General features: G+C 37.6%; 1 long non-coding RNA gene across 1 annotated transcript; it reads left to right on the top strand.

Moving 5' to 3' along the window:
• The first annotated feature begins 45,270 nt into the window (after positions 1 to 45,270).
• LOC131478601 (uncharacterized) lies at positions 45,271 to 286,160 on the top strand. Its single transcript, XR_009244572.1, has 3 exons — positions 45,271 to 45,404; positions 50,483 to 50,572; positions 285,920 to 286,160. It is a non-coding gene; the product is annotated as an uncharacterized LOC131478601 (long non-coding RNA).
• The last annotated feature ends 2,198 nt before the right edge of the window (positions 286,161 to 288,358 follow it).

The raw sequence follows: 288,358 nt of genomic DNA, 5'->3' as shown, positions 1-288,358 counted from the left end.
CCTTTTTACTTTATTGATTGTTTCTCTAGCTGTACAGAAGCTTTTTAGTTTGATGAGGTCCCAATTGTTTATTTTGGTCTCGATTTCTACTGCTTTTGGAGTCTTTTTTAGGAAGTGAGGGCCTACCCCTAAGTGTTGCAGTGTGTTTCCAACATTTTCTTCCAAAAGTTTGAAGGTTTCTGGATGTAGGTTTAGGTCTTTTATCCATTTAGATTCGATCTTGGTGTGTGGTGAGAGATGTGGGTCTATCTTTTTGTTTCTGCAGGCTATCAACCAGTTGTCCCAACAGCATTTATTGAACAGACCTTTCCATTTGCTTGGGTTGTTGTCTGTCTTTTTGTCGAAGATTAATTGACTGTATCTGTGTGGGTTTCCATCTGTTGTTTCTGTTCTGTTCCACTGATCTTCCTCTCTATCTTTGTGCCAGTACCAGGCTGTTTTGATGACCACTGCCCTATAGTATGTCCATAGATCCGGTACTGTGATTCCCCCTGTTAAGTGCCTGTTCTTCAGAGTGGTTCTGGCTATTCGTGGTTTTTTGTGTTTCCAGATGAATCTGTGTATCATTTTTTCCAGTTCGATGAAGAATGCTGTGGGTAATTTGATTGGGATTGCCTTGAATGTATATATTGCTTTTGGTAGTATAGACATTTTGATGATATTAATTTTGCCTATCCAGGAGCGTGGGATGTTGTTCCATCTTTCGAGGTCTTGCTCTATTTGTTTTTTGAGTGTTTTGTAATTTTCTTCATAAAGGTCATCTACGCTTTTGGTTAAATTTATTCCCAGATATTTCATGCTTTTCTCTGTTATTTTGAATGGTAGCTTGTTGGTTAGATCTTCTTCCATCTTGCGGCCATTTGCATACACCATGGCTATTGATTTTTGTTCATTTATCTTGTATCCTGCCACTCTGCCAAATTCTCGTATGAGTTCTAGGAGTCTTTGTATTGAGTTTTTTGGTTCTTCTATGTAGAGTTTTTTGGTTCTTCTATCTGCTTTCTCTAGGTCTCGGCTTCGTATAGATTCACTAGCCCTTTAGATTCAGGTTTTGTTGTCTGTGAATCCTCTGTAATTTCGTAACCCTGTTCCCACCAATGGGTTGTAACCTCATGGCACTGTGACAGCTCCACCCACCAGTCTCTTGCAGGCCACCCCCCTGAGACCTCCCCCACTGATACACCTGCTAATCCCCTGTGGCTCTGACAGTCCTATCCACCAATCCCTCGTGATCCTGTGACGCTGCCTCCGGCCACACTCCCTCGTGTGTGGGTGTCCCCTTTGTGTGCTGCCCCTTGCCCTTTCTTTCCCTCTGCCTCCCTCCCATCCTGTGGGCCCTACCATGCTGGAAAAAAGGACCTCCTAGGTGTCTCATTGCATCTGCTGTTTCGACCTGTTGCGGCAAACTTAGCCCATCGAGAGGTTAGTTACCGCAAAAAGACATAACAGTAATAAGCATCCAAGCTGGAAATTTGATTCTGCCTTTTTAAAGTTATCATTCTTGTATATATATTCCAAAGTGAAGTTTATATCGAATATACTTAGATTTTTAGTTCAGGCAGATTAAAGTTTACTTGACTTCCCTATATGAAAAAAATTCTACATATATTTACTTAAAAACAACCTAGTATTGGCATAAAACCAGACACCTAGATCAGTGGAACAGAATAGAGGCCCTATAAGTGAACATGTTCATCTTATAGAAGTGTTAACAATATGAGTTAGAAGAATGAATTACTTGAGACCAGAATCATGATGGAGTGGGTAAAAGTGTCACCAGCTAGTGCTGGCGTCCCATATGGGTCCCAGTTCCTATTCTGGCTGCTCCAATTCCAGGCCAGCTCCCTACTAATGGCCTGGGAAAAGCAGTGGAAAATAACTCTTTTCCTCCCATATGGCAGACAAAGAATCTCCTGGCTCCTGACTTCAGCTTGGTCTATCCCTAACCAGTGCAACACTGAGGAGTGAACCAGAATATGGAGTATCTTCCTTTCTCAAGCTGAGTCCTTCCCTCCCTCTTTGTAACCACACCTGTGAAATAAGTCAAAGAAAAAAAATGAATTATTTCCATAAAGAGTGCTGAGGAAATCAGAAGAAGCAAACTAGACCCTTATCTGTTACCATGTCAAAAAATCAGGTAAAAATGGGTGAAAGACCTTAAAAAAGAGATTAGAAAAAAAAATCTTATTTTGGAGATCCGACATTTTGGAGCTACTAGACAGTAACACAAAATGCTTCAAGGTGTTGGAATTGGCAAGAAATTTTTGGATTGGACCCCAACAGCATAGGAAGCAACACCAAAAATAGATCAGTGAGATTTTCCTAAACCGAAGAACCTCTGCACAGTAAGAGGAACAATCAGCAGAGTGAAGAGACAACACACAGAGTGTGAGGAGATGTGTGTAAATGTCATACCTGGCAAGCGGTTAATTGCCAGAGTATGGAAGGAACTCAACAGATGAAAAAACAATCCAATTAAAAACCAGTAGTTGTGAGTGGACATTTCTCAAAGGAAGACATGCAGCTGGCCAAAAGGTACATGAAAAAACGCTCACCATCACTAATCAGGGAATATAAACACCACAACCATGCATCAGTTCTCTCCAGTTTGATTAGCTTTTATTTTAAAAAAAGTGACATGTTGACAAGGATGTGGAGAAAGGGGAACTCTTTCCTTTTTTTTTTTTAAGATTTATTTATTTTTGGAAAGGCAGTTTCATAGAAAGAAGGAGAGACAGAAAGATTCTCTATTTGCCTGTTCCCTCCTCAAGTAGCTACAATGGCCGGAGCTGAGTTGATCCAAAGCCAGGAGCCAGGAGCTTTCTCCAGGTCTTCCTACCATGGGTGCAGTGTCCCAAGGCTTTGGGCCATCCTCCACTGTCTTTCCAGGTCACAAGCATGGAGATGGATGGGAAGTGGAACAGCCAGGACACAAACCAGTGCCAATATGGAGTCCTGGCATTGGCAAGGAGAGGATTAGCTACTGAGACATCATGCTAGGCCCAGTATCTTTCATGTGCAGGAAGAAAATAACTGTTAATACATGATCCTCTTATCAAATGAAAAAAATACCTTTTAGAAGTGTAAGTAATCCCTAATCAACAATGGAATGTCATGTGAAAGTTCTTAATGAGTATTAAAACTAAAATTACCTTTTGATTCAGCTATCCCACTTTGGAGTGTGTATATAAAGAATTGAAGTCAGGATCTCGAAAGTTATATTTGTAATTGTGTGTTTATTGAAGCACTATTCACAGTAGCCCAGATAGGGGAGTAATCTAAATGTCCATTGATTAGTGAACGTGTGTGTGTGTGTGTGTGTGTGTATTCTTCTATTTTTCTACCTTTGATGGGATATCAATCTTTTAAAAGAAGGAAATCTTTGCATTGAGGCAATACAGATGGATCTGGAAGACAATATACAAAGGAAAAAATGTCAGACATAGATCCTAACCCTCTGGTATGTGACATATCCTTTCCCAAGTTTCTAAATCCTTCATCTCCATGGTTAAACTCATACCTGGGAATTTGATATGCTTTGATTCTGTTGTTGATTGGATAGTTGTCTTTATTTTCCTCTTGAATTGCTTGCTGCCTAGCCTGTAGAAATTTAGCTCATTTTTCATGTTGATTTTGTATTGTGTGTAATTTTACTGAATTGATTTATCATAACAGTTCTCTTTTAGATTAAATATTCATGAATTTTATACATAAGATAATGTTAGGTGTAAAGAGCTCATTCCAATTTGGATGATTTTTATATTTCTTGCTGCTTTTCTCAGACTAGGATCCCTGAACGTTGAATGAATGACTCAAAGAAGTAGTCACTAGAGAAACAAAAAAAATACTAGAGATGAATAAGAATCAAAACACAGCATACCAGAACTTACAAGACACAATTAAACCAGTATTAGCCAGAAATTTGCACCTAAAGCTTTCATGTCAATGACAGCCTAAGCTTCTACCTCAAGAAACTTGGAAAAAGTAAAACATAAATCAGCATTAGGCATGAAATTAAATGGCTAGATAGGTAAGTGATATAGAATAGAAAAACATTGGAGAAAATAATTGAAACCCAAAGTTCACTCTATAAAATTAACAATATTGACAAACCTTTAGACGAACTGAGAGAAGGCTTACATTGTCTGTAGCAGAAATGAAAATGAGTATATTAGTAGTCTTCTACAGAAATAAATGATCATGAGAGAACATTATAAATAATTATGTATCAGACAACTTAGATGAAATATGTAATTCCTAGAACACAAAATATTTGAGCACAAAATAATGAAGATACAGAAAATGTGAATAGATGTTTAATTGGGAGATTTATCTAGTAGTCAAAATGTAGAGAGCTCCTGGAGCTGATGGTTTCCCTTGTCAATTGTTCCAAACTCTTAAAGATAAGTATCATTTTTTTTCTTCAGAAGTTTCTAAACAATTGAAGGGAGAGGAACATTCCCTATTTCTTTATAGGCGGTCAATATTTCTCTTACATTAAAGCCAGACAGCATAAGAAAATTATAGATGGATATGCTGTATGAATATTGATGTAAAAATGCTCAATAAAACTGTAACCAGATTTAGCAGCATTATAAAAAGATTACGCAACATGCCAATGGGATTTGTTCTTGAAATGATAATTCAGCATGTCAATATGGATCAATGTAACACGTTGCATTAGCATAAAAGGGGAAAACAATGATCTCAAATGTTGCAGAGGAAGCATTTGATGAGATCCAACAGCATTTAATAATGGAACACTGAAATTTCAATATGATAGAAGCTCTATATAAAAACTCTGTCAGGGCCCAGTGTGATAGCCTAGTGGCTAAAGTCCTTGCCTTTCAGGCGCTGATATACCAAATGTGGGTAGGTTCGTGTCCCAGCTTCTCCACTTCCCATCCAGATTCCTGCTTGTGGCCCAGAAAAGCAGTAGAGGATAGCCCAAAGCCTTGGGACCCTGCATCCATGTGGGAGACCTGGAAGAGAAACTCCTGGCTCCTGGCCTTGGATCAGTTCATCTCTGGCCATTGGTGGCCACTTGGAGAGTGAACCAGTGGATGCAAGATGTTTCTCTGTGCATCTCCTCCTGTCTGTAAATCTGACTCTCCAATAATAAAAAACCCCACAGCTAAATCATAATTAGTGGTGAAAGACAGAAAGGTATTTCTCTATGATTAGGAAACTAAAATACATTGTTGTTCTAGTCACCACTTTTCAACATAATACCCAAAGTTCCAGTCAGAGCAGTTTAGCAAGAAATAAAATAAAAGGCATTCAAGTTTGGAATAAAAAATACAATTGTCTTAGAAAATATTATGTATTGAAAATTTCAGAAATTGCACAAACAAATCTCAAATTCAGCAAAAATTTCAGGACACATGATACAAGATGTTAGTTGCATTTCTAGATAATGGATAAAAGGAAAGGAAATTGTAAAAATCAGTCAGTTTAACAAGAATAAGTTATAAATTAGCTTAACTGGCAATAAAGGACTGGTATGACAACTGCAAAAGATTGCTAAAAGAAATTATAGTAGACACAAATAAATGGAAACACATTCTTGTTTAGGAACTAGAAGATTTGATATTAACTTGTCAGTATTATTCACATGGATAAGCAAATTCAATGCAGTCCCATCAAAACTCCAATGATGTTTTTTGCAGAAATGGACAAACGTCCTAAAATTCATACACAATGGAGAAATCCCAAATAGTCAAAAAATCTTGGAAAAGAACACAGGTAGAAGAGTCAAACTTTATCATTTCAAATCTCCTAGGCTCCAGTAATAACAACAATACGGTGTGTCGGGGAAGGAGTCCAGCATTGTGACACAATGAGCTAAACTGCCCTTTGTGATATCAGCATTCCATACTGGAGTGCTGACTCATGTCCTGGCTACCCTGCTTCCTGCTAATGTGTCTGGGAAGACAGTAGAAGGTGGCCCAAGTGCTTGGGCCCCCACACCCACGGCTCTTGTGGCCATGTTGGGGAATGGATTGACAGATGAAATATCTTTCTATGTCCTTCCTCTCTCTCTGTTGTCCTGCTTTTCAACTAAATAGGTGGGCAAATACTTAAAAAGTGATTCCAATGTTGAACGTTATTTATCACTGAAGATGGAATAAATAGATCTGTAATTGTAAGTACTTTTAGGAGTATGATAACCAAGTATAAAATTCCCCCTCGTAATTTAACTGTGAACATTTAAACTTTGAATCATTTCTAATCTTCAGGAAAAATGTGATGAGATAGTAATGGTATGGATCAATAATTTTTTAAAATCAAATGAATGCATATGCTATTAGCTCAAGTTTGGTCTAAAGAGGAAAAATACTTTGCATTTTTTATTATTTCTTAGAGAAATCAAAAAAATAAATATATTCTAAAATCATTGTGATATTTAAGCTACTTTTCACTGGGTATATTCCACTTACACCCCTGTTAAAAGGCTGGATGGGTATTTTTTTAAGGCTGGTTGGGCATTACACGGTTAGGATAATTGTAGCATTTTGTCAAGTTGGCAGATGCTCAGTAATCATTTTTGTCCCCATTAGGCAACAATAGATGCAAAATAAAAGTACACCTGTTGGTGTCCTCACAGCTGTGTCTGAATTGTAAGGCATAGCACTTCTTCTAGGCAGTGGGTTACCCAGGGGATTGTTGACATTTTCATGATAATAGCTGTATGTAAGTACTTGGATCATCCTGGAGACCTCAACTCTCCAGCCTCGGGTTTCTGTTTAGGCTATTCCTTCTGTTGCTATATTTGTAAGCACCAGAGAATATAATGCTAGAGTATGGGAATTAAATTCAGGAATCAAAAATTGCTCCAGCATTATTTCTGTAGTGGTGAGATAAGGCATGAGAAAGAAGCTTTTTTAAAGTGAGGAATTTATTGTTTTAGATTTAGTACTTGTAGCTGTATAATGCACTAAATGGCTTATTCAGGTCTGTAGTTAATTATGCAATGACAAGTTATGAAAAATTCATTCATAAGGGAATAAGAACCCTTAATTTCTGGGAGAATTGGTTTCTTGTTGAACTCTGTGTAGATTTGTATATCCACATAGGGGAGATGATACAGTGAAATCATTCTGTTTTATTAGATTTTACTGTATGAAATGCAACTGTAAGTCAGATGCTGAAAATTACACTAAATCTTCTCTAGAAGTTTTTGGAAAGAGTTATGCAGAGATAGGGTGAAACAGAAAGATCTTCCATCTGTTGGTTCTCTTCCCAGATTGGCCTTAAAGGCCAGAACCACGAGCTTCCTCCAGGTTTTCTGCGTGGGTGCTCAAGTACTTAAGCACTGCTGCTTTTCTCAGACCATTGGAAGGCAACTGCACTGCAAATGGAGCATCAACTGGTGCCCATGTGGGATGCCAGTGTCACAGGTGCCAACTTTACCTGTTGTAGCACAGCACTGGCCCCAAGTGTGCTGTAACTTTGGATAGTCCGCATAACTGTAGTGTTCAACGCTTTAAACCTGAGAAGAGATACTTCTTACATAGATGTTGCCAGCACTCAAACATTCTTGGAAAATCAATCTTTGGAATTTCTTAAAGGGGGTTGTTTGGCATATGAAGAATAGTCTTACCTTGCGTATCAGGAAATTCATGAACAAATAGACTATCTGTTATGAAAATAAATTTCCCAATGTTCAGAAGCAAAAGCAAAGTAAGCAAATTTAAAGTTTAGGTATAAATTGCAAGTAGTATAGCAATATTTAGGTAGAACTCTCTAGGTTGAACTAATATCTGGCCTGTGAATAGAAAAAGTTTGAATTACTGCTGTTTTGTTTTTAACTATAAGGAATACTGAGATTGGAGTGGCTATCGTTGTGCTTGCATCCCGTATTGGAGTGCCTGGGGTTGAATCCTGGCTCTTTTCTGCAGTCGAGTTTCCTGTTACTGCATACCCTGGGAGGTAGCAGGTGACAGCTCCAGTGGTGAGCCCTTGCCATCTATGTGGCAGAAACCGATCGAATCCCAGGGCAACTGCTTCAAGCCTCACTTAGCCTCAGTTGTTTCAGGTATTTGGAGAGTGAACCAGCAGAAGAGGGAGTCTCTCTTTTTCTGCCTTTAAGAAATGCAATAAAAAATTGGTATATTCTGAGCATAGAAAAGAAATAACCATCTCAATGTCTTAAGTTTTTTTTCTTTGCTCGTGCTCAGAAGTTTTTTAATAAATTAATTTCAGGAAGTTAAGAATTCCCGTGTTGTCCTGTTGATAGCATATATTTGTGTAGTAAGTCTTTGTTTATATTTATCACTGTCTAAATAATTCTTCAGCTCAACCTTGGTTCAAATTATTGAAAATATACAGTATAGGCTAGATGAAGCAAATTTTCCTGGTTAATCTTGTATTGCTTTGAAGATTTCTCCTATCAGTCATAGGCATATGCATACACACAAGGGTATGGTGAAAAATTTGTAGAAATTGAGTTAATGTTTCTTTTGATGAAAAATCTTTGGAAATCCATACAAAAGTTTTTCATAATACATAATTCCATGAAATAATTGAATATATTTCATATGCATGGGTTTCAATGTTTTGTTACCAAAATAAACTTCTGAAAACTTTATTTCCTATGAACTTTTGAAAGTGCTTTACAATTATCTCTCTTTTTCTGGACATGTTTAGAAGTTGCAAAATAGTAAGTGGACTAGGTAGGATTTTGTAGAATTCTGCTTTTTACAGTATTTCAGGGTGGATGTATTCCAAAATCAAATTTTAGAATCCAGTTTTATTCCTTGTCTTGAGCAATGTGATGATCTGGTGGTAGTTTCCTAACCCATGGGCAGTAGAGCTGAAGGGAGGCCACATCTGTGCTAGGAGCCTTGTGATCTGCTCTTCAGCATGATCTTCACCCCTCCCTGTTGCTAGCCATACAGGCCTAACCAGTTGCCATTTATCTAATATCCACCTGAACTTGAAGTTCTTGGTACAAGTCCCACTGATTATTTGAACTGTAAGGTCAATGAGAACATTTTGTTTTAAACCAGTGAAGAGACGTGATGTGGATCATTTGATTAGCCTATTTGGGGGAGGTTATTCATCCCCTGAAATACAATGAATGTACTTGTACACATTCACTTCTTCCAAGCTAGTTATACTGGTTATCTGCCATCTGGCAGGCCTGTGATTGCCCCTTACATTTTCACCAGCAAAGAGTCACGTTGTCTCTGGTTTCTCTTAACTTGTTTCTTGTATTACTCCTCTAAATGTGGTTTATCTGCCTCCTGGAGCTGCACAACACTGTGGAAACCTGGGCTGTTTACCTCTGATGACTGTAAACACCAGATCTTGGTGCAGGGAGACCCTCAGAATGCCGTCTATGATTATCCTCAAACCATCATCACTTACACTGTTCTGCATGGCCAAACATCCTAATTTTTATTGATTTAATTTTCAGCTTGTTTATGTATGTACGGGGGAGGGCAGGAGGAAGAGGAAGGAATGGTGAGCGAGTAAATATGCACTCCAGTTTGCTTGTTCATTCATCAGTGGAACAGAACCTGGAGTGAGTTCTCAATCCTGTTTTTCGATCTGTGTGACAGGAACTCAGCTGCTTGAGCCACCAACACTGTCTCCCAGGGTCTTCCATAGCAGGAACCTGGAGTCAGGAGCAAACTTGGGCACTCTGGTATGGTATATGATACCCTAACCAGTGCTCTGACTGCTAGATCTAAAAGCTTTCTCATACTAGCTTTTAGAACTTGTGCCTAAACATTAAGGTAACAGAAACAAAATTAATGTGACAAAAGAAGAGTCTTGCTTTTGCTAAAATTAAATGATGCAAATGCCCTTAATTAGATTCAGTCCCATATGCCTAGAGAGTAAACTCTTCTGCTAAGATGGAATACTGATGTCTTGCATTGATGAGGGATCTTTTATTTAGGAGTTTTACCACCTGGCTTACAAATCAATATGGCACAGTAAAAGCAAAGCAAAGACAATTTAAACCACAAATGGAAAAACTTCTTAATGGTCTGTAAGAAAATAATAGGCCAGGAAGTAGACAGAGCTTTTCAACATATCACTAAAAGAAAAGTATAATAAGTTAAATTTTAAGAAAAGTTTCTGGAGAGTGAAAATGAGTCGTTTTAAGTTCTTTGGACAGAATCAGAAGCAGGATACTGTTTATCTTCATTTTTAAAGATGATTACAGGGTTTATGTCAGTGTCTTTAAAGAATGGGTTTTGGATAGGTAAGGACTCGGTTACATCCAGTATCCAAGAAAACTTATTTCTGGCAAAACTGGAATTCCAGTCCAGTCTGATTTCAAGCCCATATATTTTCCTACTCACCATATTTTCACTGAAGCTGTTGACACCGCTTGTGCCTCTAGATTGACAGTGTCTTCTTTGTCATAGATTCTTGCTTGCCTTATCAGAAATTTAAAGTGAATATCCTAGTAGCATGGGGAGGAGCTGGTCCTGCCACATCTGTTTAAGGAACCATGATTTTGCTCACCAAAATAGTACATGACTTATTTCTGGCTTATGCTTGCTGAAGGACAAGTTCCTTATGGACCCAAGAATATTTTTTTCTAAGTCTGTGTTTGTGACTGTCTCCCATTGACTTGGAGTCTGTCTTGGAACATACATTCCCATAGATGAACTGTATAATGGAGACCAGCATACGAGGAAGTAAAGACACATTGCATTATGCATCTCTACTCCCGAATAAAACGAGGATTCCTAATGAAACTGTTAAATATATCTTGACAAAAGGATGCTCAATTTTCTACCATCATCTATCCCTACAATGCCATGGTATACTTAAATAGCACAATGTGAGACTTGTGACTGTTACTGAAGGACTATAGTATTGTTATAATACAGGGGCAAACATTGTGTGTTGGGGGGATTGGTATGGAGGAAGAGGAGGTTGAAGAGTGAATCCTTATATCCATAAAAGACATTATCTTGGATAATAATAAGAGGAAATAAACTATTTAAGAAAAAAAGAATTTTAAAGTTGTCTTTTTCTTTCTTGTAGAGGTTCTCATGTCCAATTGTGAAAGGTGTCCTGCCTCTCTAGCCTGGAGGCACTGAGCTATTTGGCTAATGCTTGCTGGTTATCTTCTGTGGGGGTCTCTATCAATTAAGCTAGGAAACCATTTTTTTCTCCCCTTCCCCATGTGGATGGGGAAAAGTGATGGAGGGAGAGATAGCTTCCATCTGCTGGTTCACACCCTGGGTGACTGCAATGACCAGTGCTGGGCAAGACCAAAGCCAGGAATCAAGAGCGGCCGCTGCATTAACCACATGGGTGGCAGGAGCCCAAGTCCTTGGGCCATCTTCGGCTGCTTTTGCCAGGCCATTAAGGGGGAGTTGAGTCAGAAGTGGAGCACGTTGGATGTGAACCAGCAGCCATATATAGGATGCAATGTTGGAGGTGCTGGATTTGTTATGCCACAAAGCTACTCCCTTGTCTCTCCTGCTTCAGTGTTGGGGTTATGTTATGTTTACATTGGCAGAGCATATAGTGATTGTATGCTGTCCTATCAGTATTATTTCCAGAAAAAGAAATTTAAAGTCATGATTTTTGCATATCAAATTGTTTTCCTTTTGTGCTGCTCCTATTTTTTTTTAACATGGCAAGATTTTTTTTAATGATTTCATGCTTTTCTTTTTTAATCCCTATTCTATATAAACATATTTGGCTACAAATCTTAAGGTAAAATCATCTTCCAAACCAAAGAGGGATCCCACATTAGAAAATTATACAGGCTTATTTTGAAAGTGTATCAGCCTACCATGGAATGATGTTTAATGAGTTTGTAACACTGTGCTTTTAGGATTCATGTACTTTACTTAGTACATGTACTTTACATGTACGTTACTACTACTCAATAACCAGCAGTCAACATTCATTCACATAATGAAAGGACAATGATTCTAGCAAGGTGGCAAGGCTATTTTCCATATCAACCAATGAATCCTGTGCCATTTCTCAAGAGCCATTTGTGCTGCTCCTATTTAAGTGAGTTAAGTGTATGTGTACTTTTACAAGGAATTGCTAAAGGTTTGGACCAGGATGGTTTCCAGGCTTAGTAACTTTCAAGCTCCATTTCCTAGAGCTACTTTGAGACAATAAAACACTTGGTGTAGCTGCTTCTGTGAGTAGTTCTGAAAATTGCCTTCACTGCCTTCCCCTGACACTGGCAACTGAACCTTTTTCTTTGCTTTTTCCCACAAAGTACTCTGGAGTTCCAATCTTGGGTGATACCTTCACTGTGAAGCTCTATTTTCACAGCGGGCCTGTTGGATTGGGATGTTTAGCAGCCAAGCCCTTCCTGCTCGGCTCCTGCATTCATCTCCAGAGGAGGAGGCTCTGAAACCGTGTTTCAACTCTTCTTCTCATATTGGGCCCTAATTTCCACAAGGCACTTATTTAAATACTTACTTACTTATTTTTGGAAAGGCACATTTACAAGAGAGAATGAAAGGGCAGTCTTACAACCCCTGGCTCACTCTCCAAATGGCTGCAATAGCCAGAGCTGAGCTGATCAGAAGCTAGAAGCCAGGAGCTTCTTCCCAGTCTTCAATATGGGTTCAGGGTCCCAAACACTTGGGAAATGCTTCACTGCTTCCCCAGTGCCTAAACAGGGAGCTGCATGGCAGTTGGAACAGCTGGACACTTCCCACTGATGCCCATATTGGATGCTGCTGCTGGAGGGTGGGAAATAGCCATTACACTGGCCCCAAGGCACTTCTTTACATGGTGATAGTGTGATGAAAGTTTCTGGGTTCTCTGCCTCTTAAGACCATTGGTGATCTCTTTGTCTTACCTCTGAGTTTCTGTTCCTCATTCCCTTTGTATCTGTTCTGCATTAGGGTTCAGGGAATGTTTCAGTCACCTGCTTAGTCAGTGACACTGCTTTTGAACTTTCTTCTTGATTTCATGTGTTACTGTAGCTGCTATTTTTATGTTGGGGACAAGTTTAGGGAAATTGAAAATCTGTGCTGTCTCCACCAACTTCCTGCAGTAGGACGACAGCTTCTCAGTTTGTCTCTCCTCTTCTACCCTGACCCCCACAGTATGTCCTTGACTTAGAATGAGCTTGCTGAAGTCGAGACTGTTTGCTGAAAGCTCTTCAATGGCTTCTGGTGTAAATTAGCGAAAATGAGAGGGCCTTGATCTGGCGCCTCATTAAGTCTCTTGTTTCCTACTCCTCTGGCCCTTGCTCACTTGGCCTCTTCATTGTTTCACAAAAGATTTATGCTGTTCCCAAGCTGGAACTACTACGACGACGACGATGACAACGACGATGACAATTTCAACTTCTTCTACTTTGACTTCTTCTACTTCTACTTCTTCTTCTACTACTACTACTAATACTACTACTACTTCTTTTTAAATTTTAATTTTTCATGATATAATTCCATAGGCACAGGGATTCCCCACTCTTACCCACCCCATGCCCCCATCCCCTTTACCCCTGTGTTGTAACAGTAGTATAGTACTTCAGCCACTGGGGACTTTGCATTTGCTGTTCCCTCTGTCTTGAGCAATGTGCCCTAAGAAAATCAGTTGGTCTTCTCTTTCACTTGCTCCTTGTCTTTTATCAAATGTCACCTTTTCTGTTTAAAGAGGATTCATTTATTTCAAAGAGTTACACACAGAAATGGACACACACACACTCACTCAGTCACACACATACCCCTACACCTACCTTTCTCCGGTTCACTCCCCAGGTGGCTGGAATAACTGAAATTGGAATTTCCTTCAGTTCAATATGGGTTGCAGGAGCCCATGTACATGGAGCATCTTATACTTGGCCCAGGCCATCGGCAGGGAACTGGAGAGGTGTTTGAATACCCAGTACACAAGCTATCACTCATAGGGGATGCTGGCCTTGTAAGGAGTGGCTTTATAAGCTACATCACAATGCCAGCCCCCACTCTTCTAACGTTGCTCTATTTGTTTGTTTTGTTCATTCTCTGACTCCCCACCAGTTGAAGATTTATGTCCATTTATTGCTGTATTTTTAGTCCCAAGAACATGCTTGACACATATTAGGCACCCAAGATGCATTAATCAAATTTGTTATGAGGGCAGGAAAATGGAAAAACTGAGCTAGAAAAGTTCAGAGTCAGGTGGTGTTTTCTGGCTAGCTGTAAGATGTGGTTAAAGACTAGTTGGCTCTGAAATCGTTCTTGAAGGATGAGCACGATTTGTCTGTTTCTGGTGTAGGATTTAGGCATTTTATACTGCTGTGTTGTTTTAAATCATTTTGTGTATGTTGGAGGCAGTATATGACATGGATATTTGATGTACAAGCATGAGCAGGGAAGTAGTTCTTAGAAGAACTACAAAGAAAACACATAGAAATGAATGGGTATTTGTAGACGAAACAAGTGAGAAAGTAATACCAGTGACTCATAAATGGGCATATGAATCATATTGGGGCAGTATTGAGCATGTGGTTGTGTCTAGCATGATTGGAAAAAGTTCTCTGGTCAAACGGAATGAATGTTGACTACAGGATGTGAAAGATTCAAGTTCTCGTGAAACTTGGAGTTCCTCACCTGTGATGCACAGCATTGGAGCGTCTGTTGGGGTTCTGTGTGTCACTCAATGGGACATGTACACATGATCCTCGAGGTGCTGTGAGTGGTAACATGTTTTGTCACTGACCCAGTAGTCTCTGTGCTCTGCTGGTGTCTTTATGGAAGGCTTATTTGCCATCCACAGTTTGAAAGGAGAGTTAAAACTCAGACCCTTCATAGTTCTTGGTAAACAGTTCCTCACAGACCTGTGTGATACAAGGGATTTTTGTTTTATGAATCCATTGTCTTACGTTAGAATATTGGCTCTCCAGATGTTTACTGAAGTATAATATTTTCTGGAAAGCATGACCTTAGTCATCATCTCAATCAATTTTATTGGATGAACCAGCAGGTCTTGAGAAAAAGGACTATGTTTTGTTTATTTATTTATTTATTAATTTCATTGCATTATGTGACACATTTTTTTTTATGCACTGGAACACTGGAATTCCCCCCACCCCTCCCCAAACCCTCCCCCCCCCCCCCACGGCGGATTGCTCCACCTTTTTGCATTTCCATAGTTCAAATTCAGTTGAGATTCTTTCATTGGAGGTTTTGACCAATCATAAAGTCCAGCATCTTATTGTCCTGGTAAGTTCAATGGCTTCTTGGTGAGACCATCTCTGGTCTGAAGGTGGAACCAGCAGAGTATCATCCCAATCAAGTAAAAAACCCAACATAATAGTTACAACCATTTACAACATTATGGCATTAATTGACGTGGTATTGATTAACCAATATGTTACTAGGGAAATGCAGGTTCTCGACCGAAACCTGTGACTTCCTCATAGACATTTCAATTTTGGTTTATATTCAACCATGTTCCATATACCTTAAAATGGCTATAGATTGCTATTCAGCTGTCTCTTGTCTATTTCAATGTTAGTATTTAGCATTTTATAGCATTGAAGCGTGATTTTGTTAAACCTGGTTGTTTTTCGGGTAGTCTAACTCTATCACTTTAACAGGACCAATGTCAACAGTTTATGTGAACATTTTTTTGGGAGGGGTGTGCAGAGAAATCCTCAGCACCCCAGAGAGGAGTAACTGATCTTTGTGTCCCACCCAGTGAGTTATAAGTGCATCCCGGCTGGCCGCTTCCTGTCTGTTTCTAAGCATTCCTAGTTGTTCTCTATCTATTCTAGTTTGTTTGTTCATATGTTTGTTTGTTATGAGGGGTTTCTGGAGCAATCCTGATGGTCCTTACAAAAGAGGGTGGGACCCAAAGTTGGAAGCAGGCAAGGGCCAGAGAAAGCTCTTCTCCCTAGTTCCGAAGGAAGTTTACTGTTCTTCTGTTTCTGCGGACCGCTCAGGGATCCTGGTTGTCGTTCTGATGACCCTGGATCCTGCAAGGCAGGAATTGGGCTTCTTCCATATGTTTTTAAAGTCAGGAGGTGGACATATTTGTGAGAGAGATGTGAAGAAGAAGGTCAAACTCAAAGGGATGTCCAGGAGTAGCAAAAGCCTGGAAGATACACTGCTGTGCTCTGAAATTTTGCCTGAAGTCTCTTGCCAGCATCCATCTCAGCTGGACACACAATGCACACTGATTTCCTATAATTCGCTTCCCCATTCACATTGAATCAAGGGCATCTGTTGGCAATGCTGTGGATTCTGTTGTTTGCAAACAGCAAGTAAACATCACCCATTGTCTGAGTTTTTTGGAATGAAAGTTATTATAACATGGGCACTAAGAAGGCTTACCGTGCAGTGAGGAGCGGAGAAGAAAAGAGTGTTAATAAAACTGAGAAAAGGATAATAAGGGAATTTCTGCCATGACCAGTATGTACTCAAGTAAACTTGACCCCAGTCCATTCTTAGGAATTTCTTTACTTTGTTTGATAAATCTACACACAGAGTGGCACACAGGTGATGCAATAGATACATTTTGGTTAAAGTATAAATCAGATACATGAATTTGGAAGCATACTTTCAATGACCTGAAATGAGATTTAGTTTCATTGCACATCCTGTTTAACTGAAGATGCACAATTAAATACTTGTATGAAAGCCAACATTTTTTTTCTGTTCTAAAATGAGATAAATGGCTTGACCAATACATATCCAGGTTTATAACAGTAGAAAATGTGAAATTGAGATAACCCTGAAAAAGCTATAGTGGTCACCACACAGTTAATCTTAGGGATTTTGCAATTCTAACATTATTTGAAATATAATATATGTAATCACAAAACACAAATTTATCTATTGAATCAAATACCTCAGGATGATATGTACACAAATCTTTTTTGGATAGTAGAGCGTTTTAGTTAATACGTATTATGGGTAATTCTTATAAATGATTAAAGTTATCATTTGAGAACTTTTTACCCTGTTTAAGGGATTATTTGTGCATCATTATGATTTGGAGTCTATGTATAGATTTCTAAGGTAACCTTTATAATAATAATCAAAACAACAACAACAATAAAAAACAGAGGATTGAGTCTCAGTGAAAACGGAGATGAAGCTCTAGTCTATATACTAATTCTGCATTTTGTCTGCATGCTGCCATGCCCTACAGTAGTTACCATCATCGAATTTGGAACTTCTTGATAAAGGAGTTCTGAGGTAACAAATCCCTTATAAAATTGCTCTGGTGATTATCATGGAAAATGTTAACAGGATTCTTCTGAGTTCATTGTGTCCACAAAGGATTGTTAGGGAAGCATGATAGTCCAGGAAAATGTCTAAAGTTAAAAAAAAAAATACCATTGCTGTATTTAAAGGTCTTGAATTTCCAATGTTAGCATTCTGAATGTCGTAAGACTGTGACATTTTAGAATAATGCCTGTAATGGTTATGTCTTGATATACCACTAATAAATTATTCACATTTGTTTACTCTCTCTATACACACACATATACATATGTATGTGCATACACTTAGCTTTAGCATACATACAAATGTTTAGCTTTAAATAACAAGCATTTATTCTGTCACAATTTTGGAGGTCATAAGCTGGAGAACAAGGTATGGATATAGTCGCGTTTCCTCTCAAGTCCCCATGGGAGGCTTATCAGCTCCTGGTTCTTGGCATTTGTTGGCTTACAGCTGTGTCTCTCTAATCCTTCCCTTGACCTTTGTATCCCCATCTCTTATTTTTGTGACTTCTTGCTCTGTTTCTTGTAAAGACACTTATCTGCAGACTTAGGGACCTCTCAGGTAATCCATAATGACCCCAAGATCCTTAATGACACTTGCAGAGATACGTTCACTGAACAACATAACTTTACCAGGGTTCGGGGTTTGGATATGGAGGCATTTTGGGAGTTGAGGGGCACCTTTCAACTTGCGTTCATACACCCATTGCATTCAAATTTCAGAGTTGGCTTTCTGAGTGATCCCAACCTAAGATGAATCACCCTACAAAGCTGTTTCCTTCATTCCAAGCCTTTATTTTCTTATGTCTAAGACAAGCAGGTGAGCTTGATGGATTTATGGTCTGTTGTGGTTGAAATTTCACTTCAGTTGGATAGGTAGTGGGAAATGCAACAATGGTGCAATAACACAGCCAGTGCGGCAAGGTGCTGCTTTCCAGCAGTTTGGCTCTAAGTAAATTTCTGCTTGCTGGACAGCTGTCACACACTGCTCAGAGGTGTGACATGGTGTGTGTGTGGGGGGAGGGGTGGAAATTGGGGGAATGATTCTCACCAGCTAGAGTTTTGGGAGAATACAATCAACATTTGTTTCTAAATATAAAGTTAATTAATGTGAAAATACATATTGAATTCCTACTAGATGTGAAATTTGATCAACATTATGGACTAAGAGAGACTAAATTCCTTCTCTTGAATTGCTCAAAAATACAGCTCAAAAATGTTGGGATAAAAGTGTGAATAAAGTTCAGGAAAATCAAAGGAAAGGTGAATCATAAAGTCTCTCGGTAGGACTCTCATTTGGTATCTGAAAGTGGAAAATGCTTAGGATCGTTCGAGGAAGTGTAAATTACTGTGTTTCGTAGTAGCAGATATAGAAGTAGCAGAAACATCTAGAGTAGCTGTTAACAGCATTTACTAATTGCCAGGTAAAACATTAAACAATTGACATGGACAATCTCCTCATAATATATTCACTAATCAAAATGTAGATACTTCTTTTTTTGTCACTCTACAGAGGAACACACAGAAACTTCAGAAAACAAAGTAATCTGACAAAGATCACAAAGACAGGAAACAGGACATTTCTGATGAATGAGTAAATAGAATCATACAGTGTTCATAAATCTGGAATCGAAGTATCTCATGATCAGAGTATTATATCTCACAAGAGAGATGATGTGAGTGTTATAACATTGTCCAAACAGCTGTCAAGGTTAGAGCAGCTTAAGTTTTTTTTCCCCTGGAAATAGACTTACCACTGGCTTAAATCAAAATGGCTTTGTTTTCTTGAAACTGAATATGCTTTCTTTATAATTAAAGTAGGATTTTGACTGTATGCAACTGTACTCACATAGTTAATTTTATGAGCATTGTAAAATGGCTACTTCCTATTTCATGTATTTCTCTTTTGGTGGTCTTTTATTTTTTCCAACTTAATTTCTCATATTTGGCCATCTCTCATGCGCCTCATCAATGAACATCTGTTGAAACTCACACATTGAGTTACATACATTAGAATACTCTTTCCTTTATCTTCCTGTGGTATTATTAATCTTGTTTACAGATTAGAAGGCTGGACTTGAATAGTTTGTGTGGTTCAAAGTCATACATGCCTAAGCTCATAGGATCTGCAGAATAGTGCCACATTCTGTGTATCTTGGCTTAAGGTGAAATGGTGTCCTTACAAATGGAATGAGGCTATCACTCCTGTAAAGTGGCCGCGATAAAACTAGAATGCGCTAAACAATTAAAGATAGTTTCTGATTGTATCAAAAGGATTGACCTAGCAAAAAGGTGCTTTAGAAATGAAATCATATGGAATAGGCCTTTGCTAATGCAAGATTGGGTTTAGCTAGGTGGGTGGAAAAAGGCTAGAGATGCTTGCTTGAGGAGAAGAAAAACAGCTGCAGTACGTTGAGTTGTTGCTAAGTATGTGATCTGTGGACAAAGAAACATGTCATTGGGATTATTTCACAGATAAATTTTTTAATGCTTTCAAGCTTGCTTTGCATATTTGTGGTCTAAGATAGTATGAAAATAATTAAAGTTTAGAAGGAGAACCCGGCATCATTTAAAAAAATTTAATGTGTAAAAATCCAGAATTATTGCTACATTTGATGCAGTTGATCTTTTTTGTACAAATACACAGGGTTATGCACTTAGTTCAGGTTAAACACGGTGTATTTGATAGAATATATACACCATGAAATATGATCTTACTTTGTTTTTAATTTTATCTTGTCGAGGACCAGCATATTACATATTCCACTGGCAATCCTTTTTTCTCAGCAGTTCATCCATTGACATGCACATACACGCATGTGAGCAGATGTTTTCTAGTACCTTTGGCAGAAGAATTTAGTGCCTTGTACACATCACACCTGCCATGTCATGCTTATTGATTGAACGATTCAGCTTGCTGAAAGGTACTGGGTGAGATATTAATTTTAAAATGAAAGCCTTCCCATCTGCTAATGCCTGTCAGTCTCTGGATTGAATTGCCATTCGAACCAGCGGAAGTGGGCAGAAGCAGAATTCAAGGGTAGGGCTGACAAGTTATTTTGAGTCTGCTGAATTACCTTTTTTGTTGCCCTGTACTTACAGGCAGACCTCTCCTTCCATTAAACTATAGCACTCACAGTACATTGAAAATAGCTCTAGTGGTTTGGATCCCATCTTCCTGGGTTTTCACATAAATGGAATATTTGTGGTAGTTGAGTGATAAATGGTGAGATAATGGTGTTTTATAGGCAGTGAAATGACAAGGTCAGTTTTAATTAAGCTGAGATCAACCTCAGTCTGTATTGCACACTTCTGATTAGGTTATTTCAAATTAACATAAGTTTTTGGAGACTTCACTGAAGTCAGTGGTGTTAAACACCAGCTGTGCTGGCAGAGAAGCGTGGGATATGAGAAGGAGATAGCATTCACATTGAAATTAGCACTTGGCACAATATAATTCTCTGATTGCAAACTATGTGGAGTTGCCTGTGCTAATTGGTTGATTTTATTTGAAGCAGATGTTGTTAGCTTTCCCACTAATGATCTGGAGAGAAATTCTTTTGAAAGACATGCCATGTTAGGATCTCTGCAGTATAATAAGCTAATTACAACTTTAAGTACTTGCAGTAATTAGCACAATGTGTATAAAGTGTTCCTGATCTTTTCACCCTGCTGCATTATTGTCAGGGCAGCTTGAAAAACAAAAAGGAATGCTAGCTGGATTGAGTCTCCCTGGTCTAGTCTCTTCGTTTCCCAGACTTCTGCACTAAAGAGATAATGAACTCAAATCCTTCTCTTTCAGGCATGCCAAAAAGGTTTAGGACCAACCTCCATCCTGTAACACCCTAAAAATGGAGAGTGACATTTGCCTAACTGTTACCTCCAATATAGATGCCTTTCAGGCCTATGAGTTCTCTCAATTCTGGCAAACGAAGGTATCTGAAGACATTATCAGCATATTTATATCATGTTCATTTTATTTTGTTTTTTGCCACTCTGGTCCAGAGACCACACCTGTATTTATTCAGAAACATTGCCCCACTACTCTTCCAAGACAAAACTGTGATGTTGCTATGTAGAATGCTTTGTCCTTGGTATTTCTGTAAGCCTAAAAAATCTGTTTTTAAAATCCCAATTGTTTGAGACCTGTGTTCTGCTTATGCTGATTACGACAGTTAAGGCACAATAAGAGTAGATGTGAGGACAGCGAGAAAAAATGAGATTATGTATTGAGAAGTAAATAATTAAGACATGAGTTCTTCATAGCATATAAGCAGAGTCCTAAAAGCAGTAATTGCTAATACAGCAATAAACCTGACATTTGAGGATAGTGACCAAAATTTTAGTATCTCAAAGAGGATAGCTCAGCCTGTAGAAAACAACTTAGAATGTTACCATTTCAGTAACTGTGGCCTTTGGAAAGAGGTTTGGAGTTTGGATTTTAAAAATCTGATGAAAAAAGTGGTCATTGATAAAGGAGTCTTCTACTGGAGCAGGTGAACGTATTCAGCTTTTATGTTTTTTCGTGATTCCTTCTTTGGTTTCAAGATACTCTGGGGAAAGACACAGACTAAACATGTTCTCCATTTTAAGTACCTTTGAGAAAGTTGGCTGGCTCATACCCCTTGGCTCTAATTTCTGGAAAGCAGGCAATATGATAGCATATTTTGAACTTGCTGCAGAATCAGGGTAGAAAATTTCCTGATTTGCATGTCTACTGCTGTGGTTTGCTTGGCTCTGGAATTCAAAGTTGTTTTTATATAATATGTATAATGCGTGTTTCAGAGCAGTTTCAGGTTCACCAAAAATTAAGCAGGAGGCACAGATTTTCCCATAGATTCCCCACATTGATTTTTTTTCCCACTATCTATACTTTAGACTTTTCTAGAATGTCATATACTTAAGAATAATATAGTAGATAGCCTTTTCAGCTTGGTGGTTTTCATTTATTACTATATGTTTACATTTCTTCCATGTGAGATCTGGTATTTCAGTGGTTGCTGCATTGTAATCTGTTTCCAGTGGTGTAGAACTTGACAAAGTAAGTAGGTAGGTTCCCTACAGCTTCACCATGTTATATCTTAAATTGAGGAGGTGTCAAATAAATGTATCATAGTGATTTTAGAGGGCTGATAAGATCAACCCTCTCAAATTATCCCAATAATTTAAACAGTTTTTATAAATGTAAGTAAACACTTTATGATTATGAAAATTCAGTGATATAAGTAATGAAAAATTAAGCCCAAAATTCTTTGGTTCTCACCCCCACCCCCGTATCAGTGGAACCCAATAAGAGAAATTACGTGAAATTAACCATCTAAAGACAGAACTCAAGGACAGAGTTTAGACTCAATTCTAGCATTTTATATCTGGCATGGCATTTGGCATGCCTTTGTCATATGCTAAATGGTGAATAGATAAAAGCTTTGGTGCAAAGTTCACCATCCATCTTTAGTCACCACTGTAAGGTTTGGTCTGCTCCCACACTCCTGGGGATATTGTCATGAATGGTCACTAATCAAAGTGCCACATATCATTATTCAGCAGATATTTTTGCAAAAAAAGGTAAAGGAATGCACTGGACATTTTAAGTTTTGATTTCTAGCAACCTTCTCGAATTAAAACATTTGTTGTGCTATGGAAGGGATCTGTGTAGCAAGTAATGCAGCATTTTAGATTAATGCAAGCTTGTTTGGCAATAAACCAATTGACTGACCTGGTTTTGTCTATGAAGATCTGTTATTTTCTTGTTTTTGTTTGCTCAAACATGATGTTGCTATGACACTGTGTTCATAAGAATATAAACTAGATTGACAGAAGAATTTGTTTCTGATTTAAAGATTTATTTATTTAGGTAAGAGTAGCAGATAAAGAGGGAGAGATGGAAAAACAGATCTTCAATCTGCTGGTTACTCCCAAAATAGCAGTAATGGCTAGGCCTGGGCAAAGCTGAAAGTCAGGAGGTTCATCTGGGTCTCCCATTTGGGTGTCAGGGAACAGTTTGATTCACAGCACCACAATGTTGGCCCCCTCTGTTTTGACATTTAAACTATTATTTATGTATTTTTTTTGCTTTTAATTAGTTTGTATATTCATTACAGATTTTTTTATTATTTCATTTTGTGACACAGTTTCATAGGCTCTGGGATTCCCACAACCCCTCCCCAAGCCCTCCCCCCATATTGATTTCCTCCATATTATTACAGCAGTACAGCTCATAACCACTTATAATTCCATCATTGTGGGCATGGACCATGCAGGGAGTCCATCAACCTATTGTCCAGATAAATTCAACAGTTTCAGTGGGAGACCATCCCTGGTCTGAAAGTAGAGCTGGCAGAAGATCATCCCCTCCAATGAAAAGCCACTACACAACTTCAACAACAATTTACATAATCATGAAGTTAATTGACATGGTACTGAGTGACCAATGTGTTAGAAAATGCAAGTTCTTAACCACATCCTGTAACTGCTTCATTAACATCTCAATTTTAGTTTATACATAACTTACTGTTATAAACGTTAAAATGGTTATAGGATACTATTCAGCTGTCTTGTGTCTTTTTTTCCTTTTTTTCCTTCATATTTATATTTAGCAGCTTATAGTATTCAAGCATGATTTTACTGAATGTCATGAATTTTAGGATAATCCAAACAGGCTTTTGTGAGGGGATATCTTGCAGGGGGATGGGGAGGGCAGAGAGACAGATCTTCCATCTGTTATTTCACTTTTCAGAAGCCTATAAGCGGTGGGGTTAGGCCCAATCAAAATTAGGAGCCCATAACTTGATCTAGGTCTCCCATGTTGTGCCAGGGACTGATCTACTTGAGGTTTCATTTGCTGTCTCCCTTATCTATAGGAAGCTAGCATTAAGAGTAGCCAGAAGTCTCACCCATGCCCTGTTAAGTGGGATGTGAGTGTCCCAACAGTGTCTTCACTGTTATACCCAGTGCCCTTTCCATTACCGTAAATGTATAATGAGCAAAGTAGTTCCTTAGGGGAGAAAATGGAAGAGACGAAGGATTAATGTGTCCAGCACTGCTTTTTTGCTCTCTAAGTATTCTTTGGTACAAGCTTGAGAGAACTCTATATTATGTTAGATATAGATGTATTTTTGATTCATATTATACTGTAAATGTTCTGTCTTACAGGTTTTGTATTTATGTTTTTATCGTCATTAATCTCTCTAGCTATCATTTTTCAAAAGAGTTCATTAAATTAATCCAACAATTTCATAATTTTTTATTTGTTTTCTGATAATACTTATTTGGAAACAGCAGATAGTCCATGGATTTTTCTCTGCCTTTTTGTGGTGTGTGTGAAAGGAAACATCTGATGTACAGAAGGGTCAAGTGCTTTTTCAACCTTTCAGCTTTCTAGGGCTGATGAATTTTTCCAAAGAGAAGGACTCTAGCTTTCAAGATATGATTCAGTGATGACCTTTCATCATGTGTCTGCTTACTTCCAGCCCTCTGATCCAACGTGGCATGCCACTGTCCTGTCAAGATCTAATGAAGTATGCAACTCCATGGGACTTATTCCTGAGATGCCCACAGAAATAACTGTTTCTTTTCCTTGTGAGGGAAGTGGAGAGCAAGAGATCATAATCTGATTGTGCGAAAAAAAAAATAAAAGCTAATACCAGATTTTAATATCAGAGACCAGAGGTTTGCTCTCTAGAGCATATAACAATTACATGTGAAAATCTTTTTCAGATAAGATTTTAAAGGAGTCAATCTCAGGCCTTCATTTTTGTCTGACACAAGTTGCCAGGATAGGGCTAAATAATATCACTTTGAAGAACAGATATTTCCGCCCCCCCCCCCATTTCCCAATACATATCTTTCTTTTCTTTTTTCTTTTTTCATAGACAGCTTGAAAAACAAACTCCCTGAGGCACCAGGAGCAGGCGCAAGCAGGGTGGTTTGGCTGCAGACCAGAGCAGCACAATGGATTTCTGCTTCCTTTCTGTTCATCGCTTTCTCCTTCCCTCCAAAGCACACACAAAGCTCTGCATGATTTTCTGGTTTCAGGCTCCAGTTTTGTAATTTTTCCACTGTGTGTTGGGAAGAAATTGAAATGCAAAATTATATGCCCTGAAACAATCATACTGTTCTGGGGGCATAGAAAGAAGAGGAGGTACATGGATGAGTACAAGGCTGCTATGATTGACAGTACCCATCCCTTGTTGCTCCTTGAATCTCAGGATTTTTTTTAATAACCTTTACTTGATTTTGCAAAAATGTAGCTTAACTGCTGAGAAAATTGTGTAGAGGAAAGAAAATTTCTTCTTGATGAGGTGTTAGGCTAAAGAGAGATGCAATAGTACACTGTGTAATTTATTTCTATCTGCTACTTTCTCTCCTCTGGGCACACCCCATTTCACCCGTACATCCAGTAGTTGTTGAACTAAGAATTTGGCTGAGCAAGAAGTAGAGAAAGAAGGATTTTAGTGCAAGTCTTTGCAGGTAATAGAGTTAGGAATGAAGGTTTCAATATTGCTTCAGTGAGGTTAAAAATGCCTAAGGTGATGACTAACGGTAACATCTAAAATGAAAGTATAGCTCTGCATTGTAGTAAGAATGAGTGATCTTGGCTTGGAAGAGGAGGCAAGAGGGTGGAGGAATCTTGGGCAGGAAGACTTTAGAACAAATAGACCTATAATGTTGGTATTTAAATGCAATTTACTCATTCGCTTCAGTAGATAAGTTCTTAATATGTGTGTCATCTGTGGGCAGAGCCTGAAGAATTGTAAGTGTTAATTTGTTTTAAGCAGTTTGAAAAAGAGCCATCTTATTAAACACTACAGTCATCTAAGTAAGAAATTAAAATAAGTATCTTTATCTCATAATTTTGCCTGTAGGTCCCCCTTTTTAAAAAATAGATTTTTTTAGGGCAATTTCAGGTTCATAGCCAAATTTAGTGCAAGGTATAGAGATTATCCATTGACCCTCTGTTCCCCCCACCCCACCACACATTGCCTCCCCCACCAGCATCTTCTACCAGCTCTTTAAAACAGATGAATCAACCTTGAAATGTCATTGTTAGCCAAACTCCATAGTTTACTCTTGGCGTTGCTTTTGGTGTTAGGCAAGTATCCTCTGCTATGCCTATGCACCCATCCTGCCCTCTAACTTCTATCAAGTCTTTTTCAGTGCTTAGATATAAAACTGGTAAACAGTGTGGGCCTTTAAAAAGAAGTCATACAGCCATAGCTACCTCAGCACCAACCATATTTCCTCAAGTGCTATGAACCCAGAAGTATGTGCTCTTTAAGTGTGAATATCCAGCCTCATATCCAGGTGTCTGCCCCCATGGTGTGGGTTTGCAAGTCAGCTAAGTGAGTTTGGCATGTAAACTCCTATGAACCTACATCTTCCTGTGATTCTGTCTCATGCCAAGTCTTTGATGAAATGAAATCAGCTTCTTATTTGGATGTATGTTTATTTTACTCTGTTTCCCTGGAAACTTACTCCAATGAAATCATGTCAAATGATAAAAATTAGAAGGTTGAAAGTTTTAGGCCCGCTGTTCTACAGCAGAGATTCCTTTTTACTTCTGATTTTTTGACTCCTTTTAAAAATAATTTTAAGGTTTTTAATACTGTTTGATTAAGCACAACTAGAGTGGGGAAAAAATCAAAAGTTGATTAATAAGATGGATGAATCAATTCAATCTGTTTATACAATGGAGTGCTGCAGTGCACTAAAAGAAAATGAAGTATTTATACAACATGGATACATCTCAAAATCATATTTTTATTGAAACAAGCCAGAAGCAAAAGATTATATGTTGTACAACACCATCGTTCAAGAATCCTCACACAAAAGAGTTTGCCTATGGAATGTGGAGGTGAAGTGACTAATTCCCAAAGAATAAAATACAGGAAAGAATAGTAACTCTATAGTGGGGAAACCTGACTAACACTACATAAACTAGGTGATGAACTTTAATATTACTGTTGATGTCATGGCTATATTATGTGTTCTCTAATATGGGATGAAAGATGAGAAGGACATTTCCCTTTGTGATAGTCTCCTAAACCATAATCCCAGTATGATCATGATAGAAACATTAGACAAATCTAGTAAGGAGGACTGACTGGCCATAGGATACCTGGTCAGCATTCTTCAGGACTGTGAAGGTCATGAAAAAATCAGACTGAGACTGTTACAGATGACAAAAGACTGGGGAGATGTGATAATTACATCTGAAACTACTTTAGATATTCTAGATTTGATTCTGTAGCAGAAAGAAGCCACTAGTGGAGAGAGCTCTAAAATCGAAGTACAACCTAAAATGTGGTTGTTAGCAGCATACCAGTATTGTTTTTTTAAGTTTTGACAAAAGCAAGTATATAATGGAGATGTAACATGATGTAGTGTGATGGAGTGTACAGTGATAGAGTGAGCATATAAGAGAACTCTGTTTATTAGCTGCATTATTTCAGATCATTCCCCAAAAAAGTCAATTTCAAAAATTAATCTGAGAAGATGACTATAAAATAAAGGTCATTTCCACTGGAAATCTTTTCTCATGGCCTTACATACTAAGCCACCGATGGAGTTAATGGAACTCTCGTGTGGGTTGTGAGAGATTATTGCACAGTGGTTTTGACTATAAACTCCAGAACTCTGAGAGCTGGACTTTGAAGTGAAGCTCTCATCACTAACCACTTGGATAGCTGTCAGCATATTACTCAGTCTTTGTATACCCTGTTTTTTCCTCTGTAAAATACTACTCTGTCTCACACAGCTTTTGTGAACATACATTTTAGGATCACAAGTCCTGAGTCCTTAACATAGTTACTGGCACACAATAAGTGATAGTAGTGATGATAATGATGAAAGCCTCTGATAATTTTTCAAAACATTTATTTAATTTTACTCGTAAGGCAGATTTATACAGAAAGATCTTCCATTTGCTGGTTCACTCCCCTGGCCACAGCAGCTGCAACTGGGGTGTTCCAGAGTTGGGAGCCAGGAGGTTCATCGGAGTCTCCCACATGGGTGCAGGATCCAAATGACTTGGGCCATCTTCTTTCCCAGGCCACAGGCAAGGAGCTCGATCAGAAGTGGAGCAGCTGAAACTCAAACCAGTGCCCATAGGGAATGCTGGCGCCAAGGGAAGAGGCTTAACCTATTATACTATGGCATCAGCTCCCTTAACTTTTTAAAATTATTATTATTATTATTATTATTTTATGACACAGTTCCATAGGCTCTTGGTATTTTCCTTATCCCAGCCCCAATTCCCACCCCCCACCTAGTTCCTCTATATCATTACTAAAATATAGTTCTTCATACACAGTCATATGTCCATCATTGTGGGCCTAGACAATGGCAGAGAGTCCAGCATCCTATTGTCAAGATATAGTGAACAGTTTCAATGTAAGTCCATCTTTGTCTGGAAGTAGAAATGCATACTACATTGTCTCCTCACATCTCGATATGTTAGTCTCCATTTAACAGCTACTGTACATCCCCTTAAATGAAAAGTCATAATACAAAATCAACAATAGAAAAATAGAAATTTATAATGCCATGAAGTTAAATAACATGTTACTAGATATGACACTCTCCGTTACACAACTACTATACATCCCCTTAAATGAAAAGCCACGAAGCAAAATCAACATCAGGAAGAAAAAAGAAAATAACCACACCATGAAGTTAAATAACATGCTACTAAATGACTAACGTGTAGCTGAAGAAATGAAAATCAAGAACCTTCTTGAAGAAAATGATGCTACTGTATGATCTATGAGTCATTGAATGATTTAATCAGAAGAAAGTGTTTTGAAGAGATGAAACTAACAGAAAACAACAAAACCCATGTGATATAGTTTCTGCTGATCTCTGTTGGTGAAATGTCTCTTCTAGACAACAAGTAGATGGGTTTTGTTTTTTAATCCAGTCTACTAATCTATGACGTTTGAGCTTAAGCCATTTACATTCAGAGTTTAATATACATGGGTGGTACTTTGGTCTTGTCATTTTAGGAATGGGTTGTTCATTGGTTTAGTCTTCTGTTGACATTTTACTGGGATGTTCTTCCCATTTGCCTTTGGTTTTGGTAGGTGCTATTCCTTTTCTCTGTCAAGAGAACATCTTGAAGTATCCTTTGTAGGGTAGGTTTGGAAGAGGCACATTCTTTTAACTTTTCTTTACGGTGGAAGAATTTTATTTCATTTTCAAAGACAAAAGAAAGCCTTGCTGGATATGTTGTTCTCCTAGGCTGACAATTTTTTTCTTTTAGAATCTGGAATATGTCACTCCATTTTCTTCTTGCCTGTAGAGTTTCCTGTGAGAGATCTCCTGTGAGTTTAATTGGCATGCCTTTATATGTCAATTGATTTTTTTCATGTGCACATTTAAGGATCTTTTCCTTATGTTCAATTGAAGAGAGCTTGATGATCATGTGTCTTGGTGAAGATTGCTTTTGATCAAGCCTGTTGGGAGTTCTGTGCCCTTCCTGGATTTTGTTTCCCAATTCTTTCTCTAGATTAGGGAAATTTTCCTTTATTATTTCATTAAATCTATTTGTAAAACCAGTTTCTCTTTCTGCACCTTCTGGGATTCCCATAACTCATCCATTTGGCCTTTTAATCAGTTCTTGAAGACCTTTTTTGGCCTGATCCAGCTCTGCTTCCAGCTTTTTGTTTGCTTCCCCCTGATCACAGGAAATATCTTCCAATTCTGAGATTCTTTCTTCTGCTTGCTTCATTCTGATTTGGAAACTCCCCATTGTACTTTTAATTTGCTCTACTGTGTTCTTAATTTCTGATATATCAGGCTTGATTTGCTTTATTGCTATTGCTTGTGTAAAATATTCCTTAAATTTTTTGAACTCTTGTATGTGCTTCTCATTGTTGATTAGAAGCTTTAAAATGAGTTTTATGAATTCTGTATGCCCCATATTCTCAGTGTCTTCCTCAGTGAACTCTGAACTTGGCATAGGGTTTTGCTCCTTTGCAGGGGAGTTTTCAGTAATATTCATTGTGCCTTTGTCTCTTGTTTTGCTCTTGATCATTGTACTTCTGGTTAGCAGAGTCTTCTCCTTGGGGGCAGGTTTCTAAGCTGTGTCACCCAAAGGTCTAAATTTGATTTTACTTACTGCAGTTGGTACACAACTCTTTGCTTGCAGCCACTTGTGCCACAACCTCCAGCGAGTTCCAGGTCTGGGTTCTTATGTTAGATTTCCACAAAGAACTCCGTAGCCCCAACTCCTGGCTCACCACTCTCCACCTCCTGTGATACCGTGCTGAGGCTGCACCATTGTCTGTACAACTTTTCTCCCACTTGTGGTTGGAGCAGGTCCCAGGATTAGGGAGACACCAGGTGTCCTATATAGCTAGGTTTTTGGTGGCGCTGATCTTGTCAGAACCTGTTGGACGTTAGGTCTGGGTGCCACACGGACCTATTTTGACCTGTACAGTGCCACAGTTGGTACTATTTTCCTGCAGGACCAGTGCAATGCACTGAACTCAGTGAGTTCTCGCAAGCTCAGCACATACGCAGTTCACTGTTGTCCCCTGCAGTCCTAAAGCTTTTGCCACAGTGTACAAAATGGCACCTGACATACCCCTACTAGAGTTCTTGATCTGCTGGCTGTCAGGTCTGAGGGCTACCCAGACCTGTCTTGGGTGGAATGTGTAGAATGCCACATTGCTGCAGTTCACTGAGTCAGAAATGAGTTCACTCCCATCTCAGCGTATGCTCAGTCGTTTGCCTTGCCTTTGCCTCCTTAAGCAAAATGGTGCCCAGTTCATCTCCAGGGGGCTGACTGGGCTGTGAAATCCACCCTGTTTTCGTACTGCCCATCTGGGATCTGCTGCTTTGTCTCTGCTCCTGGTCAAACCAAACGGACCACCAGGACGGACAGTTCTTTGTCTGGATTCGCCTCCCAAGCTCCCAGTGAAAGTTCCTTCCCACCTGGTTGCTGGTGGAGTGCAGATGTCCGTTAGCTGAATGCCGCTGGAGTATCAGTCACTGCAACACCACACCGCTGTGCCCGCTGCTTTCCTGAGTCTGTCAATCTCCAGGTACCCCTCTGCTATTGTTCTGCCCTTTTCTATTTCCTGGAATATGTCCTCTCTGCTTCATCCTGATTAAATGTTTTTCCATCCGTTTAAACATGTCCTTACCCTATTCCGCCATCTTGATTCTCCCTTAACTTCTTATAACTCACATCATGAATACTTAATTGTTTGTCACTACCTCTTTTTTAAAGATTTATTTACTTTTTATTGAAAGGTGGGTTTACAGAGAGAAGGAGAGACAGAGAAAGATGCTTTTGCCACTGATTCACTCCCCAAGTGGCTGCAACAGTTAGACCTGAGCCAATCTGAAGCCAGGAGCTTCTTCCAGGTCTCCTGTGCAGGTGCTGGGTCCCGACTGCTATCCTAGGTCACAAGTAGAGAGCTGGATGGAAAATGGGGCAGCCAGTACATAAACTGTCACCCATATGGGACCCCGGTGTGTGTAAAGTGAGGACTTTAGCCCCTAGCCTAATGCGCTGCCCCCTCCTGCATTTTTTTTAACATGGTGAGATCTTTGAGGACAGAAATCATACTTTCATAGCATCCTCATATTTGATAAATAATAAATGTTCAATAATTAGTAGATTGTGTGCTTTGCTATGGGAGGGTGCTAAACTGCTGCTTGCAATCCTGGCAGCCCAAATTCATGTACAAGTTCAAGTCCTGTTACTCTGCTTCTAGTCTAGCTCCTTACTAATGTGCACAGGAAGGCAGGAGATGTTCCAAATACTTGGATCCTTGCTACCCACGTGGGAGGCTAGGATGGGATTCCTGGCTCCGGCTCCTTGCTTCAGACTAGCCCAACCCTGCCTGTCGGGGCATTTTGGGGAGTGCACTAGCGGATGAAGGACCTCTTGCTGTATGTGTGGTTTCTGGATCCACACTTATCTGGAATATTTGTAACTATATATACTGCTAAATTCCATGCTTGGATGAGAGATCACTATCAGTTGATCAGCACTGTTTGATGTTCTATTCAAATTTAGTTAGCAATGGAAACATATACATGAGGTTTCTAATGCCTTGTCACTGAAACTCGACATCGTATATACTCCAATATATTCATATACCTGAGAAGGTTTTCTTAAAATTCATGAAACATGATTGTGAATTAAAATTATGCATAGATTTCAAAAATTTTTTGCACCAAATCTGTTATTTAATTCCACTTTTTCATGACCTTTTGTAAGTATCCTTGTGTTTATTTGAAGTCATCTGAAAATAAAGCTGCAGATGACATATTGCTAAAGGCAAGTGCTTGAATTCTGAGAAGGTAGAGATGATAATAAAATAGGGGTGTGGGATAATCTGCTTCTCTGGAACATTCAGAAAATCTGTCTTACAAGCACAATATGTGAGATTGGCTTAATTTTTCAAATGGTTTGCTTATTTGAAATACTGAGTAAGAGCGTGAGAACGAGAGAGAGAACCTTGCATCACCGATTCACTTCTCAAATGGCCACAATGGCTAGGATAGGACTATGCCAGAGTCAGCAGCCAGGAACCCCATCCATGTGTCTCACATGGATCAGGGACTCGAGTACTTGAGCCATGTTCTGCTTTCTCAGTGCATTCGTGAGAAGCTGAATTGGAAGTAGTGCAGTTGGGACTTGAACTCATGGGATGCTGGTATCACAAGCAATGGGATAACGCCACTACACTATCCCCAATTGTCAAAGCTTGTACAAATGCAAGCCAAAGTTTGTAAAATATTTTCAAGCATTCTAGGAATGATTGCTTTTTATTATTATTATTTTTTAAAGATTTATTTTTATTACAAAGTCAGATATACAGAGAGGAGGAGAGACAGAGGAAGATCTTCTGTCCAATGATTCACTCCCCAAGTGAGCCGCAACAGGCTGATGCGCGCCGATCTGAAGCCAGGAACCAGGAACCTCTTCCAGGTTTCCCACGTGGGTGCAGTGTCCCAAATCCTTGGGCCGTCCTCGACTGCTTTCCCAGGCCACAAGCAGGGAGCTGGATGGGAAGTGGAGCTTCCGGGATTAGAACTGGAGCCCATATGGGATCCCGGGGCTTTCAAGGCGAGGACTTTAGCTGCTAGGCCACGCTGCTGGGCCCAGAATAATTGCTTCTTAAAGATACATTGTAGTCTTACTTAATTTCAAGAGGATACTTAAATAATTTAAAACATTTAAAATGTCCAAGGATCTGTTTTTACAAGATAATGTATTGAGAAATGGAATTCAGTACTATTGATGGTAATGAGTGAAAACTGAGTCTGATCATGATGTTGTGACAAGAAAATGTACCAAGGAGAGAGCAAAGAAAGTAAGAGAAGAGGAGGAGGATTAATTTATTCGTAATTCAATTGTTGTTCACATTTGACCATCCCAAGGTTCATCCACTAAGTTTCCCTTTATTCAGTACCCATGGGGGAAAACCTTAAAATCTTGATGTATTTATCAAATTTAACAAATAGTTATCCAAATTCTTCGTTAAGTAACAAGAAGGTACACTGTGGCTAGAGAATTTGTTACTAATGACCCAACTACTGGCTGGAGAACTGTGATGTTTATTTGATAACGTAGCCCTTTCCAGTGCTCTCTTTTTCCAGGTCAATAAAACAGTCAGTCTCACATGCTGGCCACAAACGTGGAAGTGCGGCGCCTCCTCACATGATTTAGGCACCTGAATCATATTGTTTTCCATGTGGTCTTTAATTACAAGGGATATCAAAGTGATTGTTGCGTCCACTTTTACCATTCCATCCCAGGCTGTGAATTACCACATGGTCAAGTATAGAGGCTGAGAACATCATCCTAATTTTGTGAACCAAGCTGCTTGACAATAGAGGATATGGCTGATTCTTTTTTTTTCTCTAGATTATTGTTAAAATTGAAAGCTAAGAAACGACTAATTACAAAACCCTACTTTTCAGAATTGCCCAGAATTGAAACTGACTAGATATGGTTCACGGAATTCTGGATGCTCTGGTAATTACAGTTCAAAACTCAATTTTCTGTTCTCATTTGTCCTTTTAAAACACTTTCATCCCTCATTTATTCTCTTCCACCCAGTGTTTAGGGGTTATAACTTATATGAGTAAAATTTAGTTTTAAATGGAAGAAAATTTAGCTCCTGCTACTATGGTACTAGTTAATCATAAGTTTGGAAAAAAAAGCTAACATACTGGGTCAGAGAGCCAGCATTAAAATGTGATGCGTTTGGGGAAAATAAATTAAAGAGGTCTGGTGGAAAGCTTGCACTCTGGAGCTTTTCCTCTGCAGTCTGTCATCGGAGGCATAAACCTGTGCCCTTGTGTGTACCCAACTGCAATGTATCTCTTCTATCTAAAGCTACATAATTATAAGGTTCCATAGTCCCTTGGCAGATTGAATAAAGGGTTACTTTAATTTCTTTTCATGGGCTGTAGATGTATATTGTGTTCTGTGAAGATACTGTATACAATTCTGCGGTAAGGCTGAATTTAAGCGTTGCATGAATTAGTATTCCTGTTTAGCTAACAGTAACATGTGATTGGCTCAACCACACACTTTTTATATAATAAACCTTATCTGTAGGACGTAGGATGAGTGTGTAATATTTTTGGTTCATCATCATCTTCATTGCACAACCCAAATTGTAGACACTCATCACTTGCTTCTAGACCAACATAAGGGCATTCAGTGATATAAACAACATTCCAGTCAGAGACATACAACTGGATACCATTAGTTATGAGTAAGAAAACCCCAGTTGTGACCATTGTGACCATTTGGGGAGTGAACCAACAGATGGAAAATCAATCAATCAATCTCTCTCCATTTGCCTTTCCAATGAATAAAATAAATCTTTTTTTTTAAAGATGTGTTTATTTTTATTGGAAAGGCAGATTTGCAGAGAGAAGAAGATGCAGAGAGAAAGATATTCCATCTGCTAGTTCACTCTCCAAGTGGCCGTAATGGCCAGAACTGAGCTGATCTAAAGCCAGGAACCAGGAGCTTCTTTGGGGGTCTCCCATGCAGGTTCTTGGTCCCAAGGCTTTGGGTTATCCTCCACTGCTTTCCCAGACCACAGGCAGGGAGCTGAATGAGAAGTGGAGCAACTGGAACACAAACCAGTAAGGCAAGTGCATTTCTCCCAGATGTGATAAAGCTTTAGAATGATGTTTTGCTCTGCAGAGTAGGTCTTTTCTTATTAAGAAGTCTGTGGGCATGTGTCACAGTTACTTGTCGTCTTGTTCCCCTTCCTGAGTCATGTGTAGATTTATTTTGGATCTTCACTGTGAAAACCTGGAGGGTAATACGTAGAGGCAAAGCCTGTGAGTGTGTGTTTTCCCAAAGATTCAGCCTCCAGGAATGTTTTGCTCTCCTTGTAGCCCATGGTTGGTCTACGTTTATCTACACTATCATTAAGTATTCCTATAGACTGTGGCTGTGGCATTTTGTCCTCCAGATGTTGACTGCATCTCCGGCTCCTGTCTTTAGAGTTCAAGTTGGTAGTTTGCCCCATGACCTCATTTGTCTGATTAATCAGTGAGGAGTCCTAATTTTCAGTTTGTCTGTATTTTTCTTGTTGTAAGGACAGAGTTGATAATTTCTGAGGTTTTTGTCTGTTGGAGCTGAAACTGTAGGTTTCTTTAACCTTCATTAATTTTCACTGGGTGTAAAATTACAGGTTGACAGTTTTTATTTTCTCTTTTGGTGCTTTTATGTTGTAATTCTGCTTCTGGGCCTGGATTGTTTTTGTTATGTACAGTACACTTATTTTTGTTCTTATGTGCATAATGTGGTTTTTGCCTAAACTCCTGTGGCTGTATTGAATGTTTTTATCATTTGTTTTCAGCAACTTATATGTCTTTTTGTGATTTTGTTTATACTGACCATTTGTTGATATTCTTGGTTCTGTTTAGGTTTATAGTTGGCACAGTCTTGGAAAAATTCAGCCATTTTTTCTTTCTTTTAAAAAATTATTTGAATTTATTTTCTTTATTTGAAAGAATGATAAAGATGGAAAGAGGGGGAGAGGGAGAAATGCCCACAACAGCTGGAGCTAAATCAGGTTGAAGCCAGAACCTGGGAACTCCAACATGGTCTCTTATATGAGTGGTAAGAGTCCAACTACTTGTACCATCACCTGGAAGGGGGAGAGAGAGAACTAAAGAGAGCAGGAACTAATGAATGAAGGTAGTTTGTGATCACCTGATGTGAGAACTCTTTTGTCCTGCTTTTGTTTCTAAAAGCCCTCCACCATGCAATGTGTGGATGATCATATCTTCTCTTCACATTCTTTGTAATTGTGAGTCACCCTCAGTTTTGAGGGCTGAATGTGTATCTACTTTTTTTGTCCTCTGATACAGCCAACAAACCAGGAAGTTAGGTACAGGGTTTTAATATATTGACATCTGGATTGAAATTTTTGTAGAGATTGATTTACTTATTTGGCAAAATTTTAACGAAAGATGCAGTGACAGAGATCTTAGGTCCACCGCAGAGATGGCAATGTTGCTGTCTGGAAAAAATCATTGAACTAAGTTGAGGCCTCCAGATAACAGAGTTCCAGAACTAATTCTATCCCTTATGTGACTGGAAACTCACTTGATTCTTGTGGTTCTCATTGAGTCTCTCACCGAATTATGGGACAGGTTATGCTTTTGGTTTCCTCAGTGACACCAAATTAGAATGCAGTAGGACATATTCTGGGTGGTGTAAATCAGGCAGAAGACCTCAAATACTTTCTCTCTTTCTCTTTTTACCTGCAACTGAGTTTAGATAAAAATTGGCTTCCTTGTGTATCCCACAGGTGGGCTGTTTGTGTCCTGAATTGCTCCTTTTAGTTTAACTCTCAATCCTGGTTTATATGTTATCTGGTTTAATTACTGTGCTTTTGTATTTCTCAGTTTCACTTTTTGTTTTCCTTTACTGTTTTGGTTCCTATATGTTATTTCAAAATCTTTGACAAATCTGGTGCTAATGGTGAGAAAGTTGTATATATGTACTTTAAAGCATCATGTTACACATGGTAAGAACATACATATGCATTCTGTCAACTAAGAAAAATCTTTCAAGAAAGCAAGAAAAACCATAAAAACAGAACAAAATAACCATTGAACTTTCAGATATTTATATATTTAACTACGTAGTTTTAAAAACAAGTTTATGCATTTTTCTCTGAAAAAAAAATAACCAAAAGAAAAGGCTGCTACAAAGTGAGTAGAAACTTGGTTGAGCCAGAGGAAAATGGTAGGAGTAAGAGGTGACCATTTACTCTTCACATTAGAGGGAAAACATATTCCAAAGGAGATTAGAAAGTACCTTATATTTTTATAGCACATTATAGAAGTGGAAGTTACTACACTGAATAAGAGCACCTCATCTCTAAGCTAAGCAACTTTCCTGATGCACTTGAGATCGCATGGGAAAGCACATTTTTATTTAGGATTGAAACAGCCAGAAGGGTTTAATTACTTTTTGTGTGGTGGTAAGTTCACATATCACTAAAACAGTGGATAAATGTTGTCTTGATCTGCTTGGCAGATGCATTTCTAATGCATTTGATCGATTATAGTAATAAACATGCCTGTAGTGATCCATGGCCTTTTAGGACTTCATAAAAATGTCAACCAAGCTCCTGGTGCCCAGAGGAAGGATCTTTCCTAGCATTGTTCCTGATCTTGCAGGTGTCCCCTTGTCATCTGTTCTCATGGTGGGTGTGCTGGTCGCCATGCATGGGGTTTGCTTCTCAACAGTATGGCTCAGGTGTTTGCTTGTATCCCTCCTCCCCTCTCTCTTCACATAGACAATGTTCATAGGGCTGAGACCAAGTTACCTTCTGGTTTCCTCAGTGTCTGATGCTCTGCTGCCAAGTGCTAGATAAGAAACCTGCATCGAATTACCATCATCTGCATAACTAAAACTCTATTGGAGGCTGGGTCTTTGGGTTACCTCTACTGTGAGGGCTTACTTGAGGTGACAGAATCCTTTTATTCCAACTGTTCTGATTCTGTTCCTGCTTCAAATATATTAACTCTTGACTCTACATGACTAGGCATTTGATACTTAGTCTTACTCAAGGGGAGGGAGGGATATGCCCAGGATGGGGACTCCATTCTGTGTCAATCTTTTTTATACATCAAACTCTTAATTTAGCTCTTAAACCCTATTTGTGTTGTTCTAATTTGGGAATATCATCTCTGGGTCCTTGACTGAGACAAAATCCAATCACAGAATATTAGAGTTTTCTTTGGAATTAACTTAATGGGCATTTAGATTCTGAATCTGTTTGATTATTGTTTTTGTTTTGTATCATGTATTTGAATCCATCAGTAATTTTTCCACTTAGCTAATGAAGGCAGCCAGGAATAGTGAAATAATATTTATTTTGTTATGAGAAAAGTGAAAAAAACCAACTATTATCTGTCCTGCCCATGTAATTGAGATACTTAGAGTGATCACATTCTTGTTTATGTAGAGCTATGAAGCATGTAGGTGATAATTTTATTTGAAATATCAGAATGTACATTTTAGAGCATAATGGAAAAAAATTCAAAACATATTCAAGTGAGTTTTGAAGGTACATTAGGGTATTTTTCATTAGCCAATGATATTTTAAATGTCATCACATTATTACTGTAATCATATGTTATAACATCTGCTGTAGTTAAGAGATTTGGAGCAATATTGAAATCTTTGTGAAAGGGGAAATACATTATGTGATTGCTTTGGTTGGAATACCTTCCTGGGTTTTTATTTGAGAAATACATAGAAAAGAGTGTACTCAGTTGGCATTGGGAAGAAAAATCATTTCCTTTTCCTTTGTGAGAAGGAACATGAGATAAAAATAATCAGAATAAGGTCCTTAGGTATCAAAAATGTGTTAGAGTACTCACTAATTCAGAGCAAATGAGATCTGTAGATCGTTAATTGCAGCTTGGTGGCTTTTACAAGAATGCCTCATGTTGTGAGCATGTTGTCCCTTCACTCAATGGGTAGTGATTATCAGCGAGATTACTGTGACGTATCAGCTCATTTCCCTCGTTTTACTTTACATGTGCCAGACACTGACTCATACAATAGGGAAACAAAATAAGCTTGGTTTTCAGAAATCAAATGCTTTATTGATTATTGTTAACAATAAAAACTGATTATATGGGATTTTGTGTATGTAGCATATAAGTGAAAGAAAAAGCACGTGGAAGTACAACAACTTTTTGTAGATTTTGGATGCCAAACTCTCACTTTGATGAACCACACTCCTGCCAAAATTCAGGGTATCACCCAAATAGAGGAGAACTATTAATGCTGTGGAAGGAGAGACTATTTTCTTGGGAAAACACTCCACTTTATCCTGAAATGCGTCCTTTCCACACAAGTGTGACTTTCACAGTAAGATGCAAAATTTTGTATTTTAATATTTATGGAGAAAAAGAACCATTTTGATGAATAATCAGGGATTATGATCTGCAAGCAACATGCTACTCCTTATTTTTCAATAAATGATTTTTAGTAGCTTTAGAGATCAAAGGAATTGATTAGCTCTTTAAGTTGTTTATACTTGCAAAGTTAAATGGAGAATCTGACACAATTATTTTGATTTTCTGAGAGGCAATAAAACATGGTGTTAGGGGCTTGGACTCTGCAGCTAGCTTGATTGATTTTGATCACAGCTCTGCCAGTATGATCTAGGACATTTTACTTAACCTCTCTGTGTTTGATCCTTACATCTATGGAATAAGAATATTGCTATTAACTGGATTTCCTAGATCAATTAAGTTACCACACAAGAAGTGCAGTGCCAAATACGTAATAAGCACTGAACACATGCTAGCTCTTATTCTCATTCAGACAAAAGAAATATAGTTTCAGATTTAGGGGGCTGATTTTTCTTGATTAAATGTGCTGCTCTTCTAATTTCAGTGTTCAAAAATATTTTGAAGTCCATTGATACTTGCTTAATGGCATAGTAGGGGAAATTTTCCAGAGAAAGGAATCCATCATTTTAGAAGTAATATTATGAACTTCAAAGTTAGACGGTTGAGTTCACATTGAAGCTCTCTTACTTATTGATGCATGAGCTTGGGAACGATGCTTTGACCTGTTAGAGGCTCACTTGCCTCTTTTTTTTTTTAAATGGGACCAGTGTTACTCTGCAGTGTTCTGGCGGTTTGTAGTATCAAATATTCTAAAATAATTCTGGAACCTCACAGGAGCAAAATTGCAATTTGGTAGTTTTTCTTTTAAGTAAACATCATAGCTGTAATCCCATCTCCTTTGAATTTGTCCTTTGGTCAAAATGAGGGAAAGGATCTAAGAATATGTTAATCCATTGTTGTTTTCAAAGTAGATTTTAGTTTTGAAGCAATCTTAGGGTCACAGCAAAACTGAGTGAAAGATACAGAAAATTTCCATTGCCTTCACCTTTTATTCAACCTGATTCATAGCCCTCTCAGTTATCAACATGCCTCACTGAAATGCTGCATTTCTTACAACTGTTGATAGATCGCCTAAAGCCCCATAGTGTTGGTGTTGTATTTTGTATGAATTTGGGGAAATATTTGTGAGTTAGGCCTGAATGTATCATTGTAGTATCGTGTAGAATAGTTTCACTGCCACAAGAATCTACTGTGTTCCATCTATTCTAGTTAATTTTGTTTTATGTGTTGCACATGCAGGCACGTGCGCACACACATATATGTGGAACATCAATATCAGAAAGCATCCTCTGCAGGATCTTAGGGACAGTTCTAAGTAGAATTATCCAATGTGCTCAGACAAGTACTGGGATATGAAGTTGTTGAGACAAGATGTAGCATAGTGTCCTGAGAACACTTCAGAAGGGAATAAAATATCAATCATGTGTCTCATTAGGCATGAGAGCACCCTGGAGGTAAAGATTGAGAAAAATCATATTTGAGCAGGCAGGAGATGTAGCTGATTTGTATCATGAGGAGCAGGTGTTTAGGATTTTGTGCAGTTTAGGAAGAGCAAGGCAGATTCCCAGGTTTTGAGGTTCTGGCACATAGCTCAGACTAGCCAACAAAACAAAACAAAACAAAACAAAACAAAAACCCAAAAAACACCCCAAGAATGTCAATAGTGGTAACAAATGTTTAGCATCTATTATGTGCTATGTTTTCTATATTGTAGGCATTATTCAGCATTTTGAAGATGAGAAAACTGGGATTTGGAGAAACTAAAAAATTTGCTCCAAGTAATAAATAGAACTAGCAAGCAATGCAGTTGAGACCCAAGCAAGTCTGTCTTTTTGTTTGGGTACCTGGCTGCCATACCAAGGATACTAGAAGAAACTTGATTTTCTAATGATGGACAAAGTCTGTGCATCATGCTTAGGCACACTATCAGTCAAACTAGAAATTTAGCGTGACTGGATCCTGAAGCATAGTGATGCCCTGTAGCATTTTAAATGTCCCCAGCCGAAGGTCAGGATTTATTTAAAAGCCTGGGCCTGGGTGAATCTTGAGAGGGCAGGTGAACTCAGAGACAGGAGGGAGTCTGCAGGGGAGCGACCTCACAATTTATTACCACAAACTCCCCCCTAATGCAGTACTTTAAATGGTCCCCTGAAGTCTGCAAAGTGCAAAGCATTAATGTACGGCTCTAAGTGCTTTTGCTGTCTAATTTGTTATCATGGAGTGACCAAGTAATACTTATGGTGAACAACAGGGATCCTTAAGTTAGGGGTATATAGAAGTATATTGGCAGTGTTTTATGTGGAAACTTTGTTCTCTGCATTTTACAAAAATAAATGATGGTCAGAAACCTTAGTTTCTAAGGGAACTAGGAAAATGAAGGTGAATATCAACACCATATTGGAAATGGTGAAAACAGGCATGTATGTATCACTAAAGAAAGAATAGAAGCTTGATCTCTCAAAAATGAAGAAACTGATATTTTATGCTTAGGTACAGTGTCAGTCGAAGCTAGAGTTGTTGGGTGTCTTGTCTTCATCTTGGATAATGGTGATGTCCTGTATTTCTACAGACTAAGGTCAGGATATACTTTGGAGTCTGGTTCTAAGTGAGCCTTTAAGAGAAACAAATGTCCCCTGAGATCAGTTTTTTTTGGCTAAGAAAGTTCATAATTCCCTTTTTGTTTTGGACCACAGACCAGACGCTGTGTTGTGGATACTGCAGTTTACATGAAAGTTAAATTTTTGTGGGTGGTAAATTGAGGATTTGGGTCTGTCATACTGAATGCCATTATTTTAAAAGATGTATTAATTTATTAATTTTGAAAGACAGAGTTTGAATTTGAAAGACAGAATTAGAGGGAAATATTCTCTTTCTCTCTCTCTCTCTCTCTCTCTCTCTCTCTATCTCCCTCCCTCCCTCCCTCCCTCCCTCCCTCCCTCTCCTGATTTACTCCCCCGATGGCAGGGCTAAGCCAGATTGAATTCAGTTACTAGGACCCAACTGGATAGCAGTGGCTAAACACTTAGGGCCATATTAGCAGGTTGTTAATCAGGAGCTGGACCTGAAGTGGAACATCCTGGACATGAAATGTAACTCATGTGGGATGCAATTATCTTGGGAGGTGGTTTTATCCACTACTCCTAAATGTTGACCCTCCAGATTATTATCTTTTATTTAAAGTATTTGGGAGGCAGAGAAAAGTGGAAAGGAAAGGAAAGTGGAAAGGGAGGGAGGGAGGGAAAAGAAGGGGAGGGTGACAGAGAGAAAGAGAATGCTCCCACATGGCAGCAACAGTGGGATTGAGAGCCTTAGGATTCAAGCTAGTTCTCCCACTGGGTGTCAGAGATCCAGCCACTTGCTTGTCGTCTCTGCCTCCTCGGATATGTGTTAGCCATAGCAGGAAACTGGATTCAGGAGCCAGAGAGGGGATTATGTTGCTCAGGCACTCTGCCTATATTTGATTTGAGTATATTAGCCTGAGTCTTAACTGCTGGGAAAAATGATCATCCCTGATGAGTCTTTGAGGATGCTCAAAGGCAAAAAGTTTTATTTAATCTGTAGTAACCTGATTTTTAGCATTCTGAGAAGTTTACATCATGGAGTTTGTTTAGTATCAGGGAAATTAAACAGTTTCAAAAGAATTACATGAGTTTGTTGGTAAATATTATTATTATTTTTTATCATGCTATCCAGTTAGAAAATTTTCTCTTATATACTGTGTGAAGGCTTGGTTGAATCCATGATATTCTAGGATTAGACAAGTATTTTGTTGGATTGTCAAAACTGTGTGTGGGCTTTCCATTTGAATCATCCTAGAGACTTACAAATTACTAATGCTTCTGGTTTAATGATCCAGGCAATACTTGGGCATCTGGATTTTTACAAAGGTTCCCTAATTGATTCTATTGTTTGGAAAAGATTGAGAGTCACAAAATGTTATTCTAAGTTATTTAATTTTCTCTGGAGTTGTAATTTTACCCTTTTTATATTTGCTTAAATACCTATGTCCTTATGCCTAATCCAACCCCACGCTCATCTCAGTATATTCATTTGTATCAAGTACTCAGTTTAATCTTCTTGAAGATATCACTACTGGATCCCGTTGAACAAATTGTGTCATCTTTGGTTATTCTCAGTGTTAACTCAGGTCATCATCTCACACTCTTGACTTTAATGTGGAGGAATTTATAGAATATATTTTTTAGAAATTATCTTTACATTTATAGCTTAGCTGGATATAAAATGTTGGTTGCAAAATATTTTCTTCACAATTTAAAATCAGTGTTTCACTTCATTATCTTCTAATTTTCAGAGATCACTAAGAAGTCTTACGTCATTGAGATCTGTTTTTTTCACACGCGAAAGTCTTGAGTATCTCTTTTTCAGAGCTCTGAGACTTCATGGTGATTCAATTTGGGGAGAGCTAGTTTGTCTACAATGTATGATGATCACATCGAGTTAACTGGTATATCAGTCATCCCAAACATTTATTTGTGTTGTGAGCATTCACGTTCTTCATTAACCATTTGGAAACATCCAATTAATTGCTATCATTTTTCCTTCCTATTGTGTATAAGTGTTAGAAATTATTTCCCTTATATAAGTGCACCCCTGTGCTTGTTAACTATCTTCTCCTCATCCCTATGCCCCACATCACACCCATTGCCACACTCTGATAACCACTCTTCTATTGCCTACTTTTGTGAGATCAACTCTTTGCTGTCATATGTAGGTGAGAATTTATAGGAGTTTTATTTTTGTACCTGACTTATTGTACTTAAACATAATTTCCAATTTCATTCATATTGGTTCAGGTAGCAGAATTTTTGTTTGTGGCTGAATAATAATCTACTCTGTACATGTAAAACAAACTTTTTTAATCCATTCATCTATTAATGGATATCTAAGTGATTTCCATTTCTTGGATATTGTGACTAGTGCTCAGACAGACATGGGAGTGCAGGTGTTGCTTTAACAGATGAAACTTACTTCTCTTGTCTGTATACCCAATGGTAAATTTGCTGGATCATATGGCAGTTCCTTTCATTTCAGTTTATTTTAAAGAAGAATGGTGCTTTACAGAGTGGATGTGCTGGTTTGTCTTTCCCAGCAACAGTATATAACTCTCATTTTCTCCAAATCCTCATCAGTGTTTGTTGCCTTTGGTTTTTTTAATGATAATCGTTCTAACTTGGATGAGATGATATCTCCTGGTGGGTTTGGTTTTCATTTCCCTGTTAATTAGTGATATTCCACTGTTGTTGGCACTTTTTACTATTCAAGTGATTGGTTATGAAATTCAATGCTATAGTTAATATTTTTATGCATATAGATTTCCTACAATAATAAATGTACGAGCTGTCTGGATGGAGTTAATTGGAATATAATCTTATTATGAATATCACACAAATTTTATCCTCATTGAATAACAACATTAATATGTAGTGTGGAAGAAGTGTGGAAGCCACATTGTAAATTGAGTGAGGTGATAAAGGAGAGTAGGATGGATAACTGACAGGTGTAAAAACAGAGAAAGTCTCAGATCTGAGGACATAAACAGTAGAAAGTTCAGTTGGAGTGTGCTCAGGAACACCAGGGTGATTCAGTAAGATAGAAGTGAATAAAAAAGGTTAAAAGTAAGTGATTTTTTTCTCGACATATTTTCAGAGAGCCGGTAATAATACTCATGGAGGAGGAATAACTGTTGACTTCAGAGAGGGACTGCAGCGACTGTCATCCCAGGCAGTAACTGAGCTTCTGGGCCTGTGTGAATGTAAAGGCAGCTTGGACATCACATGCTGTGAGTTATAAGAGCGTATTTTAAACTCAGCATATGTCTAATTCCTATATGCTGGCCTGTTTTCTAAGTGCATACTATATTTCTTCCCAACTATATGCTTTTAAGTTTATTTATTCATGGTTTCATATATATAAATACATTTTTTTTTCATTTTGGATCAACTACCACTTTCAGGAAAAATTTTTCCATAGGTAGAATTGTGTCCATCCATTAAAAAGCTATGTTGAAGCTGTAACCCTCAGTACCACAGAATGTGGCCTTACTTGGAAATGAGGTCACTGTAGAATTTACTCAAGATGAGACCATAGTAGAGCAGGGTGGATCCTAGGTAGACACATGTGTGGAGGGTGTTACGTGACAATGGAGGAAGACATTGAAGAGCTGCAGCTGAAAGTCTAGGATAGGCAAGTATTGATAGACCCTACCAGAGCTAGAAATGTAAGCCTCACAAGGACCCTGGTCATGCTGGTACTTTGATTTCAGGCTTAGAACTACAGAACTGTAAAGGAATATATTTGTGTTGTTTTATGGTACTTTGTGATACATTACTTTAGCAGCCCTGGGGTACTAGTACAAAATCTGTTTTATTACAGGTTTATGACACAAGCATTATAAGCCAACGGACTAATTATAAGTGAACGAGGAGGTAGTCTTTTAGTGTGAAAGTACTTGTAAGTTGTAAATCCTGAAAGGATATCAAGCTGGAGAAAAACTGCCATCTCTATACTAGCTAACTATTTTCTGCTCACTTCACAAATAATGATAGCACAGGGGCCAGTGTGAAGGCACATCAGGCTAATCTTCCACCTGTGGCACTGGTATCCTGTATGGGCACTAGTTTGAGTCCTGTCTAATCTACTTCCAATCCAGCTCTCTACTAATGCACCTGGGAAAGCAGCAGAGAATAGCTCAAGTCTTCGGTCCCTTGCACCCACATGGGAAACCTGGAAGAAGCTTCTGGCTGCTGGTTCAGATCAGCTCAGCTCTGGATGTTGCAATCATTTAGGGAGTGAACCAGTGGATGGAAGATCTTTCTCTCTGTCTAAATTGGCCTTTCAAATAAATGTTAAAGGAATCTTTAAAAAAATTAAGGCTAGCAACAGACAATTGAATGCAGTACAGTATATTCTAGAAACTCTGGAGCATAAATATAAAACACTATATTTTGAACTATCTGAAATTGTTATTTTCCTTTTTTGTGTGTGTGAGTTTGGTCAAATATTGGGCATCAGTGTTGTAGAGTAGTAAATTCAACCACTACCTGCAATGCTGGCATCCCATGTGGGCCCTAATTCAAGTCCTGGGTGGTGCTCTTCTGATCTAGCTCCAGGCTGGTATGTACCTAGGAAAGCAGTGGAGGAAGACCCAAGAGCTTGTGGCCATGCACTCAAGTGGGAGACCTGGATGAAATTCCTGTCTCTGGCTGGGTTCAATCCTAGTCATTGTGGCCATCTAAAGAATAAACCAGCAGATGAATAATCTGTCTCTTTCTCTGTCTTCATTTCAAATAAGCAAATAAAGAAATTGGTCAAATATTGGAAATTTCATATGATTTAGCCTAATAGGCTACGTTGGAATTTGAAAGATGACCTTATCCTTATTCTCAACAGTAAAGGAGAGTGTAAACTTCCAACGAGACCCTGGATGTGATAAAGGTATAGCAAGGGTGGCTGATTAAGGAAATAATTTCTCTGGAGTCTTAGTCCATATGCAGGGAACTTCAAGAGAAAAAATGTACAGAGAATAATGTTCAAGAGAAAAAATATGATCCTTAAAGAGGGATCTTAAAGTCTTATTAAAGAGTTTTGGTTTATTCTTCTGGAAGTTGGATAGTGACTTGTGAGAAGTAGTCTGGAGAACAGTTGGAATGATAAAAGTGATGACTTAGGAAAAGTGGCATGTATTTAGCATAATAAAATTTGTTCCTTTGATTCATTTCTAAACTTCAGCATAACACAGAGTAAGTGCAGAGAATAAGACAGTGAAATATGATTTCTTTCCCTCTGAAATCCATGTTGAAATTTGATTGCCACTGTGGTGGTGGCAGAAGGTGGGGCTTTTAAGGGAGTATAGGAGAGATTATTGCCTTTCTCATGGGGTGGGCTTAATTCCCTTGGCAACGAGTGAGTTTTGGGACTAGGTGAGTTAATGTGAAAGCAGGTGATTATCAAGCAAGATTGCCTCTTTGGTTTGACTTTGCCACAAATGTTCACTTGCTCTTTGATGTTCCAGAATGTTATGCCATAGGAGTGCCTCATCAAAAGTGTGCCCATGATGCACCAGTGTTGGACTTCTTGGTTTGATAAATTGGAGCCAAGATAAACCTGTTTCCTTCATACATCACCCAGTCTCAGGCCTTGAGTTACAGCAATAGAAAACAGACTGAGACAGTTTAACCCAGAGTCCCTTGAGGGTGGTTGAAGTTGTTAAAATGAACCAGATCTGAGGGAGAAATCATAGCAGAGAAAAGCAAATGGCTAGGTTTTCACAACGATCATAGTTAAATTCAAATCAGTTGTATTTTCCCTGATTTTATAGCTTTTAATCATAATCTGTTTTTTTTTAAACATTAAAACTCCCCCCCCCCTCGGGCTAAAAGATCATGCTGGTAACCATCTTAGATCAAACAGTGCTTTTACTTCATATTACTCTTGAAATCACGTGACATATTTTTCCATTATCACCACATACTTTGTAAAAAGGTACACTAATGCTCATGGTGATGTTTTCAGCACCTTTTTGTCTGAAACATCAGGTCTTGAAGAAAAAGTGTCTTCAACTTTGTACCTCCTGTACTTGATATAGTACTCACTACAGAGTAGATATTACATGATTCTTACATAAATGAGTATTGGAGATGCTGTAAAAATAAAGATGTGAAATGAAGTAAAATGTTTAATACAACAATGCAATGGTTCATTGAAACATCTAAAACTGATTTTTTGGTTTTATCCAAACAGAGCCTTTATCAAATAAAACCCAGAGTGTTCAAAACATAGAGCAGATTTTAAAGATGCACCTTTGTATTTAGAAACTAGCCATTGTATAGTATCAGCTTTATTATCTCTTAAACCATAATTGTTTAGATCAGTTGTCTAATTTCCTTTTCATTTCACAAATCTAGTATATTAATGCTGTTGATTGGGAGAGGCAAGGACAAATCGGGTTCTTCTATGAGCTTGCTGACTGCCAGGCTCCAGGCAGCAGCAGGACACATAAGGTAGCCTGATTGAATTCATTTCTCCCATGTGCCAGCTGGCTTCACATTCCAGATCTTGAAGTCCTGAGGGTTCATTTATCTTTGCAATCTCTTACTTGACAATGAAAAGAGGAGTACCAAGCTGATTCTGTATTTAATGTACCATAATGCCAATTTTGATGTATTGTTTTGTGAATTATAGCTATGTTGTCTGACCAAAAAAAAAAAAAATTCCCCACTTATTTGTGAAGACAGCTAATCATAAGAGCCTGGAGTAGGGTAAACCATTTCCTTTTTCTAGTTTAAATATGATTTTGTGATAAAGTTACATTGAATTGGAACCAGCTAGAATTCAGAAAATTAAAAATCAATGGGAAGAAGTTGCATTCATTTCATTTTTCATTATCACATTTAAGGAAGAGGGACGAGAAGGCAGTATTTAGTTTCTTTTTGTAAGTAAGTGTTTTGAGTTTAATTTTGGTAATAGCAATGAATTTTGTCTTTACTATTGTGCTTTTCTGAACAAAATATGTAATATTTAAAAAGTAAATCATGAATGGTGTATCTGAAATATGTTGGTGTGTTATCTTCTTAATTATGTTTAATTTTGACTTAATGCCACTTGATGTTTTCTGTGTTGCTATATTTTGATGACCCTTAGCCATGAGTGAGATTACCATTTGGGCATTGTCACTCAAGAAAGTTAGGCAAGGATTTAGGAGGGCTTTAGCCGAAGTAATTTACAAGGTCTCTTTTTGCTCTAAAGTAATAGAGCTTGTAGTGGTAATGTAAAAATGCCTTTTATGGAGGATGAACAGAAAGAAAAGAGAATAAAAGAAGTGAAATTAAGTAAAGCAAAAGGACAGAGTGGAAAGATAGTGCTCCCTTACTGTCCCTCTTGCTATACCACCTGTTTTCATTCAGTTTATGACGAATTTGGGAGATTAAAAACATCATGTGCTGTTTGTATTTTTGACATGTCTTCTGTTGCTTCAAGAAAGTAGTTGTAGCAACATCCATGAGGACAGCTCTTGAAGAATCAGAAATTTGTCTTGAATTACTGTTGAAAGTAATGCTCATATAGAAACTTTCATTGCTATTCATTCTGAAGTACAACAGTTGATCTTAGAATCAATAATAAAGCAAAGATATGTTTGCTTCTTCACATCACTATACTTAATGTATGACATCTGGGATGCCAAGTCCACTCCAAATATTTAGGTTGCACAAAACAATGCTTAATTTACCACAATAGATATCAAAGTGCTTACCAGTTTTGGCAGCTAAAGAAGAAAAATTCATTGTAGGCCCAGTGTGGTAACCTAGTGGCTAAAGTCCTCACCTTGCATGCAGTGGGATCCTATATGGGCACCGGTTTATGTCCCGGAGGCCCCTCTTGCTGTCCAGCTCCCTGCTGTGGCCTGGGACAGCAATAGAGGACGGCCCAAAGCCTTGGGACCCTGCACCTGTGTGGGAGACACAGAAGAAACTCCTGGCTTCGGAGTGGCTCAGGTCTGGCTGTTGTGGCCACTTGGGGAGTGAATCAGTGGATGGAAGATCTTCCTCTGTCTCTCCTCCTCTCTGTATATCTGACTTTCCAATAAAAATAAATCTTTAAAAAAATAAAAGAAAACTTCATTTAGTGGTAGCAGAAACTGGTTCTGTGGTTGAAAATTGTGTTTGCACCCAAGATCATGTTGATCTCTAATTCTTTAGTGTGATGATGTTGGAAAGTGGAATCAGGTAAGAGGTACTGGATCATGGGCACAGTCCTCATGAATGCCTTTTTTGCTTTCATGTAAGTAGGGCTTAGCTATCACAGGAAGCATTGCTCTTCTCTTTCATATGCACTTACTTGTTCCTGTGCTTTCTGCCATAGGTTGAAGCAGCACAACGCTCTGACCAGAAGTTGAGTAGATGCTGGTATCATGCTCTTGGACTTACAGATCTTACACTACTCTCCAGAACTGTGAGTCAAAAATAACTCTTTGTTATGTAAATTACATACTGCCAGGTATGCTGCTGTGGCACCAAAAACTGGATGAAGATAGCTACTAAGGTTTCCTAGAATAGCAGTAGTCGTGATAGGGGTCAAGAATCTAAGGATGATATAAATATGATGAGATGATATCAAACATGAAATGATCAGGGCACAACTGATGTAGCGTAACAACTTGAGTCGATTCTATTTTATTGCAGTAACTCTCAGAATTGAAATGTCATATTAATTTACCATATAACCAACGCAAAAAAACGTGATTGGGACACTTGTGGTGAACCCTCCATTTTGTTGGCTGAGTCCTTTAAATGCTAATATCTAGAAATTATGCTTGGGTTTCTCATTCTTAGTACCTAACCACATTTCTCTTTATAGATGCACTCTGGGTAGCAAGCCCTTCATTTCAATGTTACTCCTTCTTTATCTAAAATACCCTTGACATTCATGAATAATCAATATACCACTGGTGTCTCCAGAATAGACAATAAACAGTGTAATAAAGAAAATTTACGACACCCTCAAGTTGGGTAGGGGATGCTATGCTTTAAGTATTTGTCCCTGAAACTCAGGTGTTTTGTCCCCAGTGTGTTTATGTTATTGATGCTGCAGGTGGAAACTTAATCCAGTTACTTTAGAATATGCATTAGGATGTAGAGCTTTTTGGAGATATTTGCTTTGAATTCGATCATTAGGATTGAGCTTTCTTGATTAAATCTTGGAGGCTGTATAAGTGGCTGTGTTAGATACACACTTGTAATGCCCAGCACTGACTTGGGCCATCACTAGAGGTTTAATTAATGGGGCTGCCAAATGTTAACTGGGATTATAAAACTTCTCTCTTTATAAACTTGGTTGCAACAGATGATTTGTTATATATATGAAAAGGTGACTAACCCAGGGGAAATATTGCATAGTAATCTGGTTTCACTCATTACTGACTCTTACGTACCAGCCTCCTGATTTTCAGTTCAAATCTGTGCTACAGGGTAACTATGAAGTACTGTTTGTCATTGATATCCAGTGTCTCTTAGGAAGAGCTGGAATTGTTATTTAAAATTGAAAATATCATTGTTTACTTGAATTTGTACATCTTGGATGCCTGAAAAAAAAAAAGAAAACGTTTCTTCCCATAGTTAGGTCATCTCTACAGATGCCACGGTGTCACTGGGCTCATATACATAGTTTTTTTTTTTTAATCTTCTGTTTGGGCACTTTTTTTTCTCTCCTTTACAGGGTATATATTGTATATAGCCTGGAGATTGTACATGACTATGTCCTTCATTTTCTTTTTCTCTTTTGGCTGCTGCCAAGTATTAGCAAAGTTACTGGATCTTTCTAAGATGCCTTAGTTTTCCCATCTCACAGTACCTTTCTCACAAGGATAATGCTGACATATAATGAATAAGGTAATCTACAACACTAAATATAGAATAAATTAGGCACTCAAGAAATAGTGATTTCCTTCTCTTTGTTCATTGGCTAAGTATGATAGTAATTCACCAATATCATGAATGTCTCGAGAATTCTAAAAATTACTAAATGCTATTTCCTAAGTTTTAGCATTTCTCTAATCTCAGTAAGGAATTATGTGTCTGTGTCCACAGTGAGTTTGTGTGAATAGTATGAGATAAAATATCAAATATATATATAGATCAAAACCTATTAATTATGATCTATGAGTTGGCTCTAAACTAGTAACTCCTGTTAACCCAATTCTAGAAGTCTATGGAGTGAAGAATTATAACCAACATTGGGTAATATGGGCAAGGAACAATCCAGGCAAGAAATAATTGTCTTCATCCTAAATGAAACTTTGAGGTACCATTATATTTATAAAAAAATTCTTCATGCTAGTTAGAAAGTTTAAAGTAGAAATAAATGAGGTTTATTTCCTTCATGTTTCTTGCAAATAGCAGTGGATGGGGGATAGAAAGCCATTGTTGTTTTGCGAAAATGGAGCCCAGAGAGGAAAACATATCAATCATCAGGGAGCAAGTTTTGAGACTGGCTGATCCTGATAATTACCGTGATGTTTTTCTCTTGGCCTGTGAGTGTTTCCTTTTCCTCTGCATCTCCCAGTTGTGCCCTTTTCCCTTTGTCTTCATCATTTCGCACTTGCTGACATCCTCTGTTAACTGGCTGTTATTGACTCCTATTTTTGTTGAGGTCACTTCTGTAGGAGCATAGCTTCAGCTTCAGTTTGCCCTTAGTAGGGAGAAATTTGAATAAAAATGTATGACAGTTGCTATTGGGATGGGGGAAGAGTTTCCTGGTAGAGAGGTGAATCATAATGTGAAAGCTGTATAACTCAATCCCCCAAACACCCACTCCAATTTTGGCTCTTTGACAATGCTGTCTCTTTGAAAAAGAAGAACAGTTTGATCTGAATTCTTATTAGGTTCTGAGCTACCAAATTAGAGTCTAATAAGCTCATTTGGAAGGGTTTTGAATTAGCTTAAAACAGAACCACGCTGAGCTCCTAGAGGAGACCCTCCCACACTTTCCAGGCAACCTGTGGTTTGTAGACTTAATTTTGAAAGAATCTTCTTTGTCTTTTTTTCCCCCTCATCTTGTGCTTTTTCTTCTTTTGAACTGACTACTTCTAGCAATATCTTACACTTTTCTGGCAACCGGTAGCTGACCTAATTTGTGAGATTATTTAAGAAAATCAAATTTAGAGAGGAAAAGATGACATCTTCAATATGAAAAAAAAATTAGAATTTTCCAGTTTGGCATGCTTTACTAGTGCTGGTTACCTTTGAATAATGAATACTTTTGTATGTATGAGAACCTCTGAGTCTTACGTGGATAGGAGAGGAAGTGGTGTGAGAGTTTCAATTACTTTAGTGGACCTCTGAGGAAAGAAGATGGGGAGAGGAATCAGAGTTAAGCATGAACTACAAGTTGGTGAATTGTGTTGGGGCCTACTATGTAGTTAGCCCAATCAGTGTATTTACATGTATCTTTTTTCATACTTCTTCAGATTTACTTGTATGATAAACTTCCAGGTGTGAAGCTCATGGTAAAAAGTTACGTGTATAAACTCTATCAATTTGGACCTGGCACAATAGCCTAGTGAATAAATCTTCACCTTGCATGAGCCAGGATCGCATATGGGTGCCAGTTAGTGTCCTGGCTATTCCGCTTCCCATCCAGCTCCCTCCTTGTGGCCTGGGAATGCAGCAAAGCATGGCCCAGAACCTTGGGACCCTGTGCCTGAGTGGGAGTCACTGAAGAAGCTCCTGGCTCTGGATCCGCTCGGCTCTTGCCATTGTAGCCACTTGGGGAGTGAACCAGCAGATGGGAGATCTTTCTCTCTGTTTCTCCTGCTGTCTACAAATCTGCCTTTCCAATAAAAATTAATATTAAAAGATATCAATTTACAGTTGGATACACACAAAATATTCGGGACATTTAGAGACATTTAATAAAATTGTCTTTTGGTACCCCATGCTATGGACAAGAAATATCAGTGCAATTCCATTTCTTGGTAACTAATTTGTTTTGCTTTTCAAGAAGCTTTTATTGTTGTTTAGGGATTATGCCAGTAATTGTCTGTTTAGGTCCTTAAATTGTTACTGCTTGACATTTGGCAAACTCTACAACCCAAGAAATCATCTTCCTTGAGCTCAATAAACATTTTCTCCTGTATTTCTTTACTGATTTTCTGGACTCCTTTAGCTGTTTTTCCAAAATCCCAGTACTTGTATATCAGAGCCACTGAATCTACTCTGCATGCTTCCACTTTTTGTCTGTTCCTTGTTATACATCTGTGTTATACTTTGATAGACTACACTGATTTGATTTTCTTGTTTTCAGTTATGAGCTCAGCTTACCCACTGAGCTTTTTAAAAGTGACTATGATCATTTACATTCTCAAGAACCCTATTGCTTTGTTTTCTTGTCTGGATTTATAGTTGTTGGACTAGATCAATCAGAGTTAATTAGCTAAAGCATAACACCTACATCCAAGGATAGAAGACCCGATTCCTTGGACTTGAGTAAATACTGGGATAAAATCCAACATTTATGTAATGGAATGTAGAGTGTACATGCCTGGGTGGGTTTCCATTTGTACTGGCAGGTTGCTTGTAAAAGTGTGGGATATTCTTTTTTTGCTTCACAATGGGCTTTTACGACTTCAGGCACCATCATGTGTCTTCTGTTCCAGGCAATATGCTGAGGTTACTTACTAGCATTTCCAGCATTATGTATGGAGTTGTTTTGAGTGCTTCAATTTATCTAACAAAGATTATAGCCATGTTCCTTTGGTAAGAGAATCAGTCTTTCACATGTCTTAATCACAAGACTGCCTCCTTGCTGCTTTTCTCACCACCATGACACCTGGTGTTGGGTTTTGTTTAAGGCTTGTTCTGGCAATATCCACTTTCATCCTTTTATTTTTAAAAGATTTCTTATTTATTTTTATTGCAAAGTCATCTATATATGAGAGAGAGAGAAAGAGAGAGAGAGAGAGAGAGAGCGCGCGCGCGCGCAGAGACAGAGAGGAAGATCTTCCATCCGACGATTCACTCTCTAAGTGACCGCAACGACTGGTGCTGTGCTGATCCAAAGCCAGGAGCCAGGAGCTCTTCCAGGTCTCCCACACGGATGCAGGGTCCCAAGGCTCTGGGCCGCCCTCTTCTGCTTTCCCAGGCCATAAGCAGGGAGCTGGATGGGAAGCAGGGCTGTTGGGAGTAGAACCGGCACCCATATAGGATCCTGGTGCGTTCAAGGCGAGGACGATAGCAGTAGGCCACCATGCCGGGCCCTTTCCTCCCTTTATGGTAACAGCTTTATGAATTTCTCAACAAAGTTGTGCTTGTCTATCAACATGAGTTGCCTTAGATCATTCAGGATATCCGCCATGTTTTGGTTTCCTTTTATACATTTCTCAGCTTTCTAGCACTAATACACATTTAGTTGTGTTGCTGTATTGCTTTTTAAATTTTTAAATAGGATTTGAGGACAAAAGTGCATCAGTACACATGGGTGTACATCTATTACTAGAATATTTTTAGGAATAAAAATATTTCTTCAAAAATTAAAGTTATGAGAAAGCTAGTATTTTTAAGGTGAGGTAGTTTCTCTGTAAATTTCTGTAATTCTTAATTCTTTTGATTACCTCTATAAATATATTGAATTTGCTAACTGTAAAATCAGTAATTGTAGATTGACACTGTCAAAGTTTTGCCAAGGTGCCTTTCTCTCACCTTACACTTGGATCGTCGTTTGAAATGCAAACATTGAGGAGATAATCTCCTATAGTTTCACAGCATGGTTTGTTGGGGGAAACTGTGAATTTGCTCCTTATTTTAAATTTTTGTAAGAATCTATGATTTATCACCTATCACAATATAGAGTGAGGAACAAAACAGCATTGTGGACTCACACTCATATTACCTTATGATAATGTATTGGGATGAGATTGGATTTGGATTTCAGCTTTATTAAAAAAGCCCTTATGCTCTTTTGAGGAATTGCTGCACATTTTTGGAAAAACAAGTAAAAGCTTTTAAATCTGTGAGAGATGCTAAAATTATGATTGATTCACATGCTTTTAAGAACTTCAATTTTCCCCCTCATTTTGAATGAGAAAAACATACTTACTTCAGTGGAGATGTAGGAACATTCATATTTATTTAGCAGGAGAGAGAAGCTGATGAATTTGCAATTTCAAAGCCATTTCTTAGTCAAAGGGTAATGGAATTTTAGAGTCTAAAGGCACATCCAGATAGCTTCATGGTGATGTGTGACTCCTACAGAACTGCAGGCCGAGAACCTGGTAATGCCAACTTCGTGCTTTTCATTTTCTAGTTGTGTGACCCAACTGTAATTGAACAAATTCTTTTAACTTTATTTCCTCATTTGTGAAAGGAAGGTAATTAGTGCTCTGTTAATTTCATCACTTTATTGTAAGGATCAAATGAGGCAAGAATTCAAGAAGTATACTGTGGGTTACTGCTCAAGTATATGAGGGCTAGTTTTGTTAGTAAAGGAAATTTGATATACTTGGGCACTTGCCTAAATTCGCTGATTAACCAGTTACTTACTGATAACAGCTTGCCTAAATCAGGATAATAATCCCTCCATAGTAGTATAATTTTTTTAGATTGATTTATTTTAAATGGATGGAGGCAGGGAGGTAAAGGGAGAGAAAAAAAATAAATGAGATTTATTGATTTTTTTACCTGCTGGTTCTGAGTGACCCTAAATGACCAGCAGCCAGGCTGAAGCCAGGAGCAAGGAAGGTTATGATGGACACATGTATGGGTGCTGGGGCTCAAGTACTTGGACCATCATCTGCTTTTTCCTAATCGGGACCTGGGTTGGAACAAAGCAGTTGGGACTTGAATCAGCACTCAAGTGCAGTGTGGTGTGGAAATCTTTATTTAAGGGAGTGTTAAGGCTGGGATTGGTAAGTGAAATGAAACTGTATCATTGTAAAAACTAAATAGCAATAAGGAAGTGGGAATGCAGGCATAGGGGAGAGTAGAATGAGAAGTCTTAGAATTCTCCTAAACCTTTATTATAAATATGTGAAATTAGTTCACCTCATATAAATAAGATATTTAAGAATTTTTTTTTTGCTCCTCTGCCTAGTTGATAGCCAGAATAGTTACAGGAATTTTTTAAAAGATTTATTTATTTTTATTGGAAAGACAGATTTATGGAGAGAAGGAGAGACACAAGGAAAAGATCTTCAGTCTACTGGTTCACTCCCCTAGTGGACACAGTGGCTGGAGCTGAGCCTATTTGATCCCAGAAGCCAGGAGATTCTTCCAGGTCTCCAACGTTAGTGCAGGATCCCAAGGCTTTCAGCCATTTCTATTGCTTTCCTAGGGCACAGGGAGGGAGCTGTATGGGAAATGGAACTGCTGGTACACAAACTGGTGCCCATATGGGATGCCTGTACTTGCAGCAGGTGGAGGATTAGTCTTTTTAGCCATTGTGCTGATGCCAGGAATTCTTTTTTTTTTTTTTTTTTTTCTTTTGTGATACTGTTCCATAGGCCCTGGGATTCCCCTCCCTATCCTTCATCCCAATGACTTACCCTCTATTATTTCAATACTTCATGAACAGAGATAAGTCCATTTTTCTGCTATTTAAGTGTATCTTGACATTGTATGTATGGACAATGGCAGAGTCCAGAAGCCTATTGTCAAGATATATTTAACAGCTTCATTGGGAGTTCATCTTTGATTCAGAAGTACAGATGTGTGCTGCATTGTGTCCTCACATCTTGATATGATAGTCTCTATTACACAGTTTACCATACATCCCTTTAAATAAAAAGCTATTAAAAAAGTTGACAACAGGATAAAACAAAATATACAATGCCATGAGGTGAAATAACAAGCTACTGAATGACCTATGTGTAGCTGCGGAAATTAAAATCAAAAACCTTCTTGAAGAAAATGATGCTACTGTATGACCTAGATGTCACTGAAGAAATTAATAAAAAAAGAAAAAGTAATAACTTTTTAGAGAAATGAAAGTACAAAGAAAAATATCACCCCTCCTGAGATGTAGTAAAACAATATTAAAAAGCACTTTTATAACATCAGGTGCTTTCAAAGCATCAAAATGCCTCCTATAAATGATCTAATAATGAATTTCAAGGACTTGGTAAAAAAGAAAAAAAATGAACAGGAAGTGAGAAATGATCAGATTTACAGCCCAGAATAAATGGAATTGAAACTAAAAGACAACAAATTGCAGCAAAAGGAGTCATTTTTTTAAGCGGATGGGTAAAACAAACTTTAAGCCATATTAACAAAGAGAAGCATGCAGGAAAAACAATTAGAGATGAAAAAGAAATGACTCCAACTTTCTGCTCTTTATGTAGGTCATGATACTCTTGGTTTAGGCAATGGTACAGAGTCTAATATTTTGCTGTTGAGGTGTTTGAAAGATTCATCGAGAGTCTACTTTTATTCCATATCAGAGATGAATTCTGTCAAGTTCTTTGATTCCTGGTAGTCTGGTTTCCATTTTATCCTTCATTTGTTACATATGTGTGTTTATTTACCTTTATTTTTGTATTTTTGATGGAGGTTGTCTTATTAGAGTGAGCATATGATATTTGTTCTTTTGGGCTTGGCTCGTTTCACTTAGCATAATGGTCTCCAGTTGGGCCTGTTTGGTTGCAAATGGTAAAATTTCATTTTTTTAAATAGCTGAGTAGTATTCCATAGAGTAGATGCATCACATTTTTTTTTTTATCCAGTGCTCCTTCAATGGGCATCTAGGTTGTTTTCATGTTTTTGTGATTGTTGATTGTGCTGCAATGAGTACAGGGTTGCAGGTTACTTTCTCATGCGTATGTGTTAGATCATTTGCATATATTCCCAGGAGTGGGATTGCTGGGTCATATGGTAGGTGAATATTAATTTGCCTGAGTATTCTCCATACTGATATTCAAAGTGGCTGCACCAGTCTGCAGTCCCACCAGCAGTGGGATAGGGTGATAAGTTTTTCCCCACATTGTCGCCAGCAGGTGGTATTGGTAGGGTTTGTTTTATTTTGTTTTGTTTTGTTTTTAAGTAGACTGTTCTCACTGGAGTTAAGTGGAACCTCAGTGTGGTTTTTATTTGAATTTCCCTTATTGCTAGGGAGCTTGAACATTTTTTCATATGTCTGTTAGCCACTTGGATTTGTTCCTTTGAAAAGTGCCCATTTCCTTTGCACATTTCTTAACTGGTTTGTTTGTTTTGTACTTGTGTTTCTGTAGTTCTTTGTATATGGTGGATATTAGCCCCCTATTATGTTTCATGGTGTGCAAAGATTTTCTGCCTCTTTGTTTTTTTTTTAACTTTGTTGATTGTTTCCTTTGCTGTGCAGAAGCTTCTTAGTTTGATTAAGTCTCATTTGTTTAGTTTAATCTTGACTGCCTGTTCTTACGGTTTTTCTAGGAAGTGTTTACCTGCACATTTATCTTGTAGAATATTTCCTACATTTTCTCCTAATAGTTTGATGGTTTTTGGGTATAGGTTTAAATGCTTTATCCATTTAGATTTGCTCTTTGCATATGGTGAAAGATGAGGGCTTTATTTTTTATTTTGGCAGGCTGCTATCCAGTTGTCCCAACAGCATTTGTTGAAGATTCCATGCTTTTTTTGCCTGTGTTGTTTTCCGTTCTCTTGTCAAAGGTTAGGTGGCTGTACATGTGTGAGGTCCCTTCTGTTTCTGTTCTGCATCGTTGATCTTCCTCTCTGTTTGTGTAGCAGTACCAGGCTATTTTGATTACAACCACCCTATAATATGTCCTGAAGCCTGAAATTGTAATTCCTCCAGCTAAGTGCATATTCTTCAATATAGTTTTGGCTATTTGTGGTCTCTTGCATTTCCAGATGAACTTTTGTATCTTTTGTTCTAGCTCTGTGAAGAATGTTCTTGGGATTTTGATTGGAATCAAATTGAATCTGTATGTTACTTTTGATAACATGGACATTTTGATGATGTTGACTGTATCCATGCAGGAACATGGAGTATTTCTGCATTTTTTATGGTCTTCTTCTATTCCTTCATTCAGTGTTTTGCAGTTTTCTCCATAGAAGTCTTCCAGATCTTTAGTTAGGTTTATTTCAGGGTATTTAAGTATCTTATCCGGTATTTTGAAAGGGGCCACATTGACTAGTTCTTTCTCAGCTTTGGAGTTGTTTGCATACACATACACTGGGGCCATTAATTTCTGTTAGTTTATTTTGTACCTTGTTAACTTACCAAACTCTTGTAAGTTCTAGCAGTCGCTTTATTGAGATTTTTGGTTCTCCTGTGCACAGAATCATGTAATCTGCAAATAGAGATAGTTTGACTTCCTCTTTTTCAACTTGAATTCATTTAATTTCTTTTCCTTGCCTAATAGCTCTAGCGATGACTTCAGTACTATGTTATATAGCAGTGGTGATGGCAGGTACTACTGAATAGTTTCAGATCTTAGTGGCAAAGCTTCCAAACTCTCTCCATTAAGTATGATGCTCACATTGCCTTTTTAAAAAAAATATAAATTCCTATATGTTGTAGAATGTTCTTTCTATGGTTGTCTTGCTTACTGTTTTTGCATAAAAAACTCTGGTGTTGGATTTTATCAAATGCTTTCTCTGCATCCATCAAGAATATCGTATGATTTTTGTTCAATTTCATGATGTGGTGAATCACATTTATAAATTTGCCATCTCTGCATGGCAGAGATAAATCCCACCTGCTCTGTGTGAATGATCTGTCTGATATACTGTTTTTTTTTCTGTTGGCTAGTGTTTTGTTGAAAATTTTAGCAACTATGTTTATCAGGGATGTTGGTTTATAGTTCTCTTTCTCTGTTATGTCTCTGTTTGGTTTTAGTATTAAGGCGATGTTTGCCTCATAGAGTTTGGAATGATTGCCTCCCTTTCTGTTTTTTGAATAGTTTATGTAGAATTGGAGTCAGTTCTACTTGGAACGCTTTGTAGAATTCAGCAGTGAAGCTGTCTGGGACCAGGCTTTCATTTGTTTGGAGGGATTTAACTATGTCTCCCAGGATTTCTAAAGTTATCTACCTCTTCAGAGCACATGAACTTCTGGGCTTTGGTTTTGTGAATAATCACTTGGATACCCATATTTCGTATGTACTTATTTCACTGTTGAAGTGGCTTCCTGTTAATGTGCCTGGAAAGGCAGTGGATGATGACTCAAAGGTTTAGGTCTGTGTAACCCATGTTGGATACCAAACCAGCAGTTCAAGACTGCTGGTTTGGCTTTATCAGCCCTGACTGTAGTAGGTGTTAGGGAAATAAACCTGTAGATGGAAGATTCACCCCCCACTTCCCAGCACCTGTTGCTCTTTCAAGTAGATGAAAATTAATAAACATTCAAAAAAGACATGAATTAGTGAATTTCAATTGGATCTTTCCAGGATAAGAAGAAACAGTTGGCTTGAGGAAGCAGTGGATTTATTTTAATTTGCCTTGTTTTGTCTGGTGTGATAAACACCTAAAAACTGGTCCTGTTTTCAACAGATTTCACTAGGTGGTAAAAATCTCCCTGATTTAATTAGCCTGGTGTTTCCCTGACTTAAATCTGTTTCTTATCATAACCATAACCATAACATGCTTTTTCTTCAAACCTTTATTTGTAGCCAAATACTGCAGAAATGGGTTTTATTTTTGTTTCTTTAATAAACTTTATAGAAATCAACACCCACATTTTTTTGCCAAACCACTGTGAAATTCTTGATCTGTTTCCTTTTATAGTTGTTTCTACAAAGCATCAAACAGCTGGAAGATGACTTTCTGCCTTTCGTGTAAGGTCAGCTGGAATAAAGTGCTCCCAGCTCTCCCCCAGAGTTCTTAAGATAATTAAAAGGAAACTGAGTGCTTCATGTTTAATAGAATCATTTAGGTTTATTAACTAAAAGGATTAGGAAAAGGACATTGAATATTCAGAATTAGGATACAATTAACCATGGAACTTACACTGTGCACTTAAGCAATGTGGGAAAACAGGCAGTAAAATTTTGAAACAGGGAAACAAGATTTCTGTCAAGCTACAGATAAGAATATGAAAAAATGTTAAGTTAGTTCATGTAGTAGTTTCAGGGACAAGAATGATGTGAATTAGGAAATACAGAAACTTAGTAAGAAGGTTTCAGAATTGGTTGGAAGGGGCATGCTTTTTTTTTTTTTTGGCTGAAGTATGATTTTTTTTCCCAGATCCATTTTCTTGTTTTTTCTTTTTTTCTTTTTCTTTCTTTTTTTTTTTTTTTTACTTTTTTACTCTTTTTTTAAAATTTCTTTTCATTTTATTTCACAATTTCATTGGCTCTGGGATTCCCACAACCCCTCCCCATGCCTTCCACCCATGGTGGATTCCTCCACCTTGTTGCAGTATTACAGTTCAAATCCAGTCATGATTCCTTCATTGCAAGCATGTACCATGCATAGAGTCCAGCATCTTATTGTCAAGATAAATTCAACAGTTTCATTGGGAGACCATCCCTGATCTGAAAGCAGAGCTGGCAGAATATCATCCCCTGCAATGAAAAGCCACAACACACATTCAACAGCAATTTACAACATCATGGAGTTAATTGACATGGTATTGAGTGACAAATATGTTAGCAAATGCAAGTTCTTAACCACATCCTGTGACTACTTCATTGACATTTCAATTTTAGTTTATATACAACTGGCTGCTATACACCTTAAAATGGCTATAGGGTACTATTAAGCTGTCTTGTGTCTATTTTCATTTTTATATTTAGCTGTTTATAGTGCTGAAGCATAATTTTTACTGATCTTGGCAGATTTTAGGACAGTCCAAACTGGCTTATAACTCTAACAAGGCATATGTCAACAGTTGAGGTGCAAAACAGTTTTAGGAGGGATGTGCAGAGAAATCTTCAATACATTAGTGAGGAGTAACTAATCTTTATGTCCTACCTAGTAAGGTATATCTGATTCCAAGCTGACCATTTCCTGTCTGGTTCTAAGCTTTCTTTATTGGTCTCTGTCCATCTAATCTAATTTTTTTGGAGGTGGGGGGAGCTCCGGAGTGACCCTGATGGTCATTGCAAAAGAGGGTGGGGCTCCAAAGTTGGAACCAAGTGAGGACCAGAGAAAGCTCCCCTCCCAAGTCTTGAAGGAAGTTTACTGTTCTTCTGTTTCTGCAGACCACTCAGGGCTCCTGGTTGTTGTTCCGATTACCTTGGATCCTGTGAGGGAGGATCTGGGCTTCTTCCATCCCATGTGGGAGATCTGATAGGGAATGGATAACCTCAGAGTTCTTGGCCTATAAGGGCACTCCAATTCTCCGTGGTCTCCTTGGCAGTTGAGATGTAGTCCTTGGTGCCCGTACTGATAGTCCTTGGTGAGGATCTGGGAGTCTCCAGGGTTGGGATACAAGCCTCCTCCTGTCCACCTGCTCCACTCTGGGGTCCCCCCTGCTTGGAAGTTGGTTGGTTACCTCCTTTGTATAAAAGAGAAAGAATAAATTTTTTATATATGATCTTAATTTTAGACTACTTTTTTAAAGGTTTATTTTTATTGGAAGGTAAGTTATACAGAAAGGAGGATTGTCTGTTGTTGATTTACTCCCCAAGTGACCACAATGGCCAGAATTGCACCATTCCTAAGCCAGGAGCCCAGAACCTTTTCCAGGTCTCGCACTCAGGTCAGGGTCCCAAGGCTCTGGGCAGTCCTCGACTTCTTTCCCAGGCCACAAGCAGGGAGCTGGAGGGCTGCCGGGACTAGAACCGGTGCCCGTATGTTATCCCAGCACACAAGGTGAGGACTTTAGCCACTAGACCTCCTCGTTGGACCCCTTAGTTTTAGACTATTAAAACACTATAAATCATAGTAAAATCATTGTTGGCATCTAAGCATTCTATTCTTTCAAAGAGCCCTATCCTAATTTTTTTAGCAGGTTCATATGACCAATAAACTTAGAAATGAGCATTTGGTATCATAGATCTTGGTAGGCAAATTGAATGATCATAAGTTCTGTAGAAGAAGCCTCCTTTACAGCATTTTTTTTTTTGTCTGTAGGAGGTGGACATGGTTGTTGGCACTGAAGTCAATCTCCCATTGCTACCTGCTACCTCTTCTTTGGAATTGTCTTGTTCTTCCTGCCCATTAGTCCAATTAGAAGAGCAGTTCTCACTCAAGTCAGTGTCTCACTGAGATGGAGAGCTTATTCAAACATGCATTCCAGGGTTCACCTTCAACGTCTCAGAATGTAGTTCTTGGAGAGGAGCCCTGGATTTACATTTTTAACAAATTTCCAGATAATCATGGTGTTGTAGAGTGCACGTGGAAAATCACTGGGTTAGGCCACACACAGACTTAACACATCTGAGACGCATTATTTCAGTGCTCTGCTATGCTTTTATGTCAAGCTGACTTTACTGCTGCTGCTATGTGATGCAGGTGCTAAAATGCCCAGTTAGAATGCCTCCACCCTGAAAGCTTGTTATCTTTACTAAGGAATTAATGTATGCTCCATTATTTGAGAGTGATATAACATGTTGTTAGCATCTAGAAAGCTTGTAGTCTCAACATAATTGTATTGATGACTTTTGCTACTGGTTTTTAAAAAATTCTTCTGCACTATGAACTCTGTCCTAACTTAGATAATTTGTGTTTGTGCTGTGTAAAAAGTGTATAAGTAGCACATAATTGTTTTGAAGATGTGGTATACATGAAGCATTTACTAATTGAAGTTTTACATCTATCCGAAGTATTAATTCTATTATTATTTCCATTATACAGGAGGGGGAGTGGAAAATATTGGTTTTCTAGAAGTTCCCCAGCTATGGGGTTGGAACCCAGGTCTCTTACTTGAACTATTGCTTCTCAGTTCTCCAGAATTTCTGAAGAAGCTGCTATTTGCTATGGGAGACAGTGGTCTGTTTGCTGGTTATGTCATTGAACATATGTCATTCTTCCAGACGCAGCTTCCTCATTCCTGAAAGGGCTAATATTTTCCTTACAGAATTGTCCTAAATATTGAAGAGTATGAATATCATGAATATAGGGTACTTAGTAGAAGTCCATGTTCATGATAACTACTTAATTCCTTCATACATGAAATTGTATTTCTTTCATTTTCATTGCAAAATTAATAGCATCCAAGTCATTCTATTTCAAAAGGTATAAATTAGGAATGAATGAAGAAAATACTATTGACTTACACTGGCATTGAAGTTTGCCTTTATACTTAAAATTGGCAATTTAGAAACAATATACAACTTAAATAGAAGATTTCCATTTTATCTTTCTGTGAAGTAATTCCAGTATCTGAGGAACATAAGTGGCATTTGTCTAAGAAACAGGATCAGAGAACTGAATACAGTACCCCATATTATGAAATATTTGTTGTATTTTTGAAGTAGTGTAGACATACTCTCAATTTTTTTCCTGGTAGTTTTGCATGACATTTTGTTTGTGGAATTCATCATCTTTACCATTAACTTACAAACACAACTACATGGTAAAGCATATTGAATTTCGTGACTTAGTAAGTAGTCCTTGTCTCATCCAAGCTGTAAATTGATTCCTCTGTTTTCTCCTACTGATTTGTATTTTCTCTTCATTATCTGGTTAAACTTTTGCTAATGCTCTGGCTTGATTTTTCTTGCTTATGTTACAACTAGGCTAGTTTTGAAATGCGGGAGTTTTGCTCTTGTTTGTCAGCCTGAGCATATGGTCTGGTTTGACAATCAATCAAGCAGAGGCTGGAATAGAAAATGCAGTGGACAGTGTCTACTGTCTCTGAAGCAGGCGTGTCCGTGATGGAACCAATTTCCCTTCAGAAATACTATTGGAAGCTAAATTGTAAGAAACCCTTATAATAATTCAAATAAGAAAATAATGCAATCAAGGCCAAATACAAGTTTCCAAAGGTCTGCCTTCCCAGATTGTCTATGTGCCTGCTCTTTTCTGTTGGTATAAGCAATCTAGAATCAGCTAACGATGCTCAGTGTTCTTTTGCCTGTTTGTAAATCGGACAATTGCATTCATCATTTCTTACTCCTTCTTGATTGGGAGAGCTAGCTAATTTCAATGCTAAAAATTCCCAAACATTAAAATGCTGTCCCTCTTTTTCTTAGATTCTTGGAGGAATTTTCTTGAAGCTTGGTAACTGCAGGAAAAGTTGCAGTAGAGTAGGAGAAGCATAAGTTTTGGAGGCAGATAAGTAGCTTTGAATTCCTAGGCACCTGACTCAAATTCTCTGTGTCATATTGTATAACAAATTGTATGCATGATAGCATGTATTGGACAATGTTGTGCTAAGGTTTAAGTGAAATGACATTCACACAGAGCCTCAGGTGCTGTCAGAGATGCATTGGATGCTCAAAATGTTAGCTTTCATTTCTTGGTGGCAATGTGCATTAAATATCATTGGTACTATATGAAAATGCACCAAAGAAGAATGCCTCGCAGAGTTTTCAACCTGAAAGAATTGAGAGAACACAAATAAGTGCCCTTATATGAGTCAAAACGTCTTATTCTATGCCATCACTCTGAACTGACAAATGTCATTAAGTGATAAACTGATAGGTGCATTTTCCTTCATAGAAATTATACTATCTAGAGAATTTCTAATAGCCTGAAGTCCAGTTGACAGTCTATGATTAAAATTTAAAAATAAATAATAGACAACAAAATTAATAGCTGGCATTTTAAGTGCTGCAACTTGTCACCAAATACAGCAACTCCCAAAAGCATTAGCTGCCACCTCATGTAATTGGTAGAACAGTATTGTACCCTACCCAATATTGCTGAAATGTTCTATAATACCTGCAGACAATTCTCTGGCCTATTTTTGGTGCTCCATTTAACTTTTTGCCAAATCTGAATTACTGGGGTTTGAACTATTCAAATGCTACCTCATGCTAGCTTTCAGATTGATCCTAATTGCATTAATTGATAGTAATTTCTCCATCCAAAATTTTGGGAAGTAATTTAGTCTTGGTAAGACTTCTGAAGCCACTAAGGTGCCACCACCTGAAGACTTAGTGCACTACAGTGACATGAAAATGCATGCTGAATGTAGGATTTGAAAAAATTTATATACCATACCTTTTGTGACAATAGCTCCCTGAAACTGTTAGCAAATAATACTCCTATGGTTCCATGTAAGAGATGAGAAAATAATAAAGAAAAGATGTTATTGAGAGTAGTTTTCTTAGATAACCTATAGAACCCACTTACCTCTTATTTCTCCAGTGTTTCCATTTACCTATCACGAAATCGACAAATCTGGAAGGTTCTTGTGGTATCAGTAGTCTGTCAGTGTATGTGTCTAAGGGGAAAGGAAACATGATAAAGGGAAGCTCTTGTTTGTTGCTCTTGTGTGACTTTGCACTCTGAGATACAGCTTATATTCCCCAAGAAACATTACAAAAACATTTGTATTGACAATACAGCTGCACATGGTTATATAAGCATGTCTGTAACCATAATATACACCTTTTTCCAGCAACCTGCTGTTTTTATATAAAAACTGATCTTAGATGTATTTCACAACCTCTTGTAATAAATGTGTAGTATTTCATTCATTGACTTGGCTACAGGTCATTTATCTGTGTCCCATATACCAATATTCAGGTTGTTTTTATGCTTGTATTACCGATTCTGCTGTAAAGAACCTTCTTTAACATAAAACTTCACATATGTACACAAACATCCATGGAAAGATTATTAACAATGTAATTATTAGGTAAGAGTATATGAGCTTTTCAAATATTTTTTATGTCTCTAAATTGGTCTACAAGCATGTTTTGTCAGTGTACATAACCACTTACAAGAATTACTTTCTATCCACTTTGCCTACATGTTTCTTGTGTTACTTCAAATATGTCAGAACAGGTGAATATAATCTCCCCTTTCAGTTTTGAGGTATATTTGACAAAGGGAATATATTGTAAAAATAAATCAAAATGGTGAGAAGTAGTTGTCATTGACAAAGACGTATTATTAATGATTCTATGAACTGCAATGTCCAGAGTGCTTGATGTGTTAAAAATTGAATGCCTGGCATATGATGAATCATAGATAAGGAACCAAGGCATTGATTGCACGGTCAAGTAACTTGTCCAAAATCACAATACTAACTAAATAAGTGGCCAAGGACTCCAAAGTATGTGCTGTTAAACACTAAATTATGCTGCCATTTTGTGTTCCACAGTGTTTTCTATGCTGTCACTAGTTTAGGCATCCAAGGCTTCTGGACTGTGTTAGCTCTTACCACGTGGTAAGGCTGCCAAAGTGGAAGGAGTGGGTATTCTACTCATTATTCTTTTTCAACAGAAAGAAAGGATTTATTCTACAATGTTTTCCGTCTGAAACCATCAATTTTTTAATAAGGGGCTTTCATGCCAGAACATTGATATTTTCAACAATTTGTAGTGATTTCTCAGCTTTCATAGAATTGATTACTTTGCTATGCATAAATGCTGATGACAGCCCAAGAATGCAAGTTGAGTTGCGTGGGTACAATGGGGTGGAGATGAACCATGAATACAACTGTATTCACCCCTGAATCTACCCACCTTAGCATGACCCTTAGAGTTCCCCATAGATCAGATGAGTTAATGTGGAAAAGCAGTTTTGCTTTTGACACTGTTAACAGGATTCTTGAATGCTGGAAAGATAGCATTGTCAGCTTCCAGGCTCTTTCCAGGGCAGAGTGCCCTCTGCTGAAGACATGGGGAGTCTCATCAGGAATTTTGCTCAGTATTAACACTGCACCGCATGTTTTCTCTCCTTATTTCTATATTCTCTGTTCTCTCTTTTACAAGGCAACCTTCATGCAAAATACAAAACAAATAGATATGTAGGTAAACATGTATATGCATACGGTCTCATTGCTGAACTGTATAATGGAGAGTAACACATTGGGAAGTGAAAATATGTTGCAGTATGCATCTCTACTCCTGAATAAAAGGTGGACTCCTAGCAAAACTGTTAAATATGCCTTGACAATATGATGCTAGATTTTCCACCATGGCCAATACCTACAATGCCATGACACACTAAAATAACAGAATGTTGGACTTGTGACTATTGTTGAAGGACTATACAATAATAATAATAATATGCGGGGGGGGGGGGAATATTGGTGGTGGAGGAGAATAGGAAGGGGAGAAGGGAAATTGGAAGTTGGAATCTATTCCTACAAAACTGTAGCATGAAAATAATAAAGTTTTGAAAAAAATGTTAAAAAAGGAAAAAAAGAGAGTAGTGAAATGTGTTTGGCTTTACAATATGCCAGACGTAAAACAGGCAGAACCAAAACAAACCAAACGAGCAGCAATACAGTTACCTTGCTTCTCATGTATTTTTATCCCTAAAACATTTGCACCTTAACTGGTCTAGAATCAAAAGCCAGTTTGGTTCATCAAAATTCTCTCTCTGCTATGTTGCCACCAGGTGCACAGATAATTCTGGCTTCTTATGTGCTTTCCTAAATTCTTTGCAAAGCTCATGATGCTTCCTTATTTTTCATAGTGGCTCTGAAATCTTTTTACCTTACAAATATTTACAAGTTTTTAGAGTATTTACAACAATACCTACGTTAGCTTAAAAATGTATAAAATCCTTTTGTAGAGGGACTGGTGTATTTTTGTTTAGTTTATTATGTTTCAGGTGCCATATGAAAACACAGCAAATTTCCTTTAGGCTTTTATATAACGTTTGAAGACTATGTAAGTCAATCTAGTAAACATAAACTTTTGAAAACTGAGCCACTTCTTAAAATCAAAATTCCTATAAACTTTATGATTATTAAGTAGAAATGAGCATCCACCCCTTTGCTCTTGACCTTGACTTAATGTTATAAAAAGGAGGCATCCAAATTTGATTTTCATAAATATCCTTGCCTTTCTTTGAGCACATGTTACAAAAAATGGTTAATGCTAAATCTCCCATGCAAAACCAAACCAAATATACAAAGAACTACCAAACAACCAAAATGTCAAAACAAACAAGCCACTCAAGAAATGGGCACGGGAAATGGGCAAACACTTCACAAAAGAACAAAGCCAAATGGCAAATAAACATATGAAAAAATGCTCAAGTTCCCTGGCAATAAGGGAAATCCAAATTAAAACATCAATGAGGTACCACCTAACGCCAGTAAGACTGGCCCACATGAATAAAAGCACCAACAACACTTGTTGGCGAGGTTGCGGGGAAAAGGGAACCCTACTCCACTGCTGGTGGGGCTGCAGGCTGGTACAGCCTCTATGGAAATCAGTATGGAGAACATTCAAACAACTCAAATTCAACATACCGTATGATCCAGCAATAGCACTCCTAGGAATATATCCAGAACACTTGTTTTATGAGAAACCAACATGCACTCCTATGTTCATAGCAGCACAATCAGTAATTGCAAAAACATGGAAGCAGTCAAAATGCCCATCAGCAGACGATTGGATAAGAAAGCTATGGTTCATCTACTCCATGGAATACTACTCAGCTATTAAAAAAACCAAAATGCAGTTCTTTGTGGCCAAATGGTCCAAACTGGAAACCATAATGCTAAGGGAAATGAGCCAATCCCAAAAGGTTAAATACCACATGTTTGCCTTAATTTAAGATGACACGATGTTATGTATGACATGTTATGTTAGGTTTGTTATATGTTGTATATAAACTAAAATTGAAATGTCAATGAGATGGTCACAGAAGGTGGATAAGAACTCGCATTTACTTTTAACATATTGGTTACTCATTACTATGTCAATTAATTCCATAATGATGTAAATTTGTGCTGAAGGTATGTTGGAGTTTTTAATTGACTGGGATGATACTCTGCTGGCTCTGTCTTCAGACCAGAGAGGGTATACCTAAGAAGCCGTTGAACTTGACTGGACAATAAGATGCTGGACTCTATGTTTGGTTTACGCTTGCAATGGGGGAATCTCAACTGAACTTGAGCTGTGGTTATGCAACAAGGTGGAGGAATCCACCATGGTGGGAGGGTTTGGGGAGGGGTGGGGAGAATCCAAGTACCTATGAAACTGTGTTACATAATACAATGTAATTAATGAATTAAAAATAATAATAAAAAATAAATACATACAAAAAAACCAAACCAAAACAAGCACAGAATAATTAAGGATACTAAACTGTATGCCAGTGAATTACATTTTTTTGAATTTTATTTTTTATAATTTTCTTCGTTTTAACACCTAATGTAGTTAAAACACCATCAAATACTATGTCTCTAAATCTTAAAACATACTGTACATTCCAAGCAAATCTTGGAACCCTTTTTTTGGAAACTCACTTGATGGTAGGGAATTTTAATTATGAAATGTCCTGGAGTAATTTTTAACTGAGTTGCGCAACTATAACAACATAGGTAAGTTATTTTTAGTTTTTTTTGCCTGGAATATTGGTTAGTTGAATTAATTGATTACTTTGCTAGTAACTTATGCACTCAAAACTAAGTGAAATGTAATTTATACAGGTATTTTAATTTTTTATATTCACCTTATAAAAGCAGGTATGGCTGTTATGGTAAGAGTAACCCCCTTGATGTTAATTTTTTTTGTTTCCTTTCATTATATTAGTTATATTTGGGCCTTACTTGTAAATAACACTGCTTGCTATGTTTTTAAAGCAATTGTTACTTGAAAGTACTTTTGCTTCTCTCCTTACTTTATGAATATACTTGTTATAGTTTACAAATTTACTAAAACTTGTTCAGGGGAAAATGTCAAAACATCTTCACACAGCTTCTATTATACTCTGTTGCTTAGCTGTACTTTTGTCTTCATTTCTATTAAGAGGTTTTTTAACTTTAAGAAGTTGAAGACTGTCAAAACAGTGCATTAAACAATTCTCAATCTGCATGATCCAGTGTTGTTTCTTTTCCTCAGAGATGGGCAGACTGAAATACATGATTGTTGTATGCTTTCACCATATCTGTGACCTTCATAGTGCTCTAGACTTTATCTGGCTTTTAGAAATTAAAAAATTGGCTGGTGTGGATGGGTGAGAGTTTTCTGGAAAGCTTGACACTTTCGATGTTCATTCAGAAGCATGGTATCCTATTTTTCTGTGTATTTTAGTTGTGTGTATATAGAATGTTAAACTTTTGTTTTCACCCCTGGCACATCATTGGAAGTCTCTTTGTTCTTGGTTGGTTTGCAATTTTATTGACAGTAAACAAGTGATAGGTCTGTTCATACAACCTTGTATTGATTTTCAGTTCAAGTTGAAAACTTTTTTAAAGATGTTCATAGCAGCACAATCTACGATCGCAAAAACCTGGAAGCAGCCAAAATGCCCATCAGTGGAAGACTGGCTAAGAAAGCTATGGTTCATCTACTCCATGGAATACTACTGAGCTATTAAAAAAACCAAAATGCAGTTCTTTGTGGACAAATGGGCCAAACTGGAAACCATCATGCTAAGAGAAATGAACCAATCCCAAAAGGTTAAATACCACATGTTTGCCTTAATCTGAGATGAAAAGAGAACAACTTGGAAAATAGTACCTGTATATTGTAATATTAGAGCAATCTCTTATAACCTGTATCCAATGCAATAAGATAAGGCGATATAATCTATAAACCAACAATTAATGTCAGAATACTTAAGATCTACATCGAAAATCTGTAAAACCTACTATGCCCTCAATACGCTATGTTAACCTGTAATGGGGGGGAGTGCAGGGAAATCTTTCAGGACCATAAAAAGAGTGAGAAAAAAGTACAATATAGCCTATCAAGATCAAATCTGGTAATTCATAGATAACAGACTCAAAGCGGCACTAAACAACACTAAAACTACTACACCAATGCATGAGGGGGGGAATCGGCTGCGATCCTGACAACCTCTTAACAGGAGGTCATGTGCGTGGAGCAGGGGAACACTCCAGAGTGGAGCAGGTGGTAAGGAGGAAGCTTGGATCCCAACCATGAAGACTCCCAGACCTTCACCACAAAATATTAGTACGAGCAACAAGGACTATATCCCAACTGCCAAGGAGGCCACAGGGAATTGGATGCCCTCAGAGGCCGAGTACTCTGAGGTCACCCACCCCCAACCGGAGCTTCCACAGGGGATGGAAGAAGTCCAAACACTACCGTGCAGAAACCAACGTCATCGGAAAGACAACCAGAAGCCCTGAGTGGTCTGCAGAAACAGAAGAACAATAAACGTCCTTCGGGACCAGGGAGGAGAGCTTTCTCTGGTCCGAGCCTGGCTCCACCTCTGGACCCCCCCTCCCTCGCAATGACCATCGGGATCGCTTCGAAAACCCCTCACAGCAAACAAACAATCATACAAACTAAAAAAAAAAAAAAAAAAAAAAAAACCTAAAATAAATAAACAACAGAAAGTAGAGCTTGAAATCTGACAGGAAAGAGCTGGCATGGATTGGCTCATGCCTCGCTGGGTGGGTCACAAAGATTAGTTTTACTCCTCACCATGGTGTTGAGGATTTTCATGCACACCCCCCCCCCAAAAAAAATGTTCTGCACCTAAAATGTTGACATATATCTTGTTAGAGTTACAAGCCAGTCTGGATTATCCTAAAATCTGCCAAGATCAGCAAAATTTTACTTCAACACAACAACTGGCTAAATACTAAGATGAAATGGACACAAAACAGCTGAATGGTGCCTTATGGCCATTTTAAGGTATAGAGCAGCCGGTCCTGTATATGAACTAAAATTGAAATGTCAATGAGCTAATCATAGGTTGTGGCTAGGACTTGTTTTCCTTTTTTTTTTTTTTTTTTTTTTTTTTTTTTTTTTTTATATTTATTATTTAACTTCAGTAATTACATTGTATTATGTGACACAATTACATAGATACTTGGGTTCTCCCCACCCCTCCCCAAACCCTCCCACCATGGTGGATTCCTCCACCTTGTTGCATAACCACAGCTCAAGTTCAGTTGAGATTCCCCCATTGCAAGCGTATACCAAACATAGAGTCCAGCATCTTATTGTCCAGTCAAGTCCAACGGCTTCTTAGGTATACCCTCTCTGGTCTGAAGACAGAGCCAGCAGAGCATCATCCCAGTCAATTGAAAGCTCCAACATACCATCAGCACAAATTTACATCGTTATGGAATTAATTGACATAGTAATGAGTAACCAATATGGTAAAAGTAAATGCGAGTTCTTAACCACCTTCTGTGACCACCTCATTGACATTTCAATTTTAGTTTATACACAACATATAACATACATAACATAACATGTTATAAACTGGAAACCATAATGCTAAGGGAAATGAGCCAATCCCAAAAGGTTAAATACCACATATTTGCCTTAATTTAAGATGATATGATGTTATGTATAACATGTTATGTTATGTATGTTATATGTTGTGTATAAACTTTTTTTTTTTTCTTTTTAATACACTGGTTACTCAAAACCATGTCAACTCCATAACATTGCAAATTGCTGTTGATGTTATATTGGGACTCTTAATTGACTGGGATGATATTCTGCCAGCTCAAACTTCAGACCAGAAAAGGTCTCCCCAAGAAACTGTTCAACCCATCTGGACAATAAGTAGCTGGACTCTATGCTTGGTATATGTTTGCAATGAAAGAATCTTGATTGAATTTGAACTGTAATACTGCATCAAGGTGGAGGAATCCACCGGGGGGGGGGGGAGGGGGAGGGGGAGGGGGAGGGAGGGGGGGATTCCCAGAGCCTATGAAACTGTCACATAATGCAAAATAATTAACAATAAAAAAACAAAACAAAACAAAACAAAACAAACAAACAAAAAAAAGATGTATAAATCGTAACTGGGTTACTCCACATGAGATGGCAAATATAACTGGATCACAAACAAGACAACCGAATTGTTCACTTTTTCCCATTAAAGGAGTGTCACCTTATGGTCAGCTTCTGCTGATTTTATCCCATGGTGGCTAGCCTCTTGCCCTTGAATTGTTTTGATACAGCAGATGGTGTTGAAAAAAGTGTGTGTGTGTGTGTGTGTGTGTGTGTGTGTGTGTGTGACAGAGAGAGAGAGAGAGATAAATGTTAAGTTGAAGTCAGGATTAGTATATTAGAAATATGTGTAACGGCAACATAGATGTTAATGATTAGTGTTAGATTAACTCATTGCCTGCTGTTTTTTCGTTAAACTTTTTATCTGTACTTTGCACAAGTATTATATGTTCTTTTCTAAAGCTGTGTGAATATATGTGTAAGTGCACACATACAAAAAGTGTGGCACATAACAATATTATCAGTTACAGCATTGGCATATCCTTCTGGGCTTCATTTTATTAACTTTTCTGTAGATAAAAGGTAAGTCACTGGGTTTCGGAGATTATAGATATTTTTTGTAGAACACTAAACAAATACATTGATAAGTTTTTAGTGCTGGTTTTCTCATTTTAGCTCTGAGCATTGTGCTATATAATGTAAACAGTTTAAGTGGTGCCTTCCTTTAATCAGTATGAGCTCTTTGCTATTAGTGAAATAATATTCTCTAAAACACATTCCAATAAAAAGATGTAACTCACGCATGCAAAGCAGTTATTAAACCAAACTCAATTTAAAAATAGACAAAGGTTCTGAACATTTTTCTAAAGATGAAAAATGGCCAACAAATATATGAGAAGATACTCAACATTAAAATTATGATGGAAAGACAAACAAACCATATTGAAACTTCGTCAAATCCTTTGTAAAAACCATAGCATTGTAAAATAGCATACTTTTTGAAAATTGCTGAATATAAAATGTTCAGAATTTTAATTTTTTGTCAGCAGACACAAAATATAGAGGGAATATAATAATCAAAACTAATTTTTCTAGGTAGCCATAACATTTCTTTAAGTTGTTTCAATTCCAATGTGTATTCTACAAAACAGAATGGCTTCATAAATTAATCGATGAAAAAGTAGGTGATAGCATTACTCCTTTTAAATAAAATAGTAAATAAATTTTGTGTACTGAAAAAAAAAAACATACTGAGATATAACCTCACATCTGTGACGATGGTTATTATAAAAGAGTTAAGAGTTGTTTGTGAGGATGTAGAAAAAAGGGAACATTTGTCAGTAGCATTATAAACTAATGTAGTCATCATGTGACTCAGTTTGTAGTTTCTTCAAACATTAGTGATATGAATGATTCTTTTTTTATTAAATTTATTCATTAATTACATTGTGTTGTAATTACATAGAATCTGGGATTCTCCCCCAACTCTCCCCCCCGTGGTGGGTTCCTCCATCTTGTTGCATAACCATAGTTCAAGTTCAGTTGAAATTCCCTCTTTGCAAGTATATGCCAAGCATAGAGTCCAACATCTTATAGTCCAGTCAAGTCCAACTACTTTTTGGGTAGACCTTCTCTGGTCTGAGGGCAGAGACAGCAGAGTATCATCCCGGTCAAATAAAAGCACTAACATACCATCTGCAACAATTAATATCGTTGGGCCCGGCGGCGTGGCCTAGCGGCTGAAGTCCCCGCCTTGAAAGCCCCGGGATCCCATATGGGTGCCGGTTCTAATCCCGGCAGCTCCACTTCCCATCCAGCTCCCTGCTTGTGGCCTGGGAAAGCAGTTGAGGACGGCCCAATGCATTGGGACACTGCACCCGCGTGGGAGACCCGGAAGAGGTTCCAGGTTCCCGGCTTCGGATTGGTGCGCACTGGCCCGTTGCGGCTCACTTGGGGAGTGAATCATCGTACGGAAAATATTCCTCTCTGTCTCTCCTCCTCTGTGTATATCTGGCTGTAATAAAATGAATAAATCTAAAAAAACCAATTAATATTATGGAATTAATTAACATGGTATTGAGCAGTCAACATGTTAAAAATAAATGCGATTTATTAACCACTTTCTGTGACCCCCCCCATTCACAGTTCAATTTTAGTTTACATGCGACATATGACATAACATCCATAACATAACATGTTATGCTTAAATGAATGATTCTTAAAATGTTCATGGTGTCTGGCATTGTGTTGTAGTGGAGTCAGCCTCTGGCCACAACATTAACATCCTGGATGGGCACTTGTTTGGATCCTAGCTGCCCTACTTCTGATCCAATTCCATAATGCCTTGGAAAGGAGTAGTTCTTGGGCCTACACAACCTTGTGGGAGACTGAGAAGAAACTTCTGGCCTTTGGTTTCAGCCTGACCCAGTCCTGGCTGTTGTGACCATCAGAAGAGTGACCAGTAGATGGAAGAGCTCTCTCTTTCTCTTTGTATTTGTGTCTCTGTGTTTCCCCCTCTTGTTTACAACTGTGAATTTGAAACAAAATATTTTTGAAAGATCCATGGACATAGGAATTCCAAAAAGTTTGGTAAAAAAATTAGTAAGGTTTATAGTTTTTTTTGTAATACAATTTTTCTATGAATATTTTCAAGATTCGTTGTAGAACTAATGTTACGCTAGTTTTGCTGCTGGATATAGATCCAGAAGAGTCAAAATGACTTTGCCAAAGAAATGGAAACACATGATTCAAAGATAAATGGATGATGACAGTGGCTTAACACGTGCAATGAAATATTATTCAGGCTTTTGATTTATTTTAAGCATTGTTTACATAGTTGAAAGGGATGCACGCATTTGTGTGTATCTGATTACAGTGAGAAGGGTCAAATATGATAGAACAAATGTCTCAAGGTTTCTCTCCTGTGTCCACAGGAAGGAATGGAGAGGTGGTCGCTCCTTGATGTCAAATTACATCAGCACATGGAGCACAGTCATTTGATGATGCCTTAGAGACCCCAATGTGGGGAAGAGTGTTCCAGGGGTGTGATTTTAGTGGTTTTGATAGTTCTGAGAAGTTCGTGGTTTCTTTGCTCCAGGGCTGAGAAAATCTTTCCAAGGTCTGTTGGTTGACAAGCTCCACCTCAGTGTGCATCTACAGGACCAGGAACAGGTCATAAAGCTTGGCCAAGAGAGTGGTCCAACCTGTTTTGCTTGCCGTCCTCTGACTCGATGGCCTCTGCTGGCCCAGATGAGCTGCCAGTCATGCCCCCTGTGTATATGGCAGCATGCTTTCCACTGCACAGGCTTCAGCAACCGAGAAGGCCCAGTCCCGATATATACTCTCCAAGGTTGGGCCAAATATTCTGTGTTTTCCTTTTGGCCAGGCATTGAGTCCAGCCAAGTAGTTGGGAAGAACTCCAAGAAATTTTACCTAGGGTGACCTCAGACCTGACTCTTACATGCACCCCCAGTGCAAGGTCAGATTTGGGTTGTCACCTGTACCAGCCACTGCACATACTGGTGGATGCAGCTGCCTGGTCAGTTCTACCTCCAGTCCCATCTCTTATCTGCAATGATGAATGCTGCAGCTCAGTCCAGCCCAGCCAACCACATGCCAATTCCTCACGTACAGCAATGGGTGCTCTGTCCTGGTTGGAACAACCCCCAATAACCCCAACCATACCTACCCCCAGCCCGTTTTGCATGTGCTGTGGGCTATCCTGGTCCATCCCACTTTCATTCTGGTTCTCATGCACACCCAATGAGTAATGCAGCTTAGCTCAGTCTGCATGCATGTCAGTGATGGCTGACAGCCTGCTTAGCCCTGTCTGCCACCAGCTGTTGCTCTTATGCTTACCAATGGGAGCTGCCACCCAGCAGAGGAGTGCCACAGTATACTAGACCTATTCCCAGCCCTGGGATTTTGCACTTGCTAGGAGGTTACTGCAATCCAGCGTGACACAACTTGCATCCAGTCCCAGCACTTGTCAGAGAGTTCTGTGGCCTAGCCCAGCTGGTCCATTCTGGCCAGTGGGTGTGGCCGCCCAGCTCAGCCAGTGGGTGTGGCCGCCCAGCTCAACCTGGCCTGCTGCACATGATCCACTCCAAGTTCCATCTCTCATGCTCACTAGTGAAAACAATGGCCCAGCAATGGAGTCCCTGAAGTTCCAGACCTGCTGACAGTCTTGTGTCTTGCATGCCAGCAGGTGCAGCAGGCTAGCATAGTCTAGTCCACTCTCAGCTATTATATGAACTGGCTGGTGTTGCAGTCCAATCTTGCCTGCCCTGCACCCTAGCCTGGTTCTTGTTCATGCCAATGTGTGCTATGGACTGGCCCAGCCTGTCCTGCTCCCAGACCTAGCTCACACATATGCTGATGGGTGTTGCAGCCCAGTCTGTTTTGGCTTGCCTTAGCCTTGGCTCTTAGCCTTGGCTCTTGTGCTCAACAGTGGCAGCTACAGCCTAGGGGAGTTCCCCAGGTTCCACTACCAGGCCCATGGCCAGCAGCCTGACATGGCTGATGGCTGTCCATAGAATCCCCTAGAAATCATCACCCTGCCCCCCAGCTGGTCAGAATGCCTTCAACCACTCCCACTCCAACACATTTCCAGACCCTCTTCCCCAAACAATCTGTAACCCCTTTGTCTGGAGGCTGGGTTGTGTCCCAGCCTGATAATTCCCACCTTTTCCACATAGCTTAAAAAAATAGAACAGGCAAGTATGCTGACACATTACTAAACACAAATTTGGCATTAACCATGCCTAGAAGCCCACCAACTTTGCAGCTGTTCTCCTAGCAGTGTCATATTTGCCTGGGTATAAGGCAACCTAGGCAGTTCCTACAGCGGGAGTTTATTCAGCCTTATAAAAGAAGGAAATCCTATAATTTCAAACAGCATGCATGGAACTTGAGAAAACAGACAAGCACTTTACTTTGCTTTTTGCTTATATGTAGAATATTATGAATAAAACTGATAGAAATTGCGAGTAGAACGATGCTTACCATGGGTTGAGGATAGGGAAAAGGGAGAGATGTTGCTCAAATGGTAGAATTCTGTTACAAATGTCAAAGTCATACTTTTGACCATGAAGACTTTAGTTTACTGCATTATATGCTTGAAATTCATTAAGTGGTAGATCTGAAGTATTCTTGCCATATTGAGAATCTTTTTTTGATGAATATGTCATTTATCTTGAGTATGGTAATCATTTAACAATGTATGCATATATGAAAACATATTGAATATGAGTATGAAATCAGCTTATCATTTACTTTTTTGGTCATTATAATTAAGTTTGTCTGAGAAGCATAAATATTACAATTGATAAAACCTCTTAATTGTAAGGAATAGTTTTTAAATTTTTATCCTGGAATCCTTATTTTGACATTTTTGTGTTAAAGTTTAACACATTTACGTTACTGAGTGTGTTGTGCATGTGTGCGTATATTTGCATCCTTTGGTTTTGGGAGATCTCTATCAAACAATACCTTTCAATAGCTGCAAATATTGTATTGACACCATAGGAAAAGTATCATTTTTATGTGAATGGTACATAAGTCAAAATCATAACTTCTGGGACTCAAGTCCAATGTCACTTAATGTGCTTGTGATCGTCTCTGTTGGTACATTCTCGCTTTCTAAAACCTGATTTTGTCAGGTTGATGTCATTTTCTTTGTATAGATGACTAAATTTAGTTTCAAATATCCTGGTTGATAATGTTTCTATTGGATCAGACTATTTGGCTTGTTTTCTTCCTCATTTACAAGTTTGGCCCATATGAACGTTGTTAAAGCTTTGCACTTTGTGTCTGGAGAGTTTCTTGAATTCTTAGATTAAAAGATGCCCTCTAAATACCAAATTTTACATTTATTGATTGCTTGCTAGAGTGTACTTTTTGTGTATCCTGTCCAACCTAATTTTCTCACTGAAAAACTTTGCCATCTTGCATGCTGAGACTTCCTTTTCACTACATTGTGTTGGCTTCTCTCCTCTCTCTGCCCATGCTGTGATAAAATCACTATGGTTAGAGCTGAAGTCAAACCTTCTAAATACCTAATTAAGTATTTTTCCCTATCTATGATAAAATATAACTGACCAGAAATCTAAAGAGCATCAAGGGAGGAAAACCATAAATAACCTCCCAAAACGTAAGGACACACATCAGTCAAAAGAAAAACAACTCCTTGAATTAGGCTGCCATGCTGGGGCACTTTGATCAGGCTTATGTATAAAGTGGTGTTTTTATAGGCATTGGTCAGAACTGCAATTGGAATAGCAGTTGCTTGCTAGTACTGCTGTTATTACTGACATCTCAAATGTGACAATCACTTTTAATCTATTTGCCATAAGCAGATATCATAGCAATATTTGATTTATGAATTTCATAGATTCGAGAAAACTCAAACTAAAAGCAGGTCATCTATAGCTTTATAGGTAGTAGGTCCTGGTTATTTAAGAAAAAAGAACATTTTCCTGAAGTTTAAACTGCTTTGGTGAACTACGAAGTCCTTGAACAATTGTTGGGTCTATAATTTTTCAGGAGGTTGGAAAATCACCAAGAAAATTACTAACATCACTTTTAATACGCTGCTAAAGTTTAATAGTTGCTAAAGTTCAAGTGGTAAACAAATAAAGGATGGAAATGTCATTCTAGTCTCTAAATATGCTGTAATTTCTTTATGAGATTCCTCTTATCAGGAAACTTCCGCCACCCTTAGGATTCTTTGACATCTAATTTGTTGAACTGTTTATAAAACACAGAAATGTGAAGATGCATTAGATAATGTTTACAAAATATTCATGGACCAAACGGAAAAAAATTAAGTTTGAACTCCTAATTGTTGAATATACAAATGGTCCCTGTAATAGGATGGTTTTGACTTTTGATTTTTTAACTGTAACATGGTGTCAAAGGATACCTGTACAATCCTGATTGTTTTACTTTTAGTTCAGCAATCAGTGAATTATAGGAGATACTAAAATCTCTAATAAAAGTAAAGCTTTTTATTTGATGATTTTACCCAGTTGCAAGCTAATGTAAGTGTTGTGAGCATATTTATGGTAGGCTAGTTAAGTTATGATAGTAGGTTAGGTGTTAAGTGATTTTCAACTTACAATCGGTTTATTGGGACATAATCCCATCTTACATAAAGAGTTTCTGTAGTGTTGTGCTGTGTTCTTGGGAAGCTTCTTTTATATTTCTCTTATTAGGAAAAACATGACATGCAGCTACTTTTGACGTTGGTAAAATAAATTAGTTTTCAACAGTTGCTTGTCATTTCTCTCCCCTCCTCCTGAGGTTGTGTACTGGGCTATCCTATTAATGTTGGATTTGACATGTGATTTGCTTTGGCCATATTCTGCTTTGTTGAATTTGTGCAGCTTATTTTGGACAGTGGGATGCTGGAGAATGTAATATGAGCAGAGGCTGGAGATGTGTTTGTGGAATTTGGCCTGCTTTCTTGAGTCCTTGCCTCTGCCGTGAAATATGTTTCTAAATGTGAGCTGTATGTGAACCCAAGCTGCAACTTAGAATTAAGCCTGAATCAAGTCTAGCTCAGTGGAATTCCAGCTCACTCACTGATATATTTATGAGGAATAAATGTCTATTTTTGAATTTCCATGAGTTTTAGAGTGAGTTATATAGAGAAAGTTGGCAGATACACATGCAATTAGCAGTTTTAACATTTACAATACCAGCTTTCCTCACATGTAGTCCTAAAGTTGAATTTTGCTGCATCATGAAATCGAATTTGGTCACTCCTCCAGCACATAAGAATAATATTTTCTTTCTAGTACAATTTTGTTTCCTACCGATTAATAATATACCTTATTGTGGGGGACAAAATTAGTGTTCTAAGGTGCTATTTGAGAATTAGGAGTTTATGACTTTGGTATCCACCATACATTACCTCTAGAATGACAAATCTAACATTTACTTTCTTCAGCTATATCTATTCCATATGACACAACAGATTAGAAAGTCTCATTTTGAGACCAAAGGTTGTATCATCTGATAGAATAACCCGTAGTTCTAGAAGAAGACAAACTTGAAAGGCAGAGTAAAAGACTAGAGCATCTTTGGGCTGTTTCCCTAGCTCTTGGTTCTCTTTAAGAATACATTGAAATACATTGAAATGATGTAGCAGATGCTGCTGGTAACAATACTCATAACAGAAGAAACTTTTTTTTTTTTACCTTTTGGTCTTTTGCTGATTTCTACTTCTTTCCAATGCATTTTTAGAATGACCTCAAAAATTGTCCCAAATCCTATTTCTACCTTTGAGGGGACATAAAATTTCAGATGATCCTGTGGTGTAACTTTTGTTATAATTGATATAGGTGTCCTATTACATAAAGAAGAAAGAAACCTTTGTTAATTAGTGGAATTTATTTCTTAGAAAAGACAATGTAGAAAAAAAAAAGACAATGTAGAAATTTTTTGTTAATTTTAAGAAAAAGAAAGGTAAACCACTTTAATAGAGGTTGTACAGTTAAAATAGCCATTCAACCATTGCTTATTACTTATTAAGTTTTTTATCCATAGTGTTCGTTATATAATTAGGAAGATTATAGAATGACTGAATAAATCAGTGAATAAAAGAATGGATAGAGTGTAGTCTACCACCAAATGGTGCCTGATGTGGCACTGGTATGGGTCTGGGCCATGAAATTCACCTAGTTTCTGCTAGTGGTCAAATCAGGAAAAGCAATAGAAAAGCTTCCGGTGAACTACCCTCCCCACCTGGCTGCTGGTGGAGCTCTGATTGCTGATCATTGACCATTGGGATATCTGGTCACTGCAAAACCCCTGTACTGTTTCTGCTGCTTCCCCATGTGCTTGGGTCTGTAGGTGTCCTTCTGCCATTGGCCTGTCCTCTCCTATTTCCTGGGATTTTGGCCTCTGCTTCACCCTGGCTAGTGATTGTCCATCTGTTTAAATGAGTCCTTACCATATTCCGCCATTTTGTTTCTCCCCCAAAATACAAACCTTAATAAAAAAAAACTAGGGAAGTTTTAAATGTAATTTTTATTTCAGGGGAAAGAGGATTGATTATCCTGTACAATGGACCACATCTCAAATAGTTATTTGGAGTTGGGAAGTTTGGAGGGTGAAACTGAAGGGTACAGATGATTGAAATATTTTCTTTTGGAGGTGACCATCAGGATGTGAGGTGCAAGATATGATTGAATCAAGTGTCAAAGTAACAAGTAGAATCTACCTGAAGCCTGTTTTACCTCATGCCTGCCAAATCCATGCTTGAATGTTAGAGAAATTTCATTTTGGGTATCCTAAGAAGGCTTTGCATAGGGGTAGAAATTATTTTTCAGTAGCATGAACAATATGGAACTTTCACGCAGGTATGTAATCTGGCATTATTTTACATAGATGCCACTGGCTGTGGGTTAATGATAGCTAAAGTTGAACCCAAAGCTACAGCCGTGCTCTAGTGGAGTAACATCTGTCTGACAAGACCATTTCTTAACTCTCAAAAAGGCATCAGAAGCCACAACCCCGAGAACAAGCTCTTACTCAACAATACTTGTCTTTGGAGAATGTATCTGCAGAGAATGGCAACAAATGATTTCAAATTGAAAAAAAAAAAATCAGCCGTTGAGGCAGCATAGTGACTATGCTTCTGGGTACTTACCATACTTTGAAATAGAATAGAAAAGTTTATTCAAATGGTTTCCTCTGCAGATTGCATCCTTTTGGTTCACTAAAGCGAGCCAATTCCAAATGTAAATTGAGTCTTATATTTTTTTACTCATATAAGGGAATAATTATTTCTCTTCACAAATGGGGAACATAATATAATCACAAACATTTTCTAGAAAGTCTTGTATGGCAGAAATCTAATAGTCTCCGGTGATGCCAGATTGATTCATTACAGTGTGGAAATCCAGATTTGGTAGCAAGCTACCTGTTGACATTTCAAAATTGAAAGATTCTGTCTTCTGACTCTGCTGACATCTCTTTGATCTTTGTTGAGTTTAATCAGTTTCCTTACTGCCTGTTTTACCCTTTGGATGTGTCAAATTGAATTTGTTGTTGTTTTGGATGGCTTATGGAATGTTGTTCTCCTGTTTTTCCTGACATGTTTTATTTCTGTAGCAATAAAGTGAAACACAGTTATCACCTTTGTGGGCAGCTGTGTCCCAGGACTTTGAAAATGTGTAATGATAATTCTATCTTTGTAAATAAGGCTTAGTTTTTTAAAATATAAAATTTGGTCTTACTTTAAATAGTTGAAGTTTCAAGTAAGCCAGAGGTGGGACTTGAAACCAGGTAGTAAGCAATGGGACATGGGCATCTTTAACCACTAGGGCAAATGCAACTCCCAAGGAGAGTTCAACTTTTTTGAACTCCTAGGGAAATACATATGGAAGAAAAAGAAAACACCTGCAATCCAGCCAATTTGCCAAATCAACCCTTGTGATCTGCGGAATGGTTTCTGTGGCAGCCAAATTGCTCTAAAAATCCAGCTGCATGCTTTAGAAACTAAGTCACATTAGTAATGTGGACTAGAATTTATATGATTTTTGTGCTATATATGTTTTGTGTATAGATGAAAGACTAGTTCAACTAATCATGCACTCACAAATGCTCTTTATTTCAGAAAAAAAAGTATTGCAGTTTCAAAGCTTCAAATGCAGTATCCGTTCTCTTTAAGTTTGGTTTCTAATGAATCTTATGCTCAGTAGCACTGGGGTTGCTTATGAAACTGATATGTATAATCTTAAGAGAACCTTCTTCCATTTTTGCCTGAAACCTATTCCTCACAATAACAGCACTTTTTCAACTCTAAGAGGATCTGAGAGAAAAAATGGAAACAATTATTTAGTCTTCCTACAAAAAAATTGAAAACACAGCCATACTTGCACTTGGATTCTATATGTAACTCTGTTACATAGCTTGTGAATTGAAGATACGTGAAGATTTTAACCACATAAATACTCTTCAGGTGCCTTCTTAATTCTCAAACTCTACGGTTGTTCAGACAGGGTAATGTGATCCCATGAAACATTGGCTGGGGATAAAATACAGATTTTAATGTGAATAATCAAACTTCCATTGAATGATTGATGGATGTTTTTGATCTCTAAGAAAGGCAATTTGCTGTTGAATGGGGAAAATGGATTTTCAGTGAACAGCAAAAAATCAGATGGCATAAAATGCCATCAGTTTTTGATGATATCCTACCCATTGACAGGTAGGATATTTTGAACATACGCATTCTCTTGCCTAGCCGAAAATGGTTAAAAGAACCAGCTTGTAGAAAAATATGATCAACTAGGCATTTTATTTGTGTTTTAGTATTTTTGGAAATATGCGAGATATATTTTTTCCATTCTAATGACCCCAATCTTAGTTGCATTGTATTTTAAAGTATAATGTCCCTTTCAATCACTTGTGGCTGCTAACTTTTTCTTCTGTGAAAGCTTTCCCAGAGGTTGGTCTCTTGAGAGGCAAATATTTTTCTTAACTGGTTTGTCATTATTAATTTTTTTATCAGAAGATTTTTCTGAAAATAAATGCATTTACATGTTTCCCCCCTTTACATACTTTGCAAACAGTGTGGATTTTTTTTCTCAGCATGTGACTTTCATACATCCTGGTTATTCTAAAAAGGTCAGCCAGGAAAAGTTCAGAGTTCTCAGGTATTTCTGTGGTTCTGGGGTCTCAAAATCACTGTAGGCCACTTTTATTTTTTACATCATCAAATAATGTAATTAAAAGCCAGTTGAAGAGAAAAATGAGTCTCTGATTGTGTTGTAGATTAACCTTTTCCTTGAAAAAAAAAAAAACACAGCTGGGGTGAAGTTTGATGCTTTTAAGGCCCTGAAATGTCCATAGATTAGAAAATGTGGACCAATGTCTATAATAAATTCATTTTCCCCCTTGTATAAGTGGTACAGTAGACAGTTTTGTCAAGTAGAGCGGCACTGAAAAAAAAAAAAAAAAACAGGGCATGCTGAATAGTGAGTTGGGCAATCATAAATGAAGGCAAATATGTTGATGTTACAATGGCTTTTGTAAATACATAATGCCAGCAACATTTATTGGACAATAGATGAGTACTAGTTATGACCTGAGGAACAGTCTTTACAGCTATAATTGAGCATTGAAATGAGATTTTAAAATATCCTGCATTGCATCATATATGCAACTTCTTCGTTTAAGCATGTAACCTTGAGGATAGTTGCTTCTTAGACCTGTTCCATCCTTATCTTCCCCAAGGTATAAATCAGCTTGATAGTTACCTCCACTTTTAAGCCTTTCTTCAAAAAGCTAGGACCTTCTGGGCACAACAAGAAGGCTGTTTTCTATTTTTGTTTATTACCTGTCACAGTAGTTTACCTGCCCTAGATATTTAGTAAAGATTTTAAAAGAGCAAATAAAATTAAAATAATTTTACAATGTCAGGAAATTAGGGAGTAAACTTCCGTAATTTAGTCATTTGATGAGTAACGAAGAGTAACATTTATTTCTTAAATGTAGATATTTGTTGTCCTCATAGGTATGTTCCATTGCACATCTCTGTTCTGGAGAGTTGAGCGTCTTGCATAATTTTTGTTGATCATCTGCATACAATGACTAACTTTGAGATGAAGCTGGCCTTGTGTTCTAGTTTTTAGTTGTGTTTCTTGCTACAATGCCAGTATCATTCATCTCTTGAGTTCTAAAAAAGGATAGTTAACTGAGTGAACTTTCCTTCTGCTGTATTTTGCATTGACCAGTAACATTATCATTTGTTTGTTTGCAAATTCTTGATTTTTTTTCCCTTCTTTACTGCCTCTCTGACTTAATTTTACTACGGTCTCTTCATTCATCTCTCAGGTTAGTTTCTGTTCTTGCAGTAAACCACTCTGTTGAGACATAGAATCCAAGACTTTCTTACTTAGTACCATCCTCATTGGCTTTTCTGGTCCTGTTTGCTTTCCTTTTTTAGATTACAGATGGGCAATCTTTGCTTTCACAAGGACAATATATTAAATATGATAATAGACTGTATGGGCTATGTAGTTGGAGCACAGTATGTGTGTGTATATATATATATACATATATGTGCATATATATATTTGTATGTATATATGGATAATATCTAAATGGGTGAATTTTAGAGCAATGAAGAACTTGGATAAATTTTTTTGCTCTGATGGTATTGTTTCAAATTCTTGTGCAAGTTATTTAGTCATTTTGAACTTCAGTTTCCCTGAGTGTAAAATTGGCATAATTAGTCAGCTTCAGGTTTTTAAAATGTTTATTTTAAAAATTCATTTGTTTTTAAAGTTTTTATTTTTAATTTGAAACAGAGTTACCCAGAGACAGGGAAAGTAAGGAAGTCAGCTCCAGGAGTAAGTAGGGAATAAAATAATCATGAAACAGCAGACTCGTGATATATAGAGTACATTAAAACTGGAACTAATACTGGGCAGAGGAAGGTAGAGAAGCCCTTACAGAAGTTACACAGCTCAGATATGAAGAGATAAGACATTTCCAGGTAGAAATAGAGAAGCATATTTCAACAAATGAAAAATAACACTTGTAAATGTGTTGACTCATGAAAGAACTTCTCAGTTGTCTTAAAAGTGGCCAACATCTCATGTGCTTGTAGGATAATTGTGAGATGCAATTTGAAAGTTCAAGCCAAAATGGAATCAAAAGCCAGGTTCTTCAGTTAGCTTTTCTTGCATAACAAGCCACTACAAAACATTATTCTAACTACAAAATTATCAGAATCTGTTTTGTTTCTTTGGGCTTACTAGGCCCAGATCTATAGTTCCGTGTTAATATATGATGACGTCCCATGCTGCAGGCCATGTGAAAGCTCAACCAATCAAATCAGGGGTTTAGGATGACCAGTGACATGATTGGTGATTGATGAAGGCATGTAATAGCCACTGCACATGACTTTTTCAGAGCATAGTGGCTGAACTACAAGATGGAGCATCACAAGAGTAAGTGGTCCAAGAAACAGAAAATAGAATTAACCAGTCTTCATTTTGGGGTCCAGAAACAGGAATAGCATTACTTTAGTCATATGCATTCATAGGGATATATGTGTGTGTGTGTGTGTGTGTGTGAGAGAGAGAGAGAGAGAGAGAGAGAGAAAGAGCGAGCAAGAGGGAGAGAGATCTCACTTACAACCTACTGGATTTAACTTTCATCAGATAAGTCCCTCCTTGATTTCCCTGGCACCCCTAAGCTGAGATCATAATTTTCATAAACATCTACAAACAGGACCCAGCAGAGTCTACTCCATGTAATTGAAACATCATCCAAAAGAACAGAGAGCCCAGAATTAAATTGGACCTTGATTTCACATAATATATTTTTAAAATCAACCCAAATATACATTGAAGACTTACATGCAAAATCTGAAACTGTAATACTTCCACAAGGAAACATAAGGGAGTTTCCATGACACTGATATTAGAAAAAGTTAGAAAAAACCCACAAATATCCCTGATGGATAATAATGTAAAAATCTTCAACCAAACCTTCTTATCTTACTAAGTTATTTACGTCTTGCTAAAAAACAAGAAAAGAAAAGAAAAGGTGGGAAAGTGGGGAGAAGAGTAGAGGGGAGTGGAGGGCAGTGGAGGGCAGAGGAGAGACAAGATGAGATGAGTTGAGAAGAAAAGAAATGGAGCTGGGTAGGTGAAGTCCCAACAGCTGAACTTCCCATCCAGCTGTCTGAAAAAAAAAAAAAAACCTGTATAAATTTCTCACAATATTCTTTCTGCCTGAATTTTTAAAAGAACATCTCAGTGGTCCCTTTAGTGAGGACCTGGACTCAAGGTGTGACAACTGTGCCAAGAAGAATTGGGACACAGGGGATGCAAAGGCAAGATGAAACAATGCACACTTTATTGAGTTTTACTGGGCAACTTCCACCATGATTTCTGCAGGGCAAGCAGGCAGATTGTTACTAGTTAATGAAACAATATTATACAGGCTACTCTGATGATCACAAGGGATTTGGGAAATAATCACTAGGCTCCAAGTAGCAGTAAAAGCAAACATGAGTTACAGGAACAAACACCAGTAAATAAACAGATCTAACTAGAAAAGAAATCTAACAGAACTTTGTACTCAGATACGATTAGGCCACAATCACTAAGAGGAAGATGGTGAAGATGCCTCACACCTCCCCAGGCATGCTTCGCCAGTAAAGCAGCCTGCAGTCTCAGCAAGAAGTTTGCTTCTTGCAGAATTCTGAGCTGAGACTGCTTGAGATTCAGGGTCCTGGGGCATGTGGTGGTCTGTTTTTTTGGGGGGAGACAAAGCTTCGACAGACCTTCTTGTCTATTTTAAGTGAAGTTTCAAATCTACTCAGCCGTACATTGGTCTAATTATTAATTTTATGAAATTACCTCTTTATATTGAGGACATACCTATCCTGATTAGAACATAAATGCCATAGTAGCGACAAGCACCAAAAAAGTTCCTGTACACCTCAATGGCTTTATTTCTTACATCAAGCTTGCTTGGTTATAGAGGTTCACCAAGGAAGCTCCCTTCTAAGTACTGAGTGAATCAGGAATCCAATTAGGTACTCTTTTGCGATTCCAACTTCACAACACATGGCCTCCATTTGACACAAGAGGAGAAAGACAATGTTACTTTGCCACTGCATCAGTGTCCCTTTTTATCCCCTCAACTTACAGTCCATTTGCTAGATCTGATTGTGCAATCCTTCTGAAATGGAAGGAGGTCAGTTTCACAGTGGGGAAGAAAGTAACTGTATGTGTTGAGTATTAGCAGTGTTTCCTTCTCTTAGTTATTCTTATAGTTTGTGAAATTTACAGTAATTGTAATTGGCCTGTGATTTATTAGTTTTGTAAGAATTTTGACCAGATATACTAATAATCTGACAGCAATTCTGTATAGCCTTATGCTCTATAAAAATGAAAACATTCTAGTACCCCAGTGCCTTTTGTATCCCTTACATGGCTAATGAAACAAACACCATCTTCTTTCATTTTTATGTTACTTAATAGCCACTCATTTTAATATGAAATAACATTTTTTCTTTGTCCTTTAGAAGTCTTAGTCCAGCAAGTTCCCCTTTAGTGCTGTTTAAAGTCATAGAATAAATTTGTTGTTGACCTGTTAATGGATTCTAAGTCTCATTAGACACTGCTACCCACCTTCCTTTGTTGCATATTACCAATAATGAGCACTGTTGGTTCTAAAAGGTTGGTGACTCAGGATGAAAAGTCAAGTTGTTCTGAATTTTGCCTGGAATTTAGAGTGTTAGGACTTGGTTACATACCCACACATTCTTAAGTGAGGGGAATATCTACTCAGGATTTGCTAGAAGTTGGCGTTTCTAATACAAGTTCCCGTTAGCTCCCAACAGGGAGCAAATAATGCAAGGGAAGCTAAGGTAGAGGAGAGAGCTGCATATGTTGGGAACTTCTGGGATCTGAAGATGGTCCCTTTCAAGTGTTCAGTTGACTATTGATCAGTGCATACCTGTGACAGAATTACAGGCAACTGTGGAAATAGTCACTTCTGAGATTAAACAATCCCTAGTGCTCACTCAGCACCAAAAATATTTATTATTCCCACTAGCCAGGATAAAAAAACTCACTATTCATGAGACATTAAGTAGAGTACTCAGGAGTGGAGAAGGGGCACTGGCATTATAATACAGTGAGCTAAGCCTTTGCCTACAGTGTAGCATCCCACATTAGTGCTAGTTTGAATCTCTGTTGCTCTGGTTCTGATGCAGTTTCCTGCTCATGTGCCTGGGAAAGAAGCAGAAGATGACAAAAATTCTTGAGCCGCTGCCATTCACATAGGTGATCCAGATGACTTCTGGCTTTTGGCTTTGGCTTTGACTTGACACAACCATAGCTATTGTGACCACTTGAAACTTGAATCAGTGGTTGAAAATATAATTCTCCCTCTCTCTCTGTTCCTTTTGGTAACTTGCATTTCCAATAAGAAAGTTAATGTAAAAATTGGGGAAATGAGGGAAATGAGCCAATCCCAAAAGGTTAAATACCACATGTTTGCCTTAATTTAAGATGATATGATGTTATGTATAACATGTTATGTTTTGAATGTTAAAAAAAAATTGGGGAAGAAATAATGCTAAACTAAATGATGCTGTAGTTTCAACACATGATTCTGAAAAGCAAGTCTGATATAGGCCACATAATCAAGAGACTAGAAAAACAAATGAAACAAAAAGTAGAAAAAACAAGAATTGGAGTGGATATCAACAACATAGGAAGCAAAGATCTAGTTCTTTGAGATCAAAAAAGTTGAACTTCTAGTCAGACTTATTAGGGAAAAAGAACAGTTTTTCCTCTGTATCTGTAGGGGATTCATTCCAGGACTCTTATAGGTATGACCATCTGTGGACTGTCAACTCTCTTATATAAAATGGTGTAGCATTTGTAGATAACCTACTCAACCCTCCTAATACCTTAAGTCATCTCTAGATATCTTCTAATATCTAATATCTAAATACTATATGAATAATTAGTACACACTATTTATTGGGAGCAATATCTATTAGGAAAAATATGTACATGATGAGTACAGATGCAGTTATTGGCAACTAGCTTTGATTTGCAATTTATTGAAGATGTAGAATCTGCAGATACTGAAGGCTGAATGTCAGTGCGAACTATCAGTATTAGCAGCCTACTAAGAAAAGTCTGACAATTAATTAGGTGACTAAGATTTCTCAGATATTAAAAGGCTCTACTTTGCACTCAAGACACTGTTTCTTGAGATTTTGTCTCCTAAATATTTTTCAAGCTTGCAGATTCCTCTTTATCCTCTGGCATCATATTTGGGCTTAGGCTGTCATCATCTCTTTTTTTTTTTGAACCTTGCAGCTGAATTCACCAATTCTCTGTCCCACCTACTTTTACACCAAGAAAATCTGATTTAATACTTTTCTTTTATTATTATTATTATTTATTATTTTTACTTCATTAATTACATTGTATTATGTGACACAGTTACATAGGTACTTGGGTTCTCCCCACCCCTCCCCAAACCCTCCCACCATGGTGGATTCCTCCACCTTGTTGCATAACCACAGCTCAAGTTCAGTTGAGATTCCCCTGATTTAATACTTTTCATATTCCTATTCAAATGCTTTTTAATTATCTTAAGAAGATCAAGCTGTGTAACCTTTTTAAATTCTTCTAGTTCCTTTTCTCATCACTTACTACATTCATCCAGCAGCAGCAAGCTATGATTTCTGTGCCTCTCTGAGTCTTTATCCTCTGCGTTGAATTCTTCCCCATGCTAATCTGAATGATTTACCCTCCTCTTTTTAAAAAAAATTATTTGTTTTAATTGTAAAAGCAGATTTACAGAGAGAAGGAGATACAGAAAGATATTTTATCCGTGGCTTCACTCTCCCAATTGGTAACAATGGCCAGAGCTGAGCTGATTCAAACCCAGAAGCCAAGAGCTTCTTTCAGGTCTCCCTTGCGGACTCAGGATCCCAAGGCATTGACTCATCCTCTACTGCTTTTCCAGGCCACAGGCATGAAGCCGGATGGGAAGCAAAGCAGCAGGGACATGAACCAGTACCCATATAGGTTCCTGGTGCATACGAAAGGAGGATTTAGCCACTGGGTTACCTCATTGGGCCCTGACGTATCATTTTTCAGGTCTTGATTTGAAAGTATGCTCTCGTAGAGATTTTTTTTGACTACTCATATGTGAGCTAAATGCTCCTGATACATTGTCAAAGCTCCCTATAGACTCTATCTTGACACTTGCACACTGTGTCATAATTGCCTGTTTACTTCACTTGCAAGCCTCAATGACTAAAAGCTCATCAAGATGAGGAAATACTTATTTTGCTCATTGCAACAACTCCTCCATATGAAAGAGGCACATAGCAGTCTATATATAAATAATTGTTAGAGTGATGACTTAAAATTTGCTCTATTCAAATCTCAAATCCAATGGCATGCTAATTTTCACCACAGGTTGTTTTATGCATGATACAAACAATAGGTTCTTGATTCTAACTTCTGATTGTCTGCTGATACATGCTTCATATTGAAAACATGATTTTCTCTCTAAAATTCTCTTGATTTTATATGTATTAACATTATCAATCTATTATCCAAGACTGAATGCTGATGCAGTAATTTAATTGTAGGCTTTTGTGACTATTCATAAGCCATGAGATGGATGTAGAGAGCTTTCAATTGGATTATAGGATTTGATTCAATCTCAGAGTGTGCAATTGATTGAGCAGTATATTTTGTGAAATGGCTTTTGCTTTTAGGATTGTTATAAAGTTCTTTTTTTTTTCCCTCTGGCTTTGACTTTTTGACCAAAATCTCTTCTAGAATCAGACTCAAAGCTACTCCCATTCTGGGGGAGAGCCCTTTGCTGTTAGTTACACATTAATTCCTCTATCAATTCTCTTCTGTTGTTAAAATCTTTAGTGATTATTTAAACAAAAGCAGCCTGTGTCTGCTACCAAGAACCTTACTGAAGATTTGTTTTCTCAATTGCACTTTCCTCTCCTTTCTGCTCAGTAATGGTAATGATGAGGACCATTCTGTTCATACGATGTCAGAAAAGGAAAAACATGCTGAGGCAAAGCCCTGCTAACATTTGAGAGTGTTCTATCATACTGAATATTTTCCCTTTGTTCTGAATTTTTATGTTCAAAATTTGTTTCTAATATTTTAAATATAGGTATTTGTGCATTCAAGTTCATTCTATATTTTAAGGCTTTTATACTTAGAAATGTGCTTTTTCACAGACAGCACATGTTTACTGATTTTCATCCTACATTTTGAGGTTTGAGTTTTATTGTCAGCTCTAACTCATCTATAATTAAAACTCCAATAGTTAATATGATTTAAAACATGTCAATTTTGTCTATATGAATTCCACGAAGACCCACACACTGAGTTCATAACATTTGGTTTACAAAGCAAACTTGGAAGAATTCTTACTATGTTGGCATAAGTGGAGGGAAAAAGGGATGTGTGGGAAATATTGAATGGGGATTTCAGGAAAAACTTACTTTGGGAAATCAGAAGAAATAATCTAATCTTTAGGTTTTGTTTCAGATTCATTTCTGTGAATATGTTTACTACTTCATTGTGCCTAGAACTCATTCCCCTGAGGGAATGTGAAAATGACATTGTGAAAACTACCTGCTGGGTAAATTTAAGATACATTTGCTTTGATTTTTTTGTGCACATATCATATTGTTTGCCCCCGTACTATCCTTGCCAGAGTATGAAGTTTTAGAGAATGGTCACATGTTCTATCGACAAGTAAATTTACCAATCCCATGAGACTATTTTGTATTTGTACATGCTTATTACCTAAAAATGGTGAGTTACTCTTGGCATCTGTATATTTTTAAAATGATTCTGAATTGGTAAGGATGTTTATAAAAGAATTATATTTTCTGAGCTGCTGCTTCAGTGGTTGAGTGTGACAGCTGGGACTGATGTGAGTTGGGCTGAGCTAACCTGCAGCACCCATGGGTGTGCATGAGAACTGGATGGGATGCAGGCTGGGCCAGGCTAGGCATAAGCAGAGGCTGGCACATGCAAAACCAGGGTTGGGGGCAGGCATGGTTGGGGTTATTTGGAGTTGTTCTGACTAGGCCAAAGCACTTGCTGGTATGAGTGTAGACCAGGAATTTGGCAGGTTGGCTGGGTTGGGCTGCAATACTCGTTAGTTCATGTGAGATATAGGGCTGTGGCAGGACTGACCAGGCAGCTGCATCCACCAGTATGTGCAGTGGCTGGTACAGGTGACAACCCAAATCTGACCTTGCACTGGGGGTGCATGTAAGAGTCAGGTCTGAGGTCACCCTAGGTAAAATTTCTTGGAGTTCTTCCCAACTACTTGGCTGGACTCAATGCCTGGCCAAAAGGAAAACACAGAATATTTGGCCCAACCTTGGAGAGTATATATCGGGACTGGGCCTTCTCGGTTGCTGAAGCCTGTGCAGTGGAAAGCATGCTGCCATATACACAGGGGGCATGACTGGCAGCTCATCTGGGCCAGCAGAGGCCATCGAGTCAGAGGACGGCAAGCAAAACAGGTTGGACCACTCTCTTGGCCAAGCTTTATGACCTGTTCCTGGTCCTGTAGATGCACACTGAGGTGGAGCTTGTCAACCAACAGACCTTGGAAAGATTTTCTCAGCCCTGGAGCAAAGAAACCACGAACTTCTCAGAACTATCAAAACCACTAAAATCACACCCCTGGAACACTCTTCCCCACATTGGGGTCTCTAAGGCATCATCAAATGACTGTGCTCCATGTGCTGATGTAATTTGACATCAAGGAGCGACCACCTCTCCATTCCTTCCTGTGGACACAGGAGAGAAACCTTGAGACATGTGTTCTATCATATTTGACCCTTCTCACTGTAATCAGATACACACAAATGCATGCATTCCTCTCAAGTTTTTAAACAACATAAAAAATTAAAAATTAAAAAAGTTACAGACTAACATTCTGAGTTGATTCGGTTCTATTTCACTGGGAAAGGGATAATACTGATATTCTAGGCCTTGTCTTTAATATTATAGAAGCCATTTGTACATTTTTTTTTGACAAGGACAAACTAAGATTTCTGATATTTGAGACCATTTTAAAGGCCCCTTCTTTTCAAGGATCAGAAAATATATAGGGATATATAAATATATTTTTAGTTTTACAAGCCACAAGATCTCTGCCATAACTATTCAACTTTGGCATTGTAGCACAAAAGTAACCTGAGACCGTATGTAAAGAAGTGGATATGCCATATTTCAATAAAATGTAATTTATAAAAACAGATTGTAGGATAGATTGAGCTCATGAACTGTAATTTGCTGACCTTGAGTAAAACGATCATGTATATTTTAAATTCAATCACAATTGGGATTAGTATGTTGAGGTATAATTAATATGTTCTGAAACATTAGATAAGTTTTTCAAGGCTTAAAAAAATTAGCCAATATATTTCTCAATAACTCAGAAGCATTTGCATATATTATTACATACTTTTTACCTTCAAAGTACAAATGATATTGATACATGAGTGGAAAAACTGTCCAAATATCATTTTAGTCTCACCAAAGTTTTCATGTTTGTTTTTAAAGCATATTTTTAATTGACAAAGTTTGTCTGTTTTTTATGTGCATAGCATGGTATTTTGATAGACACATAGAAATTGTAATCATCCTACTCTTTGACATTAGTAGGTAATAAATTGACAGTGACTTAAATTTCTTTTTACTCATTTCATGTGCTGGTGTTTCTATGGTAACCTTTTACTGTCTGCTAAGTTAGTGTGCCTACATTCTTAGCATCCAATTTGGCATCATAGCTATTTATGAAGTTCTAAGTAACATTTTGGCATAGCAATAGGAGCTTGGATTATGAATCCAGATTGTGTGACTTACTGGTTTTATAACATTCTGTGTTACAGCTCTATGGGTTTCACTTTATTGAGCTATCACATAATGATAATTTCTTCTCACAGTGATTTTTTAAAGAAGACATGCAATACCACACATAAGTAAATTGCATGGTAACTACTTTATGAATTACCATTAAAGTGTCCCTCTCAGACTATCAGCTCTTTGAGTGTATGTGGTATATTTTACTCTTTGATTATAAAGTGCTCTTCATGGAATATCGTAATGTTCTAAACATAGTAGGTAATGTTACTACTGCTGCTGTTATCACGACACCTAAGTGATTACTAGGATTTTGTTAATTGTATGTTTCTTTTCCAATGTTTAATTTTTAGAGAAGGTGTTAGTTGTAATAAAGTCTATAGTGTAAAGGGAAACAAGGTAAATGAAAGAATGTTGAAAGTAATCTTAAAAATTAGCTAAGTGATCTGTGAGTATTGGCCAAGAACAATTCAGCACTCAGTGAAGAAGGAGCAGTGTCCACCTGAGCAGTCTCCAGACCTCCATGGCTCAATATCTTTTTTTGGTATTGGTGCTATTGCTTTGTCTCCATGTATTACAGTGGGAAGCGTGAGACTAACTTGAGTGATTGTGCGTGTGAGCATCAATTTATTATATTGTCTCACCATCCACCAACCTGCTCTTAGGTTAACCTCATTACTATAACTGATACTTGCTGAATTTGTTTCTGGGGTGGAATCTACTTAATAAATACCTTAGTGCATTTCTAATTGAAATTATTGAAGTTCTTCAGTTTTCCATTTTCTGTCTCATGTTCAGATTCATTAAAATTTTCCAAGATGTGTGATCAGTTTTACTTTCATGTTTACATTAGTGCCTCAAAATCATCTAACAGGACATTTTTGTTGGTGCCGAAAGATCAGCCACAACTTCCTGTTCATTCTGAAGTATGTCTGTCTGTCTGTCTGTCTCTCTCTCTTTTCTATCTCTCTCACAATTTCTTGACTAGAAAAAGTTCCTTGGACAACTCCTGAAAAGTTTTAACAGCATGACCAATTAAGAAACTCTCGGAGACTGAAGAAGTTTAAAAATTGAATAATAAATTTAACCTTAGTACTGTGTTTTTCTAAAAATATGCACATACTTCCTTTAGTTTATCATTCCCTGATTTTGTAGAAATAAGTCTTTGTGCATTTAGTGCTAAATTAGAAATGAGCTTTGAATAAACAGTAAGGATCTTGGGCTAGTTTATTTTCCTATCAAGATCTTTAATAGCTCTTTTTTTTAGTACAGTTGACTATTATGATAAAAATCTGTCTAATTAGCTATCAATATTTGACAGAGTACTTGTAAGTAGTGCCATTCGTTCAACTCAACAGAGCAGTCATTTCAATCAAGGAAACCACATCAGCCATTCAAATCAGAGCATACTGCCAGCTCTGGGTTCTGTCTTAATGGGCTCAACAAAGAAAATAAAACTTCAGGGTTTCTATTAGCCAATATATCTCATTAATATTGTGACGGAAGCTGTCAGTAACCATTTTGAAAGCCATCAGTGTTTAGAAACTTTTCTTGAACAGATAAGACCAAAGGGAAAACAGGCTATATAAAAAAATATATATATATTTTCATTTAGCAACATCTAAGTTTATTTCTGTAAGGTTAGATGCGTATTGCACACAACCTCATGGATGCCACTGGCCTTCATTCTTTTTCTCTTTATTCCATATAAGGCAGCTATCTCTGTTACTTAGTTTATAGAAAATGCAGAGCTTGTTGCTTTATTACTTTAAATCTTATTCCTCCCTTTTGTTTTTTTCATTTTTAAATTAATCTAAAGAAGATATTCATTTTATTTCTTAGATAAAATTCTAAGAATATAATCATACATCCCTCCATTCTGTTGGTTCTCACTCAATGATCATAGGAGTACTAGTCAGCTTTTGTTGCATAAATAATCACAGTATCTCCAAGGTTTGTAAGTATGTACATTTGTTTGCCTGGTATAATATCCTAATGGTGAAATTATTGTAACCGTTGGGATCTCATATGGATACTGGTTTGTGTCCTGGCTGCTCTTCTTCCTGTCCAACTTCCTGCTTATGGACTGAAAAAAAAAAACAGTAGAGGATACTCTAAAGCCTTGGGTCCCTGCACCCACATGGAAGACTTGGAAGAAGCTCCTGGTACCTGGCTTCGGATCAGCTCAGCTCCGGCTGTTGCAACTACTTGGGAAGTGAACAGGCAGACAGAGGATCTTTCTGTCTCACCTTCTGTCTGCAAATTTGCATTTCCAATAAAAATAAATCTTTAAAAAAAGAATGTACATTTGTTTTGGCTTTTGTGTCAACAAGTGAAGTAGTGATAACAGCCAAGGCTGCGATTAGTCAGACCTGCTTTCAGGCTCTAGGTTGGGCCTAGATCTATATAACATGTCTCATTCTATGACTGCATTTCTAAAACTTTCTCTTGTCATAGTGTTGCTAAAGAGATAACTGAAAATGTATTTCAGATCTTTTAGCCTGTCTGATAATATACCGTTAGTCAAAGCAATTTCCAAGTTCAATATCAATGGGATGAGGCAACGCTCCTTTTGTGACTTGAGATGGGTTAAGGAGTGAATACTTTCTGAATGATATTCTAATCTGTGTATCACTTGCTTCATATCATGATTGATGATAGGGAAAATTCTATTAAGTTAGGTTTCAGAGTTCTTTGTCAATTATAATGCACTATGGACATATGACATTTATAAATGCTATGTCATTATGAAATGCTATCAAGATAATTGTGATATCGACCTTCTACCCATTCTATGACCTTCTACCCATTCTATAACCTTCTCTTGACGAAAGCCATGCACAGTACTTCTTAGCAGCTGTTGACAAAGAACAAGGTATCATTGTACAGTATTATAGTGAAAGGCTTAAAATCAGGAGTATCTATTACAGTGTAGGATGTTTAAACCACTTCTTGGCTTAGCTTAAGATTTTACATTCAAGGAGAAAGCAAGCCAAGGAAAGAAGATTATGCTTGAATAGTCTTCATGATAAAATTGTAGTAATTAGTTTGCACAAAATCCTGTAATAGTTTTTCCTTTCTTTTTGTACTTTGCAGGAAACCAAATGGCAGACAGATAAAACAAATTACTTTACTTGTTGTAATTAGCGAGCGATTATAAGGTTCTGCCTATGTTCTCCCAAAAGTACAAAGATCATGCCCTGTTTTTGAAGAACTTTATGTTGCTTGATTTATCTAAACTCACTCTACAATCTGTTAGCAACCTCACCACATATACTGAGCCATACAGATTACCTGAGAGAGAACAGAAATGTTAATTAATGACATGGAATTGGGAAGCAAAAAGACACATTTTCCTTTTATTCTTATTTATTTGTTTGCCACCTATGTTACCTCACAATTTGTGTTTTTCTTTATGTAGTTATACAGTCCGTAGGAGTAACCTCTGAGTTTGCGTACTAAAAGCTAGGATTGTGAACAAAAATGCTATGTGTATAATTTCAGAGCAGTTTGTTTCAGAAGAATAACATCACTGAGAGAAAGAATTGTCCTATTCATAGAGGTCATAGAAAATTCAAATTAATTCCTAATCAAAGATGACTCAGGAAAACATAGTTCAGGTAGTGTTTTGATTGAAGGACACAAAGTCCTTTTGCATAAGGTTGCTGCCAACTGACAAAAATAAGGGCATTTCCCTAACCTGAAAAATGAGACAAAGTAACACAGTAGGGAGCTCTATTTGGGCAAAGAAGCTATATGACCTAGCTGTCAAATCTTAAGACAATCAGATTCACTTATTGACATACATTGTTTAAGATAATTTTAATTTGTGTATTAACTACAAAGAAAAACACAAGCAGAACTTTGTTTTTGATGTGATTACATTTTCCTCTTTTTACAAAATTCTGAGAATAATATCTTGACTTAAATTTAAAATTATCAGTTATGAAACCCTTTTTCATTAGAGTGATTTGATTTGGTCAGTCTTCATTTTTTACAGGAAGTGGTATTTGAAGACATTTTGCAGCTTAATGTGGATATTTGCAGATAAAAATTGTTACCATTACATCCTGATTATTAAATGCTGTACATTATAACTATGCTGATTTGCTTTTTTACTTATTAAGGATCATAAGGGTTACTTTCTTAACATGCAGGAACTATTCAGAAAAGAAGCAATGTCTTCCAGGCATGTAGAGCACTGTCTATGCATGGTCTGACATTTTATGGAGTGGATGTGTAAGCAGCACGGTACTTTACCAAGCAAGGCTTAGTTTGTTTAGGAACTAAGTCTTAAATTCAAGCTCTGCCACTTTGTGTTTTGCAAGACACGGTCCTTTTTATCTATGAAATTGAGCTGGTGATGTTGTGCACATCATGAGGCTTTGGTGAGCATCAAATGTGGCAAAGTGCTTTAAGAAATGCAGTTGAGGTACAGTGAATGTTATTGCTTATACGTAGATGAAAGTAAGATATATGGACATATATCGTGCTTAAAATGATTTGGTGATGCATGTCAAGACAGGAGCCAGTTATCCAATTAAAAATGAAAGTAAAAATTCCTGCTACATGTGACTGATAGAGTATTAACAAACAGCAATAGTCTTGTTCTAGTCAAATAAAGAGGTATATGTTGAACATTTTCCCTTTCTAAAATTAGAGTTGAAATTGGCTTCCTTCAGCAACAGAGTGAATTGCTTGTGTTTCTGTTATATCCACAATTGCCCTTGTAAACCATTAAAATTCTGTCTTTTTCTTTCTCTTTTAATTGGACAACTTGAAAGATTGGTTACATTATATACCCTAAGCTTCTTTTCTGTGTGCAGGCCATTTGACAGTACCTAGCAACAGTGACTTCAGGCTTTTAAAGGAGAATATCTAGTTTAGGATTGCATTGGCGATGACATTGATATTGGCACTAAACAAACATGAGGATAAATGGAACAGGATAGAAATCTCAGCAGTGCCGTACTTTACTTTGAAATCAAAAATTAACCCTCTAAATAAAGAGTTCATCATGTAGGAAATACGGAATTCACTGTTTCATGAACAAGGACTGCAATAAAATTAGAAATGTCAGCTTCACTTGTATATAATGTATTTTTATTTTCTATATATTGGTAATGATAAATTATAGGAAACATTTGTGTTCTGAGTACTTAGTTCAGTGAGCATAACAGTCTGTGTACCTTTTTATTGCAAGAAGAACAGTATTTTGTTTTTTTCTGGCTGACTAGTTAGTAATTGAGCATGTATATATGCACAATTTACTTATCCAATCTTCTGTGGGTAGGCATTTGCGTTGATTCCATATCTTAGCTATTCTGATAGAGCTGTTGTAAACAGGTAGGTACAGATAACTTTTACATGTGCTTCATTTTCTTTTAGGCATATTTTCAGGAGTGAAGTGGCTAGGTTATGTGGTAGACCTATTTTCAGATTTCTGAAAATCAACATACTGCTTTAAAATAGTGCTCACCATAATTTACGTTTCTGCCAACAGTGCATTAGGATACCTTTTTGCCCACTTTATTTTTTCTTGGTTTTTGAATAATAGCCATCCTAACTGGGATGAGGTCTAGCCTTGTGATGGTTTTTATTCGCAGTTCTCAGATGGCTAGCAACTCTGATCATCACTTCCTGTATCTGTGGATCATTTATATTTTAGTCTTTGAAAAGTGCCTATTCATATCCCTAACAAATTTCTCAACAGGATTATTTTTCTTTCTGTTGGTGAGGTTCTTGAGTTCCTTATGTACTGTTGATATTAGTCCTTTATTACATGTACAGTTTGCAAGGATTTTCTTCTATAGGTTGCCCTCTTGTTCAGTGTTTTGCTTTGCTGTGCAGAATCTTCTTAGCTTGATGTAATCCCTTCTCTCTCTCTCTTTTTTTAAAGATTTATTCATTTTATTACAGCCAGATATACACAGAGGAGGAGAGACAGAGGGGAAGATCTTCCGTCCGATGATTCACTCCCCAAGTGAGCCGCAACGGGCCAGTGCGCACCAATCCGAAGCCGGGGACCAGGAACCTCTTCCGGGTCTCCCATGCAGGTGCAGTGTCCCAATGCATTGGGCCGTCCTCAACTGCTTTCCCAGGCCACAAGCAGGGAGCTGGATGGGAAGTGGAGCTGCCGGGATTAGAACCGGCGCCCATATGGGATCCCGGGGCTTTCAAGGCGAGGACTTTTGCCACTAGGCCACGCCACCAGGCCCAATCCCTTCTCTATTTATTGCCTGCACTTCTGAGGCCTTATCCAAAAAGTGCTTGCCTATGCCAGTGTCTTGCAGTGTCTGCATGTAGTGATTTGATGGTTTCCAATCTTAGACTTAGATCTCTATTCTATTGTGACTTAATTTTCATATAGGATGTAACTAACGAGTAAACCCTCATATTCCGCATGTGGAGATCCAATTTTTCCTAGCACAGTTTGTTGTAGAGGCTGTCCTTTCTTCCAGGAGTTACTTTAGCTCATTTTTACATTTTCAAGGATTAGTTGGCTACAGATGTGTGTATTAATTTCTGGGGGTCTCTAATCCGTTCCATTACTCCGTTCTTACTCCAATACCAGGCTGTAGTGATTCTGACTGCCCTTATGTAATATTTCTTGAAATCTGCTATTGTAGCACTAACAGCTTTATTTTTATTATTTATGATTTCTGTAGCTATTCAGAGTCTGTTGTGATTTTGTATGAATTTTAACTTTTCCTAGATATAAGAAGGGTGTCTGGTATTTTGGTTTGCATCACATTGGAGGTTCCATCTATCTTTGGAAATCACTTTATTACATTTTTATCTCCTAGTGTGTCTTTCATTTGCCTTACTGAAGAAACATATCATGAACATTCTATAGTTTAATCCTGGATTTTTGTCAGTCTCCTGTGTGATATCAACTTGTATGATTCGCTTAAGTATTATGCCTTGCCTTTCATGTTAAATGAGCACTCTCTTGAAGATTGGCATTTGAACATTAAGGATCTCGTGAAGAATCCTATGGAAACTCAGTTTGGGTAATCTTAGAAGATTTAAATAAAGAGCCTTCTACAAAGGTGTTGAAAAGATAGGAAGTCATTGATGCAGTAGCCTGATTAGTAGTAACCTTGCCACCTGTAGGTCCTAGAGGCTGAGTGATTGGAGTAGGTTTGAAACTCTTATGTGGGCAGAGAAAGCTTATGACAGGAACTGTCACCCAGCAAGTCTTTAATGATCCTTCAGGGAATACTTACTTCACTTTCCTCTCATTATTTCACCTCTTGCTGGGTGCTCCTGAGTGGCCAAACCTAGTAGGAAATGAAGGGACAAAATGAACCTACAAATGTGATTTGGTCTCAGGGGTTAAGTCCACCAGCCCAGAGGTCACCTAGGGTGAGGCAATGGTGTTCTTCAGCCATAAAAAATACTGGAGGCAAGCTGGTGAGGAATGTCCATTTATTCAGCAGAAGTTCAAGGTTTATAAAGGTTTACGGAAAGGGAGGGTAAGAGGGCGTTTTCAGGTAGTCCCTTTCCTCAGTGATGACACTGTGATTGGCTAAAAGGCATGCCTAATCGTGTTCACCTTCCAAGCATGTCAGAAGTCATGTTCCATCTACAGGGTTGGAAGTTACACCTTAGAGCAGAGAAACTCTGTCACACCCACCAGGTAGCAGCCAGAGACCCAGGGGTGGTTTCCCACAATTTGGGTTGATCACTTTTCCAGAGCATGGAGCAGAAAGCAAAATGGTGAAGAATACATCTGGATGGGTTATTGGTGAGAACAAATGGCAGTCAAAATAGGCATCATGCCATTTATTATAGTTGTATCTCTCAGGTCTCTTGCTCATGTAGTAATGGCAATTTGTAGAAAAACATGAAATGACTGTGAACACCAAATACTGTGTGCAACTGCTAGAGTCACTCCTCAGCATCCTCACAAGCTTGTACAATTACATCAATCAAGTTTTTTTTTAATCCAAGTGTTGCTGAAGATGATATTAAGTGCAAGACTATGCTGCACTTTAAGTTTTATTTATTCATAAACACAGACAGTAACTTTTTCATTTTAGTTTTAGTGTATAACTTGATACTTAGTATCTTTTGGAAGGAAACTAATTGTCAAACTCTAGAGAATTATATCAAGATGGCAGAAGGAGAATAAAGTAGACAAGGTATACAAATTTAAATGTTTATTGATGTCACACTGACAAGTAAAAACTAATTTGATACTATCACCATGTATTTGGTAAATGCATAGAAAGGTGAAACAAGCAAATTTGTCTTAATAGCTTATTTTGTTTGCTCGTGGAGCACCAATTTTGTTTTACCAAGAAAATACTGTCTTCCATAAATTCTTTGTAATATGTTTTCAGGTTTCTTCTAAACACTTAGGGGTCCTTGGTAAGTATTCAGGTAAATGAGGTTTGTTTTTGACTTCTAAATATCTGCCTTATCGCTTACTAGCAAAGTATTTGTCTCTGAATTCTTAACTGTGTCAAAACAAATTCCTGTAACAAATATTCATCATGTATTTCTGTGTATGAGGACTAAGAGAGGGGTGTGGAGAATTCAGAAAAAGTCCCTGCTCACACTTATTATATACTGCAAAGTCAGCACAATGTCAGGAAACGGAGAAACAAAAAGATGAAAAATATTTCTAATAATGAAGAAGGAAACTAGGATTACAGTGTGTGTGAGTGTGTGTGTTTGTACAGTATTTCAAATTGAATAGTCTTGGAGGACTTTTCTGAAGTAGTATTTTATTTGATATTTAAAGCTTTATTTTGGTCTAAACATGTTACTCAACAATACAAGAGTCATTGGAAACCAGGAAACCTTTAGGGAAAGATTGTGATCTGATTAAGACATTGGAAATGGGTTGTTGCTTTAAAACATTTCAAATTATTCTGGAAAAATTTTTACAATTGAATGATTAGTAACAAATCAATAAATTTGTTTATTAAGCAGCAACTGGGAATAATATGTATTATGAGAACTCGTATGAGAAAAATTTTAAATACTATAAAAGATGAATTTTGCCCTTATGACAGGCAGAATTTTGCTTGAGACAAAAGTTTTCATAAAAAGATAATTATTTAGCTATCTATGAAATACAAATGAATCAAAGTGCATATAGGTCATGTTGTTCTGGATAGCTGCTACTTGGAGGAAATGGAAATCGAAGAGGTAGAAATGAACATACATGATAGGGAACAATGACAATACCAAATGCTTCATCTTCAAAGACAAAGGAGAGCTTTGCTGGGTACGTTATTCTGGGCTGACAATTTTTTGCTTGTAGAATCTGGTGTATGTCGCTCCATTCTCTTCTGACCTGTAACTTCCTGTGAGAGGTCAGCCATGAAATTAATTGCCATTCCTCTATATGTCAATTGATTTTTTTCCCATGAATACATTTAAGAATCTTTTCTTTCTGTTCAATTGACGAGAGCTTGATCCCATGTGTTATGGTGAAGATCACTTTTCATCAACCCTGTTGGGAGTTTTGTGCTCCTCCTGTATGTTATTTCCCAAATCTTTCTGCAGATTTGGGATATTTTTATTGTTTCATCAAATACATTTTTTAAAAAATATTTATTTATTTTTATTACAAAGTCAGATATACAGAGAGGAGGAGAGACAGAGAGCAAGATTTTCCGTCCGATGATTCACTCCCCAAGTGAGCCACAACGGCCAGTGCTGCGCCGATCTGAAGCCGGGAACTTGGAACCTCTTCTGGGTCTCCCATGGGGATGCAGGGTCCCAAAGCTTTGGGCCGTCCTTGACTGCCTTCCCAGGCCACAAGCAGGGAGCTGGATGGGAAGTGGAGCTGCCAGGATTAGAACTGGTGCCCATATGGGATCCCAGGGCTTTCAAGGTGAGGAATTTAACAGCTAGGCCACGCCACCAGGCCCCATCAAATACATTTTTAAACCTAGTTTCTATTTCTGCACCTTCTGGAACTCCCATAACTCATCTATTTGGCCTTTTAATAGTGTCTTTCAATTCTTGCATACTTTTTTTTAGCTTGACCCAGCTCTGCTTCCAGCTTTTTCATTGTTTCCCCACTGTGACAAGAAATATCTTCCAATTCTGAGATTCTTTATTCTGCCTCATGTGTTCTCTTATGGAGACTTGCCACTGAATTTTTAATTTGCTCTGTTGCATTCTTCATTGCAAATAATTCGGCTTGATTTTGTTTCAGTGTTGCTATTTCCTGTGTGACATACTCCTTAAATTTCTGCATGTGCTTCTCGTTGTTGATAAGCAGCGTTATAAAAAGTGTTTTGAATTCTGTATCCCCCATTTTCTTGAGGTCTTCCTCAGTTAACTCTAAGATTGGCAAAGGCTCTTGCTGCTTTGCAGGGGAGTCTTCAGTAATATTCATTGTGCTTCTGTCTCTTCTTTTGCTGCTGGTCATGGTGCTTCTGATTAGCAGATTCTTCTCCTTGGGACAGATTTCTTAGCTGTGTCAATCACAGGTCTGCAATTTGATTTTACTTGTTGTAAACTGGTACAAGCTCTTTGTTTGCAGTCACTTGTGCCACTCTCTAGTGAGTTTCAGATCTGGGCTCTTATGTTAGACTTCCACTATGGTCTCTATAGTCCAGCTCTTGGCTCAGCACTCTACCCTGTTAGTCTTTGAGAATGAAAATAAAATCCTGCCACAGTAAAGAAAATTTAAAAGAATATGCCTCTTCAAAACCTGCCCTACAAAGGACACTTAAAGCTGTTCTCTTGACAGGGAAAAGGGATAGTGCCCACCAAAACCAAAGGCAAATAGAAAGAACATCCCAGCAAAATAGCAACAGAAAACTAAATCAGTGAACAATCCATTGCTAAATGACAGGATCAAATTACCACCTACTTAAACTAATCCTGAAAGTAAATGACTTAAGCTCATCAATCAAATTTTATTGATTAGTAGACTAGATCAAAAAACAAAACCCATCTTTTTGTTGCCTACAGGAGACACATTTCACCGACAAAGATCAGCAGAAACTGTATCTCATGGATTTTGATGTTTTTGTTTTTAGTTTCATTTCTTGAAAACACTTTTTCTCATTAAATTCTTCAGTGACTCATAGGTCATACAGTAGCATCGTTTTCTTCAAGAAAGTTCTTGATTTTCTTTTTCATTTCTTCAGCGACACACTAGTCATTCAGTAGCATGTTATTTAACGTCATGGCATTGTTAATTTCTTTTGCTTCCTGTTGATTTTGTTTTGTGGCTTTTCATTTTAAGGAATGTACAGTAACTGGCATATTGTTTAACTTTATGGCATTGTAAATTTCTGTTTTTCTTCCTATTGTTGGTTTGGTTTTGTGGCTTTTCACTTGGGAGGATTTATAGTGACTGTAGTGGAGACTGACATGTCCAGATGTGAGGATACAATGCAGTGTGCATCTCTACTTCCTGATCGAGGATGGACTCTAAGTGAAACTGTTGGATGTATCATGACAATGGGTGCATGACTCTCTGCCATTGTCCATGCCTGAAATGATGGACTTAGGACTGTTTTCGAGGAACTATGCTGTTGTAATGATATGAGAGAACTCTGTGTGGGGGGGGGGGGCAGGATTTGGGGAGAGTGTAGGAGAAACCCCAGGGTCTACAAATCTGTATCATCAAATGATAATAATAAAAAAGAAAGTAAAATAATAAAATACCAAGTGCTTCTTATTGCCTTTATCCTTTTTTCATAGCAGGAAGTTGAGTAAAGTTTAAAATAGTTGACTTTGTATTTAGCATGATCAAATTATGTATCTAAAACATTAAGAAATAGTATGAAATAATCTTTACAGAAATAACCTTGCCATTTATAACAAGGCTCTCCTGTGTTACTAGATAGAGCTTCACCATGTTAAGATAACTCCAATTCTCAAGATACTAAGTTTTTATTTTCATGATTCCTAACTATTGCACACAAAGCACACAGATGTGACTTAATTTTGTGTCAACAAGTATGAGGGGCATGATATTTTCAATTTGTTGATATTTACCTCATATAAAGTGAAGTTGTTGACATGAAGTGCTGGGTCCTATACAACACAGCCATAGTTGATAAAGTATTCTGTTTTTGATAGGTGAATCAAGGTTGTTGATTTTGCCAAAGTTGCTAGTTGGCTGTCAAAGTTACTAGTTGGCTTGTTACCAAAAGAGAACAGCAAGCAAATAAATAAGCACAGCTCAGTGAGCAGCTAAATCAATGGTGTAAATGGACTCTCAGCACCTCATTGACTTTCACTGGTCATTGAGTCAGGACTGTGCTAATTGTGGGTCAGTTCAGCAAATTTTTCATCTTTTTATCACCTGCTTAGAATTTGGGCTATAGCTGCTATGGACTTTCTGAGGTATTATTGTGTGTGATGTGTAATATATACGTTTGTGTGTATACATCCATTCATATGCGTATTTAAGCCTTAGAGTGCTTCTCAAATATCGATAATCCCTGCAATTAACTGGAATCTTGCAAGATACAAATGTTTGGAACTCACCCTAAGCAACTTAGAAAAGGCTACGTGTGTTGGGATCTGGGAACCAGAATATTTTTCAAAAGCTCTCTGTGCTTGTACATTTCAGTGAGCTTTGAAATCCATTGACCTCTCAGGAGCAGAAGTGTGAGGATGAAAGTGATTCAATTTATGTGCATGTGCATTTCTGTCAGATGCTTTAAATGAAATCATTAACCAAATGAATTTCCAGAGTCTGGGTCATTAAGTTTAGAGTCAAATGAAATGTGTTTCTGAGTGATCGAACAGTAGGGTGTGAAGAGAACAAGGGCAATGTACATAGGTATCAGTGCTATCTCTTACACAAAATAGATATCCTGGGGTCACAAATGCAGGCATGCGTGTCAGAAGAATCAGTGACTTCACAATGCCATTATGTGAAGTGTACTGCAAGGTGTATAATGGCAGTGATATTCTGCTCTCCAACCCTTGATCTGTAGGAAGATCCTCATTTGGGTAATAAGGTGCTATATTTTGATGATTATTTGCCCCCTGATGTCATGTAGAAGTTTAGACCTGAAAGTCATGTTAATGACACTAAGAGTGAGGAGTCTTTTCTTTAAAAACATTTAATTAATTAATTTTATTATTCCATGATTCAGTTCCATTGGCTCTAGGATTCCCCCCCATTGTATCATCGCAATAATATACTTCTTTATAATCAGTCATAAGTCCATAATTCTGCTAGTTAAGTGTTTCCTGACATTGTAGGCATGGACAATGGTAGAGAGTCCAGAATCCTGTTATCAAGATACATTCAACAGTTTCATTGGGAGTCCATCTTTGATTTGGAAGTAGAGATGCAGACTACATTGTATCTTCACATCTGGGTGTGATAGTCTAATACACAGTACTATACTTTTAATTTAATTATGGTATTTACAAGACATTTGAACAGTGAGAAGACTGAATTAGGTTTTTGCTGTGGAGCCTCCAATGTTCTAATCCTGGTGACGTTATACTGAGAAAGGTAGAGATGTATAAACAAATACATGAGTTTCCTTTCGCTTGATACTCTATGCCAACTCTAGATTTTGTCAGCAGGAATACTATCACCACAGGTCAAACTAAGAAAATGCCTTTTTTTGAAAAGTAGGCCTCTAGAACCATCATCCAAAATAAACTTTACTTTTAATAACACTAGCATCAAGTATTTTATTGTAGTAATGAGAAGCTGACTAATACATAAGGCTAATCAGTTGTACTAAGCTGCCACTGCCACAAGGGGTGCTGAGAAGTTTAGATTAAAAAATGATACTGATTTCTTTGTGCGATTAAGAATAAAAGAGAAATATATACAAAAGTTCTTTTGATGTATGAAGTGCAATGTAATAACACACACTCATCCTCCTCCCCCATGTACCATAGTCATTTGGTACACTTTCTTTGTCAAACACAAATGGTAAAGCAATTATAGACAGTATAGAATTTAGTTTCAGAAATCAGTTTAAATTGTGGCTTTACCCCTTACTATCTGGGTGACCTTGAATAGTTTTTTTTCATATTACTGGACCTGTTGCTCTAAAATCTGGATAATTATAAGATTTGAGAATTACAGAAAATTAGGTTATGAATTCATTCAACAAATATTTATTGAATAACTACCATGGGTCAGGTGATATTCTAGATAATACGATCAAGAAAATAAGAAAACGAAGTTTCCAACTCTCATGGAACTTACAAATATGTAGAAAAATAAGACAATAAACCCATATATGAAGACCTACACTGCTGGAATTTGGAGATGAAAGAAGCAGTAATCAAGGTGGTTCCCATATGGTTTGCTGGTGTTGCCAGTGGAAGCTTAAGCTTCTGTGCCACAATGCTGGCCCCTCTACATATTTCATCATGTACCTTTTAAGGATGAGTGATCTCTTATATGCCATCAGCTATCAAATTCAAAACATTTTAGGTATATAATAATTTACTGTAAGATATCATATTTAAATGTAGCTAATCCATCCCCACAATGTCTTTTATAACAATTCCATTTTTTTTTCTGATGCATGATCAAATCCATGATGCAAGATTATTTAATTTCCACGCTACTTAGTCTCTTGGTCTTAGACAGTTCCTCAGCCTTTGTTTTTTTCCCTTTTTGACTTTCATGCCATCTTTATTTTTGAGATGTCGAAATTAATTATTTTGCAGAATGCCATTAAGTTTGCATTGAAGTCTTTCATAAGACTTGATTTAGATTATACAATTTCGGCAAAATACTACATTAGGAAGGTATCTTGTGTAGTTCATTGTATATACAAAGCATTTGGTATCAGTTTTCTTCATTCTTTTTTTTAAATATTTATTTATTTTTATTGGAAAAGCGGAAATACAGAGAGCTGGAGAGATAGAGAGGATTTTCCATTTGATGGTTCACTCCCCAAGTGGCCACAACGGCTGGAGTTGAGCCAATCCGAAGGCAGGAGCCAGGAGCCTCTTCTGGGTCTCCCATGTGGGTGCAGGGTCCCAAGGCTTTGGGCGGTCCTTGACTACTTTCCCAGGCCACAGGCAGGGAGCTGGATGGGAAATGGAGCACCTAGGATGCAAGCCTCCATCCATATAGGATGTCAGTGCCCAGAGGTGGAAGTTTAGCCAGTTGAAGCAACATGCCAGCACCATCCCAATAAACCTTTACAGATTATTTTACACCTATTAATTAGTCTCATCTGAGTAAGTTCTAAATTGCAGAAAAGGACTTTCTAACTATGCTTAGTCATAGTTATTTGGCATTCCATTATCATGAAGAACTTTATCCTTTTATTTATGTATCTACTTATGTGTCTTTATTGCTACCCATTCATCCATCCCCATCTATTTAACTATAATATAAACCCATATCCATATTAAAATATCAGTTGTTTTAGATGCTGTATTCATGTTTTATATGGCCAACTTGTACCTTTTTATGGTGGGAATATATTTAATCTGAATCTTATATTGATTTTGGTTTCTAAGTATTTCCTTTTGCCTCATAAGATGTTACAACTTTGTCTGAATTTTATGTGCTCTAGTCCTGGATCAGCCCTTTATCTTGGCACCCTTGTTTCTTTCTTTTTTTTTGCGGGGGGTGACTTATTCCTATTTAATTACCAAGGTTTTCCATTGTCAAATGAGATGGCACGTAATGTGAAAGGTTGCAAAAATAACTGATAAATAGTATATGCTCATTGCATTTCTTGAACCATTTCCAAGGTGATATTAATAGTGAAAGAAAGGGTAGATATTTTAGGACAGAAATTGGGTGAATTGGAAGAAGAAAATTAGTGGAATTTGTAATGAGAAATTACAGTGTCTTCTGAGGGAAAGCAAAACGTTAGCAAATTTTCATTATAGGTCCAGAAATGCCTACTTAGCTTTTTGATGCAAGCATGAGAAGCAATTTGGTATTGTGTATGGCATTTTAGTATAAACAGCTACCAATCTTGTCCTTAAGTCCTTATGCAAATGACATAGAAAATAAGTCATACTTAAGGAAATGAATTCTTACTCTTGATGATTTGGGAAGAGATTTTACATAAAATTTTGAGTTTTAAACCATTTCATTTAAAATTATTCACAGAAATTTCTTTAAGAGGGATATACTTTGGAGGGAGATTGATCTCATTTAGATCTAGATATAGAACCAAATGTCATGAGAACATAATACTGAAGTCTTATAGTGAAGATAATTTTATGCTACTTCACCATTTCTAACTTGCATGACTGAACAGTCATCTCATTTGGACCAAGTCAGTGACCAGAGTTAGTATACAAACAAGGGAGATACATTGGTTTTTAACAGGAGAGTTCACTATTACTGCTGATATAAATGAGCATAGTGGAGGAGTGAAAGAGGTTTGAAACAATCATGTTTGTAGATGGTAAAGCATGTGGTATTAGAAAGAATTGCCTTATTGTTTTACCTTTAAGCTATTTAAAGCTATAACCTATCTCTAGGTGTGTAGTATAGTACAGTGACTAAGATAAAGACACGTGACTTTGTTGTTTCACATGTCTTTTAGGTGCTTAATCTAGTCTAAATTTAGCCGGATAGCTCTTACTTCAAACTGTGAGTCCAGCCAAATTTGGCTTCTTGCAGAAAGTTGGGCTTGGGTCTAGCCTTACATGTATTCATTGTGAAACCCGGGCTGAGGAGGCTGCAGGAAAGGATGCAGGGGTTGTAGGGTTCCTCTCAAAGGGCAACAGGGCATGCCCTGCCAAGAGAACAGTTTTCCAAGCTTTACTTACTAACATATACTTATTCAAATCAAGGCACAAAGTCATTTCCAAAGTTAAAATACAGGGGAATGTAGTCAGTCTGTAAGGAGGACAAGCAAAGGCATCTTAATGCTGGTGGGTATAGACTAAGATTAAGAAACGAACCAGTAAGCCTGTCTGTCCAAAGATCAGATTAGGCTCCGCTCTTGTTTTCTTTTTCTTGTTCATTTTCATTCTCATTGAAATTTGTCTTATTAGAAGTGGTAGGGGAGGAATCGTATCTTAAGATTTAGTTTTAAATGGTTGTAAATATTATGTTGGGGCTTTTAATTGATTGGGATGATACTCTGCCGGCTCTACCTTCAGACCAGAGATGGTCTCACCAAGAAACTATTGAACTTACCAGAACAATAAGATGCTGGACTTTATGCTTGGTAAATACCTCCAATGAAAGAATGTCAACTGAATTTGAACTATGGAAATGCAACAAGGTGGAGCAATCCGCCGTGGGGGGAGGGTGTGGGGAGAGGCGGGGGAATCCCAGTGCATAAAAAATGTATCACATAATGCCATGTAATTAATTTTAAAAATGAGATGCAATAAAAATATGTTTAAAAAAAGATTTAGTTTTAGGAATTATATTATTATCTATTACATATTATGTATGAATTTTATATATTATGTAGGAGTTATATATTACACATTATATATATATCTTATGTATAAGATTTAGGAATCATATTTTAAGATTAGATGTCATGTCATTTATGTTCCATAATCTTTCTCACTAACCAAATTGTAAACAATTATTGGCATTTCTTATGATTTTGTGTTTTTACATATCTTACAACATTGTTAAGTGTACATGAAAGATTTTCAAAAAATCCACTGTGTGGATTTCAACACTTTTGCACCAAAGTGGACTTCTTATACCCCTTTCCACCAATTTTTTGAAGTTCCCTGATGTATTTACAAAAGTCTCACAAGGAATGTTTTCTGGAGAAAAATAAATCTTACACTTGCTAAGATTCACATAAAATTGAATAGTTGAGCAGCATACAACTTAAAGAATTTGACATAAGGTAGCATTTCTAGACATTTTCCAAGCAAGTACAAACCTGAAAGCGCAAAGAGTTGTGTATTTCTGGGCTACCTACTACTGCAATATTAACTCCTTCTAGCATAATGGCAGGCTGGCTCCTCTGTAATCAGAGGAGAATATACAGGTTGACAATTCTTCCAACTATTCAAAAGTCTCTTAAAAATAAAATTGGTAGTAAGTAGCAGACATTTTACATCTGCTGGTTATTTTGACCTGATGGCTTTACAAATTTCTGATGAGCATAGAAAATAAAACTGGCAGTTTATTTTTAAGTCTAAATCTTGTGTGTAGCAAATGAAGTCATTTATTCATTTATTTGTTTGTATTGTTAGAAAACAACTTTGCAGTGAGTGTGAGAGAGAATACTTATTAGGCTAATAACAGCAGAATCATAAAAATGAGGCATGCAGACAAATTTGCCTCTGGAAAACAATGTGGAGTTACAAAAGGTTAAGAATCTGAACATCAGTGGATGCCAAGAGCTAAAAATAGATAAACAGCATGGAGGAAGAAAGTAAAAAGAAAAAGAAAACATCAAGAAACCAGGAATAGTGTTTAGGATGGCTAGTTTACCTTTGTTTCTTGCTTATAATTCCTAAAATTTCATTCAAAGAATTTGGAAGTTCCTATGAATAGTTACTTTTTATTATCTACAGTGTCTAAACCCCATTTTTTCCACTTTAAATATGCAAGTCTCTCTTTCTCTCTCTCTCACACACACACACACACACGCACACACACAGTTTTGAATTATGTGATGAAGCACAGTGCCAGTTATGAGTACAACATTTCAGATTAAAGTGTTAATGTGAGTAGTAAAAGATGAAGACGCTTATTATGAATAATGCTGATTTTAAGCATATTGCTCTCTATATACACATGGAAATTTTGTAACTATTATTATCTAAACATCCTTGTGTAATTTGGAAGATACTGCACAACCATGTTTTCTTCGCCAGAAATGCAGATGTTTTGATGAGAGTTTTGCTCCTGATTTCCTCTCAGTTGTCATTGGAGTATCAGGAAACATGTTTGCTGTTTATCTAGGCATCTATGCAGAGTCAAACAGAAAGATTATGACCCAAAAGCAGGCAGTGTATCTGTGTACAGACATCTTTCCCATCCGTTCATTCCCGAAATCTGAAAGCAATTCCAGAGTTCATATTCTAGGAAAATAGATGAAAGTGTTATCTTCCTCCCACCCCCCGTGGGATTTTTGCTTTCATTGTATTATTGGGTTTAAAATGCAAATCATAGTTAATTCTTAGAGCTGATAAAACAGTAAAATTAGATACTTTTTACATTGATCTCCACAGTATTTCCACCTGCAAATCATAATTTTGGAGTTCTGTTAGTGTCTTTGCTGTATCTATAGTTAAGCAATCATGATTTCTGACATTTGGTTTTTCGAAAGCTGGATGAACCCTGGGGCCCTACTGGCTCACTGTGTTGATCTCCTAGGACTTGCATGGCAAAGCATCACAGTGTTGGTGGCATAAACAGCAGAACTCATTTTCTCACAGTTCTGGAAGGTGGAAATCTAACATCCAAGTGCTAACAAGGTTGACTGCTAGGGCTTCTGGACCTTGTAGACAACCATCTCCCTGTGAATTCACATGGACACTCATTATAAAAACACCTGTTACTTTGGCTTTGGAGCCACCTAGACATTATCAATTTACCTTAATTGCATCTTTTTAAAGACCTCATCTCTAAGTCAAGTCCATCTCTAAGGTACTGGGGGTTAGAATTTTACCCCCATTTTTGCCCAAATCCACTTATTCCCTAATTCATACATGTAAACGGGCCAGGGTGGAACTCAAGCAACCTGATTGCTAATGCAATTCATTTAACCAACACCTCTCTCTGATCACTACAATTTGCTTGATGAATACAATGAATAAAATGAAGGCACAGAAATGAAGAGCAGCAAGGAAGGATAGTGAAAGGAAACAAGCCTAGGAATGAGAAGCTGGGGTAGGGGGGTTGTGTGGGGTTCAGGCTGTGACTCATCACTAGTTGCAGAAGGGAAGGGAGGCATGCAGGCTTGCCCTGTGACCTACAACAAGTCCATTAAGATGCAGCTGGCCACGTTGCCCAGTGATATTTCTAGCAAAATCTCAGCTGAAGCTAAAATATCCTTTTGATGATAATATGTGTATAGGAATGATTACACGGCTTTGCTATGCTACTTCCTTGCTGTACAGAAGAATACAATTATTTATTTATGGAAGTGTACCAGTGTTTCCACAGGCAGAAGGAATCATTTACAAACAAAATATTAGAATCCAGCAATGTACAAAGCATTAAAGTTGCAATAAGGCAGATGCTTCTCCTTATTTTGTTTTGTCATTCTTCTCTCTTTTTAATTGACAGTGGAATGGCAAGTGCCACCAAGCTTTCACCCGGGATAACCGTGTAGTTGTTTGCAGGTTTTGTTGCTCAGTAAACTGGTCCAGTGCTATTGAAAAGGAATTACAGAAAGCATATTTTTTTTTTCTGCTTGGTGGCCAGAAGTAATTTTAATAGATTCAGGAGTTTTGTTAGGAACATATGGAAATCATTTTTAGTTGTTAATCACTTTGATACTGATGAGAGTTGTAACAAGGATTTATTTTAATCATTTTTTTGATGTGTTAAAGGAGCTGATGGCAGTTGGGGACAATGAGGATTAGTTACATCAGGTGTGGTCACTAACAGGCACATAAGAAAGTGAGATTTTATCTTCAGGTGACAACATAGCCACATCCACTGTGCAAGTGACACAAGTTCTGGATTCACCCGGGATCCTTGCCAAGATTAGCATGTAGAACCTGCTGATTGGTCAGTGAATACATCTCTCATTTTCTGAACCTTCTCAAAATGAGACATTCAATTTGTGTAGGCCCTGGATTCATCTTGGGCAGGTGCTACTTCAACGTTCCTTTGGGCAAATCAGGCCACTTGTCCCTACCTCGGAGTCAGTTTGCAAAGGAGATAATCATAACAACCACCTGTCTATTTTGAAAGTCAGGTATCATAATATAAATGAGTCTTAGAGCATCAAATTTGACATAGAGTAAGTGCTCAGCAAATTACAGTTATTTTTTAATTAATATTATGTCTTTATTTTAAAAGCAGATTTAAATGTTTGTAAGGCATATTTTATTTATTTATTTTTATTAATTATTTTGCATTATGTGACAGTTTCATAGGCTCTGGGAATCCCCCCACCCCTCCCCACGCCCCTCCCCCCTGGTGGATTCCTCCACCTTGATGCAGTATTACAGTTCAAATTCAATCAAGATTCTTTCCTTGCAAACGTATACCAAGCATAGAGTCCAGCTACTTATTGTCCAGATGGGTTGAACAGTTTCTTGGGGAGACCATTTCTGGTCCGAAGTTAGAGCTGGTAGAATATCATCCCAGTCAATTAAGAGTCCCAATATAACATCAACAGCAATTTGCAATATTATGGAATTGACATGGTTTTGAGTAACCAGTATGTTAAAAAAAGAAGAAGCAAGTTCTTAACCACAACCTATGATTAGCTCATTGACATTTCAATTTTAGTTTATATTCAGCACCGGCTGCTATATACCTTAAAATGGCTATAAGGTACCATTCAGCTGTCTCGTGTCTATTTCATTTTAGTATTTAGCCATTTGTTGTGTTGAAGTATAATTTTGCTGATCTTGGCAGATTTTAGGATAATCTAGACTGGCTTGTAACTCTAACAAGACATTTGTCGACATTTAAGGTGCAGAACATTTTTTTTGGGGGGTGGTGTGCAGGAAAATCCTCAACACCATGGTGAGGAGTAACGAATCTTTGTGTCTGTGTCCCACCCAGTGAGGCATGAGCCAATCCACGCCAGCTCTTTCCTGTCAGATTTCAAGCTCTATTTTCTGTTGTTTGTCTATTTATTTTAGGTTTTTTTAGTTTGTATGATTGTTTGTTTGCTGTGAGGGGTTTTCGAAGCGATCCCTATGGTCATTGCAAGGGAGGGTGGGGGTACAGAGGTGGAGCCAGGCTCGGACCAGAGAAAGCTCTCCTCCCTGGTCCCGAAGGACGTTTATTATTCTTCTGTTTCTGCGGACCACTCAGGGCTTCTGGTTGTCTTTCCGATGACGTTGGTTTCTGCACGGTAGTGTTTGGACTTCTTCCATCCCCTGCGGAAGCTCTGGTTGGGGGTGGGTGACCTCATAGTACTCGGCCTCTGAGGGCATCCAATTCCCTGTGGCCTCCTTGGCAGTTGGGATATAGTCCTTGTTGCTCGTATTAATAGTTTGTGGTGAAGGTCTGGGAGTCTTCGTGGTTGGGATCCAAGTGTAAGGTATATTTTAAAGGGAGATAGAAATGAATGGAGAGATAGAGAAAAACCTTCCATCTTCTGGTTCATTCTGCAAGTGGCCAGAATGACTGTAGCTGAGCTGAGCTGAAGCCAGGAGCTTTTTCTGGGTCTCCCATGTGGGGACAAGGTCCCAAGGCCTTGAGCCATTTTCTGCTGCTTTCTCAGTAAATAAGCAGCGAGCTGTATCAATAGTGGAGTATCTGGAACTAGAGCTAGTGCTGGTGCCACAGACAGAAGATTAGCTTGCTAAACCATCTTTGTTACTGTTGACATCTGTTTTATTATGTATGTAAGAGAAATCAGAGCTTAGAGTACCTACGAGAGTAGACCTAGATCTAGAATTGTGATGGTATTCATTGAGAAGCCATGGGTTTGTAATTTGGAAAACGGATTTGTATAACTTTTTCTATGTGGGAAAATTCTTTGAAAATCCCTTAATGTTCCAATTCTTTCCAGTTCCTTTAACTTTAAGAGATCAGCTCAAGATATTTGTGTTTATGCCTTTGTTTTAGTTTTTCTTGTACTTTTATTGATCAATAGGGTTTATGGTATTTTCTTTGATTTTTAAAATATAAAGTTTGGTGGTTAGATTGAGGTTTTTTAAATTATCCAGTGTGATTATTCTCTAAAATTAAATATCCACAACCTTTCCATTGAATAAGAATGTTTATGGAATGAAATTATGAAGCAAATTTATTTTCGTGTCTCAACAGCTCCTTAAATTTACTCTAGGAGGCTATTTTATTGTCCTTTGATTAGGTTTAAGGAATGTACCATGGTTTTGATGGTCACTTTTATGTAATGAAACACCCTCTAGTCAGTAATTAATTTATCCCATCAAAATATTAGGTTCATTTGAAGGTAATGATTCCCTTTTCTAATTCGATTGCTGCGGGCTTCTGGCTGGGAGGGCTGGGCAGACGGATATCACGATGCTGGTTGGTTTGCTGTTTTTTCCCTGTGGAACATTAACTCCTTTCTCAAAGCAAGTTTTGATCACTTTAGGTTTAAAGCAAGTAGAAGCAGAAGGGCAGAAGACAAGGATGTTCTTTCTTGCCTGGCATTGTCTGGTGGTCTACTCTCAGTGCTCTCTAGATCTGCAGCTGTTAAAACCTGAGGCTGTGGGAAGTATTTGGTAGGCTGATCAGAACTCTGTGCCCTTTGTGTTGCTTCATTTCATTGCCAAAGATCTTTAATTCTGACGTTTAGCTCCCTAGATACGGAGAGATGACCTCTGAGTGCTCTTGTGCAATTACTAAATCCATCTGTAACTCCTACTCATCTAGTGGACCACCAGTCTTACAGTAATCTTTTTCTTAGATTGGAGGAAACGGGTCATAAGCAACAAGTTTATTTCTGCAAAATTTTCCTTCTAAAATCCAACTGTTTTTAATGCTGTAGTATCCTCAACTTGAGTGCTAGATTGAGACAAGAATAACATGCTATTTTTTAGATTTATAACCAAGAGATAATACTGCATTGTTCTAAAAAATGCATGTGTGTCACAAGACACAGGTAGTTTATTCAAAACTATGGTTGTAACTTTGCACCATGTCCCTTTCTTTATGTTATCTCATGCAAATAAATACAAATTGGAACGTGTACATATTTATATATAATTGTCATAAATACGGTCTTAAGTATGATTACAGTTGACTAGTACACATATTAACATTATTTTGAAATCTGAATCCTATTTTTAATGTCTTACTGTATGTTGAAGAAATCCAGTTTTCTTTTTTGTCATCAAGGATTTTAAAAGAATTTCATTATAATATTGATTGTTAGAAGTTTACTTAAGCTGATTTATACAAGTGGGATTGGTGTTGGGTCAGACATAGCCAAAGGAGATAATATTTCCAGAAAATTTTGGTTCACTAACTATAACAATGCCAAACCCCATGGAGATGCTGTTGAAAGTAGAATGAAATCAGTTTTGTAAACCTTAATCTCATGATTTCCAGCCCCTAACTACCTTATTAATAAGATTTAGGTTCCTAATCCTTTCAAACTGATATTTGTCTTATTTTTGTCATTCATATGTCATGTATTAATATATAATAATTTTGGTTTTCTTACAGTTTGTTTGTTGTACTTTTGGCTTAAACTGCCCTAGCTGTGACAAGTTGTTCCTAAGACCAGCTTGACCTCATGCAGCAAAAATTTCTTATTCTCTTGATTTTGGTATTTTCTAATTTGAATTGTTAAAAACAGAAATTGCATTGCCTTTGTTCATCTTTCATACTCTATAGATACTGCCATTCAAAGAGCTGGCTACCCTTGGGCACCATTGACTGTCCCTTGGCACAGACAAGGAGGAGGAGATGGTGCCTGAGAAGGGTCCCTGAATGTGGCAGCAACATGATGAATTTATGCACTCAATGCAAATATTTTGTGCACAGGCTTAAACAGGATAAATACTTCCATGTTTGTTTTTTTTTTTTTTCAGTTCTTGGCAGAGAACAGGCGTTCTTACAGGAGAAGCATGCTGACTAAGATTCTCTGAGAACAAAGAATTTAAAAACGGTTTCTGATTGCAATTTTATTTTTGGGGATGGGTGGGCCATTTTCCTTTTTTGCCTTCCTCTAGCAACAAACCCTGTGACAAGGGGGTTCTTGCAATGGTTTATTTGGGAGATGACAGGAAACACTGATAAGCGGAATGAAGAAATAAATTGCAGAGAGGGAGGCAGCTAATAAAGAGTGCACTGTTAGTTGATGTCCACTGTGGCTTAACTCCAGGAAATGTTGAATATGCCTCAGCATTCTACACGAGAATCCAGGAAGCTGGATATTTCTCCATGAAATCCCTATCTATCATTGATTGAGAGATGCTTCTAATTTCCTGACACTTCCGACTTGCCCTGTGCACAACTTCAAACTATGCCCGGTCAAATAGTTACAGTAGTTTGTAGTCAGTGAGATTTAATGTTTACAGGGGAGAGCACTAGAGCTGTGGGCAGGGTACTGATAACCTTTACTCCAGCATTTTCCATTCCATTTTTTCTTGAATGAAATCTGATTTTATATATTTTGGTAGGTGACCCTATCTAAAACTGTGAAGAAAATCTTCATTAATCTCACCAAATCTTGGAGACTCTTCCATTTCGCAGGAATCTTTATGTGCAATGTCTGTTGGCATGAAATGTGAGAGAAATCTTCAGAACAATTTCTGGGAAGGACCCCTTTGTTATCACATGGAGACCCATGGAAAAGGCAGCATCTTACTTTGCACTTGATAGGCACCATGCTATCATGTGTCACTTAGCAATATGTGATCTATTTTGGCAGGATGAGCCTGCATCAATCAGTCATAAAGATGTCAAATGATTTGATTTCTTTTGGGAGATGCCAACTTCTCCTGATTATCTTAATCATTTTGAAGAAGGATTATTGTTACCTGTAGCCAACTACATCCTAGTTGGTATAACGGTAAACTGTTAGTGCAAAATGACAAAGCTCATTTCTTCAAGTTTACAAAGCTGTTTAATAACTGCTTGCAGGGTGACTTTAATAAAATATATTTTAACAAGTTCAAGTACCTTTTTGCAACACTTACAGCTCACTTCAAGTACAACTAACTAACTTTCAGAGGGTTTTTGATGATTGATCATTATTTCTAGAAGCAGTTTATACCGATCCTTGATTGCATGTTTACTCAATATTCTGTGTGATTAAACAGAAAGTATTTCTACAACACCTGGTCCACCTACTGCAGTTCAGTGGCTGCCTTCAAGAAAAGCACATATGCAATTGATTGACCTGCCAGCTGAACTAACCACTTTTCTTTCCTCTGAAAAATGAAAGACTGACAATAAAAAATGTGGGCAACCAGACTTGAATATTTGGTAGGCAGTTTCTCAAAAATGAATTAAATGAAACTATCACTGCAGTGAAAACAACTGACATTATTTTTGCTATTGATAAACTATGATCTTTCAAGTAAAGTTTGATTTTGGGGAACCATATCTGCCAATAGCTGCCCAATTGTTGAGGACTTCTGGTGAGATTAGTGGTGATATTAGCAAATGGAGATTTTGTGTGCCAATGTGATATTGTGTAATAAAAATTGTCAGCTTTTGGAACATGCAGAGATCTATGATGCAAGATATTTTTGGAAAATGAGTCATGGATGATTCAAGTAGCAGATCATTTAAAGTGTAAACTGGACTAATGCATTTTAATGTAGTTAAACAAAAGTTGATTAATATGGTTTAAGATCACAGTGCAACTGATTTTTGAGAAATCATTATGTAGGGTTTTGTTATATGCCAAAATCCAATATAACCAATGATCTGAAATGATTCTTAAAATATTCCCCTTCTTCCAAACACATTCTGGGTAAGGCCACATTTTGTTCATGTACTTCAACTTACATAGCATATTACAACAGGTGAGTGCAGAAGCAGGCATGAGTCCAGTTGTCTTCCATTAGGTCAGACACTAAAGAGACTTGCAAAACTGCTAAATGACACTTTTATTACTCTATTATTTTTGTCCTATAAACTAGATTTTTCAGAAAAATATGCAGTTCATATTAACATGTAGTGTTTTAATTTTAACTAGTGCATACATATTTTTGATGTATACTACTGAGTATTGGTAAATATAACAAAGTACACTAAAGCTCTTTGAGAGCTCCTGGATATTTCAGATATTATGGATGTCTTCTGACAAAAATGTTCAGGAATTGTTTTTAGATAACAAGAGGGCAGAGTTTAGAATTTGTGGATCAATTAGAGATAGAAAAGAGAGATTCAAAGTCCTTCATTATTAAGGTTCAGAGCATTTGAAGGTTAATCAAGAGAAGTAGATTCATGACCGACAGAAGTGAAGGATAGATGGTATTAAAGTTAATGATCTTGCAATAATAAATAGAGAAAGGTCTAGGATTAGGTAGAAGGTGGTGGAAGGAAATTTCTAGAAAGATGGGATTTCTGGTTCTCTCTTGACCCTTGTGGATTTAGGAGTGGAGATCAGTTGAAGGGGAAAATGGGTCTGGGGTGATGTATCTATAAATCCTGTATTGTCATCATTCCCGATATTTACTAAAACAGTAACAAGTAAGATGGAAGTAGAAAACAACTTTATTTTTTATTTTATATTAACTTATTTTTTATAAGGCTTGAACGGGGCATTTTTCAGAAATGAGCATGTTAGATATTTTGAAATTAGGAGAGACAGAATTGAGGAAGTGTTTGCTTTTCAAAGCTGAGTGATAGAGTACTTGAAGAATGAAGAATGACAGTTACTGAAACTAAAAATGTAAGACTTCTGGATTCAAAATCCACAATGTCTAGCGGAAGCCTTGATATTGTGTTAGTTTTATTGTAGAGTCTATCATCTTTGCTCCACAGGTCACAAGCCTTGCCTGTTTGACATCTAAACTTCAAACATAGGTAACTGCTTGGAAGAACTGTTATTTGCCAGTAAGAAAAGAGTGGTGGTGTGAAGTACACTCATAGTGTTCAATGGCCAACAGTTATTTAATGCTATTTTGCACTAAGAATGACTCATGCCATTTTTTTTATGAACGAATTGGAGAAAGACAGGCACTGCATTTTAAAAGTTCTGTAAGCAATCATTCACACACATGTATGTATATAAGTTGATACATATTTTAGAAATTTGAGAGGGGGAGATGGGAAGGAAGAGCAAAGCTGTGAGCCAGGAATTCAATCTAAGTCTCTCGCATGGCTGGCACGAATCCAAGTATTAGCATTATCCCTGAAGGTGCACATTAGCAGAAAGCAGGAATTGGGAGTTTTGGCAATCAGATAAGGGATCCAAGCATCCCAAGCAGCTTCTTAACTGCCAGAACAAACTCCGGCCTCTGATCGAAATCTTCAGTTTGTTTACTTTGGATGTTGTTATTTTAAAAAATGATTTTCACTTGTTTCAAAGGGAGGTAATTGAGAGGGAGGGAGAAAGAAAGATCTTCCATCCGCTGTTTCACTCTTTAAATGTTTGGAACAGGGCCCGGCACCATAGAGTAGTAGTTAAAGTCCTTGCTTTGCATGCGCCGGGATCCCATATGGGCGCCAGTTCAAATCCCGGCAGCTCCACTTCCCATCCAGCTCCCTGGTTGTGGCCTGGGAAAGCAGTAGAGGACGGCCCAATGCTTTGGGACCCTGCACCCACATGGGAGACCCGGAAGAGCTCCTGGCTCCTGGTTTCAGATTGGCTCAGCTCCAGCCATTGTGGCCACCTGGGGAGTGACCATCGGATGGAAGATCTTCCTCTCTGTCTCTCCTCTTCTCTGTATATCTGCCTTTCCAATAAAAATAAGTAAACCTTAAAAAAAATACTTGGAACAGCCAGGGCTGGCCTATGCTTGATGCAAGGAGCACAGGATAGAATATAGTCTCCCAGGGGTGCTTTGAAATTTGTGGAAGGCATGTAAACTTTTCATAGTTAGTTTCCATGACTATTGTTATAAGGCTGTGACAGATTTCTTAACCAGATAACTAATTTGCTGTCTTTACATTCTCTACTCTCTTAATCCCTCAGTTCATTTTGAGCAGATGTAAATTGTAACATTCGAACAAAATCTGAGACACTGGTTACCATAAATTAGGTAACTTTGTTTATTTCTCTTCCTCTTCTTTCTTTTTACTTGTAAAAATTTGTGTACACATTTGAAAGTCACAATTACAGAGCCAAAGGAAAGGACATAAGGAGATGTTTTATTGGTTGACTCACTTCACAAGTGGCCACAGTGCCTGCAGTGGACCAGGCCAAATTTACAACCTGTAACTCCCTGGGGTCTCCTACATGGGTGCAAGGGCCCAGACACTTGGGTTGTGCTGTCCTTTGCTTTCTCCTGCACAGCAGCAGAGAACTGGATCAGAATTGGTGTAGTTGGGGCTTGGCTGATGCTCATAAGGGATACTAACATCTTAGGCAGTGGCTTATCCTGAGTGCCAAAGTGATGATCCTTAGTTTCCTTTTCTAAAGCCTGAAAATAGAAACATTGTCTCCTGCATCTGTAAGTGAAGTTATTAGTACTTTTAAATCAATTGACCCAGTGCATGGCTTACTAAATTCTAGCAATTATTGTTAATATTGGCAAGACAAGCCAATTTTAAGCTATATAAAGTTTCACTTTGTAATGTGTTTAATTTTGGGGAGCCAGGAGCTTCTTCTAAGTCTCTCAGGTGAGTGTAGGGACCCTAGGAGTTGAGTCATCCTCTGCTACTTTCCCAGGGAATAAGTAGTAAGCTGGATCAGGAGTGGAGCAGCTGGGCCCGGCATGATAGTATACGGTTAAAGTCCTTGCCTTGAACGCACCAGGATCCCATATGGGTGCCGATCCTAATCCTGGCGGCCCTGCTTCCCATCCAGCTCCCAGCCTTTGAAGCCTTGGGACCCTGCACCCATGTGGGAGACCCAGAAGAGCTCCTGGCTCCTGGCTTTGGATTGGCTCAGCTCCAGCCATTGCGGCTGCTTGGGGAGTGAACCATCTGAAAAAAGATCTTCCTTTCTGTATATCTGACTATCTAATAAAATAAATAATAAATAAATTTAAGAAGTGGAGCAGCCGGGACACAAACTGGCACCCATATGGAATGCTGCCTCTATAGGCAGGGAATTAAACTACCATACCAGCCCCGAGCATTCAATTATTTTTAAAAAATCACACACACACACACACACAATTTTTATTTTTCATGATAGAGTTCTATAGGCTCAGGAATTTCCCCTACCACCCTCCCCAATTACCCTGCCCTCTATTGTTTTTCCCTGTAACAATGGTACGGTACTTCAGGAACAGTCACACATAATTTTTAATGAAAACCTTTATCACACCTCCAAAAAGAACTTGAAAAGGCTTACCATTAAAGCCATATTAAAAATAAGGCTTTAATAATAAGAATTAACATTAAAATCTGGCACAGTGAACTGCCTCAGAAATATAATGCAGGCTGTGGTTGACTTCCCACATAGTCATTTGCTTCCTTTTCAGTCAGAAGAGTGTTGTAATGATTGGAAGAAACTTCACAGTATATGTTTCTTTGCCATGTTTTTTCTCTGTTTTCTAATTTTCACATTGTATCCTTTTGCCTTGGCTCTTGTCATTTACATTCAATCTAAATCTTTTCTCTCGGTCTTCCAGGCCTCCATTTCTTGGCATTTTATCTACTCACAGAATTGTCTGTCCATCTTTCTTTTCCCCTTTCATTTTGCCTTCTATCTCTGTCTCTCCTCCTTCCTTCCTTCCTTCCTCCCTCCCTCCATCTCTTTTTCCTCCTTTCCTTTCCTTCTCTCCTCTCTACCTCCCTTCTTACCTTTCTTCTCTTCCTTTCTTCCTTCCTACCAAGCCATCCTTCCATCCATCCATCCAGCCCTTCCTAACTACATCCTCCACAGCTACTGTTTTTCTTGCAGCCCTCTCCAGTTGATGCAGTGTATCTTTTCTGGTTATTCAGGATTGGCTGCTAGGCTTGACCTCCCCAGGGACCATCCTGTCACCATTACTGGGCTTCTGTGTACTCTTGTTCCTCTGGAGCTCATATCATCGAGCTGCCTCATCTGATAGTCTGGCCTGATTATTCATGCCATCATCCATTGAAGATTTGGTAAGTGGTTGATAGCACTGTTTTGTATCCTCTCATCACTGTGGTTCAACAAATAAGATCCCTTCTGTCATGACGTATTCACTTCCTTCTATCTTGACCTTTTCCTCAGTTGTAATGAACTTCACTTCCATTCACTAAACCTCCAGCTTTTAAGTTACACTGAAACTTGTGGCATATACAATTTTTTGTACTGTCAGATATCAAAACTTGCATATTTCTCAAGCATTTTCCATGAGATTGCAAGCTTCATGCCTCTGTTTTTACATTTCTCTTGTCTTTGACTTTGTTGAGACCTTCAGTTTCTTGAGCTCTGGAGCTTATTTTTCTTGGTCTTTTTTAAAATGGAACAAATTAGACTATCCTTTTCTCACCAGTTTTTTTTATTATCTTGTACCACTGCTTTTCCATGTATTCGCCAAGAAGAAATACACAATTAAATAAGTCAGGTATTACCTTCTGTGTATATCGCTGTAACTTTAAATGTGGAGTTGTATGTGCCTCTAGAGAGAATTCAATTAGCTTGGTATCAATATAAATTTATGATCCCTGTACTTAGGTGGCTGTTAACATTGATTCTTTCTCACTCATTTCAGCATATGTATATTTCCACCTTTCACTTTTTAAAAAGGTTTGTTTGAAAGGCCAAGTGACAGAGAGATACAAAGGAATCCTTCATCTGCTAGCTCACTCTGGAAATGGCTAGAACAGCTGAGGCTGGGCTAGGCTGCAGCTAGGAGCTCAAAACTCTATTTTTGTCTTCCACTTAGGTGACAGGGGCCGCCAAACCTTGGTAGTCCTCCTTTGCTGCTTTAACAGGTACATCATCAGGAAGTTGTTTTGGAAGCAGAGAAGCCAGGACCCCAAGTCCGGCTCTGATACGGAAACCAGCATCACAAGCAATGTCTTTACGTAGCACACCATAAGGCTGATCGCACATTCTGTTCACATTCATCACTCTGCCATCTCTTCAATCGTTTCATATAACCTTGCCTGTCGTTGTGCAAGTCAGAAAGGAGAAATCTGTGTCTTTGGCTTCTTTGGCTATACCCAGTTTCACAAAAAGCTTTCAGGGTCTTAAAGGTGTGCTTTCTTGCAGCTAAAACTAAGCCTTCCATTCCTACTCTGGATTCTAGTGACTCATAATTTCTTAGAAATTGCATTTTATATTTTTCTACTTTCCTGTGTTCTGTTGTGTAAACTGAATAAGACCTCCATCTCCATCTAGGCAGTTTTTTCTCATTCAATCATTAAGCTGTCCATTTCCTCACATTCATTGCCTGAATGCATGACAGTACTGTTTGTATCTAATTGCTTTACCTCTTTTTGTCCTGTTAACCTGTCAGCAAAACACTTAAACTTGTTTCTAGAGTTGGTTCTGAGCTTCTAAACAATAGAAACAAGGCAGTGGAAACAGGGATTTAAACTTTAAAATGGCTCATCTAAGAAAATTTCTGTTCAATAAGAGCCAAAGTTTCTTGTTCTTGATCTTAAAGTTATTGCCTTGAACATTTATGATTAGAGTCAGTTACTGATGATACAGGAAGAGTCTACGTTTATATGCACTATTTCCACAAGTGAATGAATAACATTGAATAAGATTGAGCTTTTTGATAAAAATTCTCAAAAGAACAAATTTGAAGAGGAGAACTATTACATTATAAGACCTACAGATGAAAACTTTCTGTTGGAAAAACTGCAGTCTCTTTGAAAAGGAAAGCCCATGTGTTTAACAAATGACAGTAAGGAGCAGGGGAGGAAGAAATGTACAGCTGGTTCTTATTACAGTTCAACAGAATTGTTAATATGTTAAATAAAGCATTTTAATAAAATTGAGATTCTTGGCAGTGAAACAGCGAGCTTCATTTGCAAACAGTTGCCACTGGGGGTCACCATTACAATTGCTAAGCATTGCTTGCAGTTTATTGGATGTTATTGCGAGTTGCCAAAATCAGAGTGAAGATGGGGGAAGGACTAATGTCTTTCAAGCAGCTGCTTTCTGTTAGTGTTTCAAGGAGGAGGTATTGTTCAGATACAAAGACAAATATTTGCTTTTTGTGGATAGGATGCTCACCTGTGGTAAGAAGAGATTCAATGAATGGTGTGTATTAGGGGTGAATACAGTTCCCCTTGGTTAGAACTCACCTCTCAAGTCTGCCATCCCTTATGGAGCATGGTCATTCGATACCTTCCTACCTTTCTAAATTTTTCAAAAAATTAGCCTGGATTTATGTATGACATTTTAACAGAATCTCATGGGTACCAAAGCTTTCTGTCCTAAAATATTAGTCAATACATTGTTTCTTCTCAAAATAATAACTTCAGTTGTTTACTTACATGTATTAAATCACTACTATTGCTGTTATTTAAGTGGACTCTGATAAAGAAACAAACCATGCCCACAGTCCCCTAGTGTGTGCGTTAGCACAGGACAAATAGGATTCTTGGGCCATGTGAGTATCGCTCCTTGTAAACTGTGCAACACAGTCAAGATAAGGAGCCCAGGCAGGAGGAAGGGCAGTGAGAGCAGACAGCACTCCTGCCTTTGTCTTGCACTGGCTGTCTGAACTATTAGAATGGACTCCACTTAGACTCCTCTCAAGAAAGCTTTCTATTCTGTCACCCCTGATTTTCATTGTTGGCTCAGTACATTTAATCAGCATTTTTCCATGGATTCCCATGGTCAGAACCGTGGCTCAAACAACATATATGACAGTGTCTGACCTCAAGCCTGGCTTCCTGAGTTACAGTCTGCATGAAGGGCCATCTGCTCAAAAGCCCCCAACCCCAATATATCACAGCCTTTATCTTACTACTTTTGAAACTAGAGGAAGAATATTTTCATTTTGCTTTTGGTAGCATACATTTTACAGTGTTCCTGCTGTCCCAAAGAGGTTTATTGGGGAGGCGAAGAAATGAACTGTCATTGGTGAAATAATGTTAAGAAGTGAAAAAAATTGTATTGGAAAAATTGCATTATGTTTGCAGGGAAATGGAGAGACTTTAACAAAGTTTTATTCATGATTTTTGCACCACTGAATACTTAGTATGTGTAGAGCAATGTTGCTAAATGATTTGAAGGATTCAAAAATGAATTGGTCATAACCCCTGCCATTCATCTCGTGTTAACTCAGTGCATTGAAAACATACAGAAAGTAGAATGAGTTTGCCATCATTGGGTCTTACATGTGACTGGGGTGAAATGTTTGTGCGAATCTCTTTTTCCTTCTTCCATGCTAACTTTTTCTAATATGCCCCTTACAGATTTGCTGCATAAATATTTCTAACACATTCTTTTGAAAATTCTACTTGAAAAGAAAATGCTCAGCTTTTTCATTGCCTTTTAATATAAATTCTGGGCCTCTTAGCACAATATTCATGATACCCAGCAAAATGGCTCCAACATTCATTTTTAGCCTGATGTGTTTTTTTTTTTTATTCTATGTGAGTTCTTTGACTTTGAACAAATTGGGTCAGCTGATTCACTATATGGACTTTTACAAAGGCGGCCTCGTTTTGTTTTGTTTTGTTTTGTTAAGAGTATCAGTGAGGCCTTATTATAGCGAAGCTGACCAGAAAAAGTAGAACCCTGCCTTCACCTGTAACTGTTCTTTCCTTTGTAAGTTCCTAACCAAACTATATTCATCTGAACATATCAAAAGGACTAACAATGTATCAACGTTTATTCACTGGGTAAGATAAGTGTCTGTTACCAAAAGCTGACCTCAAAAAGTGATGTAGGTGTGTTCATCTCTTCATGTATTTTAATCTGCAGATCTTCAGGAAAGCCCTAAGTGTAGGAACTTTTCAATGCTTAAACGCTGTTGTAGGAAAGAGCCTCAGCTGCTTCTTAGAGTTGCATGGTAAGGGAGGTGACGGAGAGGACAAATAGTCTGGACTTTTTGCCACAGGAGAGCGACAGAGAATGATAGAAGTAGCAGTCTTGGGTCAGATCTTACTTAACCTTTTGAAAAAGAAAGTAGAAAAAGATTTCATTTAGGTAAGTTACTGCTTGCTCTGTAACATATAAGCTTGCTAAGTTGGTCACAATAATTCCTCCCTGTGCAATATGACTTTGCCACTCCTAGCATCGCTCAATAGCGTATTCTTCCATATCCACTAGTCCTGTTTTTCGCTGATACAATGCAGCAGAATTGTGTAGTACAAGCACTGGAATCAAAGGTTTCAAACACTGGGTAGCTTCTGTTCCGCAGTTTTAGAGAGCTGTGGATGATGGTAGGCCACATGGAGGAGAGAGAGGTGCAGTCAACAGTCAGCATGAGTTGCCAGGTGAGTAAGACCATTGAGGAACATCCAGCACCACTGAAAAACAAGAGCACCAAATGAGATGCCCAGCTGAGTCCAGACCAAATGGCTGACCCAGAGAATTTTTAGTGGCATTTTAAGAGGTGTATTTTGTGATGGTTTGTTTATCAGCAAAAAGATAGCTGATGCAAACACCTAAAGACAGTGAGCTAGTTAGTCTGCTGCAATCTCACCAACTAGGTGTGAAACTCCTTTTTTCTTTCTTTTTTTTTTTTTTTTTTTTTTTTTTTTTTTTTGCCAAGGCTCTACTTGAGGCTTGGAAAAAGGGAGAAACAAGAGGATAACTCCACTGTAGATTTACTAGAAGGCTTGAATTCCAGCTTTCAAATGGCAACTTTGAGTGATCTAGGTCTTTTGAAATTCTTCTTAAGCAGATTCTAGACATTCCAGCTCAAAGCTTTTATTAATAGGCTTTCCTCACATTGGACTTGACAGGGTTAAAACTCAGGAACTGTATGTTACCAGAAATGCCCGGTGGGTTTTTTCCTCAGCTTAGTATAGAAATAAAAAGCTGGGATCTGTTGCAAACAGAAAAGTTTATTTGCGAAGGGACCAGGTGAGCAGGGAAGGGAGGGAAGGGGAGGCACCTCCGGAGAGAAAGCCCGGAGGTGGGGTGCCTCTGAGGGAGAGAGAGACACCGAAGGTTTGAGGAAGGGTCTGGGGATTTTAAGCATTCCTTGACTCCTCCTTGTTGGGCAGGGAACCTACAGGTAAGATGTTCCCCATTGGTGGTCTTTTAAATCAGTTAGGAAATGGGTGGGCAGTGCTGGTGCCACCCAACTGAAGGTGTGGCCAAGACCTCAGCAGGCCTGGATGGTCTCACTATAACCCGATGCTGCTCATGGGGATATTTTTCAAAATGGCTTGTTCTTTGTTTCAATCTGGGTTTTCTGTTGCTTCTAACTCCTTTCACAATCATAGTAATTTAACAAAATAAACATGCTTTCTGATTTGCGTCTATTCTTCTCTTGGGCCTTAGACATGATTCCACTTAGTTGCACAATGGATTATACCATGTCCCACCCCAACTCTGGATTCCAGGACAAACTACAACTTGGGATGTCACTTTCCCCAGCAAAGGTGTTCAGACAGAGAAAATTTTTTTGTGAACCCGTGATTTGCAATTACCATTTTTTCGTTGAAAACCATGATTTGCAGTTATCATTTAAAAATTAATATAAATAGGGTCCAGCACCGTGGCCTAGCGGCTAAAGTCCTCGCCTTGCACATGCTGGGATTCCATATGGGCACTGGTTCTAATCCCGGCAGCTCCACTTCCCATCCAGCTCCCTGGTTGAGGCCTGGGAAAGCAGTTGAGGACAGCCCAATGTTTTGGGACCCTGCACCTGCGTGGGAGACCTGGAGGAGGTTCCAGGTTCCTGGCTTCGGATTGGCGCAGCACCGGCTGTTGCACTCACTTGGGAAGTGAAACATCGGATGGAAGATCTTCCTCTCTCTCTTTCCTCCTCTTTGTATATCTGACTTTGTAATAAAAATAAATCTTAAACACTTAAATAAAAAAATTAATATAAATAGATTTTATGTATTTTTTTGTTCCATAGATACAATTTTGAGAGAATAGCCATTCCTCCCTCTTTACCTCATTCCCTCCCTGCCTTCCTTCCTTCCTCTATCCTTTCCTTTATTTTTTATTTAATTTTTGCTTTAGCATACTTTCAGTTTATTTTATAGTCACAGGCTTAGTGTGCCACTAACTCGAATGTTCAAGTAAAAAAGTAGAAAGTCCACTGTTGTACTGGAGTATAGACAAGGCTTAAAAGCAATAAACGTTATGCTTAGTGAAATAAGCCAGTCTCAAAAGACTAATATCATGTTTTCTCTGATATGTGTTAGTTATTCTGGAATACAAAAAAATTCCACAGTGTGTAAGAATGAAACTGACAATTATTGTTTTTCTTCATGAGCCTCTGGCATTGTTATTAAAATTACATGATTGTTTTAGATTTCTGAGATAGTAAATTCCTGGTTATCTCCTAGTTGATACAGAAAGAGGGTAGAAATTATATGTAAAGCTTCTTAAATATTGCTTGAGATAAAGTATGTTAAAATGTGCAACAAGTCACGTTCCTGTTTCAGGGTTTCTTTTTTTCTTTTATTAATTACATTTCATTATGTGACAGTTTCATAGGCTCTGGGGATGCCCCAACCCCTCCCTGTGCCCTCCCCCCATGGTGGATTGCTCCACCCCGTTGCTGTGTTACATTTTTGTTGGTTTTTTTTTTATTACATTGCATTATGTGTCATGGTTTTATAGGCCCTGTGATTCTCCCCCCCACCACCATAGTGTATTCCTCCACCTCGTTGCTCCACCACAGATCAAATTCAGTTGAGATTCTTTCATTGCGTGCATCTACCAGGCAAGAAGTGCCACATCTTATTGTCTAGAGAAGCTCATCAGTTTCTTGGGGAGGCCATCTCTGGTCCAAAGGTAGAGCTGGCAAAGTAGTTTTGATAGTTTTACAGAACTGTATTGCTGCCAGTCTCACCACTCCAGGCACGACGTGGTCACTGGAGAATCCACTGATATACTCCATCATATAGTCTCCAGTTGGGCCATTTTTTCATTGTCAATATATAGCTGAGGTGGTCGATTGACTTGTTCTGTCCTGTCATTTGATGTTTGGCATCCAGAGACCGAAAGCTCGATTACGGGGATCCCAGAAGAAACTTTGTGAGATTCCTGTATGCACCAGCAGGCACAGGGCCCGGCAGTCCATCACCCCTATCGGCTCGTGGTTGCAGTTGCTGGGCTGGTTCCGTATTCCATCCCTGTTTTCTACTTGACATTCCTAGTTGTTCACTGCTTTTGTTGCGTCCGGACCTGGCTTGACCCACACTCTGTTCTGGTACTCGGATTTGCCAGTGGATGATGTGAAGTGGCTCAGCCTGGTCTGCCCCAACCCATGCCAAATGTATGCCTGTGGGATTCTTTCCATGACCTCTTGGCTGTTTCCTTCCATGCTTCTTGCGCTTACCTGCAGGGTCTGTGTCCTGCAGGGGAGTTACCTAGGCTCCTCCATCAGAGCCCCTCCCAATACCAGATTTTGCGCATACCAGTGGGTCCATGAGCCAGCACTGCTCATTTCACTTCCTCTCCTAGTAGGATTAGTGGATTCTTCCCAACTGGTCTTCAACCCATTCTGTTTCTTGCTGTTGGATGTTTCAGCCCAGCCACGGCTTATCCATACCCACATATAGGGCTCAGTTGGGGTTAGGATGTAGCCTAGTCCGTCCCACATCTAATCTGGTCCTTCACAGCATCAGAAAGTGTTGCAGTCTGGCCTGGCCTTGTGCGTCTTGTCCCAGTCCACACTTGTGCCAAGGGAGACAACTGTATCCTGACCAGACGCAGCCCCTTTCCAGCTCATGTGCCCCTTGGTGGGAACTTCCACCCAGCTACAGTGTTCCCTTTGCCCCTCAACCGCAGCCTGTTCCCAGCCAGTGATCTGCATGCCTGTGGTTGCTCTGACTCAGCTTGGCATAGCCCTTCACCTGTCACAACCTTAGCCTTAGACACTGTGGATCAGCGCCCATGGCTCACGCAGACCAGTTGGTATAAAAACTTAGCTGGGCATGTCCTGTGATCCACCCTGGTTACCAACCTTAATTGTGGGCTAAGGTGTGCTCTGTATTGCCCGGCGCGCCCATTCCATTGCCGTTTTAATACACTGACCAGCTGTTGATGCAGCTTTGCCCAGCCTTTCCGACCCCCAGTTCACCAGTGGGAGATATAATTCGCCTGGGGAACTTCATGTTTCTCCCCTTTGAGCCCCTCCCAGATCCCGTTCTCCTACATGCCACTGCACTTTGGGCCAGTGCCAGCGCAGTCCGGCCCTCCCCTTTGCCTTGCTTGAGCTGGTGAACGTTGTAGTCCGGCCCACCCCGCACCCCCTCAGGATGCACACTCAAGCGCCGCTGCCCCAACTAGTCCAGATTGCCATCGGTTCTCCAACCTGTGGTCAAAGGCATGCTTCCCAGTCACACCTAGCTTAGTCCATCACCATTCCATCTCTAGAAGTGACCTGTGGGGCTAGAATTTCTATAGGGTTTGGCCCTCGCCTCCCCAACTGAGTCTTCCCCCGATATGTTTCTCTGGCGTGTTGTTAATGTCATAGCCCTGCTTAAGGTGACCGGACTCCGCTGGGTCAGTTCTGTTGCCAGCTCTGTCATCCACCTGCACCAACGGGTATTGTGTTCCGGCTCGATCCTATCGACTTCACACTCAGTCTCCACACAAATCAGTGAGAGCTGTAGCCTGGTTGGGATGACTCCGCACAACCTCCACCCGATCTACTCCCTTCCCTGCTTTCCATGCATGTGAGTAAGTTACTGCAGTCTTGTTCAGTCTGTCCCACCTCTCATTAAACTCTGGAACTTATTGATGCATTTTGAAGCCCAGCTCGACTCAACCATCCCTCTACGCAGCCCAGATAAATACTGGCATGTGCGTTTCTGTTTAGCAATCCCACCCCTATCCTGGTTTCGTGTTCATCAGAGGGGTAGTTACCTAAGAGGAAGACGCCAACTATCTCCCTACTAGGCCACTCGAGCTTCTGGGTCTTGGTTTGGTTGGTAACTCAATCTGGTTCTAATAGTTCTTATGGGTACTCTCATTCAAACCTTCATGTCTCAGTCCCACTCTTGCCCTAGTGTTTATGGTTACTATTGCTGGGAATCACCAGAAATTCATCTCTGACCTACACAAAGGATGGCCTTATTTAAGAGTGCCCTTAAGCAGCTTTTTCTGATCGTAAAAACTCTGTAGCTCGCTGCCGGGTGGCCAGCAGGCAGAGCCTGGCACCAAATAGCATTCTATTTTCTAGGTTCTCAATTTGCATCTCAAATCAGTTGCTGTGAAATCAGCCTGCATAGAGAACACTGAGTGGTTTTTATGCTTTATGTTTCCTAATATAGAAGAAGTTCACAAAATTCATGGAAAAGACCTCTCATACTTACTTGTTTCTCATTTATAGACCCATGCTAGTCTATATTTATGGATTATAAAACCCAAAGAATATGTTTTATTTCTTATTTTATTCTAATATGGCATAGTACTTGGACTGTGGGACCATTCATAAAATATTATTCTTTACTGATTCTATAATGTACTGTTGACTTTATATTTGCTCCACTGCCCCCTTAAATGTTGATGCCTCTCTGTATTTTATATTTAAATCTCTATGTGTTCAGAATTGATCTTATTACATTCAGTTTGAACTACTTCCCATAAGCTTATGTCTCCTGAATGTTACTTATATTTCTTGCCCCTCCTTGTTTTTCTCCTTAGCTTCTTTCCTCAGCCAGCTCTCTCCACTAAGAGTTGGGTTTTGCCTTATTCCTCTCATATTTCTTATCAAATATATTAGAAGAGTTCAGTTTTGTTGTACAGTACATTATAGCTGTCATGTGTTGCTGTCATCCCATGGTGGTGTGTCATTTGGAGTTCTGGCTCTTTACTAATACACCTGAGGAAGCAATAGGTATTCTAAGTATTTGGGCCCATGCTACCCATGTGAGAAACCAGGATGAGTTTGTAGCTCTTGGTTTTAACCTGGCCAGGTCTTGACTATTCTGCCCACTTGGGAAGCAGATGGGAGGAGTGTCTCTCTGTTTCTGTCTCTTAATGTCTCTGCCTCATCATTTCCTGCCACTCTCCATTTCATATAAATATTTTTAAAACATCATATATTAGGAATGTAATTTAGATACCTTTCAGTAATTCCAGGTTACAAGAATGTGGTTACCAAGGAAACAGCCTGAAATAAGCTTTGTGCCAAAATGTGATGGGCTGGGTGGGGATCAAGGAACAAAACTAGAATCCCAAGAAGGTAAACCACTTGATTAAAAATGTAATCAAATAGAAAGGGATTTTGAAAGCATAAAGAAGAAAACTGGCATATGCCAGAAATACAGAGCTGTAGATAAGTCAGTATATAGCTGAGGAAGAATTCTAATGCTTAGTTATAGCTCTAGCATTAATTTTTTGATTAGAATACTGGATGTTTAGATTTCGTTACTGAGTAGATAGATATTGCTGTTGTGGCAAAAATGGTACATGAACCAAGCTGACTTCTATAGTATACATTGTTCCCCATTTTATTAATTGCATATAAACTAATTCATGCTACAGAAACACATGTAGTGGAAGAGTACGTTATTCATCTATTACTGTATTAATCATCTCATGTTTTAAGGTACTATTGCTCTTTTTCTAATGAAAAAACTGAGGTTTAAGAAAGTTATTTACCTTGTGTAAGGTCACATAGTTAATGTAGTTGTCAAGCTGGGAGAGGCTGTGGGAAGACTCGGCTCTGAATACTTAGTGCTTTAGCATGGTAAAGGTTTATTGTGCCTATTGTGTTCTTTTAAGACTCATGTCACAGATCCAGTGCAGGCTGGTGAGGAGTTCTGCTCTATGCAGTTGCCAAGGACCCAGGATCAAAGTTCTGTCATCTTGTACCTGCATCATTGGAGCTGGTTTTTATGAAAGCAAAGGGTAAAGTGACAGATGAGACACATTAGTCTTAACTGTTTAAATATTGTTCAAAACTAGTCATGTACCAGCAATCTGAGCAGAAGTAAGGCTGGAAATGCAGGATTTAAATTAGGATATTTGTTAAACACTGTCTCCATCAAAGAAGTAGCTATTGGAAGAGTTATGTAAACTCAAATCCATTGCATGATACGTAGCAGATCTCCAATTCTATACTATTTCCACATCTAACCATTTGTCACATGTTTCTTGAAGGACAAGTTCATTGAAATAAAAATTGGGTACCAGGAAGGGTTCAAAACATCTAATATGACCAAACTGAATAAATGAAATGAGAGCAGTGAAGCCTAGAACAGGTAAAGAATCGTGGAATTGAAGGGAAGTGACGAGAGGAAAGAAGTGGGATTGTTTTGAGACAGAGAAAATGTAATCAATGGGGATACTGAAGTATTACATCCAGAATAAACAAGAATTTGGCGATAACAGGCAACAACGAATAGAGATCAAACAAAGTGGACTGAGGAATATGTAGATGAAAGGCAGTGTAAGAACCGGTCATGGACGAATCCCACTCACCCTGGGAACAGGCCATGGCGTCTTCTCAGTGTGTCAGTTATCAAAACCCATGCAATGCAGGAAGTGTCCTAAAGGTGGCAAGGCTGTTTAGAAATCTGTCAATGACTTCAAATTCCTTTACCAGCTGACCCTGGGTCCATCTCTCTTCTGCATGTGAACCTTGTTACTATGGTAAACTATGTGTAGTTCTTCAAGTATACTGTAGTTGTTCACAATCCATGCCCTTTACCAATGGGATCCATTTCATGGAATCCTTTTTTTCTGCCCATTCTCTGTCTAGCTAAAATTTTCTTTCTATTGTTAAAGCAATAGGTACCACAAAGAAAGTGGTTTGAACAAACAAAAGATGCCTTATGTTTCCATAGCAACCTGGGTCTATTTCTATCATTGCACATATCATATAGTCTTTTAACTACTGGTTTTCTTTAGATAAGAGCTTTGTGTCCCATAATTTAGCATGTAGTTTAACCCTTGGAAGATGCTCCGTATTTTTTTTTTTTTTGAATGGACAGAGCTGTGGATCAATGCATCTAGGTACCGTTTGATGACATGGAGTTCCAGACCAGGTCCTTGGTTTGATCTGAAAATAAATGTAAATACTGAAATCAATCTGTAGAAAATTTAAAAAATATTTAATGTTTTTGTTTGGCATAAAGCAAATACATGTAAACATCTGAGTTTTCAATTTGTTTTCTCCATAAACTAAAAACATTTCAATTAAATAGTCTTTCATTCAGCCATCAAGCCAATTATCAGTGAGACTTGATGTTTTCAATTTTTCAGATTCAAAAGGCAGCATGCTTTTAATAGTAAAGTATATCAATTATAGTCCAATTTGAAGGATGCCCATCAGGTGTTTTAATTGATATAACTTAGTAAAAAATTACAAATTAGATAATAGAGAACCAGAAAGGTAGTGTACCCAGTGGTAGTGAAAGTAAGAAACTGGACCCACTCTTAGGACTGTGGTAACAAAGGAAAGAGATTGCAGTGGCTATAAATATACCTCACCAAAGTCTTCTCAGGGAACTGGGACTTAGGTCTATGAAGATGAGGTACCACTCATCTGATAATAGCATCTGCAGGGGTGCAGTGAGGCTGGTACTGTGTATGTGAATAAAGCTAGAAACTAGAAATAAACGTTAATTCTGAAGTAAAGAAATTTTGCTAGCATGACTCAGAAGGACAAAATACAAACATGAAAAAACAAGGCTTGTGTTTCCTCCCCTAGCCTTACTGTCTCCTTCCGGTACTCTCAGTAGTAGCTCTCAAAAGGCAACCTTTACTAAAGCAGAGAAGGGATTCACCGAGCCCTAGGTCCAACATCATAGAGCAGTGTAGACAGGAAGATAAATTGCTGATACATAATATCTTAATAACCAGTGCATAAACCTAAAAGAAGTCATACTCAGCATAAAATATCTGCTTAATTCTTGCATCTAACCTTTCATATGTATATTCATTTTTTCATAGTTTCAGCATTGTTCTGCATTTGATATTATAAATATTTTTCATGTTTCTACATTATATTACTATTTACATAACTGGTTTCACCGTAGTACCTTGTTTTGCAGTACTGTAACCTATTAAATGATTAAACTTATTAACTTATTAAACTATTAACTTATTAAATGATTTTTGTATGTTGCATTTTTATATGTTGCTTTATTCTTTAAAAACAATTTACACTACACTCACAATAAACGAATAAACTTGTTTAACCAGTAAATACTGATTTTTAAGAATATCAGTGAAATCATGGGGGAAAACAAAGGCATGCATTTTGGAGATCATGGCCAAATAGGTTATGGACAGAGAGTATATAAAACTTGTATTTGTAAAACTGTACTTTGACTCTTTAAATAAGAAATACAGCCTTCATGTTAAGCTGACACATTTAGCTTGGTCTTCGCTAGGCTTAGTCTCTCCAGTGAAGTAATTAATTTGGACTGTGATTCTCAAAGTATCCTCTCTGCGCCAGCACATTGGCAACATTTGGTAACTTGTTAGAAAATCAAGTTCTTGATCTCTTCCCAAGTTCTACTGAATCATAAAATCTGAAAGTGAAACTCAATAATGAGGGTTTTAGGGTACCATGCAGGTGGGTCTGATACATACTAAAATTGGAGAAGCATGAACATAACAAAGGATTTCAATAAGTTCATGGTTGCAGCAGAGCCTTGTTGATCAATTTAAGAGCCTTGGTAAGTTACAATTTAGTCTCTGAGTGAATTGTGTGGCTAAAACTTTGCAGTTTGTTCCTAGTATATGCTTCTTTGATTTCTTCTGAAAGCTATTTGCCTTCCCATCCCATTATTTCCTTATTTACTTATAAACTTGTCTCTCTTTGATGTCTTTATCATTCAATAAACTATTTGATGTAAAAAGAAATTTATGGAAGATGGAATTAATAGATGTAGATAATTTTTAATGTATTTCTGAACTCTATACCCAGCTTTTTCAAAGTATGTTATTTTTTCTTGAACTTTTTGAAGACCTGTTAGAGGTATTCTGCAGAGATAGCCGTTATTTTAACTCCATTTTGCACTTGAAGCATACTTAACAAACTTTGAAACTTAGCATTGAGAAATAATATGAATGTTTTTTTTTTAAAACATTAAAACATTTTCCCCTGCAGCTTAAACTTTGAACTGTCAATGTTTTAGAAAGTGAGAAGATGAAGGTCAAAACATTGATGCAGCCTTTACCCTGTGTTTGTGAGCAGGCTTGTTATTTAGTTCTAGCAGTTATTTGCAGTAATTTCTATGGAGTTGAGGCAAAGAAATTAAACTGTGCTTTGGAGAGAAATGCATAGTTTGTAAATAATTATATCTTGATTTGCATGAAACTACATTTTCTAAGCTTTCCATATTCGTTGTGTTAAAACTTCTGATTGCAAGAAATAAACATCTGATTCAAACCCATTAAGTTAAGAGGAGATATCTTTCTGTTAGTATGCCCAAAGTATGGGAAGCTGGGGGTCAGGTTGGGATTCAGGGATGATTAAAATAAACGCCCCTTGATTTTGTGTTGATTTTTCTTACATAGCCAAGAACATGACTGCCCACATCTCACTGGCTCAAATACTAGTGATAATAATTATACAGTCATTATCATCCAACTTAGTGAATATTTATTATTTTCTGTTACAGTGAATATTTTGTATACAATTTTCATTGTTTATTATTCCCACTTCAAATGTAACAAGAGTGAGCCTCAAGGGACTCATCAATTTAATCAAAATCAGACAACTAGGAAATGACGATACCAAAATTCAAACTCAGGACAAGTGTCCAAAGGGGCAATTTTTAAAGAGCTCGACATTTCAAATTGAATCATGTGACTAGAGTAGGAAAAGGAGCCATTTTCCCAAGGAGATAGTGTTGTTTTCAGCAGAGAATGCAATAGTAGCCTATTAAATGTCAACCTAGACAATTCGTGCTCAGTGTGAGGGCATGTTTGCCTAGCCACACTTCACAGCCTTAGAAAGGCCTCAGTTTATTCAGTAGTAGAGTTGGAACTAAACTCTTTGGACTCAGACATCATTGCTCTTTTCACTATACAATTACGCACCTCTGCTATCTCCTACTATTCACTATTACTCCAAGAGTTCACATTCCTGCTGCAAATTGTGTGAGCTGTGAAGCCTGGGCTGGATAGACCCATAACATCACTTTTGCCTCAACCCATCCATTTGCTCTTCATTTCTAGGCAAATTGAGGGTCAGCATCTTCTGTGCTCTTATGATGCTTTCTGGACACTTCCATCAAAGCCAGTGTCTCATTAATTCTGTATGTTCATTGGTCTGTAAAAGTCTGTCTTCCCACTGGAATATAAATTGGGAAGACAAAAGTGAATTTGCTTCACTTGTATATCCAAACTAGTCTAATGTGAATGACGTGCTAAGATTGCAATACATACGTTAATGGATACTTGGGAGCTATTTATTTCACAGCTACCTATTGAAACATTCTTTTGAAAGATGTTGTGAGAGAATAGTAACCTGAAACATCTCTTAACAAGAGAGATGTGTCAGGGGTCATAAATATAATTAATAAAATGTAGATGTTTAGACCTAGACTAAAATCAATCTTTTTTAGGAAAAATAACTTCTGCCTTCTCAATGCTGGTAAGTAACTGGTGAATGCAATTCAAGTCTGCCCTGTTGAAACAGATTTTTATTAAATTGATTCAGAACAGAAATTTCATTCAGTCTGCAGTGCCACTATCTCAATGGACCTCAGGTCGCTAGGCTATTGCTGCAGTTGTTGATGTTAGTTTATTTACTTTTTTAAATTGACTTCTGTACTAACCAAACAAATCTACTTTAGGAAATAATATGTACCTTGTTAGGTTAATAGTACCTTTTTGGATTATAGTGAGAGTTAAATGTTACATTGATAACACATTGTGTATATTAAGTATTCAAAATTGTTCTGCTTGGTAATAGGGGCTATTAAAAAGAAGTTTTGTGAGGTATACATGCAAAAAGACCTATAAAAACATTTCTGACAGATTATATTGGAGAAACGTCTTAAAAACATTTAAACACGCATATATATGCTACTCCTGGAATTCAGGCCCCATTGACTCTTAAATTTCCATTCATTATGATGCAAAATCTGAAAGTGATAATGCAAGCAATACATCACATTACATCTTGTAAGACAACCAGAAAACTGAATCCAGACTGTTGCCTGATCTGGAGTTTTTGCTCCCTTTTCTCTCTGTGTTTTACTGCTTAAATTTCTTTTTTTAAAAATATTTATTTTTTTTATTGTAAAGGTAGATGTACAGAGAGGAGGAGAGACAGAGAAGAAGAACTTTCAGTTGGTTTACTCCCCAAGCGGCTGCAATGGCTGGAGCTGAGCCAATCTGAAGCCAGGAGCCAGGAGCCTCCTCCAGGTCTCCCACACAAGTGCAGGGTCCCAAAGCTTTGGGCCTTCCTCAACTGCATTCCCAGGGCACAAGCAGGGAGCTGGATGGGAAGCTGGGCTGCCAGGATTAGAAGCAGCACCCATATGGGATCCCGGCACATGCAAGGTGAGGACTTTAACTGCTATGCTATCCTGCCGGGCCCTGATTAAATTTCTCCTGGAATATCTTCTGAAAACATATTTGAGGGACATGTTTTTCCCTTAAAAGGCTAGAAAATATATCTAGCTTGGTTTCTTACGATTTAATAGGTTGCTGGCTTTGTCTCTGGAAGAGGTACTGGTCTGCTTTTGTCTTTACTTAAAAGAAGTGAACCTATTGAAGAAATCCATCATATGATATAAAATCTTCCTAGCCTAATAAAATTCTAAGAAGGATGGTGGTATTAAATTTGTATGGAGTTTAAAGTCACAGTATTTGCTCTCAAAAGATATACCAACCTTTAAAATGTTTGAAATGAAAAGAAAGATAACATGTATAAATGGGAAAATTATGTTAACAGTTTCATTTGTAAAATATGCCCTTGTTCTATAGGTTAAAATTTTATTTGGGTGCCATTTCTCCACATGACCCAAATGGGATGTATTGGGATGGCATACTGGGATATTGTTAAAGGGAGTTTGGCTAAGTAATACCAGGAACTTGTGTTTCTTATTCTTTTATATCTGATTTTTTTTCTGGGTAAAATCATGTTGAAAAAGACATTGATGGATTTTGAAATAGGAGAGAAGTCATAATGTATGATTTGAGAAATAAGGGTGGAAATAAATATGGAAGGAAGGAGAGAGATTTCAATCCATTTTTCCTGATTTTGATCATGGAAAGAGTGATATAAGAACAGATTATAGTGGTGGGCATTTGAGGTTAGGATACCCAGCATTGACATTGCCTTATTTCAACTCCCACCTCCAGATGTTGATTTCAGCTCACTGCCCATGCAGATCCCAGGCAGCTCATGAAGGTTAGTTTTAGACACCCACTTGTGAGACCTAGATTATCAGCTCGTAGTTCCTAGCTTTTGTCTGAACCAGTCACAATATTTGAATACATTGTAGAGTAAATCAATAGGTAGGAGTCCTGCCTAAAAACAAAATTTTTGAAAATTAGTTTATACCATGTAAATCTTCCTGCAGAGCTGTCCAATTAGTATTCTTTCCAGGGACCAATCCGTACATTAAAACTGTGATTCTGGGGAAATTACCATTTTCCCCATCTTCCATCTGTGTGTCCATTTATGAAATTAGTCATGTTTGGTGTCTTCCTATTTCATGTATTCCTCTTCCATAACTTTCTTCTCTTTTAACTACTTCCTTCCCTTCATCTCCCCCTCTTTTACCTCCCTCCATCTCCTCCTCTCCTCTTTCTTTCTCTGTCTTTTCTAACCACATAGATCATTCTTACCATGCATGAGCTCATGTTCTCTCTTTAAAATTGCTTATTGTAATACTGACTCACAGAACACAATGAGTTTCATCTGTAGTTCTTTTTTTTAAAGATTTTATTATTATTGGAAAGCCAGATATACAGAGAGGAGGAGAGACAGAGAGGAAGATCTTCCATCTGATGATTCACTCCCCAAGTGAGCCGCAACGGGCCGGTGTGTGCCGATCCAAAGCCGGGAACCAGGAACCTCTTCCAGGTCTCCCACGCGGGTGCAGGGTCCCAAAGCATTGGGCCGTCCTCAACTGCTTTCCCAGGCCACAAGCAGGGAGCTGGATGGGAAGTGGAGCTGCTGGGATTAGAACCGGTGCCCATATGGGATCCCGGGGCATTCAGGGCGAGGACTTTAGCCACTAGGCCACGCTGTCGGGCCCCAGCTGTAGTTCTTAACTAATGCTCCAGGTCTAGAGAGAACTGCATTAGCTTTTTATTTATTTTTTTTTAAAATTTGTCAAGACAGAAAGACTTAGAAGTTAGAATCTGAAAACACAAATAGGAATGCCACATCTACTGTTAATGAAGCTGATTAATGCATTATGCTGGTTGTTGATGGCTATATCTTTTGCCCATGGATACAGGCAGATACTTTATTACATGGAGGATCTAAGACGTAATGCATGTGCTACTCTAAAGGAGATGGCTTCTGTGGCTTACTGTTGGATGTATGGCTTTAAAGATTGTGGCAGTATTCCACTTTTATGTTGGCTGCTCTTAAGAAAGCCTTACAATTGTCAGCACTTTCACTGCCAACAGATTAAAGGTTTCCTGGAAGACTAGAGTAAAAGGTTCCAAAGCCTCCCCCTTGTTTTCTGTCCTTGAAGATGTTATGTGACATGCCAGTGAAGAAAAGAAAGAGCCAGCAAAATTCTGCATAGCAATACAATGACAAATAGTGTCGGTCTGTTTAGGATTGCAACCAAAGGCATTCAGGCATACCTCAAGTTTTCAGAAAGTCAGTAGTTTAAAAAATGTATTGATTGTAAGCAGGACACTTTGAGAATGACTGAAAATTTTCCAGTTGATTAAAGGTGACATTCTAACAAAAATGCACTTTTCTATACGGGAAATGATGACCAGAGATCACAACATTGTGTATAAAGTTTCATCTTTTTATTTTGAAGGGAAGGCACAACAAATGTACTATTGACAACTATAAAATGATTCTCTCACTCCCCAAATTATTATGTAAAAGGTGATTTTAAAAATGAAAATGTCGGGCTCGGCAGCGTGGCCTAGTGGCTAAAGTCCTCGCCTTGAAAGCCCCGGGATCCCATATGGGCGCCGGTTTTAATCCCAGCAGCTCCACTTCCCATCCAGCTCCCTGCTTGTGGCCTGGGAAAGCAGTTGAGGACGGCCCAATGCATTGGGACCCTGTACCCACATGGGAGACCCAGAAGAGGTTCCTGGTTCCCGGCTTCGGACCGGCAAGGATCGGCTCGTTGCGGCTCACTTGGGGAGTGAATCATCAGATGGAAGATCTTCCTCTCTGTCTCTCCTCTCTGTATATCTGACTTTGTAATAAAATGGATAAATCTTTAAAAAAATGAAAATATATATTAATAAAATGATTGTTGATTCTGAACATATTACAAAAGAAGAAGATTATGAGAGTCAAGCAAGGCTGAGATCAAACTTCTTTGGACTGATTATTATATGTTCCTGGGAAACTTAACCTCTTAATATCTTTCCTTCTCTGTGAAATGGACATAGTTTGTGCCATGGTATCTGGCAGATGTTGATAAAGGTTATATTTCTTTACTTCCCCTGAGCATTTGCTATATATCGCTGTTCTTATTTTACCTAAAATACTGCGACCAATGGGATCATTGTGATCAATGGAATTGGAAACACCAGAACAAGGTAGATGGCTTCTCTGGAATTCTTGTGTCTAGGGAAACATAGTAGAAATGACTGAAGTATCTATTCATTGAAGAATGCTTGTAGACAGTGTGGTGACTGCGTCCCTGACACCAAGATGGGTGGCCTGGATTGGTTCCCAGCTGTTGGCTTTGGACTAGCCCAATCATAGTCATTGCAAGTGTTTTAGGTGTAAATCAGTAAGCAGAGGTGATCTCTATTTTCTCTCCCCTCTGCACCCTGTCATCTCCCACTTCCCTCACCCGCTTCCTGTTCCCTCCCCTTTGCTTTCCCCTCACCACCCTTCCTCTTCTCTCATTTCTCTTGCTTTCAAATAAACATAATTTTTTAAATAAAAAATTTAAAAGAATGCCTATGCAGAGCAAGGCAACAATTTTTCTACCTTGTGTGTATGCTTTGGTCTCTGTCTCATGGTTTGTCTTTGATTGAACTTAGCCATTTCCTGGTTAATGAGACCAATGTGTTCACTGTTGTGCATTCCCAGGAACTTATTGATGTGCCACTCTGGATTATAATAAGACATGTGCAGTAGAAGGCTTCACTTTAGTAATATTGGATCATCAGTATTACTGCACAGTATTATCACCAAGCAAGTGAATTTTAGAGGACTGCAAGGCAGTTAGTTATTTGTGTTAGAGTGGCTGAGTTTTGGATTATATTTGTAAAATCATTGAAATTCAGGAAAATGATTCGTTTATGTCTCATGGATTGTAGTTTCTGTGTACATGAAAATCAAAATGTTTTCTCTCACCCCAAGTTGCATTATAAGTAGGAATGCCTAAATATACAAATAAAAATAACTAGTTGTATAACTGAAAGATCACAATAATTTTTATATTGTTGTATTTTCCTTTAGTTCCTTTTTTTCTAAAATATGCATTTGAAAGAGGATCACGAGGAGGACAGAGGGAGGAAGGAAGAGACAGAGAGGACTGAGAGAGAAATGAGAGAGAGAGGAAACGAGACGACTAGTGAGCCAGAGGGAGCCATTAGGAGCACTAGAGCCATAGTCAGAGCAAGCACTGCTGTTGGTTCATTGCATAAATGATCACAACAGCTGGAACTGGGCCAGGATAAATCCAGATCCTGGAATTCCATCTGGTTCTCTGAAAGTGTTAGGCTTCTTTCCCAAGTGTATTGGTAGGGAGCTGGATTGGAACCAGAGCAGCTGGACACTGGTGCTGCAATATGGAATGCTGGAGTTGCAGGCATTGGCTTAACATGCTGTACCACAACACCAGTCCTCTCTTTATGACTTTTTTTTTGTAAGCAACTCACTAATTATGACAATTCCATGCAATCACTGGGAAAAGATTTTAGCCACTGCAGATTGTAAAAGTTCTTTTTTTTTTCTTTTTTGAGAAAGATGTTCTATGCCTAATGAAAGAATGCCATTCAGTAAGGAGAATCTCATTGGGAATTCAGGAAATAGTGGATATAGGTTCAGATCTGCTTTATTTCTAGTAATTCTCATAATGTGGTTACAAATGCTGGAAATATGTCCATGTTTCTGTGTGTGTTTTTTCCCCATAAAGCACAAAATATATATTAAAGATGTGATTCTAGGAAAATAATCTGTCTTTTGTCTAATAGGACAGAAGTGGAGAAGTATGAATTGGGGAATGTTGAATCTCAATGGGAGCAAGTCCCAACTGTGGCTATTGGGAAATACTGCCTTCATTTGGGAAGGACATAGGGAGCTGTGTTTTAGTGAGTTCTGCTGTGTTCAGTGCTTTGACTATGTTTACATATAGCACATCACTCAATTATTCCAACAATGAGCATGTTCTTTTCTTGTAGACTTGCTGCACATGAACCCAAATTAAAATCACAAGCTTCTTTGGTGAATGTGGAATCAGTTAATTGTATAATATGAAGGTTTATGTATTTGTTACAACTTCCCTATTAAATACATATCTACACACATAGCTAGATTATGTCCCTGGGTTTGATATACTCAATCCTTGTCTGGATCCTGAGTAGGTACACTTGCCTCAAGATTCTCTTTTCTGTGCTCTGTGGCTAGGTACCCTATCATAGACATTAGACTGGTGGACATTTTTTTTATTTTCTTTTTTTAAAATTTTATTAGTTACATTGCATTATGTGACACAGTTTCATAGGCTCTGAGATTCCCCAACCCCTCCCCATGCCCTCCCCCCATGGTGGATTCTTCCACCTTGTTATAGTATTACAGATCAAATTAAGTCCAGATTCTTTCTTTGCAAACATATACCAAGCTTAGTGTTCAGCATCTTATTGTCCAGATAGATTCAACAGTTTCTTGGGGAGACCATCTCTGGTCTAAAGTTAGAGCTGGCAGAATATCATCCCAATCAATTGAAAGCCCCAGCACATCATCAACAACAATTTACAATATTATGGAATTAATTGACCTCTTATTGAATAATCAATATGTGAAAATCATGCAAGTTCCTAACCATATGCTGTGACTTCTTCACTGACATTTCATTTTTTGTTTATACACAGAACCGGCTGCTATACACCTTAAAGTGGCTATGGGGTACTATTCAGCTGCTGTCTTGTGTCTATTTTCATTTTAGTATTTAGCAGTTTATAGTGTTGAAGCATAATTTTGTTGAACTTGGCAGATTTTAGGATAGTCTATGCTGACTTATAAATCTAACAAGGCCTTTGTCAACAGTTGAGGTGCAGAACAGTTTTAGGAGGGGAGTTCAGAGAAATCTTCAATACCCTAGGAGGCATAACTAATCTTTGTGTCCTACCTAGTAAGGTATATGTGGATCCACGCTGACCATTTCCTGTCTGGTTCTATGCTTTCCTTGTATTTCTCTGTCTATCTATTCTAATTTTGGGGGGGGGGGAGCTCTGGGGCAACCCTGATGGTCATTGCAAGAGAAGTTGGGGATCCAAAGTTGGAATTAAGTAAGGACCAGAGAAAGCTCCTCTCCCTAGTCTGGAAGGAAGTTTACTGTTCTTCTGTTTCTGCATACCGCTCAGGGCTTCTGGTTGTTGTTCCAATGACCTTGGATCATGCAAGGAAGGATTTGGGCCTCTTCCATCCCATGTGGTAGATCCAGATGGGGCTGGGTGACCTCAGAGTTCTCGGCCTCCAAAGGCACTCCAATTCCCCATGTTCTCCTTGGTAGTTGGGGTGTAGTCCTTGGTGCCCGTACTGATAGTCCTTGGTGAGGATCCAAGTCTTCAGGGTTGGGATACAAGCCTCCTCCTGTTGGTGGACATTTTTTAAAGATGGTTGTACCAATCAGTTTTTAACATGAAATGAAAATCCTTGTGGTTTCTGTATCAAATATTTTTTTCAAGTTCCTGGGTCTGTAGTTGAGTCATAATTAAGCTGATCTTGGGTGTGCCAGCTTGCACACAAGGCTTCTGGTCAAGTTCAGGTCTTTTCCTCTTGTCTTCTGGGGCCAAAGTAGAAGGATATATGGTTCTCTGGCTTATATTCTAATGAAGAATAACAGGAATAGAAGAAGGCCAGCATAAACAGCTGATGTTTCTTTTTTTTTTTAAAGATTTATTTATTTTATTACAAAGTCAGATATACAGAGAGGAGAGACAGAGAGGAAGATCTTCCATCCGATGATTCACTCCCCAAGTGAGCTGCAACGGTCGGTGCGTGCCGATCTGATGCTGGGAACCAGGAACCTCTTCTGGGTCTCCCACGTGGGTGCAGGGTCCCAATGTATTGGGCCGTCCTCAACTGCTTTCCCAGGCCACAAGCAGGGAGCTGGATGGGAAGTGGAGCTGCTGGGATTAGAACCGGCGCCCATATGGGATCCCGGGGCATTCAGGGCGAGGACTTTAGCCACTAGGCCACGCTGCCGGGCCCAGCTGATGTTTCTTAAAGGCACAGATTGGAACTGTCACATCCCCTATAATACTTGACTGAAGTTACAGAATCAATTCACAGATTCATAGTGGAGAAGTATTTTTATTTTAGTTTATTTTCTCAAAGGAGGAGTTAGGCTCAAAAGCTCATAGATGGTAACTTCCTGAGGAAGGAGAAGCAGGAGAGAAGAATTGGGAATGATGGATTCAATATATCAAACTGCCTTTGTAGATATGTACAATAATCCATATATATGTTGATTTCCACTTTAATTCTCTGAAGCCTAGTTTCTTTGGACTCTGGAAGATAGCAAAAGAATGCGCTAGTTCCTTTTTGTTCTCTGTTCTCACCTGTAGGGAGGGTGCATGCTTGCTCTTCTGCTGTGCCTTTGAACATTTTCTCTGTAAGCCAAACTAACTTGCCCCTGCCATCAAGTATATTAATGTTGTAAAGAATTGTGTTAGAAGCCAGGAACCTGTGGGATTCCTTAGTTGGCCTGATGTCAAGGTAGGTGACAAATTCTGTTAAGTCAGAACCATTTTCCTTTGTGGCAAATTAGCCTATCTGTCTTTGTTAAAGTAATTCGCAAGCCATCCCATGGTATTGGTGGTATTTGGGCATCCGTGTTTCTGTTCAGTTTGTTCCTAAAAATTAAACTACTCACCTATTTAAGTACAAAGATGACTTATTCCCTTAATATATCATCATTTAATGACCTCTTTTTTGGGCAAGTATTCGATTTTTTTCTAGTTTCAAACTTTACAAATGGTGCTTCTGTGGATATTTAAAAATACATCTGGAAAAGTTGTGTTTCTTTTGACAGTTTCTAGAGGATACAACATGAAATGGACTTTGAGTCAAATGATATTAACAATGAAGTAGTTGAGTTTTTCTATGAAAATAATTAGTGAACACAGTAACTTACAACCAGCACAATTGTATTTGCTTGTAAAGGTGTAGGCCAGAGATCTCGGTAATTGCAGCTAAGCAACTCTTTTGCTGGTCTTTCCTGGGCTCATTCCTGTGGCTGTTGTTACCTTGTAGCCTGATTAGAATGAAATGGTCAAAGGTTGCCTTATTGATATTTATAACAGTAGTTAATGCAGCTTTTGATCAGACCTCTTTATGTGGTTTCTTCTCCCCAAGGACCAGTTTATTTTCTTCACTTAGCAGTTTCATGGTAAGAGTAGCAGGGTCAAGGCCGCTCAAGGTCTAGCTTCAACAATTTTGCATTACCATATCTACCTTATTTTTAATAATCAAGAATATAGTTCTTCCTGGAGCAAAGAATGTGAGGAAATAGTTTACCTACTTACACATGCATAGGTAACGAAGAACCACCTTTCAATGTGATTGTAAAGTAGTGAGCATTGATATTGTTCCTTTTCATTATTAATCGTTTGCTACGGTTTAGATTTCTGATTTTGCTCATTTGATGAATATTTGAGGATATGTTTCAATTACCATGCCTATAATAATAAAGTTGAACATCTTGTGTAATAGTAATATGTGTTATAATATGTTATAATAATATCTATTAGATTTAATTTTTTGGATGGCTCATAAATTCTTTTTGTATATTCTGGTTCTTTTTGGTTATAAAATTTGTGTTACTTTTTCCTTTTTTTCTGATATATCTTTTTGATTTGTCTAATAGTTATTAATTTTAATGTGGCTCAATTTAGTTGATGTTTGTTTAGTACTGTTTGCAATTTTAGAGATTTATTTGTAAAAATTTACCTTACCCTGATGTTATGAAAATAAATAATACCCTGTGTTGTCATCTAAATGCTTTTAAATTTTTTGTTACTATGCTTTTTATTTTACTTTAATATTTATGCACATACTTTATTTTGAAATTGGGATATTAATATAACCAAATGGATTAATGATGATGGTTGCAACATGGAGAAAAAGGGACATATTTTCATGTACATGGTGTAATTCAGTTCAGTGGCATTTGTAACTTTATAACAAATGACATGAAATATAATTTTATGCTCTGTATTAACCTCCACCAATAAATTACCTGGCATCTCTTTTTCTGAATCTGGCTTATTTCACTTAGCATAATGATCTCTAGTTCCATTCACTTTGATGCAAATATCAGAACTTCACATTCTTTTATCATAGCTGAGTGATATTCCAGCATATATAGGATGAACAGCTACCTTGATTCCATATATTAGCTATTGCACATTGAACTGTTATAAACAGATTGCTTTCTCATGTGTATGTGTTAGATCATTTGCGTATATTCCCAGGAGTGGGATTGCTGGGTCATTTGGTAGGTGAATGTTTATTTGCCGGAGTATTCTCTATATTGACTTTCTTTTTTTAAAAATTTTTTTATTCATTAATTACATTGTATTATGTGACACAGTTTAATATACTGGAATTCTCCCCTCCCCTCCCCAAACCCTCCCCCTATATTGACTTTCAAAGTGGCTGCACCAGTCTGTAGTCCCACCAGAAGTGGGATAGGGCAGTAATTTTTCCTCACATTCTTGCCAGCAGGTGGTGTTGGTAGGGTTTTTGTTTGTTTGTTTTGTTTTATTTTTAAGTAGACTGTTCTCACTGGAATTAAATGGAACCTCAGTGAGGTTATTATTTGAATTTCCCTTATGGCTAGGGAGCTTGAACATTTTTTCATATGTCTGTTAGCCATTTGGATTTGTTCCTTTGAAAAGTGCCCATTTCTTTAATCCATTTCGTTCTTCTAAAGATTTAAATATTTTTATTGGAGAGGAATTTACAGAAAGATAAAAAGATACAGAAAGATCTTCCATCCACTGGTTCACTTCCAATGTGGCTGCAAGGGCCAGAGCTGAGCCAATCCAAAGCCAGGAGCCAGAAGCTTCTTCTGGGTCTCCCACATGGGTGCAGGTTCCCAAGGTTTTGGGCTATCCCCGACTGCTTTCCCAGTCCACAAGCAGGGAGCTGGATGAGAAGTGGAGTGGCTAGGGTACAAACTGGCGCCCATATGGGATTCTGGTGCATGCAAGGCAAGGAGTTATCTATAGGTGATGGCATCTAGCCCTCCTTCACCAATTTCTCAACTGATTGGTTTGGTTTGTTGTTATTGTGTTTCTGGAGTTTCTTGCATAATCTGGATATTAGCCCCATAATCTGTTGTGTAGTGTGCAAAGATTTTCTGCCACTCTGTTGGTTGATTTTTTACTTGGTTGATTGTTTCCTTTGCTGTGCAGAAGCTTCTTAGTTTGATGTGGTCTCATTTGTGTATTTTGGTCTTGACTGCCTGTACTTTTTGGTGATTTTTTAGGAAGTCTTTGCCTACACCTATATCTTCTAGAGTATATCCTACATTTTCTTCTAATAGCTTGATGGTTTCTGGGTGTGGGTTTACATGCTTTATCCATTTAGATTTGGTTTTTGGGTATGGTAAAAAGTGGAGGTTCTTATTTCCTTCTTCTGCAGGCTGCTATACCATTGTCCCCACACCATTGTTGAAAAGACCATCTTTTTTTCTTGGTTTGTTTTCTGTTCTCTTATCGAAGATTAGATTGCTGTACATGTGTGGGTGCTCTTCTGGTGACACTATTCTGCTCTATGAACTTCCTGTCTGCTTCTGTACTAGTAGCACAATGTTTTGATTACTACTACCCTATAATATGTCATAAGGTCTAGAATTGTGACCCCTCCAGCTAGATTCTTATTCTTCAAGATAATTTTTGCTATTTGTGGTCTCTTGCATTTCCAGATGAACTTTGTATCATGTGTTCCAGCTCTGTGAAGAATGTTCTTGGGATTTTGATTGGAATCAAAATCAGTCTACATATTATTTTTGGTAATCTGGATATTTTGATGATATTGGCTCTACCCATCCAGGAACATGGCATATTTCTCCACTATATAAAACCTTCTTTTATTTCTTTTTCAACATTTTGTAATTTTCCTCATAGATCTTCCATGTCTTCAGTTAGGTTTATTCCAGGATATGTAAGTGTTCTCTGTTATTTTGAAAAGTTCTGCACTAACTAGTTCTTTTTCAGCCTTGGAATTGTTTGCATATACTATGGCCATTGATTTGTGTTCATTTATTTTGTACCCTGCTACCTTATCAAATTCTTTATAAGTTCTGGCAAGCTCCTATATAAAATCATGTCATCTATAAATAGAGATTGAGTTCCTGTTTTCCAATTTGAATTTCTTTAATTTCTTTTTCTTGCCTAATAGTTCTGCCAAGGACTTCCAGTACTATATTAAATAGCAGTAGCGGTAGTGGACATTCCTGTCCCATACAAATGCTAATGATTTTTGAAAACTGAGTTTACAGTCTGCTGACTTACTTTTTTTTTTTCTGACTTACTTTTTAAAAACTTTTTTCATGAAAATTTTACTCTAGATTGTTAAAATGGAAAAATCATTGGGGGTTGGCTTTGCGCTGTAGTGGGTAAAGCTACCACCTATGCTGCCTTCCCAAATTGGAGCTGGTTCAAGACCTGGTTGCTCCAATTTCTATCCAAATCCCTGCAAATGTGCCTGCTAAAGATAGACTGAGTACGTGTGACCCTGTACCATGCACATGACCCAGAAGATGCCTCCTGGCTTTCGCTTGCCCTAGCCCTCATAATTGCAGGCACTTAGGGGTGAACCAACAGATGAAGGAATAACTCTCTCTCTGTCTCTCTCTCTCTCTCTCTCTGTCTCTCTCTCTCTCTCTCTCTCTCTCTCTCTCACACACACACAATCTCATCATTTTGGACATTATCCAGAAGGGCTTGTTACTTGAGAAACGCCATGATGTAATATTAAGAAAAGATTAAATGTGAGCTGTTATTTTACTATAAGAATATTTGATTTTGGTTAATTTATTCAAACTCTGCTTCAGTATTTGCCAAATTTAATATGTTTCTGTATCCACTGCAGCACTTGTTAAAACAAGTTTTTCTGGGCTTCCCTCCTAGATTTTGTAATTGAGTAGGTCTAGATTGATGCCCAAATACAGTTGTCTTTCTCTTCTGTGTTCCCTCTTGTTTAAGTGAGCAGTAGCAAGGTGCTATAGGACAAGAACTCTGTCTTCATGCATCTTTGATTCAAAACCAAGAAGTAACCTGTGGTATAGATAATTAAGTAAAGAGGTGTTAGAACAATGAAATGTTAAATTAGTTTTATATTTATATGTTGGCACTTAACGATTCTAGAGAAGGGGAAAGATCAGACGGGGTTGCTACAGTCAGGATTGGTCTCAGTGAATAGCTGATATTTGTTTTGGAGCAAGTTCTGTATTGCCTGCCGACTTTAAAAAAAAATCTGTGTTTTTCAATGTGTGATTGTTTACATTCTTCCACTATAATGTGGGATCTATTGTTTTGAATTCCACAGTGTTTTCTTTTGTGCCTTCTACAGACGTGATTATGTAGTAAATGTTGGCTGAATTAAAGCAGATTTGCAAAGCCTTGATGATAACAGGTCATGGGATAGAAAGGAGAACATGTCAAGGAGAACTCTCATAAGTAGGATCTTAAGGTTAGCGATCATGTTAAGTGTGAACTAAGAGGTTTGGACAACCAGCCAGTTGACTGTACAATGATACTATTTATAGGTAGGGCCTAAAACATAATGTATGGGAATTCAACCTCCACATTGGTCTATTGAACATGGAGATGGTCAACATGTGAGCCTTTTTGTGGAGAAAAAGCAAGGGAGGTGGGAAAGGTATAGATGGAGAGGCAGGAGGAACAATAGAAAAATGGTCACATTTAGGAAATCAAGGGAAAGGGGGAATCAAGGAAAGATCCTACAGAGGAAGATATGATTTAGATGCCAGTCAGAACAAAAATGAAGCCAAAATTCCATTATCATAGGTGGTAATAATAGAAGCTTGGTGGTTAGAAACAGATTACGTGACAAATGAGGACATTTTCAATTAGAAGAAGAAAACACTGGGCATATCAAACTTGAGTGACCTTAATCAGTGTGTGCTTGTAAAAGACCAAAGCTCATTTACTTTTATCTCTTTAAAAGTAAAAAATTGTTTATTAGGATCTAAATGCCCTAAAAATGTTTAGTTGTCAGACCCCTCTTCTTTAAAATTTTATTCATCAGACCTTTATGTGTGACGGATATTTTTTCCAATATTGATTCTTCATCTTCAATTTGTTCCAAGGAAAATTCTAAATGTTTGCTTGATTTGATGCCATTTTCAAGCGCTAATTGTCTTTGTTCTAAGGCAGTCTCCAGCTGTAGTTGATCCTGTAGTAAGGGCTCTTGAAAGAGAGTTATTATAAAGGTTTTGGAAGTTTTCATAACAAAGTGTCCCATCATTTCTAAATAACATTGTAAATATTGGCTTCTGTCAACCTTTAACTGCACACTCCTACATCATGTGTCAAAGTTAAGTATTATTTTCCCAGTAGCCTTTTGGGAAACTACAGAGAATATTTTTTTTTTGTCTGTATTCTTCAGAGAAAAAGTAAAATTGAAACAATAGATAAGAAAAAAATGAATACAGGAAAATATGCATGTCAATGAGAGATTTGAGCTTAAAACTTTTTGCTATACTTGCCTTTTAGCTCACTTAGACTCTAGATTTTTCTAATCTAGATCTGGACTTGAATTAGATGCCGATGAAGGACCCTGAAAACCTCCATTGGAATTCTGCATAGAAGTCCTTTGAACTACTCATAACAGAAATTGTTATGGATACTTCTGGAGAGAAATCCTCTGTGCTCAGCCTTCAGCTCTGTGTTCACAGGAGATTGATTTGGGTCCTATAAAAGGAAGAAGGATGAAGCATTTCATATATTATGAATTAGTGTTTCACATCCGATGTTCAATGGCAGAGAAACAAATATTGGCTTATCAGCGTTGCCTCCCAAAAGTGTCACAGCAAAGACCATTAAACATTTGGACATTCTGTGCCTTATCAAATACCTTTACCTGAGTCACATCACTCCTGCTAGGACAGTTAACACATCAGGCAGTTCAGAGTAATGAGCTGTTTCTGATGTCCCTGAAGTTGATTTCCAGCATGCTTGCTATATTAGAAAACTGGTATGTCTAGAGACAGCAGAACAGAACAATAATAATCAAACCTGAAAGAAATTTGCTTGCTTGACAGTGACAAATTAAGGTACTGCCACCTCTTACAGAGTGATGGACCCTGAAAGAGTGTTAGTTCAAAAGCTTTAGCTTTCACAAGTTTGTGAAATGGAGTTCTGTCTTCCATTCAGTTAGGATTTTCACACACAGGAAGAAGATGTTTTATTTAATAAAAGCCAGGATTTCTTTGTATGTTTTTGTGTCTCTGCCCAATTCTTATACTATCTATCTATCCCGCACTGTTACATCCATAAGAGGAGACTGGCAAATCTGCTTTATGGTTTACTGCGTATTTCCATCACAACTGTTGCCTTTCTGTGAATAATGTACTCAGAAAGCAGAAATGTTTGGGATTCTAAATATTGCATACTTAGATGCCTTATGCATGGTAAGAAAGAAAAAAGGAAAAGCTACTGGCTCAAAGCTATTACTGTAACATTTTAGATTTTAGTTTATTATTTTTCAAATGTGGAAGGAAAATGTCAGGTTATTTGTTGACCAATGAAGTCTGGTATTGTTATGAAAGTCATTTTTACTGGAAATCCCATTATGGTTCTTGGCAGTTGGTTAACTCTGTTCATTTATATGATTCTGCTTCTTATAAGATAGGAAACATGTTCAGAATTTGCTAATTTGCTAGTATGAAAGGTATGACAGAGTTTGTTATTAAGATAAAAATTGACATTAGGGTGATCCTGAGGAAAATCTTAGTCTTTGAATGTGTTATTTGTCTCCTTCAAATTATTCCATATATATATATATATATATATATATATATATATATATTTAATAAAGATGCATTTATCTAAATCAGGGTGAATCAATGGGAGACAATGCAATTATGTCCATTTTGCATTATTTTTATATATACCACGTTTTCTTTACCTGTTCATTCACCATTGCATGGCTGTATATATCCCGTTTACTGGCTATTATGAATGGTGTTGTAAAACATGGTGACACAATTATCTTTTTCATATAACAATTTCATTTCTGGTGGATATTTATCCAGCAGTGGAATCGCTGGATCATACAGAAGTTCTATTTCTACATTTTTAATGGAATTTCCATAGTAATTTTCAGTGTTTGTCTGAGTTCACATTTTCACCAATAGTTTCCTTGTCTGCGCACTCTTTCCAGCACTTGTTACCCTTTGTCTTTTGCATAATAGTCATTCAAAGTGAGAGGAAAACTCATAACACATGGTAACTTTTATTTTTATTTCCCTAATGGTGAATGAGTTTTTTTTTTTCATACATTCTGGCCATTTTTTCTTTAGAAAAATTTTCATTCAGATCTGTTATTTATAGTTTTGTTGGCTAGATTTTTTATTGTTGCTGATATTTTTAAAATTTTGATTTCTTTGAGAGACGGTGAGCTTGCAACAAAGAGCCACGGTAGGGGAGATCTTACATCTGCTGGCCTAGTACTCAAATAGAATTGGGCCACACTGAAGCCAGAGCCAGAAGCTCCATCTAGGTCTCCCACATGGGTGGCAGGAACTCAGGTACTTGAACCATCATGTGCTGTCAAGTGCATTATTGGGAGCTGATTTGGAAGCAGGATAGCCAAGACTCCACTGCCATTACTGTATGGAATATTGGGATCCCAAACAGTGGCTTAAGCTGCTGTGCTTTATCACCTGGATTGAGATGTTACAGTTCCTTTTATATTTTGGGTATTCATACTCTGTCTTATAGAATTTGGAAGCATTTTCTGCCATTGCATTGGTTATTTCTGCAGTCTGTTTATTGTTGACTTTGCTATACACAAGCTTGTGAATATGATACATTTGTATATGTCTAATGGTGCTTCTGTTGTCTGTGCTTTTGTGATCTTATTTAAAAAATTGTTTTCTATATTGTGGCAATTTTATATTTTCAGATTTTTCTTTAGGTGTTTACTCAATCTTAAATTTATTTTTGTATGTGGTAAAAGTTAAGGATCTAATTTCATTAGTATATCCAGTTTTACTACAACCATTTTTAAACGAAACTGTCTTTCTCTGATATGTGCTCTTGTCACAATTGTCAAAATTAAATGAATCAGTTTATTGATATGTTCCATTGATCAGTATGTTGCTTTTATGTCAGTTCCATGCTATTTTAATCATTACAGCTCTGTAGTATGCTTTTAAGTCAGGCATTGTGATGCCTCTAGCTTCCTCTAATCCCCAAATAACTGTTTTGGATATTCCAGATCTTTTGTGGTTCCTTGTTTTCTTTAATTCTGAAAAGCAAAATATCATTTGTATTTTAGTGAGGACTGCATTATATTTGCAAATTGCTTTGGGTGGTTTGTGGGTTTTAAAAAACATTCTAATCTCTGGACATGGCACTTTCAAAAAAATTTGGTCACCTAAGATTTTGTTCATTAGTGCTTTGCAATTTTCATTGTGGAAATCTTTCGTTTTAGTTAAATTTGTTACTAAATATTTTTATAGTTACTGTGGATGGGATTAATTCCTTAATTCGTGTTTAATAAAGATCATTATTGATGTATAAAAATGCGATGGTTTATTGCATACTAATATTGCATGCTACAGTTTTTACTAAAATCACTTATCAGTTAAAACATACTTTTTTGTGGAATATTTAAGGTTGTCATATATAAAACTATGTCATTGTTAAACATGACCCTTTTGACTCCTTTTCCAAATTGGGTGGCCTTTCTTCCTTTCATTAAATAATCTTGCTAAGACTTACAATATTGTATTGAGTGATGAAAGTGGATGTCTTCCTGGAGATCTTAGGAAAAATATTTTACACTTTTCCCCAATCAGTGTGATAGTGGCTGTGGGTTTTTTAAACATAGTCTTCATTGTTTGGAGGAGTGCTCTTTCTATGCCTTATTTGTTGAATTTTTTTTTTAATTGTAAACGGATGATTTCCCACTTAACGTTATATGTCCTTTTTTTCCTTCTTTTTGTAAATATTTGGCAGGAACAACTTGTTTATTCTCTGGAAAGCAAAATTGTACTCCTTATTTTAAACCTAATGTATGTCATTTCTCCGTGGTGCTTTTCTAATTACCATAGGAAAAGGCTGCTTTTCTCTTTTTAGAAATTGTTGCTTGACCTGGAGCCACCTATCCCCTCATCTGTTCTGTTTCTTAGACACTCATCTACTTGAATGATACGGTTGTATTACATTTTCTTTTGTGAAAGCATCAATTCTCTCCTGTTGTTTCACAGTTTTCATTTTTAACACAGAATTCCCATAGAAGTATCCTAACTCTTTGTTCCAATCAGTGCAGGTACTATTGCTTCTCCCCGTTATTGTGTTGAGCTGACAGGCTAGCGTTGGAGCCATGATTTTTCAAGTAATTGCTGTCATACTGTGGCCTCTAATTACACTGGGTCAGATACTGATGCTTCCTTAATCAGGTCCAAAGTCTGACATGCAGCCCTGTTAGATCTTTACTAGCTGCCATAGTGCTGAATAAAAGATAGGAGGAAGCCTGCAAATAAGTTATTGATCCATTATCTTAGTTCTCTCTCCACCCTCAAATGCAGCTCCATTGTAGCTGGTTACCTCTTGATCATTTTTCCCTTGTTTGCACATTTCTAGTCTTTATTTTATGCTATTTTAAGGTGAAATTTGTGTCATTTTGTCTCTGGACTGTATTCTTGATGAAGTCAATGATCACTAATCCTGATTGTGAACACTAAACTATTTGCTTTTATTGTCTATAGTATCATTTACCTTCCGTGATAATTAGTATATGGATTCAATCTCAGCAATATTCTTTTTAGTTCCTCTCATTCTCAAATAATTTGTAAAATTTCATGTTTAGTACATAGCCTTTTACTAGTGAATATTTTAATGAAGTCACACAGCTAACAAAAATGGCCTTTCATGTTCTGCCATAAGCAACATTAAGCCTGTAGCTAATGTAAATTCTTCTCTTGTATATGTTCCACTGTGATTTCTAATTATGCAAGGTCATATTAGCAAGTAGATGTTGATATTAATATTTCTAATTTTCAAAATGCAAACCTGCATTGAAGATCAATTGTGAATCAACTGTGTATATAGCTATTATATCACTCTGTGCCTGTCTATGAGGAATCAGTTGAGTATGTTAAACACAGTTAAAAGTAGACTGAGTTTCTGACACTCAATTTCTATTTTTCTCCTGCTTAGGTGGTCTAATTTAAATAGAAATGAATTGGAGTTAAATTAGGTACTGGATGTTGCTAAATTGTTGTTAAGAAACAAAAATATTCTCCTAAGAAATCATGCCTTCCTACTAATTTTGACAAAAATTGCTAGAGTTGAAGAGTCTTTTACTGGTTACTTTGAACTGGTTCTGCTTTCCTTTACTAAATCCTGCACTCTGGGCTTTAGTACTTGGGCACTGACCTCCTCCTTGTCTTTTATTGACGTTCCATTTAAGTATCTGATTTCTCCAGAAGGTTCTAAAATCATTGATGTTGGAATTTCTTATGCTGATACTCTTTTGTCTACTTCTTGTCATTGACTGAGGGCTATAGCACAGCAGGTCCTTCAAGATTTCATTGTGAATTAAACAAATTAATGCATTTATTTTTAAATTTTTCATGATATAATTCAGTAGCTCAGTGATATTGCCTTATACCCTCTCCATTTGCCCTACACCTGCAACTGTTTTCCCCCATATTATTACGATAAGATAGTCCTTCAGCAACAGTCAAAATTCCATCATTCTGCCATTTAACTGTATCATGACATTGTAGGTATAGACAATGGTCAAGTGAGAAAGAGAATGTGAGTGTGTGTGTGTGTGTGTGTGTGTGTGTGTGTGTAAGCGAAACTACATGATAAAAAAGTTGCATATGATATGAAAGAGAAGTGCTCTTAGTTTCAATCTGTTTTCTTCTTGCATAATTAAGAGAGCATTTTTTACTCACTTCATACTCTTGAAAATTTTGTAAAATCCTTTGTCTTCTTAAGCAGATTTGTAATCTGTTCTTTCTCTCTTTCTTTTTTTTTTTTTTTTTTTTTTTTTTTTTTTTTTTTTTAGCCTGCTCTAGGTTTCTAGCTCCACATAGGTTTGGCCTGTGTTCCAGTGTGAAACACCAATGGAGATGATGTTTATTACTTTTTAAATGTTTATTTCTTTAAAATGAATAGGGCATTTTACTTTCATTATGGAGATTGGGCATCTGCACTGGGCCACAAGATCTAGAGGCCCTCACTGGGACCCTTTGCCAGCTGTACCCTGATTCATGGATCTTTAGGCCCAAGGAATTTGCTAACTTAGAGTCTGCATTTCCTCTTGGATACCATGATCTGACTATTCAGGAATCTAAGGTACTTGTTTCAAAAACTCATACCTACATTGAGGGACTGTGTGGTTCCTTCTGCAAGCCTGTCACCTCAAGTACAAATGATGACACTAATATAGATCTTAGGCCAAAGAGGTAGCCAAGGGATGACTTTTCAGAAATTTATGGTAGATTTTAGATGTGCCAGCTAGAGCATTTACACCTATGTCTGAGAATTTTCGAGATGGCATGTGGAGAAATCAGGGGGAAGAAGAAAAGGAGTAGATCACAGCCCATTCTTTCTCTACCTTGTTTTCACTTAGGATATTAAGTAGACTCAAAATTCAAAATGAAAATTTTGTCATCCAGGTTGTGGAGTCTGTTCATCTCTGTATGGTAAATGTTCTCTTGCCCCAGCATTTGGAATGTTGGAATAGGATCTACTGGTGATAATTCAAAAAGCAGCATCTTTTTCTTTCGGTCTGCTTATGCTTTTATTCAGATTAAATGTTAGTGACAAATCACAGTGCTACTTGAAAGTAATTGCATTAACTTGTCAGCCAGATTTTTCCTTCAGTTTGTGTGAGTATTCCAGGTGAGGTTAAAATCTCTGCTTAGGTAAATAGCATTTTTACTACACTTCAGGATAGCTTGTGAAAATAATAAACTTGCCTGGCTTCCAGTAATCTGATAATTTGTGAAGAGTTATTGAGAAGCAAATGATTAATACTGTTTTTGAGGTTTAGATGATGCCTTCGTCATTTGGTGTTACAATAAAATACCGGCGACTGCATGACTTTTAAACAATAACCATTTACTGCTCACAGTCCTGGGGATAGGGAAGTCCAAGATTAAGTTCCTATAAATTTACTTCTGTTGGTCATCCTGTTTTGGATTGCAGATGGTTGACTTCTTGATATCTTCACACTGGAGGAACAGAGAAAAGGAGGGAGAGCATGTAAGAGAGGGGGGAGTAGGAGAGGAGAGGAGAGGAGAGGAAGATGGATAGTTGAGTGTCTTCTGTTTTTTTTTCTTTAAAAAAATTAAAAGCAATAAGGACATTAATACTATCATGGAGTCCCACTGTCATGACCTAATCTAGCCCAAATTATCTCCCACAGGTATTCCCTGCAGATATTATCTCATTGGGGCTTAGGGCTCCAATTTATGAATTTTGTGGGAACACAAATATCTATTCAATAGCAAGTGGTTTGACACAACTGGTGTTTCTTACTTGTGTAAATAGTAAGTTACACATGATATTTACACATATTACACATGATATTTAAAAAGATATAAGAAATGATAGCCCAGCCAAACATGAAGAGAAAGCGAAAGATAAGGTAGGCGATGCAGCTATTAGCATTGACTTAGCGATGAATCTGCTCACCTTGAATGGACAGCACTATGAACGATCTCACAGTTCTCACATTAGATCTAGCTATACAAAGGCAATTATGTTCCTGACCTTCCTGTTCAATAGTTGTTACAAAGTATTCTCCCTCAATTGAATTTTTATTATTACTTTGTCCCTGTCCTCGACTTTCAGCAGGAGAAATTTTTTACTCTCCTTCCATCACATCAATTTTTCCCTTTCACATTTTCTTCTAAGGAAATGTTTTATGGCATTATTGTTGTTTTTCCACTCTAAAGTGAAAAGCATTGTAGTTGATTCATCTCCTTTGTCTTGTCAAATACTTCACTCATTTTGACATTTACTGAAGGCTTCAAATCTCTCCCAGTTATAAAATTTCCGTTTACTCCCATTCTGTTGGTTGAGGGTTTTCTTTACAGTGCCAGAAGCTTCTTACTTGCCGGTGCTTCTGGGGTCTTTTCCAAGCATCTTTGCCTAAGCCTATGTCATGCAGATCCCCTGTTCTTTTCCTGTAGTAATTTGATGGTAGTGGGTTGTATACTTAGAGTCTATATCCATTTTGAATTGATTCAGCACCATTTGTTGAGCATACTGTCCTTTCTCCCTGGATTTTAATTTGCTTGTCAAAATTTAGTTGTCTAAGATGTGTGGCTTGATTTCTTGGGTTTCTGTTCTATTTCACTGATGTGCATAAATATATAAATATATAAAATGTAAATATGTGTGTGTATATGTGCGCTAATACAAGGTTATTTTGATTACAACTGCCCTTCAGTCTAGTATTGTGATGACTCCAGCTTTGATTTTGTTTGATTGCTGTAGCTGGTTTTGATCATTCATGTTTCCACATGAATTTTAGCATTATTTTTTATCTAGATCTGAGATGGTTGTCATAGATATTTTGATTAAAATAATTTCAAATATGTAAATTTCTCTTTATCATGAACATTTTGATGATATTAATTCTACCAATCCAAGAACATGGAAGATGTTTTGGTACCTTCTATTTATTTTTTGAATGTTTTGTAATTTTAATTTTAGAGCTTTTTCATCTCCTTGATTACATTTATTCTAAGGTACTTACATTTTTTTTTTGCAGTTATATTGACTGGGATTGATCTTACAAGTTCTTTTCTGTCATGGAATTGTTTATGGATTTTTGTGTGGTGATGTTATATTGCAAAACATAACCACACTCTCTTAATAATCCAAATTATCTCTTACTGGAATGTTTTTGTTTCCCTATGTAGAGAGTTATGCCAAGTGTAAACAGGGATATTTTGACTTCCTCTTTCACTATTTGTACCCCTCTGATTACTTTTTTCTTACCTAACGGCTCTGGCTAAAATGTGCAGGACTGTATTGAATAGTAGTGATCAGAGTGGGTATAGTTGTCTGGTTCTGGATCTTAGTGAAAGTCTTTCAACTTTTCCCTGTTCAACATGGTTTGGGGGTGAGTTTCATAGATTGCATTGATTTTGTTTAGGAGCATTCTTTCTATTCCCAATTTTTTAAAAAAAATTATCGTGAAAGAATGTTGTGTTTTATTAACTATTTTCTCTGCCTCTATTGAGATAATCACATGGCTTTTATTCTTCAGCTTGTTAAGGTGCTGTATCATGTTCATTGATTTGTGATGGTGACTCTCCTCTGCATAACAGGGATAAATTCTGTTTAGTTCAGGTGTGTGATCTTTCTGATATATTGTTGGGTTTGATTAGTTGGCATATTGTTGAGGATTTTTGTATCTTCTTCAGGGATATCAATTTATACTTCTCTTTCTTGTATCTTTCTCAGATTTTAGAAAGAGTTTGGGGGATTTTATCCCTTCCAATTATTTTGAATACTTTGACAAAACTTGGCATTAGTTCTTCTTGAGAAGCTTAGTAGAATTCAGCAGTGAAGTCCTCCTGTCCTGCTTGTTGCAAGAAACTTTCTTTTTCATTTCTGATTTTGTTGATTTGTTCCTCTCTCTTTGCAGTCAGTTGTTTCAGTATTGTATTCATCAATTCATTGATCTTATGTATCATCACTTTATTTCAGTTTTGCTTATTCTCATTCTAATTATCTCTTTCTTCCTACTAACTTTCGGTTTGGTCTGTTGTTTCTTTTTCCAGGTCTTTGAGATATGTTGATAGATCTTTTGATTGGTGTCTCTCTGATTCTTAATGGAGGCATTAATTGCTATGAACTTTCCTCTTAAAATTTCTTTTGGTAGGTACTTTAAGTTTTGATATGCTGTGTTGTCATGCTCATTTATTTCTACAAGTTATTTGGTGTCCTTTTCAAGTTCTTTTATGATCACTGTTCATGCAATAGTGATGCAATAGTGTGTTCAGTTTCCATGCTAGAGTTTATTAACTTGGTGTTTTTCAGTTTTATTCCATGGTGGGCAACAAAGATACATAGTATCATTTCAGCGTCTTTCTCTCTCTTTTTAAATTTTCTGAAGCTAGTTTTATGGCCTAGAATATGGTCTTTCCTAGAGTGAGTTATTTGCACTGATGAAAAGAATATATTCTTCAACCATGGTATAAAATGTTCTATTTGATTCACAGTATAAGTTGTTATTTCTCTGTTTATTTTCTGTCCAGTTCTGTTAATTGAGGAAAGTGGGGTATTGAAGGCTTCCTTTTTATTGTGTCGGGAGTCTAGGTCAACCTTTAGATCTGTTAATAATTGTTTTAAATAGCCAGGTGCCCTAGCATTGAGTATGTATACATTGATAAAGTGACATCTTTTTCTTAAATTGAACCTCTAGTCTTTATGTAATGTCCTGCTTCTTCTCCTTTAATAATTTTTGCCTTGATGTGTGTTTTGTCTGGTATTAGAATGACTTCTGCTCATTTTTCCTTTCCATTGGATTGGAATATATTTTTTCTATCCTTTCACTTTTTGTGTGTGTATTTAGAAGGTGTGTTTATTTATTTTACATACTTCACTATTTTCCATCACACGGTTTTGTAGATATGATTTTCCCCCATTTCCTCCCTCTCTCCTCACGCCTCCTTATTGTTCCCCTATATTTCACAATAATATAGGCCTTCAGCTGCAGTAATAACTCCAACATTCTGTTATTTATGTATATCATGACATTGTAGGTATTGGTGATGATAAAAAAAAATCTAGTATCTTGTCCAAGTGTGTTTACCAGTTTCATTTGGCCCTTCATTTATTTGTGAGATGAAATACATACTGTAGTACTTTTGGTTCCTGGTACTGTAGTCTCCATTATATCATTTGTTTATGAGAATGCAACTGTATATTTGTTTACCTATATATCTTTGTTTTGTATTTTGCATGAAATTTGTCTTATTTCAATGCAAACATACAATATTTTTCCATATGGGATTGGCTTATTTCACTAAGTAAAATGGTCTCCATTTGGGACCGCTTATTATTACAGTTGCAAATGGTAAAAGTTCATTATTTTAATGGCTGAGTAATACTCCACAGTGTAGATGTACCACAGTTTCTTTATCCATTCCTCTTCCGAGGGACATATAGCTTCTTTCATGTCTTCGCTATTGTAGATTCTGTTGCTATAAACATAGGATTACAGATTATTGTCTCATATGCAGATTTTAATTCTTTTAGATTGGGAATGCTGGGTCATATGATTGATAATTTTCAATTGTCTGAGCACTTTCCATACTGACTTCCATAGTGGCTGCACAAGTCTACAATTCCACCAACAATGGAACAGGTCACCTTTTCTCTACATTCTTGCCAGCAGGTATTATTAGAAGAATTTTGTATGTAGGCCATTCTCACTAGAGTTTATTGGAATATAAATGTGGTTTTCATTTGTATTTCCCTGATAGAGAACATGAGCATTTTAAAATTTTGTTCTTTTGAAAAATATGTGGTCATTTGCTTCACCTATTTCTCATCTGGTCTGCTTATTTTGCTGCTCTTGTGTTTCTGAAGTTCTTTGTAAATCCTGGACACTAATCCCTAATCTGTTTCTATTGTGTACTGTGTAAAGATTTTCTCCCATTTTGTTGATTACCTCCTTGCTTTTTGAGTTTCCTTTACTGTACAGAAGCTGCTTAGTTTGATGTGTTCCTGATTGATTATTTTGGGCCTGACTGCCTGTACCTTTTGTGACTGTTCATGGACAAGTTATGGTTCCTATGAAGTCTTTCCTAATTCCTGTATCTTAGAAAGTGCTTCCTATGTTTTCCTGTAATTTTATGGTTTCTGGGTAGAGATTTAGGTCCTTAATCCATTTAGAGCTGATTTTTGTATAAGGTGGGGTTCTTGCTTGTTAACTCTACAGGTTGCTATCCAATTATCCTAACAGCATTTGTTGAAGAGACCAATGCTTTTCCCTGAGTTATTTTCAGTTCTATTGAAGACTAGGTGGCTGTACGTATGTAGGTTTACTTCTGTAGTTTCTATTTTGCTTCACTGATCTGAGTTCAGATCACTTGGGCTAGTGGGGTATCTATTCTGCTTATTTTCTCAAAGAACCATCTCTATTTATTTTGTATATGTTGCGGGGGGGGTCTCTATTTGACTTATTTCCTTCCTAATTTTGATTATCTCTTTTTTCTGTTAATCTTTGGATTATTTTGCTGTTGTTTTTCTAACTTTTTCAGTGGTGTAGTTAGCGTGTTTATCTAGTGTCTTTATTGTTTCTTGACATAGGCACTGATTGCTATAAATTTGCCTCTTAGCACTACCTTGGCGGCTGCATTGAACATACTATTTCAGTTATCTTTTGAACAGAGGTTGGCTTTCCACTGGAAATGCCTAAAGCTTGTTTCATCAGGGTCAGCTTGGTGACTCAGTCTGCAGAAGTGGTGCTAGATCTCGGGGGTGTGAACCATATATTTTCTGCTGCAACTGCTCAATTCTGCTATTCAAGTACAATGGCAGCCTTAAATTGCATGTGTAGAAATGAGTGTGGCTGTGTTCCAGTAAAATGTTATTACTATTACAGTTGTTAGGCTGTACTTGACCCATGGGCTGTAATTTGACAACCCTTGTAATATATCTGAGATTTAATATATGATGGTTAGAAGTTCTTTCCACTTGAATCACTAATATTAGAAGATGTTTCACAATCTTCCCTGTTATGTTTAAGGATACTGTATGTCATGCACATAATATGGAAAGATTCCAAAGTGTTTTTGAAAGGATAATTAGAGACGTGCCATACAAAATAGATATGATGATGTTAGATGCTTTATGAGCAATAAAACCCCTTCAATTGCTAATATTCATCACTCAGCTTAAAGCACAACTTCTCAAAACACAGATTTTTTAAAGCATGCAGCTTATATAATGAATAGTTGACTTCTGGGAAATCCAATAAATTTTGATATAGGTTTTACATTTCTTAAGAGTATTATTAGTCAAATTACAAGTTGATTAAAAAACTCCAGTATTAATTTCTCAAGAAATATGTGGAAATAATAAGGATATATCAGAAAGTTCATGGAAAGTGGAGTTAAAAGATAAATTTATTTTAGGGCACAATTTGTAAGCTCATGCCTATTTTTCATATTATGCATTTTGCTATATATGTGTTTTATTTATATATTTTTAAGACTGCTTCTATCAGTGAGGCATTATTCAAATTTAGAAGGTGATTTCATGTAGATAACTTAATATAGTCTTCAAGATATGCAGCAAAGGAGTCTAAAATTGGAAAACACCATGACACTTCATTTTTATATAGTCTTCCCATATCTCAAAAGGTTATGGATTTGGCTAAAATAATGCAGAGAAGAAGAATAAAAAATGCCCACTGAATGTTATTATCCTGTGCTCATGGAATTTATAGTAACCTTAGTGCCTTCTACCTTAAAAGCAAAAGAACAGTGTCTTCTGAGGGCAAAAGCAATGAGTCTCTGACCTGTCACTCTAGCAAGTAACTCTGATCTAAGTAAGATTCAGCTTCTGACCTGTGAAAGAGGTTTCAAAGTTTTTGATGAAAGTTATTTTTCATGGCATCCAATTTAGAAGCTGCTGAAACAAGCCCAGGCAGACAATTGAAAAAACTGTAGAAGACACACACCATATATTCGTAAACAAAATGAAAGTATGGAAAGGCTTCTAAACTGGTTAGTCTTGGAATTTCTAAGCCAGGGGCTCCTTTGAGTTATATTATGGTTATAAAACAATGGGATTTTAAGAGTGAAGCTTCGGTGTATTGCTTTTCCACTGAGTCTTTTAAAAATATCTCGTATAATGAAATCACACGTATGCACATGCTAGATATGTACCAGCTGATGAGTAGTTAGAAATAATTTTTTGTTGTTAGAAAATAGAATCTAGTATGCATTGGTTTGCTGTGCAGAGAAACAACATACAAGCATTTAACTATGAGAAAACTGCATAGACCAGGAAGATTGTGTAAAGTTGGGGCCAGTTTTGTCTCTGTAGCAGTGACCAGATTAGAGGGTGATACTGCAATCAGAATTGATCAAATGACAGAAAAATGGATCATGCTTAGGCACACTATGAGCCAAGGAATGGAAATCTCGAGCAGAACTCTCACAGTTGGTTGCCCATATAAGTATTGGAATGACTCAAATTCTTCTCAATTGATCAGATGACAGAAAAATGGTATGACATTTATTGATTCCATCAGAACATAAGTTGAATGAATACTAATTACCAGTTTTTGCTAATAATCAAAGAAAACATGTCTTGAGATAAGAATACAAAGCAGCAAGAATGAAGGAAACCCAGCACAAAGAGCAAAGAAAGAAAAGACTGGGCTTGGAAAATAACTGGTGCTGTTCTGGTTTAAACCCAGGGAAAAAATGACCTGATAATGAAGTGGCATGGTAGTCTAGTGGCTGGGATCCAATACCTTTTTGCACCGGGATCCTATTTGGGCTCTGGTTTCTATCCCGGCTGCTCCACTTCCCATCCAGTTCCCTGGTTATAGCCTGAGAAAGCACTAGAGGACAGTCCAGGGCCTTGGGACCATGCACCCACATGGGAGACCTGGAGGACACTTGTGGCTCCTTGCTTTGGATTGCTAGGCTTCAGTCATTCTGGTCACTTCAGGAGTAGACTAGCAGAGGGAAAAATCTTTGTCCTCTCTTCGGACCTGACCTTCCAATAAAAATAAATAAATGTTAAAAAAATAGAGGAGGAGCGAGAGATAAGTGGGGAAGGTGGGGAATTCTGGGCTGGGACATGCCATCCTGGCTCCCAAGTAGTGTTGAGGAGGCTGCAGATTCCCTAGGGAACAGGGTCAAGGGATGTATTAGAGTGGGAGAAGCTGAGGACATGTGTGACAGGGAAGGAATGATTTCTGGTGTCTTCCATGGACGAGATCACTGCACCCACAGGTGGGCAGAGGACTTGAGATGGAGCGGTTTTGTGGTGGTGTAGGAGAACAGAAGCTGGAGCCAGGGTACCCACCTATGTTGGAGACCTGGGCTGAGCTATACAGCCTCACCTGCCACCCATTGACACTCCCATAGCTGGGAATGGGGAGCATGCCTGGCTGACTAGGTTCCAGTACTCACTAGTGAGTGTTGCGGCAGGGTGTGGATCATTTTAGGCTGGGTCACAGTACCCACCTGAATGTAACAGAACCAGATCTGGGGGCAAATTTTGTTGGGGAATTGTGGGATTGCTATTATGAGTCTGCAGCACCCTACAGTTTATACAGAGAACTGGGAGCAGTGATGGACTGAGTGAAATTGGACCGAAGAACGAACTTGAGAGGAATCCACTTGCCACTTCTGGAGGCTGGAACTAGAAGAAGGTCTAGTGGGGCCAGGCTATAGCACCCACTGGCACATGTAAGGGCTGGGATTAAGGGCAGACTATGCCAAGCAGGCCTGCAACCCCTGCTATCACATGTCAGATCCAGGGCTGGGAGGAAGCCTGGTTGGGAAACTTGGGGAACTACCGTGCTAGTCAACAGCTCCATCTGGGGAACCTGAGAGTTGGGACCGGGGTGGGTCAGGCCAGGCAAGTCTGTAGCACTTGTCAGCATTTCTGTGGGCCAAGTCTAGGAACAGGCCAGTCTGGGCAAGGCCCTAGCACCCACTAGCAAGCACAAGAGCCAAGGCAGGGTATGGATCAGACCCAGCTAACTAGGCTGCAACACCCACCACCAAGAGCTGAGACTGCTGGGACAAGCACCCCCTGACAGGTAAAAGGTCCAGGGCTGGGAACATTACTATAGGGTGTACTGTGGGCACTCCCCTGCTGGGCTGTACTTATTGCTGGTGAGCACAAGAACCAGGCTGGACAAGGCAATGGTACCTGTTGGCATATGTGAGGGCCAGTTCTGGTGGGCAGGTCAGGCTGAGTTAAGTCATAGTGCATGAGAGCTGGATGGGGTGTGGACTAGGCTGCAACAGAGGCTGGCATGAGCAAAAACTGGGTCTGGGTGTGGGCTTGGTGGGGATTATAAGGGGTTGTCCTAAGTAGTTGCAGCATTTTGGTATGCCTGAGGATCATATCTGTGGTGGGTTGGCTGGGTTGGGCCATAATACACTTAGGTTTGAGTGACATATGAGGTGGAGGCAGAACTGACCAAGTTTCATCCACTAGTATGTGCATTGGCTGGTGCAGGGGTCAGATTGCCCCTGTCCTGGCACTGGTTGGTGCACACAAGAGTCAAACCTGAGGTCATCCCAGGTTCTCCAACTAGATCACTGGACTCAGACCCTGGCTACATGGAGAATCATGGGATGTGTAATCCAGTCTTGGAGTGCTAGACAGCAGGTTCAGATGTACACAGAGGACATGGTAGCCAGTTCAACTAGGCCAGCAGGGGACATTATCTGCCATGTCAGAAGATAGAAAGCAGAACAGGTTGGACAATTCTCCTGGTCAAGCTTTACAGCATGTTCTTGAGTCTATGGATGCACTAAGATGGACTTTGCCAATTTAGTAGACCTTGAAAAGATTAATTCTGGAGCAATGTCTCAGGGCTATCAAAACCACTCAAGTAACAGCCTTGGAATAGTCCTCCCCACGTTGGGATCTCTAAGTGTCCTCAAATGACCATCTCCCATTTCTGGGTGCTGATGTAATTTGACAGCAAAGAGTGGCCCCCTCTGCCTCTTTGGCTGTGGACACAAGAGGAAAAAAATAATGAAACATTTGTCCCACTCACCTTCTTCCATACATGACCCTCCACAGCAGAGGAGCACATGGCATGCGTTTGTCTCAACTAATTAAGCAGTAGTAAAAATAAAAGAAGGAAAAACCTTTTGTATAAATCTTCCATTGTTCCCATATTTCCCATTGTGTTAAAAGAGGATTATATTTACTGAGATCATAATGACAAATATTTTTGAATGTTTACTATTTGGAAGATAAACTCAACTGTGTCAGTGATTTAGTATTAAAATTACAATATCTAGTGCATGTCTGTTTTCCTTATTTTATAAATAGAGAAACGGAGGCACTTGAAGATGAAATAGCTTATATAACTGTTTTTGAAGCTAGAAGTCCAGGATCCAAAGTTTGCATATTTAACTGCTAACATATATTCATGCTATATTTCAAGTTCTGTTTAAAATGGAAGAGTATTTTTTTGTTTCCCTGTAGCCCCTACAAAGCAGAATAAATATTTAAAATAAGATAAAACAACAAAGGGAACAGTGTACAAGAAAATGTTGGCAGTTAGAAAGCAGAATGATTGATAACTGGTTAGGGTATGTTGCTCAAATTGATCCACTCATTGTATAACATATGGATATGATGGTGCAGCAAAAACTTCTTGGAAAACTTGAATATAAGGATTATTTTGCAACAAATATTCTTGAAACCCATATATATTTTTTCATAATTTGCATGTCTAAGAACATTTTGAAGAATTTTCACATAAAACAACGCACTGTACTTGGTAACTATTTTTAAAACTATAGAAGTTAGAAAAGGAGAAAACAATGTGTATTAGGCAGAGTGAAGGTGAAAAGCAAATAAATTGAAATCTGTATACTTGCAAAATCCCCCAAATAGCAAAAATGTATACAGTTGTGTTTGGGAAGCATTTTGATCCCCCATTTTCTCCTCCTAACTTGATACAGATTTAGATTTCTAAGTTCTTAACAGATGCAACAGAGGACCCACATTTTTATTGCCAGTATGGTTTGCTGGCATTTTGAATCTATTACCTAAAAGAGAAAATGTTTATTCTAACAGAACATCTTCCAAATGACTTCCCACATAAGAGCCAAAATTTCTAGAATGATCTACAAGGTCTTACATAGCCCTGGTCTACTCAGCAGAAACCAGGCTGAAGAGGGAAAAGGATGCACAATTAGAAAGAAACACAAGCAGGCACGAAGTCAGGCCGAGATGGGTTCAGTCAGATGGATTCTGTCTTCAAAATGGAGAAGAACCCCACTGAGCTCTTCTTGAGGCTTTTATTTTCTTAGGGTATCAAATTTCTATCAACATGGCAGTAGTCTGAGGTTACATCCTCATTCCAATGACTAGCTAGCCCCTGACACCATTACTAGATGATCATGTGACCAGAGAGGAGGCCATCAGGACTCACCTCACCAAGTGCACAGCTTCTTGAATTCATTAGTTTAGGAACACTTCCAGCTGAGGTCTCTGACCTTTGACCTTTGGCCAGCTACCACTTGGCATGCAGAATGCCCTAGTAGAGTTTGTTTCTGGGCCACTCGGTTCAGGCCTGACTCCTCAGACTGCTGGTATCTCTCTCCTGTATGGTCTCTGACAATATCTGGTCTACCAATTGCACCTGCACCAACACCCAGCCCCTACAGAATTTCCTCTCTGTTCTCATCACCTATTCTATCCCAGGTTCATTCCATTCTAGTCAAACTTGACTTGATATTTGTCCTGAATCCTGAAGATCATCCCATCCTTATGTCACTTGCTTTTCCACTCTCCTCTCTGCCTAGAGATACAAAAGAGTCTGCTATTCTCTTATCTCCATAGGGTGATTAACCAAGTGTTACCTCTTCAGGGAAACCTTTCCTGACCAGCAGATATAAAATTGCAGCTTTCTCCAATCTTACCTTCTTTTATTTTTTAGTTTTTCATTCACTTTAGCCTTGCTATGATTTAGTTTCTTAAATGCAAAAAAAGAAACATAACGAAATTACTTTATCTTCCTTACTGTTTAACATCCTATACATTTTTACTGTGCTCATGCTTTTGTTTGTTCAACTAAATGTCAGCTCCACAAACAGAGGAAGTTTTGTATCTGCTTTGTGTATCCATGTATCTTGCCTCACTTGCAATAGTGCCTGATATGTTGTATTTGGTAATTATAGATACATAGATAGAAATATTACAAGATAAGGTTAAGGAAAGTAAGGCTAACAGATTAAGTGAAGGCAATTGGGAGATAAGGAAATAAGAAAAAAATCAGGCTAAATATGGGAACGCATTATTCACATAACAGGAGTTCCAGAAAAGAAAATAGAAGAGAGGATATACATCAAATAAGGAGTTCAAGAAAATCTCTCATGGCAAAAGTTTCCAGTTGGAAGTAGCTTCCTTAAGTAGGTCAGTGGGTGAAGTTGGATTCACATTAGAGGACAACATTAAGGTGTTTCAGAATGTCACAGACAAAATGAGACTTTAAAAAAATATTACATAAAGAAAAGCATTCAAATTACCTATTCAAGATCAGTAATTGGAATGTGCTCAGATTTTCAACAATAGTACTGGAAATTGAAAGTCATGTCGAAGACTAATACAAGCCTAAAATTATATATCATATCAATCTGTTAATTATGCATTCTTTCTCAAAAAGATGATAGAGTTAACAATATAGGAAGTGGGAGAGCTCTTCTCATTTCTTGAATTATTTTAAAATGAAGGATAAAAATACTAAAATAGAATAAATGTGACTTAGGAAATGGTATTCAACATATTAGAGCTTAATGAGAATCTCTAAAGTCATGGTCATGCAGAATGTAGCAACAAATTTATATTGGAGCATAATAGAAGTTTTTGGAGAAGGTCTCAAATGAAACAGGTGAAATACTATAAGTAACTGAATATACGAGGGGGGGGTTATATAACAAAGGGGAAGCTTAGGGTTAAATTAATGACCTGTAGGCAGAAAACTAAAGCAAAAGAAATACAATTATTAACTCCAAGGAGACACCAAAATTGTACAAGAACGGGAAAGTAACTACAATGTAGTCTGTTTAATAATCAGTATAATTTTAAATCACAATGATACAAACAGTGTTGATATGACCACAATTCTGCTACAGAAGTGTTTATGATTTCATCTTGAAGGAAGCAGGGAATAATTGATTGAAATCCTTAGCCTTAATTTCAAGATACCAACAAGTACTGTCCACAATGAAATAAAAATTCAAGGGAGGTAAAATAAGCATATTATTTAGGTTTATGTAGCTAACGTGAGAAAAAAGCAACTGTAGTTGTTGAAAATGTGCCCTGCTATGGCCTGTGGAGTATCATGGGAGGAAGGGACTATTCCTTCATAATACGACTCACAGAACTGTTTGATACTTTTAAAGTGATGATGAGAAGCCTCAATTAATATAAAGATGTAACTTAAATATGAAAAAACTGTATAATAAATATAAAAATAGAACTATTGTTACCTGTCATGTGACTATGGAAATGAAGGATTTCTATTTGATAGTTCAACATAGCTAGAGACCTCACTCAAGCTTATTTATATCCATTACACTATCACTTCTGTGATTTGTGATCTCTTAGGCTTGGAATCCTAAGCCTAATGCGCATTCTAGCAGGTGGCAGGCCTTGGTCCAAGTAGGTGAGGTCCTGTCACTCATGTGGAAGTCCCAGATGCAGTTTCAGGTTCCTGGCTTTAGCTGGCACTGCTCCAACTGTTTTTGATTATTTTTGGAGAAGTCAGTCTCCCAAATGGAGACACGAAGGGTCTTCCTATTGAATTGTCCTATAGGGATAACCAAAAACTCGTGACTCTTAGCTCATGAATCTTTTGTTCAAGCCTTATTGTCAACTCACTCAAGGGTTATTTTACACAACTTTTGTTAGTCTCTAGTGTTCACTTTACCCTGTTAAAAGAGCATCTACTTTTAGAAAGTGAAATGTTTTAAAGTAAAAACTGTAAAGGAAATTGGGAAACCCAGTGAGTGGCAAATATTTAGAGAAGATTGGAATGGAATGCAGAAATTTAGCTGACTAGGTTTGTATAAAGTATTTTGCCATAAAGGAATTATAGCTAACATGTAGCAGTGAGTGAGTGCTGCCTTTCAAGTAGCTACAACTGTATTGATTGTGGAAATAGAAAAATGAATTGTAATGATAACATTTCTTACTGGACTGAAAACATAATACAAATAGCACTAGTGTCATTGACTCAGAGAAGTGTACATGGACGGCACTGAACTGCATTTCAATTTTTTTTCTTTAAAAATTTGAAGATTTGCACCTGATGCAGTGGTGTAATTGGCTAATCCTCCTCTTGTAAGTGTCAGGATCCCATATCTGTACCAGTTCAACTTCCCATCCAGCTCCCTGCCTGTGGCCTAGGAATGTAGTGGACGACGGCCCAAAGCCATGGGACCCTGCAGTCATGTGGGAGACCCAGAAGAAGCTCCTGGCTCTTGGCTTCAGATTGGCTCAGCTCCAGCCATTGCAGCCATTTGGGGCGTAAACCAGTGGATGGAAGATCTTTCTCCCTGTCTCTTCTCTCTGTAAATCTGTATTTCAAAGAAAAATAAATACTTTATAAGAGATTTTGAAGAATTATATGAGCTTATTTTCCACTTTCTTTTCTAGCTGAATTTAATATAAAAATATAATATCCATATTTTATACTTTGGTTTGGAAATATCTGTTTCATGCTGGTCTAAGTTATTTTCAAGAGGTCTCAATGGTTTATGTAAGATTCTATGATTGAAATATAATATATTTCATGAGAATATTTTAAAGAAGTTTCTGACTACATTTATTCTGAAATACCATTAATTTTTTCTAAGCCAAGTTCACTCAGACATGAAACATTCACATTTTTTTGGCTACACATTTTTTTTCAATAGGCAGTTTTGGTGTTACCTGCACATATTTAGTTTCACCTCTATCTCTTACTTTAGCTGCAATGTTAAATCTGTAATTAAGATAACCTTTCAGTTTGTTAATTTGAGGCTAACATGGCATGCTGAATTTAATATTCACACTCCATCTACTTGGTATAGTTTACAAATTAGAACATCATGAACAGTAGGACACAGAAGGTTGAATCAGAATCTAACTGAAGAAATCAGGAAAGGTAATTAGCCAGGTTCCAGAAATGAGTAGATTGTAGTGTAGGGGAAAATGTGCTTCTGGAGTTTCTCAAACTGATGATTCCAAAAGAAACAATGTGTTTGATTATGTTTTTCCCTCAGAGCACAATGCCACATATAAATTGATGGAGATATTATATTTCCATAGGCAAATGTGCTGTCTTGACAGAATAATGCTGAAATGTATTATGTAAAAGTTAGGGTTAGGGTTAGTCAATCTGGAGCTGATAGTTTGAATTATGATTTTATAGGTCTGAGTCAAAACTTCTGTTTAATAAAATGATTTTTAGTATTTCATCCCCCTTTAAAATAAGGGGAGGAAATACTAATACAGCCTGAAATGTAAGCGTTTTGGAGAGCTTGGAGGGAGGGGTTTTAGTGTATATAATTAGTATGTGTTTTAGTATTGCTTAGAAAGAAGTTGCCAGATTTTGGTTAGTAATGGGGTTGATAAGTATGGGTCAGGACTTGTTATATATCTAGACTCAGCTATACGATGCATAAGGCAGGGACAAAATACAGAGATGAAAATTACTTGTGTGTATACATATGCCTGTATGAACACATGCATGTTTATACTTATGTAATAATGGAGGCTAGAGAAGGAAGTTAAAAAAAAGCTACACATTGTCACTATTGTTTAATTAGCCAAAAAAATGAAATAAAAAACAAATGAAAACCAAAACAAAAGAAAATCTGGGAGTTTGTTATTGATGGTCCGGACTCTCAGGTACCAAAGTGAATAATTAAATTGGCTTTCCTGGGGGAGGCCATTAACACAGCGATTAAAATAGCTTGAGCCAGTGTGACCCATTTTGGAGAACCTAGGCTAAAGCCCTGCCTCCAGTCCGAATTCTAGCTTCTTTCTAATGTGCGTCCTAGCAGGTGGCAGGCCTTGGTCCAAGTAGGTGAGGTCCTGTCACTCATTGGAAGACCCAGATGCAGATTCAGTTTCCTGGCTTTAGCTGGCACTGCCCCAGCTGTTTCTGAGTATTTGAGAAAGGTCTGTTTAGGTCTTTGCTTCTCTGTGGCCCCTTTGCCTTTCAATGAAGTAAAACTAAGTTTGAAAAATTTCTTTCCACATCCTAGTCCTGGTTTTCTTTTTGACACTGAACCTTTTATGGACCATTCTAAAATCAAGACACATGGAGGCAAATTAAGAGAACAGATGGGAAAAAAGCTTCTGTGAAGTGAGATAAAGACTAAGAGTGGTCCCCATGTGAGAACATCTTGATTTTGAATCAGGGCGGTCCTCAAGTAGAAACTCTTAGGTGACACATTTCCTATGGTGGTAATGGTCCCTGAGTTCAGCCATGGTTGAACTGACATGAATGGCTCTTCAGAAGCTATGTGATAAATGTTACATAGTTGGAGTCAGGGTAACAGTGAGGGCTTCACTGTCATAGTCACCAACAGATTTGTCCCCCTGAACCTGGTCTTTGAATTCCTAACAATTGGACTTTTTCCATATGTTTTGATTCATCTTCTGTTTATATATTTGCATAAACATCCCAGTTGTATTCTCAAAGGTGCTTGGAGGAATGATTTATAGCATCTCTCATTTGAAAATTTTCATTTGTTGTTTTCCAAAAATTGTGAAAATGGTTTAAAGTATTTTGGCTTTCCTTTTTGAGCAGAAATACTGTATTAATATATGTGGGAAACATCATGTCATAAAATATGAAATAGCCTTGATTGGAAAAGATGGCCGACTGCAGAGAGCTGGTGTAGGGTGGAGTAGGGAAGGAGGGGAGCTGATCCAGTAGAGAAACAGGCCAGGAGGCGCGAAATTGTAGGGAGAAGAGCGAGAAGGTCACTGGAGTTCACTAAAGCAAGAAGATCTACACAGCGTGAAGGAACAGCCGCAAAAAGTAGGAAAGAAAATACAGCACGCTGCGAGAAACCTGGTGAGTCACGATCCCAGGCAGGGGGAAGGCGGCAGAGGCTCAACCGCCCCAGGGAAAACAGAGGCGGCTGGAAGGATAGGCGCCCACACCGACAGGGGCACCAGCCCCCTGGAAGGCAGGAGCCCCGAGAGGAGGCTACTGGACTGATCATTGGGGGCATCATCCCTGCAGAAGTGGAGGACAAGCAGGGGAGATTTCCCAGAGGCTTGCCTACCCGCTGCTCAGCGGCTCTGGAAGAGTGCAGAGGGAACAGGAGCAGCGCTGTGGGACTGGGGCTCAGAGATATGGCTCCGAGCTGTGGACTGGCTGCGGGAGAGTCCGTGGATCCTGTTGCTGGACTCGCCCTGAGCCCCAGAGGCTGGGCAACGCTCGACAGGGCCTCACGTCCTGGGCAGAGGAGCAGACTAGTGGGGGCACATCTGTGTGCCCCTCAAGGGCTCAGTGCCTCTCAGAGATCCGCTTCCACCCTTGAGAGAGTGCAGCTGAGGAAGTGGCTTCTTTAGGGCGGAGTCCCCAGCTGGGCTCAGCTAGAGAGGCCAGACCTGAGGGGGCTCAGCTGAATTGGCCCAACAGGTTTTCCCAGCAGGAAAGACCTGCCTGCGGTGTTGCAGCCCTCAGTGGAGCAGCGCTTCTGAGTTTGGCACTGGGGCCGCGGAGATTTCCAGCCCAGCCCAGCCCGGGGTTGGGGATTTCAGGCTTCGAGCAGCAGGAGCCTCTGCTGTGCTAACCTCAAGCCCTGAAGGAGAGTCTCGGCTCAGCACTGAGGCAGAGACCCCCGCTGTATTAGCCTTGTGACCCAAAGCCCAGGCGCAGCTCGGCAGAGTGAATCTGTAGGGCACCGCCTTTGAGAGGGAGCCACAGGGGAAGGGGCCTGGCACTAGGGCTGGCCCACAAAGCCTCCTGACCCAGCTCGGGGTTGTGATCTACAGACCCTGAAAGTAGCTGGTGACTCAGGCAATAAGCCCTGCTAGGCTCAGTCAGAGACCCCAAACCAGAGCCGGCTCAGCTGAATCAACGCTAAAATCACAAAACAACAAGAAGCAAAAACACAATGAGGAGAAGTATCAGAAAAAGCAATGACCCAGAGGAAAGATCAAGCACTCCCTCCCAATACAACCAAAAACTAATGCCAATATCTGAGTTGCAAGATGAAGACATAGAGGAACTACCAGATAAGGACTTTAAGAAACTAGTGATGAAATTCATCAGAGAGAGTGAAAAGCACTGCGAAGAGTCTAAGGTATTCGAAAACCATATCACTGCAGAAATAAATCAAGTCAAAAAGGGAATCCTCGATATAGAGCACAAAATTGAAAGCCTAACCAACAGAATGAACACAGCAGAGGACAGAATATCAGAATTGGAAGACAATCAGAATGAAAGGCAGCAGCTCATCAAACAGTTGGAGACAAATCTAGAGAAAGCCAATAAGTCCATACAGGAAATGAAAGACAACCTCAAAAAATCAAATATTAGAATAATAGGCCTTCCCGAAGGAGTAGAAAAGGAGACAGGCTTGCAACGGGTGCTCAATGAGATAATACAGGAGAACTTCCAGAATACTGGAAATATAAATCCAGCACAAATCCAGGAAGGACAAAGAACCCCCAGTAGATATGACCCAAACAAATTGTCACCCAGACATGTGGTCCTCAAGCTACCTTCAAGTGAACATAAGGAAACCATTCTAAGACAAATAAGAAAAAAGGATAAGATTACTTTCAGAGGAAGGGAAATCAGGATCACAGCCGACCTATCAGAAGAAACACTCCAAGCAAGGAGAGAATGGGGTAAAACCTATCAAATCCTGAAACAAAACAACTGCCAACCAAGAATAATGTACCCAGCAAAGCTCTCATTTGTATTTGAGAATGAAATCAAATACTTCACCAGTAAACAGAAACTCGAAGAATACATCAACACGAAACCAGCTCTGGAAAATCTCCTCAGGAAGGTGCTAAACCCAGAAAGAAAAACTACAAACCAAAATCAAAGATGGCAAATGGGAAGACCTCCCCACTAAAATCCATACAAGAAAAGTCAACCAATCAGAAACTCTAATAGTCGCAAATACACACTTGCACACTTACACTCATGGCAGCCCAAAATCAATTTCTCTCAATATTATCTCTAAACACAAATGGCTTAAACTCACCAATCAAAAGGCATAGATTAACGGAATGGATCATCAAACAGCACCCAACTATATGTTGCCTACAAGAGACACATCTAACCAGAAAATCCTGTAAGAAATTTAAAGTGAAGGGATGGAAAAAGACATTTCATGCCAATGGACGAGAAAAAAAGGCTGGCGTAGCTGTTCTAATCTCAGATGACCTAGACTTCAAGCTGACAGACATCAAAAAGGACAGAGAAGGACATTATATATTGGTGAAGGGACTGATCCATCAAGAAGTAATTACAATCGTGAACATATATGACCTAATTCCAATGTGCCTAGCTTCGTGAAGCAACTACTTACAGACTTAAGGGGAGACATAGATATACACACAATAATAGTGGGCGATCTTAACACTCCACTAACAACTATAGACAGATCAACAAAACAAAAACTCAACAAAGAAACAACAGAGCTCATACAAACATTAGTACAACTGGACTTAGTAGACATTTATAGAATTTTTTATCCTAAGACCACAGATTATACATTTTTTTCAGCAGTGCATGGCACCTTCTCCAGGATCGACCACATGATAGGACACAAAGCAAATCTAAATAACTTCAAAAAGATAGGAATCATACCATGTACCCTCTCAGACCACCACGGAATGAAACTGGAAATCAGCAATTCAAAATGCCCCAGGAAATACAGAAACTCTTGGAGGTTGAACAATATGCTATTAAACGAACAATGGGTCAGGTAAGAAATTAAAGATGAGATCAAAAAATTTATGGAAACCAATGAAAACTCTGATACAACATTCCAAAACTTGTGGGACACTGCCAAGGCAGTGCTACGGGGTAAACTCATCTCAATTGGAGCTCATGTTAAGGCCCAAGAGAGGCGCCAAATATAGGAACTAACCACACACCTCCAGGAATTGGAAAAGCAGCAGCAGATGAACCCCACACACAATAGGAAACAAGAAATCATCAAAACAAGGGAGGAAATCAACCAGATAGAAATAAAAAAACCATACACAAAATCAACGAATCAAAAAACTGGTTTTTTGAAAAGATAAACAAAATAGACACCCTGCTGGCCCGTCTGACAAAGAAAAAACAAGAGAAAGCAAGAATTAACAGCATCAAAGATGAAAAAGGCAACATAAAAACAAACATTACAACCATTAAGAACATAATCAGAAACTACTACAAAGCACTGTACTCCAACAAATCAGAAGACCACCAGGAAATGGAAAAGTTCTTAGACTCACACAACCTGCCAAAACTTAGCCCAGAGGCAACAAACGACCTGAACAAACCCATAACTGAAGCAGAGATTGAATCAGTGATTAAAGACCTCCCAATAAAGAAAAGCCCAGGCCCAGACGGCTTCACTACAGAATTCTACAAAACATTCCGAACAGAACTAACCCCAATCCTCTACAAACTCTTCAAAACAATAGAAAAGGAAGCAACCCTTCTAAACTCATTCTATGAAACCAACATTACCTTAATCCCAAAACCGGACAGAGATCCTACAGAGAAAGAAAACTACAGACCTATCTCTTTGATGAACATTGATGCTAAGATACTCAACAAAATCCTAGCCAATAGAATTCAAAAACACATCCGACAGATCATTCATCTGGATCAAGTAGGATTCATCCCTGGAATGCAGGGGTGGTTCAACATTCGGAAATCCATAAATGTGATACACCACATCCAAAAACTGAAAAACAAGAATCACATGATAATATCAATAGACACAGAAAAGGCTTTCGACAAAATCCAGCACAACTTCCTGCTAAAGACCCTAACCAAGGTAGGCATAGATGGAAAAATCCACAACATAATCAAAGCCATATATGAAAAACCCAACACCAGCATCATACTGAATGGAGAAAAACTGGAACCCTTCCCACTGAGATCTGGAACAAGACAGGGATGTCCGCTTTCTCCGCTGCTATTCAACATAGTTCTAGAGGTACTGGCTGAGGCCATAAGACCAGAAAAAGAAATCAAAGGAATCCAAATGGGAAATGAAGAAGTCAAGCTTTCACTATATGCAGATGACCTGATTCTTTTTTTTTTTTAAAGATTTTTATTATTGTTATTGGAAAGCCGGATATACAGAGAGGAGGAGAGACAGAGAGGAAGATCTTCCATCCGATGTTTCACTCCCTAAGTGAGCCGCAACGGGCTGGTACGCGCCAATCCGATGCCGGGACCAGGAACCTCTTCCGGGTCTCCCACGCGGGTGCAGGGTCCCAAAGCTTTGGGCCGCCCTCGACTGCTTTCCCAGGCCACAAGCAGGGAGCTGGATGGGAAGTGGAGCTTCCGGGATTAGAACTGGCGCCCATATGGGATCCCGGGGCTTTCAAGGCGAGGACTTTAGCCGCTAGGCCACGCCGCCGGGCCCGATGACATGATTCTTTATATGGAAGAGCCAAAAGGCTCAACACAGAGACTACTAGAACTTATACGAGAGTTTGGTAGAGTGGCAGGGTACAAAATTAATGAACAAAAATCAACAGCCATAGTGTATGCTAACAGCCCCAAGTTGGAAAAAGATCTAACCAGCAAGATACCATTCAAAGTAACAAAGGAAAGCATGAAGTATCTGGGAATTAACCTAACCAAAAATGTAGGAGACCTATTTGAGGAAAACTACAAACTACTTAAAAAAGAAATTGAACAAGATCTAGAAAGATGGAGTAACATCCCATGCTCCTGGATAGGTAAAATCAATATCATTAAAATGTCTATATTGCCAAAAGCAATATATACATTCAACGCAATCCCAATCAAATTGCCCAAAACATTCTTCACAGATCTGGAAACAATGATTCAAAGGTTCATCTGGAAACACAAAAAACCACAAATAGCTAGAACCATTCTCAAGAACAGGAAGTTAGCAGGGGGGATCATAGTTCCGGACCTCTGGACATACTATAGGGCAGTGGTTATCAAAACAGCCTGGTACTGGCAAAAAAATAGAGAAGAAGATCAATGGAGCAGAATAGAAACACCAGATGGGAACCCACACAGATACAGCCAAATAATCTTTGACAAAAAGACAAACGACAATCCAGGCAAATGGGAAGGTCTGTTCAATAAATGCTGTTGGGACAACTGGTTGATAGCCTGTAGAAACAAAAAGATAGACCCACATCTCTCACCATATACTAAGATCAAATCCAAATGGATAAAAGATTTAAACCTACATCCAGAAACCTTCAAACGTTTGGAAGAAAATGTTGGAAACACACTGCAACACTTAGGGGTAGGCCCTCACTTCCTAAAAAAAGACTCCAAAAGCAGTAGAAATCAAGACCAAAATAAACAATTGGGACCTCATCAAACTAAGAAGCTTCTGTACAGCTAGAGAAACAATCAACAAAGTAAAAAGGCAACCCACAGAATGGGAGAAGATCTTCGCACACGACTTAGGTGATAGAGGGCTAATCTCCAGAATATACAGAGAGCTACAAAACAGCCAAAATGTCAAAACAAACAAGCTACTCAAGAAATGGGCACAGGAAATGGGCAAACACTTCACAAAGAACAAACCCAAATGGCAAATAAACATATGAAAAAATGTTCAAGTTCCCTGGCAATAAGGGAAGTCCAAATTAATACATCAATGAGGTACCACCTAATGCCAGTAAGACTGGCCCACATGAGTAAAAGCACCAACAACACTTGTTGGCGAGGTTGCGGGGAAAAGGGAACCCTACTCCACTGCTGGTGGGGCTGCAGGCTGGTACAGCCTCTATGGAAATCAGTATGGAGAATATTCAAACAACTCAAATTCAACATACCGTATGATCCAGCAACAGCACTCCTAGGAATATATCCAGAACACTTGTTTTATGAGAAACCAACATGCACTCCTATGTTCATAGCAGCACAATCAGTAATTGCAAAAACATGGAAGCAGCCAAAATGCCCATCAACAGAGGATTGGATAAGAAAGCTATGGTTCGTCTACTCCATGGAATACTATTCAGCTATTAAAAAAAAACAAAAGGGCCAAATGGGCCAAACTGGAAACCATAATGCCAAGGGAAATGAGCCAATCCCAAAAGGTTAAATACCACATGTTTGCCTTAATTTAAGATGACACGATGTTATGTATAACAAGTTATGTTATGAATGTTATATGTTGTGTATAAACTAAAATGGAAATGTCATTGAGGTGGTCACAGAAGGTGGTTAAGAACTCGCATTTACTTTTACCATATTGGTTACTCATTACTATGTCAATTAATTCCATAATGATGTAAATATTTGCTGATGGTATGTTGGGAGCTTTTAATTGATTGGGATGATACTCTGCTGGCTCTGTGTTCAGACCAGAGAGGGTATACCTAAGAAGCCGTTGAACTTGACTAGACAATAAGATGCTGGACTCTATGTTTGGTATATGCTTGCAATGGGGGAATCTCAACTGAACTTGAACTGTGGTTATGCAACAAGGTGGAGGAATCCACCATGGTGGGAGGGTTTGGAGAGGGGTGGGGAGAATCCAAGTATCTATGAAACTGTGTCACATAATGCAATGTAATTAATGAATTTAAAGTAAAATTTAAAAAAATATGAAATAAAATGAAAATGTTAATGAATACATTATCCATCTATTTCTCAAACAATATTCTGTATTTAATGTATGCTGCAGAAAAAAAGTCATGGAAAAAGACAGGATTTCTGCTATCTTGAAGTTAAAATTCTTAGATAATATCTGGGCAAGAGGAGCAACACTAAAATTGAGATCAGAAGCTGTTTATAAAAAGAACATCAGTAATAATCTTGGTATATATTAACTGCAAGCTGAAGGATTTTGAATGATTCCCAAGGAGGCGATATAGGAGAATTATTTCAGAGAGTTATGTCAAGGAAAGCAGAAATAAAGAACACAATAAGAAATGGTCTTGTTTACTGGATTCTGGGGCTTATGTATGGAAATGTGGGACAATATTTGAGAAGTAGGTAAGTTTCCATTGCTGACTTGTGATAAAGGAAATTATGATAAAATTGTTTTAACCATCATGGGCATAAAAATCAAGTTAGGAAGTAGGGCACAGAAATAGACCAGGGATAAACTGAAGGTAATGTCAGTGAGAATATAAAGGAAGTGAAATAGATAATACATTTGAAAGGAGCAATGAATCAGTTTCTAATACATACCAGGTCAGAAGGGGCGAGGAATGAAGAAGGCTTTGGTTGTGAGATAGTGAAGGAACATTTGTACAGATGGAGAATTGCAGATGTGAGATTTTTTGGAGCTTCTTCTGTGTTTCCCACATGAGTGCAGGGTCCCAAGGCTTTGGACCATCCTCTACTGCTTTTCCAGGCCACAAACAGGCAGTTGGATTGGAAGCAGGGATGCTGGGACAGATTCAGTGCCCATATGGGATCCCAGCGCATTTCAAGGTGAGGACTTTAGCCGCTAGGCCACCATGCAGGGCCCACAAGTGTTTAATTTAATTATACCTTAATTTTTGAAATTTTCCTTATAATTTTCAAAACTATATTGACGTTCAAATTATAATAAATAAGTACCTCTATATACCATGTGTCTAAAGTCAATATCCTTTATTTTGTCATATTGATTTTACCTGTGTCTATCCACCTTTTAAACTGAACCATTTGTGAATAAGTTATAATTTCAATAAAACTTAATTCCTAGCCTGTTCATCATGCATCTCTTAAGACCACCAACTTCAATTTTGAAGTGGCTTAGGAGTCAGGATATTTCATTTAATGGTATAAGCTGTGCTATACATGTAGTCTACCTGGTGATGAAATGCAGTGCTCTTTCTCATGCTGCGCAATAACTTTCCATATTGGCACATGGTGTTTACTGCTTGGAGTGTTCAAACATGTAAACTAGATTCTGTCAAGTGAGGAGCAATGTGAGAGTGACAAGGTGGTCTAGTACAGTCTTATGGACAGGATGAGAATTTGAGAGCTAAAAAAGGAGATGAATGTGTTTCTAAATCTCTGGAGGCTGAGGGATGTGAAAGAGTTGATTGAACTCTGCTGGAAGCTAGACTAAGAAAGGACCAGATCTGGAATAAGTGCCTGCAGACTCACAGTAAGGTTGGATAGCAGTTGGATATGTGTGTAGGACCAAAGGGAAAACAGTATCTCATAAAAAAAAAATCAGTGGAAGGAAAACAATGTTTACATTAAACCTATGCTAGCTGTAGTTAAGGGAGGCAATAAGAAAAGTTTGGGACTGGGAGGATAGCCCATAAGGAAAAGTAACTGTTGCTTCCACATTGTTTGTAGTTAATAATCCAGAAGGTTTCCATGTGAATAGGATGCTTTGGTACCTGGTTGTCAGCCATGATGGATTTATGTTAAGATTTCAACCTATGTTAGGAATGTGAAACATTTTTTCTTGATATGGGTCAAAGCTCTTACCTGATTAACTTCACTTTACTTCATCCACAGGTGCTTGCAATTAAAGTCATTCAGTATTGTATCAAACAAAAAATTAGAGCAGAGATGATGTTTGGCAGGAAAAGTTTTTTGTTTAGAACCGGTGGCTTTTGGTGATATGAGGGCCTAATGACCACTTTAGACATGGGGAAGTTAGATCAAGATTGTGTTCTGAGTCCAGCTTTATGCATCAGTTTCTTTGTTTCTTATACAATTCACAACTTCTGCTGAAGAAAGGAGTACTTCAGGGGCTGGCGCAGCTGTGCAATCCTCTGCCTTGTAGTGCTGGGATCCCATGTGAGCACCAGTTCATGTCCTGGCTGCTCCACTTCCCATCCAGCTCCCTGCTTGGTGCCTGGGAAAGCAGTCGAGGATTGCCCAAAGCCTTGGGACCCTGCACCCGCATGGGACATCCGGAAGATTCTCTGCCTCCTGCCTCCTGCCTTAGGATCAGCTCAGCTCTGGCCTTTGGAGCGATTTGGGGAGTGAACCAGTGGATGGAAAATCTTTCTGCCTCTTCTCTTTGTAAATCTGCCTTTGCCTTTCCAACCATAATAAATAAATCTTTTTTTCAGCTTGATACACAGGGATAGCATGATGGTGATATTTTACCAATAGTCTTGTGAACATGATTATTATGAAATTGTTCTGGAAATGGGTCTTAGGAGAGTATTTGCGATGTCTTTGAAGGAAAATCAAGAATGATCCTGTGAGTTCTCAATGAGTTACAGATGTCAAAATGGTTGAAGTGCTCTGCAGCTTATACTTTGCATGATAAAATGATTTAGTTCATTTATTTTTTTCTGTATTGACATTTCTTTAGTCTTGGTTCTTATTCAGTGTTAATTGCACATTGGTTGTCTATAGGATAAAAATTTGAATCCTGTGAAAGGTTTCCTCAAAAGTCTTACAGCTCAAGACTTGATCTTTGTACTGGATTAAATAGTGCCCACCTAAAATTTTTATACTTAGAATCTCAGATGTGTTTTTGTTTGGAAATATGTCTTTCTACATAGGTTGAGGTCCAGTCATACAGAATGATGATGAACAATGACAAGAAGGGGCACATAGATTCACTGAAATGCAGAGAGAGGGATGCCATGGGGAGACAGTGGTCAAGATTGGAGTGATGTGTCTACAAGTCAAGGATTTCTGGAAACCACTAGATGTTAGGAAAGTCATGAGGCAACTTTCATTTAAGATTCTCCAGAAGGAATCACCCCCCGCATTGACACCTAGATTGTGATTTCTAAGATCCAGAGCTGATAGAGAATAAATGTCTTATTATTTTGCATCACTTACTTTGTGGTGATTTGTCATAGTAACCCTGTAAAGTAATACAGAATCTTTGCCAAAAGACTTATAAGACTCAGAAGTATTTTGCTGTTGCCAATTCTTATGAAAATCCGCAAGAGGATATGAAATATTACATTAAAAGTCCATATGGTCTAAAGCCAAATGAAATAGTGTTCTTAAGTAGATATTGATTCTGAACATTATACATATAGGAATAATGAGAATATTGGGAAATCAATGTCACATTTAATTCGGTTATCAAGAGAAGTTACTAAGACAGTATATGCTTTTTTACCAGTGCAAAAGTGTTGCTACTTGAAAGGAAACAAAGCCTACTTAAGTAAGGACAATTTTTTTTCTGCCTCACAACCCTTTTATCTGTTATAATGTTTTGGTGTATTGTGTATTGTATAATTTTGGGTGGAAATTATCTAGCATCTCATTAATTTTTATTCTTTTTAACTTAAAGACCAAAGTCAGGATTACATATTAGAAAATATAGGCATTATATTTGGAACACTGTAAAATGGGTTTCTTGTTGAAATCTCCTACATGGTATAAGTCACTATGTGATGGGATAACAAATTGGGAATTTAGGGAAAATATGTTTACTATTTACAAATATATAGTAATCTCTACTTGTATTAATCTATTTTCTGCTATATATAATGGCTATGATATTTTGACACTGAGAGCTTCTGGATCACCATAAAGTCAAATTGGCATGAATATATTTTAGTTTCTAATGGTATAACATTTAACTTCCTACTTTGCCTCACATCAGTCTTCAATTTTGTGTTTTCCTACACTTGTTCAAAAAGTGTTGCTCTTACGTGTCTTTTTCTGTAATTTTGACTTTGGAATGATATTTTTAGTGCTATTCTTGTGGTCACTCAACTAGGCCAAGTCTCTTCTCTCTGACATTTTTGTTTCTGCACAACACTAAAGCAGTCACGGGCAGGATATACTTTTGGCTGAAGTGTCTAGTGTCTAGATTTATGTTTCAATCAAATATGCAGCTGGGTACTGGTCTTGATTAGGAAATCCTGGCTGAGATTTCAAATACAACCTGTTTGTACATTTGTCCCTTCATTCAAGGTGGCCAATGCTGTTTGATTTGGTATCATCTTAACACATAAGTCTGTCCTTTCACTGACTTCCACAATAAAATCATTCATACCAAGCATATCATGGATATTTGCAGTTTGTGAAATTGCAGCAGTCCATAGTCTCAGATCACTTTTATAAACAATCACAATGATGTTATTGAAAGATAATGCAATGTAGTAGCCTCTGTGCAAATTTTTGTTAGGTTTTGGTAATATCCTATATGTTTTTTTTTTTTTGAATTCCGAATGTTCTGGCACTAATTTTGAACCCATCAGCATTCTATATTGCCTATATACTAAATAACGAGGGTACAAGTCAAAGACAGTCAGAATTAAATTTACCTTTCTGAGATACCATCCTATTTATTCTGTGATTGGTCTTTGTTAATCTAATAAACAGAAAATTCTAGGTCATTAACTTCACTTTCAACAATGTTGTAAGACAAAAACATTTTTTGTAAGAACTTTGCATTTCAATAGCAAATAATTATGGTTCCTGATGCAGCAAGACAAAACATTTTGTTGTAAGACAAAGGTGTCCAATAATAGTCGATTTCTTCAATTATGTGGATGAAAACATCAATTAATGCTTTTGGGAGGGGTATTGGTTCTACTTATATCTTTATTTTTGAATGACCTGGCACTTACCGACTTCCTAGACCGACTAGCTGCCTTTTACCCATATGTAGTTGCTGTTATTTCTAGACATTTTGCTAGTTTCTTTGCTTGTTATAGACATGTGACTTTTTTTATTAATTATTTTGCATTATGTGACAGTTTCATAGGCTCTGGGAATCCCCCCACCCCTCCCCACGCCCCTCCCCCTGGTGGATTCCTCCACCTTGATGCAGTATTACAGTTCAAATTCAATCAAGATTCTTTCCTTGCAAACGTATACCAAACATAGAGTCCAGCTACTTATTGTCCAGATGGGTTGAACAGTTTCTTGGGGAGACCATTTCTGGTCCGAAGTTAGAGCTGGTAGAATATCATCCCAGTCAATTAAGAGTCCCAATATAACATCAACAGCAATTTGCAACATTATGGAATTGACATGGTTTTGAGTAACCAGTATGTAAAAAAAAAAAAAAAAAAAAAAAAAAAGCAAGTTCTTAACCACAACCTATGATTAGTTCATTGACATTTCAATTTTAGTTTATATACAGGACCGGCTGCTATATACCTTAAAATGGCTATAAGGTACCATTCAGCTGTCTCATTATAGACATGTGACTTTACACTAGGCTTTCATACATTCATCGCTGAAAATCTGTTGTGTACTAGGGTGATACAGCTTCAGTCAGTTAGCTGTAAGTAGTCAGGAAGGAGTACAGTAATTGTTCAGTTTTCTCACTAGCTTGCTGAGCTGGGTGGACTTTGAATTGCTTTAGTTTTAATAACTAAGTCTGATTATGATCAAGATTTTAAGCAGAGAAGCATTTTGTGAAATTGTGTGATGCTAGATTGTTGTATTATCTTTGTAATTGAGGTTTTTTTGGCCAGCATCAGTTACTCCAGATATTCAGTCCTTGAAGACAATTGGGCAAAATTGCAATTTGAATAATTCTGAGTTTTTGAAGTCATGCCAGTTGTTATGATGTCCCGCCAGGCATCCAAAAGGCTTTAAACTACTTATTCTCCTAATCTGAGGCTTAACCTCCTTATCCAAATGGTATCTTATGAAGAATATTCATATAAATTCCATGTAGCAATTGTAACTTAACTGGAAAGTTTGAGTGGATTGAAACACAATTTTGCTTTATTTGGCTCGAGTGAGTATATATGTTTTGTACTGCAAAAAAATTCAGTAATGCTTACTTAGTGTTCAAGTGACCATGAACTTGTTGATTACACTGGAGGTTTATGGGACAGTCAATGAATAATTGGAGATAACATTCAGGAAAATAGCATTGTAACAACTTAGAAAAAATGAATAGAAGATAAATGACTTCCTATGGTCATGCAACAGGCTCAACCGACTTCTAAAATCAAGTAGGCAGGGCTAATCCTAAGTATGACAATCAAATGGGAAACACACACTTTGTTGCAGTGTTTCGCTTGCAGTCTGGCATATTACCAAGCATAACCTCATTTGATTTGGCCTCCTCCATACTATGCAACTCAAAATTACTGCCTGCTTCCAAAGACAGATATGCTATTCAGATATTCTTCCTTGATGTCCCAGCTATATTAGTAGAAAGGACACAAGCTCTGAGAGGATAAAATCTGGGTTTTCATCCCATCTTTATGGTTAAATACATATATTACTTTGAGAGTTTTCTGTATTTTATTGTCTTCAGTGAAAATGTATGATACTGATAATAATGTCTATGGTGTATGGTTGATGATGTAGGATTAGTTTTGAGGTGATGTCACTGAAATAAGCAATACTGTACCTAGCACAGAGTGGCGATGCAATTTTTTTAGTCTGCTTTGTTTCCCCTACTCTTCCCTCTTTTTCCTTTCCATAATTCCTAGTATTTCACCTGTGATCATTGAGATAGGCTCTAATATACTTCCTTTTGGTTTAGACTATTCTTTGGCTTCACTTGTCAGGGTGTGTTTATCATGCCTATACCTTCTATTCCACAAGATGGTTAACTGCTTAAAGATGTTTAAGCAGTTTGTACTATGCTGTACAACTGCACATATTGGTTTCCCCTCAAGTTGTGGCATTTGTCTTGGTCCTTGCCTAAGTTCTCACAAACACAGAGCATTGCTCAGGCAGGCTTAATACAGTATTAATAAATCTCATGTATTAAGGCATATTTTCACTTCTTATATGATTTGGAATAAAGAGAAATTGATCTGCTTAAGAGGCATAGAACGTACTTGTGACTGCTATCATTTGATTGCAGAGTAGGACCAGGACTGTTTATAGGATTGAAGACTTGCATCCAGGAAAGGAGAAATTGTGGTGTTGTTGGGAGGTGTCATTATTTACTTTTTGGGCAATCAAAATTCACAGGCAGTATCTTGTGTTGAAAATACTGTAGGGACTGTGATTCATATGTGGAGATGTGGGTACATGGATTAGTCCAGTATTAACATCTTAAAGTTTGCCATTCCCTCAATATTAATGAAATTTTTCTGTAGGGAACTTAGGTTAGCCACAATCTAAAAACCTAGAGCTATGGTCATCCATAAGGATGGTAACCATTGATGCATTCTAGAGACGGATTCTGAAAATGAGAGTTTGGAATTACTCATGATTGTGTATGTAGATGTTCATGAATAAACGCATCATCAAAATTTTCTAACTTTGAAGAAAAATCTTCACAAATTTTTCAAATGTCCAGAAAGCTTTGTGCAATTTCTTATTTTTTTTCCCCTCTGTGTCTGCTTCTCTCATCTTTCCTTCTCCCTTTAACCCTTCAAATTAGAGAAACTTTCTGTAAAAACTTAGGCAAGGTCCTTTCTCTGTTGGCTTTTGTTTTATGAATTATTGTATGAAGTATATGAAGTTCTATAAAGTATGACTTTACATTAAAGTCATTTTAAAAATCATTAAATGAGTTGTGACTTTCTCACAGCTTTACTCTTAAATGTCTGTGGTTTAGTTTCTTGTTATCCACGGGCTATGGAATAAAACTATGCCATTTGCATATATTTTTAACCACACTGCTTTAGTTTGACTGCCTCCCAAACTTTCTCATTCCTGTAAGAGTCCATTTTTGCCAAAGGAAAAAAATGGATTTTCAAAGAATATCCAGAATGGGAACTTAAGTGTGGTACAACGTAGAAGAAATGGTAGCAGTTCTAATGAGATTTTCTGTTTGCTTAGAATCTAGGAATATGGAGGCATATATTTTAAGGTGAACTTAAAAAATAAGATTACTTCCCCCAAATGGCCTTACCATACTCTGCTTGTATATCTTAGCAATAGAAAAGTAAACCTTGATCAAGAGCAATGGGGAAATGGTTTATGGTGTGCAGAAGATAGAGAAGTTTATGGCAACCCTTCAGGTACCAAGGCAAATATGGAGAGATGCTGCATCTGGGTTAAGTAAAGAAGTCAGTTTGCAATACCAATGTAGTTGCCTTCCACAGTTAAGTATGTGAATACTTTAAATCTTGGCGATTCTGAGGTAGTTCCAGCTGCAAAGTCTTTTATAATTAATTGCATGTGTATTGCCATTCACTTGGGAAGCAGGTGATTACTTGCCTGGGTATTACTCTAAGACATTACAATATCAATAGCACTGCTGATTTTAATTAAAACTTCAAAATGTGTGCCTGTTGAAATGTTCTTTATTGCACCCTTGATTGTGTATGAGAATTCAAAGTCTTATTTTTCCATATAATAATTCTAAGGCCAATTAACAGAGTTGGCAGAATATTTTTCTCGTTTTATAAACAATGAAGTGTGTGTGTTGGAGGGAGGGAGAGAGAGATTTTTTGATGTTATTCTGATTGCACTTTTGATCTCGAAATAATGTGCGTGTTATCAAAGCTAGCAGATAAAGTAAGACAAATTACAGTGGAGAGGTAAAATGACAGAATGAATAATACTCTTATCACTAGTTAGTTGTGTTCCAATTGTGGTGTGGTTGTGTAAATTTCAGTAGCTTGCTCTCCATAAAACATATTGATCTTTATGGTAATGTTACACCTGAATTTACTTAACTGAGATATGCAGAAGAAGCAGAATGTTAGAATGGAAAAAATAATATCGAAAAAGCTGTATGAAGTAGGGTGACGGTTGACGGGTTTGTTTGGATTTTGGGGGCATTTTAAAGCAGATAATGGCTTATGGGCCAAATGCATCAATTGCAAGCTGCAAGGAATAATAAAGATAACACTTTCAGATTATATTTCTAATCATCTTTTCTGGTAAATGTTTGATACACTAGAAGTGAAGAAATCCACCATAGGTGTGTAAGCTCATTAAATTTAATAGCATATTCTGATAAAAGTTTTTGGGGCTTCCAAAATGGAAGAAAATGTGTGTGTGTGTGTGTGAGAGAGAGAGAGAGAGAGAGAGAGAGAGGGGAGGGGGAGATAGAGAGTTTATAGTATATCTCCCTTCTTTGTGATTCTGCTTTAATTTATATCTTGGAAAATAAGGTTCTGAAATTTGGTGAGGATCTGGTTACTAAGTTATCACTACTGCTTTTGAAGAAGGTTGATTGAGCCGTGATTCTCTTCTCCCGGATTATGTTTTCTATGGTTTTGAAGGTTTTTTGTCACTCCATTAGGAATATTTCTAGAAAGTGAGACTGAATCATACTCAGGTTAGCACTCCTTTATTGGGGGAAAATACATAATATTATTGCACTGAACTAAGATACTTAGAAAAAACAACAGCAAGAGGCTTTATTGGAATGGATATTCAGTGCTGCTAACTAGAACTTGGAGGTTGAAATATTGAAATATTGCTGTAGGTTTTCTTCTTCTTCTTTTTTGGCAGGAGATAAAATGCCTAGTGTTGATTGCTTCAAGTCTGCTGACTCTGGAGAGTGGCTTCAATTAAAACTTTCCCCCTAGCTTTTGAGACGAATCTTTTTCTTCTTTATTAAAAGTTGGCTTGGGGATGAAACTTTTAAAACCAGAAGGAGTTGTATCATTAAGAGTTTAGATTCAGGGTATAAAAATCAAAGATAACAATCCAGATTTCTTTTGTAGGTTTCAAGTACACACAATGCTTTAATTACTGTACTTCCTGTAAATAAGATAAGCAAATATCCAGAGCAATGGGACCCTAGTTCAATCATCAGAGCAGGACCTCAGACTTAATCTTTGATTTATTCAATGTGTTAGGTAAAACATCATTTATCATTGGATTTCAATCCCTTTACTAACCTGGTCACCTTACCTATTTTAAGTCTTCTTTCTTTTTGCTGTGCCAAAATTTTGCTTCACTTGTTTTCAGTGTAGCACTGTGCATGGAAAAGATCCTTTTCTTTGCTCTGAACTTGAACCAAATTCAATTCACAGTATTGAGAAACTGTTTTGCATCCAGTTAGTTCCCAATATGTATTCATGACACTTTGCCTGTTCAGGTTTGAGTTTTTATTTATTTTTTAGAAAACTTCAAAGAAAGTCATGATCTAATTTTCCTTTTAAATTAATTCCCAAGTTGGGCAAACTTCTGAGTTGCTTTGTTTTTTATTTTAATATTTGTTTGCATTTAAGGTAATATTTATATGCAGAAATATGGGGATCCTAAGTGGATAATTTGTTAAGTTTTTACGAATTCCTGAAGTTCCTTAATTCATTTCCATCATTCCAGAAGGCATGTTCATGGATCTTTTCACCTAACCTTCATCCTCTGAAGTAACTCTTTCTAAAATATATTTTTATGTGTGATATAATATACATCTCATATTTTTTATTATAAATTTTTGCTATAATACATGTTTAGGATTTCATGTGAAGGAATTTCATCGTATGGTATTTTGAGTGCTACTTATTTTACTCAGTTTTACATCTGTGAAAATCATATTGTTGCCTAAATCAGTGCTTTGATCTTTTTGTGTAGTTGAGCAATATTCTACATGGATGCATAATAACTTTTATGCTCTTTCTCATATTTCTAAATGAGTGTTCCTAAACTGTCACATACTAGAGTGATTGTTTTTTCCTAAACTGTCATATACTAGAGTGATTGTCATGACAAAAACAAGGAGACGTAGTTGAAAGCAAGTGCCATCTCTCGAGTTACTGTGCTTTTGTCAGTGAGATGGTATCTGAGATTTCAGTTTATCAGAATGGGAGGAAGAAGCCACCAATTACACCTTTAGGAGATATATATATATGTATGTATATATATATATATATATATTTTTTTTTTTTTTCTGAGCAAAGTGCACTTCCAATGACTCACTTTGTTCCCTTTCCCTGAGATGGTGCATGAAAGAAAGCACTTGGGTTTTTCCTTCCTTGGAGGCCTTTCCTGCTATGGCAGGAGATCTCTCTCTCTCTCTTCAATTTCCTCAGGATTTTTCCCTCCATTGGAGCCTCCTCCTGTTCCTATGGCAGGAAATCTATCTCTCACACTTACATAAGCTTACTTTTTTATACAACCCTGTTTTGTTTTTTACTAGCTATTTTCAAAGATGCCCCCCCATTCCTATTTTTAATTTTGTATCTTCTATTGCTTGCTGAATTGATTGTCTCAATTCCAGTGGATAGGATATAGTACAAATGGCGGGATATAGCTGCCTCTTACTTTTGGTCTGTCAATTCTGGGGAATACTGTGTTTCTTCTCATGAGGCAGCTTTAGTGATGTCTATATTAGTAAGGTTGCAGGATGAACTGCTGAGGCCTTGCCAATGGTCACATAAGTAGCTCAAAAGTGAACTCCTTTCTGGTTGAATGTTGCAATGTAATTGCTGCTCTGGATTCACCTTATTGCAAGAACTCTGCACTTCAGATACCTAGCTTAAACCTCTCTTGGATTTGTGACACCAGAAAGATTTGAGATAGCAGATGTTGGTTATTTCTAGATATCACACATCAAATAGTTTTTTTTCAAGATTTATTATTTTTGTTGGAAAGGCACATTTATTAAGAGAATGAGAGACAGAGAAAAAGATCTTCCATCCTCTGGTTCACTCCCCAGATGGCTTCAATGGCTAGAGTTGAGCTGATCCAAAACTGGGAGGCTGGAGAATCTTCTGGGTCTCCCATGTGAGCGGAGAGTTCCAAGGAATTGAGCCATCCTTTGCTGTGTGCCAGGCCATAAGCAGGGAGCTTCATGGGAAGTGCAGCAGGCAGAAGAGGAGCCACCACATTTATGGGATCCCAGCACTTACAAGTGGAGGATTGGCCAATTGAGCCATTGTGCCAGGCTCTGGAATAATTTCTTACATACCAACAGATAAGTAATGGAGTCCACTTGAGTGATGATGGTATGGTTTTAGATTAGTCCTTCTTTATGGATTCTTTGGTAAAGGATAGTTCACTAAGAACTTTGTTTCTCAGAGCTATAGATGGAAATTGAAGTTGGGATCATATTTTACAGGTGAAACTATGTACTGTCTTCATGCATTTTTGCAAAGCTGATGAGTAGTTTTATTTGTTCTGATGAAAAACACAAACTTGTATACTATTCAGTCTATAAAGATTGCATGTAGGAAAAATTGAACGTGGTCCATGAAATCACCACCTCAAAGCCAGTGTTACGAATTACATTGCTCATTTTGCTACATTTTCTCCATGAAGCACATGTACATGTGAGCATGCAGATATTGTCAAAAATAAAGGAATATAATATATGCTCCTTGAAATTTTCTTTTTCTCTCAGCAGTGTATTTTGATACTGATCAGTGCCAGTAAAGACAGTTCTTCTGATATATCTTCTTCCCCTCTCCGTCTTTTTGAAAGAATTATGGAAAACCACTGATAATCATTGTTGTCTGCTTACCTTTGTGTATTTATCCAGCATTTTCTTACATGTTTTATCAGGCAGACATTACTGGAAGGCTGTGTACATGCAGAGCACTTAGATGAATATAAAATTCCCATTCAGAAAAGAGGAACTCGGAGACAGAGTATTTCCCCATAACAAATTTGATAACATTGGATTTATTAAAATTGTTAGTTTTTGTCACTATGATGGACAATTTGTGTTCCATTGAAAATAAGATTTAACAATTGACAATATAAAATTAACAATGAACATATATTTTATTCAATGAGGAGAATTTTTTCTCACTGATTTGCAAGTCTGCATTGTGTATCATATTTGTTTATATCGACCTTTAACCTGTCACGCATTGTACAAATATTTCATATAATGATCTTTCAGTTTGACTATAGTGGGCTTCTTGGATACAAAGAAATAAGTGTCTGGATTTGATGTGTTGAATATTGACCACCTCATAATGTGTCTGTAATGAAATTCACGTTTCATACCTAAATTGAGGAACAAACATTTCAAACTAGTGAATGATGACTCAGTTCACCAGATGACCTTTGCCTATTATTTCAAGAAATTATCTTAGTATTATTTTTTCATTCTACTTACGCTCTTGATATTTTAAAATGAAAATATGTATTTTAAAATAAAAACGTTAACACTGTTGAAAAGATGCTCTTGTTAACGGTGTAAATGAAAGAATGAAAAAAATGTGCTAGAAATTGTGATTTCGTAGTGCCATTGCTTCACCACATCCTGTTGATTTTACTTTTTCAATGTCTTCTAGGATTATCCATTTATTACAAAATCAGGCAGTGAATTGTTCTTCTCATTGAAACAATGTGTTTTTTTTTCTGTCCAGAATAAAAACTTATATATAATCTTTCTGCCCAAAGCTCTTCAATAATTTCTTGAGTCTTTTAGGAAAAAAAAAGTTTCTTGTTGGTGGTTTTTTTTAACCTTAACCTGTAAACACTTTGTGGAGCATGCTATTGGTGTATCTTTCTAGTCACCCTTCTCACTCATTTCTGAATGGCCTTAGAGATCTAGCCATAATGTTTCATTCAGTCAGAGGATCATTGTATTCGATGTTATCTTTGCCTGGAAGATTTTCCTTCCCTTATTTCCATAGCTAGCTCTTGGCTTTGGATTTCTGTATTTGTGTTTCTTTCAGGCGGACCCTGGGTTATTATTCCTCAGGATTCCTGAAGATGATCATGCTTCATGTTGCCAGATATCACTTTCTCACTTGTCATATACAAGGAAATTTAGGTTGATTGTACTTACGGTCACTAAGTTTACATACTTCCACCCACAACATTACATTAAAGTAATAGAACATTATTTAAATATGTGCACCTATAGTATTTAATAATATTCACGAAAAGGAAAATATCCATTATATTATATAATTATTATATATGAAATAGTGTGTGCAATATTGTCTAGATTTTACAGAAGTATGAAAAAGATCTTGAGTTTTCATTAATACATAAAAATTTGCCAAAATGTAATGCTGGGTGAAAAAGTTTTTAACAGATATTAATAATGTCTAAAACTTTTGAGGGATTTCAAAGAGTTTATAAAATGGTGCAATTAAAATATAACTTTATTTTGATACAACAATTTTTTAAATCAGTGATCAGTTTTTCATAATAAGTATTTTTCATGAACTTTAAGAATATCCCTCACAGTTCCAGCTCTCTGGATGTAGAATAGGACTGCAATGCACCATTTCTTTGACAACAAATGTGGCCATTTGACTTGCTTTTGGAAATTATATGTGGGTAGAATGTATGACAAACCAACAAAATGTTCATGGAAATATGTGCTACAAAAAGTATGAATTTCAAATTTTTATAGCAAAATAATCTTATAGTAACTGTTAAAACTTGTCTGAACAGAATGTACTTTGAAGCACTAAAAAGGATAAGATAGTAGTTTGAAAAGAGGCTCTGTCAAAGCAAAATGAATTCTGCAAAAATTTAAATAAGAACAAACAGAAGCTTAGGTAGAAGGGTGCAGTCATTGGGGATATTCAAAGCCTTTTGCTTGGTGACTTTCTGGAGGGACACAGAACAGTAACATTTATCTATTAGTAGAGTGCTTTTGAGAAAATTACCCCAAATATTGGCTGAGGAATACACAGGAAAGCTTCACTATGGAATCTGGTTTTTTTTCTTGACATTGTTGTGACTCATTCATTTCAACCACAGGGACAATTTTTATGAGAGTTTTACTTAGAAATCATTAGGCATACACCTTGTAGTCCTGATTTTTCTAATTTGACTTATTTCTCTTTACCAATCTTAAAAGCATCTTTTAAAATACCTGTTTTCCTTCAGTTAATGATGAAAAAGATTACATGAACATGATTAAATTCTCAGTATGCTTATGTCTTCAGGGATTTTCTAATTGGCTGATATTATTTACAAAAGTCTCTTGAACTTGACAGAGCTTACGTTGAGAAATGAAGTTTGTATTTTTATTTATTTTTTTAAAGATTTATTTATTTTTATTACAAAGTCAGATATACAGAGAGGAGGAGAGACAGAGAGGAAGATCTTCCATCCGATGATTCACTCCCCAAGTGAGTGCAGTGGCTGGTTCTGTGCCAATCTGAAGCCAGGAGCCAGGAACCTCTTCCAGGCCTCCCACACAGGTACAGAATCCCAAGGCAGTGGGCCATCCTTGACTGCTTTCCCAGGCCACCAGCAGGGAGCTGGATGGGAAGTGGGCTGCCAGGATTAGAACCGGCGTCCATATGGGATCCCGGTGCGTTCAAGGCAAGGACTTTAGCCGCTAGGTTACGCTGCCGGGCCCAAGTTTATGTTTTTAGGAAGTATATTTATATTTTATAATTATATAACATAAGGTTATAGTAATTCTATAAATGATATAAAATCCATACTTTAATTTGGATTTATCATGAAATTTTTGAAGTTGTTGTATGTTTCACTTCCAAGTGTTAATGAGCTAATCTGATATGTTTATCTATTTCCTATTCTATTCTTTTAGTCCCTTGATAATATTTATCTATCTGCAGAAATATTACTATTTAGGGTTGATGCTTTCGCTTTTTATTTATTTTTATGGAAAAGTCAGATTTATAGGGAAAAGAATAAACGGAGAAAAATATTTTCCATCTACTGTTACACTCCCCAAATAGCCACAATAGCTAAAACTGAGTTGTTCTGAAGCCAGGAGCTAGGAACTCCTTCTGGGATTCCCACATGTGTGCATGATCCCAAGGCTTTGGGCTATCCTCCAGTGTTTTCTCAGGTCATAGCAGGAATCTGGATGGAAAGTGGAGCAGCCGGGACATGAACTGATGCTCATATGGGATCCTTGTGCTTGCAAGGGAAGGATTAACCAATTGAGTGATCCTGAAGGCCTGGGTTGATTCTAAGGTAAATCAGACAGTAGGTGTTTGGTTGTTCCCAAACCTCTTTATTGGCCATTTTGTCTTCATTTACACCATTTTTCCCCCTACTGCAATGCTTGTCTACTTAAGGTTTCCATAAAAAGTCTGTGATGTCCTTTTCAATATTGGATGAGTTCATTAAATGTTATTGTGGAAAAAAAAAACCTCATACCTGTCTTAATTGAATTTGTGTACTGTATTTCTTTTACCCTTAGGATACTACCCAATTCCTAAAAGATTTCATAACAAAATGGAAGGTTAAGAATGTTATTTTCTGGTTTTCTTCTTGTGAGCACTTATACGGTGTTAATATAGGACATGATAAATGTTGAAAGGCATTGAAATGATATTAACAGCTCAAGTGTGAACTCCAGAAGATAAATAGGAATTTATTTTAATACATATATAGCAGGCAAATAGTTTACAGAAACTATTCTGTATCATTAATAATTACTTCATAAAAGCAATAGGATAATTTTAGTAATTATTGCACAAATCTTACTCCTTCATAACCTGTCTCCACTTATAAGCTTACAAACTCAGTGCTCTTCAGACAGATAGCAGTTTTAAATATGTGGCATGGCTTTTTACAGAAGTTCTAAAACATGTATTATGCAAATTTGCCTTAGCATCTTAAACATAAAAAGATTAAATAATAATATATTTATAAATTCATTTTCTACTGTCAGAGCCAAGACTCATATGACCTTGCAGCTTACAATTAGGAATGCAAAGAAACTAGTTTTGACAGTCAGTCAACTCTTTGAAAGAAATGAAAGAGCAATTCTAAAAGTAAGAGGGAGACTGTTGGAGGCATGTGAAGAGGAGCTGGCTCTTTTTTGCAGGCTAAATTCATTATTAGAGAGTGATACCTTAAGGACTTAAATTTAAGAACCCCTAAAAATAATAAGGTGAAGTTCCCAAACAAAGATTGAGTTTTCATGCAAATGTCTTTGGTAATTAAGGGAAGGGTGCTAAATATGCACTATTCCTTCTAAGCAGAATTGTTTCTAAATTCAGGAGTATGTTCACACTGTAGTCTCCGAGGCAACAGCTGTTCTTAAGAGAACACTGTCAATGTTGATAAGTTACTTCTAAAACTAAATCTGTGTGCTGAGCTCATGTTGTTTGGCAAACTACAAAGAATAAAGTCTTTAAAGCATTTTTTTTTCTTTAAAAAAAGGAAAATAATATCAATTGCAAGCAAAAGCAGAATTCTGAAAGCCACAACCTGGTGAGATTGTAGGGTAAGTTCATTTATTCGAGAGAAGGAGAAAACACACACAGTAGGTTGGGATTCTGAGTCCCTGATCTCTGGGTGGCAATTTTAAAGTCTGTGAATGCATTGATTGAATTTTTTTTCACTTTTTTTTAATGGAATGGCTTACTGTCAAACTGAAAGCTGTTTTGACTAGCTTCCCTTATGTTTGTTTTCTAGGACATGTTATTTATTATGGACCTATTTGTTTTTGGTGACATACTTGCCAAACCAATCTGGAGTATCACTTTTCTTCTTTCATGTGGTACTTTGCGCATTGTTTAATCAACTGCGTAGAACAAATCATTTTGTCTACTATCTTGTGGGAAAAATGTGAAAGTTTATAAGAATGTGTGTAAATATGAGAAATCATGTATTTTCCATAATGTGAAACCCATTCATCTGCATAACTGTTAAATCTTAAGGACTCAATACCAGAGCCAATAGATCCAGTTAATTCCTTCCAATTTCTTCTAATTTTTGTTGTCTTTGCAAATTTATCTGTTCAATGTCACAATCTTGCAGATCTTTGATAAAGAATTGGAGTAGTGAAGAATATCGTGAAGATTTTTTATAGAACTTCAATGAAATAATAATTTTTGTCTTCTATAGCTAATTAATATACTCTCATATAACATTTCATTTTGAGGACAGTTTTGATTATTAGAAAAATATGTCTCCTATTAAGCAAAAATGGTTTTACCTAAGCATTTTACTCACTGTTTATAGTTTTGCCATCTGGACTGCAAAAATAATTTCACTTGATTGTATAGCTGTTGGATAAACACAAGCTTAAGAGAACAATGATAGCAAGGGTTCAGTTGGACTTCAGTAATTGAGCTGTAGTATTTCTTCATGAAAACTGTTTGGGAATGTAAGAATTGAATGACTTAAAGTAGGTATGGGTCAAATATTTCCATAGCTATTATGTAAATGAGAGAGCTTTTTAACTATAGACACAAAAGGCAGAATTGGAAACAGCTAGAATTAGATACAGTCATAATGTATATGGTGATGAAAATGAGTGTCCTGCTTTACATTATGAAAATATTTAAGATTAGATAGTGGGATTTGATTATCTTTAACGTGGTATTAAACCTTAAAATCATATTTATAACATGAATAAAGAAACTATTTAGAAGATATTTGATACTGAGTATGAGGAAAGAGAAGTTTGAGTCATAATAAAGAGCTACTAGATGAAGGAAGAATAGAAGTAATTTGAGACTTTAGGATTCATGATCAGGATCTGTGGAAGATTAAAGCAGAAATCTTTTTGTTTTTATTAAATTTTTAGATTTTATGTATAACAGTATTTACAGAGAGAAAGAAAGAGAGAGAGATCTGCCATCCTTTGTTCACTCCCCAAATGGCCTCAGCAGCCAGAGTTGAACTGATCTGAACCCAGGAACCAAGAGCTTCCTCTGTGTCTCCCATGTGGGTACAGCTGCCCAAGGACTTGGCACATTCTCCGCTGCGTTCCCAGGTTATAAGCATTGAGTTAGATATGAAGTGGAGCAACCAGAATTAGAACTAACACCTGTATGTAATGTCAACACTGGCAAGTGGAGGATTAGCCTGTTGAGCCACTGAATCATCCCCAGCAATTATACTTTTTAAAAGCAACTTTATTGTTGTATAGTTTATATGCAATAAAAGATACTTTAAATTTATGTTTTGATGAAGTTTTGTAGTTTAACAATTTAAACAGGATACTTTAACAAGTTTGTGAGTAGAACATGTTTGATTCAGCATTAAGATGCTAGTTAGGATGTCTGCATCTCATATCAGATTCCCTGGGTTTGAGTCCTAGCCCTGTTCTCAGTTCCAGCTTCATATCAAAGCATACCCTGGGTGGCAAAGATATTGGAGCCACTACTCCAATACCTAACTACTCCAATATCTAACTAGATAGTTAGATCTTTCCTATCCACGTGGGAGACCTGAATTGAGTTATAAAGGTTCTTGGCTTCCATTTGGCCCAGTCCTCACCATTGTAGGCATTTGACAAGTGAACCAGCAGATGGAAGTTTCTGTAGCTGTGTCTTTGTGTCTGTTACTCTGATGATCAAATAAATAAAAGGTAAAAAAAAGTGTGGATATATGCCAATCTCTCTCTAACAGGAGTACTCTAACATTGAGATCATCTAGTACCAAACAAGACAGAACGATATCCTTTTATGACTTCTATCATTCTGCTTCACTTCTATAGCAAAAGGAGCCATTCCAGTTTTCAGATCATATGCATTAAAATTGCGTCCTAGTGGCACTCTAAGTTGTTGTTGCTCAGTTGGAGATTAACTCACAGTATCTATTACAAACTACAAATATTGCTAATGGTGAGTTTGGATTTGAAATATTGGTCTCAAGACTAGTTCAGTCAAGTCTAAGTCAGGACTGGGTAAAGAAGGAGACATGATCTATTGAAAGAAAGGTGATTCACTTGTTCTCCTTTAGACTTCAGGAAATAGATCATAATTTTCCTGGTTGCCTCCTGATACCTTTCTCTTATCTTCACTTACTGGTTCCGCCTTACTCTGAGCAAGAACAAAGATAATTTAACCAACAGTGTAAGCAGTGAACAAGGAGATGAATAGTGAAATAAATAGATTTTTTGACAAGCTCAAGTTATCTTCCACAAACTGGGTCATGGAAACCAACCAATTTTGTTCGTGCAGACATCTTCAATATCCTGAAATTCTTCCCCTGGCCACATGTCTTCCTATTTGGCCAGACTCCTCTCCTGCTTGCCATGTTTGCTATTTCCTTCTATAGGGTGAAATACTTACATTTAATCACAGAAAAGGTTTTCAAATATTCTTTTTCTTCTGTGCTTGAAACTACAAAGTGTCCTGACATTTTTCAATTAAAAATTGCAAGTTTCAGATTGTTTTGCTTGTTTTTCAGAATCTGGAACATTTACGTGGATTTTTGCCTACTGAACATTCCAAATATGAAAATACAAAATATGAAATTCTCCAAAATCTGAAATATCTTGAGCAATAAAAAACCTATTGAATTCAGGAACATTTTATAGAATTTTTGTATTAGGAGTCTTTAAGCAGTAAATTCATTGAGGTATAGAAAGATAAGATTGCATTTTAGTGGTTTTTTTCCATTGTTTGGAATCTAACCAGAAGTGTAACAAAGAAAGTTATATAGCGATTAGGTCTATTATACACATTAATTGATTTCCCTTAGGTGTCTTACAGTTTTTTTGGTCTATAACCCTGTTTGAAGGTTTTGTGCTTAATTTTTATGTCATGATGGATTTTCTTTTTTCCAATCAGTAGAAAAGACTGTAGACCATAGTCACTATCAGGGTATGCACATGCCTTACACAGATTTGTTCAAAAGATGTATTTCTTGAATGAAATTGAATTGGTAGAGAGTGAAATGTCTAATTTTGTTTTGGATAGGGTGTTGGTTTTAGAGTCACTGTGTAAATAATTCCTTAGGTAAAATAACCTCATGTGTAAAAGAAATAGATTCAAAATCTACTGCTATGAAAGGGTTTTAGGAATACTTATTATTTTCATTGATTTCTCAAGGGCAATGAAGCTTTTTTTTGCCAAGGGCTATTTAGATATTTGTAACATCATTAATGGAGCATACAGAAGCTATCAGCTTAAAATCTTAGCTTCGTATAGTTTCATTGAATTTTGAGCCCTTCCTGTGATTGTCATGGCAGGACCAGAACAACAGGAATTGCAGGCCTTCTATGGCTTGCCTGTCAGGCGTTTTCCAATCCTAAAAAGGAATTAACATTCTGAGATAGTAAATATAAATACCTCTGAAGCATATAAAAATTGTTTTCATGCAGTCAGAAATATATGGTTTACTCAGGTTGTAATAAAAAGAGTGGGACAAAATGAATCATTTTCCCATGGGTATGCTTTGTGAAAAATAGAGCCTGTTGTTCACCTTGACCCAAAACTAAACAACCTTTGCTTGCATGATCACTATGGATGAACTAAAGCATTTAGATGAGCATTATAAGATTCCTTTGTGCTTATTGCACCTGACCTTTGAAACTTTTGACACTTTTCTGTCACATTGATTTTGAACATTTCAGGTTGTAGATTTTTGACTCATCATCTGACTCAAAATATTAGTGAGAATCTCTTATAAGTTATAGATGCGCGTGTGTTTGCTGCTTAAAGGAATTCATCACTCACAAAATGGAGGCATCCTTTGTTCACACTCATCGTTTCCTCCTCCCTTAAATCTTACTTCCTGACATCAGCAATGTTGATGAAGAGTAGAAATAGGTTTTGTCCTTCACCCTCTTTATTAATCTTCACACTTTTTTTCATCTTTGCAATTATGATTCTGATGGGAAATTATATAATTTTCTCTATGAATTTATTTTTTAAATGTTTGGTTTAACATTGATATTTCATTACTGTTGTCCATGGTCCATGTTACATTAGAATGTAGAACACACAAAAGGTGTTGTTTTCTTATGTTTTCCTTCTTCTAATGCCATATTGGAGGTCAATGTGATTATAGTGCATAGTGTATAAACATAGGTAAGGAAATGTGTAGGTTAGTCTTACCAACCCTAAAGGCATGAGACGAGATTTCCAGGCCTTTGTAGCTGGATGTCCTTGAAATTGTCATTGAGCTTTGGATAACCTTTCAGAATGTGATTCTACTGGCAGTGAAACATAATGGGCTTTATGTCTTTATTTATTCTAGTTTATTAAAATTAAAATGAATATAATCTCTTTTATTGCCTTGGCCTTTTTATGGATGAATATGTTTGATTGAGGTGGAATGAGTAGGGAAAAAACTCATTTGTTCTCTGACAAATATGTGAAAGTGAATCTTTTTAGGAAGCTCCTTTGAATAAGGATGGCTTAGATATTAAACTATTAGATAAAACCTTCCAATCAAGCTACACTATTAGATATATATATGCTGAAAATCCTTATGAGATGTACAGACAAGAACACATTTCAAAAGTGAAAATAGATTTAGAGGTAATGAATGTTTAAGTGATTTTGATTGGAGGATATTGTTTTGGGAAGTTCTAACACTTGGTGTTTAGTCCTATGTTAAGAATGCAGGCATTCGGCGTGGCCTAGCGGCTAGGGTCCTCGCCTTGAGAGCCCCGGGATCCCATGTGGGCGCCGGTTCTAATCCCGGCAGCTCCACTTCCCATCCAGCTCCCTGGTTGTGGCCTAGGAAAGCAGTCGAGGACAGCCCAATGCATTGGGACACTGCACCCGCGTGGGAGACCCGAAAGAGGTTCCTGGTCCCGGCATCGGATCGGCGCGCACTGGCCGGTTGAGGCTCACTTGGGGAGTGAATCATCAGATGGAAGATCTTCCTCTCTGTCTCTCCTGCTCTGTGTATATCTGGCTGTAATAAAATGAACAAATTTTTTTTAAAAAAAGAATGCAGGCATTAATAAAGTGTGACTTGGCAGATTGAAATATCTCAAAGTACATTAAACACATTTTTCAAAGTAAAAAATACGTGGCTTTTTCTTTAGCAGTTCATTAGTTTCAGGAGTTCTCAACCTTTACTGAAGCCATTGAAATGCTCCAGGAATGCCTAGAAAACATAAAGTTGAGTTATGTATTAAAAATATATATACTTATGCTAAGCAGAATTGTCCAGATCCTGGAATTTAGATAAGCAGTTGCTGATACAATCTGAAAAGCAGAGAGTATAAAGGAATGGGAAAAGTATCTTGGAAACCAGCAATGATTGTAGCTCTCAAATGACCCTGAATGAGATCCAAACTAGTGGTGTCTTCAACATTGTTGTACATAAGAGTCATCTACGAGTCTGATTAAGATGTAAATCTTGATTTGTTAGGTCTCACATGGAGTTTCAGGGGGTTTGCTCTAAATGGGTTCTAGATAATGTTGAAGCTGTTGGTCCTTGGACCAACCCTAAGCAGCAAAGGTCTAGGGAATGTTTTCCAACTACTTAGGGGAGACTTCTGTAGACCTTGAAAGAAACAGCTAATGTTTGCATTCCTAAGTCATGGTTGTATTTCCTCCCTAAGGGGAAACTATTCTTTCCTCTCATGAATTCTCATGGCTGCTAAAAGAGCACAGAAATAATGATAAAGTTGCCAACAACCCCTGTGGTGGCAGCACTGGGCTCCCACATGGGCTTGTTAACAGCAACAACAACAACAATTGATGTTTATATGGCACTTGCTGGGCAGACATTGTGTTAAGTGCTTCCATGGATATTTCATCTTAATCCACACATATACCCTGTGAAAGAAGTACCCTAATTATCTGCAATTTACATATAAGGAAACAAACTTAAGGGAAATATTGTGTCAAGATCACATGCCACTACTCATGACTGTAATCAGGATTGTTCGACTACAGAATCTATACTTTCAATCTATGTTAAATGGTTGCTGTGAACCACAAACATTTAATTAAATCCAACGCTGAGAGGGGGAAATGAGTATTATTGGAGATGCAGAAATTGAAATCCAGACAGAGAAAATGGCTTGACCAGAGTTGAGTTACTTATGTTAGAGCAGGTATTGAAATTTAGGCTGACTGAAAAATACATCCAGTCTCAGTCCTTTGAGAACCATCATGAAGGAAAGTATATCAAGGACTTGTAGTCCAAGTAACATTGCTTTTGGAGAACTTGGGACATTTTGCCTGTCATCCAAGCCCTTGTCAGTCCCTTCCAGGGCTGGTTTGACTTGTAGGTTTTACAGAATTATCTAGAAAAATTACATTTGAACAGTTACTATGCATATTAATATATGCTATACAAGTTTGATTGCCTGTTTAATATTCACTAATATTCTAGGGAATACAGCTAATAAGGAAGGGAAAGTTAGTTTAACATAGATGGATTTGTATACAGCTGTGTAACTGAAGCTTTTTCAAAGCTCATTTGGTGGTTTTCAATAAATTCAGTATTTTAACAATGAAAAATTGCTACCTGTGTACTGCTTTCTTAAAAAGCTATGTATTTGTCTTCACAAAATAATGTACAACTTAAAGGATTATGCTGTATTAAAATTTAAGCATTGAAATTCGCTTACTCCTTATACATTAGTGCAGCTTAAATAACTACCAACTTCCTGGATTTGAGTTTACATAACCTTTTATAAAATTTTATTTTCATTTTTGAAATACATTTAGAGTTATAGAAAAGTAGCAAATATGTAGAGTTCTCATAGACTTTCTTGCCTAAAAGCACAAGGCAGAATCAGAATGGAGACTAACTCATCTGTGCATGGTGAGAGGCGATTGTGGATTGTGTAGGTTGGTACAGGTTGGGTGGAGACCAATAGGAAAGAAACTGGTTGCAACCACTCTCTACACTTTGTATTGCTTCTGGCTTTAACTTGTGTTGTGGTAGAACGGTTCTTTGTCTACCCCTCTTCAGGAGAGATGTTGTACAATATTCCTTCCATATTTTCCTTTTGGTACTCTGAATCCATGAGAAATGTTAAGGATCTTGTTACTCTTAAGGACACTTCAAACAGCTTGTTACAAATTTAAGGTCCTACTAGTGAAAAGACATATAATCCATTTGGAACAAATGAAATAGAGGCATAGATTCCTGAAGCATCAGGAATGGACGGCAAACCTATGTTTATACTAATTCTTAGAGGTGGCTCTTAAAGAGTTAGAAAGTCCTTTCCAAATTTCAAATTTTCTGATTTTATGGTATATCCAGTTAAAAAAATCGGTTGCATTTATGTAGAACTACATGTTGTATTACTCTGTTATTAAACATTTCACACTACTTTTTCTGGTGAGTTAGGTTTTGTCAAATATAAATAGTACAGAATACAACCTGTATATTAAAAAATCATTAATGAATGAGAGGAGCTGTAATTCCTACTATGGATTCAACACGTAGTCCATGTATTGGGAATATTTTTCATGACTATTTTCATAAAACTTTGTTGAAAAATAGAATAAACATAGTGTGCATCTGTGTATTATACTTTGCTGTAAATGTAGAAATCAGAAGATATCTCACCAGAGAATTCAGTTAATGTGCAAAATCATCTGGGATGGTTTGTCCTTGTTAGGCTGCATGAACCTAAGGACTGAAAGGTTGACTTTTGTTGTAGGTATGCATGAGATTTTAGAGTCCAATATCTTTTGATAAAAATAGTCTGTGATTTTACTGGACCTGAGCTTGTCCTTAAATATGTGTTATCCTTCTGTCCCCTTTGGTACTAAATGACCTCGTAGTGTTAGAGTATTCCTTTAGGGAGAGAGACTGGCATATATCCAATGGGAGGCCTCTTCTGGACCTTCTGGGTCATTTTAGGAATAGCAGAAGACCAGTGTTACTCATTAAATTTTTGGTATCATAAAGGTTGTGTTGAACAATGGTTCTTCAACTTACTTGAAACTTTTAGTCAGGTTTATTTGGGGATAGCTACGGGAATGTAAGTACTTCCCATCCTGATTTGAATCCATCAAGCCGTATGGTAATAGAAATGGTTGTCTGGGAGAGGCTAGTTCTGGCTGAACCCTAAGAAGTTCAACTGGAACTAAACCAGTTTGGGGAATGAAACAAGTACAACAGCTGTTTGACTTCTAGTATCCAGCTAGCTCTGAAGCTTCCAATTTACCTGGCAGTGTGTGTTGAATAAATAGGGAACAGTTGTCTAAAATTTTCGTCTGAGTTAAAATTCCCAGGGAAATAGTTAGCTTTCCAGGAATCCTTTCCAAGTTGTAATAAACCACCTGCCTTCTGCAGACATAACACACAGAAGTCACATAGTGGCCAACACAACTACTCACATTTAATTTAATTACTTCTTCTGGTCTTCTCTCATAACTCCAGAAACAGGTGAAGTGGTCATCTCCTTACTCAGTTAAGATGTTAGTGCTGGATTTCTTGGGTTATATTTCCTTTTTTTAAAGAGAGGTAGCTGTAGTAAACTCATTTGAGAATGGCTGTAGGGAAAGATATTAGAGATCTGTACTTAGCATACATTAGATGCAAAAAATAATTTGAAAGACTATGTGATAGAGTGCCCAGACTTATACCTGGCTTTAAGGAAATCTGAATTTTTATGAGGAAGTGGAGGTTTAATACCCCAAGATATGTATTAAAGGAAATCAAGCATACTGGAAAGGAAAACTTTAGAACTGCCACATTATCTGTCAGGGATCTGATCTATCTACCTACCTTCCTTCCTTCCTTCCTTCCTTCCTTTCTAAATGTTTAGGGATCTGATATCTTTAACAGAATGTCTTGATTGACAGCCATCTACATAATACATATTTTCCTGTTCCTCTGCTTTTTAACTATTGAATTTCAAATGCTGCTGCTAACTTCTCATGTCTTCTTTGTCTATAAATGTAGATGATGTAGGATCAGTAACCTTGAAATGTCATGGTTTTTCAATTGCACTTGGGTACACTGGGCACTATGGTTGATAATCAAAATGATCATTCCTTGCCTTTTCTTCATCTCTTTGAAATTGACAATAAAGGCCTCTTTTCCTGCTGCTGCTCGTGGAAGAAATATCTGGGGTTGTGTTTACGTGTGAGAGAGAGTGAGCATGAGAATATGTATCCAGAACTAAGTACATTTTTTGTGGCATTTTTGAGCCATTACATGGAGGCATTCTGCATTGATTTATTTCTCTGTATTTTATGGTGCAGTGAATATGGCATTTCTAAGAGCTTGTTTATGCTTATAAAATTGTTACTATTTTTCTTATAGTTTATCAGATTTCTCTTTTAAGCTCTCAGTCTTTGTACGGCAGAAAACTTGAATGAGCTCTGGATGCAAAGTTCTGCAAGGTCTAAACATTTTAGGAGTTCTTTGACCCCTTCCTTTTTGCTGCTGGTGATAGCTGCCAAGTTCCAGGGTTTATATAAGCTTTAGGCTCTGACTGGTGGCTGTGGGCTGATCTATAGCTGGCAATGGATGCAGAGGTTGCTTCTGGACTTAGCTGTGGCCATGTGACCTACACCGGTGTCTACTTATAGTTTGCTATATGTTCTGCTCATTGGTATCACATGTGGTATTAGTGTTCCCCCTGGTATTAGTCTCATCAGTGCCTAGTGAGAAGGTAATGGACTTTTATTCAGGATGTGCAGTGATGGCAAGGTCAAGACTGAAGGGTCAACTCAGGCTCTTCTCTGTGTTTGCAGTGGTGACTCAGAGAGCTGTGGAATTTTTCTGTTTTGTTTGTCCATTTCTTACTGATTTTTTTTTTGTTATTCTCTCCACATTTCACAGGGACTGGCTATATAATGACAGTCACTCTTGAAGCTGAGGGTAACCTTGTGCCCTCAAGTCACAATAGTATGGGGTCACATGTTTAAAAGGAAGTGAAAGAAGAGGGTAAGAGTGCATAGAGGTATTCATAAGCATGTTAATTAATGCTTAAAGCATTCATCCTACATGAAAGGCGACCCAATGTGTTTGAAGATATCTCAGCTCTGTAATGAAGAATTCTATTACCTAAAATGAAAATCATGAGAATGGAATGAATGTGTGAGGAGATAACCTGCAGAGGTGGTCCTTACATGAGTCTTGGGATATGTTTGAAAGGGAAGGGCAGGTTCGTGTGGGCAAGGGGGAGGGGCTGAGTGCTGCACTGAGTTGAAAAATAGAACAAATTGAGATTCACAGTTTGGTTATTTCTGTGTACAACACACAGATGCAGAAACATGTTTTATCTGTATGCATATGTAGGGCTTTTCAAAAAGTTCACAAAACTATCTGAAAAAGTGATGTGTTGGTTTATCTTTTTATTTTATTTATATTTTGCTTGAACATTTTGAAGAACTCTTGTAAATGTGTGCACACATATGCATATTTATTTTTGATGATCACGAATGGGATTTTCCCCAATATATTTTACAGTTTTCTACTGCTAGTATGCAAGGAAGGTACTAATTTTTATATGGATAAAATACATAAATGATAGTTTATTGAACTCTTAGTTTCTTTAAAGATACTTATTTTTATTGGAAGGTCAGATTTACAGAGAGAAGGAGATACAGACAAAAATCAGCCATCTGCCAGTTCGCTCCCCAAGTGTCCCCAACAGCCAGAGCAGAGCTAATCCAAAGCTAAGAGCTTCTTCTGGATCTCCCACACAGGTGCAGGGTCCCAAAGCTTTGGGCTGTTCTCCACTGCTTTCCCAGGCCACAAGCAGGGAGCTGGAAGGGAAGTGGAGCAGCTAGTATATGAATGGGGGCCCATATGGAATTCAGATGCATGCAAGGTGATGATTTAGCCACTAGGGTATCACGTCAGACCCTAAACCCTTGATTTTAATAAATTTTATGCATTTTATGGGAAGACAATTTTGTAATAATTGTAAATTTCTGGGAAGACAGTTCTGTAAGTGATTATAAATTTACTTAAGTTATTTTGCTTTCACTTTAATAAAAATTATCATTTTACACTGACTTGATATTTTAGTACATGTGCTGCCAAAGTGAGCACAACAATGACTTGATATTTATGTGAATACACACACACACATATGAATAGTTATGTTTTTTTTGGGAGGAGAGCTTTTTCATGTTAAGCAATGCCTGAATCTTTGAATTTCTGAGATAAAACTTTGTTTTTGGAATGTTCCTTTGAAAATATCTGTTGTACATAGGAGCATAATTTGTATTAGATTTATTAGTTTCCTGGGAATTTTCATTGACTATATTAATTTGGTTTGTTAGTATGTGTGCTTATATTTTTTTTGTAAAGCTTTCGAATCAGATAAGTTTGTTTTGTAAAAAAAGGATACATAGGGCCCGGCGGCGTGGCCTAGCGGCTAAAGTCCTCGCCTTGAACGCCCCAGGATCCCATATGGGCACCGGTTCTAATCCCGCCAGCTCCACTTCCCATCCAGCTCCCTGCTTGTGGCCTGGGAAAGCAGTCGAGGACGGCCCAAAGCTTTGAGACCCTGCACCCGTGTGGGAGACCCGGAAGAGGTTCCTGGTTCCCTGCTTTGGATCGGCGTGCACCGGCCCGTTGCGGCTCACTTGGGGAGTGAATCATCGGATGAAAGATCTTCCTCTCTGTCTCTCCTCTGTGTATATCTGGCTTTCCAATAATAATAAAAATCTTTAAAAAAAAAAAGGATACATAGAAGCTATTAATAGCTTCTTTCCCAATTGTTAGGAAAAAAAAGGGACAATGCCTGCATCATAGAAATAAAATGCCAAGATGTTTCAAAATAAATTTAAAGCAAGAGTACCGGGAATGCAATGAACAATGGAGGAAAAGGTAGAAACACTAATTTATTGTCAAAAATCATGGGAAAAAAGTTAAAATATCTGTCATTTTTTCTTTTAAAAAATATCTATCATTTCTAATGCCATTTTTTCATCACTCCCTACCTCTAGTTCCATGACCTCTCTTTCATTTAAGAAGCATGTGAAGTTACTTTTTGGCCTTTGCCCAAATCATCTGCCTTTAATATTCTTCTTCTCAAATCCTTATCCAGTTCTTTCCTGTGACTCACAGTATAATACGGTGATTGAGGTCCAACAATGTTATTCTAAAAAGTTAATGAAAGGTGTGTATTATGATAAAATTATGCATGGATTTAATAAATTTTTGCACAAAAGTTTTAAAATTAGAATTTTTCATGATTTAAAAAATACTCATATATACTCTGGAGCCAAATTGTATGGGTTCCAAGTCAAAATCCACCACTTTTTAATAGGATGATGTAGCTTGTCTAGGCCTCAATTTTATCTTCTGTAAAATGAGTTAAAAATCCTACAATGTGGAATTGCGAGACTTGAGTCAGTTCATAGCATGTGACCTAAAAGTTATTATTATTGCCATTCAAATTGCATTTGTTCCCTATATCCTTCATTATATAATTTAAACATTTTGGGAATATCTATATTTCTTAATTTTTTTATTTGAAAGTTAAATAAGTTTACTATAGGGTCCGATGTTGTGCTATAACCAGTTCAGGTGCTGCCTCCTATGTGCGGATGATGATTCATGTCTCAGCTTCTTCAGTTCCAATTCACTACCTGCTAGTGTGCATGGAAAGTTAAGTCATGGGTGTCTCAGGTGTTGGGGCTCCTGTACCCATGTGGGAGACCAGGATGAAGTTTCTGGATTTCGCCTTACCCTACCTGGCCATTGTAGCCATTTAAACCAGCAGATGGAAAGCTCTCTCTCCCTCTCTCTTCAGTTCTGCCTTTCAAATATATAAATGAATCTTTAAAAATTTCTGTGTGGGCAATGTTACTCATGTTGATAAAATTTTAGATTTTATTTGTTTTTAATTGGTTTTAACATTATCAGTGGTATTTGTAGATAAAGTTCTAATAATGTAATGATATTCCCTTCCTCTCCTCGTCCTTACCTCCTCGCCATCCTCTTTCCTTCTCTTTCTCATTCTGTTTTTTTTTTTTTAGTTTCTCAAGTAACTTTTTTAAAGTTTGCATTGCAGTTAAAAGGTTTAATACTTCACCAAACAAATTTAACAAGTAAAAGGCAGAAACAAACTTAGTAGGAATATAAAGGCTATAGATTAAAATTGAATAGAAACAAGACAATTTGCTCACATACAATAATATAAATAAAATTTAAAGTGATCATAGATCATTAAAATAATAGTAGCATAACTTTCTTAACCATTTGTTTAGCAAAGATAAAAAATTGTTACAAAGCAGGATTTCCTTTCAGCAATACTGATATACACTTTTTTTACTTCTTTGTTTCTTTAATTTTAAATCATTTCATTACTTAGAGAATGAAAAACATTATAATATGAACTGAAGATATCGTCAGTAAATGCTGCATCAGCATATACCAGATTACCCCTGAATATCCATTTGGCTATTTACTTTGGGGTTCAATGTCAACATTAATATACTGTTTCCTGGTTTAAGTTGTCCTCAACAAAAGACATACTATATAGGTTATGGCACATGTCATTATGCTGCACCCTGGCTGCTCTTTACAATTTAGATCAACATTTACTGACCAACATAATCCAAGTGACTCATTTAGATTCAGGTTGATAAGATCAACCTGCTGTTAATGCCAATGGAAGTCAATAAATTTATATTCAGACATTAATGTCTTATTAGATTGAAAGCTTTATGAAGCGGTGCAGGGCAATATATTGGTAGCTACATTAGTTTTGTCATTCATTTGACTTGAGGGTTCTGGCCTTGGGTGAGTAGAAGGTTGAAGTAGTGGTTAAATAGTTTTAGAAATCCATTTGTATTCGAATAGGTTGTGACAGGGCATTTGACATCAAACATTGTAAACCCCAAGGTGGATAAGGATCCACAGACAGGTGTTTTAAAAGAGTGTGGCTATCAATGGGGTACAGTTTAGGAGACCTAACAGAATTAAGGCATTTGCATTCAGTTCAGTTTGTATGTCTTTTTGTTTGCTCTCAGTATTTTTTAATCAGAACTCTTAATCCTGTTTCTTCTGAATCCTTCTCCTTTATGCATTGTTTATGATCGTGAGTATACGTTTTTCTCATCAAGGCTTTGTGATTTGAATAGTCTCATGAATTCAGTATTAATAACGCATTGGGCTTTATAAATTTTTCTAGCTTTGTAACCCAGAACATTGCCTTGTTCATAGTATTTGTCAAGATACTAAATGAAAAAAATATCATAGGAGAGCTTAGGCACTTTTCTGTGATTTCTTTTAAGCATATTATATTTATGCCTTTCTTTTTTTTATGCCTTTATTTTCAACCCTTCATATTATGTAAGTATAATATAGACCTACTTCACTTGCTTTCCTTGAGGGTAGAGGTTTGTGTGTGAAGGATGTGACAGTTATTAAATGGAACCTCTTTTAATGCATTTTTGAAGTTAAGAAAAAATAATCTTAGAAAATAATAAAAATGTAAATAAAATCGCCATATGATCTTGCAATGTTACAATAAAGTTCTACTTTCCATTAAACCAGTAAGTTCTTAACAAAGACTGGGTTTTCATTTATGAGTGTTATTTGCTCATGTGTGGAGACAGTTTTGAGCTGACACCAAATGGGTTCATGGTTGGAATGCTATTGGCATCTGGTAGCTAGAAACTGCCAAGCATCCTAAAATGTACAGGATAGATTCCTACCGAAAAGAATTTTCAGTAGTGCCAAAGTGAAAAACTAAACTCCAGAGAAGTGCTGCACCTTTTGCTTTAGCTTTAGTCATTCAAGAGGAGAATGCAAGAATCGTTTTCTCATCTAGCTCTCATTATGCAACCCTGTTTTTAAATTCCAATCTATCCGTGTCAGATACACAGCGGTACGTCTGCTTCTCTGTATGAGGGAAATTGTTTTCTACTAACTGATGACCTCAGTTTAGCAGTTTTCTTTTTCAGCATATCAAAGCTCACAGTGAGACTTGCTGCAGCAAGTGCACTTTTGAGTGGCTTTATGACATATAAAGAACCTCTTTGGCATTCAGACTGTGCTGCTTCATTGTGTACAAGCTAGCAGTAAATTATTTATGGATATTGCTGGTGATAAGACTAGCTCTCTCTTTTTTTTTAACGCCAAAGCTGTTGTTAGCTGATAGCAAGAATTTATGTGAAAGCTGTTTATTTGGCGGGGGTGGGGAGGTGATGGAGTATATCCTCTTTGCGTTTATGACAGGTTTTATCAGTCGCATCCATTTTTTATTACTTTAATCTTGTTTTGAAAAGTATTATTAACTACATCATAGACTAAACAAATGGTCTTTTTCTGAGAATTCCTGTTCTCACATAAGCAGTTTAGAGAAATAGTGTGAGAGAAAAAATTTACTTTGTATTTAAAGCAATGGAAAAGATACAGCTTGGAGCATTAGATTATTTTGGATCACTGACCTATACATATATTTAGTTTGTGTGAAAGTGAGAGTGATCACAAATGGAATCATTATAGGGTGTGTAGTTATTTTAGCTAGAATGTTATTTCCGGTTGAGTTTACATTAGCTAATTTCCAACCATTGTGGCTGATTTTTTAACTTTCTTGCTTGTTCTTCATTTCTTTCCAAGGCTCAAATTTGTGACATTTTGTTTTAAAATCCCAGACTTTTAAGAGATTATTTTCTATAAATAATCACAATAGTACCAAAAGTGTATACAAGAAGCAATACTCGTTAGAATACATAGATGAACCCGGAATCCTGTTTTATCTATAGTATGTGTTTGCTTTTACTGAGAACAGTAAATTATCAATTGCAATTTTATAAATGATTTGTGAATTAAATAACTAAAGTAAGCTATATGGTTTCAATGAGAATGCTTTTGTCATTGAATCTTGTTGACAGAAATTCCATGCCAGTGGTTTTGGCCACTAGACAAATTCCAAAGCATCATTAGAAAATAAGCTTAAAACATGGAGTCGATTGGGAACCAGGTCATTAGTCCTTGGGTTTAATGAATCTTTTGGCAAAGCAGAGTACAATAAAACTTAAATATTTTACTGGTTTTTTGGTTTGTTTGTTTTAGAGGGACATCACTTTAGCCTTGAGATCTCATACTTCAGATATGGGGTTATTAAAAAAGCATAACATGATTCCTCAAGAGTTTATACTGTAGAAAGTTTTATAAGATTTCTAGGAAAGATATGCTCATCAGATATATGGGGGGGGGGTCCTAAAAATCTTGATTCTTGTACACAACTATATATCATAGGCTGAAGTCCTTTCTTCATGAGAAAGTAAAATTGGTCAGTAAGGGCTTTTAGGACAAAAGTCGCAGCTTCATTGAAATTGAGATTGATTTTATGTGACGCTATGGCTCTAATTCTTGGACCTTCAATAGAAAGAGAAATGAAACAAAAGTAAATGAAATGAAGAAAGTAAAACCACACAGTGACAATTACAAAAACTTGCTTAGGATTTTAAATACATTGAGAAACATTAAATTGGCCATATATCCTTGTTTTTGGTTGTTGGATGTCAGTAGTACTTTTTCTCACTATCAGAGAAACTCCTCTTTACTCCTCTTTACATAAAGTGCTCCTGCTTTATCCAAGGTATGACAAATGGCAGGGTCTTACTTTGAGGTCATATAATATTTCACATAGGTTAAGATTCTTTTAAAGTTTTTGTTAATATAAAATATATATTTATTCCACAGATACAGATCTAAGAAGGCATCCATAGTTAACTCACTCCCCTGGTTCTCCCCAAGACCCCTATTTCCCTCCTTTCTCTTCATCAATTTTTACAGAGTTGCAATTTTAATCACTCTGATCACAGGCTTAATTTAGTACTAGTCATAATATTCAAAGGTAAAATATAAGAAGACCACAGTTCTACAAGAGTATAAAAAAGGAGTAAAAACAACAATCATATCCCCAAATGACCAATTCATTCCTATAAATTTTTTTTTAAAGATTTTATTTTTATTACAAAGTCAGATATACAGAGGAGGAGAGACAGAGAGGAAGATCTTCCGTCCAATGATTCACTCCCCAAGTGAGCCGCAACGGGCCGGTGCGCGCCGATCCGATGCCGGGAACCAGGATCCTCTTCCGGGTCTCCCACGCGGGTGCAGTGTCCCAATGCATTGGGCCGTCCTCAACTGCTTTCCCAGGCCACAAGCAGGGAGCTGGATGGGAAGTGGAGCTGGCGGGATTAGAACCGGCGCCCATATGGGATCCCGGGGCGTTCAAGGCGAGGACTTTAGCCGCCCGGCCACGCCGCCGGGCCCCATTCCTATAAATTTTTAGCTGCCACATATTAGCTGAATATAATGATTTCAAGTTGTATCCATTTTGTTGCAACAGACAAGGTTTCATTCTTTGTTAATGGCTGAGTGGTATTCCAGAGTATTCCATATATATATTAAATATAATATATACATACATATAATACATATATATTACATACAATACATATTTTCTGGAAAAACACACACACACATGCATAATATACAATGTTTTCTTTACCCGGTTATCAGCTGATAAACATCTGGGATGATACCTTTATCCTAGATGCTATGAACGGATCTAAAATAAACATGTATTACAAATAATACTCTCATATTCTAATTTCATTTAGTTTGGGTATATTCCCAGGAATGGGTTACTTAAGGTATATGGTATATCTACCTTCACTTCTCTGAGGAATATCCATATTGTCCTCCAAAATGGTTATATTAACATGCATTACTACCAAGAGTGTATTAGGGTACATTTTCCCCCGCATCCTCATCAGCATTTATTGTTCTATGATTATTGTATGATAGTCATTTTAACTGGGGTGAGGTAAAACGTCACTGTGGTTTTTATTAGAATTATCCTGATGGTTAGTGAAACAGAGCATTTTTTTATGTGACTGTTGGGTTTTTTTTTGTATTTAACCTTTGCAAAATTCCTGTTCATGTTTCTTTCCCATTTCTCTATTAGATTGCTACATTGTTGTAGGTTTCTTTAGGTATTTATAGATCCTTGCTATTAGTCCTCTATTGGCTGCATAATTAGCAAAATTTTCTCCCATTTTGTTGATTGGTCTTCACTTTGTTGATGGTTTCCTGTGAAGTGTAGAAGCTTCTTAACTTGATATAATCCCATTTGTTTATTGTTTTGTTTGCCTGTGTTTCTGGGGTCTTTTCCAAGAAATCTTTGTCTATTCTGAATATCTTCCTAATATCTTCCTCTAGTAATTTGATGGTATTAGGTTGTAGACTTAGATCACTGCTCCATTTAGATTTGGTTTTGTTTCAGGTGTAAGGTCGGAGTCATAATTTTATGTTTATATGTATGTATAGAAACTGAGTAAATTTCATGTATTTTAAATTCCTTACACCTCATACAAAAACCAAATCTAAATGGAGCATGATGATATTCCCCACCCCTATACTCCCTTCTGCCTGCATTCCCTAACCATCATCTTCTTCCTTATCCTTTTATTCCCATGATTTTTACAATGACAAATATTCATTCCACTTGCAATTACAGATTTAACACTCCATTAGATAGAGATGTCAATTTATAACCAGTAGAAAAACAAAATAGAATAAAATAAACCCAACATAATATTCCTCAAGAGTATGAACAATGGCTTTAGAGATTTCTGTACTATTTTCCATAATAGTTGAACTAATATGATTCCCACCAGGACTGTATAATAGAGTTGTATTTTCCCACACAATTACACAGTGAAAGGGAATGGAATAGTGGTTACCTAATAAAAGAGTTGGGGGAGAAAATGGGGAGATGTAAGTCATAGGATGCAATGTGTGAGGTGTGATGGATAAGCCAGTTTAGAGACCTAGGGCAGAATATGAGGTCTAAAGTGAATAAAATTGTACTATGTGTGAGGCTTCTGCTAAATGAGTAGATGTTAACTGCCTTGGTCATACATAAAATGGGCGAATACTTGAACACATGTGTGTTATATAACATATATTGAATGTTATATGACATATTGAATACTTTAATTACATACAATAAAATTTTAAATGTTCCTATTTGGATGAAAATGTACATGGATATTCAAAGAAACATAAATAAACACTGTGTTTAGGCTATTAAACTGATTGACCACTCATTTCTTGAAACAATTGAGTTCATTATAGCATTACTTGTTAGTTTTAATAGTTAAGACTGATAAAATCTTGTTGAATTTTGATGATTGTTTTAGTTGAAATCATTCTATTATACATGAGGCTGTGATTGCTTTTTGATAGTTTGTCTTTCTTGGCAAAGGTTTGTAGCTTTAGTACGCTGTAAAAAATAGTAACAAATTGTTGCTCAATTGATTTTGAGCAATCGATCTTTTGAAGAATTTGTGTAGCAAAACCCTATTTAGAATTTTTAACACTACTTGCTATTGAGTACACAGTAGTATTAGAATCAATGGTCTTTATTTTCAATCTTCTCTGAACTTATTCATTGACTATGTGACAAAGGCTAAAATTATCTTCTCATAAAGAGAATCTTGCACTCATAAAATCCCCCCAAATGTTGGTGGTTTCAAGGGACACCTGATGTCCGTTGAAGAACTGTAGTCTGGGAAATACAGTAATAGACTATCAGACGTTACATGCAGGGCTTTGGTTCTTTTCTTCTTCCTATATTTCCTGAAGTTCCACTGTGCAGTGAATAGTTATATACCACAAATAACACAATTATTAGAATAAAAACATTTTTATTTTTAAAAATTTAATTATTTTTGTTGGAAAGTTGGATATACAGAGAGGAGGAGAGACAGGAAGATCTTCCATCTGCTGGTTCACTCCCTAAGTGACCTCAAAGACTGGAGCTGAGCCGATCCAAAGCCAGGAGTCAGGAGCTTCTTCTCGGTCTCTCACGCAGGTGCAGGGTCCCAAGGCTTTGGGCCATCCTCGACTGCTTTTCCAGGTCACAGGCAGGGAGCTGGATGGGAAGCCGCTGGGATATGGACCCATATGGGATCCCAACACATGCAATGCAAGGACTTTAGCCACTAGACTACCACACCGGGTCCTAAAAGCATTATTTATGTCTGGATTAGGTCTGAGTTGGATACTTCATATATATCTGCTTTTCTTTCTGTGTTTTATCCTTTTTTCAGTATTGGAAGCTTACTTGTTTCAAAATGTTTTACATTGTGTTAATTTAATAGCAGATTACATAATAAAACATTTACCAGCTATGTGTTCTGCTGGCATTTGCTTAACCTCCTTGTGTTCCTGTTTACTCATTTTATTTATTTATTCCAATAAAATAATAAGTCAAGCCCCTTTTTAATATGAGAAAAGTGGCTGATTAAATATTTTACCACATGGACATGACAAATAGGCACATGAATAAATGCTTAGCACCACTAGTCATCAGGGAAATACAAATTAAAACCACAGTATTATATTATGTACTATACCAGGTGTTGGCAATGATGTGGAGCACCTAGAACTCCTCTGCATTGCCAGGAGGGAGATAAAGTGAAAACACTAAAAAAAAAAAAAAAATAGTTTGGCTGGTTAGAGAAACAATGGCTGCTGCTTTTTGACCCATTCTGTTAATTTATGTCTTTTGATTGATGAGCTGAAGACATATGTGTTCAGAGTTAGATTGCGATGTGGTCCTGTAATTTTTGTGTTGGGAACTGTGTTTAACTGTTTTCTTTTGTGGGCTTTAATGGGAAGATCTTCCCCTTTGCCATCATTGAATGTGGCTAACTTCCTTTTTTCTTCATTAAGCACTTTTTTATTCATTGGAAAGTCAGATATACAGAGAGGAAGGGAGACAGAGAGGAAGATCTTCCATCCTATGATTCACTCCCGTGGCCGGAAAGGGCTAATCCGAAACCAGGAGCCAGGAGCTTCCTCTGGGTTTCCCACATGAGTGCAGGGTCTCAAGGCTTTTGGACATCCTCTACTGCTTTCCCAGGCCACAAGCTGGATGGGAAGCTGGGACTCCAGGATTAGAACTAGTGCCCATGTGGGATCTTGGTACATGCAAGGTGAGGACTTCAGCCACTAGGCTACTGAGACTGGCCCTATTTAGCACATTTTTGAGTAGCATTTATAGGTCTGGCTTAGTGTTGGTGGAGTCTTCTAGGTTCTTTTTACTGTGGAAATATTTTATTTCATTTTCAACACAAATGAGATCTTTGCTGGATATATTATTCTGGGTTGACAGTTTTTCTGTTTTAGGATCTTGAAAATGTCACTCACTTCTCTTGCTTGAATGGTCTCCTCTGAGAATTCAATGATTCTGATTGGTTTTCTCCTGTATGTTTGATCATTTTTTCATGCTTGTTTCGCATTCTTTATGTTCAATTGGGGAAGCTTGACAACAGTGTGGCTGAAGATCTTTCTTGATCAAATCTGTTTGTGGTTCTCAGCCTTCTCTGTATTTTGCTTCCCATCATGTTTCCAGTGTTTGGGAAGCTTTCTTTTATTATTTCATTGAATACTTCTTGCAACCCTGCCTCTCCATGTCTTCTGGAAATCCTATAATTTTGGTATTTGATTCATTTGATGGTGTCATTCATCTCTTGGAAAGTTTTTGGGGGGCTTTAATCAGATTCTCTTCCATATGTTTGATTAATTTTGTGTCCATGATAATTTTTCTGATATTCTTTCTTTTGTCTCATTCATTTTATTGGTGTGGCTTTCTGTCGCCTTTTAATTTTGCCCCATTTTATTCTATCGTTTAAATACTTTAATTTGATCTGTTTTATAGATTGCATATTTGTTGTGACATATTCCTTAAATTCCTTGAATTCTTGCTTTGTTTTTCACTGTCTCTGAAGAGTTTTGTAATGATTTTTTTTTTTTGTATTCTTTTCCTGAGAGATCCCCAGTATCTTCATCCTGCAGCTCTAAGACTGAGCTCTAAGTCTTTTGTTCATTTTCGAGGAAAGCACTGGTTTCCTTATTTACATTGCCTGTTATTTTTCTACTACCCTTCCCTGTGGCCTTTGAAATCTGTGGCCTTTGAAATCTGTGGCCTTTGAAATCTGTGGTCTTTTTCTTCAAGTGAATTTTGTCTGCAAGTGTGTTTGCTGTTTCTGAATTTGTGGGTAAGGAGTCTTTACTTTTAGTCTTTGCAGAATAGTCTGGTGATTTGTCCTGGCTGTTTTCCTTAGCTGCTTAGGTAGAGACCCCCTTTCTCTTGCCCCTGATTGCACAGTTGTTTATTGGGGTGGGCCAACAATTTTGTTGCTTGCATCTCTGCTAAGGCTTCTCTGATTGGTAGCTTGCCTGTTTGTTGGGACACACACTGTGCTGCTCCTCTCACTGATGTGTGCGCCCCTGTGGGTCTTCATTCTCCATGGGTGTTTTGCTGGTATTTTCTGTATCACCTGGGGCCAGGGAGGTTACTGTGTGCCCAAGGCACCAGGCAGTTTCTGCCATTGATGTGCACGCCCCTGTTGGTCATCAGTCCCCTCGTGTTTTGCTGTTGTTTTCTGTAGCATTTGTGGTCAGGAAGGTTACTGCAGGGTAGGGACACACGCTGTGCACACAAGCCACCAGGCAGCTCCTGCTGCTTATGTGCATGCCCCTATAGGTCTTCACTCTGCTCTGGTGTGTTGCTGGTATTTTCTGCAACATCTGGTGCTAGGGAGCTTATTGCAGTGCAGGGACACTGTGCACTTTTTTTGGTTGAGTAACCAGTCGTGTGTGAGGCCCAGGGAGCTGTGGAATACAGTGGGTTGGGGCACCTCTGCCAAGGCTGTTCAAAATGTTCAGCTTGCCAGTTTCCTAATTACTGGGATTGCTTGAGTCCATTACCAGGCAGTTCCTGCTGTGGATGTACATGCCTTTGTAGGTCTCCAATTCTCTGTATTATTTTGTTCTAGACACTCTGGTTGGTGGCTGAGTGCCCAGGGCTTTCACTGAAGCTCATACTGGAAATCGTGCAGCTGCTCCCTATCTAGACTCTGCCTGCCAGGGATCCAGCTTCTTCCTTTTGAGTGGTTCTGGCATGTCTCTGGGAGTCTAAGGCACAAATCCTCCAGGTGTGGGGCAGAGTCCTATGAGTTCCTCCCTCAGCTGGATCACTCTCCAGCTGCTCTCTGCCCAGTGGCTCCATCCCCAATGGAATGGTCATCCCAATCTAGGGGATGATAAACTGGGGGCCCACGTGCTTCTGAGCTAGTGCCTCCCTTCACTAGTGTTTCATCTTGTGGCTTTTTGTCTCCCACTGTTTCTTTGGGGAGGCTCCCTCTGGGAGTCCGCCTGCTCCTGTTCCTTTTGTGCTGGCTTGAAATTCACTGGGCTTTTTTTTTCCTGTGAGTTGGGACGCTTACCCCTAGCTTGCCTGCGCTTAGCCTCCTCTTCAGCTGCTGGCTACCACTTAATGTATTTCTAGTAGTTTCTCCCGGTCTGTGCAGCTCCTGATTCCCTCCAGTGGCCTCCAGAGAACTTCGTTCACCCTTCCTGCTGATTTTTCTTTTTCAGCTCCTTGTTTAACCTTATTTTATCTCCTAGTTCTCTGCACTCTCAGCTACACCTGCCTACTTTGTTTGATTATCTTGTCCCCTCCTCCTATCAATTGATTCTTTTAAGGTAAGGATGTAGTTCTCAAATTTTACTTAGATGCAGTTTACATAGATGGAATTTTATATCCATCCTACACCCAGATTTTCTCAAATTTCACAAAATTATTTAGGTTCTATTAGAGTCAGGATCTAAATGCTTTCTCTATATTTAATCTGTTGCTTGTCTCTTGACTCTGTTCTATACAACCTCCTCGCCCCATTGAAACCAGACCATGGTATATGAAACCAGGCCATTTGTCTAGCTGACTGTCCCAGATTATAGTTTGGGCTGATTTTCCTTTAACCTCATGGTGTCATATAAATTGTTTTCAAATTACACGTACTTCTTTTGAATCAATTTTTGCACAAGTAACTTTGCTTCTTTTTTAGCATTACATCAAGAAACGAGTGTCTGTTCTGGATTAGGAACCACAATATTTAATCAGTGGGCTCAGGAATTCTCAGCTTTATTCAACCATTATAAACGTTTCCATCAATGTTTTGTCTAATGGCATAAGCAGCACTGATATTCTGTGTGTATTATTTTCTTGAGAGCTGTAGTGATGTTGCAATTCTAGAATTCATTTTGCACTAATTAATCACACATGCTTTATGTACACATACTTTCCTTCAATAACTATGCTCATCCTGATATATATTTAACAAAGGAAAGGCAGGACAGATATTTGATTCCAATCCTTACTCATCAATTTTCAGAATAATGACTTGATGCATTCACAACTTCTAATTGTGACAAATTATTATTAGCATTGTTATGAACTTATGGATTTGCATACACTTTCTGTGTTTAGTTCAATTGAAGACATTGCTCTTATGGATAATCTAGTTGTCCTATCTTGATCAATAGGAAGTTCATTTTGCTAGATAGTAATCTGTGAGTCTGTAATAGCTTTCTTACTTTTTGGGACGGTACTGGCCCTTGTTTGTCTTGTTCATTTCTTATCCTGATCTTGAATTCAGATGTTTCTGTAATGGAAGATAGAATTTAGGGACATATTTTAGGGACAATGGTGACACATAAGTACATAAATTTTGAATTCCATGTTGTTTTTGGTTTGCAGACTTTCAATCTTAAAGCATCACAAAACCCTGAATTATGAGTCATAATTGACTCATAATCTATTGTGAAAATTCAATTAAAAGATTGATGGTAGGAGTTAATCAACCCCAAGTCCTAAAAGTTGAATTTCTATAATCATTTACAAATCTATCTGTGGTTAGAAGGGATCGGTTCATTCTGCCATAACAAATTCACTGACGGATTAGTTTGAGGCAATAATTCACTACAATGTAAATAGAGCAAACCTGCCAATAGAGCTTAAATGTTGTTGACACTGCAAGAGGGAGTGCATTTAACCATATATCAGGTTTTGCTTACGTCAAGTCGCCGATTTCCCCTTCCATGGTGTCACACTTATTTTCCTGTCATATTTACTCACTAGAAATTGGGAGAAAAGGACGTGCTCCAGGATTAAATCTTCTGTGAGTACACAAATTTTTATTAAGCTAGACAACAGTGTGTATGCGAACACTTAAAAGTGACAATTTTTGTATGGAACAAGCTAGATATCTCAATTTCATTATCTTGAAAAAAGTCATACTGTGGTTTCCATAAATGTGTTTATTCTGTTATTTGCATTTGGAAATGACCTTTCACTCAGTGTCGTTGTCAACTGCAATGCAGAAAACGCTGTATAACTTAGCAATCTTGTGACAATATCCAGGCAGGTGCTGTGTGTTGCTTCAGTCTGTTGACTCTCTCATTTTCAAGAAATGGAAAAGGTCAAAGATGGCTGAATTTTGATTTAAAATTCAAATGAAAAACTTTTCTGTGTTCTATGAATCCAGTCATAATCCATGATTGGTTAAATCCTCTGCCTGTTTGATTTTTTTTTTTTAGTTTTTATTATTTGTTTCAAATAATAGAATAAATAGAAAGTATATCATGGTTATAATATGTGTATGTTTTTAAATCTTTATCTAGTTGGCTGGGCTACTAAGAATTCAATGAGCTTTTCATTATGTTTCCTTTTCATTGTCCACTAGCACTTACCAAGAAACATTGCAGCATCATACTCTCTTCTAAACTATTTACAGATAATAAGGGAAATATTATGGGTATCAGTGTACATACAGACACACACACACACACACACACACACACACATATATATATATTTGAAGTTGGATTGAATTTATAATGTAAAAATTATTTGCTAAAAATTTGTGTAGTATTTTCTTTATCCAATCCTCTGTCATGAATTGTGATCACTGGCCTGTGTCCTTAGCAACTTAACCAGGTTCTTGACTGACGACTATATCAGTTAAGAAGTTTTATAGAAAGAGCAGAACATATCTGTTTATTTCACAGCATGGTGTCAGGGGCTTTTATAAATATTTGGCTCTCCATATAGGATAAACTGCAGTTAAGGCTTTAAAAACAACCCCATTGACATAGCCTTCCTACCATTTGACAATTCATTGTGTAGCATTGGGGCACACTATTCCCCTTGTCTTTGCATTTTATTTATGAATTTTACATGAAATCATTACCATTTTTTGTATTCAGTTCTTTTGTGATAGCGGAAGCAGGAATCTAAACAGGCTGTTACATCTCAAAGACACATTCATTAGGCCTGAATTATGAGTTCAGCACATCCTGAAAATAGGAACTGCTCTGAACCTCCTCACAGCTGTCGTTTTGCCTCTCTCTTACAACTGCCTTCGCCCTACACAAAATGACAACTCCATTACACACCCACCAGATGTTTTAGCCCCATTTCATGGTGTCAGCCTTGAATACAAAAATCTACAGTTTTATCAAAAACCAAAAGAGGGTACTTTTAGATGCTAGAAATCCTGTCTACTGGCTTCAGTCATTCTTAAGATGATAGGAAAACATGATTTTTTAATTGTATAAAGATGAATAATGCTAATTTTTTAAAAGGTGGTGGTTTATATGTGCAATATATTACTTGTTTTAATCTTAAAAGAAAGGTGATAAATATCATGACCAACCTTTTTTGGAATGGGCCAATTAAAATAATTCATACTAATTTTATAATGCTGTAGTAATATATTCATTGTATGGTCATTATAGAATTTTATGAGAATCTCATTAACCAGCAGAGATCCCTTTAGGAGTATAACAATTATGTATATATTTAGGTCATGTAAGGTGTATAAACTTGGCCAAACCTCTGCATGGAAAATGTGCTGAGGGCAAAGAAGAAAGATGTTTGAGGTTTCATAAAAATAAGAAGTACTAATAAGAAAATTAAAGTTAAAACCTAGCCCTCATGAATTTTTGTTTACCCATGCTAATTCTTGTTAACATAATTAACACGTATTTAATTTGTGTTATTTGTCAAACAGTTTGGTAGATGGTAGAGATAATTATATCAGGGTGATGAGAGCTAGGGTAGATGAATCAAAATGAGCCTTCTTGTGTTCACTGTGTTTCAAGTGCTTTTTGTATAACCTGTTTTATTTAACTCTTTAGGATTTTTTTTTTTTTTGTGAAGGAGTAATTTATATGCTATGGTTACAAATTAAAATTTCAGCATGAAGATACAGAACTTTCTTTTTTAATAGTAGAGAAGAAAAATATGGAAGAACTCATTCTTTCTAGATCTTTCTGTGTGTGAAATAATACTGTTTCATTTGATTAATGTCAGGAAGGACTAATGAGAGTTTTCCAAGTATACAAGGAATGAAGGACATTCCAGGCCAACATTCATAGAAATTATTCTTAAAATAGGTTCTCTATAGAAAACACATAATTAGATCTTGAATTTGAAAATCCACTCTAACAATCTGTGACTTTTAATTCGAATATTCAAACATTTAAAAAAAATTGGTCACAGATTTGGCTGGTTTAATCTACCATCTTTCTATTTGTATTTATTTTATTTTCCCCATTTGTTCTTTCTTTTTTCTTACTTTTTTGTTTTCTTTATTTAAATTGAACATTTTAAACATTTTTTAGATTTGAAAACTTGTAAATTTAGCCATATTCCCTTTATATGTATATATTTTATATATACAAGGCCTACTATTTTCCAGGAAAATGGAGATACTGTTATCACATAACATGGGAATAATGACAAGCATTATAAAGATGAGGAAGAAGAGTATATATAATTATGGAATAAGCACATTTTGTTTTTTGTTTGAGTTCCTATGTTGGGTTGTTAGTTACAATTTTTTGTTTAATTTTCTCTGCATTTGGTCTGGGGTATATAGTATGCATTTTAAGCTATTAATTTATCATAGTTACTAAAAATATTTTACCATCTTAATGTGATGTCTGATAGTAGCATACTTTGGTTTCTCCTAGCAGCCTTTGTGAAATTGTGTTCCTATGTTTTATTGTGCATGTATGTTTATGGTCCCACAATTACACATTATCATGGTTTCTTTAGTCATTGTTATATTTTTGAAAACTGAGGGAAATACTTCTATACTTATTTATCTATGCATTTACCTTTTCCAATAGTTTGTGTTCTTTTGTGTGCATGTAGGCTCATCTGTTCTTGATTTCATTCTGCCTGGAGAATTTGCTATAACACTTCCAGTAAAATAGATGTCTTTTGTTGTAAAGTATTTCAACCTTTGATTGTAAAAAAGCTTTTTAATCTTCAATTTTAACAGATATTTTCATAGTCTCTAGATTGTAAGGTTTATGTACTTTGACATTTAAAAATGAATTTCCATTTTTTTCTGTTTTGCATAATTTTACATCAGGAGACTATGGTAGTCTTTATGTATCTGTGTGCATAGTGTGTCTTTTCTAGCTCTTTTTACCAACTAATTCATAATATCCCCTAGTTCAATTTTCTTTTTTTAAAAAAATGAATTTAGGCTTCTTGAATATATATGCATTTAACTTTCGTAAGTTGGACTTTTTCCATCGATTGGAAAAAATTTTGACACATTACATTAGCAATTATTTATGGTTCCTACATTCTTACTGAGAGCATAATTACTTATGTAACTAGTTATGTGCTTGCTGTCTTTCTATACAGAGCATGAACAGAGGCTAGGCTTATTTTTCAGTTTTTTTTCACGTGTTTAATTTTGCGTAATTCCTGTTGCCAAGTGTCCATGTTTACTGATCTTTTATCCCACAGTATCTGCTTTGCTGTTAATCATCTCCAGGGAAGTTTTCATGTCATGTGTTTTTCTTGGGCAGACCTGTTCTTTGATTAGTTTAAACACATCAGTGAGGCACATTCTCTTAGAGTTTATGCAAATACTTCATGTATTTAAGATAACGATGATTATCCCAAAATGATGGGTCATTGTGTAATTTCTCTTCTCTGTTTTACTTCAGTAGTAATTGTTCTTAGCCTGGCCTTTAAGAGTTTTACCCTGTGTTTGTGTGCATCGATACTCAGACACAGATCTGAGAGAACGGTCAAAATAATTTCTGGAGATTTTCTGTGTAGCTTTTCCTGCAGTGGTACCCTGTGTCCAAAACTCTAGCTGCATGGCTTCCATTTAGTGAATTTTTAAATGAGAGATTAGTGTCCACTTGAAATCCCAAATCAAGTTCCTTATGGTAATAATTTAGTGCAACAAATGCTATCAATATCCTTTGAATTTTTGATTTTACACTAGTGGAATGGTAAGTCAAACTGAAGGTAGAGCCGGCAGAGTATCATCCTGTTCAATTAAAAGCCCCAACATAACATCAGTAACAATTTATAACGTTATAGAATTAGTTGACATGGAGTAACCAATATGTTAAAAGAGAAAAAGAAAAAAAAAAAGAATGCAAGTTCTGAACCACATCCTTTGAGTTCTACATTGACATTTTAATTATTAGTTTATATACACCTTAAAATGGCTATAGATTACTATTCAGCTGTCTCGTGTCTATTTTCATTTTAGTATTTAGCAGTTTATAACATTGAAGCATGATTTTGCTGAACCTGGCTGTTTTTCGGGTAGTCTAACTCTATAACTCTAACAAGACATATGTCAACAGTTTAGGTGAACAGTTTTAGGAGGGGTGTGCAGAGAAATCTTCAATACCTTAGTGAGAAGTAACTAATCTTTGTGTCCCACCCAGTGAGTTATAAGTGCATCCATGCTGACTGTTTCCTGTCTGGTTCTAAGCTTTCCTTGTTGTTCTCTATCTATTTTAGTTTTGTTTGTTTATTTGTTTTGAGGGGTTTCTGGAGCGATCCTGATGGTCATTACAAGAGAGGGTGGGGACCCAAAGTCGGAACCAGGCAAGGACCAGAGAAAGCTACTTTCCCTAGTCCCGAAGGAAGTTTATTGTTCTTGTTTCTGCGGACTGCTCAGTGCTCCTGGTTGTTGTTCCAATGACCTTGGATCCTGCAAGGCAGGATTTGGGCTTCTTCCATCCCATGTGGTAGATCCAAATGGGGGTGGATGACCTCAGAGTTCTTGGCCTCCGAAGGCACTCCAATTCCCTGTGGTCTCCTTGGCAGTTGGGGTGTAGTCCTTGGTGCCCATACTGATAGTCCTTGATGAGGATCTGGGAGTCTTCAGGGTTGGGATACAAGCCTCCTCCTGTCCCGCTGCTCCACTCTGGGGTCCACCCCTGCTCTGTGCATATGACCTTCTGTTAAGAGTTTGTTAGGATCGCTCCTGATTCCCCCTATATGCCATTGTAGGTTTACTATTGTCTAATGTTGATTCAAGTCTTTCCATATAAATTTTAACATTATTTTTCCTAGTTCTGAGAATAATGTTGTTGTTATTCTGTTTTGGATTACAGCTGGAAATTCGTTGTGTAGTAAGGACATTTTGATGATATTTTCCAATCCATGTGTATGGCAAATTATTTATTTCTTTGGTGTTTTCTTTCTTTCGTGTTTTATAGTTTTCATAATAGGGATCTTTTACATCCTTGGTTAGACTTATTCCAGAGTATTTAAATTTTTGATATCTATTGTGAATTTTACTGATCATACAAGTTCTTTCTCAGCTATTCCATCATCTGCGTATACAAAGGCATTTTACTTTTGTGTGTTGATTTTGTATTTTGCAACTGTACCAAACTTATAAGTTTCAGTAATCACCCAGTGGAGTCTTTCAGTTCTTCTATCTATATTGCATCAGGTCATGGCTTACTCCTTAAATGCCTGCAGCAGCCAGCTGGGCCAAGCTGAAGATGGTGTCTAGAAATTCATTCTGAGTCTTGAATGTGGGTTTCAGGGATCTAAGCCACTCAGAGTGTTATTAGCAGGATTTTGGAATCAGGAGTGGAGCTAGGACTTGAATCCAAACATTCTGGAATGGAATGCAGGCATCTAAAAAAAACAACTGCCGTGTCAAACATGTACTCCAAATGCATACATTTCAGATGTAAAATACACTTAGCTTTAGTAAGTATGCATATCTCTGTAATCATTAGTCCAGTCAGTTGGTAACATTTATCTTACTGGCAAATATTCCAAATACTTTTGCGCTCCTCTTCCCCTTAAGCAACTATTATTTTGATTTCTGTCTCTGTGGATTAGTTTTGCCTGTTATTGAAAATTTACTTTAAATAAAATCATATAATATACACTGTTTTCTGGCTTCTTTTGGCCAAGATAATATTGCTGATATCAATGTGTTCTGTGAATTAATTCATTCCTTTTCATCACTACGTTAAGAATCCATTGTATAGATATCCAATTATCAGTTCCACTTTTGATAACATTCACATTGTTTCTGTTTTGAGGCTTTTATAAATAAGGTTTTTATGAGTATTCTTGTACACATTTATCTTGAAAAATGTGTACATATTTGTTCTCTTAAGTACGTATCTAGATATTTGATCTTGGAATCGTAAGGTGGGTACAATTTCACTTTTTGTAGGAAACTGCAGGCAGTTTCCACAGTGCTTTTATATGCTAATGTGAGACTTAAATGGCCTTTATTTTCTTAATCTTAAAGTGCATAATGCACAAATTTCACTTTTATTTAAATTTGAAAATCTCCTTAAGACCACTGTCATAATTACAAGGAGGTTTGATCAGTCATCCATTCGCCTGATAGGTACTGGAAAAGTTGAAGCTGTGCATTCTTGTGCTAGATTTTCTTTCTTTTTTTTTTTAAGATTTATTTTTATTACAAAGTCAGATATACAGTGAGGAGGCGAGACAGAGAGGAAGATCTTCCGTCCAATGATTCACTCCCCAAGTGAGCCGCAACGGGCCGGTGCGCGCTGATCCAAAGCCGGGAACCTGGAACCTCTTCCGGGTCTCCCACGCGGGTGCAGTGTCCCAATGCATTGGGCCGTCCTCCACTGCTTTCCCAGGCCACAAGCAGGGAGCTGGATGGGAAGTGGAGCTGCCGGGATTAGAACCGGTGCCCATATGAGATCCTGGGGCATTCAAGGCGAGGACTTTAGCCACTAGGCCACACCGCCGGGCCCATAGATTTTCTTCTCATAGTACTTTTGAGTGATTTCTTCAGTTCTTCTGTCATGAAGTGTATATGACTAAGAGATAAGATGGTAAGATGTTTTCTTTAATATGGAATGTGACATTTGAAAGTCTTTCCCTGGAGGTAGCTGAATGGTTAATTTTTGCATTTTCCAATTCTTTTACAGTCCTTGTACTTATTTTTATTTTAAACATGCTATCTGTGAGCTTCATATGTACCAGGCATTATGCTAAGTATTTTTCATAAGTCATCTCAGAATAAAATTTTGGATTCAACATTTGAAACCGTTAAGATAATAAGATATTAATATAAAGTCTTCAGAGAAGAAAATATGTGGCAGTAACTTGTTATGAATAGAACTTGTTTTTATTTCAGTCACATCTATTAGTGAAACTGGAAACATGATAAAATATTATTCTGCACTTATCTAACTTTAGTAGACAGAACTCAAAAGTCTTGTACCAGCTATCTGTGTATTGCTGTGTAGTACAGCTTAAACCTTAGTGGTTTAAGGCAACCATCCATAAATAAGGGTTGTGATTCTATAGGTTGGCAATTTGGGGGTAGGTCAGCTAGGTAGATTTTTGAGTTTTAGCTGTGGTCACTCATGTGTCAGCTTTCAGGCGTAAGTTGGGAAGGTGGCCCTGGTTCTGGGACCGACAACTACTGGCCTCTGATTCCCTCATCATCCAGATCAGTTTGGGCTCCCTCACATAGCAGTAGATTGGCAGAAGGGGCAGAGACTCAGTCCACAGCATTTCTGAAAATTTTCACGGACATCCCAGTTTCAAGGTGGGAGGGGTCTTCCCAATGATAAACATGTAGGGAGAAAATACAAACTGTAGATGATTATTGCAATAATATACCATTAAAGTTGTACTTTTGCTTTCAGAATATTTCCTTTTGTGAGTTTTCCTAGGCCCCCAAATTATCATCTCATCTCCTCATTCCCCTTTTATTCTTGCTATTGCTACTACACCCACATACATCACATGCTGTCTCCTAACAGAAATAAAATATTATTGATAGAGAATGTTGGTGCCACTAGCATGCCTTAGAATGAAGGTGTTTTTTTTTTTTACTCCATATCCCATACAACTAGATTGCTATCAAAAATAAAATCCTTAAATTAGCCTTTTTTAAAGGAAACGGCAACTGACTACAGACCAGACGTCAACAGAGAACTGCTGAATACAGCAGCTAAAGTAGTGAGACATTGTCAGGAAAGAGCAGCATACCAAATTTCCTGACCAACCTGGCTTCAATAGCTCTTCAACAGGGCTCCCAGGCAGCTTTCAAGTCCTTGTTTCTGTCTGTGCTCTGAGTCACTGTTAACTTCCAATTTAGGCTTTTTAAATGGAAACTCTATCTTAAAATCACTTTGGATGCCAAAAAAGCAGTTTTTGAAGAGGCAAGGAAATGGAGACATTATATTTATATAAAAATGGATGGATGAAGAACTGTAATAAGAATTTCAAGATTAACTCTTACATCCCTACCATAGTCTACTCTTTATCACCAGGTAATTCATAAATTTCAACTGAAAGATCTTTTTTTTTTTTTAATTATTTATTATTTAACTTCAGTAATTACATTGTATTATGTGACACAGTTACATAGATACTTGGGTTCTCCCCACCCCTCCCCAAACCCTCCCACCATGGTGGATTCCTCCACCTTATTGCATAACCACAGCTCAAGTTCAGTTGAGATTTCCCCATTGCAAGCGTATACCAAACATAGAGTCCAGCATCTTATTGTCCCGTCAAGTTCAACGGTTTCTTAGGTATACCCTCTCTGGTCTGATGACAGAGCCAGCAGAGTATCATCCCAGTCAATTGAAAGCTCCAACATACCATCAGCAAAAATTTACATCATTATGGAATTAATTGACATAGTAATGAGTAACCAATATGTTAAAAGTAAATGCGGGTTCCCAGCCACCTTCTGTGACCACCTCACCTATACTTCAATTTTAGTTTATACACAACATATAACATTCAAAACATAACATGTTATACATAACATCATATCATCTTAAATTAAGGCAAACATGTGGTATTTAACCTTTTGGGATTGGCTCATTTCCCTTAGCATTATGGTTTCCAGTTTGGCCCATTTGGCCACAAAGAACTGCATTTTGTTTTTTTTAATAGCTGAGTAGTATTCCATGGAGTAGATGAACCATAGCTTTCAGTGGATATTTACAAACAGGTATACTTCTCTGATCAGTTCACTTTTCTAATGACAAACTAGCCATTTGATCTCTGGGTTAGTATGTTATTAATATACATTTTAGATTCAGCTCTTCATGTGGCATCCTATGAGACCAAGGTTAATTGAAACGGTAACTTAAAAATAATGTTAGGTCAATGGAAACAGGCAGCCCAGGAAAAATGGGATGCATCTCTTCTATATATTTAAAAAAAACAAGCATTATGGAACACAGTGTGCAGATTGCTTGGAAACCTGAAAATAGATTTAAAGGTAAGATCGAGCCATTGCATTTGCCCAAACTAAATGAAATCAGCATATGAAAGAGTTATCTGTACCACCATGTCTATAGTTGCTCAACTTATAATAGCTGAGATATGGAATTTTCTTAGATGTCCATAAACTGATGTCTAAATAAAAAGTGTGGGAGGTATACACGATGGACTACGGCTCAGCCATAAAAAGCTTGACATCTTCTCTTTTTCAACAAGACATACAAATGGAGACTATTATGCTTAGTGAAGTAAACCAGTTCAAAAAAGACGAATCTTGTATGTTTTCCATGCTTTCTGATAACTAATGTACAGAGTAAAAGAGTATAATGCACATGAGTGAAATTGGCATTTTGATATTTGATTATTGTTTATAGCATTGTTTTATACTTTTGAGGAACGGTGAGTTTTCTACTTGTTGAATTCTTCATTTAGTGAACTATTAAGCTTGTGATTCCAAAGTAAATTCAAATTATGTGAATTATAAAAATCAAAAATTAGGAAGGAAGAGGGAGCCTAGCATGGAAAGAATCCTTATGCCCTTTCCTTAATATAAATACAAAGGAAAGGTCAGCAAATCTGAATAATAGGAATCCCTCCAAAACTCAGAAATTTATTTCAAAGGCAAAGTGACAGGATAGGGGAACACAGAGAGAGAGAGAGAGAGAGGAAGAGAGGGAGAGAGGTTGAGAGATAGAACATGGAGACAGATTGATCTTTCAAGTTCTGTTTTCATCCCCAAGTGAGCCAGGCTAAGTCCAAAAGCTGTGAATTGCATCCTGGTCTCTCATATGTGTGGCAGAGGCCCACATACTCACACCATCGTTTGCCTTCCCAGGAATGTTAGCAGAAAGCTGAATCAGCAACATGTTAGGACTTGAACTGGCAATCCAATATGGGATGCTGACATTGCAGGTTGCGCTTTAATGCACTGCATCACAAATCTAACCCTAAGACGTAATTTCCTCCTTTAAAGAAACACACACAATTGTCCACCTTGAATAACAGCAAAAGAAGAGAATTTCTAGACAGCATAGGCATCATGGACAGATGTTTTAAAATATAACGCAAATTAATCACTAAAAAAAAATGAAATGACAGAGATATAAAGTTGCAATCCAACTTTTTTTTTCTTTGTTAAATTCATGAAGCAGAAAAAGCTCCCTCCCCCAACCATATTGCTAAGGAAAGTTGGCAAGCACACCTATTTTTAATTTCTCTCTCTTTCTCTTGGAGGGCTGGTATAGTTCACCATTTGACAAACTATTTAAGCATCAATATCATTTAAAATCATTGACTTTACATAAAGCAATCTGTTTAGTGCTCTGTTAGAAATGTTTATATTAGGTAGAGTAATGGGAAAAGTACATTTTATATGTTTATGGATTGTCGTGAAATAGTGTCCACAAATTGTATACTATACTTTGTGTAAAAAAAAAAAGTATCTATTCATCTTTTCTAAAAAAAAAAAAAAGTTCCAGAAAGTTAAACCAGTATTAAATAAGGTTGGTTTCCTGTAGGTGGTAGACAGGAATAAAAAAAATGATTACATTTGAAAATAGTCTCTGGTGAATATTAGTGTTTTAGTGACATTAAATTTCCTGGATTTTATAATTACACCATAGTTATATAATGGTATGTTCTTGTTCTTGGGAAATACACACTGCCACATATGCAAGTACTGCCTGTGTTCTTGTAGTAATGCCTGGAAAAGATGTTAGCAGTTGATACATCTATCTGAAGTCTATATATCAGGTTCTCTCTCTGTCTCTCTCTCTTTTGGTTTTCATTCTTGCAACATTTTGTAAATTTATAATTATTTTAAAATATGCAAAGGACATGCTGTTATTTTAAAGTAGTTACATTTAGAATTGAAAGTTAAAGCAACATCAGATCCTAATCTTTTCATTGATTTCACCAAGTTCCCACATTTACTAGTGCATTTTGAAATATTTGTGTGCTTGAGACCTTGAGAGAAACACTACAGTATTTTTCAGCTTGTGGTTACTGTGACAGAATTGCATCATTTAAGACTATACCATATACACTGGATGTAATTAATCTCCTGCCAGACAATTAACCTCCTGTGAAATTCAGCTGCTGTAGAAATCATTTGAAAAACTAGCATAAGTGTTCATCATGAAGGCATTTTAATACATGGACCAAGTCAGAGGTGAATCCATCTTGATCTCAGATGTTTCCTCAAAGCAAAACTTGCCAATTTCTGTGGATTTGTTATTTGAGAAACAGTTCCTCAGGTTTAATTTTTATGAGTGGGTTTTCACATATTTGACTTTTAAAAATAACTAAAATGGTACAAGATATTAGATACTTTCAGTGGATATGTTTGCTTACAATCAGCTGAAGGAAGATCTTCTGAGAATGGAACATTGAAGCAGTTTTAGAACTGGTAATTGGACCTCGTGGATATCTAATATTTTAATTAGGCTCTTAGGGCCTGCATAAGGATCAGGGACAGGGTGACAGTCAACCCTGGGATGTCGTCAGGAATTGGTTAAACTGACTGCTGCCTACTTGATACTGCAATCAAATTAGTTGAAATATAAGCAAAAAGGCATTGACAAAATCCAGGGCTGTCAAAACAGCCAAGTTAAAGCATTTGCTTTATGTGTTAGGGAAAAGAATTAAATCAAGAAAGGAAGAGGAAGTATGTGTTTTTGAAGATACTGACAAATGAAATGTGTGAAACAAACAAAACAACAAAAAAGCCTATGAGGTTATTTCTGTTACTGAAGTATCTGACATCAGAGGGATTTGCTCTTGGAGAAACTGCCTTGGGGTCGGAAAGAATTGGTCAGGAATGGTTCTTGGCCTCTCATTAGAAGTCCGTTTACTGCTCACAGACATGTATTTGACTGGGTTCAGGCATCCTCTCTTGATGTACAAGGTGTTTTCACATAGTTCAGATGGCTGCACTGGTGTTTTTTGTTGTTTTGTTTTTTAAACATTTACAGGGTTTATCTTGTTAGTTTAGATTTTCATCACAGAAAGGGTATGCTTTCATGATATGGTTAATACTTTCAACATTGTTTTTAGATTTATTTATTTATTTAAAAGACAGTTACCCAGATTGAGAAGGATGGAGGAAGAATAAGATGGAGAGGGAGATCTTGCATCTGCTTGTTCATTTTCCAAATGACCTCAACAGCCTAGGGCTGGGCTGAGCCAGAGAAAGTCAGGAACTTCTTCTGGGTATCTCACATGGGTACAGGGGCACAAATACTTGGGCAATCCTCTGCTGCTTTCCCAGGAAAATTAGCAGGAAGGTAGATTGGAAGTGGAGCAGCCAAGATTTGAGGCAGCACCCAAATATGATACCAGAACTGCAGGTGATGGCTCAAACTATGTCACATCACCAACTCCTATCTTTAGCACTTTAAACAATCTTACCTGTGGTCATTCAGTAGAATTTAAACAAAGGAAGCTAATTGTTTTTTTTTTTAATTAACCTGTGTTTATTGTTCCCTAGCAGCAAATTTTCTAGAACTCTCCTAATACATTCTTCTTTTCATGGCTTACAGTAGGGATTGCCACCTTCTGTATTGTGGTGCCTGGGTTTGAGTCCTGGCTCCTATCCTTCCTAGCTTCCTGCTAACATACACGTTTGGAAGCAGTTGAGTCGCTGTCACTCACTTGATAGACCTAGTTTGATTTCCTGGCTGTCAGTTTCATCTGACCCAACCCAAGGTGTTACAAGTGTCTGTAACTCCAAATCATCCTATAGAATCAAAAACAGGAGACACTCTGGAAAGATATCCCACCGTAAGGGTTTTACAGTAAGATTCCCTAGGGTTAGCATGCTGTTTATGGGGCTTGCTGTTTTGGGGGGGCGTATAATGCATATGGTTTCACTTACTCTCATTATTTTTCTTTTTTAAGATTTCAGTTACTCTCATGAAAGACAAAATTACACAGAGAGACATGGTGGGATACAGAAACATAGTGAGAACTTTGATCTGTTAATTCAGTCTCCAAATGTACACAAGGCCAGAACTGGGCAGGACTGAAGCCAGTATCATTCATCTGGGTCTCCCTCATGGGTGGGTGCAGAGCCCCAAGGACCTGGGCTGTCTTCTGCTGACTTCCCAGGTACATTAGCAGCGAGTTTGGTTGCAAGGGGAGCAGCTTGATCTCCGACTGGTGCCCATGTGGCAAGCCAGTGCTGCAGGTGGCAGCTTTACCAGGCATGCCCAGAGCACACCTACTGATTTTTAAAGCCTCTCTTTTCATTCTTTTCAATTTGAATTGAGTTGGGGAGAGATTAAGGAAAGTGTGTATAGAAGAATTTCCTGGATTTCCCTTTTCCTTTTTACAATGCATAAAAGACCTTGAAGGGTAGTCTATTAGTTTGTTCAGGTTGTCTTAATAAAATACCCATAGTGGCTAAAAAACAAATTTTTTTTTTCTCACGCTTTTCGATGCTGAAAGGCTAAGATACAGGTGTCTACCAGCCTTGTTTCTCCTTGGTTTGTAGATGACCACCTTCTTTCTATGTCCCCAACTATCCCATGGTCTTGTGCCCCTGATGTGTCTTTTCTAATTTCATTGTCTTGTAAGAGCACCAGTCAGATTATATTATGGCAGTCATAATGGTGCCAGTTTAACTTTTTCATGAAGCCTAACTGTAGTCACAAATTGAGGTACTGGAGAATAGAATTTCAGTGTAAGAATTTGTACTGGGAGTGTAAAATTAAACTCACAATAGGTAGATTGTATGTTCATGAGTGTTATACAGTGTAACAATAAATCACATTGTCACAAACAGAAATATTTTCTTTGTGCAATAAACCCTATCTTAACGCCTGGACACAGAGCTTTAAGGACTGTATTACTTGAGAATGAAATATACTAGTTTATGTCTATATGTGTTCTTTCCACTGTAGCTGTAGCACCACTGTCCAGGGGTTGCTATTAGCTATAGATTTCAGAAATCTATGACAGAGGAGAGGAAACCAAAGGAAGACACTTCTGAAGAAAAACTATAGATGGTTTATTAAGGATGAGGACTGAAGAGAAGAATTTTTTTACATGTTTGGGAGGAACTATATCCATGTTTTGCACTAATTGGTTCTATCTATGGAAGGAGGTTTAGGCCTAGGTCTTTCACTGCTTGATCAGTAAATCAGGATTAATTCTATTTAGAATTAAGTGGCTAATAAATGTAAAATAATTGTCATCTCCTCAACATCCAAAGAAAACTTGATCATTGGGTTTAACAGTCTAAAATTGAGAAACTGAAAAGTGCATACTATAGTAGCTGCTAGAATAATGTATTTATTCAAATAAAATAAAATAAACTTCCAAGTTTAGTTTCTCAGTTGAAGTTGGTATGTTTCAAATCCTCAGCGCTGCATATGCCTAGTGGCTACATTATTGGAAAGCACAGATGAAGAACAGTTTCCTCATTGTACAAGTTTTACTGACTAGCACTAATAATCTGTTGATGCATGGAGAAATTTAGAATCTATATAGATTGAAGCTCCAGTTACCTGTGATAAGACAAAATCTTCAAGCCCTTTCACTGGTGGTTAGATTTTCCACAAATTATTTCCAACAACTCTAAGAAATTTCCCACTCTCTTAGGATAGAAACATCATAAGAAATTCATAATGCTTGAAAAGTTTTTGTTAGTAGACTAGGAAACAGAAGAACAGCAAACTGGCATCAGTTTGGTCTCGACCCCACCTCTACTTGACAATAGGTAGTTTACAGATTATTCCTCTGGGATAATTTGATTTTCAGTTTTCACATCTAAATACAACTGGTTTGATTTCCAGTGGGCATATAGTTTTTGAGTCTTAAACTATAGGATGACTGGCTCAACCATCATAACCAATGCCATCCAAAGCAGCTCATCCCTGCCAATGGTGTTCATATAGGCAATAGTGTATGGTTTTTCCAATGATATGTATCATTGGTGGTACAAAATTAGTATGTCCGATTTTTTAACAGGTCTTTTTAACCTGTAACCTACAGAGTAAATGCCATCCCTGTCTACCCTACTGTTCAAGCCAGAAACCTGGCAACCATTCTTTACATCTCTTTCAATTCTATTGGTTCTAGGTCCAAAATATATATTAGATCCATTCTTCACCATGGCTTTTCATTGTCTTTATTATAAAATGTACACCTTCTCATACTACCTATCTCAGTAAATTTTTTTAGTTTTCTGTGGAATAATCGTTTAAGTATATCATATGTATATGTCATATGAATATATCATATACATATATTTCTTTCTATATATCTATATCTAGATCTATAATAAGCCCCATGAAAGCAACAGGTTTCTTCTACCTGTCATTGGCTATGTCCTCAGAACTAGAAACATACAGATGGGTGCCAGGCTGTGGAAAACACTTTGGCTACACTACTTTATTTGTTGTTCCTGATAATGTTGCTAATATGTCCACTATAGATATGAGAAGCAAATATCTTCTTAGTTAGGCTAGAGAAATAACACACTCAGTACCATGCATCTGTATTAAGTGACAACTGTCTTAGCTGAACCAGTGTTTGTCTGGCACCAAATCTAAACGCTCATCCTTTACTACTTTGTCTTCTGAACCATATAAACTAGAAACAAAGATAAATACCTGCCTAGATGTGTCTGCAAAGCAATATAATAAGCAGCCAGACTCATAAGTAAATTAGAAAAATAATTTCCTCTCTACAGGGAATATTTTAGTAGGTCAAATAATTAAATTTTAGGAGATCAGTTTTGCCTGTGAGAGTTGAACAGGATTTATTTGTCATTTAAAAGAAGCAGCCAGGGGCGGGTGGCGTGGCCTAGTGGCTAAAATCCTCGCCTTGAACGCCCCAGGATCCCATATGGGCACCGGTTCTAATCCCGGCAGCTCCACTTCCCATCTAGCTCCCTGCTTGTGGCCTGGGAAAGCAATCCAGGATGGCCCAAACCCTTGGGACCCTGCACCCGCTTGGGAGACCCAGAAGAGGTTCTTGGTTCCCGGCATCGGATCGGCACGCATCGAGCTGGATGGGAAGTGGAGCTGCCGGGATTAGAACCGGTGCCCATATGGGATCCTGGGGCTTTCAAGGCGAGGACTTTAGCCGCTAGGCCACGCCGCCGGACCCTACATTGTCTACTATTAAGGGGTTTAAAGTCCCATGAGAAAGAGAGTTGTGTAAATAACTGAATGAATGATAAGTCAGAGTAAAATATAACGTAAATACTAAGCATCTTTTTTTGACACATAATTTAAAGTCGCAGTACTGAGTATACCTGTGCATTCAACACGTGAATAGCTTCACAGTGTTTTAACATTTTACTAATCCATGTTAATAATACCTTGTATTTTATTTGCTGTATCTCCATAAGTGTTTGAGGCTAAGAGAACACAGCATGATGTCTCAGGAGAGGCTTGTCATGGCAATGAGCGGCATTTTACTTCTCCATCTGTGATATCTTCCAGCTACATCTTGGGGAAGTTCATTAACACTCTAAGCCTTAGTATCTTTCCAGTAACAGGGCATAAAAATGGTGTCTAAATCTCAGGGTCTTAAGAAAGATTAAATAAGATGTGATAAAAATGTTATAACATTAAGCACTCGTTCCTTATTTGCTTGTTTTCACTCAGCCTCTTTAGATAACATTAGCTGTTTATCTGTTTAAATCAGAGATCTTTCTGTGGTAAATGCTGTCCTCTTCATGTTGCAGATTAGCTGCTGGAAAGCAGTAAGTGTAGAAACTGCTCACACTCAACACAATTTGATAAGCTATTTCTCCACAGATAATAGTGGTGCTCATCTAAATTTGTCTATATGCATTATAGATTCTGTGAAATAAAAAAGAAATATCACATATATGTCCCATATGTATGATGGCTTTATCTTCATGATTGAAAGATTTGGCACACATCCATGCATGCATTCCCAGGGTGATCTCAGACTTTCAACTATCTATCTATGCCAATATTCCCAAACGGAAATCTCCAGCCAAAGTTGCGTGTGCTCTGTTATATTTTGTGCAAGCAACTGTTGCAAAAATTCAAAATCCTTTGTTCAAAGTGATGCTTGGTTTTCTTAGATGAGAAAGTTGTAATTTCCTGTTTCTGTGCTAGTCAGTGATTTCCACTGGGAGTGATTTTGCATACCTCTCTCACAGGAAATATTTGGCATTATATTCTCAGTTGCACAACTATGTGGGAGTGGAAGAGAATGCTGTTGATATCTGGTAAGTAGAGGCCAAGAATGCTGGTGACAATCCTGCAGTGCGAAGGACAGTTCCATCACATGGCAAATAATTATTTGCTCCCAAATGTCAACAGTGCTGACAATGAGAAACTTTAATATTTAGGTGATTTTCACCTGATAAAAACAATAAATACTGGAAGAATCCTTGATTTCTTACTCATTTTTATTATGTATAGACTATAATCTTACAATCAAGTAAAAGGAGATGTTTGATCTACTTCTTTTCTTCCTCCCTTACCAGATGAAGCCCAAATTACATTTCTCTCAACTTCTTCATTTCTTCTGAATGTGACTTCCTAACTTGATCCTTCTGCACCACTCTCCTTTTGTTTTTAGGATTACTGTCACAAAATGCAGAGTTAGGGATATACCTATTCTATTTGTACATTATAAAGATTAAACTAAAGCATCTATGGACAGCGTAGAAAGCCCTTCAGCATTTGAAACAATTAATCTACCTCTTAAGTACTATGTTTGGCCAGAACTCTTTAGGAACTGTAGGTTCCAAGCATGTTGAAAAACCTGCCATACCCAAAGCATTGTCTTTCCCAACCATTGCTCTGTCTAGCTTTGTTGCCTGAAACAACCTAAGCCTTTTGTTTGAAGCATCCTTCTAGGAAGTTCTACATCGTGCCAACAACTCCTATCCATCCTTCTTTAGGTCTTGCTCAAGCATCAGCTGCTTGAGCAGATTTCTCTGACTAGTGTATCACCATTAAGTCCCTTTCCTCTGTAACTTTTTAATATTTTAATAAGTTATTTATAAAGGATATTGTTCTAGACTTTGACCTTCCTGAATGCAGCACTCTATTTCCCATTAGCAGTGTTATCAGTACTTGAGAACTACCTAGCACATGGTATCTGTACTTGAGGACTGAAATAATAAAGACAAACTACAATTAATTTAGCATTACATAACGAACTGGGCAAGCATGACTTTATTTCAGTGTCGGCAGGAACCAAGAATACTCAGTTTAAATACTTTGAGGAAAATATATTATTGGAAATCTTAACTCTGAATAGGAACCCAGAGAGAAAATGCTGTGTGTTGGGGCTATTGTTATCAGGGACATATTTCATCCTTATGCCAAACAAGAAGAGCAAGAGGAGAGAGCTGCTAGTGGAATTAATTCAGGGAGAGAAGGAGGGAGATGAGACAACAGTAAAGCTTCCATGCAGGAAAGGAGGAAGTTTTAGGCAGTCAATGACAGGAGACCTATCAGATCTCTCTTTGAGGTTTCTTTTGGTCAAATTTAATCATTAACAAGAAGGTTAGGAGCATGATGATAAAATTTATATAGGTTACATACCACAGACAAAAAGCAGGATGGGGAAATATAGATAGATCTGGATAGTACAAATGGAAATTACACAGCTTGATGAAAAGAAGTCTGGATTATTCTGTCTGATGTATTTTAGCTTCAATTTCAAAAAGTCTTCTTAAAGATTGAGTTAAAGTAATAATTATATTTTTATAAATATTATATATTCATGTAATTGAGTGTTTAACAAAAAATAGGGCTAATGAGATCAAGCTAAAGATTGCAGAATTATTAACAAAAAGTTAGATTTATGCTGTACTAAGTAAAAAAAAAAATCTTATGTTGAATTCGTGCCAGTTCTCTCACAGATGGTGAAACCATAACAGGACTAGTTCTACTAATGGGAAAATTTCCCAAATCATCCTGAGTCAGGACTATTCTCATGAGCTTTTGTGTATATGTACATACTAAATGAGGTTCGAAAACTCCAAAACTGCCTGCATCTGTACCTTTACTGCTATTTTACAGTGATGTGAAATTTGCTTGAAAAGTATTTACATTTTCCTCATATAGCCTGTATCTTCTTTCAGATGTTGTCCACTTTAAATAGCAAGAATTAATCCATTGAAGATCCGCAATTTGGTTGAAACATCTGTTTGATATTCTGTGCAACCAACATCATCTATTCTCCATACAAAAAGAACACAGTCTTTCTTATAATAAACATTTTTTTGTAACAGCAATCATGCAGCTGCAGAAAACATGGTTTATCATTAGATAATCACATCCTTGGGGGATTAAATGCTCCCAACTGTATCTTATGCTTTCTGTGTTGGAAATTTAATTTTCCCATAAATGTCAGAACTGTTGCCTTGCCATATATTGCTTAATTAATAATTAAACTGTAATTTCATCCTCAAACTATATTTAAATCTATATGCAAAATATATACATAATACAAGCAGGACTAAACATAGATCACATAGCCATTTCTGTCTCAAATAAGTATATTTATATTTCACACCCTAGTATTAACTACTGCTAGTTGGTATGTTTACTCAATCAATAAAAGTGTCAGCTCATAAAGATAGTTTAAATGAAGAAAAGAAAAACAATTATTCAACCTTCCTATCCAACAGATCAACCCAGATTTCTTAGAAATCAGTCTAAAGGTAATAAGCGAAAAGTGATCACTTTTGAGATTGCACATGACTCTTGTCATTACCCGCAATGAGCTGTAAATATCGGCCATGTGTACTGTTATAGTGGCAAGGGGTACACATTCTTCCCTGTATTTTTGAATTGTTAATTCAACATTTCCTGAAATGATGTGGTAAGATTGATGATGGGGTGAAATCTTTGTTGATCTGTTTTGGATTATGTGCAGTTTCAGTAAGCTTCTGAGCAAGACGACCTTAAAACAAGTTCCTTCATGTTGAATCCTCATTACCAGTAGGCAATACTGCTTAGGGAATTATGAGCTGACCAGGAGGGATTAGATATGAACTCCTAAAGTTGCTTCATACTAGAATTAGTTTTACTTAGTATGATACCAAATGCTCTGTCCTAATGGTGTTATGCTTCATAACTGATTATTTTTATTCTGTTGAGCATCTCTTATCACAGAGTGACAAACTAAGAGAGCAGGATAGGGTTCTGGGTTCCAGGCTCACATTATGGCAAATCATGTCTACAGGAATGATCACATGGTAAGCCAGGAAGGAGAGAAGAATTCTAGGCCGTATTTGGTTGAAATAACCAGCCTTGTTGCAGGATGCATCTTATGAAGGCGTGACTCCAGTGACCTAAAGATCTGCTGCTGACTCTCCCCCCTAACCACTGTAATTTGATTGAGACTAGAGATCAACTGCAAGTGGGGAATCAAGTTCTAGTAAATACATAACAGCAGGATATCATTGCAGCTTGTATTTTTAATCCATCTAGTTATTCTTTCCCAGAGAGAGGGAGGAAGAGAGAATAGGAATGAATCTTCCATCTGCTGGTTTACTCCCAAATGGTCACAGTGGCTGGAGTTGAGTCAGTACAAGACAAGGAATAAGAAGCTTCTGTTCACTCTTCCACTCTCCTAAAGCTTTGGGCCATCTTCCACTTTTTTCTCCCATAAGCAGGGATCTGGATTGAAAGTGGATCAGCTGGGATACAACTGGTACCCATGTAGGATGCCAGCTTTGCAGGTAGAGGGTTTGCATGCTAACTCACTATGCTAGTCCAGTTAATTCTTATCTTTTTTCTTCTTTTTTATAATTATTTATTATACAATTCCATAGGTTCTGGGATTTTCCTTACCCCCCGCACTAAATCTCCCACCACCCCCACTGATTTCCCCTTTATTATTACAATAGGCAGTTTTTCATAGAGGCATAAGTCCATCATTCTGCTATTTAATGTATCTCCACATTGTGGGCATGAACGCTGGCAGAGTCCAGCATCCTATTGTCAAGATATAGTAAACAGTTTCATTGGGAGTCCATCTTTGAACTGGAAGTTAGAGATGCATACTGCACTGCATCCTCACATCTGGATACAATAGTCTCTATTACATAGTTACTATACATCCCCATAAATGCAAATCACAAAACAAAATCAACAGGAAGAAAATTAGAAATGTACAACACCATGAAGTTAAATAACATGCTACTGAATGACTAATGTGTCGTTGAAGAAATGAAAAAGAAAATCCAGAACTTTCTTGAAGAAAACAATGCTACTGTATGGCCTATGAGCCGGTGAAGGATTTAATATGAACAAAAAAACTATTTTGAAGAAATAAAAATAAAAACAAACATTGAATTCCATGAGATAAAATTTCTGCTGATCTTTGTTGGTGAGATATGTTTCCTGTAGGCAATGGATAGATGTGGGTATTTTTGTATTGTTGTTGTTTTGTTTTTTGATTCAGTCTATTAATCTGTGACATTTGATTGATGAGTTTAAGCCATTTATATTCAGTGTTGATAGGGATACATGGTAATTTGGTCCTGTCATTTTAGCAATGGGTTATTCATTATTTGATTTAGTCTTCTGTTGTCAGTTTACTGAAACGTTCTCCACATTTGCTGATCATTATTTTTAAGTTGGAAAGTTTAATGAATGTACATTTAAGGTAACTATGGATAAGCAACTTGCTTTCCATTATCACTCACATTTTGTGTTTTTATATTCCATTTTGCCTCTTTTTGTAGTACCTGGCAATTAATATCTTACTTTGCTTCCCTTCACAGGGAAGATATGAATGGTTTATGCACCATGTTTATACTGAACCATCCTTAATCTGTATAGCTATTCATATTTATTTCAAAAGCCAACGGACACATACCTTCCATCTGATTGTTACAATACCCCATGCCTTCAACTCTTATTTTTCCAACATTGGAGGTTGGGCCTGCCTAAAGCCAAGAGCCAGGAACTCAATACGGTTTCCCATGCGGCTGCTAGGGACCCAAGTACTTAAGTCAAATACTGTGGCACTTCTGCCTCCCACAGTGTGCATCAGCTCGAAGCTTGAATTGGAAGTACAGGAGAGCCTTGGGTTCAGGAACCATGGTATGGGATGTCAACATCTCAAGTTGCATTGTAATACCTGGAACAAATACCCAACCTCCTTTAGCATTTTTTGTAATCCATTTCTGATGCTGATCATTTCTTCTTATTATGTTTGTCTTGGAATGTTGTTGACTCTTGTAAGGAATTCCTCATTACTGCATTCTTGGTTGCGTTTAAAAAAAAAAAATTCTAGCAACACCTTACCCTACTCCTTTCTGGTCTGTAAGTTTTCTGAGAAGTCTGCAGTCATGTGAATTGAGTTCTTTTGTGTGTTATTTGGTGCCTTTCTCAGAGGTTTGATAATTCTGTAAAAATCTAAAACTAGATTTTATCTTGGAAAGCTTAATTGTAATGTTTCTTGTGGTGTATTTGGATAAGTTGGGTCTGGTGATTTTTGGCCTCCTTGTACCAAGATGGTTGCATTTTGCTCTATGTTTGAGAGGGTCTCTTAATATTTTATTGAAACTTCTCTTTACATTCGTGTGTCCTTCTTGACTTGTGGTAATTCAGATATTTGCTCATTTCATGATCTCCAGTGTCCCCATGAGATTTATTCATTCTTCTTGATTCTCTTTTTATTTTCTTACTTAGCTGTGTATTTCCAAATAGGCTGTCTGCCAGGTCACTGATTTTTTTCAGTTTTCCTTTTAGTTTTATTTAAACATTAAAAAATATAACGAAGAGAATAGATTTCACATATTTCTATATACAGTTTGAGGAACATAAAAATTAAAATACTTATTCATTTGAAACATGGGGTTTCACAGAGACAAAGAGAGATGTTTCACTCACTAGTTCACTTCCCAGAATTGGCGTCAATGACTCAAAGTGGTCCAGGTCAAAATCAGGAAATCCATCTAGGTCTCTTCTGTTGGTGTTGGGAGTGGGGACTCAATATTTTAGGCCATCTTCTATGCTTTTCCTGGCAATTAGCAGGAAACTAGATTGAAGTGGAGTAGCTGGGGCTTGAACCTGTGCCCATAGGGGATGCTGGCATGACAGACAGTGGATGAACTCACTATGCCACAATGTTGGTCTGTTATTTTTTTTTTTTTAATTTTAGTATTCACAAGACTGGAGACAGAAATCTTCCATCTGTTGATTTACTCTCCAGAGGGTCCCAACATTTAGTGTTGGACTGGACCAATTAAGTTGCCTGGAACTCAGGTCTCCTAAATGGCTGACAGCCATCCCTGTACTTGAACCATCACCTACTTCGCACCAGAGTGTACATTAGCAGAAAGCTGGAATTAAATAGAGCCCAAACATGAACTCAGACTGAATGTGGAATGTGAGTGTCCAAAGAAGAACCTTATTCACTGTAATGAAGTTCATTTCTTCTTTCTTCCATCACATTTTAAATTTTCTTAGTGCATTTGTTAAAGGATTTCTGTATGATATACTTTTTAAAGGATTTATTTATTTTTATTGCAAAGTCAGATACACAGAGAGGAGGGAAGACGGAGAGGAAGATCATCCATCCAATGATTCACTCTGCTACTGACCGCAATGGCCTGTGCTGCACCGATCTGAAGTCAGGAGCCAGGAACTTCCTGCAGACCTCCCACGTGGGGGCAGGGTCCCAAGGCTTTGGGCCATCCTTGACTGCTTTCCCAGGCTACAAGCAGGGAAGTGGAGCTGCTGAGACCAGAACTGGTGCCCATATGGGATTCCGGTGCATTCAAGGCAAGGTCTTTAGCCGCTAGTCCACCATGCCAGGCCCTTGATATTTTTAATTGCTTTCATCTCTATGTCAAATCTGTTAGGGCATCTAATAATTTCTCTGTTCTCTTGAAGTTCATTGCATTTCCTGAAAACAAGTATCTTGAAATCTTACCCTAACATTTGCAAATTTAGTTTCCTAAATGTTGAGTTACGGGCTTCCTATTTTGTTCATCAGGCAATGCCATGATTCCTTGGGAATTCTTGATGATTGTTGGCGTGCATCATCATCAACACATTGAAGGATTAATTATACATTTCCTTTGTCACTCTTCTTGATTTTAAGTGGTTTATGACCTCTGAGCCTGTGAGCACTTATGCTATATCAGCACCAGATGAGATGCTATGTTGAGGTTTGCGGCAAATCTACTTTTGCTGTGTTTTCACTGTTCAAGTCCTATGACACTGCCCAGGCTTGAATTTGTCCCATATTTGTTGTGTTGTTCACAGTGAACTATAAAACCTCTAGCATATTGAGATCTGTCCCACTAAGCCTCTTCCTTAGGTTGATATAGGTCTAGACACCTGGTCTTATGGCCACAACTGTCATGATCATACGTGGAGCCCAAAGCCCAGTGAATCCAGTGCTGCCTGTGTGTAGGAAAGAAGCCTTTACTATGCTATGGGCTATCTACTGCTGAGGTGAACACCAAGCCCAAGGCCACTGTTGTGAGTCACTGGTGATACTGGTTGCAGTATGAGAATGATCAAGTGTTGCTAGAGGCTCAGTCCTCAGAAAGTGGCCTGGAGATGGGGACTGTTAGATTTTGTTATCTTTCCAGCCTAGACTGAGTTCCCAAATGGCCCTGTGATTATTTGCTGTCCCCACAAGATTTTAGGAGGGATAATACAGGCAGCCCTTCAGAAACCTACACAGGCACTAGGTTGCCCTATGTGGATCTCATAGCAGTGCCTGCCATTTCCTTTTAGGGTTGGTATTACTAGATAGTAAAACAAGTGTCTTAACAACGGCATGGATCTCTTTCTAATGCTGGGGAAAGTTTACTGGCTCCATATGAAAACTTTGACCTGAGGCTGGAAGCTTTTAGGTTTTATGAGGTTTGATCTCTTGGTAATAGACCCTGTTCTGAGCTCCAAGGCAATATCTTGCGCTTCCTGTCCTGCCCTATTTGGCATGGCTGGAGTCTTGCTCTACTATTCATTGGTTGTTAGGAGGAGTAATAATAGAGATAACCATAGCCTAGCTATGAAAAATCCAAATACTCCGTCTATGTGGATAGGTCTGGGGACAGGGGCTCTGGGGTTTTATCTGCTGCCAGACTCTTTTTTTCATAGGTCCTAGCACTGAAACTTGGGCAAAACACTTAAGATAATTCCATGTCTTCCCTAAAGCAAAAGTTATCTATCTCCTGGCTATGCTGCTTGGAATTAGGGGAGAGGAGATGGAGACAGTTCTTCCCTTCCACATTTCTTCAGTAGGACTCTATATTCTTATGCTAAAAGCAGGTGCTTTGATCTCACCCGGCTCCTGTTGGCTCTTGTGAAGGTGACTTGGTAACTGGATACCCATTATGATCCCTGTCACTATGAGGAAACGGTTGTTGGAATGTCTTACTTAGCTGCCATCTTGCTCCACCTTCCTAATTCTCAGATCTCCTAAAAATCACTATTATTATCCAATTTTATAGGCAAATAAAATGAATTTCAGAAAAGTGAAGTTCAGCTCATCTTTTTCCTAACATTTCCATCTTGAGATCTAATAGACATCTCAAAAATCTATTGAAAACTGAATGCCTTAATCTGTACAACCCACAGCAACTCTCTAGCTCAGTTACTGCAAATTCGGACCTTCCATTTCCTCTGGTAGAAAACCTCAGGTCCGTGTTCGATTTCCCTGTATCCCTCGAATCCAATTTATCAGCAAATCCTATTGACGACACATTCAATTTATATACTGAATCAGACCACTTCTTATCACATTTTCTGCTACCATCCTGGTGAAAGCTACCATAATGTGTTGTTTGGATCTTTCTAATCTGTCTGCTTACACACATGCTGTTGTTTAATTGAGTCTCCCTATGAAATCTAGAGTGTGCACCTAAAACTGTGTGTTTAACCACATCACTGTTCTTTTAAAAACATTCTCAGGTTTGAAGTAAAATTCTTTTAGGTGGAATGTAAGCCTGCACAGTAAGCCTTAAGAGGATGGAATTATTACGTGAATTCTAAGGGAATCTGACCAGTACTTGTTACCTTAAATATTCAATAAGTGAATGAAAACATTGGTGAAAGTCTTTTCAGTTAAGTGGTGCCATAGTCCATTTTGTGCTACAATAGCAAGGTAGTTGAGACTAAATTTATAAAAATTCCATTTTTTTCTTGTATGTGTAGTGTGTGAGATTGCCAAGGTGGATGGTATTGGCAAGGTTAGGGCCCAGTCTCTTTTCCAACATGATGCCTTGAATGCTGAGTATTCTGGAATGTGGGATTTCAGAGAAGGCAGGAAGAGGTTAGTAGCGTTGGAGGAAAGAAAGACCACTTCCACAAGCCGTTGTAATTGAGCAGCAATCTACTCACAAGGCTAAAATCCTTATTACTAAATTAGACATCACCTCACAGCATTGCTGCTTGGGGATTAGGTTCCCAACACATGAACTTTGGAGTGGACATATTGAAACCTTAGTAATACCTGAAAAGGAATTTTAACTTTGCCAATGATATTTCCTTTTTCGTCATTTACCTGAGGTTCAACATTTAGACACTAAAGGTTAAAATCCTTCAGCTCTTTCACTAAGGATTTGTGCGATAAAACATACGTGTTTCTGAGATAAAATATAGGTCCTAGTTACGGTAGAGGATGGTTTGCTAAAGTGTTGTTTTTTTGTAATGTGATACTAGCATGGGAAATTAAGGGTCTGTTATTTCTTTTCCTATTAGCAAAAATGAATTTACAAGATAAATCTGGGGCTAGGAGATATAATGCAACTTGCTTTTATTTCCTTAATAATGATTTTCATGTAAATTAGCTTTTTCAAGATTTATTTTATTTTTATTGGAAAGTCAGATATGCAGAAAGGAGAAAGAGAGGAAGATCTTCCATCCAATGATTCATTCCCCAAGGAGCTGCAATGGGTGGAGTTGAGCCGACCTGAAGCCAGGAGCCCAAAGCCTCTTCTGGGTCTTCCACACAGGTGCAGGATCCCAAGACTTTGGGCCGTCTTTGACTGCTTTCTCAGGCCACAAGCAGGAAGCTGGATGGGAAGTGGGATAATTAGTTTTTTAGGTTTTTTTTTTTTAATCCTATAAAGAGGAAGTGCTTTGCTTTTTAGATTTTCATTTATTTTTATTGGAAAGGGAGATTTACACAGAGGAGAGACAGAATGGTCCGTTCTCTGGTTTACTCCCCATGGGATGACAACAGCCAGAGCTTATCCAATCCGAAGCCAGGAGCCAGGAGGAGCTTCTTCCAGGTCTCCCATGTGGGTGCAGGGTCCAGGGCTTTGAGCCATCCTCTGCTGCCTTCCCAGGCCACAGGCAGGGAGCTGGATGGAAAGTACAGCACCTGGGCATAAATCGGTGCCCTTATAAGATCCCGATGCTTGCAAAATGAAGATTTAGCCTCTGAGTCACTGTGCTGGGCCCAGAGTATTATTTATTTTTTAGATTGATTTATTTTTATTTGAAAGTGAGATACACAGATAGGAGGATATTTCTGTTTTAGTGTTAAATATATAAGCATGAAGTGATTAATTATATAGACTCTCAGAGCAAACGGTTAACCAAAATAGAGAAATATGATTGGCAAAACTGTTTTCATAGTGTTGCATGTATTTTATGGGTGTATTTGAGTTTTGATTTTTATAATCAGTCAGCTTGAAATAATTAAAAAATCTTCTTCATGTATGTATCATATACTAGAAGTATTTAAAATACCATCACTGCTTTCCAGGCTCTAATGATACATATACCATTATAGTTTTTAAATCTAGAGCAATAAATTTTTATTTTTTTTTTGGAGTATCCTTAGATTACCAAACCACTGCCTTTGCACTAGGCTAAAAGATTATGATCTAGAAAAATGGTTCTTGGAATTTCCTTATAAATGTTAAGTTCTTCCAAACAAAATAATGAAGAAGACAAATTGTTAGCAATCTGCTCATAATTACTCTCTGGATCTCATTTTTTAAAATTAAAGAGATCACTGTTATAAATTTTAAGTATAGGATAGTGTTATTTTTTTCTGTATAGATTTAACCAGTAAGACAATTCTTGGATTATCTTTAAAATGCACTTGATGAGATGTACTTGATACGCTCTGATTAGCTATTCAGACTTGCAAATATCTTTCATGGCAAGCATATAACTTGGATGAATTATCCATTTTTATATCTACTTTTTGGAACGCAAATGAACTAAACTATATTTTTTAGGGGAAAGAGCAGGGATGTGTTTTCTCTATGTCCTCCTTTGGCTTTGAAAAGTTATTTCCTGAGGAAGATGCTTTCCATTTTTTCAGAACTTTTTATTGAACAAGGCAAAGATAGCACATATCATTGATTTTAGAGGACATTATTTTTTATTGTTAGTGGTTCAAAAGAGAAAATTCCAAGACACAGACTGACTTCAATGCATTCTTCAATCTATTTTAACCTTGGATTTTTTTAAAAAAAATTTCAGTCAGCAAATTTAAGCAACCTAGAAAGCTCTATTACCAAAATGATAGGTAAAAATGTCTTTAACTTAGAAAAAAATGGTTTTCTGGTTAATAGAAGATCATTAGAACAAAGCTTTTCACTGGTGGAAACTTAAAGATGAAGATGGGAATGTATTTTTATCTGTGCAGTGTGATACAATGGCCTCAGGCCATATGCCTATCAAACTGTTGAAATGTGGCTATTTAGTGAAATTTATAATAAATTTGATAGGTTAAATTCATTAAATAAAATCAAATAATTTGATTTTTAATTTAATGTATTTAAATTTAAATGCAACATGGTACATATGTGTAGTGGGTACCATTGTGGGTAGTGGTTCTTCTGATCACTTCATCATTGAGAACATGAAGTTTCCTAGGCATGTTGCTAGACAGTCTTGAGTTTATTATTCTTACTTCACATGCACCATCCTTACCAAAAGTTCTTGTTAGCATTTAGAATCACATTGTTGAGGTGAGCAATGACGTGGGAGGGAGAGAGTCTCATAGTATTAAAAAGACAAAGGAGATGGGTTAACTGAATTCTGGAACACCCCGTAGTTGCAGAAGTTAAGAATTTATCTATAAGCAGTAATTTAACCCTAAAGGACTACCATTTTACTGCCTAGGGTTCTAGAGAGTGGGATTGTAACATGGAAGATGATGAGGTGCCCGGAGTGATTGGTCTTGGTATCTTAATTTGACATGCTTCCACTGGGAAAAGAAAGGGAATGAAGCTTGGTTTTGTCTGTTACTTTGTTTTTCCTTCTTCCTTTCCAGAATTGGAGACTGTAGCCCTCATTGATACACTGAGAGGACTAATGTCATCTGAAAGGCACAGTGACAGAGGGAGGAGGAGGGGGGATGGGAGGCAGCGATCACTCCACAAATGGCCGCAACAGCTAGGAACCCTGAACACCGTCTTGGTCTCCCACATGAGTGGAAGGGGATATTTGGCTTCTGTTAGTTCATCAGGCACAATAGCAGGGAGCTGGCTTGGAGGCCGGGATTTGAATTGGAACTCTGATAGGGGATGCTAGTCTCACAGGCATCAGGCTAACTTGTGCAACATAGCCTTCCCTTGTACTTGGTACTCAGATAAAATCTGTTTGGTTTTTCTATTGTATGACAGATCAGCTAAACATAGTGACATAAAATAACAGTTATCGCATATTCCCTCAGAATTGCAATATGAAAAAGGTCAATGGGCCTATGGCACTATATCATAAAATGATAATAATAATAAAAAATGAAAAAAAGAAAAAATCAATGATGACAACCCATCTCTTCAATGTGATAGTTATCACTTGTTGTTCATGGGGAATTGCTTGTGAAACCCATGAATACCAAAGCCTCCGAATACTAAAGCCACCTATATAAAATGGCATAGTATTTTTGTACACACTGTGCATGTTCTCCCGTATACTTTAAATCATCTCTAGATCATTTATAATACTTAATATAAAGTAATGCAGTGTAAAGAGTTATATGTATTGCTTAGTGAATAATGGCAGGAAAAAATCTCAGTATGTTCAGTACAGCAAGCAATTTTCCCTGCAATATATAGAACCCATGTATTTGGCGGCTATGTATGTGGGGGTCCGCTGAAAATCTTGGGATGAGATGAAAGTCTGGAATCGCATAAAGGGTCATTTCTCATGTGTTCAGTAGTTGGTGCGGACTACTTCCCATAGCATCTACATGTGGCTCTTCCATGAGCACGCATGGCTTTCTTAAAGCATGGTAGCTAGTTTCAGAAGCAAGGTGAGGAGTTCTGATAGAACCAATGTTTGTTTTTCTGCTCCATTCTTAGATGTCTCCTAGCATCGCATTTGTGACACTCACAGGCTCAAGCAGATCCAAATGGAGGAAAAAAATGGATCTCATCCTTTAATGAGATTAAGACAGATATAATAGGAACAGCATAAAACTGTGGGCACTTTGTGCTTCATGTATATTTTTCCTTGGAGCGTCATCCTTTGCTTAATATCATTTTCAAGCTAATTTCCATTTATCAGCGATTTTCATGACCCATAGGGCAATGTAGATTTATTTATTAATCCAGTAAGGGCAACACCTTAGAAATGAAAAAGTGGCATGATATATAACGCTGGTTAATGTTACACCAAGTCAGTATTTATTACGTTTTAGTGCGCTTACAAATAACTTGGGTTTGTTAAAAATACATGTTTGTATCCAGTAGGCTGGAGTAGTGAGTAGATCCTGATTTCTGTGTTTGTAACAAGTTTCTAAGTGATGCTGAGACTGCTGTTCTAAGATCACTACACTTTTCTAATGCCACACACCCATTTTTGTAACGAAACAATGCTCTCATTTTTAGAAATTAAATATTATGCTATAGAAATAACAATTACAAAGTTTTGAAATAATTGTGATTTGGGAACTGTAAGATACTGTGGTACATGCTGCTCAATGATAACATTAATTTCCCTGAAATAGATTCCCTAGTATAAATAAAATTATTTTAGCATAAGTATGAATAGTTAATAATTTACAATTGCATCTCAGATATACATATGACTTTTGCTTGCATTTGGAACTTAAGCTAGTTCACAAAAACCCATTTCTACTAGAGTAACTTAATTCCAAGTTTAATTGTCAACTCAGGAGTTACACTCAGTTAAATATCTTACATTTCCATATTCTTTACCAAGTGATATTCTAAGATCCTGGAGTGTTTGTACAGAATTTATACATTTGTTAGTTGGTGTCAGTAACAAGCCACCTTAGAGCTCAGGAGCTTAGAACACTAAATATGTATTACTGCTTGTGAGTCAACAGCTGGGTGCTGCTTCTGGTCAGAGTTCAATTCATTTGGGTGTATACAGACTCTGTTGATTTGTTCAAGGTTCATGCATGTGTTAGCAGTTATCTTTGAATTGGGTGATTCAGGATGACTTTCACTGGGATTACTGTGTTCTGTAAATGATCTTTCATCATCCAGCAGAAGAGGCCTGGCATATAGGAAAATGCATAGTTTCTTGAGGCTCAGGCTCAAGACAGGAGTATCACCACTGTGCTTCATTCTGTTAGACAAAGTCAGTCACAATGTCAGATCAGTTTAAAGAGTTCAGATAAGAGACCCCTATCTCTTGATGGGAGTTGTTACAAAATCCAGTTTGGAGGAATGTGGCTATATGGGACATTGCAATTTTGCAGCCGTTGTGACAATCAATTTACAACAGCATAAGGGCAAAGCATCAAGTTTGTCTGAAAAATCCCATTCTCTGTATTGTGCTTTATTACATCAGTTTATTTGACAGAAATATCTTTTCTTGGATCTGCCAGTAGACATCTGCAATTTCTTTTTTCTTAAGATTTATTGATTTTTATTGTGAAGTCAGATATACGGAGAGGAGGACAGACAGAGAGGAAGATCTTCCGTCCGATGGTTCACTTCCAAAGTGGCTGCAACAGCCGGAGCTATGCCAGTCCAAAGCCAGGAGCCTGAAACTTCTTCCAGGCCTCCCACTTGGGTGCAGGGTCCCAAGGCTTTGGGCTGTCTTTGACTGCTTTCCCAGGCTACAAGCAGGGAGCTGGGCAGGAAGTGGGGCTGCTGGGATCAGAACCAGAGCCCATATGGTATCCTGGCGTGCTCAAGGCGAGGACTTTAACCACTACACTATTGCGCCAGGCCCAAATCAATAAATTTTTCTCACCATTTTGATCCTTTTGCATTGCAATTTCACAAAGACCTTCTCCCCACTATGCAGCCACCATTTCCAAGCCACAGCCCATTATGAAAGTAGCCTTAACATTGTGTGGGAAGATGCTATATTTTCATTCTAATATGCAATATAGTTTCCAAACTTGACATTACTGTAGTCACACATATTCCCCCTTTGACTATAAATTTGGCTGACAATTAGCTTCTCCTTATTTGGAATTCTAAAGTGCAATTGCCCCTGCAGAGCTCATTAGGACTCTTGCTCAAGTTACACACATTCTGGTTCATAGTTGGCATATTTTCCAACATTACAAGTATGCCTTATTAAGCAGAATTTTGTTGAATGAGGCAGACACCCATTCTTGCCTTCATTCTTACAAGAGAAAAAGAAGACACTTTTTGAATTCCAGTAATAGAGGCTTTAACTATTTCCTAAAAACCTCAGGACAGCCTATTCAAAGTGACCATAATCTATGCTTCTCATGGAAAGCACAGTTTCAAACACTTAGAAAAGCTTTCTTCGTGAAGACTGGATATTTAAATCAACTGAGATCACTATAATAAAATAATGCCATGTCTTTTTAAAGTAAGAATATTGGTTAGACATTAAAATGAACTGTGTGTACACTAAAATCAAGTAATATCCTTCATAAACATGAATACTGATTTACTGCTTAATGAAAATCAGTATGTTATATAACATCATGAAGAGACAAAATTAATATGTGGTGGTTTTTTTAAAGTGATTTTCTAGGAGTTGTGCTAGGTGACTTTGAAGTACGCAAAAGGAACTTTTAAGCGTGATGTGATGTTTTGTATCCTGATTAGGACACTGGATAGTTTGGGTGCATACATTTGTCAAAACTTATCTAACAGTTCAATTTAACCTTTAGGCATTTCACTGTATAATTTTTAAAAGGTAAAATAAATAGAGAAACTAAATAGTTTAGAGGGAAGCTAATCAAAATTTATCCAAAAGATGATGATGATGATGATGATGATGATGATAATGATGATTATTCAACTGCTCAAGAGAAATTTAGGAACAATCTTAAGAATGAGAATCCAATGAAAACTTTTCAGAGTGATAATAAATTGGAGAATGATTGAAGAGAAGGAATCCCAAGTTGTCTAGAGACAAACAGGCCTAATATATGGTCTGATGAGGAATGATGATAAAGGAAGCTGAGAAATGATTTTAAAGGCAGCCAAGTCATGAGCTGTTTTAACAACCTACTAAGGAGTTTGTATTTTATACTGAAAGAAATTTGAAAGAATTCTAGAGTATTTTAAACAAAGAAGTTACACACCTGAGTACACACACACACACACACACACACACATTCAACCTGCAGCAATATTAAGACAAGATCTGAGGAGATCAGGACACAATGCCCATAAACCTTTCAGTAGGCTCTTTCCTAACTCAAGTGGTCAACTGAGAGAATCAACTAAAGCAAGAACCACCAGCAAGGGACATGGAAACACTTGAAAGTTTTAGAAGTTCTTATTTCAGAAAACATTTCGCTGGAACTTGGTGACTTACAGAGAAGGTAAAGGGTTATGAGAACTTGTGGATGCTGACCATATTTATGCCGTGGTTGACAGGGTGAGAATGATGGCACTGAGACAATGAATGCAGCAGGAGTAGACTTGGAAAGGAAGGAAAGAAAATTCTGGAAGTGTCAAACAGATGTTAGATATACTTAGAATGACTGTGTCTACAGAATTGTCCAGGACAGTTTAGGATGCTAAGCAAGACATAATTTTGTTTATGACTATTTTCCAAGAAAAGAGTAATACTATTCTCTTTACATCCCCTCTTATGTCTCAGAAATTTTTGAGATAATTATATGGTCTTCCCTAGCCGTGAAAGCCGGGGTCTTAGAGCACATGTGTTCAACTTAGTGACAAGATCTAGGTATTATTATATAAGTAGTTGGTAAGACCAGGTTAGAATATCAGATCACTCAGAGAAAGTGAATAGGAAATGTCAACTCTCAGAGGAAGGCAAAGGAGGGCCTTTACATAAGAATAACAGCATGGTTTCCAATTGCATCCATTGTGATTGTAAAGTGAAATTAAAGTATGTCGTTATAATCAAAAATGTAAGGAGAAGGATGGGTGGGGAATATGGGCAGGATGGAGGGGAGAGTGTGAAGTGTCACTATGCTAGTAACTATGAAATTTGTGAAATTTCAGTGAAATATATGAAATATATGAAATTTGTTCACTGTATACATATATTTTTAAGGTTTATTTATCTTTATTGGAAAGGCAGATATACAGAGAGAAGGAGAGACAGAGAGGAAGATCTTCCATCCAATGATTCACTCCCCAAGTGACCGCAACGGTCAGAGCTGTGCTGATCCGAAGCCAAGAGCCAGGAGCTTCTTCAAGGTCTCCCACATGGGTGCAGGGTCTAAAGGCTTTGGGCCGTCCTCGACTGCTTTCCCAGGCCACAAGCAGGGAACTGGATGGAAAGTGGAGCTGCCAGAATTAGAACCGGTGCCCACATGGGATTCCGGCGTGTTTAAGGCAAGGACATTAGCCGCTAGGCAACCATGCTGGGCCCCACTGTATATATTTTTATAAAGCAAAATATATGTTGGGAGAAAGATGACTTCAAAAGGAATACAATCATAAGGACCAAGGGAAGATTTGATCAAGTGATCCTCTCCCAGAGACTGCAAACTGGTATAGAACAGCAGCAATTTCCGCTGGACTCAGTGTCAGTGTCTATTGCAGGAACTAGAAGAAATTTATAATATCTGTTTCTAATGGAAAACAAATCATAGACAATGTCTCATTTTTTCAAGCTACTGTGACAAAAAATGCCAGTCTGGATGGATTCAATAACACAAGTTTATCCCTCATGATTCCAAAGGCTGGGAAGTCCAAAATTAAGGTGCTAGTCATTTCAATTCCTGGTGACGGCCCTTCTTGTTTTATATACACTCACATAGTGGAGAGACAGAGCTATGCTCTGTCATGGATCTTCCAGCAAGGATAATAATACCATCATGAGAGTTCTGTCTTCATAACCAATTTACTTTCCAAATATCATTTCTTTGGAGATTGGAGGTCCAACATACACAGTTTTTGGACACAGAAATATTCATTCAGTAGCACAGGCCTAGTGAAATATATGACACTCTCACAAAACTTTAGTTTTGGATGGCTATGATACAAATCAATTCATCTTTCCTGAAATAGAGTATGTGCTATAGCTATAACATTATATAATCTTAGAAATTTTTCTTCCTAGCTTCAAATGATATATAAGGAGATGTGTCTTTGTCCATAATTCCCTCAAACTCTGTCTTCTCTTACATTTTACTGCTCTATATCATAGTAGAGTTTAAGATTTCATTTTGGGAAGTATTGCCTTCCTACTGTTTATATGTACCTAATAACTAGAATCATTTCCCCCTATCATTCTCACATTTCACTGCCATTTACACTGTATCTTGTTAAACAAAAAAACCTACAAAGATGTTAATTCTGCTAAATCTAGAAGTTAATTGTTTATTGTCCTTTTATATGTACACAGCATATTTATTTGTCAAAAACACTTATAAAGAATGTACAGATAACTGGAACATTTTTTCTCTCTTTTTTTTTAAAAAAGAAAGGTCAAAGTTCTACTTGGCTAGGCATACTGATAAAACTAAAGACTCCCAAATAGCAATAATTTACAGAATGTGTCTGAACATTGGGAACTTATCATAAATCAGAATCTTTATTCCACAATCTATACATAAAGTAATGTTCACTTTGAAATCAACAGCTTATCTGTGCTGATGGCATCTAGAAGAGGGAAAATGTGTGAGAAAACAAGAACAGGTTTCTTACCACTAACATGAGGTATAATAAGCAGAATTTCTGGCATATCTATGGAGTTAAAACTGTTGTCGTTTAAGTTCTCCATGAAAATCAGTTACATTCCTTTCTACAATAAATAATATGAATGTTTCTGAAAATGATAAGAACTCTTTTTGGTTTACCATGTCCATGTGGCCGATCTGGAGTGGGAATACTGCCTGATGCCATACCTGAAAGTAGAGAACAGTGGTGACACTGAAGCAGTAAAAAGGGGGCGGGGCAAGTACTATGACATAGTAAGTAGGGTTAAGCTGCCTGCTGCCTGTGATGCTAACATTCCATATGAGCGCAGGTTGTGTCCTGGCTACTCCACTTCCTGCCCAGCTCCCTGCCTGTGGCCTAGGAAAGCAATCGAGGACAGCCCAAAGCCTTGGGACCCTGCACCCAAGTGGAAGGCCTGGAAGAAGTTTCAGGCTCCTGGCTTTGGACTGGCATAGCTCCGGCTGTTGCAGCCACTTTGGAAGTGAACCATCGGACGGAAGATCTTCCTCTCTGTCTGTCCTCCTCTCCGTATATCTGACTTCACAATAAAAATTTATTGATTTGAAACACTATAAATTGTTCTCTTATGCTAAGAACAAGGTCTTGTATATATCAATACTTAAATAGTTAATGTATATATCAATACTTAAATAGTTAATAAATAAGTTTAATGCAGTGGAGGTGCTATAGGTTTTTTTTCTTTTGTTTATTTTTAATAGTATAGTACAATTCCATAGGCTCTGGGATTTCCCTTATCCCCTCTGAAAATCCTCTCCCCTACCCTCTACCGAATACACTGTCATATTTAATAGTTTTTAAAGGAAAATAAGTACTTTCATTTCTTAAAGTTGTGCAATTCTCCTATGAAATATTACGTGTAGAAAATGGAATAGCTGGGACTTTTGGAGGGGTAATGAGCTTCGCTGGTATTATTGAAGTAAACGGTTCATAGTTTTAAATGATCTGTAGTTGGAGCTAGACTACTTCTGTATCACATAGTGGTTAAAATAGCTGCCAGTTTTTCAACTTCTGGACAGGGCATTGCACTTCCACCCAACTATAGTTCAAGCTCTTTCAGCAGCCATCTGTACACACAGTGCCCTTCAATTGTTAGCCTCTGAAGAGCTATACTTTTGGAAAAAATACTATTTTTCATGTTCTGCAGTGTAACCTATAAACTATACGAATACCCCACATTTTTATGAAATTGCTATAGAACTGAGAAAATAGGTATTGACTGAGGCAAGGGACTAATTTTGACACTTCCTTTTTAGAACCAGAAGTAGTAGTTTATCAGGCTATATGGAGTTGCAGGTAAGCTAGTGAATGGTACATTTTACAGCATCATCTTGCATGTAGGATTTTTTTAAAGTCTGCATTAATGAACAACTTTGCAATGTGTTTGTCTCAGTGAGACTGTGTTACTAGTTCAAGTCGATAGATATTTTTTACATACTCCATTGGAAAGTTTAAATCCCATTAAACTGACAATTGCATGTATTGATTAAATATATGAAATATGTCATTTGGGAGTTTGACATATTAACAGAATGCATCTCTACTACTGAATAAAAGCAGCCTCCCAATGAAACTTCTGTATATACCTAGACAACAAAATATCAGACTTTCCACCATTGCCTGTACCAACACTGTCATGATCCACGTAAAGAGCAGAAAATTGGAGTCAAGACTACACCTGATAGACTATTTTACTGCAAAGCACAGGGGATAATGGGGTGAAGAGAATGGGATGGCAGGGGGAGGAAGCCCTATACTGGCAAAAATGTATAATGTAAAAAAAAATTTAAAAAATTATGAGTAGTTATTTGAATGGAAGGAAAGAAGAAAAGCAAGGGGTATGATTTGCTCTTACCTTGGTAAATAATAATTTGATTTCCTTGGATATCTAGTCCCTTGTTGATAACATGAAAATATTGTGTTGTTCAAAATTTAATATCTCTGTGTCTTCAATTAGCTGTAATGTTGTATGCAGTTTAAATATACAATGAGAAGAAGAAAAATGGAAAATGACTTTTCAAAAGAATTGCTAATACATTTTATAAACTAAAGAGTTTAAAAGCCAACAAGCAGAAAAAAATGTATTATCTTCTTGCCGGAAATGTCTAAGTACATAAGTAATATAAAGGTTAACTCCTTGGGTCCTATTAAGCTATAAGATGTTGTTCTATCTGGATGTCTATGTTGCTTAAATTGCCCCAAAATTTCATTGAAATGAGGATTGAGTAATTAAATATGCTACAGTTACATCTCTTTAGTGGGAAGGTCATCAGAAGTTGAGAGACAATGGGAAGAAGGTTGGTGAGTAAATAGAAGCTGGATGATTAAATCCAAACCAGTTCTTACCAAAATTAAAGGGCTTGTTTTAGGGCAACACAAGTTCTTAAAGCATTTTAAGTACAACATAAATCAACTAGTTAGTTTATAATTATAAATTCATTTTGGTTGGGGAAATGAAGTGTTCTTATGCAGATTTTTTTCTGCTCAGCAGTAGAGTTGAAATGTAAGAAAACAGAGCAATGAAAACAGCTCATGATGTGTGCAGGGTGAAGCTTTGCCTTTACCAAACACCGTGGGTCCCATGGGCTGGGGTAGATGATTCTTAAGCATTAGCTTAGACTTATCCAATTAACTGTAAGTTGTGATTCTTTGTTTACTACAAAAGAGCTAGTCATTTAGTCCCCATAAGAGGCATTTTATCAAAAGCAATGCTCATATTCAGAGACAAAAAGCTTGGAACTGGATTATGGCCCTCCTTCCTCTCCCCTGAATCTCATAAGCCTGAACTTCATATGTAGTTAACTGTGATGTAGTAGTGATAGATTTTAGAATACAAATAGTCCTCAGTAAAAGAAAAATCTTAGCTGATACTATGAAATGATGAAACAAACCTAAAAAAAAAACCCCTGGTTGATGCATACAGGTATTACTCTTACAGGAGCAAAGAGTAAAATCTGGTACCCACTAAATTGAGCTTCAGTCTAGTTGTGGAATCCAGCTATCCCTTACTTGGAACAAAACACATTATCCATGAATTTAATTTTGAATTTCAGAAGAATTTGAATTTGATACCTACCATTTTTACCAACTAGAAAGCAGTTTCACATGAAAACAAAGATAATCAAAATTCAACCATGTGGGGAGGAATTGGTGTTTGGCAGAACAGTTAATATGCCAGATGGGATGCCTGAATCTCAAGTTGGAATGCCTCAGTATGGGTCACAGCTCTGATCCTGTTTGTAGCTTCTGAGTGTGCACCCTGGGAGGCAGCAGGTGATGGCTAAAGTAGTTAGGTATTGGCCACCCATATGGCAGAGTTAGGTTAAGTTCTAGACTAATAGCTTTGTCTTGGCCTAGCTCTAGTTTCTGCAGGCTATTAGTGAGTGATTTAGCAAATGTGGGCTCCCTGCTTGCCTCCTTCCCTGCCTCCAAAATATAACATTGTACAAATGGATAAAAGAAGATAATCATGTAAAGATCAGTGTAATATCCAACACATAGTATCTTCTCATCATTTTTGCTGGTTAATTTGACAAGTCAGGCAGGAAATTAACCGTACCCTAGTGGCTCCTTCTGTTTCCACACAGAGTATAGCTCTCAAATTTGGATCAAATTAGAAGTTATTCTTTGTCAGAACCATTATGGAAAGGGGCCAAAAGAGAGAATCATCCTTTAAGATGGTACAATTAAATACTCAATGTCTTGGGTAGTGTTGGTTTGTAGTTGTGGATACTGCTACCTTATTCTGACTGATCTTGTAAAGTTTGTGTCCCATGTCAAATCATTTTATCTTCTTTCACAGTGACTGATAGTGCCAAAATATTTCAGAAGTGTTTGTGTAGCCAAATGCATTTTTGAAGTGTCAGTCTATGATTCTTTATTTTATATTTATTCCAATCTTTACACTTTGTGTTTGGACAGTTAGACTGAATGATTACTCCTTTCTTATAGCAGAAAGCACAAATTAGTTTCTGGTTTCTTGTATTCAAAAGCTTGAGTTCTAGAGAGACAGAAAATACCAGGGTGAAAAAAAATATTTTAAAAGAGTACAAAGTACTAGAATAAATCTTCACTCCTCTCAAGGTTAGATAGATGCTGAAAATGAGGCTGGGGTAGGCAGAATCATGGCAACAAGCTTTGTTTGGAGATTTCCAGGGAAAGGGTATTGGGAGGTACTGATACTAATTTTTCTGCTGCAATTCTAGCTACCTCTGCAGAATTAAAACACAAGGAGCACTCATAGTTCATGTCAATTTACACGCTTTCCTGGTGACATGTTGGAAAGCAGGAGATAAGGCTGTGCCATAAAGATAGTGGGGTTGAGAATCTCTCACAGAATTTCCTGATGCTTTGTGCAGAACAGGAGTCTCACATAACAAGTTCCAAGGCCCTGGCAGTGAGATGGATCTGGTACAGATAGGTGATGTATCTGAATAGTCAGAATAGCAGGGTCCAGGGATTCAAAGAATGATCTTCATAGACAAACCACACAAAAATGGGTAGAATTGTGGATATTCGAGTGGAAACCAGAATGCAAGAATTTTCTATGCACCCTAAAAGCTTGTCATTGGGAAAGCCATTAATCTTTGTGAAATAGCCTGGTATTTCCTGTCTAAATCTCGGGAGCTCAAAAAAACTTGAATAATGTAGCTTCATATGGAGAAAGTGCTAAATTTGTGGAAAGAGATTGCTATTTGCTCAAGTACAAACAAAATCTGGGGATCTGAGCACCAAAGAAGCATGCTGGGAATAAAACTGTATATGCAACTTGATTTGGGCTTTATTCCAAGACTAAGCAGATACAATGACAAAGGAAGCAGGAGAGAATTGTTACTAGAATTGGCACAGCCCCTACAAGTTTGTGTGTGAGAGAAGAAGGATACGTTTAGATGGCTTAGGTCTGTGTAAAAGGCAGATGATGCTAGTTTCATCATGACCTATGTCACCAAGAAAACAAGGAGAAGAACTCCCCTGTTAAGACACAGTCCCTGCAGGTGAGTGCAAGAACCATGATAGGGAGCAGTCCAAACCAGGCCAAGGAATGGTACCAACTGGCATGCTTTTGGCACAGGCTGGGGGTGAACCAGGCTGGATCAATTCCTATCACACATTGATGAATCCTAGCACCAGAATGAAGTGTGAGTTGGGCCAGGTTAGGTCGCAACACAACCCAGCTCACATGAGGACCAGGACTGGGAGTTGGCTGGGCTAGGCTAGGATATAGCCCCCACCAGCTTGAGCTGGAATTGGGGCTGCTGGGCCGGGCCAGGTTACAGCACCCACTGGCAAATGCCAAGGTGAGGCAGGCCATGCCGGACTGGGCCACAGCACACATGAGACCTGGGGGGGAGGGGACGAAACCAGTAGGGGGGCTGTGAGAGGCTCCCCTCTGGACTACCACTTCCACTGGAGAGCATGAATTGGGATGGGGTAGCCCAGGCCAGGCAGGGCTACAACATCTGTTGGCCTCATGTGAGCTGGATTAGGGAAATGCCTGGCTGGGTTGATTATGCCTTCTGATGCATGCGTAAGTCAGAGTGGGTATGCGTTGGTTGGGCTTTCCTGCAGCATCAGCTGGCAGATACTGGCACGAGGCAGGGGTGGCAAATTTTGTCAAGATAAGTTGCAGAACCACCTGGAGAGTCCAAGATCTGGGAGTGGGAGTGGGCCCATTTGGGAAACAGTAGGCACATCCCTCTTGGGTTGCCACTTCAACTGGTGAGCCTGAGAACCAGGACTGGGGCAGGCATTGCTAGACAGTGACACCCGCTGGCGTGTATGTGGGCTGAATAGTGAGGTTGGTTGGGTTGAATTAGGCTTCAATGCCCATTGACATGTATGAGAGCTAAATGGGATGTGTGACAGACTGGACTAGTCTGCTGCACATACTGGCAAGCACGAGAACTAGGGCAAGGGTTGGGTCTGGTGGGAGTTATTGCAGGTTGCTGTGATAGGCTACAACTGCCACTGGTGTGTGTGAAGACTGAGTGTGTGTTGGGCAGGATCAGGCTGGGTTGCAAAACCCATTGGTTTGTGTAGAAGACAGGACTGGGGCCAGAACTGACCCAGGAATTGCAACCACCAAGCATATGCATAAGGTGATTGGGGCGACAGACTGTGCCAGACCCTGTATTGGCAGGGACACACAAGAATCAGATCTGGGATCACCTCAGATGAAGTTTACTTGGGGATCCCCCCAACTGAATTGCTGGACTCAGAACCCAAACCTTGGAGAGAATTGGAGGTTCCATGGTCTGCTTGTGGAGTGCATGTGTCACAGTTGAGCCTCCTCAGTGGCTTAGACAGAGCAGTGCACAGCATATCCAGATGCACATGTAGGACATGGCAGTACATTGGAGTCTGCAGAGAACACCTGGTACCACAACAGAAGACAGAGGACAGAATAAATTGGTCAACTACCCCAGCCATGTGTTGATAGTGAATATCTGGGCAAACAGAGGCTTTAAGGTGGACTATGTCAACCAGGAGATTCTGCAGAGATTTCATCATGCTTGGAGTAGTGAGATCAGCAGTAATTCAGAACTGTCCTTCTGAGGTGCAACGTGCCACGCTGGCCCCGCAGCCGACAGGGGCCAGGACAGCTGTGCCACGGCGCCGGCGTGTTCCACTCCGTGTGTACTCAAAGACTGCGGAATGCTAGTGTTTCGGTGTGTTTTCTAGTTGGTAGGCTGACGTGCGTGAACTTGCGGTTTGCTGTGGATCTGGGAATGTTGTGGTCTACAGTCGGCTGGTGTCTACACATGCACTTTGTAAGGCAGAATGTAGGTGGCCTTGACTCAAGTCCTTTCCATAATTTGTATATGTTTTTACAACTTCTCGGCTGGTACAGATGGTTTCTATATGAGAAAGTGATCCCTGGAGTGTTGCATGGAACACTTGCCCCGTGTGTTGCGGTGAAGTCCGTGCGGGAAGGGTTGGTGACGGGTCCCTGGCTTTCCAGTAGCCTGCTTCTGGGAACTGCCGCTGGCCGACAGTAGACTGTTCTGTCAGCATCCTGTACTTCAGTGTGAAGAATCCGTTCCTGAGTTACACTCATGCCTAGTTACACTCTGTAACAACACGTTTCTTCCCAGCGTTTCTTTACATTTACAATAAAGCTTACCTGTAGCAAAAAAAAAAAAAACCTCTTGCACAGGACACTCAGAGCATACCCCACATTGGGGACTGTGGAATTATGTCAGGTCACTAGATACACGGTATAAGAGGCATTTGGGAGGCTGGGTGTGGCTTCTTTCTTTATCCCCTTTCCCCCCAGATACAGCAATGAAAAAAAGAGAATGTGGACATGGTGATCTCGCCCACCTTCCTGTAGATCTTGACACTTATCACCCTAATCATCTATGTAAAATCATCAAAAAAATAAAAAAAGAAATAGAGTTCTGCAATAAGCCAAGAGAGATCTTGACTTTGTATTGTATGAACCAGTTTCAGAGAGAGAGAGAGAGAGAGAGAGAGAGAAAGAGAAAGAGGTACTGTTATTGAGAATGCTTACTTTCTGTAAGCTTGGAACCAAAGAGCTAGTTTTGAGAAAGGGTGATTTAATTTTGAATGGTATTTTTCAGACATCCCTGTTAACAAAAAATAGCCTCTCAGTATTAATTTTTTTTTACATACCCATTTCTAAGCCTAATGCCAGCCATATTGTATCAGTATTTCCTGGACAGGGACTTCTTTCTGATTTAGTTTTTTTAAAATTGTTTTTCATGAGACCGTCAGGTGACTCATAACAGAAAGCAAAGATACATTGAGCATAGGTGGACGTATCTATAGAATATATGCAATAGTTTGGAGCAGGCGTGAAGAAATGCAATTTGGAGAAAATTGGCTATTCAAATCTGTGTTTCATTGCGGTCTCCTGTAAAATGGGGCTAATAAATTCCTTCCCCTTGAAATCACTTTGTAAGGCACTGGGTATACACTTAATCAATGTTAATCATCAGTAAGATTTTTTTAGATTATCTGTTTATTTATTTGAAAGGCAGAGTTATAGTAAGAGAAGGAGAGAAAGAAATATCTTCTGTCCCCTGGTTCACTCCCCAAATGGCTGCATTGACCAGAGCTGAGCCAATCCAATGCCAGGAGCCAGTGGTGTCTTCTGGGTCTCCCACATGGATCCAAAGGCCCAAAGACTTAAGCCATCCTCAGCTTCTTTCCCAGACTATAAGCAGAGGGCCAGATAGGCAGTGAAGTAGCCAGAAGCCACTCTCCCTATGGGATGCCATAGTGGCAGACCGACTTGATTCATTCTGAGCGTTCCACCAGTAATGACAAAATAAGGACACACTCACTGAAAAGTGGCAACAATGAACATTTTACAAGCTCTTTATTAATTTGAAATAAGTGATCTATTCAGTACTCATAACTTTAAAACATAGGTATTGGAACATAGACTCATTTAGCTAGAAAATTTAGACCTGGTAAATTATGTGGCTTATCTCAAGTGGCCAGTTACCTACAGAAATAGCATAGTGGCAACAAGTTCTGATCTGTGCTTCTTGAACTTTACCATTCTTAAGAATTATCTGGAGGTGCAGATTCTTAATTTGTAGTTGTGGGATGAGCCTGAGGTTCTGCAGTGGTGACGACTTCCAGGTAACAGTGATAGTGCTGCCCTGCAGACCATACCTTGAGAAGCAAAGCATTTCTGTAACATTACTTTATGTTTCAAAAGTCTATCATATGTACCACCTGAAGTTATTCTCAGGAATATGCCCTAGAAGATAGCTTATCTTTGCTTCCTGGGAAAAATATAAGATGATTCTTTAAGACAGTATAGTCTCAGTAAACTGTTGTTAACTTGGTGAAAGACAGACTAACTTGTTTCAGCTAAGCAATTTTAATGTGACTCTGTACCATGCATGATTTCCCAATGTCAGGGACACTGAGGTTCTGTAATATTTATGCAATATAACACTACATTGGATTTAATTCAGTACTATAAACCAGCAGGCATTTTATGTTCTTGCATATATGCTGCAAGCATTGCTCTGCAGAAAATAGCAGAGATAGTTAATAGAGATGTACAAGTGCTAGAATGCTGCACAAACCGCCTTTCAGGATAGTTTTGGCAATGGTATCCAAATGAACTCGCAGAGATGACATACCGGAAATACATGGATCAATATTCCATTATCAGTCTTTGAACCATCAAGTGAGATCCACAGTTATCTGTTCTCTGTCACAGAAGCCAAATGAACAAGCACAGGCTGTTTCCTTGATGTGTAGTTGAAAGGCTGTGTGGCATAGAGGTTTACTGGATATTTGCTAGGGAATTAATCATATTGAAAATAAATGTTCAACTACACACACTCTTAGTGTGCAAAGTGTGCCAGAAAAGAAATCAAACTGTGGATGAGTTTATGTCTGGTAGCATTTTCATATATTCGGCCAAATATGGCTGAGTGTGAGAGAATTGAACTACAGTTCATTGGCCTTTAATAAAGTTATTTCACTCTAATCTTGCAACGGATATAAGAAAATAAGAAGTGCTTGATTTCAGATAGACACCAGGTGAAGTGGGAAAAAAAAAAAGAAGTCGAACTCAAGGAAAGATAACGCCACAGGAGCTTTATCAAATCCTTCTTGGCAGCACTGTGATTCTCAGTAAAGCTTAGCATGGCAGTTCAAAGCAAAATAGGGGCCTGACAAGACACTAACTCACAGAGCATTAGAGTAAGGTACACTAGGATTCCTTTCTCTCCTAGGTTCTTTCATTGCGATTCTCCTGAAGCACACGAGGGAGCCAAAGAGGTAAAAGAATTTATTCTTCATGGGCAGACTCATTTTCTTTCCTTCCACAAAGGAACCACAAAAAGCCTCTTAAACTGGCCAGCATTGTGGTCAAGGGAAATGTGAGGAACCTGTGGTAATCACAGTGCTGTGTAACACACAGCCACAAAATCTTCCTGACAAACTGCACATTTATGTCATTCATGAATCTAGTGGCCGAGAAACTCATCTACTTTGGGCTCAACTAGGGTGGCGTCATGTGCCCGTCAGTCCTGTTCCTGAGACTCAAGGTGATGCAGAGGTGCAAGTGGGCAATCGAAATGTAAGTTTTTATTGCTCACACTTGAGAATGGCATTATTGTGTCTGCCCTGCTCTTGTTGGTCAAAGCAACGAATATGACTGAACCCAAAGCCAAGGAATTAAGGAATATAATTCAACTCCTCCTGAGGTTATATTGCAAGATTACAATGCCCAGCTATAGCAATAATGAAGATTTGGATTATTCAGTAAATATCTTGGAAGACACAAGGATCTGAAACTTAGAGCAATTTTAAGTGAAAATGCCTGCATATGAAGAAAGACAAGACCTTAATAAAACATAGTATTCTTGGTTCAATGTGAATTACAAATGAACTATATTTTTTAACAGTGCAAGCATGTCTCATGCAGTATTGGATTTGTCTTGGCATTGACTGGTATAAACTGGGTTCACTAACTGTTTGGTTTATGGAATACTAAATAGTTTTTATTATTTACCTGAAATTCAGATTTAAAGAGATGTCATTTGTTTCACTTAAATCTGGGAACACTGAAGATTAAAGTCTTGAGAGTGAGAACCTCACTTCGAAAAGGTCACGGAGGGATGATACTTAGTTTAAAACAAGTTTGATATTTAATTTAAAACAAGTTTTGCAAAATTGTTTTTGCTTCCTGCCTCCCAGGAACATAATCTACCACTTCCTAAGTTTGTTCTTTCTTGTTTTCCTCCCAAAACACAATTTCCAGATCAGGGAAATATTCAGGCACTGCCAATATGGTTATGAGATAGCGATCTTTGTGACAAAATGGTCATTTGAATGATTAATCCATGTTTGTGCAATACCAACTCAATATTCTCTTCATTGCTTGTTTTTTTTTTAACTGTGAAAATGTCTGAGTGTGAAATAATGATAGAGACCCACTGAAAAAGCTGATAATTCAGTGCTTGACAAAACATTAATCTTTTCATGTGTCCCAAAATAACTATTTAAAAGTGAGATTAAACATTATGAGAGAAAAAGCAGATTGTATAATCCTTCAGCAAAAACTGAGAAATCTATTTTAAGGGCCTGGTGTGATAGCTCAGTAGCTAAATCCTCTTCTTGCAAGTGCCAGGATCCCATATGGGCACTGGTTCGTATATTGGCAGCTCCATTTCCCATCGAGCTCCATGCTATGGCCTGGGAAAGTGGTGGAGGATGACCCAAAGCCCTAGGACCCTGAACCTGTGTGGGAGATCCAGAACAAGCTCCTGATTCCTGGTTTCAGTTCTGCTCAACTCCAGCCATTGCAGCCACTTGGAAAGTGAACCAGCAGATGGAAGATCTTTGTGTTTCTTTTCTCTGTAGATCTGCCTTTCCAATAAAAATAAAGAAATCTTTTTAAAAAAATCAATTTTAAGACTATCTTATGCATCCATTTTTTCTATGTTAAATACATTGCCATGGCTGGATGCTCAGCACAGGATATCACAGGCTGGAATGAGGGTGTCATATATACTGAATTCCATTTTAGAAAGATTCTACTTTGAAGTATCTTTTGCCGTTACTGTAGGTAGAATTCAGTTCTTTCCACTTATGAAATTGAAGTTGCCCTTCCTTTGCTGGCTGGCAACAGGGGCCGCTTCTGAGTTCTGGAGATGATCTGCATTCCTTGTCATGTCTATCTTCAAAGTGGCGATGAAGCTTCAGATTCTCACTTTTCACTTCTGCAAACAGCCAAGGAAAATGTTCTGCACTAAAACAGCTCATGCACCTAAGTCAGTTCCACCTCTCAATGCTGTCTTTGTCATAAGGTCAAATCAATGTCCAGTTTCTTCATGTCGGTGCCTATATTAGGATTCCCTCTCCTTCCAGCCCAGGAGGGTCCTTGCACAATCCCCAAGCCCACTATTCCATTAAGCTACATGTAGCAAAACCTGTTTCAGGAGTGGTTCTGTTCTTTTTCTTTAAGATTTATTTATTTTTATTTGAAAGGCCTATCATTACAGAGAGAAGGAGAGACAGAGAAAAAGATCTGTCCATTGGTTCACTTCCCAAGTGGACATAATGGCTGGAGCTGAGCCAATCCAGAGTCAGGAGCCTGGGGCCTCCTCCAGGTTTCCTATGTGGGTGCAGGGTCCAAAGACTTTGGGCCTCCCACACTACTTTCCCAGGCCCTAAGCATGGAGCTGGATGGAAAGTAGAGCACAAACTGGCGCCCATATGGGATCCCTACAATCGCAAGGGGAATATTAGCTAATGAGCCATTGTGCCATGCCCTGTGAAGTTCTTCATAGCCTTAATTTCCCATGTAATGTTTCAGTGCTTCTTATAATGGTACCTTGCAATAGCCTAGCCCAGAAGAACCTCTGCTGTATTCACTGACTCTCTGGTTGCTGTAGCATTTTGGGGGTGGGGTGGGGTGGAGGAGGTGAACCCACTTCTTCCATTTTGTTTTATTTATAACTTCTATGGAATGCCAGAAATCTCCTTTTATTTAGTTAGATAGATACAAATAAAGGCATTTCTTTCATCCCACTTTTCCAAAGCAAAATATACCATAATTCTTTTATTTCCAGTTAAATTTTGAAATATGGGTTCTCTCTGGTCATCTATCATTTGCATGTGTATACTGCACGCGAAAACGATCCTGTGCTGGAATGAGCTATCCACACAATTTTCTTCTGTTGGAAGAGGGATTTATGTTCTGCTCTTATGTACTTGCTGGTTGGTGTCAGAAACTGGTCCCAGGTTTAATTTTTCTGTGAGGATTGATTCACAACTCAGATCTTTCATTAACCTTCCAGGACATCATAATTAGTGATTGTTCCAGTCATTCCAGAAGATGGCGCTGATGCTGTTTCTGCAGCAGAGAGCAGCATACTAAGAAAAAGAAAGGCTCAGTAGGATATTTTAGCATTCCTAATAATAAACAGTGCATCCACATTGGCAACAAACTGCATTCAAAATACCTGTTATGTTATTTTCTTGCTTATGTGGAACTGAGTTTTACAGAAATTATAATTACAGCTTACACTCCTAAAAGTATGTTGAGGCAGAAGGAGTGGAGACCTATTGAAATCGTGAATATCATGCCGGTGGGTTATGTCCTATTAATTAGTGCTGTCATGGCTTGCTTTTTGTTTCCCTTTCATGTGAGCGGTAAATATGCAGGATTCAGGGAAACTGGGAGTAAGAGTTTAACAATATGAAATCAAGAATAAAAAAGTTTTCAGACAAATTCATGACACTGAGTACCTCAAGAACATAGCATATTTCTTCTAAAGACATATTAATTACTTATATGATCGTCTGTTGGTAAGCATTTGGTTTGACTTCATGTCTTAGCTATTGTGAATTGAGTTGTTGTAAACATGAGTTGGGTATCTCTTTCATATGTAAAGTTCATGTCCTTTGCATTTATTTCCAGAAGTGCATAGTTTGTACCATATGGTGTATCTATTTTTAGTTTTCTAAGGAACCTCAGTACTGTTTTTTATAATGGCTGTATAAATTGCATTCCCATTAATAGTGTATTAGGGTACCATTTGCTCTAAGCTCTTTCCAGCTTTTTTTTTTTTTTTTTGCTTTTACAAAAAACATTATAACTGGAGTGATATGATACCTCATTGGTATATGCATAATTGGTACATTATTCAGCATTTGCTAGATTGAAATAAGCCATACCCAGAAAGACAAATATGGCATGTTTTATCTTACTTAAGGCCAATATATAAATAATGTATAGATATCAGGTCATTGGGTATTTAGTTATAAATATTGCTTTACTGAATCATAACATGTAAATCACAACAAGCTCTTTTTAAAAAATAAATGGTGAGGTGATAGGATTCTTGGGGGATACTAGTGATTTTTGTTCTTAATTTAGATGTTGGCTGTGAGTATGTTCATAGAACAAAAAACTCTTATCTGTACACCTAAGTGCAGTTCTTGGTCTGTATTACATTAAAATGTTTCAGGATATATATTCCCTGATAAAGCCAGTTACATAACAGAAGTCACTGCTTTGTCTCTGAAACAGTGCCAAGCACATATTGGGCAGTCAGTAAATTTTAGTTTGATACTATGTGTCTGACACACTGTGAGGTACTATTTAATACATTATCACATTGCTTGCAAAGAAAATATCATGTTACCCACGTTTTACTAAAGTTACAAAACAGGTTTAGAGAGGTTAAGTAAATTTGATGAAGTTATAAAAAGTAAATGGCAGTGTTTAAAACTGAGGGAGTCTGTCTTTCAATCTGGCTCAGACATGTCTTCAAGTTAGAGATAGTAGCAGAGGTACAGAATTTTCATATAATCTAAAAGCCACCATAATTGAATGCTGCATAGCCAAAGGTCAGATCCAGGTTAGATGCACAATAAAGTCTATCCAGACAAATCATTAGGTTTTTTTTTTAATCAAAGATTTATTTCTTTTTACCTGAAAGTTACAGTTAGAAAGAGGTTTCCTGGGTCTGAAGATATGCTAAAGTGGACCTTGGAAATATTTTCTCTTCCCTGGAGCAACAAAACCAACAATGTCTCAGGACTATCAAAAGCACTTCAACAACACCCTCATCACACTTTTTTACACATCAGTGTCTCTAGGACATCTTCAAAGGACTGTCCTCCATCCTCTGGTGCTGATGTAGTTTCACAGCAAGAGCAGCCCTCTCCTTGTCCTCCCCTGCCAACACAGGAGGAAAAAAAAAAAGACTGAAAAGTGTCCCACTCACCTTCCTGCATATCTGATCCTCCCCACTCTAATCAGACGCCCACATGGGCATGCATCCCTTTCAACTATGTGAACAATATTTAACATATTTTTTTAAAGAGAAAGATGGAGAAGAGAGACCTTCCATACACTGGCTCACTCCTCAAATGGCTACCGTGGTCAGAGTAGCTGGTCGGAACCTGCAGCCAGGAAGTTCTTCCAGATTACCCATATTGGTGTAAGGGCCACAGGGCTTAGGCCATCCTTTGGTGGCTTTCCAGGCCATTAGCATGAAGCTGGATTGAAAGAGGGGCAGCCAGGTCTTGAACCAGTGCCCATAGGGATGTTAGTGCTGCAGGTGGAACATTAGTGTGCTATGCCTCCATGCTAGTTTCAAGTTGTTAATCAATGTAACTATGATAAAGCACATGTGTGACTGCTTGTGCTTTCTTTCTTTAAAAATTACACTAAAACATAAAATGTACCATCTTACTCATTTGTAGATGTGAAGTTTAGTAGTGTTAAGTGTTTTCATGTTGTTGTGGAACAGACCTCACGAACTTATTCATTTTCCAAACTTGATACCTGTGAAAAGCAGTTGTTTTTCCCTCTCCCCTGTTCTCTGTTCACTATCATTATACATTAACTTTCTATGAGTTTTAATACTCTACATATTCCATGTAAATGAAATGACACAGTAGTTGTCTTTTTTTAGCTGGTTTATTTCATTAGTATATCTTAAATATCCTTCCATGTTGTAGCATATGACAGAACTTCCTTGTTTGTAATCTTGGATTATATACTCTGCTGTATGTATAAAATTCATATGTCAAATGGACATTTGGATGAGATTAGAGAACACAGTGACAGAAGCCTTTCACAATCTTTTTTCAAATAAAAAATTGTAAATACTGGCTTAGTAAGTACTTTGCATATCCTAGGAATGTTTATCTAAATAAGAATTTCTTTAGATTTATCTGAGTCAGTTTGAATAGCATATTTTGCTATGACCTAAACAAGTGGGTTTCAATTGTTACGTTTTATGGACAGATGAGAGAAAAAAGTCAAATTTTCAAGTGTCACTGATTGAAACATGTATAGGATATAGATGCAAATGTGTTAAGCACATTTCTGGAAAGTGTTGACATTTAAAGGAACTGAAAATATGATACACAAAGGAGAGAATAGCATCAAATTAAAGTATTTTAATATAGGGAATATATGGTATTTGTCATTTTGGGACTGAGCATAAAGGTTTCCAGTTGGGAGCACTTTTTTTCCAAATGGTAGAATTTAATTCTTCTTAATGGCTGAGTAGTATTCCATAGATTAGATATAATATACTTTCTTCATCCAAAAATGAATATGTCATCTTACATGTGATTACTTACAAAAATTATTCCTGATAGTCAGTTAATTTATATTCAAATTTTTCCTATTTGTTTCCTTGTAAATAATTTTATAGCTGATGTTTTTTGAATTAGGATCAATCCACACAATTGATGTATAATACTTGGCTATTAGCTGTTATTCTCTTTTAACTTAAAACAATCCTCTTGATATTTTGTTTCTTATGCCATTTACTTCAAGTAAATTGGGCTAATTGATATGTGTAATGTCTTAATTTGAATTTTTCTGATTTTTTTCTCATGGTGTATTTCTTTTTTAACATTTTGGCCTATTGCTTTATTTACTATACACTCTGATATGTAATGCAGATGCCGCAAGTGGTGACATAGCTTACCCTCCTGGCAATTTTTGAAGAAGGAATACTTTTGCATAAAGGCATTCGGAGCTTTTAGTCAGAATCCTGGCAGGAAGCAGATAACATATTTAATCTGAGCACTTTGAGCAGAGTGTAATAAAAGCATATAAATACATGAACAAGGTTTATAAAAACCAAAGAATAATATAGCATCTTAGATTTTAAATTGTGGGAGTCATTACTAACACAGACAAGAGATGAAAGGAGTGGTTACTACAACCCAGAGGAGAAGACTTATAGTGAGGACTACTTTGCAAGAGCTGTGGTTTTTGGAGAGGATTTTAGCCAATCCAATACAGTCCAGTGGGAGAGTTTTCAGGGCAGAAGATTATTCATGTTTTCCTCATCTTCCATTTGACCAAACTCAAATAGAAACCAGGGGACAAGGAAAGTTGCTACTTTCACAAGTATGTTCTCTCAAGGCACAAAGCAAAGAAAATAGAGAGTAACAAATGGGAGAAATAATTGCAACTTTTTTTTTTAAAAAGTAGCCTTTTATTAGCTATTTCTCTTTGTCTGCCTTATGCTTTCTGTTAGCTAGTGGTTGATCTGTTTTTGCAGACTTGAAAGAAATAATTTCTGTTCTATTGACTTCTCTTCAACCTCATTATTTTTACATAATTTTTTTCTAATGTCTCATGTGAGTGATCTATTAATGAATCACAAGGAATTGTTGAAAAGGACACAAATGAACAGAAAGTGCAGAAATGCAAAATTCACAGCAAAAATAATTGGATTTGAAACCAACCTGTATGTTGAAACAAGCCATTCCCTAAGAAGATGAGCAAAACAACTTCTCAGGCATATTAACAATGAGCATTATGCGAGTATAGCCACTGAAAATTAGAGATGCAAGAGGATTTAATTCATTTGGAAGGCAGAATTAAAGATACAGGTATCTTTCACCTACTGATTCACTTCCCAAATGGCCACAATGATCAGGGCTTGGCCAAGCTTAAGTCAATAGCAAGGACCTCCATCTTAGTCTCCCATATGCATGGTAAGTGCCCAAGTACTCTGTTGTTTTCCCACATACATTATCAGAGAGCCGATTTGGAACTGGAGTGTCTAGAATTTAAACCGGTGCTTACATCAGCTTCTGACATAGGTAGTAAGTGCTATACTACAATAGCAACTCTAAAATATTCCTTTTAATATTTACTTCCTACATTTTTCTTTTCGTTCTTAGGCTTCTAGTTCAATGATTGGTTAATTTATATTAGTTAATTCTATTTTGTCAGTATTGAGGGATACAATTTTTCTATCACTGTGTTCTGAGGCCATCACTCTTTCATTGTGCCTCATCATCTGTTCTTTCAAGCTTCCTGGATCCATAATTTAGTAAATGAAGGTGCCATAAATTGTAAATAAATATTTTAATGGACACTAAGTCAAACAGTATTTTTCTATGTATCAAAAAACACAGGATGACTATAAAGTAAACAACTGTTCCAGGATTATAGGAATTGGTTTTTAAGAGGCTATGATAAAATTACAGTAGCAACATTACATATGGAATGAATATGGCAATAGTTTACATCTCTGAGACTCCACTTCCAGTTTGGCTTCCTGCTGATGTACCAAGGAAGGCAGCAGCGGATGATCCAGGCACTTGAGCCCAGGGAACACAACTTAGAGACCAGGATGGATATCCTGGTTCTTAGATTTGACTTCTAAACCTGTAGTTTGGGCCATATGAGGAGTGAACTAGCACATGGGGGTTTCTCTTTTTGTCCCTCTGCCTTTCAAAGAAACATCATTTCGATAATGTTACAGTGAAAATTACTTTCCAAAATATGGTTTTAGAAATAGAAATGATATGTTACTTAGTGTTATAAATGTGTGTATATATATATATATATACCTATGTATTATATTTATAAATCTACTATTAAAACAGGAAAAGTTGAATCTTCAACTTTATCTACAGTAAGTCTTTCAATATCCATGTTGGAAGGAAGGAATTATATTTTGGTGTATCAGTGAGGGGTTGATGCATTTTCTAACTGGAAAAAAAGGCATTTCCCTTAATATGGTATTTTGTGAAAGGGGAAAATATTAAATATGAGTTCTGTCCCTTATAGACTATTTTCTTGGGAAAGTTATTTAACCCACTAAACAATGTGACACAGTGTGAACATGACTTATCTGCTCCAAAACTCATCTTGAAATTGGATTGCCATGGTAGTAATGTTAGGAGACAATTTAAGAGGTGATTAGGATGATTAAAGGTTTGAATACTTTTATCACAGGAAGTGAGTAAATTCTGAGAGTGGATTAGTTCTTCCAGGGGTGGGTTGCTTGTCATGAGGGTGAATGACCCTAAAGCAGCCCTCTGCCATTGTGCTTTGTCTCTTTTATAGGCATGTGCTCTTTTGCTTTTTGTCATGAGGTGAAACATCACCAGGCTGTCACCAAGGTCATGGTCATGGACTTCCAGTCTTCAGAACTGTGAGCTACATCAACATTTTTCTTTTGTTTTAAAAATAATCCAGTGTCAGATATTCTGTTATTAGCAGCAGGAAATGGATTCAGACTCCAATTACCTCATTGGTAAGTCAAGAATATTGCTTCTTCTGTAAGGATGTTTTATTTAGAAGTGGTTTTAGTCATAAAATACTAAAGATGCTGTTTGATACACAGAAGATGATTGATGCTATTAATCAGAAGTTAGCTTGTGCACGATTGTTAAGTGATTGTCTCTGCTCTTCTTATTCCTCCTTCTGAGGTTCCATAAACTGTGGAACCAAGACATACTTTAGCCTATTGTCTCACGCAGTGCTGAGTACAGTGTAGTAGCCTCACAAGTATTGTCTGTGTCATTTGTTAATGCATGATGGTAAAGAACAGTGTGAAACAGACATTTAGGGAAGAGGGGAGGACAATCAGTTATATTGTTAGAACTAAAATAGAGGTATACACTGATAAATCATCTTGGGGGGGGGAACAGCTCAAATTGTGACTAATGAAAGTTACGAAAGCACTATGGAAAGAAAAAAAGATTTGCATTTTAAACTTGATTTGATTCACTTTTAACTAAGCTGTGTTTTCCTTGCAAAATTCTGAATTTAAATTTCCACATCTATGAGAAAATTAAAAATAAAATCTATAAAAGTTGCTAGGTATTAAGATGTCAGTTGCATAGTATTGTTTGAGGATGAATTGTGACACTATTTGTCTATATGTATTGTACTAAAAGTAAATGAGACCTATAGTAAAAAATCAGTAAATGTTTCTTGAAGCAACATTTTTTTTGAACTAAACTAAAATTTCAATCCTAGCTTTCAAGTAAATTTTAAAAGAAGCATTTCTACTGTGACACGGTAAGATCAATCCTTTGGTCATTTTTCATAAAAATTGTGTGCTTTTATACTAATTTTGCATTTTCCTATGATACATAAGGTGACTAATTTTGTAAGAAGGATTTTAATTTTTTATAGAATGGTCTAAAGAAAATACATTATAATGCACAATGTGGTTTTTATGAACTGTGTTAGAAATGAAAGCTGATATCTGTTTTTAGTACATGGAAAGGTATGATCAATCAGAATTAATGATGCGTACATTTAGAGTTGCTTGACAATAGATATGTGCATTTCCTTAATTCTCTTTATGGCCATGGCTTTCTCATTTATTTTGTTTATTTAGCAACATTTAGCTTATTCTTTCAGGGTACACACACACTTACATCTGTCACGTAGGCTTAAATTCAGCTATACTTCGTGAAAAATAACATTATTGCTCTACTAATTTGGAAGAATTGCTCTTGTTCTAAAGATTCTAATAAACTACTGTATTGATAGTCTGAGTGATCGCTTGTCATCTGTGAAGCAGTTAAGCAAACAGCGGACAGAATGTACCAATTTTTTGTAATGACCCAAATAAGCACTCTCTGCAACTAAGCCTAACTAATGAGTATGTGTCAAAGCACAAGTATATTTTATCTCCAGGATCTCAGGTGTTTTTCTTCTGTCTTAGACGATCTTTTTCCTCCTTAACACACAATTTGCATTGATGAATCAGAAGCTGACATTCTGTTTTATAATTATTGTCTGCAAAGTTATTTACGGACAGTTGAATACATTCCTAATATTGATTATCTTGAAGGGATTCAGTAAGTTCATGAAATGCTTTTCTACTTTATTAAGCTTTAGAAGTTTAAGAAAGATTGAAACCAGTTGAATACTTGAGCAAAGAACCAAGAGAATGATAGGATGTGTGGCATATAAAGGATCCCGGGATCTATATAACTATTGTAGACTGGTATATGATTATTATTTGAAGGAATTTCCTTAGTTTGGAATAATGATGGAATAAAACACGAGTGACATTGAATGTGAGAAATGTAGTGATAATTTGTGTTTAATGGCCATGTAAAATACAAATATAGAAAGCAGTGTCTTTCTGAGGTTCCTGGAGATATAATTTAGGATTCTAATATTAAAAGTTTCACAAGATAATAAAAACTAAGTATCATGTATTAGTAAACAACACAGGGAAATGGGAATGATGAAAGATTTTTGTAGTCATACTTCTATATATTTTTATAAAAATTTAGTCTTTCAATGCAAGTCCACTGGGAAAAATATTGGAGAGCCTTGTTAAAATGAGAATACACACACAGATACACACATATACACACACATCACAAGCACACACATGAGTACAGTACAGACAGTACAGGGAAAAAACTGTAATTAAAAAATAAGTGTATTTGCTGAAAATTTTTGAAATCCAAACAGTTTCTTATAATGCATGTTTTGTATGGAGTTTTTGAAGTCCCTATATGCATATATTTCAAT

The sequence above is a fragment of the Ochotona princeps genome, chromosome X (assembly GCF_030435755.1).
Source record: "Ochotona princeps isolate mOchPri1 chromosome X, mOchPri1.hap1, whole genome shotgun sequence".
NCBI lineage: Eukaryota > Metazoa > Chordata > Mammalia > Lagomorpha > Ochotonidae > Ochotona > Ochotona princeps.
This window is presented reverse-complemented; position numbering and strand designations above follow the sequence as displayed.